This window comes from Phyllostomus hastatus, unplaced genomic scaffold (genome assembly GCF_019186645.2).
Source record: "Phyllostomus hastatus isolate PE091 unplaced genomic scaffold, TTU_PhHast_1.1 phas_scaffold_78, whole genome shotgun sequence".
Lineage (NCBI taxonomy): Eukaryota > Metazoa > Chordata > Mammalia > Chiroptera > Phyllostomidae > Phyllostomus > Phyllostomus hastatus.
Window position 1 is genome coordinate 26,058,578 of NW_025334041.1, and position 288,358 is coordinate 26,346,935.

The following is a 288,358-nucleotide window of genomic DNA, read 5'->3' on the forward strand; positions in this document are numbered from 1 at the left end:
GTGCTTTATTCAGATGCCTTGTGCCCAGAGGACAGGCCTTGGCCTTCTGTCCAAAGATTGACCAACTGATATATACTTATTTGTTTCCAGTTAAACAAAATGTTTATGGAAAATATAATTTTTATCTTGTTAACCTACTTTTTAGCAGGCCAACTCCTGGTCCTGCTCCTGCTCCTGAGAGATGAGTCGGTCGGTGTGGACTGCACATAAATTCAGTGCATGTCTACTCTCTGTCTCATCACAGCAAATAAAGAACTGTCCAGGCTGCCCTTTCCTGCTGCCAAACTGCAAACTGCCACATGGCGACTTTGTTCTCACATCCAGGATATTCTTCAGCTTTAGCCAGAGCTTCCCCGCTCTTACCCCCCTTCCCAAGATGAATTCTAGCGCTGTGTGCTTTGTTCCATCCTGGACCACAACCGTCACCCGGATGGTTGCATGTCAAGTCATTGACCTGGGGAATCCTCTGCTAATCTAAAACGTCCCTCTACTCCTTGGCCCTGTGATTCTCTGGTACGGCACCTGGTTCCTTTCCTTCCTTGCTTCAGCCAGTATTTATCAGGCACCTACCATGTGTCAGGCTTAGCACCAGGTTCCAAGTATGCAGTCATGAGTAAATGTATCTATTGATATTGCAAACAACAGATACATACAGCAGGTCCTAGAATAACATCACTTCATTCATTGTTGCTACATGATAATGTTGATGAGATGCCGTAGGAATTTAACTCTTGTTTATATCAGTTGCCTGTGGTAAAATTGGTTTCATTATGTGTTGTTTAGCTTAATGCAGCAGAACGTAGCTATGATGTTAAGTGAGGACTCGCTGTATTATCAACAGACGAGCAAGAGCTAACCCTTTTTGTTGTTGTTGAAATATTGGTAAACTGACAGGGAGAATTTTCATAACACCCTTGACTTGGGAAGTTGTTATGTATTCATGTATGCATTTATAGATGTATTTGTTTGCATTTCTGTGGAAATTAAATGAGCTAGGGTATGTAATACTTTAGTTTAATCCAGAGACTGGCAAACTTTTAAAAGAAAGGGTGGGAGAAGAGATATTTTTGGTTTTGTGGGCCATAGGGTCTCCGTTTTGACTTCTCAACTAAGCAAACTGTTGCAGCATAAGAACAGTCATAGCTTAATACATGAATGAATGGGAGCAACTGCATTCCAATACCATTTTATTTATGAAAACAGGCAGGAGCCCTACTTTGCTGACCCCTGGAACCTATCAAAATACCTCACTGGCTCCCTCACTAGCAACTAAACTTGCTCAAGTCTCTTCCCTACAACAATCAAGGAATTCCCATATCACTGCAAAAGGGTGTCTTGTACTCACCATCTCCACCTCTCCCCTCTCCTTTACCCTCAGTGCTGGTAAGCGATGCCCCCTCTGTGCCTGCTGCCCACTGAAACTGCCCTTTTCAAGGCCTCCAGCAATCTCCATGTTGCTAAATCCCTTCGAGTCTCTTTTTCTTACTCAGTCTCTCCAGTTTTCAACACAGCAAACCACTCCCTTGTTTTTCTGGAAACACTCTTGGCTTCTGAAAGCTGACGCCGTTGGTTTTCCTCCTGCAGCAGTAGCCACTCTTCCATCATCAAAGGCTCATCCCCTCTTGACTGTGAAAGCCAGAGTTTCTCAGGGCTCCATCCTGGGTCCTACTGCTTCTCACTCACTCTCTCCCTCGGGGACCTCAGCCACTCCATAGCTTTAAATGACATCCTTAGGCTGAACACCCCCCAATTCATTTCTTCAGCCCAGATCTTTCTCCCAGTTCCTTCTTCAAACACCCAGATGCCCACCTGACATTTCAAGTCTCTCAGGTGTCTTATATGTAAAGTGCTGAATACGTATGATGGGATAAAAAGGTGAGTTTACCTGGTTGCCCAAGCAGAAACCAGAGCCTAATCACTAACTCCACCTCCCTTTTGCTCCCCTTGTGCTACCCACATATAAGCGTCCTCTTTCCTAGTCATCTCCTGAATCTCTCTCTGGCTCTGTGTACCTGGTTCCCAGGCTGGTGCAGCTACATCTGTTGCTAGCATATTGAAATATATCTATACAGATGGTAAAGAGGCTGCTGGCCTACACGCCTGTCATGCTGGCCCCACCTCTGGGACCCACCTGTCACCTCTGGCCTGGCCCCACAGAGGCCTGCAGGCCCTGCTCAGTGCTGAGGCAAGTGTCCACCCGATGGCTCAATGCTCCTGCCAAACAGACTTTAAACATTTTAGTTCCATCCCTGCCGAATACTACCATCACTCAGATATGCCAGCACTAGGTAATTTTCTCTTGCCCAGATTACTGGAAAAGCAACCCAACTGATCTCTTTACCTCCTGCCTCATCCATCTCAGCTCCGCAGGGCAGTGAGAAAGTTTTGTCTAAAATGCAAGTTAGTCATAGCTCTTCCCTGCTTACAACCTTGAAACACGGATAACAGTCAAGATAAAACCCCAGCTCCCTAGGAAGCTCATCGGGCCCTTCATGATGAGACACCTCACTCTTCAAACCGCACCTCCTCAGCGATGTCACCCCTGATTCCATCTAAAGTAGGTCCTTCCTGCTCTTCTCTCCTAGCACCTTGCTTTCTTCACTGTGCCGATCACAATTCAGCATGATTATGTTGAGTGTTTTTTTTTTTTTTGCTTCCCCTCCTAAACTGTAAGCTCCCTGAGGGCAAACACCATGTCCACCTACTACACTGAGAGATCCCTTGCCCCTGAATATTTGATAAGTGAGAACATGTGGCCCCCTAAATCCCTTTTATTGTCATCCTTTACCCCTTTCTCCCTTGTAATCTGCAGATGCATGAGGTCAACATTTAATTTATTTGATAATTATCTGATAATGAAGTACTCTCTGTTCCTGAAACATTCCATAAACTACTATCCTTTACCTGGTGTACTTTGTCTACACCCTGCTATTATTTCACCTGGAAAACTTCTGCTTACCTCCAGGTATCAACACTGTCATTATGCCCTCCGGGACACCTTGCTGGTTAATTCCTCCAAGACAGAACTCTTGATACTGGAAGTCAAGTGTCCATTTCCTTTTCTGCTTTCCTCACTGGATGGTGAGCCCTGCGAGGGCAGGACTGTGTGTTGTTTTCATAGTTGCCTCTAAAGCACTCTGCTCAGTGCCTGGCACTTGGTAGCTAACATTTAGTCCTAAAGCAGACACACCCCAGAGTCCTGGGAGGGAGCCAGTGATCTACACCCATTTGAGTGGCAAGATACAAAAACGTCTTGTTTGTTTTGTTTTCTCCATTAATGTTGTTCTTCTGTGATATGCAGTGACTTCACCTGCAACCTATTGTCTGGACCAAAACTGGTTCATAGTGAGAAGTATAAAATATAGATTACTGAAAAGGTCTATAGTGAGTCTGTGTTTTATAGTGTATCAAGAGGATGTAAGAAGATAACAGTTTCCCTTCCTTGAAATAATGTTATATATATTTTTCACCCTGAATTCATGTAATTCACTTAAAAACAATCTCTTTCCCCTACTTGTTAATGGCACTTTTATAGTTTCATTCTGCTGGGCATATAAATATGTTATAATATAAACAGCCAATGGTGTAATGAATCATTGCAGTCTTATTGTGTGTATGTTTTTACTACAAATCTTGGGGAAGAACTATTCATGCTCTGCATTTTTAAATTATGCTAATGTGATTAGTCATTATGATCTTCCTTATACTTCATGATGGATTCAAGATGTTTAAACCTCTAATAGTCCTTGTCAGGGGCCTGATTAGTGCTTGAGACCCAATCAAGATGCTGTTGATGAAGTTCAAGTAACACATTAATAAGTTATGTATGGCAGAGGAATTGATCATTGCTAATATAAGACCATATAAACTAATAAAATAAGTGCAAATTATATTTATGTACACTTTTATTTTTCTGTGAAAATTTTAGCAGCTACTACAACCTTTGAAAATGTTTTACCAGGTTGTGTTCAGGCCACAGTTTTTGCAAGGGAAGTGTGAAAATGACAGAGTAAGTTGCAATTATTGTTCATGGGAAAATTCACACATATCCACATCAGTAAACAGGTGTTTTTAAAGCCCAGACTTCAAAATAGTTTAGCCATTCTTGTATTTTAATGTCATAATCAAGCAAAATGGAAAACAGAAGAGACAGGTTCTGGTTGATTATTATCCTGCCAAATCAGATCATTCCTGTGTTGTCTGGTGCAAATACCCAGCTCCGAGGGAGAGGTGGGGAGCAGGGAGAAAAATACAGGCGTGTATGAAGAGAGCGAAGGATGGTTTTATAATTTTAAATGTATCCAATAAATTAGAGACTTCCTTGACAAGCTCAAAAGAAGTCAATAGAAATAGATGGAGTATAATACACCTACCTTCAGTTTTTTAAAAAAACTTTTTTAGAAGTAGAATCCCTTCTCAGGAAGAACCTTATAAAGAATCACAATGAACAAAGCACAATATATAAAATACATAGGAAGAGTATTTTTAGTAAATATTTCATTAGTTCAAATTTATCATATTTAGTAAAATTTAATGAAAAAGCAAGACTGTGTTGATGAACACTGAAAATTAAAATTAGGGGCTTAGAGAACCGTTACCATTTTATATGTGGCTTAGCACTCAATTTATTCTTGTGACTTCTTATTGGCTGCATAGTGTCCAGATTTTCTTGTTTACAAAGATAAGTTTTTGGAAATGGTAAAAAACAAATTACCTAGTTTTTAAAAAGTCACCGGTAGTCTTGCGATAGGATTCCATTTACAGCTAACAAGAGGGAGCTTCATTGGTTCTGAGGGCTGAACCAAGACGGTGAGTCTGGTGAGACAGGCAAGCGTTTTGTTGGCCTCTCTCACAGTAACATTTGGTGTATGACACACTTGAATGTGCCTGTTTTTTTAAATATAGTTTTCTAAAAGTTAAAAAGTAAGTAAAATGCCAATGGAATGTGTTCTGACCCCTTGAGTCTGCTCAGGGACACAGCAGGGCGGGGCAGAGTGAGGGCGCTTTTCCAGCTGATTCTCTCTGAGTTGCGGGTCCCCTCCATGACACAGGAATTTCAACAACAGATGGGCCAACCTCCCCTGCGCCCCCATGTCACTCTGCTAGAGGCATAAGTGGTGCATTCCTTTTGCAGTATTCTCTATCTCAGTTAATGTCATCACCATCTTAGGGGCTCGGGTCATCTTCACCTTTTCCCTCTTCCTCACCCCTAACATTTAGTAGCTCATGAAGGTCTATTTATACCATCTCCAAAATATCCATGGAATCCCTCCGCTCATCTCGCCTCTGTCCCTGTTTGAGATGGCCTCCTGGCTGCTACCTGATGGCTTGAGCCTTGCCCTACCCATTAAAGCCAGAGCTTCAGTTCTGAGACACACATTAGATCAGCTCATTCCCCTGTTATAAAGCTGCTAATGCCCTCTTTCACTGATCTGGCTAAGGCTGAATCCCTTGCCCCGTACAGAAGGCCCTTCCCAGTCTGACCCCACTAGGTTCATCTAACCTCGGCTGCTGGCTCCCACCATTCACATACCCAGAACTCATCACACTGCATGCATCTTATGTTTTGCATCTATTTTCTTTGTGCCTGGAGAACTCTTACTCATCCTTCAAGATCCAGTTCAAACATCTTTCCAAAGCATTTCGTGGTTTCTCCAGGCAGAGCAAGTTGTAGCTCTTCAGCTTCCTTTGCACTACATATCCTTGTTTGCATTTGCTTCATTTTTTTTTTTAAACTGGATTGATCTGCTTGCGTGGCTCTCTCTTCTCCAAAATACTTAATGAACACGGACTGTGTCTCCTCTACCTTTTTATCCCAAGCATCTACCATCATACTTGATATGTGCCTGAAACATGGGAAACCATCAGTGCATATTTTTGAACTTGTTATTACAGCATTTCATGTGGAGCTTTTTTCCTGATTCTTACAGTGACACACCAGCAGAAACCACAGTGACATCCTGTAGACTCCCTGTCATAATGACAGCACACAGCCAAATTGTCAGTTTCTTTTCTCCTTCAGACTCTCCATGCCATTGGGCCCAGAAATCCTTCATCCTCCTCCACATGCATTAACATGTCTTAGAATTGAATTTCAAAACATCTCTTATCTATAGTGTTTTCTTCCCCAAATATATTTACCCCACCCACTGCCAGGTTATATGATACTCCTGTGTTTGGAATCTCAAATGGAAGTGATTTCTCCTTCTGGTTTTAGAAGGTCAGACGTTTAGGAAGGTGCTTGCTTATCCTGTTCCAAGTACCTTTGGTAGACACTCCCTTTCATTTTATTTTCCCATGGCATTTTATCATTGGCCCCAAGAAAGCTCATATGCAATTGATCAGTAACATGCAAATCTTAGGTCCTCTGCCCCCGCACTGCAAACCCTGTAGACGCTGAAGTGAAGCTGGCGTCCAATAGTTTTGTGTACTTACATGTACATGCCTACATCTATTAGTTTCTTTTCCTTACTTTTCTAATTCAATAAAAATTCATCCCATGATATCATTACTTCTAATAAACTCACTTACCTATTATTCTTGATCCTTTGGATATTTTACAGACTTTATCGTCTTCTATTTGCTTCATGATTTTACTTGAAGAAAATTTAATAATACTTGCTAGGATGGTTATTCTCCCTCATCCACTTAACTGTTCCCACCCCTTTTCAAGGCATAGCATTTCCTATTTCCAATTCTCCCCGGGTTTGAAAAAAAAATAGCTTGGCCATGGTTCACTAAGAATTGTAATTTAATCCTTTGTAATAACAGGCTTTTCATCTGTGCTCCCTGCAATGATCCGCCACACAATCAGTGCCTTAGAAAAGAACAATGCTACTCAAAAGAAAAGAAAGTACTGGCAACATGGTAAAGAATATGAGCCCTTTTATAGAATTTGTAAATATACATTAACCTTGAGAGTAGATGGCATCAAAATATGAATTACTGCTACTTTTCAAAAGAAGAATCAGGACATTTTGGCAGCAAATGCAAATGAGCCTGAGTTGAGTGTCTGTGCTTTTGATCCGGGCTGTGTAAACACAGGCTCTTAACGAGGTAGTTTGGTGTTTATATTGGTGGAGTCTCTAAAGTTATGCTTACAGATCCAAGAACAATGCAACATTCAAGAAAGAGCAAAAACAACCTTAATTCTCACCTCCCATGACCCTTGACCTTATGAGTGTTTGTCCGAGTTATTTGGTGTCTCTATTTTATGGAGCAGGTTATTGTCAAATTTTGCACAGATGCAATGCTATGGGTCTCTAACGCCACACATACTTGTTTCAAAGGGATTGGTCTGTTATGAAGTGTCCTCCTTTTGAGACAATTATAGGCCATCAGCAGTCTGCATAGTAATTTATCACCTTGTTTTCCATCATTCTCACTGCTGGTCGGCCCTGTGTTCCACAGCCTCCACATCACAGAGTTCAGTGGGACTGGGTCGGTGTTTAAAGATTCATTATCTTCACTATTATTACTACAAATCACGCCATTTATTTAGCACCAACCATCTCCTGTAGCAAGCAAGTTGGGACAACCTAAGATGGATAGGAAACGGGTCCCATGAATACAACGAGGAGCATGGGACTTGAGCTCTAGGCAGGGACGGGTGAGGGAAGATGACAGGTGGCTCTGAGGAAAAGGGGTACGTATTCTCATGTCCACAAATGCAGTGCTATTGAAGGACAAAAAAGGAAACAAAATCCTTTTTTCCTGGCAAAAGGCCTGATCGATAGAAACTAAAGAAGAATTGACGAGGAGGTATATTTAAGATCAAAGAATTGGATAAACTGCTTGTATTTTTGGCACATACAAAAAATTTTTTTCTGCAGAGCCAATTGGGACTAGAGTCTGTGTGACCCTGAAGTTGCATTTGAGCTCACTTGTCTCAGGGTCCCCCTCTGCCAGCACAGGCTTCTTAGGTAACATCAAGAGACATGATCTACCCAGGTAGCTGAGGTGGGGTGATGTGAGGTTGGCAGTCTGAGATTAGCCAGCAGAATACTGTCTAATATAAAAGGATGTATTTCCTTCTGATCTAACTGTCATTGCAAGTAATTTGAGGCTCTACTTCACCTTATTTGGAGTTTAAAGGATACCAATTATAATACTCTTTTTTTCTTTCTATAAAATATGTACATTAAAAGTTCAGTGAAACTAAGTTAAAAGAAAAAGGAGTTTTGAATGAAGCTGAAGAATGAAAGGAGTCACTTGGGGAAAATGTCTGTTCTTTAAATTTTTATTCAATGATTTCAAAATTTTGGAGTAAAGCAATAATTAAAGTTTATTTTATATGGAGAAATAGTAAGTTCAAAATCATCTTATATTTGATGGTGAATGAAATCCGTAGTTGCATGAAAATCACACATTTTTCTTTATATGTGGTGTGATATAATTTTTCACATTTTAAAAGAGCTATAGAATAATCTATTACTACTGGGGTCTGATTTGCACATAGGATAAGTATTTAGCCTTGTATATATCCTTAGGACTTCTGGTTCCAGTAATAGTGACTTAAGGCTAAAGGCACTCCATATTTTTAGCCAAAATTTTCTATAACATCTAAAGAGTCATAGTCCCTTTATTCTCCTCCACTTAGCATCTCTGCACACAAATATAACTGAGAAAGAAAGAAAACTTTTTTCAATCTGAGATTTCAGGTTGGTGTTCTTGGTGTAAGACAAGTACATTTTAGAGAAAATGGCTGCAGAAGAAAAGAATAACACTTGAGAAGACTTCTTAAGTATCTAGGAAGATTTTTAAAGTAAATATTTTAAAAAAGGAACTTGGTGGGATCTTTCAGAAAGCTAAGTGAGCTAGTATATTTTATTTCATTACCTACTTATAGTTTTGGAAAAATATTTTGTACAAACCTACATGAGCTAAAAGAAAAAAAAAAACACCTTCCCACAAAGACTGGTACCATTTGTGAGGTTGCTACAAGCAGGAAGAAGACTTTTTCAGAAGCCTGAAAAAAAAGTACAAATATTGCGGTTTTTCATTGTCTTTATGAAACATTAATTTTTTCAGACCTTGGGCCTTGGAGGGTAATTTACGAGAGCTCTCACGGAACGATAGTGCACCTGCCTTCGTGAAACAGAAAGAAAAACCTCTCTCGTTGAGGAATGCACCACATGCAAATGGGGCATCAAAGGAGCACAACAGCTGGCGCAGAGCACATCTTACAGATTCGCAGGAAGCGGCTGGTCTGGAGGCTTTCAGGACCTCCACCAGGCTGGCGAAAGTGCACTGTGCAATTGGGGCACCTTAACTCAGGTGTGAATAAAAATGGATTTTGGAGAAACAGAAAAAGGTGATGGCCAAGGTCTGAAACTCATTGGCACCGATAACTAGGCATCCAGCAAAGTGGGAAAAGCCACTAACAAGTTCATTAATTAGGATCCTCTTTACGTTCCTACCATCGACTGACATCATATGTTTAATTTGTACTCTCCTTAATTTACTTCAATCTTTATTACTAGAAAGAGGTGGACTCCCTGGGTTTCAAAGAGACATGTCAGTGGTACACGTCTTTCATGTTTGCAGGGCAGGGTGGGCACATCTTCAGTCAACGTTTGTACTAAATGGCAGTCACGCTTGAAGGCTCAGCCCTTACTTGGGCAAAGAAGTTGTTATTCACCACAGTGGGGCTGCTAACAGGACCGCAGAGGCGGCGTGGTCCATGGAAAGAGCCCTGGATCATTGGCAGCTTCCATTTGCTTGTCTGTTCAATGGGGAGAATAACTCGTCCTGTCCACGTCAACATCAAAGTCACAGCAGATGAAAGCACTTTGTAACATGTCAGATGACAGACAGAGTGCAAGAGATTATTATTGATTAATGAATTCGCTAATAACAACTCTTAACTTACAGGTATTAGAGAAGTTCCAAATCCCCAAAGAGATGAATGCATTTGTAATGACCTGACCCCTATATTTATTTTACTAATCACGTGCATCTCTTATTTGGGCAAGAAAGCTACATTTCCTGTTTGAGTCACTCTTCTGCCTTTGCTCAAGTCTGCTTTTCCTATGTTTGCAAAACTCATTGAACTCAGCCAACACATCAGCAGGGAAGTCCTTGTAATTTTGGCACTTACGATCTAAATCTAATCACAAAAGACAAGGCAGACAAAACAAACAAAGCCAATGTCCCATTCTGTGCAGCTCCAGAACCTGAGTTACCCTCGTTCTTGGCCCACTGACCAAAAAGCTACCCTTTTAGGTAAATATCTCACAGGCCGCTGCTCTTCTCGGTGAGCGTTGTGATAACACGTTCATGATTTACTAGGGAACATTATAAAATAATAAACACTTAATTGTGCTCCAGAGTACAATTGACTGTTGCAGCTTTTATTTTCTCTTTCTAGGAAATTCATAATTGGGGATCTGGTCAAGAAATTCCTAGAAGCCCTTGACCACGCAAGTAATCTTTGAAATGGAGCAATGGATAATCCTGGCATGGAACTTTCTTGACTTAAGTTTTACATGCTTATCATTTAATGACTACTTTTTCTTGTTTTTTTCCCCCCTACAGACTTTGTCATTTTATTTGAATGGAGAGAGGGCCCACTAGCTGAATATATGTTTGCAAAGAATTGGTAATCTCTCTCTCTCTTTTTTTAACAATGAACTCGAGCTATAATAAAACCATGTGCAATGCTGTCTTTCTCCACCTCTCGGGTAGTGGCCTCCAGACTTGAAGTCCTGGGAGCCTCTGCCCCCTTTTCCTCGTTGTCTTTGGGTAGCAGGGCTTTCTCACCGGTGTGCTTAAGGGAAAAGGCCTGCCAGGCTTGGCAGGCCACCTGGGGCAGTTTTTCATTTGTAAAATAAGTGCCCTTGAGTCAAGTATCAGGAACGTCCTTTCAGTTTTGAAAGTCTCCTGGCTCCCCAGCCAACACCTTCAAAGACAATGCAATTTATTCAACTCACAAGCCTGATAAACACGTTCACCAAATTTGGGACCTACTCCCCAAATGTATTATGAAACAACTACCTACCTCCTTTATTAACTTGAGTTTGCATTTCAATTTCCATAAGTGACAACCACCTAACAACAAAAAGGCACAACTGAAATAACATTTTTGCAAAAGGCCATTCAATTCCATCTTATTGGAACCATTTGTCTGCTCCACAGGAAAACATATGGAGTGTTTCACACTGAACAATTATGTTTTGAATGGCAAACATTTACTGTACTGATCACTGGAAAGCAGTCCTGATTATTAGCTAACTACTTTAGCTGGCTAATGTCTAATCTAAGCTCTGTCATTAACTGGCCAAGTGGCCTAGAATAAACTTCAGTTTCCTTATTTGTAAAGTGGAAATTGGGCAACTGCCCCAGCTCTTGAAAAGCACTTGTAATCACTCCGAGTCTCAGAGGGCAAATGACCACCTGGGACCATCTGAGACTTTGGGGGTTGCATTTATGCTTCGGGGCCATAGGGGAACCATTTAGAACTGTAGCAATGATTTACTAATGTTGCCCCAGTGGCCCCAAAGAGTTAATGCACTTTCCATATACCTCCTGCTTTCTCTGTGTAGGTCAGCTAATCTATCAGACGGTATCTTTGACAAGTCAATTTGTTTGACACAGGTGGGTATTTGACTCCTAGACAGTACTTGCCTCTTGGCTCATAAAAGAACCACAACCAAACCCCAACAGGCACCTACACGGCACTCTACAACACAGAGGACTCTGGGATTATGAAACACAGAGTTAACTGTTGTAACCTCCCAGTGCCCCTCTTGTTATTCTCTGACCTTAAGAACAGTGCTGAATCGTGGTACTGGAGTTGCCTGATAGTCTTGATTTTAACATTTTATTGTTAGTAATAGCTACAGGGTGTGAACACCTATCCACCCTCAGACATGAATGACTTTCAAGAAAGTGAGTCCTGTGTATGTTCTGGATTCCTTGTTATCTGCCATCTCCTTGAGTAGCATTTTTCATCAAACATTCCTAGTCTTTGCTGCCTCATTAACCCTTTTCTCCCTTCCAAACTGCGTGAAAAGCTCTGATTTTAAATAAATCATACCCTCTCTGGACTTTATGTTCTGTTTTGCCTCTCTCTTTCTCTTTTCTTTCTTTCCTAGTTACACTTGTGAAGGAAAAGTCCATACTTACTGTCTTTGCTTCATCACTTATTCTATGACCCACTGTAGGCCTCTCTGGATGTGGTCACCTTTGATTAGACCCTAAGTCCTCTAGGTTTACAAGAACCTATAAAATGTTTGAGTCTACAGAAGAAGTAATTGGATTAAATGCAAAAATAAAAGTCAATGATAATTTAATGTGTGCTGATTTCAAAGGGAAAATTTTTCGAGATAAAGTTAATATGGAATGTGGTACATTTTAATGCTTGCTCTACTATGGAATAAGATCTCCAAAAATCAGAGTGTTCAGGGTCTAGAGAGTTTTAGATGACCCTGTTCAGAGACGTCATAATTGCCAAATCCAGTGGACCACTTTCAGCTCTTATTAAAAATGAAACAATATTTGATCATTTTGACCACATCCTCCTTACTCTTCTCCTTCCTTGGTTTCTGTGACACCAACATCTAGTTTTTAACCAAACTCTTTTATTACTTCTGTTGTTTTCGCTGGATTCCTCTTCTCCCAGAGTCCATCTGGGTTGTCTTCTGACTTTACATGCTTTCTTTTGCAATCTCATCCATGCCTGGGTTCCTGTACTCACTTATATTCTGAACTTCATCGCCAATCCATGCTGGTACCTTCATTTCTACTTGCTGTCATCTTTTGACCTTGAAAGTCCACTCTTCCTCTCACTTTCCTGTGTGATTAAATGGTATGCTATCCATTCCAGATGTCTGGGAAACATCTTATCTTCCTCTTGTATCCAGTCAATCACGAATTAATTCAGTTCCTATTCTCTTGAGTCCACTTCTCTCCATCTTTTAAAAACACAGTTCTGGTTTTGTCACTCCTGTGCTTAATCCCTTCAGTGGTTCCCCATAACTGGGCCAAAGATAAAAATATTACCCCGGCTCATAAGAGCCTCCATGAGCTGCCATCTGCCTGCCTCTCCAGCTGCCACTCTAGCCCCTCTTCTCTGTCCACTTCTCTCAAGACAGAAGCTGCAGCCAGACTGGTGTGATTTTTCCTTCACCCTCACAACAGTCTCTTCCCCTCTCCACAAGGTGTGTCTCACCCAGGAACATTTTTCCACCCATTGTTCCCCCAGACAGGCCCCCCTTGAATCTGCAGATGGTGTCGGCAGCGCCTGTGCCTACCAAGGCTGCCACCTTACGCTCTCATTGCACTCTGGGCTCTCCAACACACTCGACATTCTTTGTCCAATGTCTGTCTGCCCCAATAAGAGTGCCTGATATTTACTGGCTACTTCCTCTGTGCAAGGCAGTTTTATATACATGATCTCATTTTAATCATCACAACTCTGAGGTAGTATTGCTCTGGTTTTATACATAAAGACACTGAAGCATGGAGAAATTAAAGGCCACATAACTAGGGAAGGGCAGATTAAAACTGGAACCCAGGCAGCTGTATCCACAGCCTGTGCGTGTCCATGATTAATGTCAATTCAGTGAATCAGTAAGGTCCATAGGGCAGGCACCAGAGTTCACACCTCCAGAGCCTAACACAGTATCGGCACATAGTAGGGGCCAACAAGGAATTGCTGAAATAATAACAGTCTAAATTCCTGGGGTGTTATACAGGGTCCTCCCTAATCTTACCCTGACATACCTCCCCAGTCTCTTCTCCCAGCAGGCCTGTCCCTTCTCCCTGTTTGCTAGCCATAGAAACAGTTTCCTGAACAGGCCGTAGTGGTTCACACCTCTACCTTCTCTGTGTTCATTCATTCACTCGTCCATCCATTCGTTCACTCACTCATCATTCATTTGCTGAATACCTACTGAAGGCCAGAGACAGAGAGGAAAGTCCTATGACAGATGTGGGCCAGAGGAACAAAAAGGGATGCCTAAATGAGACTGAGGAGTCAAAAAAGTCTCCCAAGAGAAATAACACTGAAACTGAGTTTTCATTTCCCTGGAGTGTGCCTATGTCTATGGCAAGCCCCTGTTTACCCTTCAGGGCTCTGCTCTAAGGTCTTCTCCAGTGCTTTCTTCACAGTAGACCTGGCAGATGGCATATTACATGTTTTTAGACGGTGACCTTCCCATCAGACAGTGTGCCCTTCTTACTCTCTTTGTGTATCAGTCTCAGCACAGTGGGTTCTTGGCGCAGAAGAGACAGCCCCTAAAGTACTGATAAATGAACACATGAAATAGTGACTCCTCGTTGGCCCCTGCTATGTGCCAACCCCGTGTTAGGGCCTGGAGGTGCGAGCTCTGGCCCCGCCCTGTGGGCCTCACTGGTTCCCTGAAGCAACAGTGATCATGGGTACATGTGGGCCCCGGATGCAGATTCCCTGGGTTCCAGTTTTGATTTAACCTTCAACTTTCAATTCATTGTACAACTCTACATGCTTGCTGGAAAGCACAGAATTTGGGTTTATTTGCAGAATAGTCGTATTTTCCTTAACACACAGTTTAAAGACACTGGGAGACCAACAACACCTAGCATCATCATATTTTATTTTAGACACAGATACATAAAGTACATAAAACACTTAAGTAAACACACCACACACCCACACATTCTCACCCATATGCTTTTGTCAATTTGGTGAATCTAATAACTTGAAAACAAATGAATTCACATCATCAGGCACTATCTCTGGAAAGCTCTGGACAATGGGGAGAATATTATTACATGACAGAATGTTAGTATATCTTTTGAAAGATAAGATGATACTTATGATTCTCTCATCAATGAAAAAGGACCTTTTCATGATTAGAAACAGGCCCTAAATGTTAGGCTGCTCATGTGTTTTGTGCAAGTGTGAAAAAAAGATGCCATTTATTCATTTTGGACTAACATCAAAGCATACTTCTGTCACACTGTTCTTTTTGGGTTTGTCATATGGAGGGCTCTTTGAAAACTGTAATGAGATGCAAACTCACTACAGCATCCCCTTCTCTACTCATACATGAGGGATGGCTTTGACACTCAGGAGCCAGAGCTCTTATGGGAGCTGCTGAGGACAATGCCCGGCATGCTGCAACCCTGTATCTGTCTCACCTGCCCAATGATCAGGTGGAACCAGAGCAGGGGTCAGCAAACCCTTTTGGGGAAGGATGAGATAGTAGATATTTTTGGCTTTGGACCACACAGTCTGCATTGCAACTACTTAACTCTGCCATTGTGGTGTGAAAGCAGCCATACAAATATGTTCATCAGACGTGCTTGTTTTCCAATAAGATTTTATTTACAAAAAACAGGCGGGGAGTGGGGAGCAGATTTGGCCAGTGGGTCATAATTGCAGGTGCCTGGACTAGGTGAACACTAGGATCTCTTTTAGTTTTTTTCTGCTATCATATGCAGTTCTGATCATTCCATCAAAGTTCAGAATTGGGGAATAGCTGGGGAAAAAAGAGGCACACACTTGAAAGACTCATTGGCTGGATGAGCTTACTATATTTGACTTCTCTTTTCACTTGGAATCTTTTAACTTTGTAGCATAATGTCCCTATTATATTTAGCAATTAGAGTGCCATCACAAAGTAAAATGTAAAGCCATTATTCCTTGAAAAGAGAAAAGGCTTACGGTATGAAATGATGCATGCAAGTAGTGTGGGTGATAATTTACTCATATAATCATTTCTATTTCAGTTCTATGGAGAGTATTTCTGGAGATAGCTCACACGGCAATGAGATCTTTCAGATGTGCACACCGTAATTAACCTTTTTATATACTTTGATAGAAATATCAATAGTCTTTTCTCCGTTAGCAGTTTTAACTTTACTTATGGTGTATGGAGTGACTTGAATTAAAGAATGGTGATTAGAAGAATAAGTCCTTGATGCTTTGAGTTTAAAACAAAACATGCATATTCTTCCCGCTATTTTTATTTCATGGCTAGGTTCCAGACAATGAACACCTCTATTCTTTTTGTCCTTAGTGGAGGGGATTAGACAGCTAGCGGGCTCAGAACTTCCGTGGCGTACAGGTCGGTGATTCTCCGAGTGTGGTCTCTGGCCCAGCGGCATCAGCATGGCCGCAGCATCAGCATGGCCGCGGCATCACTTGGGAGCTCGTTAGAAATGCAGATCCTCTCAGGCTCCACTGCTCCATTATTCTCAGAACGTATCCCCCAAGAATAAAGGGGTTGGACTTTTTTTCATTCAACTTTAAGTTTTTAAATATTCATCCTTGATGTTTTGTGTTACTACAGAACACTCGTTTTCCAATAGCATGTTTGATATTTAATTGACACACAATGAAATTCACCTTTTTAAAGTACATCTAGTTCAACAGCTTTTAGGATGCATACAGAATGGTGCTATCATCACCATCTTCTAATGTCAGAGTATTCTCACCCCCCAAAAGGAACCTGTGGCTGTGAGCAGTCGTTCCCACCTCGGACTCTCCCACACCCATCAGTGCCCCCTGTCCCACCACCTTGGATCTGCAGCCGAACCTGGACTCTGTATCAGGTTTGCCCACATGTTTGGGTCTGTTCTCTGTCCCGTCCTCTCACTCTCCATTTGCAACAGTCCTGACTCTGCCGAAATTACGTTGTCTTAGTTGTTACAGCTTGATTAAAGTCTTCATACCCTGTACAAGTTACCACACTCAGGTCTTTAGGAGTCTCAGTTTTTCTCAGCCCTTTGCTATTCTGTACAGATTTTTGGATTCACCTGCCAGTTCCATGACAAATCCTGCTGGGATTTTGAATCTATAGGTCAATTTGAAAGAGTATATGTCTTTAAAATAGTAAGTATTGCTATCCATAAACATGGTACATCTTTTCATTTATTTAAATCTCTAATGACTTTCAATTATTTTATTATTTTCTCTATACAAATCTTGTATACCTTTTGTAAGATTTATTCCCAGATATTTTATTTTTGTAATTATAAATTACACCTTTTTTAAAAAGGTTTTATTTATTTATTTTTAGAGAGAGGGAGAAGGGAGAGAGAAGGAGAGAGACATCATTGTGTGGTTGCCTCTCATGTGCCCCCGACTGGGGACCCAGCCCACAACCCAGACATGTGCCGTGACTGGGAATCGAACCAGTAACCCCTTGGTTTACAGGCTGGTGCTCAATCCACTGAGCTACACCAGCCCAATTACACCTTTTTTTATATTACATTTCTAAAATGTTTATGACCATTGTTGAGCAGGGCAATTGATTTTCTGTACATTAGTCTTACAGCCAGCCACTTTGCTAAGCTCTATTGTCACTAGTAATAAGTTGTTTTTAGATTGTGGTTTTCTATGTATATAATTGTATTATCTTTAACTAATGATGGGTTTGTTCCTTTCTAGTCTTTATGCCTTTATTTGCTTTTCTTATTGTCTGGCTAAAGCCTTCAGCTTTAATGGCAATCAAAACATGATTGTGAGCACACATGTCCTGTTTCCGATTTCAAATGGGATGCTTGTAACTTTTCATCATTAAGGATGATGTTTACTGAGGCTTTGGTAGATACCTTCATCCATGTAAAGAAAATTCTATTCTACTCAAGGTTTGTTAAGACTTTTTATGTTGAATCAATGATTGACTTTATTCAGTGCTTTTTCTGCTTCTATTGAAATTATATGTGCATTTTCTCTTTTATTCTGTTCTGGTGGATCACAGTTCTAGATTTTCTAATATTAAACTACTCTTGTGTTCCTGAGATAAACTGGGTCATGATAACCTATTTTTTAAAACCCCACTGGATTTGGTAATATTTTGTGTAGGTTCTTGTAGGTATTTTGACTAGTTGAATATTTTGTTGGGGCTGTTGAGTGAAATCGACCTGTAATTTCTGTCCTCCAGTTGTACGTGTTTATGTTTGGAGCCCAGATTATGCAGAGTGATTCAGGGAGTGTTTATTATTTTTCTACGTGCCGCACAAGTCTATAAAAGATAGAAGTAACTGTTGAGTGATTAGTAATTTCACCTATAAAACTACATAGGTGTAGTCTTTCCTTGTAAGAAGATATTAAACTGTTGATTTGATGCTTTAATAGTTATAGGACTATCCAGGTTTTGTAGTTCTTAAGTCAGTCTGGTAAGTTATATTTTCCTAGGAATTATTTCATTTTGCCCTAGGTTTTTAAACATATTGCCATAAAATTGCTCATGTATTTTCTTTTGAATGGTACTGTATCTCTGTTTACATTCCCCCTTTTAGTCATTATATTTTTGTATTTTTTTAAAATTGGTGTTGCCAAAGAATTATCTATCTCATTATTAGTGTTTTCAAAAACGCTAACTTTTATTTTTACTGACTTTTATGTTGTACTTTTGTTTCCAATTTTATGGAATTCTGCTCTTATTTTCATTGCTTCTTTCCATTTATTCTCCTGCTCTTTCCTAGAAAAGAATTTCTAGATACTCGGGATGAGTGCTTAGTTCATTTTCAGAGCTCTTTCTTTTCTAACGTAGCATTATGGCTGGTAGATTTTCCTCAGAAATATTAGTTTTTCATTATAATTTAGGTACAAGTACTTAAACTTTATTATGATTTCTTAATGGGTAAATGAATGATTGCTCTGTTTCCAAAAATGTGAGAACTTTAAAAATATCTTTTTGCTATTGACTTCTATATTATTAATTGAGTTGTCGTCAGAGAACACTCCTTTCTAAACAGTAAACTTTAGATTCACAGTTCCTTTAGTAAGCATCTATTGATGATTTACTCTCCATTTTTGTGTAACTACAAACATTTCCATTTCAGTCTAAGCTTAATTGCTACTTCCTCTCAACACTGAGCATTCCATTGCCTTCTGTTTTCTACTATTACTGTTGAGCAGTCTGCTGTCCATAAAGTGATCATTACTTTGTGATGTTTCTTCTCTGGCTGCCTCAAAGACTCTTCTCTTTGGTGCTCAGCAATGTTACTACTATATGATATCTAGACTTTTTTTTAAGTTATTCTGCTCAAGAGTAGTGTGCTTTCTGAAATTGCGGTTTAATAGCTTTCAGCATTCCTGGAAATTTCCCAGCTATTATCATTCGGTAATTAGTTTGATTCTTTCCTTCTGGGGCTCTTATTTGACATTATTAGACCTCATTTTACCCTCAGTATTTCAAATTATTCTTATATTTTCCAGTCGTTTTTCTTTCTAGATTATATTTTGGTTAATTTATTTATTTGTATCTTCATTAAATATCCCTTTCATATGTAGCTAATGTGCTTCTTAAAATGTTTTATTCTTTCCTTTCAACATTTAAGCATTTTATATTTATATTTAGATATTCCAGAACTGCCTGATCATCCCTGGGATAGTTTTCTGTTGCTTGGTTATTCTTTTGACTCTATATTTCTTTAAATACTTCATAAGTAGCTGTCTATTTCTGACAATTGTAACATAGAGGGCTTACCTCCTCATGTGCTTGATGATCTTTAATTGTGAACTAGTATTTGCCTAATGATGAATTGTAGGAATCTGATGGGATATATGGTAGGATGCTTTCTTGTGGAGATTTGGTTTGCTTCCATGAGAAGCTGGCAAGACTACCAACCTGGGGCCACATTAGCTGTCTTTTAGAGTACTGGCTTAATGCAGCACCTCAGGCTCAATTCTTCTTCCTTGCTGTTGACCCTAGGTTGCATTTGCAAATTGAATTTATAGTACCCCACTGGCATTTCCCCTTAGTGTAACACAGTTTCTCTCTTTTGCTTCTTGCTCAGTACATCATCCACTCAGCACGTTCATCCACTCACTGTTCCAAGCTCCCATGTTGACTCGGCTTGTTCCTTTTTATCTGGGGGGTGAAAGAGAGGAGAGGGCTCGGAGATTATTTCGCCCACATCCAGGGAGTCCAATGGCAAACCCAAATGTTTAGATAGGAGGATCTAAGTGGTTTCCAGTAGAGTGTCCTGTCTAGCATTGCTACTGGGAATGGAAGTTCTATTTTTAATCTGGGAAGCTCAATAAGTGAACACATTGACTGAAAATTCTATCTTAGTTTTCCTAGCACAAGGTACCCTATTATGATTTAAAGGGTCAAGTATTTGTAATTATTTTTATATTTTAAATTTACAAATAAGGAAACTGGGGCCCCAAAAGACTGAGTGTCTTACCCAATCATGATAAAGGGGGGAGACTAGAAACCATGTTTTATATCTAATTCAGTAGTCTTTTCAGTAAATCCTACTACTCTTTAGGCCTGATTTTAAAAGACATGTTGTATTAAATTCTACCTGTAATTATTTGTATTATAACAGGGTCTAATACTTTCACTTTTTGTCTATTTATACCCAAGTCTAGATATATAGTTCATGTGTAATCACATACATACAGAAATAAGTCCAAGCCTGTATAGAAACTATTATAAATACAATTTAATACATAGACATGCATGACTATAAGGAAGATACCTTGGGAGTACTAAAGGGAAATACAAAATCCTAATCTTGTCTTTCTCTAATAAGTATGGCCTTTAAAATAAAAAATAATTGTATATATAGGACATTTATTTTTACATATGCACAAAATCAATTAATTTCTGGTAAAAAACATAATGACCTGGATTAGCTATGTTAACCCACATTATACTATATTTCAAGTAGCCTTTTAAATGATCTCTCTGTTAAGTAAACTCATAGGTTAATGGTTAAGATAATAAATTACATAACATGCCAACAAAGAGAAAAAGTGGGATTCCTTGTGGGCAGAGCTCTTTAACAACCCCCAGGAAGTCTGTCAACATAAACAGTCACTAGCACAGTGGAGAATCAGTAGTCTAGTTCAGGGAGAGCAAGGGGGGAATGATACACAGTCAGGAAGGCAGTTGTTTCCCTCTAGGGAAGCCTGCAGCCAGGGCACCCGACAGAAGGGTTCCCTGTGCCAGAAGCACACCCTCCGATACACCAGCATTCCGGGACAGTGATGAAGAGCTCTAAGGAGCAACCTAGGGGTTTCTTACAGCCTGTCTGATAGTTTCTGTTTCATTAGTTTTGTTTAGGAGAAGTATTTTTAAAGTTAAAATAATTGGGTTAATATCCCAAACTCTGTTTTATGTATTTGGAATGTCAGGGTAGAGAGAGATGTTTCTCAAAGTTCTTTATAGATGGCATGGCCACATGAATCATTATATGTCCCTTTTAAAAAGTTTTCATAAATTTGTCCCCCAGGGTCATTTTAGTGTCTTGAATCTTTATTTCCATGTTAGCACTACAAGGGAAAATAATACACTTCCAAGATTTTTTTTTCTACTTTGACTTTCTCTACCATTCAGGTTTTCATGCCCTACCTTCCTCCCCGCAACCTCCAACCCCCCGAAGTCTGTAACATATTGCTCCACTTGCCAGATATTTCATTCTGGGGGGACTGCAAACTTTCAAAAAGTCTGTATTGCTAAGATTGCTCACAGCATGCATGGTCCACATCTGTGACTACTCTTGAAAAACACTAACAGCTGAAGATATTTATGAATTTTATAGGTGAGAGTAAGGTGTGGAGCTTGGAGGGGCAGAGCCCGCATCATCCCTAAAATAGCAGGAGACGGTAGGCTAAGTCCATCTGGAGGGACGGGGACACGGAAGAAGGTGGTTTCAGCAAGCCCCGCCTGGGGCTGGCATGCCCAGGGTCAGCCTCTGACTTTTCAGTCTGTGATTATTCATTCATCGGATGGCTCAGGGCCTTTGTGTCTTCTTTTCAACTTCTGTCTTTTCTATCATAACATGGACTGTTATAGGAGATGAATTTGAATTGTTTATATTACACATACTTTCAAATCTGCTATCAAGTGGAAGAGTGAAATTACTGATGTCTTTCGTTGCCCTGAAACTCCCCACTGAGCCCCCATGCGCTGAGACCGGTCCCTGCGCCTGGGTGGGAGCTGGCACTCCATCCCAACAGCTGCCCCACAGGGCTGTAAAATGACATACTGTCCTTCTACGTGGCCTCGTATTGTTATTTTTATTTTTCAATAGCAATGAGAGTTTCTCGTGATAAGAAAATCAGCCAGTTCTGAGTGACTTAACAAGGACAAGTGGTGTCTAATAACACAGTAGCTTCTAATTGCTTGAAGAGATGTCCTTCTGCAGTCTCCTGACACAGAGTCAGGAGTTGGGGCAGCAGGAGAGGCTCGTTACTCTGGAGCCTGGTGGGAAACGGCAGGGGACAGTGGCGCTGTCTCAGGAGAGCCGGGTTACTCATTATTTTAGTGTTTGTGATAGTGAACACCTTCAAACTGAAAATTAATTTCCCTTTTGGATTACTTATGACATTATTTTTAAGGCTGAAGTTTTCCACATCATCCTTGGCTACAGTTTTCCCCTCAGAACGACTGAGGAAAAAAATTACGTGATTGTTTCTAACAGCACATAAAATGAGATTTTGAGTTTGTTATATTCTTTTCCATGTAGACAGTCTTAATAATGATCTTTCTTTAAAGGAAAAATACATAAATAAAGGTGTTGAGTGTTTACATATTAAAATGAAAATTGTGTCTTGTTGGGGGGGTGAAGGTCTCCTGGAAAGATTCATATTATGAAAAATTCTATATAAAAATTCTCTGTCTAAAAAAATGCCAAACAAAACCCAACACTTGCTAATCAAGACTAAACTTCAGAATATTAAGGTCATTGTGGACTTGCCTGAAGTTCTGCTTGTCTGCATTACATCTGTCCCCCAAATCTGGTCTGTCCGTGAATGGCAGGGACAAAAGGCCTTTCTTCATCGACCCAGCTGCTCCCGCTCCTGCCAGAGCATCTCTGGGCTCTGCAGCCTGGGGGATGAGAGGCAGGCCAGGGGAGCGCAGAATCCACCCTGGTTTCTGCTCCTTCTCCTCGCTCCCCCGGCCCTCCTGGCTCTCCAGGGCAGAGTGGCTGGGGGAGCCCCGATGCCCACCGGGGCCCCTCTGCCAGCTCCGCACATCCCAAACTGCCAAACACTCAGTGTCACTTCCTCAGCGCTAGACTTTCAGCTGACTTTCCAGGCGGGACACATTTGGGGGAATTTTTCTGTCACTTCCTTAGGAAGGGCTTACTGGATAGGTTTTTCAGGTCCTCACAAAGAGCTGTATTTAAACTAAGTTCAATAAGTTATTAAGTAACTTTGGTAGCTAAAATGCACTATAAACAAGAGTAAAGGCTGAGAATTTCCTCATATTTCACCTTTAGTACTGTGAATGTTGTGTATGAGTGAGTTTTTCTTTAAAAAGGGTTCTGAGGAAAGAGGTGCATGTGTAAACGAGGGCGGACTGAAGTCAGAGTACCTACAGGGAAGCTGTGGGCCTGGGAAGTGTTGGGGAAACTCCTTGTGGATCAGGTACAGTGGTGTCACGTTTTCTGAGGACTTCTCTGTGTATGTTCTGGGTGGGTGAGAAAGTAGCAACTTAAGAAAGCAAATGGAGCTTTATTCTTGGCAAATAAGCTGCTTCTCCCCTTCTAAACTGAGAACCAGCTGGCAAAGGTCATTGTAATTAGCAAGAAAGGTGGGGCTTTCTAGAAACATCCTCAGAGAACTTCAGATGGACAAGCCCTGGACAGCTCTGTCTTTACGCTGGGATCTACTTAAGCCCAGGAAAACACTGAGTTTGGGTTACAGTAACTAAGAATGGCTAGTGAGGCTTTTAACTGTCCCTAGGTATATGTATTTCTTTATCCCTAGGTTTACATGTGACTTTCTTTAGTGTCTAAAATGTGGAATATAGGTTTATTTTATTAAGTGACTTTTAATTAAATAGAATGTTTGTACTTCTTATATGCCACAGTAAAGTTCTGCTTAATAATAATTGCTCTTTAGCTCATTGATACCACACCTGTGGGAAGTCCTCACCAGAATGACACTGCCCAGCCACTGGGCAGAACTCACATTGAATCATGGTGTGTCAAATGATAGGAGACGTGGGAATAACATAAACACATTAGGGCATTAGGTACTACATTCATGTAAGAGACATTGCCTGAGCATCTCTATTTATTGTACTGGGGCCCAGAGGCCAGTAGCAGAGATGTGAGAACGCTTTACCACATCCAAGAAACCAAAAGGGAGGATAAATATAGGTCAGGAGTGTCATCCCAGAGTCTAAAGAAACCTACTATGGAATTTTAGTTTAGGTCTGTATATTTTTCTCTTTTAATGTAAATCATCTTCAGCTCCACCCTCCTTTAGAATAATGGGGATAAGGTAGAAAGGCAAAAAAAAAGCCAAAAATTCTAAAGTAAAAGAAATACTTGAATACAATTATACAGAAATCAAGAAACCAAAAGTGACTATTTTCTGTAAAGAACAGAATATGACTATATGGGCTTTCTCATGAGTGCTGGGCCCGGTCATGCAGAAGGGGCCGAGGGGGCTTGTTCTGGGGAGAGCAGGAGCCTAGCGTCCCAGGATCTGTGCTTTCAACTTTACAGTCAGACAGTTCCACTCCTGAAGGTAAAAAAGAAAAAAAAGCGCTGATATATAATAAAATTAATACTATTAATATTATAGGGGATGGGAGAAGAATCAGATTTGTTTGAATGAAAATGATGTTTCAGAAGAGATGAATGTGCATTATTTGGTGATGTTTTTGAGATGACAGCTAAGCAGTAGGAAGCATTCTAAGTCAAATAGTTGGGACCAGCAACAATTTCAAGGGAAAGGTCAGACGATTTGGACCAGCCAGCTCTAGGCAAGGAGGAATCCTTTAAGGAATCTGGTACAGTGTCAGAGAAGACCACATCCAATGCTTAGCTATGAACATTTTGTCAGATTATCCCGTGACTCTTTACGTACTGGAATTAATAGCAGTTATTTAGGCCACAATTTAGTCTAGAATATGTGCCTTCCTAGCAAATAAACTCATTGTTAGTGGTTATTTAAATGGTTTTAAACTAGTATGGTTAGTATAAAGTGACTACTTTGTTCTGTGGCCATTTGCTTTACAGCCAGATAAAGTCATAAATATAAAATAAACCTATGGATTATTTTCTTATAGTGCCTTGATGTTACTATCTCACATGTATTTTAGCTGCTTGGAAAAAGTGTCAAAAACGTAGGTTACAGGAAGAACCATGTATGCCCTCTCTCCTGACCCCCCTCTGCAGTTCAGTAACTCAAAGCAGAGACCCTACGTAAAGACTGTTATTCTCAGATAAGAGATTTTAAAAATAGAAACAAGTTACTTTCAAAAGTCTCCTCATTTCCATCTCTACCCAATCCATCGTAAAAACCACGTATCCTCTGAATGCTGTATTATCTAAAATCAATAGACAATGGTGTAGTGTACCCAGGAGTAGCTCTTCACACAGACCGCCGACTTCAGGGACCCAGGCAACAATGGGCACCCACTCTCCTGAGGTCAGAGTCAGCACTGCATTGTTAAGATGCATTTTACATTGTTGTATTTTGGAGAATAACATGACAGATAAACACTTGTTATTTTTTATGTTTACTATGTGTTGAGCTGTAAGCAAAAGGTTTTAAATAAATAATAAAGACCCTGCAGCCAGTGGAAAAAATGGGAACTCTGTGTGGGTAGAGACCATACCATATTCTGCTTTGGACAGAATATGCATGAGTGAATGACTAGATTTTCTCTCCACAAACAATCTCATGAGAGACAGGCAAGAGCCATCTTTCTAATTTTTAAAGGAGGATATTGATAAACAGATGTTGAGTGATTTGCCAAAAGTAGCAGACAGCATCAGATCTGGGAGAACTCTCAGGGAGACAGGAGCCAGAGCTGCCTGTCTCCCAGATGGACTCGGGGCATCCTGTCTTTGTTTTTGGCGAGAACCACAGCCGGTTCAGACATGTGTAGTCAATCCTTAGGTACTCTGCTGAGTAACCACTGATTGAAGAGGAACCTTTTGGGGCATTTCGATTTGAGCCACTCCATTTTCATAGTACTGTATTTTCTATCAGAAAATAATTGCCCTACTAAATATTATTTACAGTCACTATTGCCAGTAGTTGCTACATATTAGTCACTTACTACACACTAGGCTTTTTGCTAAGTAGTTGACATATCATACCACCTTTAATTCTGATCTTGACACTATGAAGTAAACATTCGGCCCATTTCAAAGACAAGGAAATGGAGGCTCAGTGAGGTTATATAACTTGTGTAAAGTCAAGGAATCAAACCTGTATCGATTGAACTTTATGGCTTTTAAACTTGTTTTCCACCCTGTATTTACTTACTTTTTTATGATGTTAACAATCATCTGATGGTCCAAAGACATTTTAATACGTCATATTTCTAGACACTTCCGTTTCTTAAAGAAAACATTAGGGAGATGCCTCTGAATAATGAAGACATGAACAAGAGAGGGTAAGTTTACTTGTTGGAAAGTTATATTTCAATGAAACGAATAGGATGATAAAAGAGACAAATATAAAAATGTATTACATTCATGAATGGAGAGACATGAAAGTGAATTAACTGGGATGACCAGTGACTGGAACAACAGCTAAAGGGATGCATCTAATGAAAACACCCAAGGGGACTCCTAAAATTCACTCACATGCACACCCTGAGAGCTCGCGGATGAGAGAGCCCACATCCCCGCATGTTAGGTAATAGGATTTCTCACATTTCCTGAAACATACTCCTTGCTCCACCTGCTTCCTTAGGCTACAGTAGTTTTTCAACCTTTTTCTTGCGATTGTTCCCTCAAAGAGAAAAAAATTAATTTAAGTTCTACCTTGTAGAGAAATTACATACTAAGATAAGATCCACTGGGCAGGGCTGAGTTTTGGAGGGCCACGAATCATAATATCTAAGACACTTTTGCTTTCCCAGGAACCGATTTGCTCTGTTGAAACTGCTGGATTATAACTACGAGATCCTTGTTCCTCTATCATATGCCTGCTATTAGTGCTAAAGTGATGAGGGTAATGTATAAATAGCAAGGGCTCAGTAAAGTATGTGGATAGTCAGCATAGCATTTCATGCATGTTTCATTAACTCATTCTACGGCAAGCTGGTTCAGTTGACCCATAGCTCCTGTTAACTACCATCTGTTTAACTGCATAGGCTAGTCGGAATGGCAAAGAGGAAATGCTCTAAAGTCAGATGTCCTGAGTTCAAACCTCAGCTCCACCCCTTTGCAGCAGTGGGCTTGGACAATCATCTAACCTGGTAGTTCTCTATTGGGGATGACTTTGTGCCTGTCCCCCAAATATTTGGCAATGTCTGGAGACATTTTTGATGGCCACACTGGAGGTGGGAGACTACCAGAGGTGGGCAGAATCTAGGGATGCCACTAAATGTCCTACAGTGCATGACAGCCCCTTGTAGGAGAGAATCGCCCAGTCCAAAATGTCAGCCACACTTGACAGGTTGGGCAACTCTGATTTAACCTGTCACTCATTTTTGTCATTGTGCCAGGCACTATTCATTCCTTCACAGGTGTGTCCAGCCCATCTCCTTGCTGCCTCCACTCTAGAGGCTGGGAAAGCTGAACACTCATTTTATCAGCCTCCCCTGCCTTGCAGCCAGGGATACCCCGAGGCACAGTTCCACCCAGTAACATCTAGGTGGACATTATTAGGGGCATCAGGAAAACTTTTGTGTTTTATTATACAAGGAAAAGATTAGAGTGATGTTATCCCCTTCTCTTCTTCCTGCCTTGAACATGGACTGTGTACAGCTGTGGCGCTCATCTTGCTATCGCCGGGGGAAGCCACGAGAGTCAGAGCGAGGATGGCCTAGGCATTGCTGGGGCCATGAACCAAGGCCATGCCACCCTCCTAGGCTTCTTGTTAGGTTAGAATATATAGCTCCTGTTTGTTTAGCACTGCTGATACACTCAAATTTCAAAGTAAGTAAGTAATAGGGTATTCCCACTATTTTTAAAATTGTGGAGATATATATATAATTATATATATATATAATTATATATATAATTATATATATAATTATATATATATAATTATATATATATAATTATATATATAATTATATATATATATAATTATATATATAATTATATAATTGTGGAGATAATTATATATATTATATATATATAATTGTGGAGATTATATATATATAATGTTGCCACTTCAACTATTTTTAAGTGTAAATTCAGTGGCATCATTTACATTCACAATGTTGTGTGACCATTACTACTATCTATTTCCAAAATATTTAATCACTCTAAACAAAAACTCTGAACTGATGAAGCAGTAACTGCCATTCCCTCTCTTCTCATCCCCCTCAAAGCCCCTGGTCAGTCAGTTCTAATCTACTTGCTGTCTCTAATACTGGCCTCGTATAGAGGTTTCATACCAGTGGAGTAATACAGTAGTTGTCCTTTTGTGCCTGGCTTATTTCACTTGGTATAATGTTTTCAAGGTTCACTGATGTTTTAACATGTATCAGAACTGCATTCTTTTTTATGGTTGAATAATATTCCATTGCATATTACTCATTTTATTTATTCGTCTGTTCATGGACATTTAAGTTGTTTCCACCTTTTGGTAGTAATAGTGTTTCAAAAGGAAAAATAAAATAATAGAATTCAGTCACCTGGAACGGTGCTTGGTACCTAAGAAGAACTCAGAAAACGTAAGCTAAATTTACTACTATCACTCAACACCACCTCAACACATTCACCCTGTCAACTGCCTTTTGTTACAAGGAAGCATGTAGTGTGTGTTGGTGCATGGGCATAAAACTGTGCTCAGGGCCTGTACTCCTATGGGTCACTGGCCATCTGCAGGTGTGATGGACAACACCCTGTTCCCTCCCTCCCTCCCTCCCTCCCTCCCTCCCTTCCAGAATTTATTAAGCACCTCCTAGGGGAGAAATGTTATGCTTCAAATGTAAACCAAAGTGAAACATGATTAAACTGTTGAATATAATAAAGAAGAAAAGAAGGCACTTAATAAACATTTCTGGTGATGATGAACTAATTCTACAATCAATGATGAACTTCAACATTTTCTGTAGGAGCGGGCTGTGCTATTTCTCCAAAGTTGTCAGTGAACCAGGCACCTGCCTTATGAAGTCCTCGTCCTGCTGAGTACTTTTAAAACTGACTTATAAATGTTGCTGACTTTCATCCTTTGCCCCAGTGTTCATTCACAAAGGTACAAACTGAAGCTCCACGCAGTGACTGTTACGGCTAGTACCAGGAAGAGTGCCGTTCTCTCGGTGAGGAAACCAAACCTCCACCTCCAAGGGGCACGGCTGGTCAGGAGAGGTAGCAGGTCCATCCCCAGCAGAGGAGCCCAGCAGGCCGACTTTTTAGCTGGTGGGAGATGCACTTCTGGGAGAGAGGACCTGGTGTCCGGAGGGTGTGTATACTGAAGAACACATTACAACAGGGGGCAGGAACAGAGGAGGAGGAAAGGGCACTGAAGCTCTGTGACAGTGGTGGCAGCAAACCTCCCTTTGACACTGAAGACCTTTTAGACAAGTGTGGCTGGTCAGTCGTTTAAGATCAACAACTGGAATGATGTTCGGAAGTCAGGTATTCGTGGAGCACTTGCTAGTGCAATGTGTACTATATTATAAAATAATCATCAGCTTGCCCTGATGTATCTTACAATTTATTGAGAGGGTTAAGAGTCACCACATAATTTCTTCAGAAAATAAGTGGAAGAAACAGTCAGGAAATCAAAATGCCGTTAGGCTGCTGAGATGATACGTGAACTGCGCGCTCAGAGGACGTTAACGAGGAAGCTAGGAACCCAACTGTCTGAGCAGAGGGTGTTCAGGCAGACCAGGAGACTCAAGCACAGATCAAGAGCATTAACAGAGGAATGGCATGGCCCTAGGAAGAAGGTGGGGGCCGAGTAGGCCATACAGAGGTTGGCCTGACCGGGCGCCCATGGGAAACAGGGTCCGACAGCGAGAACTGCGCCACGGAGGTACGAAGCCGCTCAGTACCCCCCGCTGGTCACAGGACAGTCTGGCTTCATTTCCAGGGGCTGTGGGTTCTCTTCTGTTCCACTGCCCCTGCCCCGTCCGTCCTTGTCATGTCTTGTGTTTCATATCATACACTCTAATGTATGTTAGAACATATTAATTTTTAAAAAACAAATTCACTCCCAAAAGATTCTGGGGGGTTCCTCCACATGACCACTACATACCCTCCCAGTCTCCTCTTTACATGACTTTCATTTAAATTGGCTCAGTTACCTGGCATTTCACAGGGGTCAAACCTGTCTTTGGCAGTCAACCTGATAATTATTACCACTACCTGGTATTTTGTATTCTGGAATGAAAAGTGCTAAGGATAAAGCCTTTGTCCTTCGTGTTTTATATTTTGTCAAGTGCAGGGCCCGCTTCTGGCACCTGTGCATTCCAAGCAGAACAGAGCAGGCCCAGGTGCAAGGACAGAGCATCTGCTGTCCTACCGCACAGCACAGCCCAGCAGCAGGCCTGGCGGTCCCCCACCCCGGGGTGGTGATGGATTGCACGGGGAAGCAAGGCTCTTCCCACAGTCTGCGGGAAACGAGAAACAGCGCCTTGAGTGGTCTCCAGGAACGCTAGAGAAACCCAGATGGAAATAACCTACACCCAGGAGACAACTGCTTTGCTTAACACAGGTTTTATTTCCACAGTCGCTCTTTGATAGGTGTACATGGCCAAGTTCAGAAACTTACAGTTACCTAAAAATACCAGTGTGGTGAACCCAAGGTGAGTAGAGACAGTTTCAGCAGATAGTCTTTCAGTTGCGGGGGAAGGGAGAGAGAGGAATTATTGACCCTTGGTACTCATTTAACATGATGTTTTAATCAAGAAAAGGAAATTAATAAAGCTGAAGAACTTCCTTTTAAGTTTAGTTCTGGACACTATTTTTTTGTAAAATTTTGTCTAATGAAAGATTTTATTACTTCTTGATGTTATAAAGTATTTCCAAGTTGTTATTCAGAGAACAGAAATGCAGAATTGTGTCAACCAATATAACAGACTTTTTTTCTTTTCATAGACTAAATGAATGTTTTAAGAGATCGTCTGCTATTGTTTCCCCATTTGTTGAAAATGTGTATCTGTGTCTTTGCACCTGGGGGGAGAGAGTACCCACGAAACTGGGAACTTTAGAGGCTGCAATAACTAACGTGGTGACCCCACTGGTTAGAAATTTGATTGACCAATTTTCTATAAAATCATAATCTACTAGAAAAATTAAAAAGCTGAATTCATACAGTAAACTGGTTAGCAAATGAATGGACCAGTTAAATAATATTTTAGGACTTGCTTTGCATGAAAAAATCAACATGACGGTCTTCTTTTGTGAGATAAATTTTTGTTTTCTCTCAAAAGTAAAATGATCCTTTAAAAATGTAGACCACCACCAAAAGGGTCAGTGTTTCTAAACCCTTCAGTAAGGTTAGGTTACATAAAAATAACATGCCACGCCCCATTATGACATCAGACATTCAATTTGTATGGTATATATTTAAATCTATACAAACCCACAGTTTAAAAGGAGACATGTAATTTAATTAGTAGTAGTCAATGTTGATTTAATAGAAGGCAGAATAAAGTTCCCTCTGTGTACATTACACAGCAAAAAGCAAAAAATAAATTACATTAATTAATTTATAAAAAAATACATTAAAAAGCAAAAAATAAAACTCAAGTCACAATAAATAGATTCATAATCACACACCCCAAATGTAAAGACATAATTAACAATGCCTAAAAGCCTATAATAAATACAAAATATTTTGTATTAGTACTGATACAGCTTAACCGAGCAAAAGGTACATTTCTACTCTCAAAAATTTTTAAGAAGCTAAATCATTGAGGATACAAGATAAGTTTAGAAGCATTTAGGAATTGTATCATATTCTAGTGTGAACATCTGAAAGTCTGCCTAAAGGCTTCCAACACAGAGTCAAGGGCAAATACTAAAGTAGATGGGACAAGGATGGTATACAGTTCCTTGAGTAAACGGTGACTTGGTCAGTTGCCCCCTCCCTCACCACACTCTTCCTGAGCCCACGCTGTGTGGCATGAGGTTAAGCATGGAAGTGATGTTAAGATCCATTCACCGAGTCCTGAAGTAGACAAGTAAATAATTACAATGCTGTGTGTCAAGAGCCTTGAAAGAGGAGCCCACAAGATCTTGTAGAAACATGGAAGGGCATCCAGTCTAGCTTGGGAGGACTAGGAAAGGCTTCCCAGAGCCGGTGATGCCTGAATGAAACCTCATGAAAGAAATTAGGCAAAGATTGGGTCGCTTGAGGTGGCTGGAATAAACACAGCTTCCGTAGGGTACATAAAACGTTTTTTTTTTTTAAAATAAATGTCTTTTCTTCCATTACAGTATGTGTTTTGCCAGGACAGGTTCATTTTTTAGCTGCTTTTGTGAGTTCCATTCTCCTTTCTTTCTGATACTTCATGCAAGTTGACTACTAATGACTAATAAGAACAATCTGAATGCATTCTTGCTGCATAAGTGTAATGTGTGGTTTCTGCACTTAAAAGGTATTTAGATGCTCTCAGCAGTGGTTTTACATCTGCCAAGCATTGAGGGCTGGGCTGGCTTTGGAGAGAATTGAAATGACTTCATGTTGGATCCTAAATTTTATGTTTATTGTACTATAGTCCCTATAGTACATCTCACCAAATATTTTGTGACCAGAGAGGTCCAACAAACAACAACAACAAAAAGAAAGAAAAGTAAGAAGGGAAGTTCAGGGTATTCTAGGCAAAAAGAACAGACTGTAAGAATGGCGAGCGAGGTATGACCTGTTCACTAGGGCAGGGCATTGGTCCGTAGGGCGAGGACAGAGGCCAGGAGGAGGAATGTCATCAGGTGAGGCTGGAGGGCATATGGAAGCCCCTATGTGTCATAAGATGTGTTGATTCTCCAGAAGATACTAGAGAGTTACTGAAGACTTTAATTGGCTTTTTATCAAGTTCCTTCTGGCTTTACCATAGAGAATGGATGGGATGGGAGCTAACTGGATGCAGGGACATCAGTTAGGAGAAATGATAAAGGCCCAGGCTGAAGCAGGAGCAGTAGGTCTGGAGAAGAGAGTATACGCTTAAGAGACAAGCCTTTAGGATACATAATTAATCAAAGTTTATCAACCGAGTGTGGAGGTAAGAAGGAAGAAGGATAGACTCCTACATTTCTTGCTTGGATAATCTAGGTCTTGAGATGATATGGTCAGCACTTGAAACGTGGAGGGATGGATGGCTGCCGGCAGTATGCCAGCAACAGAGGTGCAGCTTTCTCCTTACATCTAGTCCTAGTTGATGGAGGGATGCTGACCGAACCAGGTCAGGTTATGTGTCTGTCCCTCAGGGTGCAGAAGCGGTAACAACAGTATGGAGAGGAAAGGAATGCCATGAAGAAAAGCAGAGCAACGGAGTGGGGGATGAGAAAAAACGTGGAGCACATAAAGACAACAGCTACCATGGTTTGTTATAGAAACTGAGAGTAAGATTCATGCGAGATGTCTCAGAGATGATTACGGATATGGAAGGTGAGGGCATTCCGGACTAGAGACTGACTTGGATGTCAGCGGTGGCAGACAGACGTGCACATGAGTGCGCAGGGAAAAGACAGACAGGGTAGAGAGCCGAGCCAAAGATGAGGTTCTGGGGCACTCCAGCATTTTGGAAGTGGAGTAAGGAAAAAAGTCCCCAATAGTTGGAGGTGAAATGAAAATGAGAAAAGAGGTGTCACGGCAACCGAGGGTGAAATCAGTTCCACCCTCGGCGGACAGTGGAATTGGCTGGAGTGGCTCGTCTATGAAGCAGGTCAGTGGAGGTACTAACCAGGGATGGGAGGTCAGGTTGCAGCAGGTGGAGGATTGAAGGGGAGGGAAGGAAGTGGAGACACAAGTACTGACCACTCTCTCAGGAAGCCTGAGTTGGAGGGGAGAGAGCTAAACACGTGTACATGACAAGGGACGAGAACTGGCTGAGTAGGAAATGTAAGATATAGAAGGGTACTAAAAGAAACATGCACTACTGCTCTCAGAAAAAGGGTCTTTTTTTTCTAAAATGAGGTCATTTAAAATACCCAAATGCATTGGAAGGAAAGCATATGCAAAAAGAAAACATTTTTGAAGGACAGGTCAAATAGGATTAATAAATTCTGGGGCAGGAATTTATGCAAACATAACCGAGAACACACCAGGGAAAGTTGGCAGCTAGATAAAACCTCAAATGAGTTAATCCACGGGACCAAAATACACTGCATTGTCTAGAAGCAGTTCTTACTCATCACGAGGACATACGTAGTCATTATGGGCAGAGCAAAACACAACCTGAAAAACATGGAGAAGACCCAAAACAGACCGAAGGCACAATTTGTAGAGGCTTGGTAAACTAAGCATTATCTTCAGCTGCATAAACACAGCTTGATAATTGGGGGAACCTACTGGGGCCTGAAAAACTACTAAAGTTGAAATTCTGTTCCTTCACTTTTGTAAAGTCTCATTTATAGGTAATTTAATGATATGTTGCATGGGTTTACTCATTCATTCAACAAATCCTGACCGAGGATTTGTCGTGGGCCATGCATAAGTCTGGCGGAATGGCAGTAGGAGAGCAGAGATTCTTAAGGGAAGTGAGGGGGTGGCTGTAGTTTTAAAAAGTGTGTTTGGTTTATCTTTTGTCTTTGGGAGAGAATATACAAAGTGAAACCTGTCAATCTCCGTGGCTGGAGGAGCACAGAGAGCATACAGTGGGGAGAAAAACCTCACGGAGCATATGGGCATTAGTTAAAAGGTGGAGAAACACAGGCCTGATGAAGGAAGCATTTCTCCTTAGAACTCTGATAAGAAGAAGAAATCTAAAGATGTCTTCCTCCAGCATTAAATTAATTTCTAATTTCTGGCTATGAAGTAGGCACAACGAAGAGGAAGTATATATTTAATTATGGAAGTATAGACATGTTTTTTAAAAAATGCCACTGACTCTTGGCTCTTAATATATCTTACCAATGTCATTCTATCCTCTTAATCATCTTCATTGCTACTGCTGCCCGTATCTTTAGGGTCAGGAACCTCCAACACCTATGAAAGGTAGAAACTTCTAGATTTGCCTCACAATCAGGAGCTAAGTCTCTTGGCAAGGGGAAGAGGAAAGCTTAGTCTTACTGTTTTAAGTCGTGTTAACTGATGGCTACAGCTGGTATGGTGTGAGACAGAAAATTAGATAGTCTGTCCCATGCCCAGAAATGCATATTGATAAACACAAATGTACTCCAACCAGGATGAGGCAGGAGAGGACACACAGGCAGAGAGTGAGTATTTAGGCTTTATCTTAGACCAAGTGCCTACCTGCTTTTCAGCATCCATTTATTTTTTCTGGTCCTGAGACGGCCTATTCAAGCGACTAAGCTAACAATGCCACGCACAGCATGTCAGTGTACAGTGTACCCTGTAGGTGTAAAATCTTGGCTTCGTTTTGCCCTTGCTCATGAACAAAAGCTTCTTGTTTGTTAGCCTCCCATATGTTCCTTGCCATTATGCAGAAATACATTAATTTTGAAACAAAATAAATTATGTACAGTTTTGAAACACAGAATTCAAAGAAAAAACCATACACTAAACACACACATGCACAATGAAACTGACATTTTCCTGTTCCTTCTTCTGTGTCTCAGAGTTATAGCCAACACCTGTGGCCACACAAGGGGCAGACTTTGCAGCTGCAAAGCCCAGATGTCAGACACTGGATTGTACGTCTCTGGCAGCAGTCCTAAGTGGGAGGTCGTCTCCTTAACTGACCTCTGAAATGGTCTATTGTCTGCTTCCCTCTCCGGCCTGGGTTGTAACTAACAAGCTGTCTGTAGGCTGGTTTGGAGTTAGCGTACTGATGGGGCTGTTCTGGATGCAATTATCCTTTGCCTTACCTTTGATTGTAAGGAATTTATTTCCTTTGTAGGGGGCGAAAATTGGGACTGGGAAAAGTCTTGACAAAGAACTATATTCAGGTTTCTTCCAAGGACAAAAATAAGACGCTTTTTACTCCCCCACCCCCAACTGAAATTGGATGAGATCAACTTTATGTTTTAGCACACAGTTGAGTTTTGGTTAATCAGAAGTACAAGGCTCCTTGGGGGTCCTTCCCCGCTCTGAAATAGGACCGAGTTTCCTCATGCCACTTCTTAAAACTATTTCTTAAAGGAGAAACTGAAACATTTATTTCCTTAGAATCTTCAGGAGCTACAACTTTGTTGTTGCTATTACTAAAAAAACCCCATCTACTATGGAGAAGAGGAGCTCTTTGTATTGTGCCTTGTCTTGATTCTTTAAAGAGGAAAATGATTATGTACTAAAAGCCTGCCTCTTCACTGCTTGGTGAAGAATAACACCATGGGTAAGATGCAATCATGGGAATGAGGTAGGAAAAGGCCAAGTATCTAAGAGAACTTCACTTACAGTGCAAGCCTCCTTGCCCCAAAGGGAAGGTCTATTGTGAACACAGTTATAGCCATGGCACATTAAGAAGAAATACATCTGATACTTATAGGAAAATGAATTCTGAGGAAATTATAGAATATATTACCATATCCAACATCAAATGATATTCATCTAACACCATGTAAAATGTTCCGGATTTTCTTTATTAACTTTTATAAAAATGTAAATATATCTCTTGGCCACCAGTGATTTATAGACTGGAGTCCCACTATAAATAAGTAAATGACTGATAGATAAATAAATAAATAAATTGGAGAAAAGAGACATCTCTCTCATAAAGAAGAATTCCAAATAATCTGCATGGTTACTAACCCCTCAAGAATGTGGAATGCCATCCCTTACCCCTTGAGGGTGGGCTGTGTTTTCTGATTTAATTGCAAAGAGGAGAGTGTAAAGAGCAGGGTGGGGAGGAGTTACCGCACAGTGGAGAAACTCGGCTAACGCCATCTCAGCCACTTGATAATGGTTAACATCAGCAGTAATGTCATGTCAATAGCATGTACGCATGATATGATATGATCTCATTGAGGGCATTTCCCCTTTGTAATATTCTTCCAAAATCCCTTAACCATGGTCTAACCATGTGAAAACATTAGATAAACCCCAGGTGAAGGACATTCTACAAAATATCTGACAAGTACTCCATAAATCTGTCACAGTCACTCAAATAAATAAAGTCTGAGGACCGTCACAGCCACGAGGAGCCCAAGGATGACTGAATAGAGTGTTTTACACAGAACAGGATGCTGGGGGAGGAACAGGACATGGGGAGAAACTAAAATTTGAATGGAGCATGGATTTTAGTTAATAGAAATATCTGGTTCCTTAGTTGTAGCAAATAGGAGAAACTAGGTGAGGGGTAGATGAGAATTTTGCACTATTTTTGTAACTTTTCTGTAAACCTAAAACTATTCTAAAATCAAAAGTTTATTTAAATTAAAAACATGATGATTAACGTATTACAATATTGACTTTAACAGAGTTCCCACACTTCAATGAATACATTTCTTTCTCTCTTGTTCAGCCATGCCTATCCACCAAACCATGTGGCATAACGAGCCATTTCCCTGTCACATAAGAATACTTTATCTTTCAGGCCACTGTAGTATGAATGTAGTCAGACCAATGCTGAGAGTGTTAGATTTCCCAATAATATTTAGGTCATGGCCTTAGTAATAAGACATAGTGCTCAAAGGATCATGTCCACAAACCCAGATTTCTCAATGGCTTTAAAAGATGTAACATCCTTCAGCTATATATGTACTATGCTTAAATTTCACGTGAATGGTATCAGTGACAATGTATTAATCTCCGAAGGTAACGTATTCTTTGCTAGATTACCAAGGGTAGTGTTCATTTACCGATCAATTTTTAAGATTCATAGGGGTAAGGGGGTTAGATCTGATGAACCACTGTTTTAGAAAAAGAATGAGATTCTTCCTTTGCTACTCCCTATCTTTCTTTTAGAATTATGAGAAATCAGGTCTCTGTATTTCAAAAGGTATTTCTTTCATACTGTTTTCAATTGATCATTTTGTTTTGAGAAAGGGAAAAAAGTGGTGATGTCAATGAATGTTTATCTCAAAGAAAAAAAAACTAGTGTGGAGTTTCTCGAGTTGTTGACAAAAACTGCTTTTGTTAACATTTAAGGATACAATTTTAAAAGTTCAGTTAATCACAATTTAATTGGCCAGAATAAGAAATTGGTCAGAATTGCCTCTCCAATTCTGTTTTTAGGAAAGGATGCAAATGCCATTTTTAAAAAGCTAGAAAAAAATACAATTTCCTGTATATATTTTAGGGATAAAAATCAGATTCAGTAAAATTGCTTGTACATTCCATACCTACAGTACTTTATAATGATAACTTGTTAAGAGGAAGAAAACATGATGCTTGATAATAGGGGGAAAAAGTATTCCCTATGGAATTCTTCACTGAGGAACTACAGAAGAGTCAACCAACATGTTTTAGAAATATTTTTCATAGTGAGTTAGTACTTAACATGGAAAAAATAATGTGTGGGAGGTTTGTACAATAAATGTAGCAGCTATTTTTTATCTTACCCTTTACAAAGTTCAGGGAATACCTATTCTGTGTTTTATTAGACTACGGTTTATACGTGGTTACTAATGAGGATTGTTAAGTTCCCTCCCCCAGAACACTGATGACGTGTCAAGTTTTGTACCACTAGGCATTGCATGTGCCACTAATGCCTTGGCGCAGGCCTGCGAGGTGCGCACAGAGACTATCTAACAAGCACGGGAAGTGAGGACACCAAAGTCGGGGACTGACTGACTCAAAGCCTGGAAGCTAGGGGCCCACTACAGACTTGTCAGCCTGCTTCAAATGCCCCAGCTCCTTCCCGCCACAGCAAGCAGCTTTGTTATAATTTCTACTGTCGCTATTAGTACTAGTCAAGTAAATGTTTATTTATCACTAATTAGGTGACGTAAGTCACTTAGCCCTTCTAGGCTTCAAGTTTCTCTTGGGCAAAATGGAGTTGGCTGGTTGATTTCTAATGTTTTCTTCCAGTTTTAAAATAGCAACACTGATTTATATACAGGATAAGAAAATTAAAATGGCCATTTCTGCAATGTTTCTGTTAATAGTAGCTTACTAACACTGGCGCTTACTAAAATCTGTGGTGATGGGATCTCCTACAGATGTTCATGTGATTTCTCTCGACTCTTCAGTCCTTTAAACCAGAACCAGTGAGTAACCTTACCATTTCAATGTCATTCCTTAAAACTTACATATAAGGGGAAATTTCATATTTTCTAACTTACACAAACTACTTAAATATTTACTTCCCAAGGAATCAATAACTCGCATTCAGACATGAATAATGCAAAGAAAATCATTTTTCTGAATGTGAAATTAATCAAAATATCAGTTTATTTTATTCATATTTATTTAAATATAACAATTTTTAGGCAAATTAAAATATGTATCAGCATATTTATATAACATAGTAGACAAAAATACAAATGAAATGTAAAAGTATTTGAGACAAAATTTAACACATATTAGCTAAATTGATGACAGGCTTAATTTGGCTTTAAGGTACATTAACATGGATATTAAAAAGGACGGGCTTTCACAAAAACTGCTGTAAAATGTTCACATTTGTGTTGGTAATAAGTCATATTTCCTAGACTGATGTTTTATGAAACTTTGTAAAGATCTAATTTAACCATTTACCTCATGTGGTAAATTATTTGTAAATGACACATATTTTTGTCAATAGAAATGTTTATCTTTTAAATAACATAGCATTTTTATCAAGAACATGCCACATTTATTAAACAAACATGCATAACACATTAAAACTTGAATAATTCATGTACCTTTATGCACAGTGTTCAGCTTTGCTGTAGTACTCTATCTTTGTGAAAAATGTACCTAGAATTTGGCACAGAATTAATAAATCACATTGCTACTATTCAGAACAAATGGGATCAAATTTTACATGGCACGGAAAACACTATCACAGTTTATTCCCCCTGCAGTTTACTGACCAATGGCAGTTCTCAGCTGTTTTAGTTGGAATACATAATGGATATTCAAGAACTAAAAGTCATAGCTAGGTGTTCTGCCTGTGCTCCAGTTGGAAATGAGTTGCTTTCAGTTTTTCTAGCAGTAAAACATTTCCATCTGTACTGTGGCCAATGCATTTCTAAATGAGGACGTTGTCGGCAGTAACATGCAGCATCCTGAGATGTTTTTCTTTGGAAGGCAGAGAGGGCGAAAGAAAGTGTGGATCCCTTCGTACTTGAGGACATATGTGGTTGGGGGAATAAATGCTAACCAAGGTAGAAGCAGGAAAGTCCTTTGGAAAGCTGGTGAGGAAGAACATTCCGAAGGAGCATCAGGCAGAAAACAAAGGCAGGAGCACAGGAATCATTCAAGGTGCAAAGAAATGCCATGGGTTTAAGGAAACAGAAATTTATCACTCAAAGAAACAGCATCCACAGCGTTCCTATTATAGCATTCTTATATCAGCAAACTCCCCCTGCTTTAAAAGTTTTTTTTCATTTATTGATTTTAGAGAGGAAGAGAGAGTAACATCCATTTGTTGCTCCACTTACTGATGCATTCAATGGTTGTTTCTTGTACGTGCCCTGAGTGGGGAATCAAACCCACAGCCTTGGCGTACTGGACAATGTTCTGTCTAACCGACTGAGCTTCCTGGCCGAGGCAAGACCCCTGCTTTTCAGGGCAAGTTTTCAATTTCCACGTCAGTGTCTATATGGAGACTGAAGAAATTAAGCTTAACTGGCAATAACTTTTTTTCTGAACTCATTCATAAACACTTTGGAAGAAGAAAGAGAATAATACTAATTCAAGCTTCCTCCAAACCAGAGAAGGGAGTTCACACTCACTCTCAGGACGGACTCAGACTTGTAGAAACCAAGGAAAATGCCTTGAAGGTGCAAATGCCTTGAAGGTTCCTTTTCACGGTTCTTCTAAGATCAGTCTGATGTGTTGTATTTTGAGGGCCTGGTTGCAGGACCCTACTCCTTTCATAAAACTATGCTTGCCTAATTTTCATATTTGTTATTCAGGGGAAAGGAAGTAAAACTTAAGTTCCAGTTTATACAAATATACTTTATTCTGAAAAACAGAGCAATGGACATAATGTTACTTTCTTTCCTTTACTATCCTTGTTTTTCCGAGGTCCTTTGGACAGTGAAGTGGCAATGGACATCAAACAGGTTAAACACATGGGCAAAATTTTGTTTTAAAGCTTGAGATACAAACAAACATAAAAATTACGAATCACAGAGCACCGAATTTTCAAGAGTAAAATCATACCAGAACCGCGACAAGTTTTCGCTGACGTCATAGGTGAGTAAGTGGTCTGGAAGGTCACTGATGGTGCCCTGCACGGCCAGCACGTGGGGGGCCAGGGTGAAGGGCACGTCGCTCAGAAGCTCGGCCATTAGCGAGCTGTTTTCCAGAGTCTGGCCTGCCTTATTTTCCGCCTCGGGGCCTGCTACAGTCACACTGGATGAGTTTTCTTTGCCAGTCTAAAAATACATATACATTCAAATCATTTAGACCTCATGGACTTGGCGGCTTAGTGACGGTAAATGTGGCACGAATATACCAAAATCATTGAGAAATGGGAGACTATGGAAATATTCCCAGATTAGAATGTAGTTACTGGCTTTACTTGAGAAATGCATCCATATAAAGCTGCACTAGACTTTGAAATGAACCCTAAACCCTATCTTACTCAGAGTGACCATCCTGGAGCCCCTCAAACACCAACTGGCATTCTTCCTATTTCCCTAGCCCAGAGGATGTCTACAAAGTCTGTCTCTGCTTTTCCAAACCTGATGTACACTTTCAGGCTCTACAGAATTACCCTATTCCCTGTGAAATCTTACAGCAACATAGTCCAAAGTAACCTTGCCTACTTCCTAGTGCTTATGGAGCAAATTGCCTAGGATATTACTTGGCATTTCCTGTATGTGTCCTTGCTAGTTGCTGTTTCATAGGCAAACCTCTTATCCCCAACTAGACACCAGGGCCCTTGAGTGCAAGCCATCTAGTTGACATTTCATTGTATTCTCTGCTTTGCATACTTGACTGCCTTACTCGAACACATCCTACAGAGTTTACCTCTAATGTGTACCGTGAGTATTGGTGCACTGTCTGACTTTCATAGGAACTAAAGTACTTAAGTTATTCACACACATGGAATTGATATATCTTGTTCAATTTGGTAGTTTACCAGAAGACGTGAGGAGGGTTGTACACAGCAGCACTCTATGTAAGCCCTGAAGTGGAATCTCCCTAAGTATCCATTATCGTAGAATACATACACTGAAATATATTTACAGCACTGGGAACAAACCACCTGCCACTAAAAGTGGCTGAAAACTAAATAAAATTTCACTCTCCCACCCAAACCTGGTCTCATGCAGAATAAAACGCCGGAGTCTCCACAGAGGCCTCCCAGGCCCTCGGTGACCAGATCCCCAGCTAGTCTGTCGGGCTCCTTCCTCTGCAGGCTCGCCGCCTCCTTGCGGTTGCCAGTGCACAGCCAGCGGGCTTCTGCCTCAGGCCTTCCCTTCCAGGCCCGCTGCCCAGGCGGTTCTGCTCCCTGATACACCCCGGGCTCCTTCCCTCACCTCCGTCCAAGCTGGCGCCCCCATGTCAGCTTCTCGGTGGGGCCTTTCCCTGGCCGCCTTATTGAAACTGTCTCCTGCTCTGGCACCTCTTCCACTCCAGCACTCCCTGTCCCCCGCCTCTGCTCTTTTCCTCTCCTAGCTCTTAGCGCCTTGTTCTGTGTTGTACAATTTATTCTGATTATAATCCCTCAGAAGCTCAAGGAGTTTTTGTCTCTCATGTTCACTGCTGTATCCCCAAATGCCCAGGTCAGTGCCTAGTGCTCAATAAACTGATGACTGGATGAATTGACTGGATGAAAGCAGACAAGATTTTTGCCTGCACAGGATTTACATTATAACCGTTATACATGCTGATAAATTCTTTATCTAAGTCTAGAGAAGAATGATTTTCTGTGTAAGAAGTAATTTTTTAAAAAACTTTTTATGGAAGTATAAAATATATACAGAAAAGGAACATCAAAAGTTTAACAGCTTGCTAAATTTTAACCAACTTAAACACCTGTGAGCAACCAGTACCCAGATCAAAAGGCCCTTATGGCGCTCTTTCAGTCACGATCAGCGTGTGCCTGTGCCCCATCACCGCCCTGGCTGCTGACAGCAGGGGTTAGTTTTACCTATTTTTGTATTTTAAGTGAAGGTAATCAGACGGTATGGACTGTAGTTTCTGGCTTCTTTAACTCAACACTATATGCAGGAGATTCATCCATGGATTGTTACATATGGGAATAAAAAGAACATATTGTTGCAAAGGAGATATACTCAGACTGATGTCTTAAAGGGGTCACTTTGGTTGCTTTGTTGACAGTATGCGGCAGAGGGCTCGTGGCCAGGTAAGGAAGCAGGAAGACCCGCTGGGTAAGACAGAGGGCTGTGATGTGGGTTAGGGCGGTGACAATAAAGGTGAGATGAACGGCTGGATTTGGGGCAGACTTGCAGGGTGATGCCAACAGGATTTACTGATGGAATGGATATGGGGTATGAGAGCAAGAGTGTCGCCAAGGATGAAGTCCAAGTTCTTGGCCTAAGCAGGAAGATCAGTATTTCAGTTCTGGTCATTCCAGGTGCCTGACATGCAAGCGGAGCTGTTAATAGGCAGGGGGATCTAATTCGAGTTAGAGCTGGGTGAGAGAGATCTGGCGGAGAAAGTCTTCTTGGTGTGTGTGTAAAAGGGTATTGAAGGACGGAAGTGAAGACAGATCCGAGAACAGACAATTCTTTGAAGACATTTTGCCTTAACATAGAAAAAGAGATACGGGCCAGTAGCTTGAAAGGAATGTGGGGTCCAGTGAGGTTTCTCTTGATTTTATTTTCAAGAAGAAAGGGAGAAAGGATGGCAGTTCACATGCTAATGAAAGACAGTCGAAGAAAGGAAAACAGCGGAGATCCGAGGAGGAGGAACTGCTCTGCTCTCTCCACAGGCACCGCCATCTCGGAGAGCAGAGGCCCTCCAGGAAGGCTGGGAGTCAGCGAGCGCCTCCCTGGCCAGCGCGCTCTTAAACGGGTGTGAAAGTAAAACACCAGAGTACTGCCTTAGGATTGCGAAGAGAACAAAAGGAACCACACCCTGTTATGCCAAAGCTGATCGGAAAGGTCCATTATGCAGTGGACAGAAGCTGCCTACTGAAACCTAAATGGGACTTGAATAACAGCACAGGCATCAGTGAGTAACGATGCCACAGTCCCAGCCTCTGTGAAGGGTTTCACCATGTGCCGGTGTCTCCAGGATTAAGTGCGCGCACCCGGCTCGGTTACCATGGAGCAGTAGGGCCGAGTGGTTAAGAGCACAGAGTCTAGAGCTCTTGCAAATCCAAGGTCTCCTGCTTATTAATAATAAACAAACAGCCTTGGACAAGTTCTGTACCTTCTGTTTCCTTGGCTGTATAATGAAGTCAATGATAGTAGCTATTTCATAGGATTGCTATGAGGATTAAATAATGTTCACGAGTAGAACAGTGCTTAGCATGTGTTAAAGTGAGTAAAAACTTTCAGAATGTCAGCCCCCACTTGGCTTTAGATAAAGACTCGGTCTGTTCATTCTCTTTGTTTTTGGCATTCACTGGCGGTTCGAATAATCATAACCTTCCCCCCTCCTCTTAAACCCTGCCTTCTCTCTTCATCTCAGGTGCAGATGTTCCCTAGATCTGTTAGTCTCATCCCATGCTTGAACTTTCTCCTCCCCCTTCTTTGTGTACAGAGTGCTGTCCCATTTCACTGGCCAAATCACCTTCCTTCTTAAACAAAAGCATTCTTGAAATCTTACCTTCTCCAATAAGGTGCTGTGCTTTCTAAACACAAAACTTGTAAGGTTTAACTTTCCTGCAGCAATATTTATTTCTTTGTTCATGCTTTCACTAATCCTCCTCCCTTTCCTTTGCAAATAATTCTTCCAGAACATCGATTACTTACTATGTGCTAGGGTCCATCTAGGCTGTTTAAGTGTATTCGATCATTTAAGTCTACAGCTCTGTGAGGTGTGTACAGTTATTGTTAATCCTGTGCTAAAATCAAGAGGACACTAGGCACAGAATGGTTCAGGAAGGTGTTCTAGGTTCCACAGCTAGTCTGTGGTAAAACCGTGATCGCTAATGCTCTAATACATTGTGAGTTCCTTCACACGTTAGACACGCTTTGGACAGACTGGCAGACTGAATGAACAGAGCCTTGAAAATTTAGGGAACAGTAATAAAAACTATGACAGTTCTTAACAAGGTATTATCCCAGCTTAAATTAGAAGGAAAAAAGACTCTAATTAATCTTTTACTTTTAGGAAAAAAGGACCGAGTCATTAGGGTGACAGATCTTCGACTGAAAGAGGATAGAAAAGCCACTGAAATTTAGCAGATATGTTTCCCTGGAAATGAACCTACCAGGACTCAGTGAGGGAAACACCATGGACTGCGAGTTGGTCACTGTCTTTGATCACTGTTGGAATGGAGAAAAGGAAGTCACACGGGGAGGGGAGCATTACAGTGTCCTTTCTTCCTCTGTATATATTTGAAAATTTCCCATAATAAAGTTTCCAAAAATTAAATTAACTTTAAAAATACCATGTTCAGGGTGTTGAGCCAAATGCCTCCTAGGAAGATCTGAACTCAGCGGCGCTGCACACGCTACTCCAGCATCTACCTCCTAACAGTTGGCTGGAGTGCAGTGTTACTGTCTCCAAGGAGGCTGCCTGCCCTCTTGGCAGCAGGGTGAGCACCATGATGCAGCTGCTGCTGGCATGCTGAGAGCTGGAGAGGGGAAGTTATAAGGCAGAAGAAGAGTAAGTCACAAAGAAAATGTGAGTCAAAATTCAGGGACCCCACACTCAGTCACGCTGAGCGCTAAGGCTCTTGGTTGGCAGCCAGCGGACGCAGAGGTGAGGGCTGAGGGCTCAGTCGCGCCTGGGCTCCCCTGCAGAACACAGCCCTCTCTCTTAGACACAAAGTCTTTCCATTTTTTCTCATTTGCATAATAAAATGGGTCTTTAAAAGGAAGAATAAGTATGTTAACCAGAAAAGAACAGGAAGAAAAGAATCAATTAACCTTATGGTTAATAGCCAGATTTTTAAAATGTACTTCAAATATCATGTTCATAAAACATGTTCCTTATTTTTGTGATTCATCCTGTTCACAGAAATGTTGCTATGATATTGTTCCTGAGTGTTCATTCCTTCATATAATCTAGCTTTAATACTTCTTTTTCAAATGAGCATTTGCCCTAACATAGCTTAAATATGAGTATTCCGTATGAGAATGGCTCTTCTTTAATTGTAGGAAAAAAACAGATTTCCTTATCAATATCATTACAACAAAGTTTATAATTAATTAGCTGTTTTCATGTGTGTTTGAAAGTTATTTCTTCTTCATCAGTTAATCCATTAAAAATGGACTGGCCAAGTTTTTCTTGTGTTCCTCACATTCTATTATCTGTTTCAGGTAACTCAGAGAGGTTTATAGACACTATTCTTCCATTCTTGCAGAAGGGCTGTAAAGATTCATGAGGTTCAATCTGGAAAATCTCAGAGCTTAGGAAAAAACACTCCAGGGGTACAGGGCACACAACACATTTTAGTGAAGGCTTAGAAAGATGAAGTCACTTCCCTGGAACTGCAGCAGGTTGGTGGCATCCTTGTGAGCCTCACTCTTGGGTATTCAGAAGCAAGGGAATGCAGCTTTAAGAACAGACAACTTCATTTTTCCTAGCACATAAGCCCTGATAACCACCAAGAAATCTCAGAAGGGGAGCCGACACTGCAAACCCACTAACAATTTGGAGACTTCATGTACTTGGCCACACCCGACTAACACATGAGCATTGTATTAATGTGAACATCACCTATATTTGGCATCTTTTACAACCTCCTGATTTCCCCCCTGCAATCCGTGCCTCAGATAAGTGGAGATAAAATAGTGTCCTATAAAAGTAAAACATTGAAGCATTAAAAGTAAGAAACCAGCCCAAACCAAAACAGTAATAGAATCTATTAAAAGAACAAGAAACCAGGTATAAAACACTCATCTAACACATTCAATTTACATGCAAAGAAAGTAGCTAAACCAAGCACATTTCTAGGAAACCAGTTATAGTAAGAAGAGGTAGTATCAAGCTCTGGCTGTCTATGCCTTTAAATTCTAATGTCTATAAATAAAAGACATGTTCCTTTGAACAACAGCCTGAACTGGCAACACTGTCACTTTATCTCCCCAGATAACTATCCATTCTATTCTGGCTTCTGCTGGTATCTGTTTGCATTACATCAGCTTCTCAGTGGGGGAGGGTTGGGGGCAAATCTGAGTCAGAAGCATCAGGGGACAAGAGGAAGCTCGATACAAGCAATGGCACAAGTAAAGCAGTGCTCAGGCTTCTTTTCTCTAAGATGCTGGTCACTAATAAATGTCTGGCTAGCTGAGAAAAGCCAGAGGACCGGTCTCTCACACCTGCCGAAGTCCCGAGCAATAGACTCCTTTCACTGGTGAGAAATTACGCTGCAAGGTAGAGACTCTGATTTTTCTGCAATTCCCCACTACCCAGAACGGTAGTATCTACACATAACAAGTGCTCACTAAATATTTCTGAAGGGCACTGAGTCTGTTCCCTTTGTTTCTCAGGTATTCTAGGTGCCCCAGATTTGCTTGGTAAATTGAGGGGTTAGGCCAAAGAAAGAAACAAACAAAAAAAGCCCAGTACACTCTGCCACTGATGCAGATGAATTAGGTACCAGAAAGCTGAATTCACTGGGAAGACACGTGTTCCCCATGACCTGGGCTCCCAGCACCAGGAGGCTGCACCTCTGAGTAGCCAACGGAGAGGCTAGGTCCGCAAGGAGAGATTTTGCTTCCTTACCTTTCTGATCTCTGACATCATTTCACTTTAAATTTTGGCTCATGATTTTTTTTTCAATATTTGTTCCCTTTCCTCTTCTTTTTCCCTCAGTATTTCCACCTCCTTGTGCTGCCTGCTTCTCCCGTCTTTCTTAAAAAAGAAAAAAATACTTCTCCTGACTTCCTTTTTTCAGAACTCCAGCTGAATGTATGCAAGCGAAGAAGGGGAAGTAAGCCGGCTGTCACTTACTTCTGTAATCTGTTCTGTGCTTTCTTGGAAAAGCGGCTTGACTGAAGCCGGAAAATCTGTACCCGCCAGCTAGTGTGGGGGAGCAGAGGAAAGAGAAAAGAAGCATTTTAGGACAGGAACCAGCAAGAAACAGTGTCTTCAATGTGATCCTGTTTATGCTGCTTTTGAAAATACAAGAGGCTATTTCAGTGATTTAAAAAAAAATTTAATTCGTTTATAGAAACTGATGATCTCTAACCTTAAGCTGACCAGAAATCTCGTATTTTCCCAGTATGCCTTCCCTCATTCTTTTTTAAAAAGATTTTATTTATGTTTAGAGAGAGAGGGAGGGAGAAAGAGAGGGGGAGAAACATCAATGTGTGAGATACCTGTCTTTTGCCAGCCCCCAACTGGGGACCTGGTCCACAACCCAGGCGTGTGCCCTGACTGGGAATCGAACTGATGACTTTTTGGTTCGCAGGCCAGCACTGAATCCACTGAGCCATGCCAGCCAGAGCCTCTTCCCCCATTCTTCAGAGAGCATATTTCACCCTTTTTGTTCTTAGCCCTACATGACCACCTTCTGGTCGCTGTCAGGTGGGCTAGTCTCCTACTTAACAGAGAAAATAAGAATCATCAGGTAAGGATCTCCTCAACCTGCCCCACCCCCAAAATTTACCTGCATTTGTACCCAGCTGTGCTTCCTTTCTGCCCTCCTCCTGTCCACAGCTAATCCCTCGCCTGGTGCTCCACATCCATCCCGTCCCCACTCTTCAAGGACACGGCGACATCGGTTAGAAGACCTCTCCTAACTGCTAATCTTTCACATGGTCACGTCGCCAGTTACAGATGACCCTCCTGGAGTCTGTACCGCCCCTGCCATCATCGCACCCGTGGACCGCTGCACTGTCTCTGGCTCGTGTTCACAGCCAGGCGGAGACCACCGTGGACACTACCCGCTGGGCTCCCCACCCCCTGCAGTCTCCCTTCCCTCTCTGGCCTCTCCTGACCCTGCTTTCTCCAAGCTTCCTAAAAATACTTTTTGCCAAACTCAGAGGTTTTGAAGTGCGAATCTGAATTTTCCTTCTGGGCTTCCTTGCCACTTCTTGGTTTTGCCTTCTGTCTATTCTTTTGCGTATTTTGGAGGTGAGGGTATTATCTCCAGGGCCTCATTTCTGTTCCTTTATTCTTCTTGCTCTCAACCCCCTTACCTGGATGAGCTCACCCATATTCATTGTGCCCACTGCCCTCCCCCGCCCCTCCCCAGAAGTAAGTCTAGGTAAGTGTGTGCACACATGCATGCATGCACACCCCAATCTCGAACCCAGATTTCTATCTAGAGCTCGTAACCCATGTATGCGTTCAACTACCATACGTTTTCTTTTGGATATTATACAGGAATCTCAAACTCAACATCCTCTCATCTCCTTGTTAATACCACCCCTAACTTAATGAGTGGTCTTCTAATATTTTCTGTCTTGGTGAAGGGCACCAACGTGGTTGTCCAACACACAGACCTGAATTATCTTTGACTTCTCTATCCTTTGACTTCTCTGTGTCACTTCCTCCATCCACTCCATCCACCCCATCCAGCAAATGACTGAGTCCTACAGATTATGATGTTTTTGATATCACCGCAAGTTTCCCCTGTTCTTTTCAAGTCCACTGTCATTGTCGGCCACTGTAGTCTTCTGCCTTGAATGTCACAAGAGTTTCCTGCATATGGCCTTGCTCCCCCTACACTACATTCTCACTGTCACTGGTGGCACCTAAAACACATGCTCTTTCTTGCTTAAAACTCTTCAGTGGCTTTGGAGAAAAGAACAGACTCCTTATTATAGAACAAGAGGTATGATCTGGCCATGCTTACCCCTCCGATTTCTTTTATTACCATTCCCTAAACTCTTCACTCCATCCATACCAAGCTACTTGCTATCCAAATACGCCAGGCTCTCTCTGTAGCTCTGACCCTTGGCTCATTCAGTTACATTTGCCAAAATTAGGACATCTTTCTCTCTTCTACTCCTTTCATTTTGCCCATTTCAACTTGCCCTTTAGGATGTACATCAAAACTCTTTAATAAAGATTTCCCCAAGTAACTCCTCAAAGCTGGGCCAAGTGCCTCTCCGTGTGTTCCCATAACAGACGGTGCACACCTCCCTCCCCACGTACATCGCACTGGAGCAGAATTCTCTGCCCCTCAGGAAACTGTGGGCAGCGCCAAGCCGGGGACCAGAGCTTTCCTCTCCGTTTCCCTCGCAATCAGAGCCACGCCTGGCTCATCACAGGGATCAACACACGGTTACTGAATGACTAAACACATTTCTTTATAAACTTTAGATTCAAACTAGCTTATTCAAAATAAGCTAGGAACCATTATGTTTATCCTGGATTTCTGCATCTGTTTGTTTTTTTCCTGACAAGATTTTTCCAACTGTTTTTCACCTACATGGTCAACCATAGATGGTATTAAACACAGAGAGAACTCAACCCCAGTTATGGTACATCTACTTCCTAACGAGTGAGATGGGTTGTGCTCGACTTGCCCAACGAACACCTTCGCAGATATGCCTCCCCAAGGAAGTTCAGTGAGGTCCCGCCACAACACTGACAGAACTGCTCAGGGAGTATTTTTACCGTAGGTCCACCTGGCACTGTGGGAGGGGAAGGGTAAACCTTATGTACTCTAAATTTCCCGTAATCATCTTCTGTCTTAGTCTATTCGAGCTACTCTCAAAAACAAAACAAAACCATGGACTGGGTGGCTTATAAACAACAACAATTTATTTCTCAGTCCTGGAGCCTGGGAAGTTCAACATCAAGGTTCCAGCAGGTTCAGCGTCTGGTGAGGGCCTGCTTCCTAGTTCGTAGACACTCTTTTTGCTCTTAGCACCACACGGCAGAAGGGGCCGGGGATCTCTCCGGGCCTCTTCTATAACGGCACTAATCCATCCATACACCTGGGTGTATCAGCCAAAAGGGAGTCATCTTGTTTCTCTGCCTGCTGGCTCTTTGGTCTTATTTCTCCATGGACCCAGCACGCAGGTGAGAAAAAAGGATGCCCTTTATTAGGACATTAAGGCCCCACCAATGTCTACTTCCCAAAGCAACTCCATTTGTATCAAAACAAGATATTAACCACACCAATCAACCAACAAAGACAACATCATGCAGATGTTAAATGATCTGGAAATTTAAAAAATAGAACAAACTAATGGTTTACATGCCATATAATACTCTATAAAACAACTATTGGTATGATTTTATCTATTTCATAATTCAGGTAAATCGGTGGGATCAGCAAAGTTCTAATCAGAATCTTGGAAAAATGACAACCAACGTTTGTTTAGTGCTTTACACAGTTTTCGAAGTAGTTTCGCATGCATTATTTCACTTGAGCCTCACAACCCACTAAATCTGATAGGGAAGCTATTGTTTCTATTCTCATCTTCTGAGGCTCAAAGTTTGGTGACTATGTAAGGTCACACCACTACTAATTGGCAATTGGCAGAGACCTGCACTCTGAGTCTCCTCATTTACAATCCAATGCCGGCCCTCTGATGTAAAGACTGCCATCAAGGTAAATAGTTTTAAAGCTGACATTTCTGCTGGTGGTTGTTTTTTAAGGGCTTAAGTTTAGCAGTTCCTCTATGGACAAGTGTTATCTGGGGTAGAAGATGAAGGTCCACAAAACACAGGCTGTGCTGCCATAGAAACTGAGTTTAAAGAAACAGTTCAACTAAGCATCTTATTACTGGGTTAAATCTACCAAGCTGGATACAATATACAATAGCTTAGAAAACTGTAGCATCTGATCACAGCCAAAGTTACACAATGGCTTAAGCTTCTGTGCATGAATTCTTCAAGCTTATTATGTGCACCAGAGGTCTGATGAATCTGATATCCCTCATTAGTCACACTGGATTCTACTTAACTTCCCATTTACGTAGTTTTATTTATTTTAAATATCTATTCAACTTTTTCAGAATGCAGTGCAACAAGATCATACATTTTCCAGATAATTTCAAAGGAAAACAATGAAAAATGATCTTGCACATCTACGCAGCACACTGAATATTAATTTCACTCAAATGGTTAATTTTCATTTTATAAAACAATACAGGGCTTCAACCAACTGCATGTACAATAAGGAAATGAAATGCTTTCTATTTTTAAAGCTCATAAGACAATATAAATATTTATATTATACTCATTTGTTTTTATATAATTTGATAACTATCACTTTTATGATATTGAATGAACAGAAATAAATGGCATAGGATATCATAGGAAATACTTAAAGAAAGTAAATTAAAAAGTATTAAGTAATAGCTACCTGCTGGGATTTTTGGCATGTGCTATGGTGGAATGCACATTTGACAAATTCATTACCCAAATATAATAGATATTTTAAGAACAAACATTTTGATATTATAAAAAATAAAAATAATTGTCATGTAAGGTGTTGTTTGAAGACAGAAATCTAATCTGTTTTGCTGCTCTTAATTTATACTGAAAATCTTATATCTTGTCACTGTTTCTACCATTATTGAAAAACATAAATATGTAATTTTTAGTATATACCTGAATTTTTGTGTCCATAGCCCGAAATAAAAGACAATCATCAGTAGGATTTCACATTCGCCCTGCATATAAATCTCTTTCTAATCTGAGGAAACAAATAGTTCTTTCAGAAAAGCCTTATTTTCTTTGTAATTCGAACTTAATGTGTGGAGTAGTCCACACACTTGAAAATACTACAGTTGGTGAATGCACAACGGTACGTTTTCACACCCAGATGAAAGTGAAAGGAAATGCATCATACCTAATTATGAAGGGAGGCTAATTAAATTCCACTCAGAGGACATTTGAGTAACAGTATTACCCACACTTGCAGCACCTAACCCAGAACTCCACTAGAAAAACAGTGTTTGGCAAACTGAAGAGGTGAGCGAAAGCTGTGTCACTTGACCTTGGCTCTCATTTGCAAAAAGGTTGTATTTCAAAATAGAAGATGGGGTTAGAAAAGTAAATACAGCTGTGTTTTCTCCATCCCACGAAGCTGCCCATTGGGAATGCAGGAGGCTGCGTCCCTTCTTGGGGCACACTCAGGGCCCACGGAGAGCCCTATTATTGCATTTATGGCTAACTCGGGGTAACTTTTTATCGTGGTAAAATATGTACAATATAACATTTATCATCTTACCCACTTTTAAGTGTATAATCCATTGGCACTGAATACATTCACAATTGTGCAACTATTGGCACTGTCCATCTCTAGAAATTTTTCATTGTCCCAAACGGAAACTCTGTACCCACTAAGCAACTCTCCGTCTATTACACTATCTATTACACTTTCTATCACTTTGCCTATTTGAGGTGCCTCATATAGATGGAATCATAAGTGTTTTTCCTTTAGTGTCTGGTTTATTTCACTTAGTATATTTTCAGGGACCATATATGTTGTATCACGTATCAGAATTCCATTACTTTTTAAAGGCTGAGTAATATTCTCTTCTATATATACACCATATTTTGTTTATCCATTCATTTGTTGATAGGCCATTGGGTTGTTTCCACCTTTTGGCTATTGTAGGATAATATTTTTAAGCTAGACTAAAATCAACTAAGTAGAAAATCTAGGAAATAATTCTAAAAGGACTGTCAGGATTCAGTGAAGATAGGAATTTAGAATATTTAAGTACGTGAAGAAAGTTAGCAATAGCCTAAAGTGAGAGAAATACACTATTTAGAATTATATATTTAGAATTATAAATTTATTTAGTATAATAAATTTATACCGTTTTGTAATACATACTTTGTCTTTAAAAACCAATTCTGCTTATTTAGAATTATAAAATTATTTAGTATAATAAATTTGTACCATTTTGTAATACATACTTTGTCTTTAAAAACCATAATTAAAGTAGGACTTGCCAACTTAATATTTTATGAATTAAAATCTGAGAATAACTGATGGCACTTCAACCCTGTTTAAAACGGCTCCATAATCTCTAGGAGCTTCCACCCACACTGGCTTCTGTGCTGTGACTCTTGTGTTATTATCAGGGCACAAGCTGTCAGTGCCTGCTCTTGTGGAAAGTCTACCCCCAAAATAGAGTGTGAATAATGCTACCAAATGATTAAAAATGAAAAGCAACAATCATGTCCAAAAAATCATGAGGAAAATTTACAATTCATATAGCTTAATTTTAAAAATTTAATTTAAAAAATTAAATGCCTCAGCAAAGTAGTAAACTATGTGACTTTGAAATTTCTCAGAAAAAAATGTAGTGTAACTGAAAAAATGCTTTCAGATCAATAATAGAAGCATTGATTAATGTATAATCAATTCTTAGGGTCACCATTTTCCAGGATTCCTAAATTCTTAGGAAGAAAGGTAATTACCGGAATATATACTGTTGCACATCAAATTGAAAGCTAATCTGTAAGACTTAATAGAAGGGGCACTAGACCCAGGTCCCAGCGACTCCTGCCTCCACTTCAACCGTGTGACCTGACGCAAATCATTGAAACTTCCTGTGTCTCCGTGAACTCCTCTGAAATATGAGCTAACCGAACCAGGTAATTCAGCTCTCAGTGCTACGATTCCAAGCAGACTTTGACCCGAATTCTTCTGCACCAGTAAAAATTTTTAAGGAAATAGCACTGAAATCAATATAAATGATAACTTCAGAAAGAAAGTAACAACTGAGGAATACACGTCCTCAGAAGAAACTCGTAACTCAGAAGGACAGTCCCAGGTTTGGAAAAGGATCGCGTCATGGAAGAATACCTGAGTTTACACTGCTCTTGCTTAGGATAAAAAACAAATACTTAGAAGCCAAGTAAGCAAACTATAGGCAGGTGCCAACCTTCTAACAAGTTATGGCCTAAAAGTCACCATTATAATTGTTAAGGTCTCAGAATGTGTTTTCTCAGACTAAAGAGTTAACAATACAGATGAAGTCCTATATATTTGTATATATAGGTACAAGAAAATTATTATAGTTAGTATAATCAGACTAACAATAAATTAGATTAAACACATTGAAATTATTTTGAATTTCAGCACTTGAGAAAAGCAAATTTAGTTGTAGGAACTGAATTTTGGTACAGAATATCAAACGTGCTTCAGAACACTTTTAAGATTACTGGCTGAGGTCTGTAATGGTGTTTTTTTTCATTAGAAATACCTAGGAAACTTAGTTGTATTCGTCAAGATTTTTTTGTTTATTACCATAAACAGCAAGGTGACAAAGTAGAATTTCCCTGAGGTTAGAATCTGGGGTTAGAATCCCTGAGGTCAGTGGCAGAATGTGGTGAAGAGATGTTTGTGTGTGTGACAGATTCACTGGAGATGGGCATGAGTGGTTATCGGAGGAAGTTTGAGCCTATGATCCACCTCCCAGCTCACAGAAGCAGAACGGGATGTGCGGGGAGAGCCTCACACAGTTCCTTTTTTGCCCCTCAGGTGACTTCGCCATGGGTCACTCTGGTTTTAACGATGGCACACCAGGGAACGGGGAGGCCTACAAACGGTGGGAGGAAGAAGTAGCGGCACGTAACTCTAGGACCCGGCCACCCGAGTGGTGCTTCCTGGTCATCGGAATGCTGGTTTTCACAGGCCTGGTGTTCAACAGAGTCTCTAGGAAGTGGGTTTTCAGAACCCACTACATACAGATTTTCGTTAGCCTTCTGGAAATAATTGCTATGGCTTCAACTGCCAAAGTGGCCTAAAACTGAGCAGCTGTAATTTCCAAAATTGTTCTTAAATGTATAGAGTCTGCAATCACAGTCCGACAGAGTTTATTTCCCCTTCCATGCCTTCTTTGCAGGTGAGTTGACATTAGGAATTCTCTGAAGAAACTAAACTGGGGTCCACTCACGAGGGTGGAAATAAAACTTAGATTATGAGCGTGATATATACTAATAAGTAAATTATATTGTTATTACTGATTCTAATTTCATTAACTTCCTTTTGAGTCAGTCTTAAAGTTGTAATACTTACCTCTTTCTACTACCACAGATGTCCGTTCACATTTAATGATCACTGATATGTCCGTCACTGTTCTAAGCTCTTTACCTATGGCAGGGGTGTCAAATTCATTTTCACCGGGGGCCACATCAGCCTCATGGTTGCCTTCAAAGGGCCCAATGTCATTTCAGGACTGTGTAAATGCAGCTACTCCTTGACAGTTAAGTGAGAGCTCGGTGCTGCTGCCAGGTAGAAACAAGGCGCCGGGCAGGATAAAAGAAGGTGGAGGGCCAGATTCGTCCCTCAGGCCTCTTGTGTTTGCCATCTGTGACCTATGTCATCTCATTTAGTTGTTCCCTTATGATGTAGGCACCATTTTCCTCTCCATGTAACAGATGGGTAGAACTGACACAGAGAATTTTGTCTAACTCTGGAACCGTACACTTAGTCACTATTCTGCGCTGCCTCCCAAATCCAGCACAGTCTAAGGAACTTTCACTTCATGCCTTTTAGAATGCAATGCAGTTGTTTCCAAAGACCAAAAGGTATTTTCTCCTTCAGAGAGAGTTGTAGAATACTTTCTTAGTGATCATACTGTTTCTCTCAAAACAAAAGAAATAAACAAAAACACATGGAATGTGGAAGACACCAAATTTTGGGGGGAAAAGAAAGTGGAAATAAACATTGGGTGTTACCTTGTCATTTTTATATCCATGGATATGCTAATTCTATGTGGATCTTAGAAGCCCTGAAATTACAGACTGCTGAGACTATTTTAATCCCTAAAAGCACTGTTGTGATCCTGAATATTTTTAAAACAACCATTTTACCTTAACCAAATATATCCTAGTTATGCTAAGTGAAATAAGCCAGGTGGTGAAAGACAAATACCATATGATCTCACCTATAAGTGGAACCTAATCAACAAAACAAACAAGTGAGCAAAACAGAACCAGAGACATGGAAATAAAGAATGAATTGACAGTGACCAGAGGGAGGGGGAGGGTCAAGTCAAGGAACATGTGTAAAGGATCCATGGACAAGGACAACAGGGTAGGGGGGAGGATGGAGTGTGGAAGGTGGGGGTTGGGCAGGGCAGGGGAGAGTAATGAGGGGGAGAATGGGGACAACTATAATTGAACAACAATAAAAAAAGGAAAAAAATTATTCACTCATCACACAGGAAAAAACCAACAAATATATTCTAGTTAAACTTAAAGAGCTTAAAGTAACCACATACTATCGTTTATTAATTAAGCTGACTGAGACAAGCCCTCTGTGACCAACTGTCCGGTGACAGGGCCTGACTGCATTGACCCACAGGTCTAGTCCATGGCACTGGGGAACAGTGGCAAGAAGGTGCCAAGTGGCTGGGACCTGGGCTGCAATCTGCTTTTAGAGAACAGCAAGTGCACCTTTAACAGGCTCAAACACGTGATCTGGGCCCGTTTAACATGATTCTTGAGCCAGCTATTCTAAGAGATTGTATCGCAGGCAAGAGAATGAGAACATTTCCGGGACTCAAATAGAGTTGCAGACTTCTGGGTGGACCCTTACATGTGAGAAAGGGGAAGTACATCATCACTATTTATGCCTAACGTGGCACAAATAAAAGTTGTGCTTTCATGCTCAAAGTGTGCAGTTGTTTTAGCGAGGCCCAGAGTGTTTTTAATTCCCAATTATTTAATTGCTTTGAACTAAAACCTAAACAAAAATTGGTTAAAGTGAGGTAGTTCAAAATAGAAATTTCACAAATGCTTGAAAAGATAAAAATATCTGGATCATCAACTAGAAAGAGAAAATTGCAAATGTAAAAATTCTGAGTAGGTAATCACTGAGAGGAAAACACAAAAATGTTTTTACTTGCTCAAAAATTTACCCACCTGATGCTGTGCCTTCATTTTTCTTTCTCACAACCCAAAAAGTTCATTTGTTTTTGCAAAGACAATATGTGTAAAGCATATGCTTTTTCATGGTATGGGTTTTGCACTGCCCTTTACTATGGTTTACATGAGTTTAGGACAAATCAATTTTTGTAATCACATAAAAAAATAAAAACTATCACATCAATAAAATAAAAAATAAACCACATGATCATCTCACAATAGGCTCAGAAAAAAATAAAAAATCAATACCCTTTCATTATAAAAATACTCAACAAATTAGGAATTGAAGGGAACTTCTTCAATCTGATAAAAGACATCTACAGAAAACCCAAGCTAACATGATACTTAACAGTGAAAGACTGGGCGCTTCCCCTAAGATCAGGGACTGGATAAGGACACCCACTCTTGCCACTTCTGGTCAACAACATGTTACTAGAGGCTCTAGCCAGGGCAATTAGGCAATCTATAATAATAATGAAAAAGACAGATAGGTAGATAGCATCCAGATTAGAAATGAAGAAGTAAAACCATCTCTGCACAGATGATATGATTTTGTATACAGAAAAATCTAAGAAATTCACTGAAATATGATTACAACCAATAAGTTCAGCAAGGCCGCAGGATACAAGATCCACATACAAAAGCCAGTTGTATTTTTATATATCTTTTCAATAAGCAACCCAGGAATGAAATTAAGAAACAATTCCATTTACAATAGCATGAAAAATAATAAAGTTTTTAGGAATAAATTTAACATAAGAAGTATAAAACTTATACTCTGAAAACTACAAAACATAGTTGAATTTAAAGAAAATCTAAATAAAAGAAATAACATCCTATGTTCATGAATCAGAAGACAATAGCATTAAGAAGGTAATACTCTTATCTATGAAATCAATGCAATACTTATCAGAATCCCTAACTATGCCATCTTGGAAAAGTTAGGTTTGTTTCCACACCTTGGTTACTTAATCCTCACATGAGCTAGTTTTGTTATCTATAATATGGGAATACCTGGACCTACTCAGTAAGCTGCTGCGATGAATGAATGAGATAACACTGGTAAAGCTCCTTACTGCAGATTCCAGAACACAGTTTCCTTGATGACTATAATGAATTTGAAAATGTCAGTTACGTCTACCACATTCAGTACTGTCCTAAATTTCTGCACAAGGAACATACCTTATTCTAAGAAATCCAACTGGTATAAAAATCTAATCATAACTTCAATAACAGGCAGACTAATAAGCCTGTAAGAATTTGGCACATGGACTTTTTCAAAGAACAAGAGGAATTATTTTATTTCCTTGCAAATTGAGAAAGTAGTTTAAATACAAAGCTGGCAGTAAAATATGACAAAATTGCCAGAGTATACATAGATTTTTTAAAAACTTTCCTTCAGAAGTTCTGATAATTTACCTAAAAATTCTAAAAGTCGACTTGACTCTCTAGTTGTCTTTTCCATTAAGTTTGATGACTAAATAACAAAAGAGCCAATTACAACTTTTATAATGACTTCCTGGCTCCCCAACCCAAGTGGTATAGATGAAGGCAGCATTCCAGTCAAGATTCCACAGGTTTCTCCCTCTCCCTTTATCAATGCCCAGAGAAATAAATAACTTTTTCTGACCAGCATTTCAGTGACCGCAAGCTTTACTCAACAGATCCTCCACTGTCATTTCTGAGACCACCGGAAGCGTCACTTGACGCCACCTTCCTTGGTGGAGGACTGCACTTGTTGGCATAACTTGAACCAAACTGTGAACAGTGTGGACACCAAACCAACTGTCGATGTAGGAACTGGAGACTTCCTGCAGTGAAACCACACATTTGTGTAACTTCAGCTCAATTACCAAATTCACTGGAACGCGTTAAAAATTGCTAAAATGCGACCCCTTCTGAAAACCTTAGTTGCACGTCATTTTATTTTGAGATGGCAAACTGAAACAAACGTTGACCATGAGGTGTATTTTGATGCATTTTAGTAGCATAACAGATTCTGTTCAATTCAGTTGAAGTTACTGTGGAAAAATAAATGGCACGGAGACTAGTGAAGTTGCAAAAGGCTTCAATAATTTAGTAAGTTAATAATAATATTAATAAATATTAATATATTAAAAATATATTTAAAAATATCATTTTAAAAATGATATGCTCAATAATACACCATTGGTTCAAAAGAGTTTTCAGTGGGATTTGAAACTTTCAAGAATCTCTTTTCTCATTTAGTAGTAAGTTTAAAAATTCCTCATTGGCTTGATTCATATTGGCCCAAATAAATAAAAGAAAATGATTCTCAGCTGAAAACATTTTCAGAATTTTGTAACTACACATAAAGGAACTAAATGGCCTTAAGAAATTTGGCCAAATGGGTATAAATAATGACCTTCATGTTTGCATCCTGATTGTAAAAATGACTAAGGAAGTAGAATATAGAGGAAAGAAATGAATTAAGAATCAGAAAGTCGACTGCCTTCATCTATTTGGAAAGCATCTGAGTCCCTGTGGCGTGTCTGGCCCAATGCGCGGCACCAGGGCAGACGCGGGGGGGGGGGGACACACACACACACACACACACACACACAGCCCCAGGGGTGCTGTGGTGAGGACTGCAGTCCAGAGGGGAGACAGGCGCCGAAGGAGAACAGCTGCAGGCCGCTGTAAGGAAGGGATGGCAGGCGGGGAGAGTGTGGTGGGCAAGAAGGGGACGAGATGGTGAGTTTTGACTGAGCATATGATTGACTATACTTTTTAAGTGACAAACCTTTAAAGTAAAATGCCACTTAATTGCCATATTTAAGTGGTAAAATATTTGAAATCTGGGAGCAATTATTATTGAAAATTGTTTCAATAATCTAACTCTGAAAACCTAAGTTTTAAAATTCCATTCATCCTTTTAACAGTATCTGGTATAGTTACCAAAGCATAACCAAAAATTATCAAAATTTCACCATGATTTTGAAAAGCCAATTAAAAAAGGAAACTACTTTTTGGATGAGTTTTTTTTTAAGAATAGATAAATAAGTAGTGATCAGTGAGATGGGGGGAATTAGCATGTTGGGGTCTTTTTAAAATTGAGATATAATTGTTGTGTAATAATATATTAGTTTCAGGTACACAACAGAATAAATCAATATTGGTATATACTGCAAAATGATCACCACAGTGTGTGATGAGAACTTTTAAGATCCACTCTCTTTGCAACTTTCTAATATGCAATGCGGTATTAGTAACTGTAGTCAGCATAGTCACTGGTCTGTATGTGACACCCCCAGGACTCACATATTTTAGAATGGGAATTTTGTGCCTTTGACCACCTTCGACCATTTGTCCCACTTTCCCACCCCCACCTCTGGCAACCTCCAATCTCTTTTTTGTATCTATGAGTTTGGTTTTGGGGTTGTTTTGTTTTTGTTTTCTTTTACCCATGTATAAGTGAGATCACACAGTATTTGTCTTCCTCTGATTTATTTTCACTTGGCATGATGTCCTCTAGGAGCATACATGTTGCTGCAAATGGCAAGACGTCATTCTTTTTCATTGCCGAGATACACACCACACACATTTTATTTACCCACTCATACACTGATGGGCACTTAGGGTGCTTCCATGTCTTGGCTATTGTAAATAATGCAACTTTGAACATGGCCGTGCAGATATTTTTTTGAGTTAGTGTTTTTGTTTCCTTTGAAAAAATATCCAGAAATGGAATTGCTGGACCATATAGTAGTTCTGTTTTTAATTTTTTTAGGAACCTCCACACTGTTTTCCATTATGGCTGTAGCAATTTACATTCCTACCAATAGTGCACTATTTTTTCCACACTGTCACCAACACTTGTTATATTTTGTCTTTTTGATAATAGCCATGCTAACAGGCGTAAGGTGATACATGACTGAAAGTTTTGATTTGCATTTCATTCATCATTTGTGATGCTGAGTGCCATTTCATATACCTGTTGCCCATCTGTATGTCTTCTTTGGGAAAAATGTCAACTCAGATCTTCTGCCCATTTTTAAATTGAATTGTTATTTTGCTGGTGAGTTGTGAGCTGCTTATGCATTCTTAGATACTAATCCCTATCAGATACATGGTTTGCAAATATTGTTACCACTCCATAGGTTGCCTTTTCATTTTGTTGATGGTTTCCTTTGCTCTGCAGAAGCTTTTCAGTTTAATGTAGTCCCATTTGTTTATTTTTGCGTTTGGTGTCAAATCCAAAACCGCTGCCAAGGCCTATGTTTTCTTTCAGGAGTTTTATGATCAAGTCTTTAATCCATTTGGAGTTAATTTTCGTATACGGTATAAGATAGTGGTCCAACTTTCCCAGCACCATTTATTAAAGAGACTATTCTTTCTCCATCGTACATTCTTGGCTCCTCTGTCATAAATGTATTAATCATACGTGTGGGCTTATTTCTGGGCTCTCTATTCTGCTCTGGTGATCTAATTGTCTTGTTTCTGAGCCAATACCCTATGTTTTGACTACTACAGCTTTGTAAAAATATGGTTTGAAATCAAGAGGCATGATGCCTCTGGCTTTATTGTTCCTTGTCCCGATTGCTTTGCCTATTCAAGGTCTTTTGTGGTTCCATACAAACGTTAGAGTTGTCTGTTCTCCTTCTGTGAAAAGTGCCACTGGAGTTTTGATAGGGGTTGCACTGAATCTATAGATTGCTCTGGCTGTTTGGGGCATTTAACACTTAATTCTTCCAATCCATGAGCATGGCATATCTTCATCAGTTTCTTTCATCAATGTCTTATGGTTTGCAGTATATAGGCCTTTTATTTTCTTGGCTTAATTCACTCTTAGGTATTTTATTCTTTTTGATGCAATTGGAAAAAATTCTGTCTGGATGGGCTTTTTAACATAGTTTGATCTGTTTATATTTTATTTCATAAATGTTATTTTATGGAACTAGATTTATAATGAGAGTATCTCCAGTTATAAGTGTTGTAGGGAATGTGAAGTCAACATGAGATATTGTGAAGCATTATGCCAAACATACATGCTTTACGTGTGTGTCACTCACATCTGCAAAGTCACCCCACAGAAGGGTAGCAGTGTTAGCCCTAAGTTACAGACAAGGAACGTGAGGCACAAGAGACATTAAATAACTGGTCCAAGGTCACCCTTTGTACACCACAGAACATCACTGAGGCATTACTACTAAGATGCTGTGCGACTTAAAGCAAGTCACTTAATATCTCGGAATTCTATTTGGTTTTCCTATCTCTAAAATGAAGGGGCTGGATTAGAGGACCAGTCCTGTTAAACAGAAATAAAAGAGAGCCACATACATAATTTAAGTTTTTTCACTAACCACAGTAAAAAAGGAAGAGGAAACAGCTTGAATTACTTTTTAACAATATATTTTATTTAACCCAATATACATAAAATGTCATTCCAACAAATAATATAATTATTATTAATGAAGAATTTAGGTCCCTTTTTGCATATCAGGTCTTTGAAATCTATTGCATATTTTATACTTATCTCACATTTCAATTCAGATACCTATATTTCAAGTGCTCACTAGCCTGGCTACCATATTGGACAGTGAATTCCTAGAATTCTAGTCTCCAGTAATTATATAAAATTTTTCAGGAGTATTCATTATTCAAAGTAAGGCAAAATTCAGAACTGGGTGTAATGAAAGGAGCTGTCCACACAGTGTGGCTTAAAGCAAAGACTGTGAGGGTCTCCAACCTCAGAGGCTGAAAATCCAGCTTTGATGGCATTTCTTTGTAGAAAAGAGAAATCACCCATGTTTTTCAATGATTGAAAATATAAATCATTGAACGGTAACAAATTGATAAATTAAGGTCTTAGTGCAAACTGAAAAATCTTTTTAGAAGCATAGGGGCTAGCCCTGGCCAAGTAGCTCAGTTGGTTAGAGCATTGTCCCAATATGCCAAGGTTGTAGGTTTGATCCCTGGTCAGAGCACATACAAGAAACAACCAATAAATACATAAATAAGTGGAACAACAAATCAATATTTCTTTCTCTCTACCTTCTTCCCTCTCCCCTCCTCCCTCTCTCTAAAATAAATAAATTTTTAAAAATTTAAAAGAGAAGAATATGGGCTATACATAGTAAATTAAAGTGTCCTTAACACTTGATGTGAATGAGTTTGAGTTTGTCCTATTCGTTGGACCACTAGCACCTTATATAACTTTGGGGGTGGGGATCAGAAATCTATGCAGGGCAGATACCTAAGAAAATATTACCTACTTAGGATTTAGCCTTGCATTCTTATAGTCTAACCTTAAAGGGAACTTATAGTCTGAACTAAAATGAAAAACAAGATTTTTAAAGACCCAGATAGTCACATGGGAGGTGACGTTGCACCAACAGAAAGGCTGTCATTTTGACCTGAGCATCAGTTAATGACAACTCAGTGACAAGAGTGATGTCGAGGAGGAAGTAGCACCAGCAGTCTCTGTTGGACAATGCACCAGGGCTTCTCTTAAGAGAGGTGTTAACAAAACACCTTAAAAGTTATGGACAGAGGCATAGTTAAGCAAGCCACTTTAAAACAACCAAGCCCTAAATTACAGGTGAAACTCAAATCTCAAGCTGCACCTCAAGAGGAAAAATGGTGAGACTATAGTATGGAACTTGCTGAAGACAAACGTCTGTGCATAATCTGTGCCCCCTGCCCACCAGTTCCCACTCTGCGGTTCAGATGGAGGTTCTGCAGCAGTCCCTCCTGCAGGCGGCCACAAGACGGCTGCCTGGGAAGGCCAGATCAGCCTCCTAGGCCAAGGAAGCAGGAGGAGGTGGGAACCAGCAGGCTCACCAGACAACTTCAGCCATGCATTTTCCTTCAGTCAGGTGGATGGATGGAGGCTATGAATCTAGGATACGTGTTTCATGAATTACATGAAAGCATTCATTCCTTCCTCTTGACAAGCAGGAAAGGAGCGATTTTGTCCTAAAACAAAAATTAGTATCTCACTCAGCGTACTCTTATAAGCAAACCTCCATTTTCAACTTACAAAATTTTATAGAAGTGTGTATTGAGGGAGAGACCCCTCCTAGTCTGGGAGGCTGGGAGTAGGAAGAGTTTGGACAATTACTGAACAGCCACTGTTGAGCCCGGGCCCCGTGAGCTGTGCATGTACTGTCAGTTCGGGGCATTATAGATGTGGGGTTGTAACCTAGGTCCATCTGGCACCGAAGCTAGAACCTTTTCCTTGATGGAAAGGATTTTGTCTGAGAACTGTGAGGTGGTAAGGAATCCCCACTGCAGAAAACAGAGCAGCTCTTTTGTGAAGTCTTTTTCCATAGGCTTGTAAGGCTCTCCAGTAGTCCCACGGTCATGAACAGGTTTGCGCTCAGCTCAAATACACAGCACAATAAGATGTCAGATAATATTACATCCCATGGCTACAGGCAGATCACTTGATCTTCTTCATTTTCTGTGTGTAAAAACAGGAGTAGTATCCCTCATTGCCAATCCATGCTGAGACTGGTTAAAAGAAATAGGGATGTACATAAAGCTCTAGACACAATCAGAAGTTCTGAGGATCTTTCATTTTAAAATAGGTTTACCATTCCTCACAGAAGAGTCTGCCGATCTTTAGCAACCATTTTAGTTCTAGGAGCACCCGATGACAAATTGAGCCAAGAAAAAGGCTCCTCTTGGCACTGAATCTCAAGAACAGGCAAGTGTGGGCCCTGACAGGGACACCTGCACGCCCAAGCAGTTGACCTTTTACAAACTTTGCGGTCAAGTGCTTGACTTTAAAGGTAGGGAGGGGGCTTAAATGGCATCTTGTGTTTTTTCTTTGTAAAGTGGCAAGGCTTTATTTAGTTTCTGCAAAGTAGATTCACTGTAGAGACTTTTAAATTTGTGCATCCAGACTGCTGTCTGAGGAGCCAGCTGTATGGGATGGAAATACATTTCAGAAATGGCAAGTTTCTCCACTTGGCAGACGATGGCCCTGACATACCCCTGCACTGTGTCGGACAGACTGTGCAGGGGTCTTGTGGCCGCCGTTGTCCCCCACAGACTGAGAGCTCTGGGAAGGCGCAGGCCACGTCTGTCCTGTTCATAATTGTACTCTGTCTCCATCCCTGAGAGTGATGCCTGGCACAGAACAGGTACTGAGGAAAGGGAGGAAAAGGTGATTATTTCAGGAAAGGCTGAAAGAAACAACAGTGGACCTCCAGTGACCAAGAGTTCTGAAGAATATGCATTGACTCAGAGATGTCCTCTACTTTTTCCTTAGGGTAATGATAGCTTTCTTTAGATAATGACCTTTCTTCTCTATGAAATATCTGCCTTGCTATATTTCACTCAACACCATCAGGGACATGCCCACGGGTTATCAGATAATATAATACTATATTTTTTAGACCTTAATAAATCATTCCAAATTTCTGACACATCACACTAAAAAGTTATAAATGTCCTAAGTTCTTATGCTCACATTAGTGATGGCAGATCAGGTTTTACACCTGTCTAGGTCTTGGTTATGCTTCTCAAAATAAGTTAAGATCCACCTTTTACATTAGAAATGTAGCTATCGCAACAGCAAAAACTGAACAATGACTACAAAAACCATTACATGTAGCAATTTCTAATTTACAAAGTATTTCCACATCCATAACCTCATTTGCTCTTGATAACAACCCTGTGAAGAAGGGGGGAGGATATATACATCTATCTATCTATCTATCTATCTATCTATCTACCAACCATATTTTTCAGACTATAAGATGCACCCCACCCTGCCCAATTTGGGAGGAATAATGGTTATTAATGCTGCAGTTGAGTTCTGTTTATACTTACATTGATGAAATATTATGTTATTAAATATTTTACCACATTTTTTGCCTCAAAATTTTTTTTCCTATTTTCCTTCTCTAAAACATAGGTGTGTCTTATGATCTGAAAAATAACAGTGGGTGAGTATGTGTGTAGAGAGAGAGAGAGAGAGAGACCCTCATTTCACAGAGGCAGAACTGGAGCTCATACAGCTGTCACTGAGCATCATCCCTTTGTAGACGAATAGTCAAGTATTTCAATGTGCAAAGGCAGAAACGCATATGAAGGTATTTAGAAGATGACTGGTTTATAAAACCTAAACTTTACTGATTTTGCTTCCCTAACATACCCAACAGAGACACCATACAAAAATCACATTCTTTACTGTCATCATCATTTCTGTTTTATACATGGCCATGGAGAAAAGTGTGTGCCTTCCTGTACTGGATGCTAGGTTCCTGATGAGCTCTTGTATGCATTTACTGATGTAACACAAGCTGGTAAGAACTATCATGGAGGACGGAGAAGACTGGGAACAAAACATAAGGGGTCATGTTTTTATAGCAAATGAAACTCTGGTTGCATATAAAGAAAGATGTATCTCATTCTTCTTCAAAATAGAATAGAACTAATTCAGAATGTTCCAGATGGGAATATTGCCCAATTCTTTCTTTGACATTCTCTTTTCTAATTCTCTTTTCTACTCTCCTGCCAGCTTTGCCAGTGATCTGGTGAGTGTATGTGAAAAAATGGTTTTGTAGCAATAACACAAAAATAAGATGATTTACCTTATGCTGACAGTTTATACCAAATAGAAATTCCTTGAATTCTGTAGGGACACTAAACTTGAGGATTCACTAAAGCACGGACAAGAACACATTAGCTTTAAACAGTACTATTTCCCCTGACTGATAACTCTTTCTTTGGACAAAGGGGGTTAAGAGTGTAAAAGATACATACAAAAATCTCTAGAGATCATCTTCAACTTCCCACCAACAAGTCTACCAACCCACTTGCAACTGTACCATACACTTTTCCCCCCACCTCCATGAAATTGGATGGACTGTCCCAAAGGCCAAGCCACTCATTTGTACACTATATCATTTCTCAAGAACTTTGTTTTTGAAAACTACCCCCTCTTTCTCCTCATTATGACTTTTCATTTCTGTACTAAATCACTCCTATTAGTATCCAACATGGTGTAACATCTATTACAGTTTTGAATCATTTTATCCATATCTGCCTCCTCCTATTGCTGTATTGCCCTGCTCTTCTGTATAGTAAAATGCCTCAAAAAGTTGTCCAGCCTTGATGTCTTCCTTCCACCTCCCCAGTTTATTTCACGTCATTGCTTAAACAATGAGGAAATAACATAACATATACATAAGGCATAAGGAATAAAATACAGCAAGCACCTGGGTTTTGCCACTCAGTTTAATGTATAGAACATTACTAGTAACTATGAAGTTTATTCTTTAACCCTCCATTCCTTTCCCTTACTCACTAGGAAGTAAATGCTACTCTTTTATTCCCCTTTGTTGCTTATAACTGACATATAACATTGTGTGAGGTTAAGGTGTACAACATGATTTGGTTACCTATGTACTGTGACATGATTACAGCAAGGTTACTTAAGCCTCAGTCACCTCACATAGCTACCTGTGTGTGTGTTGAGAAAATTTCACATCTACTCTCCTAGCAACCTTCACGTACACAATACAGTGTTGTTAGCGCCAGTCACCGCGCCATGTGTTAGATCCCCAGAACTTATTCATTCATCTTCTCCCTGGACATCTGTACCTTTGACTGGCATTTCCCCATTTTGCCCACTCCCTAGCAACCTCCAACCTATTTTTTATTTCTACGAGTTTAGGTTTTGTTTTTGTTTGTTTTAGATTTCACATGTAAGTGAGGTCATAGAGTATTTGTTTTTGTCTTATTTCACTTACTCAAGGTTCATCTATGTTGTTGAAATAGCAGGATTTCCTCTTTTCTTAAGGCTGAGTACTATTCATATGTATGTGTATAAATATATATACATATATATAAAATTTCCTGTATAAAGACAACAGAAAGCCAGTTTTAAATATGTAAGAACTTATATCCAAGCCATTTAAAAATATTTACCCAAAAGATGTTTAACATGAAAATTAAGAAATTCAGGAAGATAAAATTATTGCATCAAAATGGATGGTAAGCATTAAAGGCAGTTAAATATAGAGGTAAGTCTAATATAGTGTAATTGTTGTAATTATGAAACCAGATTAAGAAGACTTATTTAATACAATTAACAAAATCTAACCCTTAATATTATATTAGTAAAAATGGTAAGAAGGAATGTGGAGGATTACATGTTACAAAGAAAAAATCAAAAGACATAATTTTTGGATTTGACAGTTAAGCAAAATTTAGATTACAGAATGTTAAAAATAACAATTTACATAAATAAAAACATCTTCCCTATCACTGGATAAAAATCAAACAAAAAAGCAAGATATTACCCATAGGAATAAAAGAATACAAATTACTAAAATGTTGCAACTCCCCCCAAAACATAAAATAACTGATAAAAGGTCACACAGATCGGTCATTTCAACAAATGTTTTAAATCCTTTACAAAAGGACAAGTAATCTCCCCTTCATTACCTAAAAGATAAGAATTTTATCTTATCATGCTGCCTGTCATGCCAGCACACAATTCTGATTTATTTTCTTCTCAGCACTGATCGCTGGTAGAATTATTTTATTTAGTTATTGCCCAGTTCTCTGTTCTGTTACAGAACATAAACCCCGTAAGGGCGGACCAGGCTGTCTTATTCATGCCTGTAGCGCAGGAGCTCAATGCACGTGTTGTATCAGTCAGTGAAGTGAACACTACACATCTCAAAGGCAGATTAGATATAAAAAGGCAAACAAAAAGAAAGCAGAGATTACAAAAAGATGTCATTTAAAAGTAACTGAAAAATTCCTTTTAAAATATAGAGAAGATATTTTTGTTAATAAAAGACAAAATCCATAATGAAATTTAGAAGTCACAAAACTTGTTACATCAAATACCAGAATCAACATAAACATAACAAAAACATAGAAATACAGAGAGAAATTACAGAATTACAATGAAGATGAGTGACTAATCACTTCTAATAATTTTTGATTGAGTATTTGAATAATTTACCCACTTGAATATATTTTACATGCATAAAAATAACTCTGCACCCAACAAAGTATTTTCTAAGTAGACATATATTGTTTAGTAAGAAAACCATCATCATTAAAAAGTACTTACTAGATTCCATTGGAGAAAAGCTTTTGACAAGCTTTCTTCCATAAACGCTGTTAGAAAAATAATTTGTGGAACTGAAATAAAAATTCAGAGTAGATATAAATTTATCTAGATGGAAAATATTTTAAGTTTAAGTGTCTGGAAACCATTACCAAGACTGGTCTAACATTTTTGTAAATGCCAGATTTATTTAATTCCCTCTAAGTAATACAATCTCAAACAGACAAATTGCAGGAAGATCCCCTAAGCCTGAATGAGTGGCCAGAAAAATGGAAGAATGCTTTCTGAGGGCACCAGTGTACTACAGTTGTACAGCCACATATTAAATAATGGTAACTTTTGTGCACAAGACTATGTTAAATTTGATTTCAGAATGCTGTGTGCAAGTCTATATGCTATTCTTTAAGAAATGAAAGGGAAAGAATGAGTATTGAGCAAATATCTGGTGTTCTGATATGTAATTGCATTTAATAATCAGTGTCTAAAAGTATGGCTGTGTTCATTCGTTCAACAAATATTTGCTGAGCACTCCCACTGTTGCCAGGCATTGTTATGAGCACTGGGATGGACACATAATAAAATTAGGTGAAATATGTTGCATAGCAGTAGATGGTGACAGGTACTATGGAGAAAAATAAAGCAGAGCCCTGGCCAGGTGATTCAGTTGGCTGAACACTGTCCCAAACACCAACAGTTTGCAAGTTTGATCCTGGGTCAGGGCACATAACCTAGGCTGCAGGTTTGATCCTCAGCTGGGGCGTGTACAAGAGGCAACTGATAGATGTTTCTCTCTCTCACATCTTTCTCTTTCTCTCTCACCCTCTCTCCCTCTCACCCTCTCTCCCTCCCTCTCTCTCTCCCTAAAATCAGTAACCATATCCTTGAGTGAGGATAAAAAACAATTAAACAAAAAGGAGGGATGGAGAGTTGATGGAGTGGGGAGTTAAATTTTTAAATAGGAGAAGCATTCTTGAGATGATAACTGAAGAAACACTTGTAGGAGACAAGGGAAGGGTGCTCCAGGCCAGGACGGCCAATGAAAAGGCTCAGAGGCAGGAGTAGGAACAGGCAGGAGGCAGTGAGGGTGGAGCAGTGGACAGAAATGGGAGTACCACAAGGGGCTACTGGGAGAACTTTGAGGTTTGACTTGAACTTGAAAGTGATTCTGTCTTATGTTTGAAATCACTGTGCCCTTTGCATAGTTGATAATAGGAAACACACACACACACACACACACACACACACACAGAGCGGGGGGAAAAAAGGGAATAATAGACTGTTGTGGACCAAAAAGGAGTTCTACAGAAAGTAACCTCACAGAGTAATCTGATCATAAATTCCTAACCGGGAGGGTCAAGGTGGGTAGCCACTCTGCAGCAGGCATATACACATATTTTTAAATAAGAGTCATCTTTGCCTTAAGCAAGGCCTGTCCATTGTTTCTGGGCACCTAGTTTAACATCCCTTTGGATCACCTCTTTTCAGGCCCCTCAAGCAAAACCAGCATCCAGAGAGCACATGATCTTGTTAACTGTCTTGTAATAAATACAGTCCATGTATCTATTAGGTGGTTTCTTCCACCTTCACGTAATCTTCTTTAGGGCTCCCTCCTTAATTCCAAAAGCATAAAGGAAGCTGTAGGCTGCTATTCTAGGAAGCATGTTTCTCAGTGTGTTGAGATCTTGCTTCTAGGTGTATCCTCTGTTTGGATCAAATATATTTTTATAAAAATTCTCCACACATTTGGACACTATCACACTGACACTGCTGAGCAGCAACAATGGAAGAAAGGAGTTAAGAAGCTACTACGGTAATCTAGGAAGGAGAAATGGTCGCTTAGACCCAGGCGGCCGTGAAGAGGGCAAGAAATAACGGTGTCTGAAGGTGGAGCCCACAGGATTTGCTGAAGGCTGGGAGGTAGGTCTCAGAGATAAGAGGGGCCAGCACAAGTCCAAAGATTCAGCCTGAACAACTGGATACATTTTCATTATTTGCATTTTACAGAAAAGATAACTAGATATTATTCCAAAGTTTATAGTCTTCCCACAATGTCTCATTACTTGAGGAAAAAGGCAACTGAAATTCTGTACATAGAGTAACTAGCAATATGGATTACAGACTTTTCATTTTACAAAGGTTGAGAAGTTCATTTAATAATTGGTAATATCTCCCTTAATTATGAGATTTATTGTTCAGTGAAATGGTACAGCTTGAAAATGTAGAGAGGCTGGAAAGCAGATAGGAAATTTATAGATGACAGAATCGTATTAGATTACCCAGGGCCGTTAGGGACACTTGGGTAGAGCTCCACATTCTTGAGGCTGATGGCATGATAAATTATCCATAGAATCTCCCTGGAAACCGGGGTTTGACAGAAGGAGACAGAGAACAGACTTCCCCAAGATTAGATGGGCGAATACTATTTTGCTCTGGCTTCTTTATTTCAAGTGTCTCCAACAGAAACTTGAAAAAGTAACCACCAAAGATATCTTTCAGCAGATACGCAGAGCTAGGTTTTGGACATTTAGCATATGTGTATAGCTTTCCAATTAGTTTTTCATACTGTGAAGGTTAATAGACTCTTAGAAATGCATTTAATTCCTTTAAGCTTCTGTTTATATTCTCTCATTTGCCGTAATAATAAGATGCCCCTGCAACACAAGTTGATTTTGTTGTCGCTGACAGAAAATGTAATTCTTTTCCATAGTTCTTACTGGAAACATTACACTGGATGGCTAGAATTAATCGTCTATCTGGCTGTCTCTGCCCATGTGTATAAACACAACATGCTGTGGTAATTCCCAAGAGTTAGTTCTCTTACAACTGTCCCTCCCCTAGACCTCCCTATTTCAATGAACAGTACGCCCCTCTTTCTTCCCAGTCATCTTGACCCAACTCCTTGCGGTCCTTCACCTCTACGTCAGGACAGTTGCCAATATCAAGAAATACTAACTCCGCAGTGTGCCTCATGCGTGCAATAACTCTGTTTGTTACTCCCAGTGCTAACAGTGCAGAGACGACTCTGGTCCGGTTTCGGCACCCTCTCTGAATGCCTCTCTCCTGGAGTCCGTCCGCACTGCACTTCCTGTGGCATGCTGCAGCCTGCCGAATTTCAAAGCCGGGCTCTGCTCATGTCACTCTATTGAAACCATAGACTGGCTTCATACTGGCAGCTGAATGAAGTAGACACTTTTCTATCTACATTTCTGGGCCCTCCACAGTGTGGCTCCAAGCTGCCTTTCCAGTCTTACCTCCTGGCACTTCCTTTTCAAGGTCACTACCACTGCAGCCAAACCAATCCCTCTTCCTGAACTTGCCTCTGTTTTAGCAGCTCAGACCTTTACTCACACAAAAACATTCCCTCTTGTCTATCAAAAGTTGACCTGTCCTTCTGGTCCTCTCTCAAATGTGGTTAATAAGAAGCTTCTGCTGCCACCCCTCATCACTGTGATTACCACCCTCACCCAGTTTGTACGGTACTCACTGTGGTCCGAGGACCTGAGCACCTTCCTAATCTCCAATTTATTCCAAGCTCCTAGAAGGTACAAGTGTGCTTGGCCCATCTCTCAGTCTCCCATGGTGGTGGGATGGTGCCTTCCACAAAGTCAAGTTCAAGGATTATCAGTGCTGGGAAGTGTTAAAGAATAAAGACATCTTAAAAGAGGCTGCTTTTAAACTTTACTATTAAAAGCCATGAACATTTCCTTGTCACTTAATAACAGGATATCAGTGGAGACAAACGGATACAACCATATCTTCCTGCCCCTTCAGTGTTCTTTCTACTCTTCTGCATAAACAGAATGTACATTACAGTGATTAAAAGGCTCCTGTAAAATGGTGTCACGAGGCCATATCTGGGAAGAGAGGATCAGTACTAATCCGTTCCTTACTCACTATTTAGTAAGGGGAATAGGAGATGCTATGTTTGGATCAGAGACAGAAAGGAAATGGAGTTTTCAAGGGAGAAAAAAAAATTACAAAAGAAAAACCTGTTTCACAAAATGCAGTCTGTGGAAAATCTTTCAGCTGAATGTCAAGATTAAAAAAAATCAATAAAACCTTTGAAACCAAAACTATGTGAAAGGCTTTTTAGGCATGATGGCAAAACACAAAGCTAGAGCTTCAAGAAAGTAAAACCCTCCAGTAACCGCAAAAGCAATTCTTCAATATTCAAGAGACTCCCTGGCCCCCAAATATGCTCAGCACAAATTGCTTATTACAGAGATAGGGACAGTCCAGATTCAAAGGGCCAGCGTTTTCAAAAGGACCTTTTACCAAGGCTGTAATTAGTTGTTCTGGCAAAAACTGCATACACGTCTAATTGCATACACAATTGGCTAATTGTATCTTCAAAATAAAGGGTAAAGGGTTAATTGTATCCACATCTGGCCACAAAGAAAAAGAATGTCCTTTGAAAATATGACACTACACTTAGATGAAAATTTGCATTAAACAACCATCCCTATTACTACTAATAATTATAATAATACCACATGCTTACAAATTAATACCTTTCATCATGATCCTAGAAACACTTCACAAACATTAATTAATCTCATAATACTCCTACTAGGTATGAAAGGCGATTATCCCATTGGTGTCAATGAGGAAATACAGGAAAGTTAGGTAATTGTCGAAAGCCACAGAGGGAATTGAAGTTCCCAGCCCCCAGCTCTGTACATTGGCCTAGGTCACCAGGGAGGTTCATTGGGGAGTCTGGTTCACATAATCAGCAAAAAAGCCTAAAACCAATGCAAAACTAAGTAATCAAATTTCAGAATAGTCAAAACTGGCCTGTGATTTAGAAACTACTTTGACTTCCTTTATTCAAAGGAACATAGAGCACATCAAGAACGGAGCTAACAAGTAGAACTTTTTTGTTCCTGGTTTTGATTTTATGATCAAATGTTTCAGATAATTTAAAAAAGTACAGAGACGCAGACAATGCATCCCCAGCTGGTACTTTCAGCAGCATGTAAGAGGAGTAAGTTTCGGGAAGAGATGGCTACTTGGGACGTTCTGGCTATTGCAGCTGTGAGATGCGGACATAGAGACATGCGGTGAAGGACCAAATCACAGTAAAATAATGTAATCCTAATTCAAATCGCTAGTCAGGAGCATCCAATTTATACTAGTCCAGAGTATCTAACTTAATACAAGTGAATTTCCTTATAAATGCATACATACTACATCATTAGTATTTGTGTAATCTTAATACGTTCATTAAGAATGAGAGAAAGAGCCCTGGTTGGTGTGGCTCAGTTGGTTGAAACGTCATCCCATAACCAAAAGGTTGCAGGTTTGATTCCCAGCCAGGGCACCTACCCAGATTACAGGGTCCTGTCCCTGTCTGGGCACCTACAATGCCTGGTCCAGGTGCCTGTGTGAGGCAAACAATGGATGCTTATCTCTTGCATGGTTTCTCTCTCTGTCCCCCTTCCTCTCTTTCTAGAAGCAATGAAAAAATGTCCTCAGGTGAGGTTAAAAAAAAAAGAATGAGAGAAATATAAGGGTTCATTTTTAATAATGAAAAAAATATACATCTTAAGGACTTATTTATTTTTTATAATTAAAACAAATGTTCTCATATCCATACTAGAGAATGTTTGGGTGACTTCCTTACTCATCAAAAATGATAAATCCTTTATGCAAATACTTATAAAGACATGGAGAGAGAGATATGCTCCCATTCAATTCCATTTCTTTACCCGGTGAAGCCACCCGCTGGAATACAAAGCTGAGCAAGACAGTTCCTACTTTCTCAGAGAGGATGCGCACAGTCTGTGTATTTACTTACATTCACTCAAGGCCTACTGTATCTCTGCCTACAAAGACTGGAGGCAATATCCAATAGAAGAATAAAGAAAATGTTGAAGCAGGAAGTCAGGAACAAGGAAAATAGAAGCAAAATAAACTGGAAATAATCAGTATGACTGTGTTTCTACACCGCAGAGTTGTCTCCAAGTTACTGGGGACCCAGAGCAAAAAAGACACACGTGCTACCAAAAAGAAAGAGGGGGAGGGGAGGGGAGGGGAGGGGGAGGGGAGGGAGGAGGGAGGAGAGAGAAGAGAAGAGAGGAGAGACAAAAAAGAGAGATGAAAAGAAGAGACGAAATGCATTCTGGGCTGGCCTTGAGGGTCAGGGTTGAGCTCCATAGTGTCTGTGGTAGAAAGGACATTCCACGCTCAATACGCAGCCAGCAAAGAAGAGCACTGTGCAAGCAGAAGGCATGTTTGGGAAGGGGAAGTAGATTCTAGTGGTGAGTACGAGGTAGAATGCCGTCCTACATGGGCCTGGTGAGAACCCCAGCCCCAGGGGCAATGCTATGCTAAGCCCTGTGTGTTTCTGTTCACTACAGGTAACACTAGATTTCTGGGCGAAAGGATGGGAATACTTTTTCTTTCTTTGTTTAAAGTATAAGCCTCTGACACCATGTGAAGGATGGACCAGAAAGGCAAAAGTCAGGAGGAAGAACAGTCTGTCATGAATCTGTAATAAATCAGATGAGGGACGAGAAGGGCCTCCTCTCTGGGCCTGGCACAGGAGAGGTAAAGGAAAGGACAAACAGAGGCTCTCTGACCGGACTTAGTGAATCATTAAATGTCAGGAAAAAGATGAGTCACACAGGACTCGAGCCCCTAAACCCTACCTGACCAAGGATATCCTGAAGGCTGACACTGAAGGTTTCTTCTACTGTTTTATTAGGGCTGGCATCAATTAAGTCAACATATACCTTTGCATCACACTATTTTCATCAATGAAAAGTATACAAAGTTGTTTTTTAAAATTATGTCAGAATGTGAAATGTATCTTTCTTTAAAATAAAAATGGAGTGTGCTGTCAGCCAGACCCATGGTTACATTTCTAGCTCAGGTTTCAGCATTATCCTTTCTCTGTTCATTTACTTTTATAAAAAAGAGAAAATGAGCCTTAATTTTGTTTCCAGAGATGCACATGATTTGTACTCACTAAGTGTCTTTGTATTCCCCTCCCACATGGCCAGGGGTAATACAAAACTGTGATCAAAGTAAATGCTTAAAAATCACTTGCTGAATGAATAAATTTAAAAATTAAAGTCAAATAGAAATTACCTGTTCCCAAACTAGTAGACAGTTATCGCCACCAGTATCAGACTACCTGTTAAATGCAGGTGTGTAAGGGATTGCTGCTGTTCATTAAATGACAATTTTAAAATTTCACCAGGAAAAATACATTTCCTAAATAACTTACCCTTATCACCAAACTTGTTATGAAAACTTGTGAGCTGCTATATCAAAGCCCAGCCCTCATTAGTGCTGGTGCTAAGAACTGCCATAGATCGAACATGAAGATGTTGGGAGATACTGCAATGCACTTACAACGTTTCTGTAGATAGTGTCATGACTATATGGTCAATATAATACAATTAGAAACTTTACCCCTTATAATAGTGTTTCACTTTTGTGTTTTGAAGGCAAACCACTGATTTTTATCCACCCTAATTTAAAAACTCATTATTGTCAGTGACCTCCTAACACATATAAAATAGAGGTCCAACTTTTAGATTTGACATTCAGTGGCCTAGGTGATCTGGGCCAATCGACTTCTAGTCATAATTCCCTCTTGTCCAGCTAGTGATTGGTGCAGAAGGCAGGCCTGTACCACCGACTGTGCAAGTGCTGAGGAGGAGCGGGAGCGCTGGGAGGCCAGGAGCAGGAAGGAAGGCAGGGTGGAGGGCAAGGCAGGTCAGGGGCTACATACATCCTTTCTTTCCTAGATCAAAGCCTTCGGTGGCAGCCTCGCAGCCCCTGCACGTGCGAGCATGTGTGGATGCACAGAGGTCAGCCGGATGGGTCCCTGGGGGTTGACCCAGCGGCAGTGAGCACACCACAAGGGCTCTGGGAAGTCTAAGGCAGATCTGCAGCCCTGAGTCTGACTCAGTGACTTGGCAGTTAAGTGTTGGGATCGAGCCCAATACATCACATTCAACTGTGAACCACATGTTAGTTAAGTGACCTGGGCAAGTCATTTCACGTTTCTGAGTGTCAGTTTTTTTCATTATAAAAAAATGGGAAAAACTAAATGTGCATACTCTGCACTCAGCACAGTATGTAAGGACAGTAGAAAAGGAATAAATAATAGTTGCTGTCATTATTCCAGAAGGCCAGCTCCGGCCTAGGGCCCCAGAGCTCTGGCAATCAGGCTTCTAACCTCATTCATCCATTTCACTGACCAGCAACTATCAAAAACCCCTTTGGTTCCTAGAACACTGGGCTGCAAACTCAAATGAAGAAAGAATTCAGTGACAGTATTTTGAACTTGATAAAACACGTTCATAGGTTTTTTCCCCAAACAAGATGGCAGTGGTAAACGGCAAAGGAACTCTTTTGTTCTACCACTTCGTAAACATTATTCAATAACCTGACACATTCAAAATGGCCTGAAGATGGCTTCCTGAAACAAACATTTGCCCCCTAAAAGTCATCTACTCTATTTTGGTTAAAAACCAATTGTACGAACAACCCATGAAAGATGGCATTAAACATATGTATGTGTTTCTAACTTCACGTCCACGTGAACGGGAGTCTCTGCTTCTGGCTAACACGAACGCTAGGAGCCGGAGCTGTCTTCCCGGGCACAGAGCTGCACCTGTGTCTCAGACGGCATGCCGTTGGGACTGATGTCCCTTCACCACTGACTCACCACAGAACGCTCCCTTTCCCTCTAAAAATATGTAATCTGGTTTAGGTTTACTATTTCTTCTACCTCACCATGGATTTTAAAATTTTAATATCAACATTTTCTTAAGTTACCTTTTAGTTGACACGTGGTTTTATATTTATGCTAGTGGACTGAAATTTTCTCTTGAAATATATGTATTAAGCTAAAACAGATTTGTTTTTAAAGTATAAACACAATATTTTACAATACTAAAATATTTAAATAATATAAGAATATTAAATATATTAACATAAATATCCTCAAACAACAAGTGGTACAAGTCAGAGGCGAGAGCTTGCCCCAGCCACTCCTGTTTACCTGTTCAAATCAACTTTCTCCTACCCGCTGTAGAAGGTCTTCTTTGGCCATGGCAGCTATAGTGATGACGATAAATACTACATTTCTCATACAGAATTTAGTCTATACCATAAGATTGAGTTTTTACTGTACGCCTAACACAATAACATACCATAATACACCATCATTTACATTTTCATGTGTCTTTTTGTCTGGACTATTACACTGATGAAACACTTAAGGGTAAAAAGAATCCATTCATCTCCTTGGCACTGAGTACAGCGCTATGGACACAGTGGGAATGCTAAAAATATTTTCTGAATAGTCTTACAAGACCTTATGTTATATTAACTAAAATAAACTGTTAGTTTGAAATACATTTTAAAGATTTTTATTTTTAGACTGAGGGGAAGGAAGGGAGAGAGAGAGAAATATCAATATGTGGTTGTCTCTTGTGCACCCCCAACTGGGGACCTGGCCCACAACCCAGGCATGTGCCCTGACAGGGAATTGAACCAGCAACCCTTTGGTTCTCAGGCTGGTGCTCAATCCACTGAGCCACACCAGCCAGAGTAAACATTTTATATTTCAATGATCTTATAAAGGCAAAAGATAATAGACCCTATGCCCTAATTTGAACTGTTTTAAGATTACAAGTTGTATGTCAATGGGCTTTCCCCTTGTTCCTGAGCTATACCTACGTATGTGGCCATGTGGTTCACAACAGCGGTTCCCAGCCATCGTTGTTGGTAGAGGTGGCCAATGAGATACAAATGAAAGCTATGGGATAGGGCTTTTGAAAAAGTTACTTAAAGGGGTCTTGCTTTTGCCTCAGTCTTCTTCTGTGGTTGGAGACACAGCAGTCCTCTTGATTACAACCTGGTACACAGAAGCCGCACCATTAAAGGTATGGAGCAAAAAAACAGCAGTCTAGGGCATGGAGAGTGCGGTGGAGTCATCACACTGATCCCTGATTACCTAATGTGGGACATTTTCAGATGAAGAAAAACAAACTCCAATTTATGCAATCAAATGCTATTCCCAACTCAACCGTGTACATACACATTACAGGCAGCACCTAAGTAATATTATTTCAGTGGTGATTAAAAGTTCCCCAGATTTTTAAGAAGCACTTTTTCCTTGCTACTGTAACATATATACTAGCTATATACTTGCTATATATCATGCCAGGATTATTCATTCTTTGGAAATTGGGATTAAAAGCATCTATTAAAATGCAAATGCTATCTGAGAAGAGTTATACTTTAAGCTATCAATATAAATGAGTATCTCATTGTGAATTAATTTATTAACTAACTTCCATAATTGGGTACACCCTGAGGGGATAGAACACAAGACAGATAGGTTTTCTTGCAGGAAGACTAGTCAAGGAAGGAGCGCTGTCAGGCTGCTGCAGGAAGGGCTTCCCCCTCCTGTACCCCACCCCAACCCTGACTCCATTCCTATCCCAAAGAAACCGACGGGCAGCCTTACGGGTAGAACGTACAGAAGTGAAAGGAGAGATACAGAACCTGAAGGGAACAGGTGCCAAAGGTAAACTTGCATTTCTTTATTATTCATAAGGCTGCCCGTGTCCACCCCTCTATATGGAAATACTTAATTTACTCTACAAAAGTATTACACAGTTAGCTCGTGTGCAGTACTGGTACACCAGCTATCCAGCTGAACGTGAAGAGTCACTTTTCATTAACTGATGTGAAAGGAAGGACAGAACTGTGGTGGTGAGCAGCTAGAGCACAGGACCAGTCCGTCGGGGCTGGGTTTGCCTAGAGCTTTCCCTAGGGGACAGTGGATGCACTCAGGCACTCACACACTTCTCAAGGGCTGTTGTTTTGTAGGCTATATGCTAGAAACGGGAGATGTTGGAAATGATGATAATAATGTCTTGATCTCAAAAAATGTGTACCCTTCTACAGGAGACAGACCATTACAATACACTGTGATGCCACAAGTATACAAAAGCTGGCAGAGAGCACAGTTCACCCTAGAGACAGTGAAGGGTGGAGGTCAGGGAAAGCCTCACAAAGAAAATGGTGCCTATAGAGAATTTTCCAGGATGAACAGGATTTTGCTAAGAAGATAAAAGGGGATATGCACTCCGGTCAGAGGGACCAATGCACAAAATGCTGGATATTCAAAGAAGCATGTTGGAGGCGCTACAAACATTTGTTACCACAGTAGTATCACGGGCTGAGGAAGGAGTAAAAGAAGGGGGATTAAGTAGAGCCCAGATCAGGAAGGGCATTGAATGCCATGCTAATCAGCATGGACTTTAAGCTGTGAGGTTAGTCACTGAAGGTGGGCCAGTGGTACTGTAGGTTCACTGCTGGCTGAGAATTTGGAAGGGAATGAGGCTAGAGGAAGGAATATCACCTAGGAAACCTTAGTAACAATACAGGTGACAGGGATGAGGATGTGCATGTTGACAAGGGATGAGGATGTGCATGTTGAGTTCTCAGGACTGGCTGTGTGGCAGGCAAGGTGGGGGGACACAGGAGATGAAAGGGAGATTAAAGTTGTTCACCTGGATGGCAGTGTTCATTTCCGAAGTCATGTTTCAGCTCTCTGCCCTCCACATTTACAAAGAACACAGGAAATGCATTTTCTCTCTTAAAGATTTTTAATATGTAATTGTACTGCTAGAGATTTCATACTAAATGGACCAAAAAACAGAGGTGGGGGTCAGAGAAAGTCCCAGTTCTGCTACAGGTGTCATCTGAGCTTTCAGAGTCGGGATTGCCACTTTATAACAGTATTGTTTTCTTTCTTCAAATGAGAAACAGGCAAGATGAGAATAGAGTGTGCCTCTTTCTATCTCCCCCAAAATACGTGGATAAAAGGGAAAAGATACGTGAAGCACTTGAGCTTCAAAGAATTGTACCTATATTACACGTATTTCTAGTACCAGATTGGGACAGCACGTGGAACAAACAGCACCACAGACGGGCTGAACATAGAACAGACTTGACTCAGATTCTCTGAGCTCACAAGAGAGCTGAGTTATGGTTATGTCTGCAAGATCCAATATAGATGACTTTCTAAGTCTAAGTATGACCCAAATATTATATGGGGCAAATTTATACTAAAAAAATTATCTGCTTATTTGCAATTGAATTTTAACTGGGCATCCAGTATTTTTATTTGCTAAGTCTAGCAGTTGTAGGGAGGAAAAGTGGCTCAGTTAATGGCCTATTTATCTTATTTGTGGAATTTTGGTTTATTTTATGCAATAGGAAATGTTTCAGCAATGTATAAAGGAATTATGCAGTAAAACAATACAAAATGTGAGGATACATGACTCAAAAGTTATAAAAACTATCCCAGCGATATTGAGACCTCATCTTTTAAAACTTGTGCCTTGTTTAAAACAGAGGAAGTCCCTCCTAATGTATAAAAAATGCATTAACACTTCTCTCAAAAAATAAAAATGTTCACTGACACACTAAGTACTATAACCTCAGAGACAAGTATTTCTAAAAAGCAAATAGCCTACAAGAATATAGAGGCAAAGAATCTTTTCTAGAGATAGCATCTAGGAAAAAGATGTTAACAAAGCATACTTTCATGATAAAGGACAGAAAAGGCAATGCCCCTCCCCCCCACCATGTGAACATGAAGTATTTCATGTTCATGCAGATCTTACTAGAATGTCTTCAGGTAACTGCCAGAAAGAAGAGGACTATCTCTGGAATCCAGGGCAAGGTGAAAAGACCAACTGTCCAAATCTGCAACATTTGCATACATTACGGCAGTGTGGCTACTTCTACTGCACATTAAGCTCACTTGTTTTACTTCCAGACCTCCTTCCTCACTGAGGCACAGATATAAACTGGGAGCTACTTCTAGGTAGATAGCAAATACCCTGTCTGCTGGTGAGATACAGCCTGCAGCTTGCATGCATATCAGCTGGAGAAAAGAGGGCCCATATTCATCAAATTTAATTGATGAATATGGGCCTTCTCATTTCATGCTAATTGTATGGTCCTTTGCATGTGATACAAAAGACGGCCTAAGATGAAAGGTGTTAAAAGAAAACTACCCGCCTCAGATGTTTCTTTGGAACAAGATTAACTTATTACTTTTTTAGAGAAAGTATATGACTGACTAATTCAAGTATTACATTCATCTTCACAGAATGACCTTTACAGGTTTTATTATTATCCAAGTCTATTCAACTGCTTCTCTCTGCCCAACACAATGTGACTTCATTCTACTTCTGTCAGTGCTTCAAGACCCTTTAGGTTGGTGGCAAACAGTTCATAAATTAAAGAATTTAAAATAAAGTATACATATATTTTATATGATTTTTTTTTCACAAGGAAGTAGTTAAACCTCCGTGGAAAAGAGAGGCTGATTTTTAACAAATGCTTGCTTCTTAGCACCAACATGAAGGTTCTGCTTCTGCTGGTTTCTTGTAAAAGATCAAAACCAAAAACTCATTTTTGGTTATTAATGTTATCTGTGATATGGTGACAAAATATTATTCAAGGGTGGTAAAAAAGATAAGCCATGATAATTTATGACCTAGGATAATGTATAAATTGGGTCTTTGAAAACCTGCATTATTCAGATTTATGTTACTGTAATCAATTATGAACCATGTAAAAGCTATTGGGGAAGAGGTGGAAATTAGAAAAACAGTGGGTGTGGTTCATTCACTTGGGCTACACAACAAAGCAGCATTTTTTTCTTCTATAACTGTCTCTTGATTGCTATCAGTCAACTGAATCAGTGTTGGCTGTTCCAAAGAAGAGCTGCTTCAACTTTGAATAGAGCAGAGTAACTACACTTCCCAGACTTCCAAAAGGATTGGTCTTTCAAGAGAATCAAATATGCAGTCTGTCTAGAAAAAGTCCAACCATTGTTAATATAACATGAATGGTTTGCATGATCTTGATGCAACCTGGCAGCTAACGAGAGTGGTCTGGAATGAGCATGGACTGGAATGGATTGGAGTGAACAATGTTGATTTCACTGTGCTAGTCAGTGGGGGTGGTAGACACTGTGGAGTGAGCATGTGTACTGTGTGGCTGTCACATTCAAAATGATTGAGCATATAGAGCAAAGAATCTGCATCTAATTTTGCCTTAAGCTTGAATATTCCTCTGCAGAAACTATTTGGATGATTCAGAAGGCTGCAGCTATGGGCAGCTGGAGATTGGCAGCTTCATCACAATACACCTGCTCATGCGTTACATCTTTGAGCAGAGTTTTTTGGTGAAACATCAAATCACCCAGGTGACTCAGCCCCTACAGCCCAGATTTGGCACCCTATGACTTCTGGCTTTTCCCAAAACTAAAGTCACCTTTGAAAGGGAAGAGATTTCAGACCGTTGATGAGATGAAGGAAAATAAAACAGGGCAGCTGACGGTGATTGGGAGAACTGTGTGAGGTCTCAAGGGGCCTACTTTGAAGGGGACTGAGGAGTCATTGTCCTATGTACAATATTTCTTGTATCTTCTTCAATAAATGTCTTATTTTTCATATTGCATGGCCAGATACCTCTTGGACAGACCTCATATGCTGTTAATAACTAATATTTACTATATATATTGAGGATTTTTTAAATCTATTAGATTGGCATTATTCAATAAAAGTATAAGATGAACCACACATGTAATATTAAATATTCTAGGAGGCATTGTAGAAAGTTAAAGGAAATAGGTGAAATTGATTTTAATACTCTTTTTATTAACCCAGTACATACAAAATATTATCATGGCAACATGTAATCAACAAAATGTATGAGATATTTTACAATCTTTTTAAATACGAAGACTTTGAAACCATATATATATATGTATATATGTGTATATATGTATATATATATATACTTATAGCACATATGAAGTCAGACCAGTTACAGTTCAGGTGCTTAATAAGTATATGTGGCAAGTAGCAACCATGTTAGACAGAATAGTTAAATTTTCACAAACTAAAAAAAAAAGAAAGATAAAGAAAAACCTCATTCTTAATTATTACCTAATGTTTTCCTGTGAGACAAATCTCAAGCCACTTTTGAGGATACTTGTTCTTTGTGTTAATGAACACATTAAAAACACACAAAAAGCTATACCACTAAAAACATGGATTGAATCCTAAGAAGGTCATGCTTAATTTTTATTAATAACAGGTATTTACATATTAAAGTACTTCCCTGGCCACATTTCTGATCTTATCTTTAGTTTTTCTCTGAGGATTTAATTCCCACCTTTACCAATTGCTATTTGAATCATAGTGTTCCAAAGTAGTAAATTATGTAACTCCTAAATCCAAATTGGTTTATGACTAATTGGTAAGAATCATAGAGTTTCCTCATGAAAAGAGTTCCAAAAAATCAAGAAAAGAATAACTAAAAACAAATTAGTACCAAAATACACTAAATTCCAGGCTAACAAGCTCTTTGGCCCTCAGGAAACCACAAAAGACAGCTTAAGGGCTTGCGTGCTAACGTGCAACTCCACAAACCCCTTTAAAGAGCTGAAGCAGGAAAGATCATTAGTTGGAAAATAAGTGACAGAGAGGTGCCGGTATTTAATCCTCAAATCTGAATATACAAAATTTGAAAGATATAATTTTAAGAAAATGAATGCTAGTTCATTTGTTTCTTCTCTCTCATTTATTGTTAGAAAATTTTAATTTCAAGTTTGGGTTTTGATTTGACTGCCAATTCCAGGCAATATAGTAGAAACCAAAAAGTGGAATTATAAACACCTAGAAAGATCTTGAGATACAAAGAGAATATTCATGGTAATCACTTATGATGAGATTAAGTATTATGTTAAACATATCAGGAAAACCCTAATATACTCATATTATGCTTTTAGCCATAATTGATCTATAATTTATAATCCATAACACATCATTCTCGGATCTCATACTCTCCTTTAGCACTGCCACCTTTCTGCATCAGCAAAACTCCTTAACACCTGGCCGAGGAAAACAGCTGCACGGCTAACTGGTTCATTGGGTTCATTCGCGGCTGGCTCGCTTTGTGATGCCCTGAAATTTGTCTGGGTGATGGTTACCTCTGAAAGGCACAGTTGCAGCCTCCAGTCTTGGAGTTCAGCTATGGTCAACTGCGTTGCCTGATCTTGCAATGATGAGTTGTTAGAAGTACAACAGCAACAAAACAAATAGGTGTTTGAGAAATATTTACAGAAATCAATGAAATGGTCTGATAGTTCAAAAACATACTTGGATAAGGAGCTGGGAATTATAATCTATTAACCAGGCTAATCAGCTTTTACTTAGGCAATGATAAAAATGCAAATGCAAAGTTACTCATCAGACCTTTTGCTGATTAAATCACTCTATACCAGAATTTGAATCCATGTTTTTTTCAGAGCAAAACTAAAACTACTGAGGCTGAAAGCACGAAAATAGGCATGGAGTGGAGGTTTAGGAAAGTAAACAGCTCACTTCCATGAAGGTTTATCCAACTAAAAATGGTGCACCACTTCTGATCTGACCCTGTGGCCCTTTTGCACAAGTATGATTTCTGCAGGGTCTTTGTAGGTATGGTGTACAAGGGCTGATGTTTTCTTTCATTGACTTTGGACTTGCAAGTTCACTGCGGTACTGGCGGGCCAGGCACCGGTGAACTGAAATGCTACTGACATTGCTTGCTTCCTCTCTGCTTTCACAACTGTTGATTTGACACTTAATATAAGTATTGCTTTTTGGCATTAAGACAGAGAAGATTCCAGCTTTCAAGACTCTTACACCCTTCTAGTTATTGCCTTTAACTTGTCATATAATACAATATAAGCAACTATTGAATATAAACATTATTTGGTGCATTAAAAATTGGGAATTAAAATTAAGAAGTAACAATAATATTTGTGGTTTGAAGAAAATCTTCAGATGCTTATTATTTACTTATTTGTTAGCTTCTTCATTTTGTGCAAGAAAATCTTTTACTAAATAGCTGAGGGGGGGCAAAACACACAAAAGATACTTAGGAATCACTACTTAAAAACAACAGAAAAAACTTTTTGAACCATTTAAAATGTACTTTTAGTCAGGAATGGATGCCAAACAGTCAATAAAGAGAAAAAACATCTCAAACACAACTGAGCTGTGAGGAAAGGCGGAGTACAAAGCAGAGCTGAAGCCTCTTTAGGACTTGGGAATCAGAATCATCTTGGAGCTGGCTGAAAGGAAATGAGTAAAGATAACCTGCAAAACTAACAGAAATGGTGGAAGAACCTGGAAGAATAACTCAATTCAGAGGGATGGAGTCACTTTACGAAGACTCAAGTACAGAACTGAACAAGTTATTTTGCCTCTGGGCCGTCCTACATGCTCGTTCCTGCACACAACAAACAGTACACGTTGACTGAGTGCTGCTGACACGTGCCGGGCACAGCGCTAGGCACAGGAACACAGAGCCGCATGGACCTCGATCCCCACCCCATGAAGCCCTCGGTCACGGTGCAAGCGGCTAGAACACACAGGCCTGTAAAGGTGCTGAGGGAGCAGAAGGGAGGACTTGACTCTGCTGGAGAGAGACAAAGATGGTATCCAAGACGAAAGGAGTTTGAGCAGAGGTCTGAAGGATGAATGGAATTTTCCAAGTGGAAACGAGGGGAGGGGATAAAGGAAGCTCTGCAGGAAAAGGAGAGAACTGCACAGATAAAGCCCAGGAGAAAGGACATGCTTGTAGCCTGGAAAGAAACTGTGTGGTGACACAGAACAGACCTGTATGTCTGCACGGGAGGCAGGGCAGATCATGAAGGGACACGCACATCCCACACAAGAGTTACCCTGTAAGCAGCCGAGGAGCCCCTGATGTCATCAAGTGAGGCAGCTCCGCGGTCAGATCTGTGGGGAATGAACCTAATGAAAGTAAGACTGGGGATCAGTAGGCCATTCAGAAACTCTGCAGCAGACTGGGAGACAGTGCGGCCTACACGACTACAACTACAGTGGGCCAGGAGAGAAAGGACACACTGAGGCAGAAACAGAGTGGCTTGGTGATCAGCTGGGCTGGAGTGGAGGGAGAAGTCCAGGGTCATTCCCTGGCTTCCGACCTGGGAAGTGACCTGTCTCCATGCCAAGTCATTCTGTCTGCTTTCAGTTTGGGGTTCTGATGCCCTGAGATTGGTCACTGCTGCTCTGCCACAGTCCCTTTGTTCTAAAGAATGTTCCTAGGTGCTAATAACCCTGGAGGCAGAAATACAGAGGCGGCCACCACCACCTCTGAGTGGTGGTGACAGGAGGGAAGCAGCCCCTGAGTCTTTCCCAGCTTCCTCTGTACACTTTTCAACAAGCAACAGTGGCCATCCTGTACAGGATGCTGTTTAATCTGGTATGGAAACACAGGCAACAGGTAGTTAGAGTGGACCCTAGTAGCACAAGGGACTATGGAAAAGAAAAAGTGTGATATCAGGTTTCTGCCAAGTTATGCAGGAAAGGAATACAATGCAAAACAAAGGTTTTGTGGTCAGTCAGGCCCATGTCTGAATCCCGGCTCCACTATGATTACTGGTCATGTGGCCTTGGCAAACCCATTGTGTGTGAGCCCTAGTCAACTCCTCTGGAAAATATATAGATAATACAGCCTACCTCACCTGTGAAAATTAATGAGATGGTATATATGAAGTTCCTACCAGAATCATGCCTAACTTATCACAGATTCAAAATATGATAATAAAGTAAATATCCTTCTGTATTTCCCATCCCCCCTTGACTACTCAAAGACCTCCTTACTCCAGAGAGAATCCAGTTATCATCAGTGGGTGTTTCTCTCTAATTCCCCCCAATGCCTACTGTCAGAAAAATAAAGCTTCTAGAAGACAATGGGATGATACTTGTATCAGGGACTGCTTGCAGTCTATCCAATATTTATCTTCTCTTTCCTCCTTATTACTGAACCCTGATTTTTCTGGGCATAGCAAAGTACAAAGCTAAAGACATTTCCCAGGCTCCCTTGCTGTGATAGGTGGCCATGTGACACATAAGGGCCAGTAAAACTCTGTTAGAGATTTTTTGGGAAATTTCTGAACACAGGGACTTCTATTCTCCCTTCACTGTCTTCCTCCTCCCAACTTCCTAGAAAGTAGCTACGATGGCTGGAGCTGCAATAGCTTTACAGCAACTACAAAGAAAAGATCAAGACTCATACGACATTGGCCTTGACATACTTGAACTCCTGAGACTGCTTCCACCAACTCCCACCAGACTTCCATAACCTGGGTAAAATAAAGCCCTAAATTTAAGCCTCTGTCTTTCAGGTCTCTGTAACTCTCATCTGAAAGTAATTCCTACCTAATTTAATCCCTTCAACTGTACTTGGGCATGACTTTCCAGGCACCAGCCATAGTTTCCTTCCAATTTAAGAAGAAACTAACACTTGTCGAGTATCCAGTATATGTCAGACAATGTTTATATAGACATATAAATATTACATATTAACTCATTCAATTCTTACAGTAACCCTGCAAGGAGTACTACCATTCCCATTTTATTGCAAAAAGAAACGAAGAGGTTGAGTACTTTCTCAAAGGTTCCAAACTGGTCCACAGCAAAGCCAAAATCTGAGCTCCATGCCCGTCTGAAGATAAAGTTCATGTTCCGACTGCTGTCTGTACTCCCACAGGGGCTTTGTGAACTCAGTACTGTGAGGAATCATTATTCCCGGGTTAATGTCTGTTCGAATTAGGTAGTCGCTTTTCCTGGGCCCTCTACACTGGTATCTAACGTCCAACTGGTAGACCATCTAAAAAGTATAGGCAGAGCATGAAAAAAAAATGGTGTATAGAAGGGGACCGTGAAGTGGCTGATGTAGCAAGTGGTCAGAGTCCCAGATGCCCGAGGGCCACTCTGCCTGAAAGCAGCTGGACAAAGGCTCCGTTCAGGGTGCCCTCCAGTCAGCACGGATTCCGAGGGAATCACAGTGGACTGGAGGTCAGCATGTGAGCCCGAGGCGTGCGGGAAAGCAGTCGGGTAAGGTGCCCGACGCCACACACTCACAATAAAACCTCCTGGATGATTTTACCAAGTAGCATTTTTACAAGGAAGAGTGAAAGAAAATTAAAATTGGGAGTTTTATATATCTCATAACCAATTAAAAAGCATACTTTACATAGAGACTTATTTTATATAAGTATTATATAATATACTTTTATATGTACATGTGTTAACTCTTCTTCTACACAGTGAATCTGAAACAGCTAACAAGACAATTCACAATAAATTTTAAAATTCCCAGGAAAAATACAGAATAGGAGCATGATGAGATTAGAGGAAAGTAAAGTATGCAGATACATAGCCTAGAGAGTCCTAGATAATTACTAGAATTGGGCCGTAAATTTAGGTCTGCACATCCTCCTGCCAAAAAAAAAGGAAAAATGATTTGATATAAAATTCACAGTGGCCATGAGAAAAAGAGTATCACCTCAGTAATATTACCTCAGTAGAAACAAAATATTGTCTGTTAGTATAAAAGCAAAAAGAAATCAGAAGACCTAGGTGGGACTTCACACAGGAGAAACGACGCCACGGAGTGGACGATGTCTTGGTAAACGTGCGCCCATAGTGAACGTCAGAGTGTGTCCCACACAGCAGTTTCTCACCGAGTTACTCCATCGAGCTGAGAAACAGCTCAGAGAAGGCAATGTGTGCAGACGAAGGTGATGAGAGAGAAGTACACAGCTCTTTCCGGGGCTGGCTCAATCCAGTAATAAATCCCAGAATATGGAGATGAACAAATAGAATGTTCCTCAAATTATTCTCCAATTGAAACCAATTTAAGGAGTAGGATTATGCAACAGTTTACTGACTCTTTTCAGTTCAGAATTTCTGAGGAAGTTTTCATGGGCTTTTGATTATTATGTAAATTGTACTTCAGTCCACGACCACTGTGCTCTTAGGTACAATCTTTTGTCCTTCTCCAAGAGGAATATAAAGGCAGAGGAAATGTGGGTTGCTATTACTTGTTAAAAAATTACTGCTTTCGGCTTTTACATTAGGAGGTTTTCTAGTACATACATTTTTTTTCTATTATATAACTGGTGTTAGAGAAAATTTTTGAATTCACACCATAATGATTTCTTAATTTAAAAGGCATTGTGTGCAAGGCATGTCTAAGAACATGACATCCCCAAAGTGGACATTAAACAGTCCTTGAATGGGTAGAGATTAATGTCAATTACTGAACAGCACAGGAAGAACACATAAGTTTATTTAACTGACACAGATAGCAGTGGGGCCCGCTGGCTCTGGAAAGAACTGTAACATCGATGTGAATTCAGCTGAGCTTAACTACAGTGTGCATTTTCCTGTGTGTTCACATTGGTGTACTCTTATGAGCATAACTCACCAAAAGAATCCCCGATAAGGTACAGAGTGGAATATTCAGAAAATGCCTATCAGTCCAAGTACCCACCCGCCTGCACGCTACTTTTCCACTGCACAGAATCAGATGAAATTTATCCTTCAAAAAAGAATCTCTAGCTGTGTGAAGACAGCATAAACATGGTTGTGCTTTAATTTAAAACTCTCTCTATAGCCTCAAGAAGTTACGACTGTAACACGATCCAAAGGAGGAAAAAATAAGGACCATTTGCTACTAATTAAAAAACGGGATTAGAAAAAGATGGCTGTGGGAAATAGGGAACAGTTGTTCTCCCAACATGGCCCTCTCACCCTGCTGGTTTGGTGGTTTTTAAAAGTACAAAAGCGAAAGCTGGAAATAGGACAACAAAATGAGTACCAAAACATAAACAGAAGATTCCACATGTTCTTAAAACAATAATTTCTAAATTGGAGATAGAAAACTACATTTGTTAAGCAAAGAGCTACATTTCCACATTAGGATTCCTCCTAAACATATAGAATAAACACACCTTAGATCTAATGAATGTAGTAACGAGGTTCCAGTTCTGATTTTAATTGCAATCAACTGCAATGAATCAACAGCTGAGGTAAGTGGTTAAAGTGATATAACTTAAACAAATTAAGATTGCTAAAGTTAGATAAATATCATTGTGGTCACTTTAAGCTACCTAGCTTCATCAAGCAGAGCTACAAAGCAGCAGGTTAGCAGGTTTCTGGCAAGGAATAATTGGTGCTGAGCAACAGACTGTGTACATGAGCAAGAAACATTGCGTAAAACTCACATTACTGGCTTACCCACACCATATGTGCGTTTTGGACGGAAGCAGGGGCGGCTCTCACACACCTCACACAGTTTGGCCTTGCAGGCTGGGATGAATGAACATTATGTTTCACTGTGCTAGTTACCCCAATGGAAGCCAGAAAAATACCAGAATTGTGACCTTTCAATTATAACTTTTTCCCAACAAAACTGAAATTAAGACAAAGATGCAGTGATAATAAAAACATTCAGATTTGAAGTTACAGAAAAGATCTTCACAAACTCCAACAAGCTTGCCTCCAGTTAATTTTTTTTTTGCCAGTGTTCTGAGCGACCATTAAATATAGAAGTCAAGAATTTATAGATTTAAAGTAGCCAAATATATCACTTCCCAAGACAGACAGACTGTAAGCAAGAGCAAAGACCCTCGAAGTGGTTTTTGCAGTCTGACACTTTACCTACAAGGACTGTTGGACTATTTCTTCCTCACAAGCATGAAAGCTTGATTAATCAATGCTGAAGATCTTCATTATGCAGCAGGTCCCCGCCCCGGACCTCCCATCAAAGTAGTGGTGTGAAGGTTGGCATTTGGCGGCAAAATCCCAACTCACTGTTCGAAGAGGTAAAGAGCCAGGACTTCTAGGGAGGAAAAGGGTAGGTTGACACCGTATCTAGTCAACCTGCTCCACTAAGAGCTGAAGTTGAAGAGAAGCTCAGCAACTTGTTTTAAATTACAGACTTGGTAAGCAGAGGAATCCAGCAAAAATATACTTTCTACTACATTTATATGGCCCAGTAATTCATATGAAAATAAAGTGTGGAGAAATGTACCTTACAAAATCTTCTTCCCAAAAGGTATCTTTCGTAGGAAGACAAACACATCATAAAATTAAATTTACCATTTTAATGACATAAAGAGTGCATGCAAGAATCCAGCTGTGCTGCATTTTCCAATAAATCAGAAATTTGAAAGGGTTTTCTGTTAAGAAAAACAAAAAACAAAGAACCTCACACTCCTCTGACAAAGCTGTATTCTCATGAACTAATTATTACAATGGCAGAAAATTATCTTCAAGAGTCTCAGCAGCATAAACATAAAAGAAAAAGCCAGACTTTTGGACAAATACATATTCAAACCAGCAGCCCACAACCTTTTTTGGAGGGGGTGTGACTTCATGACGGACACGATGACACTGACAGTCAGGGTGGCTCAGTGAGAGAAGTGTGGGCCGTGTGACTTCCAGTGAGATGAGAAAAACGACCTGCACGTCACCTCGCTCTCTCCTCACTGAAAAGTCCTCTGATAGGACAGATAGTTTGACAAATTGTGATCAAAATATGGTGCTCTGTGATCAACTCATGAAGGGATCTCAGACCTACACGAACCAAGGCAGAGAAGTGCCAACATCTCTCCCAAAGATCATCTTCAGTCGATCGCTCCACTGGTGTCATCTCCACACAAAATAGTTCTTCTTTAGCAAACACTGCCCTCACGTAAATGAATACATCGTTTCTTCGCCACCAACTTCACTATCATTTAAAATATAAGATACACTCATTACAGACACACTGGAAAATCAGCACTCTGGAAAGAGTGATCATCCCAAAGGCAACTACGCTTAATGTTTTCATGTATTACATTATCTTTTTTCTGCACAGTTTTTACATAGCAATTACACTTTATGTATAAACTTGTACCTCATATTTGTAACTGAAATTATGAAACCAAGAGTCTTTAAATTATTGAAAACTAATCATAAATTTCATTTATGAAAAGTGAAAAATATTCCATTGAGTTGATTGACATCATTCTGCCCATAGAACTTCTTGTGGATTTAAAAGATTATTTTCTTAGAATAGAATCCCAAAAGTGGAATTACTGTCAAAGTATATTAACATCTTTATGGTTCTTGATGCTTATTGCCAAAATGCTTTCCAAAAGTGGTTGTACCAGTTTAAACTGCCTTCAATATCAATACCCATTATACCTGTATTTGGACTATGAATATGTTGTGAGAATAAACAGTTTCATAATCATCTTTAACCTCCAAACTTTAAATTTATACACTTCTCTACCATGTTATACTAAAAAATTCTTAAAACCGAAATCCTAGCATTCAGTAAATGAATGAATGCTAGTCTTAACACCATGTTTGAAAATCACTCTCTCCAGTCTTTTTCCTACACCACCCAACCCTGATTCTTTTCTACGCAGAACTCAGTTTTAAATGAGATAATCTTAGTCCCCTGTGGAAGGGGTGGTCACCAAAGTCTACATCACAGGGCATTCACAAAGCTCAGAGATATGTTTGCACACTTTACTGATGATCTGAAATAAACGCAACAAGGAAATTAGCCCCTGTGGAGCCCAAAGGCTCTGTTAAAAGACAGAGAAGTATGAAAACACATAGAAGAAAAATGAATGTTTCATTGATATGTGCATTCCACACCTTTTTCAAAAAAATCAACTTTTCCCTAAATTACTGAACTATGAATTCCACATGTAACTAAACTATTCACAAATGTACAAATAAAACATTACAAATGCTGTGTACTAGACTGAGAAATGTGCTTGAAATGATCTGAATAAACACGTCCCTGAAGTCCCTACTTTATTTCCCAGGGATTCTAATATTATGCACTTAATTTTAACCGACATTGTGTTCTTGTTACTGCTACCTTAATTACTGTCTTTGCGATTTCTGTCTATTGCATTTCCTAGTACAAATTGGCTGCATGATTGTTTTAGGTCTTCATTAAGAAATTATATTAAATATGCAATAAGCTACTTTGGTTAACAGAAGTTGGGGGATATTAGTGTCACAGTTTATTATTACAGTAATTTTTGTGTCTTCTGTCAGTGTAACCACAAGAATATCCCACTACCACTAGCTGATAATAATCTTTGTAAATCCTGCTCCGCGGCTATGCCATCTGTTATTAGTATTTTCTGTGTGGCTCCATGTGCACATGCGAGTGAGCTGTCACTCAAGACAAATATTCAGATGGAGCCGTGGTTTTGTGTGGAGTTCCTTATTGCCTTGTTTTTGTATTTTGCTATCTTAGGCCAGGGAACTAAATAAATAAACATATTCCTCAGCCTCGGAGACTAAAAAGAAATGCAAATTAAAAAACCATTTTAGTGGCACAAATAAAAGAAATTTAAGCTCAACAAACAACGTAAGAGTATGTGTTAAAATTAAGTGACCAAAATACAATATAATTATATGAAAAATGGAAATTTACATATTTGTAGCTCTCAAAATGCACCTACAAAACCAAACATGGATAGGTCCACCAGTAAATTAGTAGCTTATATGGTCCAGTATTCACAATATAAAGCACTTTCCGTGGCTGAAGATTAGAAAAGAATGACTAATTACTTGCTTACTTATAATGTTTATTCCCTGAAGAGATGAGTCATAATGGCACAAACTGAAACCAGGCCTCCCACGAATCTGCGGGTTCGTCTCCCTTGAGCCCTGTCTCACAGGCCCCTAGGCTCGCGGAGGGCACCGAGCAAATGCCGGGCCACTGCAGCTCACTACTGAAGCTCACCCAGAAAGGCAACCACGAACAAAGAAAAAACAGAATGAGGCGGCTAGTCCTGCAACCGGATAATTAGTTACAAATCATAACTTTTCCTCCAAGTACTACTAGAGTCTAGTGACTTTAATTTTAATAAGCCCAAACATGGGTTTACAGGAGCTTACACTCTCCACACACCAAAAACTTGGTGAATTCTGTAAAAAGTTACCAATGGCTCTCAAAATGTAGACTAAAGTACAATGAGAGAAACTGTATTAGTTGGGTGTTTCCTTAAGTTATCCTATTATAGGTGGTGACACTTGGGGATCAGGGACAGAGAACACCACGGGAAAAACAGTGGTGCCTAACAAGTCCTCACTGAGAGGAACTCTGCAGAGGGGGATGAAGAAGAGAAAAACATACCAAGAAATTATGCTTTTCTGGAATGAATGCTGTATTATTTTTCTTTACACAAACTAAAAAGTCCCACTAATTACTCAGTGTAAATAAATATGCTGTTGATCACAGTATTTTGTGTAAATGTATTAAAATCTCATAATCCAACTCTGTAAAAATTAAATTATTTGATGTCCAAACTAGTTCTCCTTTTTCCAAATTCTGTTCCACCTAGACGTTAGCCTTTCCTTGATGTCAGTGAGACAGTTGCATCCGGGGAGGGACCCTGTTTTGAGGTACGCTTGGGCAGCAAAGTGCAAGGAGAAAGGTCGGATCCTACTGAACAGAACATTTTAACTGCCATTTAAAAAACAACTATCGTGTAACACAGACACACTACATTTACCTTTTAACCTTTTATTATCCGTCCCTGAGATTCACGTGTGGAAGGAATTTTCATGCCATGGTACACATGCTTCTGTATTTCTAAAATGTTTGTAATGAAGAATTTCATTTCACAAAGTTTATCTTAGTAATGTAAAAATTGACTGTAAAAATAGTAAGAAAAATTTTTTCATGGTTCACAACACATAATGCATGAAGTCCTTCTTGACTCTCTCTAATGTTATTTCTTCCTTTATTGAAATCTCAGATATGTTTGTAGTGATGCAGTTTAATGAATGTATTTATCCACTTTATACTACAGTAACTTGTGGAGTTTTCTGATTATCCAGGAATAGACTGAAAATTTCTGCTTCTCTAAGTGGAAGTCATAGAGCCTTACGTATCTCCGTGCCTTCTCCATCCCATGTCCAGTGACTTCCTGAAAATAGCAGGCAATCTACATGTTTATATAAACTGTCCAAGAAAAAAACTTATTCTCTTCTACTAAAATCCACCTCTCCAAAGGGTCCTTAGGAAAATGAGTTATATTTTAACATTAAGAATTAACATTATTGTTAATCCTAATGAAATCCATAATTTACCAAATATTTCTCATTATAAATAATATTTGAGCATTTTTTATATAGCCACTAAAAATAAAATAATGAGAATCTTGCCTTCCAGGTATAAGAATTCTTAATCAGATGTGTATCTTTTAAAAAACTAACTGAAATCATTATGCTTTTCCTTGCTAATGTTGTCAGAGTGCTAAAAATAATGTAAAGCAACAAATTTTTAATGGGTAACTCCTAGGAAAGAGAATTATTTTTTATAGAGTGGGAAAATTGTGTGTTTATGATATAAGGTGAAAAACAGAATCGAATGAAGAGATCTACTCACAAAACAGCGTCTGCAGAGGACTGCTTGTTTATCCACTCACCGTCCAGAAATCACTGATGGCATCTGTGTCACACCACATGTGTGACAGTTTGTCAGTGACTGAGGCTCTGACGCTAACTACGGTGGCTCTCCACCTTCCAGACAACACAAGTGGGAACCGCACTTCATGGTTATCTCTGGCCGGGGGAGCAGGGAAAAGAGTTTGCAAAGGAGGGCACGTTTGAACAGGGTGTGGGGCTTAAGCTTTATTCTGCAGATTTTGAGACATTTGAGGGGCCTGAAGCAAAAAAATATGCTCTTCATTTTTAGAAAGAGATTTGGGAAAGAAACTGCTTATCTAATAACAGTCTGGTGAACAGATGAGGTTCCTCATCTTCAATGACCTAGCTGGAGGATGAGGAACCAGATTTGGAAGATATCTGAGAGGGAGCATCAGTAGGACTCGATGATAGATTTGACGAGGAGGGTGAGAAGAATGGGCCCAAATGGTAACTTCAGGCCTTGAACCTGGCAGACAGATGATGACATGAAACGAAACCTAGATCATCAGTTAACATGTATTTATCAAGCACCTTCTATGTATCAGACACTATTCGAGGCACACAAGGTCTGCTGTTGTTCTCATCAGGGGAGACAGACAGGAAACCACGAATAATCTGGGATGAGATAAACAAGATGGAGGAAAGTCAGTCATGGGAAGTGGGACCTGAACTAGGACCTGGGTAATAAGAAGGCGGCCGAATGCAGCCATGGTGCAGAACAGGGAGCAGATGCAGAGGCCGAGATGGGAACAAGCTGAACGTGATGGAGGCACGGAAGGGCGGCTGGGGATGGGAATGGGGTTTGAAGTGTGCAGAGGAAGACGGGACTGCACAGCACATGAAGCTCACTGTCAGCAGCTCAGCCAGCAGATTTTAAGTCAAGGAATGATGTGATCTCATCTATATTCCGGTCTGCCGTGTGGAGAATGGACTTGAGGAGGAAGAATGAAGGCAGAGTGTCCTGGAGAAAGTGGTAGCTTAGACTTGGGTTGGAGCAGTGGCAGTGTTGAGACGGGGTCAGGTTCTGGGCACAGAGGGAGAGGCGACAGGACTGACTGCTGGGCTGAGCGTGGAGTGTGACGGAGAGAGAGGAGCCTGGGGGTTCTGATTCTAAACCACTATGGAGAGGATGGTGACACTCTACCGAGAGGAACATTAAGCAGAGAGAAGCTGCAGGGGGGCGGAGCCAAGTCTTAATAGATCTTCCTTAGTCATGTCAAGGCTGAACTGTCTGGACACTTGTACGTGAGACAGCACATAGGCAGTGGGATGCAGTGCAGAGCGCGGGGCATGGGTCTAGGTGGAGACACACTTGGGGAGCCATCAGCCTCTACGTAGAATTTTAAACCACGAGGCTGGATACATCTCACCTTGACTGATCAAGGGAGACTATGGGGTGGCGGGTAGCTGGGGAACATGCTGCAATGTTTTTGTTTTGGGACCTTTAAAGGAGAGGAATAATGAATTCCATTTTAGACACTTAAGGTCGAGGTAATGATTATTTAGCTTTTTGGTGTCAAATCATACATAGCCTCTAAAAGTATTTCACTATGCTCTTGTGCTGGGATTTAACCCTGTGGTCTCATCTGCAGTCTCCCTGTTTCTTTTTTGTTACATAAGAAAGCTCTCTTGATAACAAACACTACCCTCTGAATGTCCAGTTGCTATGCTAATAGTGGGCACTTCTGAAATATCTGTTACAGCATGAACACATAAATCCACTCTTTAAGAACTGGTTGTATGTAATAGAGAGACTGTAAAATGGCACAATAATGAGCTAGTTTGCAATGCGGGAAGATCATAATCTCAAAAGCTTCTTCAGAAATATTAATCTTATAATTCTTTCCATCAATGAATCAACTTTGAAACATAATTAAGTATCACAGACATTTTCAGTGAATCCCACAACTCAGCAATTAAACTCAATAATCATGGATGATTTCTAACCCATTCTGGTGGCTCTTTGCTGAACTTCAAATACATCAACCTTTATTTCCCACGAAGGATGCTACTCGTGGTCATCACTCACTAAATGTTTGAATAAATGAAAGAGATCAAGTTGCTTCAGTGTATAGACTGAACATATTTCTTTGTCCTTGTATCTTTTTTTCACCACTAGAGACTCAGTGCCTTTCACAGCATCTTGAATACGATCAAAGCTTAATAAAGTGTGTTGCACGTGTGAATGAAAGACAAATGTGGTTTTATAGGAAATATGATGCTTTTCTTCCTCCACATCAATTTGCTCCTATATCATTTCTTAAAATAAGTTTTTTCTTAATTATAAAATAATCATTCATTGTGGAAAATCTGAATATAAAAATTAAATTCTTCTTCAAATACACATTACAAACATCATTTATTCAACACATCTTTGACTCCCTACTCTGTGCTAGGCTTCAGGGGTATGGAGATGAACCAGATCAGCCGGGCTCCTGACCCCGCCCCAGGTGTACACAGGGATACCCACATGCGCTACAGCAGAGTGTGAGGAACGGTGTGTCACCGTGTAGAAAGTTTCAAAATGTATGGGTATCCCTTCCACCCCAAGAATTAACATCCGCCCTAAGTCTTAAAAATTGTTTCAGCAATTAATCAGTGTTCATTTCTACATAGTATATGAAAGTGTCCTAATGACATTTTCAAGTACCCTCAAAGGGCAAATAAGTTTTTCATGTGGAAAAGAATAAATACCCTAGTCTCTCTACTCAGCAATGTTAAGAACTGCATTTTGATGCTGGAAATGGTAAGGTAATATAGTCTGAATAGATTATTTTCAAACCTTCCCTTACAGGTTCATATATTTTCAATTTCTTCAAATGTATTAGAAAATAACCACTCAACTAAAAATATTTCAAATGGTTTAACTGGAGTGTTCTATTTCTCTTTTTCCAACAGAAAGCTTCCATTCCGGCATAAGGAAAAGCTCAGCACTTGGGAAGCCACGCCCTGTACTGCGCCCCCTGACCTTGAGCAGATCTCCTGGTTCCTGCCGTCTAGACCCCGGGCTGCACAGGGAGAGTGGGAGTCACTGTTCATCCTCAGAGAAGTATGTAACCCTCGGGACTGGTTCCGTTCACCCGGAAAGGACTCTACGGAGTTTCACTTACCGGTTGATTGCCTTCTACTTCTGAAGTTTCACCCCTTGCTGCCGCTCTTTGCTCATTTGCCGTATCTCCTAAAAAGCAAAAGAACAAAATAAACAGAAAACTTTACCATGTTACCGAGGCCAAATTGTCTTCTACTTCTTTGAAATATCTTTTGTTATTATGTTTCACATTATGGAATCAACTACTCTTTCCTGTGTTACAAAGTAAGTTAAGTGAATTTTTAAGAATAGCAGTTTTATTGAGGTCTCAGAAATCATCCACAAACACACACACACACACCCTGAACCAGAAATGTATCCTGTTTTATAAAGGTTTATACTGGAAGAATGATCAAGTCATATTTCAAATAAACTAATAATGCTTACAGCTTAAAAAATAAGGCAAATTGGTTTCAAATTAAGTTTTTATAATATGACTAACTGTCCTGAAAATTAGTTCTTTTAATAAGAATTACTCTTTATAAGGTTTGTATCTCTGTGGATTTGCCTCAAAGTAGATATATATAGTTGAGGGTAATAGTTAACCAAATGTGGAATAGTCTTTACAGCTGGAAAGAACAGTGAACAAATTCATAGACTGGCCTTCAGTTACACTCTGACACTCAAGGCTGGTGCCTGGGCGAGCTATGTCACTGAGTGAAGTTGGTGACTGGGCCTGCTCCGAGGACAGGACACACACAAACATAGAGTATAAGCATAATCTAATTATTAATGGCCTATTTTATTTATTAATTATCACCAATGAGCTATGATTAACACATGGTAAGTGAAGAAACAATTAGCCTATTTCTTTACAGCATAATGAGAGGTCAATTTAGTAATTTGTAAACTGCTCTTCCTGTAAAATTGGGCCAGCTCAGGAATGCCCACGACAGGGTACACTAGGGAACGCACAGACGATGACTCGGCTGGCGCCGAAGGTCGGGAATTTGTTCACAGGAGGCAGGTCACAAGTCTTGGGTTGGAGATAAAGTATGAAAGTAAGGAAGGCTGAGGTTAACTTTTCCACATGAAATACAGAAGTTGAGTTTACTGAGGGCTATAATCAAAGAAGAACCTCATGAAAATGTTAAAGGATTTAATAAAACTATGTTAAATTCTAAAATTATGTTAAATTCTGAAGCAAGAATTAAATTGGTAATTTATTTACTTAAGAGTTATTTTACTTTAGATATAGGAATGCCTCAAAGATGTTTAAAATCCAAGCAGCACATCAATACATATTCCAGCCTATAAGATTTGTTCTCAGTTATGCATAACATAACAGCTAGGTGGGAAACAGCCCATAAAAGGTGTTTAATAAATAATAGCTGAATTAGTGTACTTCTCTTCATATTGCCCAGTCTATAAGATTGACAAGTAATACCAAATGGTATGTAATAAAAACTGTATTTGAGCATACAGTTAGTTTCTTTCTTCTAAAACATATTTGTGAAACTTAAAAGGCAAATTTATGAACTACCACTATAATGTACTGATCTCTAATTGTGGAATAACTTATTAGATTTAAAAAAGTTAATTTGTGAGGGGAGGGCTGGGTGGGTGGGTTGGGATGGGAGTAAAAGATAGAAAATTGTACTGCAACAACAATTAAAATAAATTTTTTTAAGAAAAGTTAATTTGTAAAAAAAATATTGAAACAAAAGCGTTAGGAACTTTTGGGTAATATCTGTAAGATGATAGAGTTAATAAATTTAAGTGAAAAATTAATTCAGCCTACTTTTGTGACCTAGAACTTCACTAAACCATTTTGATGGATTTTTAAATGATTGTTTAAATAGACCATTAATTTGCATATCAAGAGTCTTATTTTCAGAAATTCACTTCTCTCTGAAAGTTAGAGAAAAGATAATCACAAGTGGAAAAATCCAATGAACAGTAAGTTGAGTAAAAACCAATGAACAATGAGTTTAGTTTCCTTGATGGCAGGCGGAGACCATGACAGCAAGAACAGCCAAGGCACCAACGCACATCTCTGTACAATGAGGTCAGAGTGTGTTCAGTAACTCCCAAGCGTGATGCTTATAGAAAATATGTACCACCCAAAATGAAAGACTTGTTGTCTTTTAGGTTTAAAAAAAAATCAAGAAAGATTTTTTAAACTTTTAAAATGATTTCTGCTCCATCCCATAGGCATGCAAATACTGTATTTAAAATCATTTGGCTAGAAGCACTGTGTTTCCATTGCCATTTTCTGACTTTGTGGTGCGTAGCTATATGAAACTGTCCCTATTTCTCTCTCTGCCTGAATAACCAGAAAGATGTTCAACCAGTGCCCCCAACGGCACACAACACATCTGCCTGGAAGTGATTACAGAAGCACTATTTACCGAAATGCCATGTCTGGCGATGACTCAGATAGGACAATAACTGATTACAAGGAAAAATGCCATCTGCAGGATTATTCCCTATAAAGAAAGGCACAAAATGAAAACTATACAACCAACAGAAAAAAAAAGTCACAAAGAAATACAATCTTTGATGTTGTTTTCCTCCCACTGCCAAATTATTCTGTTATGGTAGAAATTCAGTTATTTTATCCATTTTTTAATAATCCACATGAACATTAGGTACTTTTTAAAAGTCTTTATTGTATTTTTTCCCATTACCATTTAGTACCTTTATACACACACACCCCTTCCCCCAGCAATCACCGCGCTGTTACCCATACTTTTAACAATAAATAAAGATGCATGTGACAAATGTGAAACAAGGTACATCAGTTTTCAAACACCAGTTCACTATCATTTACATGCTGGACAGATTCAAAATTTCATTTGCAAATCAGCTGTTTAAAAAGAACAAAATAACCAAACATCTTCACAGTACTTCACATCTCATAAAGCCTCTTTTTAATACCATTACAATGAATTCTCACTATGGTGCAGTAAACATCCCCCTCCCCCAACCCCAGTTACAGGTGAGTGAACCCTAGGGGCCAGAACACTCAGTGACATGCCCAAGGCCTCCCAGGTAGAAGACAGTCTCGGGAGGAGCAGAACCTGGTCTCCTGACATCGCTGGGGATTCTGTCGAAGGTTCTAAGGAATGGGGGCTGCGGTGGGTGGAACCAAGTCTCCCAGTTAGGGAACAGGGTGTGAAGGGGAGCCCGGGGCTCCCACTCCCTGAAGGAAGGATCCTGTGCTGGGCCATCCCCCGGGCTCCTAGACACTTCTCTACGTTCCTTTTTTCTTCTGTAGGCCCCGCAGATGATCTACCCTCATCCCTCTCCACTGGTGATGACAAATACTGCCAACCAGGGTGAGCCACTGGCCTTCCTTCAGGTCCCTCAAAGCAAACACACAGTCAGTCCCCTGCACACTTTTCCAGAAGTTTGTAAGGAGAGAAACAATTTCATAAGGGGCGAAATCCCTCTCATACTACAACATGCACTTTTCTTGGTTTAAGATGTCGTTTTTATTTAGAGTGCATACATGATAAAGGCTACATGTACATACAAATGAAGCTCTTTCAGGACTAAGGAACTGAAATGAAATTCATCTGTATTTTAGATTAGGGGTGGGCAACTTTTTTTTCTGTACCAGGCTGGGTAGTAAACATTTTAGGTGCTATGGGCCACATCATCTTGGTTGCAGCATCTAGACTCTACCATTGTAGTGGTTGAAAGTAACCACAGACAATATAGACACCAATGAGTGAGGCTGTGTCCCAATAAAATTTTATTTACAAAGACCACTGCCATGTTGTAATTTCCTGATCCCTGTTTTAGAGAATACACACACTCCATTTTTTTCAGATAACAGAGTGAATTATGTTGAAAATGTATAAGGAGACAAGAAGAGACAGTCACTAGACTATCACCATGATCCCCTTCTACTGGGTGAACTGGGTTGAGGGAGGGGAGAAATGGGGAAGAGTGAGCACTAGGGATGAAGGAGGATGGGAGGAGAGAAAACCCCAGTACAAGAAGGGAACCCAAATGCCTATTTGGGTCACCTGGAGGAGATGTGTCTGGGTGGGGGCGTGGGAGTGGGTGGGGGAGGGAACATCCACACTCATCAGGAGGAAGCTCTGGCAACATCACCCCAGGCCTCCCTCCACTTCAGTCCAGGAGGAGTTGGCAATTTGGGAGGACGTGGCTGCTCTGGTTCTTCCCCGTCCCCTGAGAACTGGAGGGCCACAGAGAACAAGTGGCTGTCTCTGCTCTGACCCTCCACAGGGACCACCCCCCACCTGGGGAAGCCTGACCCAGGATGGAGCTCAATCTAATTCTGGGGTTTAGATTAGGAAACCTCTTTGCTTCTTGAGAGAAGCCACTATTCTTCAATATCAGCTTTATGGGCAACAAAGATGAGAATTTGGTCTTTATCTGTTTTATTTTATTTTTTTCCCCCCAAAACTGGCCAGATCTTAACTGGGAAACAGGGGTGCTGGTATTGGAAAGCCCTAACCCTAGCAGGACGAGAACCGGGCTGGTGTGGACAGTGTTGGGGCCCGCCCACGTGAAAAGTGTGAATACAGAAAACCATTTTCTTTCTTTTCTTTGGTTAGAGAAGAATTATCTAGAACTCAATGCTTGAGAATGCAGTCTACAAAACACTAGTTTCAAGGAGCTCACCTGGGAAAAAATATTTCTATGGTCAGAAGTATGAGGAAAACCTTCAGAAGAGTTCCCTTTTAGTTGATTTCCAATTTACTTTAACATATTAAAGGCTCTGAGAAATTCTTTAGTAAAGACACTTTAAAATTTATTTCACAGTATATTTGGCTACGAAGCCAGTTTACTCACCTAATAAATATTAAACATCTCGCAGGGGTCTATGAACACATAATGGAAAATGCTGATATATCATTTCCAAAGTTAAAATTGATTATGAAATATACTTTTACTTGACCCTCCAGAAGACGCTCGATATTGCTATATTTGTCACTTAGCTTTTGAATATTCATTTTATGCAATACTAACCCATACTTCCTCAGGTGATTCTCTCCACAACTCCCTGTGCACCCAGACAGTTGCATTTGGGGCAGACTAGCATTATGTGGCTGCATGCTACCACATACTCTGATGCCAGAACAGTTGATAATCTACAGAGGAGAAAAGGGTAGCCAAGCACCTTGAAGACACAGGGGGAAACCCCAGTGCTCTGAAATATCTCCTCCACGAATTCCACCAATTAGAGATTCATTAGGGTTAATGAGCTCCTCTTTTACATGCAAATACCCTCTGGGAGTGTTTGCTTATTAGTCATTCACCCAGTGAAGTAGTGGAAAGAACAGTGGAATGGCCACTCCATGAACTCCTTTTCATTCCTCCATCACACACTCATTATACAAGGCTGCCTGGCACTGTGGCGAGAGAATGGCTTGGAATCTGACAGATCTCGACACAAATCCTTTACCAAATCCGTGACCTGGTACATGTTACTTAACTTCTCAGAGCCTCAATTTCCTCATCTGAAAATGGGAATAATGATACATAATGAGGTTGTTACAAAGATTAAATGAGAAAACGTGTTAAACCCTAATTGCAGAGAAGGAAGAGGAGCTGGGGCAAGATAAGGTTCTGTCTTGCTGTCTACTGCTGTTCGGCCTTTGTCTTGTAGCTGAGGCCATTATCTTCAGCTTGGAGAGGCTCTGGGAGGGTCATTTAGTCCTCAGGGCAGTGCTGTGAGCTGGCTTTATTATGTCTACTTAAGAATGGCAAACGGTGTTAAAATCCAAGTCTGCTGACAATGCCAAGCCATTATGTAATACGTGGCTTCCCATTACCTACCAAAACTTGAGTTGTTATTCAACTCAGTTTAACACACTTTACATTAAAGTCACCCCCAGTTCAGGTAGTTTTCCCTTCCTCTTTTCCTAGAACTGTCCACTCACTGCCCATTTTCCACCACAAAAAAAGAAGGGAGGAATGAAGAAAAAACAAAAGTACTAAGTGCTAAGACGTGCCCTTCCTGGGAGCCTCCTGCTGTTAGGTCAGGATTCTGATAACAACCGTTATAACCCCTCAAGAAAATGAGCCAAGAATGGGAACAGCTAAGACATAAAGGGAAGAATACAGTCAGCAAACAAATAGAGGAAAAGGCTGGCTGGGAATTAACAAAAAGCAAGTTAAAATTATTACACCCCAAATTCACTAAGGATGGAGTCACTGGCATCATTCTGATAACGAAGTAAATACTCAATAAACATCTATTGATTTGACCGTGTGTCAGGGACAGAGGGGAGTGAGCAGTAAGAAAGACAATTCTACATACACACTTACTAAGGGTTCAAAAGAACAGGCAACTTACTTTGTGAGGTATTAGTGTGAATCTTAACTTTAATATTGTACATACTTACACACAACTTCTAGGCATCATATTAGAGTTTAACCTTATGAATGCTACTGAAATCACAGCTAAAAACCTTCCTTGCTACCTGCAACTCTTAAGGTCACACTGAATTCTTAAAGGCATTTTACTCAGGGAAGTAAGAATACCAGCAAATTCAACTGAGGTCAGACCACTTTTAGCCCTACTGGCCTGCTCTTAATTAACTTGTCCTGGTATTCCACAGATGTCTTTAGGTCTGAGTCTTGTTACTTTGTAGTTATGGGTAATAATTTTCCTGGAAGATCTTAAAGCAATCTGAAAACATCATTTAAGCATTTAACACTACATTAAACAGTTAAGTCCAGACATCCTTACTTTGAGGCTGGGAGACGAGAAACACAAAAGGCCAAATTCCTTTTGTACATGTACCTTTGTACAATATTGTATCATGCTGTACAAATCTGCCTTCAAAGGGTTTTTGTTGATCTTTCCTAAATCAGAGTAAATTTATATACCGCGAGAGTAAGCTGGGCTGACCATTCCTGACCCTGGATCCCAAAACGCTGCTGAAAGGAGTCTCTGCAAAGGGCCGCCCCAAGCAGCGCGCTGACCACAGGTCCTGGGGCTCTGCCGGAAACACACAGGGCCGACTCAGAAGGGGTTTCAGTGCACATGGCTTGGAACCTAATGCTCTAAAGAGAAAAAACAGAATGGGCTCGCTCTACCGGGCCCCCAGTCTCCTGGAACAAAGACCCATACGCGCTGCCTGCTGGGGGTGAGCCGGCATCGGTCCCTCAACAACAGTGCAGACCTGGGTCAGAGATACACGAGATCAAGTCGGGCACACGCAAGAGTGTTTAGTCTCCTTTCCATCCAGGAGAATAAACTTGTGAAATTATTGTCTGGTGTCAGGAATTCTGTTCAGTCAGTTTTCAACACAGAAAAATAAGTGACCCCATGAAATCAAATGTGTTTCAACCTGTAGCATCAATTGGTCCAACCAGATATAGTAGGTAGGTAAACTTCTCAATCTCTAGAAATTTAGTTCATAGATTGATACAAGAGTTGCAATGTAGCTGAAAACTGCAGAGGAAATTTCTAGCAGAAATGATAAAAGCAATATATGAAATATATTACCATTGGTGTCAAGCTAAATTTCATTCATTCAATAAAAATTTGATGAACTCCTCCCTGGTGCCATATATCATGCTGGGTACCATGTGAAGGACAGTAACAGCATCGCTGCCCTCACAGCATTTACATTCTAGAAGGAATTTCAAACAAGCAAATGGAAATCACAAGAGCTGGATGTACAAATGAGCCAAAAGGAAAAATTATGGGAGCACCAACTCTGTTCAGGCATGGAAACTTGCGTGGAGCACACTGTGAAAATGTGACCCCGTGTGACACCAGCATGTTTCCTCCTGAGGGCTTTTCTTCCCTTTGCCCCCAGCTCCAGTCATTTAAAAAAAAAAAGGTATGTCATGAGCCAGTATTATTACTTTTAATGAAAGTCAAATATTAAACACGCTCTTCTATCACAAGTTTGAAGAGTATATTTCTGAAATTGCATCAACATTACTTGGAGAAAAGTTGATATTTAAAAAGTAAATCTCTTGCAAATCACAATTAGAAGCAAAGCCACATGTGGTTGATATGCTGTGGTAAGTAGGTGAAGACAGTTTGATTTTAAAATGCAAAAGATTCTGGTTTGTTTTATTGAAGATGTCACACCTGTCATTCAGTTATACAACATAAATGTGTGAAATGACTTTCCCGAAGGTCACAGTGTACGCATATGTCCTACTGAAAATGTTCATGAGAAAAGAGATTTGATCCCTTTAGGAACTCAGGTAGGCCCAAACACCCCAAGGCCTGAGGGAGGAAGCCCCAGCCTCTTCACCAGCCCACTGACTGGAGAAGTAGGAAGACAGCAACAGTGAATCACCAATCAGCATCCTGAGGAAGGACCCCGAAGGGGCCTGGATCAAAGCTCAGGGTTGTGAAGCCGGGCCTGGCCATCCTTTGCTAAATTTATGAACTTTGAGTTGGGCTGCAATGTACAGACAGAGAGAAAAAAAAGTGAGTCACAGCCTAGCCCGGATGGATGAGCCCCAGAGGACAGCAGGGGCTGACAGCGGAGGGCAGGGCCTTCCTGTGCGTCCCCAGTGGACGGCTGAGATCTCCTCGCCAGCGGGCAGTGCCTCGCACATTTTGGTGTGTGTAAGAATCACCTGGATGCCAATGCTGGAGTCTCACAAGAGATCCAAACGTGTGAAGTCTGGTGAAGGGCCTAAAAGTCTGAACTATCAGCAGGCGTGCCAGGAAGCCCTACTGCAGGGGGTTGCTGAACGATACTTAGAAAAACACTGAAACCAACTGAGATAACCTTGCATGACTGACGGACTATCATCCACCTAATTTTTGAAATGGCTGTCCCCTCCCTTGGTCTCTCCTTCCCTCCCACTTGTTTAAATAATTAAGGAGTACATATCTCTGTGCTAAGGCTGAGGCACAATAAGGTACGTTCCCAAAAGAACTGAAAGCAGGTCTTCAAGAAATACTCGTACCTCCATGTCAATGGCAGCATTATTTACAAGAGCCGAAAGGTGGCAGCAACCCAAGTGTCCATCAACAGATGACTGGATAAACAGGATGTGGTGCATATATACCTCGGAATAGTATTCAGGTGTGAAAAGAAACTGTGACATATGCTACAATGTGGAAGCCCTGAAGACATTATTATACCAAGTAAAGTCAGTCAGTCTCAGGAAGACAAATACTGTATGAGTCTATTCACATGAGGTTCCTAGAATAGTAAAAAAAAAATATATATATATATATATATATACACGTTTTATTCTCACCTGAGGACATGCTTACTGATTTTAGGGAGGGGAAGGGAGGGAAACAGGGAGAGAAACACTGATTGGCTGCCTCTCATACACGCCCCGATGAGGGATAGAACCTGCAACCAAGGTATGTGCCCTGACCAGGAATCAACCCACCACCTTTCTTTCTTTCTTTTTTAAAATATTTTTTTGCTTTACTTGTCTTTTAAATAAATCTTTATTTCTTCCTATTGTATTTTTTTTCCACTTATCCCCCTTATACCACAAACTCCCGACTCACGGGACAGTGGAACGACCAACTGAGCCACAGCGCTAAGGCAGGACAGCCGAACTCACAGAGACAGAGGCAGACAGAGGCCGCCGGGGGCTGGGGGGCGGGGCGGACAGGGCCCTTCAGCGGGGCCAGTTTGGGTTTCCAGTGTGAACAGAGTTCTGGAGACTGGTTTATAACACTGGGAATGTAGTTAACAGTTAATGCTGTGGAACTTTAAGATGATAAAACTTGTTTTACTACAATTAAAGAAAAAAATTAAATATAAGATTGTTACCCTCTACTTAGAACAATAAAATGGTGGAAGTTAAAGATAACTCCATACTGTTCAATACTATATTTTACAATCTATTTTAGCTTTATTCTAATAAGTGTTGACATACAGATACTATAATCAGTCTTCACCCCATATTCCTATTATTATATTAACATATATAAATAAAAAAGGAAAACTCAAGTGCAGGAAATTGTTTCCTTTCTCTGCCACAGAGCTGGCTGTGGCTCACAGAAGGGCCTGGCTACGGTAAATGGTGTGGCCGGCCGCTGGTTGCAACGGCCTGCAAGAAAACGGCGTGCTCGGGAGAGCCCACCTCGGCCGCTCGGTGCCAGCACAACAATGTCGCTTCTGCTGCTGTGTGTCTGTCTGCAAGCTCACTGTATGTACATTATCAGGTAACAACATGATGTTAGCCATACTGAATATCCACATGCTGTGCTGTATGAAAATCTGAAATATAAAGTACTGGATAAACAGAGCATAGTGACAGATTATGTGAAACTTCAGAGCTAATGTGCAAAACCTTCAATGATCTAGAGCAAAATACCTAAACTTCCTCTAAGGAAGAGCCATTTTTCAATCCCCTTAGGCCCTGAAGCCACTAGGATGCTGAAAATGAAATCCAGGTGTTTTGAAGGGAGAGGTTTAAGATCAATGAATAAATTCTGAGGTCTCCACCGCTGCCTGTGCTTCTCTCCCACAGAAATCCCCCCAAATCAGAGAAGTTGAGGGAAGGAAAAGAAGAGGAGAGTGACAGGGCTGGAGTCAGTGGACAAATCTGACTTTGAGAGCCTGCTGCTGGCAGCAATTGCTCTACCAAATCGGGGACATTGACCTCAGGACCTCCGAAATAAGCTGACAGCACAAAGTCAGAAAGGTGACAAGGCAAAAAGCCCACGGAAGGACAAAATGCCCCAGTGAGGGTGAGCAGGCGGCATGACCAAACTGTGAGAATTTGCTTGATGACAGGGTGGAAGTGATGCAGGGAAAAGCAAGGACTGCTCTGTGCCCAAAATTTTCCTCAACACGGACCTCAACCAGGTAATATGTGCTCGATTTCCCATCTCAGCTCCAACCTCACTACCTCAAGACTCTTCCCGCAGAACCCACGCCCCCTGCATGCTCCAACATGCTCTCATTCTTCAACAAAGCGCTTTTCACACATTTGCAATCACTCAATTATATGCACTCACTTGTTTAACAGCTGTTGTTCCCACTACCAGACTCTCAGTTCCACCAGGACAACCACGTTTATTTTATTACCACAATATTCCCAGCATCAAGTATAGTGGCTGCCACCAAGGAGAATGTAGCAGGCCCTCATGAAATGGCAGTCTTCTGACTGATGCACCACAGCAAGTGTGGTATTGTCGAGGGGATATGGCAGGTATTCTCAGAAAACTAAAATGTTCTGATGAAACTATAGAAAAAATAATGGAAGATGAACAGGATGACCTACGATTGGTAAAATAAAATAAGTTTATTAATAGCACTTAGAGCTGGGTAAAAGGTAGAAGCTGAACAAAAGGCTTAAGGAGAGGTCAATAATCACAGTTCTAATGTGACGTTTGGACAGGTTTCTGCAATAAGGAAGGACGAGGTAGGCCAGCTGTAAGAGACTTGGAAACCCTTCCCAGCAGTTGGTAAGGGGAGGAGAAAAAGGACAAAGAGTCAATAGTGACTTTGAAATCGGGGAGAACTTATGAGGTTGTATGTAGTTACAGTGAATTTGAGATAATAGTGTGAAATATGAGAGGTGCTGAGATTCCAAAGCAATTCTGATAATTTTCATTTATCTTATTATGTTTAATGCTATATTTAAGTTTACTACTCACATGGATTTGCCTAATTTAAAAATACCTTCTTTAAAAAACACTACAGTAGAAATATATACTAACTTATTTGTGGTATTTTTAAAATTCCTCTGAAAATAGTTTCAGTGTTCAAAAATGTCTGCAGTTCTTTCAGTTTGTAAAGGAGTCACTAATTGCAAGACTGGTTAAACAATAAAACCATTTGTCATTTTAAAGCAAAAATTGTAAATTGCATATGGTTTGTGAACTTTAACTTCTATTTCTAATTTATTGCCACCAAATTCCATAAAACTATTCAGTTTCATAAATTCAATATTCCTGAAATTAGGATTCAATTATAGATTCCCACTACATACTTATATCTTCATGACTCAGTGATTTCAAATAAATACAGTAGTCTTCTAAGGATAGGTTCAGCAAAATTAGAATTCATCTGGATATGTGCCTAATTGCAACATATTAAAAAACGTTCCAATCTCCAATAATGTTTTTTTTAAAGCTTAAAGGACTAAGATGGAAAAGACAAGCATATTGACTGACCAGCTGTTATGCAAAGTTGTCTAAGCGTAGTTGCTTCATTCAAATCAACCTGTCTCAATCAAATTCCTCCTCTTCCCCCAGGCGCCCACTTTAACCACCTCCAGACTTAATAAAGCAAACCATTCCCTCCTGTGACTATCAAATGCACTCTCTTCATCCTTGGAGAAAGCACACTAGTGAGAGCAAGGCCCCTGGCATCCACAGCCCAGTGGCAACTGGGAGAGCCTCTCAATCTAAGGAAAAAACAAAAAGTAGTTGTCCCAAAAAGGCTCCCTGAAATACTGACTGCTTCTCTGTACAGTGCCAGCTGATCAGTAGACCATGCATCTACCTACCTGCCCATCTGACAGCAAAACAAGTCAGGAAGAAAAGCTTAATGAATATGCATGGTTCCTTGTTAAGCCTGATTCTAAGGTTATAGCAAATAATGTGTTCAATAAGAAGTTTCTCCCATGTGAAATAGTATGTAGACATAATAAGGTAAAAAGCAGGAGAACTTAGGCTGGTTTAGGCCCTGAAAACAGGAAATGGACCCATACTGAAATACAAAATACAGCAGAAAACAAAAACATTCAACTATGATCTGAATGTGTCTCCATTCAAATCCTAACCCCTTCAAATGAGGATATTAGGAGGTGGGACCTTTGGGAGGTGATTAGGTCTTGAGGGTGGAGTCCTCATGAATGGGATTAATGCCCTTACAAAGAGACCCTGTGGAGACTCCTAGACTCTTCCGTGACAGGAGGACAGCGCAAGAAGGCAGGAACCAGAAGGAGGACACACACCCAGAAACAACCATGCTGGGGCCTCAGTCTTAGAGTTCCCAGCCTCCAGAACTGTGATAAATACATTTCTGTTCTGTATAAGCTGCCCATTCTCTGGTATTTTGTGATAGCAGCCCAGACTGGACTAAGATACATTCAAAAATTAAAATAAATTATTTGGGGCTTATCCATCATTTCTGATTATGCTTCAAATATGTTTCCCTATAAGATTGGTAAACCAAGTCTTTTTATTGCCCAATTTGTATGGGCAGAACTTCTTTTTAGTCAGTCTATCTATTTATCTATCTATCTATTATCCATCCACCCATCTATCTATGTCTTTCTTCCTTCTTGTTTCTCTTCCTGAATAACTGAGTCCCAGCAAGTAAGCAGTGGCAGCATTTTGGAACCCAAGTGAGGACAGGAGGATGCGGGGAAGCGGTGGCAGCAACGGCCTGGTTCAGGCTACTGAAATGCAAGCAGGGGAAAGAAATGCTCAAAGAATGAGGAGGACAATTGGAAGGTGCTTCCACTGGCAAAACTGGGACAATGTAAGTATCAAAATAATTATAGTAAAATAATAAAATACCTATAAATAGAATGGGTTTTAAATCCATGTACCCATACTGATATGAATAAAATAATAAATAAATAAAAGAAGGAAGCTTTTCCTTGCAGTGGATTGACAACTGATGAACGGAGAAGGGATGAAGGAATTAGAAAATCACTATTTGGAAACTATCCTAGTTAATTCAGCCAAGAAACATAGATGCTAAAACCAGTGAGTGGGATGTTGATAAGGAACAGGATGTTATACAGGGTTGGGCACAAATAATGCCCCTTTTTAATTACAAAATCTTTTATTACAAAATCATAAGCATATAATTCTGTAACACAACAATATAACACTCAAGTACACCATATGACATTTTAGGTGAAATGTTCAAACTAAAACTACAAATTATTACACCCATACTGTTACCCTACCAGCCACACTCAATTTCACATTACTTCTACCAGACCCTGTATAGTTTCAAAGCACCTCCCCCCAAATACTGACTATAAAGAGAGAACAAGTAATTTTATAAATCTGATAGACAAGACCTTAAGTATTGGTCATGGTTAATATTTCCAATAATATAAACAGGAATTGTGCACTATCCAATAGTTGTATGCAATGAGAAGAACACAGCACTCCTGTGACATTCCTAACAAAATGCAAAACCTAAATCTGATTTCGAGGACGTGTCAGACAAACCCAAACTGAGGGATATTTTACAAAGTAATTGCCCTGTAATCTTCAAAACTATCTAGATATCTAAAGTTAAGGAAACACCAAGGAACTATTCCAGATTGAAGGAGATTAAAGAGATGAAAACTAAACGCAACATGTGATTCTGAACTACATTTTTTTGCTATAAAGTCCATCATCATTTGGACAAAACATAAATGGGGGGGTCTATGGCTTTGATGGCTAATTTCCTGATTTTGATGATTGATACAGGAGACATACCTGTTTAGGAAACATACACTAAATGTTTGGAAGCAATGACATGTGTTTGCGGGTAGTTTTTATCACACGCTCTACTACCAGTCAACGTAAAACGTATAAATACATTTCCTGCATACAATGTGTTAAAATTATTGCAAAAGAGAGATATAGCTGGGATGATTGGAATACATATATATGATATAAAGGCAGAGGCAGAGGTAGAGCTAGAGATCTCCTTCCCCCCCACACCCACAGAACTAATCCTTTACCTTTCACCTTTTCTCCATTTCCCTTGTCAATGACTATACAGGAAAGCAGCACATAGTTACCAAGATAATTAGGGAACCTTTCAACAAGGAGAGGCAGAAACTAATTTAGAAATACATTCAGAGGAATACAACGATGTGTAACCAGGCTCATCCTGTTTATTTTCTTACATAGTACTTTTTCTCAAAAGATTTTAAATAATTTTTTTCTATTTTTCAAGGAAATTGTGACAACTTCATGAAAGGAGACAATCTCTTTACAACAACTTCATAAACTATGAATAATTTTGCTTATTTAACAGATGAAGAAAATAATGAGAAGGAGATTTTAAAGTTCCCAGCATCACAAAATGTCTGATTGGCACAGCCAGTGTTCAAGCCAAACTCTTTGGGTTCAAGACCCATGTTCTGTCTAATACAATTATAAAAAGGAGTTCACTTTAAATTCTCTCCATAAACAATATCTAACTTCAGGATGGCATACTGTCATAGGCAAAATGGATCCATTGTCTTAAATTTCTTCCTCATTTGCCTCCTTTGTGTGGAAGTACTGAATCAGAGTAGAGAGAAGACAACATCTACCCCTGGTTTTGATTCACACGCACCAGCCATCTGAAAGCACTGGACAGACCAACTGAACACCACACATACCAGGGGGCCTGTTACAGCAGCAGTTCTGTCACTGGTTTTAGGTCTGCCATCGGGGCGATTACTGATGGCTCTGACATTTCATTTCTATTTTCTCTCAGAGAACTGGAACCAATTTTACATCTTTCTGATGAAAGGACATTACTTCACCTCTACAATTTTCAACAGTTCACTTTTTAAAACTAGAACTCTTGGTAGTTAAAACATGGAAGCCGATTTTGGGTTCATCTGGCCTGCTGTCCCCCATCCCTGCTTGCAGACCCATCCCGTGAGATCTGCAGAGAACATGATGTCCTTCTGGCTCATTGTCCATTCTCCCTCTCCCCTCCCAGCCCCAGAGTTTAACCAACACCCAAGGGCACACACCCTCCAGCATCCACTTTCTTAAAGTATAATTGCTGCTCCACGAAAGAGAGGTTTCTTAACTTCTCATACTCCAATTCTGCCACCATTATAGAGATAGCGAATACTTTTTATTTTGACAGAGGAAAGATGCATTTTAATAACACTAGCCTTGAGAGCAAGTTACAACTATCTGTAATTGATCTGACCTAGTTTCATTTTACAAATTAGATAAGACAGTGCAACCAGCCTGTCTTATAAGGATTAAACAAGATCCTAGTTAGTATCTTCCATCAAATTCCCACCTCAAAAGAGGATACTTCATTTCTACATCGATTTGGCCAGTGAGTCTGTGCAGCCACACAAAAGATTATGCACCAGACATTCTGCTATTGTTGCTGATACAGGCACAGAAAGTCAATAAGGTGGATTAACTAGGATTAAAGTATTATTCTGATTACATTTGTGGCTCAAGTTTCCAGGTAGTTAAAACTGAAAACTTACAATTTAAAATGAATTAAAAATAAAATAAATTTAAAAGTTTTAAAAATTAAAAGTTTAAACTTAAAAGCAAACTATTTAATTAAAGAAGGTTATTTATTATCTATGCAATAGCATGTACATACACGTCCTAGACATATTTTCTTACCTCTGCTGTTTTATAAGACAATACATGACACGAACACGTGCATCTCACATGCACACATATAAAAGCTTGAGATAAGTAAACAGAATAAGGAGATAGACCATCATGAGAAATATCCAGAAAAACAGAAAGGTACATGAGACTACAGGGGGGAAATATCTGAAAACAAAACTGAAATATTTTCATTTTTCCCTTATTTACTCTGAAGTTTATTTTCTATTAGTTTTTAGAATAAAAAATAGAATTTTTTATTCTATTAAAAAATTCTTTGCAAACTGTCACATTCCTAAGAAGAAAGAGAGTAGCAAAAATAGAGAATGGATAAGAAAAGAGAAATCTAAAACACAAGAGAATGGGAAAATAAATGTAGAGTGACACGAATGGTACATAATGTGGTTTTGCACTGCATGAGTAATTTGCCTAATGCAATGATAGGTTATTTTCACATTTTAAAATTTCTTCATTAACTGTATATTTAATTCTGTGACTTCCTTCTTCATTCAAAATACAAGCTTAGACAAAATGGTTTGGATTTGACAAAAAAAAATACCTCAATGTATAAAAAAACTGAGTTTTGCAATTAACAGAATTCTACATTTTAAAAATAGCTTTTCAGGTTACTGTTTTTCTGTTTCTTTCCTTCAGATACCAATTTCCCCCTCTGTGAATTGAGAAATTAAATGATTCCAAGCTCAAAAGAATGGTTCCAAACTCAAATAAAAAATCATTAGCATTAATAACAGCGAGGATGAATGCAAAATTAATAATAAAACTCACTAACTTTCAAATAACTAGTTATAAAATATAATGAAAAAAATTAACTCCCAATAGACACAAAATGCAAAATACTTGGGGATATATATATATCTATCTATATATATAGATAGGTAGCTATCTATATATAAATAGATAGATCGATATTTAAAAACCAGGCCCTATATGAATAAACCTATAAAATTTTACTGAGGGACATTTGATAAAAATACTTGAATAAATGAAGAATTCTTCCTGAATAGAATTATATACATATTAATATGTCAATTCTCCCCACATAAATGTATAGAAATACCAGTAAGGTAATTCCAATAAAATCCTCACTTTCCCCCCTAAATTTGGCATCATATTTTAAAGTTCTACTAGTAAAAATTTAAAAAACAAGGATAATCAGATAATTTTTGGAAAAAATAAGGGGAGAAATTTGTGTCCTATATTCTATAGTAAATTTTCAAAAATCAAAGTTAATTTAAAATAATAATCTACTAGAAAAAAGACAGATTAATGACACAAAAAATTCAGAAATAGATCTGAGGAGATAATTTAATAAAAGGCAAAAGATTTTTACAATCTGAAGAGAAACTAGAGTATACCAGGATATAATTTACTACATTCAGTACAAGTCAAAGAAAATTTATTAAATACTTATGTGTCAGGTACTGTGTTAATAGGAAAGTAAACTGGTATAATCTTTCTAGAAAGCAATTTGGAAATATGTATCAAGAAATTCTAAAGAGTTTACATATTTTTAACCAGCAAATACACTTCTAGAATTTATTCTAAGGAGTAGTCATAAATTATTATAACTATTTATATAAAGATGTCCATTATAAGGTTATTTCTAATATGTAAACCTGACAAAAATAATAGAATAAATTAATCATGGTATATGCATACAATGGAATAATATAAGCCATTAACATTGTGTTTAAAACTTAATGTGTCATCACACAATAGAACATTATATAACAAGGAGAATAATGAACTATAACTGTACACAATATGGATGAATGTCATAGACAATATCCCATTTCCACACATGCCAGACACACAAAACCATCTATGATGCTACGAGTCAGGACAGCTTTGGGGAGTTCAGTGAAGTGACTAAAGGGGGTAGGTTGGGAGAAGATTCTATCAACCCACCCCATTTTTATTTCTTGATCTGGATGCTAACGACTTTAGGAAAAGTCATTGAACTTACTTCTGTATGTATGCTATTCATCACTAAAAAGCTTTGCAAAATTAATGATATGAAAAAAATGTCCATAATATTAAAGTAGAAAAAAATTCAGGCTACAAACTCTAAATAAAATAGTCTCAGTTTCGTGAATAAAAGAATAGCTTATAAATATTGCTAGAAGGAAAACAGGCAGTTGGGGGTGTAAGCTGCACAGGTAAGGGCTAGGAGAAGTAAGGTGAGCTAGAGGGAGACAAGAAATGAACTCCCAGTATCGTATAAGAGCAATTTTTTAGGAAAGCCTAGTTTGAAGAAGAGATGGGGGTGGCCAGAGGCTGTGTGGAGGAATGGGTGATAGTTTTACGATGGGAAAAGCTAGAACCTGTTTAAGTTCTGATGGAAAAGAGACAATAGAGAGGGAAAGGTACAGGAAATATACAGAAAAAAAAAAAAAAAAGAATAGGGACCCTTAGCAGGCTGGTAAGTGTATTAAAAAATTAGCAAACCAGAAAATGGGAAGGAAGATTCTGAATACAGTATGTGCACAAAGCAGTTGTTTTTCATAGAGCTTTTTGCAAACTAACGTGTCAAGGAACTTGTCAGTTTTCCTGTCCTGTATATCCATGTATACTCTTTCATGAGGCCTTCATATTATTATATTATCTGGATCAGATCACTGTTGTAAGAACTTTAACCAGAGGATAACCTCTCACTTTGAAATGCTTCAGGCCAAAATAAAGTGCGGGTCAAATGAAACCCAGGTCAAGTACTTGACAGCAGGCCTGGTGGCAAGTAGCGTCCTGCTGCAGGCTGGCAGTGTGACTGGTGCAAGTAATTTAACCTCGCTGTCTGTGCCTGAGTGTCCTCATCTAAAAAATGAATATAACACAAAAGGCTGACAAGAGGCTTAAATAAAATCGTCCAAATAAAATGCTTAGCCCAACATGTGGCAAAGAGGAAAACCTCAATAATTACAAATGGCAATCATTACTTTTTAAAGAAATCCGCGGGTACAATTCCTAAAATCTCTTCAGATGTAGAAAGGGCAAAACAAAAACCAAGAACATAACAGGTAATGAAACAGCACTCCCTAATTCACAGTGAATAATCCTGGCAAAGAATATGCTTTCTCTTAACTTTTAATTTTCAAAAATGTTAAACCTATAGGAAACGTGAAAGAATAGCACATGCACATCCTAGATTATCCACCTTCACCTGTATCCACCAATTATTACATGCTGCTGCATTTACTTTCTCTTTCATACATACACACGTACACATTCACAATCAGTGCTGGAGAAGCCTGGACTCCCATTAGTTAGTTAGTTAGAAGCCTGGACTCTACATCTTCCCATAGAAGAGCATATTCCATCTATTTGCCATGCGTACAAAAAGTCAGCGTTTTGCAGAGAACATAATATACTGCATAAGACATGTAATGTAGTAATATTAAAGAGGCAATAATTGTGAGGACCAATGGAGATAACACTGATAGCAGAAGAACAAGATAATTTTTTTGCAACGTCTCCTTGGAAAAGATAAAGGGCCCAGAGCTCTGTTTCTAGGTTGGTATTAACAAGGAGAAAGCCAAGGGTTTCGTTAACAGGCAAGGAGGCCTGATGGAGCTGGGTGAGGGATGGAGCCAGACATCTTACTGAATGAAGCTACTAGCAAAGGACTTTGAACTCTATTCCTGTGTGTGCACAGGTATTTTCCCATTAGCCATAAGGAACAGAACATTAAATGAAGGGTTTTTACTCACTTTTTCAAGTATCCAACTTATTATGCATATCTGGTGATGGATCAGAAAATCAAAAGGACACAAAACACTTTGTCTCAAATAACTACACATCTGAAAATGTATTCTACAGAATTTAGGATGAACACCATAAAACTTTTCTAGGTTAAAAAGTCAATATAAGCAATTTTGTATATTCATATATATTTGTTCAAGTGGGAAATGGCATATGTATGGGGGTATTCACTGCAGTGTTATTTACAAAAGTGGATATCTGTAAAGAACCTAAATGTCAATAGACAGGGGCCAGTAAATAAAGTGCAGCACAACCATGTAATGGAATATTGTGCAGCTGTCAAAAGAAGAAGAATTAAGTAGCTGTCTATATGATACCTGGGAAATTCCTTAAGATACACTGTTAAGTGAAAAATGTATGATGTAAAATATACAGTAAACCAGTTTTTGTGCAGGGAGACTGGTAAAAATATACAGTCATAACTCGATTGGCTTCAGAACTCATCAAACCTGGACCTATCGTGTTTTGATGAAAGAAAATGTTTCAGCACTTGGCGCCTGCTCAGAACTCAACGTACTGGCTAGAGTTTGTATGAGTCACGATGCTGCCCCATGAGAAAAAATGCTTCATTGTTCGGTACTCGCTGGTTTCTGCCCTTGTCACGAGTTCCTGAATGAATTAATGATTAAGGTACCAAGGTACCACTACACTTGCATTTGCTTATATATACACAGATTCCAGCAGAATATGCAAGAAATTAATATTAGTTGTTTAATTTGGTGGGATTATGAACTATGTGGCTGGAAGACAGATGTTGGAGGAAGACTTTTCAGTGTATCCTTTTATGTACGTGTGAACCAACTGTACATCATATCTAGTTAGAAATTTTTAAATAAAAATCTCTGGGAAGAAAAACTAAGGTATTAAATGGTCATCTGTAGAACCAGAAATTGGAAAATGATTCTTGCGGTGTCTTCTACCTGCAACAATGCAATGTTAAGTTGTAATCATCTCCATGACAGCACTTTCTGGTGTTCACATGGTAACCATTATTATTTAAGATATAAAAAGATGATTTGGGGGCATGATAATTTTGTTTCACTGTAGAGAACCCAATAATATCTAAAAGGCATTTTTTAAAGAAATTTTTGATTTTTGAGATAGATTCATGTGTGTTATATAGTTGCAAAAGCAGTACTGAAAATTTCCACATATCCTTCAGCTAGTCCCCGCCCCGCCCCAGCCCCCAATACCATCCCCAGCCCTGGGCAACCACTAATCTGTTCTCCATCTCTACAACTTCGTCATTTGAGATTATATAAATGGAGTTATACTGCATGTCATCTTTTGAGACTGGCTTTCAATAATTTTTTGCAACCTCAATCCCGTATTTTATTTTCCCATATGCTCTTTTCAAGTCATGGTTATTGAGAGATAATTTACATGTTGTAGTATTTATCCTTTTCAGTGTACAGTTGTGGGTTTTTCCCAGTCTTATTGCAGTATAATTAGTGTACAGCAAACCGCACATTTTCAAGTGTCAGATTTGATCAGTTGTGACATGTAGTGGAAGCATCATCTCAATATGACGAGTGCATCCATCACCCCAAAATGTGTCCTCGTGCTCCTTCGTGACCCCTTCTGTCTACACCACACTCCCACCCCCAAGCAACCACTCTGCTCCCCATTCCCACAGGCTTGCATTTCCTAGGTCTTTATATAAAGGGAATCATACACCCCATTCTTTCATCCTCTTGGAATGGAGTGGGATGGCTGGGTTATACGGTACGTATATGATCGACTATTTTTTTAAAAAACTGCCAAACTTCCACAATGGCTACAGAATTTTACATTCCCACCAGCAGTGTGTGCAAGTTCCAAGTCTTCCACATCCTCACCAACACCTGGGATGAGCAATTGTGACTTCAGCCATTCTAGCGGATGTAGTGGTATCTCACCGTGGCTTTAATTTATATTGCCCTGGAAACTGTGAGGCTGAGTTGTTTTTGTTTGTTTGTTTGTTTTTGGTGTCCTTGTGTACCATCCAGATATCTTCTTTGAGGAAGTTCTATTCAAATCTTTTGCCCATTTTTAACATTTAGGCTGTTTCTTTTTATTGAGTTTTGAGAGGTCTTTACATTCTGGATAGAAGTCCTTTATCGGACATGTGTTTTATAAATATTTTCTCCCAATTTGAGGCCTTTCCATCTTCTTAACAGTGCCTTTCTAAAAACAGAAAATTGAATTTTAAGTAAGTCCAATCTACCAACTTTTTAATTTTTATGGATCATGCACTTTAGGTTACACCTAAGAAATCTTTGTCTATGGTGACAAAGATTTCCCCTAAGTTCTCATTTACCAGTTCTATAGATTTAGTCTTTATATTTGTATTACCCAATTTAAATCCTTTTTTGTACAGAATCCTCGGGAACATCTGCTCTTAGAGGCTGAAAGCAAAGAGGAGAGCAGTCAGTGTCAGGGTTGGGAGGGAACAGCAACACACCCACACACTGAAGCCGAGAAGGGAGATGGGTGCAAACAAAGGAAGGCTGAAGGCTGACAGAGTCTGCACGGAGCTTTGCATGGAAACCAATGGAAGCAAATGCAGAGTACTGGTCACTGGATTTGACCATGAGGTCAGGACAGACAGAAGTCAGACTGCAATAAATCAAAAGGAAGCACGGATAGTGAACAAGGAAAGAGCTCAAATCACTCTCGAAAATTTCAGCAATGAAAACGAAACATATACGACACTGAACTCGAAGAGAGTCTTCCTGACTATGGAGAAAGACCTGGTAGAGAGAGGTTAAAAGAACAAGGGAAGAAGCCCTGGCTGGCGTAGCTCAGTGGATTGAGCGCGGGCTATGAATCAAAGCATCACAGGTTTGATTCCCAGTCAGGGCACATGTCTGGGTTGCAGGCTACGGCCCTCAGCAACCGCACATTGATGTTTCTCTCTCTCTTTCTCCTTCCCTTCCCTCTCTAAAAATAAATAAATAAACTAAAAGAAAAAGAACAAGGGAAAGATATAATTGAAGAAGCAAGGGTTGAGATGAGACAGGATGAGAATGTGCCCCGACCACAGCTGACCTTTTGCAAGGAGGAGACAGAAAATAAGAAGGATATTGTGTAAAAACAGAGACACGTAGAGATGGTCACCAGGGAAGCTCAATAACCTTGCTCAGCATTCCTGGCAAAGTAGGGGAGGAGTTATTTAGTGAGATTAAGGAAGGAAGGGCTGTGGCTGGGGTGGGGCTTGAGAAGGTGAAAGAGTTTGGAATTGGTGTGGTGGGGAAGGGGTGGGTTGGGGATCAAATAGAGATAAATAAGGGGGTTATCAAGGAGCTCTAGGAGTACTCAGAGAGAAAGAACCTCTGTAATATTTGGTATTTGCTTCATTCCATTTCCTTGGCTGCCTACAGTTCCAAAAAGAAAGACACAAATGGGTTGAGTGGTTCCATACCCACACGGTAGGACTTCACTGCCTCACAACACTTCCTCCCTCTCTCTCCTCACAACCTGTTTGGTATGTAGAACAGGTATTGCAGTTCCACTTTACATGTGAAGAAACAGAAGCTGAGAACACAGCTTTCCTGAAATACTCAGCTAGCTGCGACTTGAATCCAGATCTTTTGATTCTACTTCCAGTAATTTCCTCACTGCATCACACTGTCCTCTACCATCTGTGCACTTCATCTCCATTCTCAGCAGCTTAAAACCTTGCATCTGACAGTTTCTTAGTTGCTACTCCATCTCTCCAATCCACAACACCCTCTCCTCTATTCACCTCCCAAAACTCAGCTTTGCTCATGCTCTGTAGAGGTGGGGGTCTGCAGAGGAGTTTGGTACCCCCAAGGGCTCAGTCTGCAAATAGAAAAACCAACTATCAAGCTGCAGTCACGATTTGCCATCTAGACACACTCAGGCCTGATCCTCAGTGTCTACACTTAGGGTCTCTGGTGAAGAAAGACACGAGGAATCAGGAGAGAGCAGGCACTAGAGAGTGAGGGAGATTGACAGTTGGGGTTCTGGAAAACACCCAGTGCAGAGTTCTCCCCCTGTAATTCCCTGGATAAGGGCCGCGGGACTGGAGGCAGCTGGAGTCTTTGGGCTTTAACTCCCTGCCCACCCCCTCCTGCATCCAGATTTCCAAATTCTCCTATCTGAAAGCAAGTCTAAGAGGTTACCCTAGAGACTCATCAATATATGATAAAGCTGAACCTGGCATCTTTATTTTGCTGAGGGTGGAAATGTTGGCTTTTAGTGTTTGGGGCAATCAGTGTAAAAACTTGTTATGGGTGAGTGTCTGGTATGAACCTTGGTTACTTGCGAACACAATAGTTTTTTTAAAAAACATTCAGCTCCCTCTGACCTTGTAACAGTTATTTTGCTACTGTAGACTGTAATGCAAATTAAGGCATTTCTATTCTTATTTCAAAGTCTGCTGCATAAAATAAGTGTATGCTTTTCAAAGCCATTTGACAGCCTAATGTTCCACATTTAACTATAACAAATCAACACTTCACCAGATTGTTTCATTATTATTCCACTAATTCATTTAAACTTTATCAAGAAAAAGTGTGATTTTCACCTCTCACAGTTTCAGGTCTTAAAAAACAGATAATTTTCCAACTGTTGCAAATTATGTACAAAGTGAGTCTAAAAAGCAGCCTCAAAATTTTCTTTTCTACATAAATAGATCACCAATTTTTAAGTGCATTGGAGTTAGCATAAATATAATTGTGCAATTCCTTATTTTGGAGGCAGACCCCTCACAAGCTAAATCATCCTAAAACCTTTATGTTTTAGTTTGCATTTGTTATAAAAGCAAATGACTCTTCTGTACTACAGCATCTTCTATTTCCGAGAGCTAAACAATATTGTGAAATAGCACAGTCTTGTAGATCAGAATTACAGTGATATGTCTGCTTTTAAGCATTAAAGAAAAGAGGCTGAATTTAAGGTGAAAACCTCACCCCCTTCTTTTAAGTTTCTTCTGTTATATTTAATCCACTTTCACACAGTTTTTCTTAATTACACTACAGCTGTCTGGTAAGGCACAACTGACCACTTCCATCATGAAAACAAACTGTACCCCACCATCCAAAGTTCTTGATTAAAAAGCAAACGTTTTGTGAGCCCAGAGAAAACGGCGCAGCTGCTCCATTTCACGAGGCAGACACCTCCACTCCATTCAGCCGGGAAGAATGGCAATGACTGTAAATTGTTCCTCCTGATCAGTTCCACAATAAAAACAAACCACACTACTTTCAATTTTTCAAAGCCAATTTTTTTAAGCCTCCAGTACACTAGAAACAAGAGTTGTGTTCTTCTGATTCATGGCCTTTGATTTCTACATAAACGTCCCCGTATGCATGTAAAAACAGGTCCCTGCAGGATACTCACACAGACTGTATATATTAACTTACCAGATGTACCAGAAGATAGAAACGCCATCAGCCTACCTTTTAGAGCAAGATACTCTTTAACAGCTTAAACTGCCTGTGACTAAAGCACGACTGTAAAGAACATACCGTCTGGGGAGAGGCCGGCATTAGGTAGTTCATGAGAAAGCTGCAGTGTTCACAAAAACGGCAACAAATGGTTTTGCAGTGGAGTTTCAATGCTCTCAGTTGAAACCCACACTGTGGACTCAAGGTCTAGTCACACATCTGCACTTGCAACTCAAATGCTTGGAATCTGATTTATATAAATGTGTAATTTACTTATCTATGAACACAGAGCACTGCGCTAATATCTAATGCACATTTGAAACATGCAAAAATAGACAGTTGCTTATTAAGAGATGGGATAAACATAATTTATAAACAGGAGTGTTAAGACTTTCATTGCCCGCCTCCAGGGGCCTCCCTGCACAGCCCCTTAGGCACAGACCGCCCACCCCACCCTCATGGGGGCCCTTCTTGGTTCACAGCTAAATGAATGTAAATTTCGACCCCTGCCCCCAAGAAGATTTGTTGTGGAAACATAAGGATGTAATCTAGTTTAGAACAGCTTTTAATTCTGACTCATGACTAGGCAGTTACAATGGAACTTAAATGCAAGCAAACATTATGGAGATAAAAACAAGAAAGTGTTCGTTCCAATTTGTGAACAGCCACATTGGTGGCATGACGCTACCAATGATCCCTCTCCGACATAAAGACAGTGGTCAGTACCTCCAACATCGACAACCAGGTTTCCATTGAAGACAACTTCCTGTGGCTGCCCCAGTGACTGCACCCCCAACCACACTGCTCACCAGCCTCTCCACATGTCTCCTGTTGATACTTCACCATTCCAAACTATCTGGTTTACAAACCTGTTCCATCCAGAAACCTTAACAATACCTGATTTCAGGTCGAGAAAGCTCCCACCCAGTGAGGACACTTTGTTTTCACTGAGCCCCGTCAATAACGGCATGCGTTAGGTGTGTATTGAGTCTGCACAATTTTACCAGGTTCTGCTAGAAGCTGGCCATACAATTATTCTTGTCTTCATGGAGCTAAAAAAATAATAACTTAATAAAAGTCACACACACACGCACAGGTACTTCTTACCTGCTGTCTTTCTCTCTGGTCATGGCTCGGTCTCCTTCACAGGTTCCTCTTATTCTATCTCTTTTCTTATTCACCTGGCTTACGAGGCATTCCTCGTCCTATTGCACTTTGCATTATTGGGTTTCACAGGTGTTGCCTTTTTTTTTTTTAACATACTGAAGGCGACACACCCCCACCCCCATAAACATGACCTGCTTTACTGCAATACTCAGTTATGGTGGTCTGGAACCAGTCCAGTGGTATCTCCGAGATGTGTCTGTATTCTATCCTCACTCCACCTCTGGCAGATCTGATCCAAAACTGTAACTCAAGGTAGACCAACATGTTGTTGAATACCAAAATCATTTCTAAAGAACATTTTCTTGAGCTAGAGACTATACTTCCCATACTTCCAACTGCTTACTTGGTATCTCCAACTCATGCCCCAAGAGTAGTTCACCGCAACGAGTGCAAAAGGGAACTCATTAACTGCTCCATAAAACGTGCTCCTCTTTCTGTCTGTACTTACTCTCTCGATTCATGAGGTCATCATGGTTTTCTCCCTCTCCCTCAAATTGCATATCCAGTCATTTCGAAGTCTGATCAGTTCTACTCCTTGATGCCTCTCAAACTTGTCTGCTCCTGTCCGTGGCCATAGCTTTAATTCGACACCCTCCTGATTTAGCTTTTCCCTCAAATTTCTGCCCTGCTGGGCTTCCTCCTCCACATCGCAGCCATTGTTCCAAAGCAGGCCATTTCCCACGCTTAAATAAGGAAAAATGGAGGGCATCTTGAGGAAAAATTCAAGTCAAAGAATGAAGTTGTAAGGCTAGCGAGATTTGGGAATTCTATAAGCCGAAAGGAAAGAGCCTGGAAATAAGAAAGATCATGATGAATCAAGCAAGGTGCCAGAGCACAAGGCAAGCTCACAGGCATTGGAGGAGGGTCAGCTCTAAAAAAGATGCAGACATACTTCTCTCAGAGAGAAAGGAAGACTCTAAGGGTGGCTGGAGGGAACACTGGATGTGTAGGGAGGCCAGCCGAGGAAGCAGATGCTGCATATGACCTATTTCTTTAGGAAAAGGACAAGGGAGATGGCTCATTACTTTTTAAAAAAGGGTCATGAGAGCTGAGCTTCTGAAAGAGTTGATCCAGTTTGGGATAATCACTATAGATAATAGAAAGAGCAGCTGATTAGGAACATGTTTGAAGAAAAAGAGAGAGGCAAGTCATTCTGGTGCTGTGCTTTGCCTGGAAATCATAAATCTGTAGCTGAGTCCATCAGCACAGTAAGAGGAAAGCTAAGTGCAAGGGTGGTGGGCAGGGGGGGAAGAGTGTGATCACGGTGCTGATGGGGTCTCAACACCCACCTCCATCCACTGAGCTCAGTTTCCCCCAGGCCAGTGCCTTTTTCTTCCTCTCCCTCTCCTGGGACGTGTGTCCCAGCCATCATGAAGATGCCATACCATTTCTAAAACATGACACGTGGTCAGAACTCTGTCTGAGGGCATGCTGCTTCCTCTCCACGAATGTGCTTCCCTCTACCTCTCTCTACTTCCCTCCACTAGTTATGGAAACAAAAAGGAACACTCCAAAATAAATTTGATTGGTCAAGTTCGGCAGGCCACCCAGCTGATTAGCTGAGTATATATTGAGCACTCGACAGGAATTTGATTGGTGAAGGGAATCACGTGATATACAGGAAAAACCCATCCCATGGGTGAGGCAGGCTCTCCAAGGCATGTTAGGAGAAAGGAATAATGTGTATTTTCAAATTATCTCCCTCCTCACCATGTATAATGAACTTACATATCATTTCTGGGGTCCTTGGTCCCATAACTGATTCACTCTAAAACTTAAAATTCAATAAAGTTCTCTACATCTTTAAAAATTAGACAATGGAGGATGCTTGGCTTTTGTTTTTGGGGTTTGAGGTTTTTGTGAAAGTTAATCCCACTCAAGTCTCCCTAATTGACAGAAGCACATTTATACAGTCTTCATTGAGGGTTTCTATCTCTAAAATCATTTCCCGTACAGTGTAACCCAGAAAGACAAATGAGTATCTGGGACTCATATTGCCTTAAAGATTTCATTTTATTTATTTTTAGAAAGAGAAGAAGGAAGGAAGGAAGTCGGGGACAGAAACATCGATGTGAGAGAGAAACACTGATCAGTTGCCTCTGGCACATACCCCAACCAGGGACCAAACCAGCAACCCTGTCCTGACCAGGAACTGAAGAGGCGACCTTTCTTTTAGCTTTGTGGGATGATTACCCAACCCACTGAGCCACCCGGTCAGGGAGTATCTGGGACTCATTTTTTTAAAGATTTTATTTATTTATTTTTAGAGAGGGAAGGGAGGGAGAAAGAGAGAGAGAGAGAAACAATAATGTGCAATTGCTGGGGGTCATGGCCTGCAACCCTGCCATGTACCCCGACTGGGAATCGAACCTGCGATACTTTGGTTTGCAGCTCGCGCTCAAACCACTGAGCTATGCCAGCCAGGGCTCTGGGACTCATTTTGACTGTTATGCCCAAATATGCAAATTACAGACATGTAAAAACTTAACTTCTAGACAGAAGAATGAAAGGGGACATCTGTACTTGGTGTTTCTGCTCCTTTTTTTGATTCAGAGTTCAGAAATTCCCAATGCACTGGTCCTTTCAGTCACTACCCATTCTTGCCTCTTTTTAATCATCCCCAGCCAGTACCACAGAGATGGAGAGGTACTAATTAGTCATTCATTCATTAATTCAGTAAATATTTGCTGACTACCTAATACAATATAGACAAGGGGGAAAATATGAAGATGAATAAAATGAGAGGCTGACAGTCTGGAGAAGGTGAAAAACATGTACAGGTTTATTAAATACAACGTAAGTGCTAGAATGCAGGTATGCATTCATTTGACAAGCAGCAAACACCTAATACATACCTGGCACTGTTTGAGATTCTGAGGACTCTGCAGTGAAAGAAACCAGAAAAAACAGACAAGCAAAAGAAACAAAAGTTGTCCTTAAGGAGTTTAATAACCGAATGAGCAACGAAAATGAAGCTGACACCCTAAAGGCAGCAGCACCTCCTCCAGAGGCGCAGAGAGCATGGGTCTTGTCGTGACACGGCCGTGAGCTGACCTTGGAGGGCGAGCAGAACCGAAAGGCAAGGACAGGGGAGGACGGTGGACCAGGAGGCAGAGAGCCGGGACCTGTGAGACGACCGGGTGTGGAGGCAGCACGGCCGAGGGACTGGCTCTGGCAAGAAGCCCAAAGGGGGAAAGGCGGCAGAAGCACTGCAGTGAGAGGTGGGGGAAGCCTGCTCCAAACGTGGGGCTGGCAAAATGGCGCTCTTTCTCTTCCCGGGAAAACGAAAGCCGCTCTTCTGTGTCCAGTGTTTTCCAGAGGGCCAGGGAAATAAAATGTTGCCTGCTCTGAATTTGACAGAATTTTCATTTTTATATTTGATTAATCAACAAATAAGCAAAAGAGAACTAAGCACCAAAACAAATTAGCTTCCATGTTACTTACTACCTGCTAGACTTACAATGAAAAAAGGAAGTTTTACTGAGATAGGATAGCTATGAACAAGGAAGCAAATCATAATACAAAAGCCACTGGGTTCATTTGCAAATTCAGAGTACAGTATGTGTTAAGCAAATTAATAGTTTCATATCTGAGAGAAGGCAAATTACTACAACCCAAAAAAGCAAGGAGGGAAATAAGAAAGTGTTTATTTATGTAGAGAGGAAGCAGAGAGAGAGGCTGAGAGCCAGACTGCCGGGGACCTCATCTCCGCCTGGCCTCTTGCTAGCTTTTTTTTTTCCCCCTTTAAATAATCTTGGGCAACTTAACTTAGTCTGAGCTTCTTCCTATGTAATACAGAGGTATAATAACAGTATCTACCTCAAGGAGTTATTTTGAGGATGGGCTAGTAAATACATGTAGAGCTCTTAAAATGAGACTTGGCACCTAAGGATAAACAGTTATTGCTGTGTGTGGGTGGGCAGGGTCGCCGTCATTTTTATGACCTGGGGCTGAGCACTTTACTGTGGAGCCCATGTTAGCTGCTGCTGATTCCTAGAAAATTGTTTACCCTCTTATTAAACTGTATGAAAATGCTGCTTTATTAATGAAATAATTTCAGCCACTAACACTCCAGAGTCGAAGCCTAGAATAAGCATGCTTAGCAATGCAAACAGTTTAATCCTACATTTGGTTAAGAGCTTAATTTCTTGGAATGTCCTCTGCTCACAATAAATAGCAACAGCCGTCTCTGAAGCAACACACTCATGCCATCTTTTTAAGGCAAAAGAATTTTAAAAGACAGAACTTGAAACAGTTGCCTAGCGGTCCCCAGACCAGAGGATCTGTGAAAGCAGAACAGGCAAGAAGGCGAACAGAACCCACCAGAATGTGAATCCCACCAGGCTATGAGTTCCCGTGGGGGCAGGGGCTTCGGTGGCATTCGCCAATGCGTCACCCCCATCTAGACGTGTGCTGGGACATGGCAGGAGCATGATATTTTTGAATGAATGAATAACATGATAGAATAATATACGAACTGTACAAATCTTAAATCAATGGTCAATTACACATCTGTAGGAAATTACACATATATTTAAATGATGAAAAAAAAGGAGTATTAGGTAAGTTTTAAAACAATCACACCTTTGAGCTTTAAATGAAGTGCTGAGTTTATCCCCAACACTAACCAGTCACAATATAAGAAGGGGAAAAAATTAAGCACCCCCAAGTTCTTACAGATTGCCTAAAGAGGGTTGCATGTTTCAAACCAAAGCAGCACCTGCACCATTCAGAAGAATAAATTCAACAAGAAGTGGTTATAAATCTATAAATTATAATGCTTTGGGGGTTCTTTTATTACGTGAGTAACAGCAAGTGTTTTGGGGACTTGCAGCTGGTGCACTATTTCTAAACAGCATGAGGACCTTTTTCATTCATGACAAAGTCTGAAACCTGAGCCAATATCAATTTATCAATCAGATGAACTTTAATGTTAAACAGTAAAGTTTTACTTCCTCGTATGAATTCCTGGACTGCAGATATAAGTAACAAACTATACGTCATCGGGCTTGCCTGCAATAAGCAATAACTTGCAGTCAAAAATATTTTTAAAAATTAATTGAATTTAACCACATATGTACCCTGAAAGAAAAAAATGGACAAGTAAGCTTTGCAAGGTTGTCCTATTACAATCTGATGCCCTGGCACAATCACTATCGTATTAAAATGAGAAAAATCCTGCTTTGGGGTTCTAACTGCCATATTTGAATTTCAATATGAAGGTATCCCAACAAATGACCAGAAGGCTAATTCTGATTAAAATTATTACCATTAAAGTAACCTGTAACTGAGGAGAACTGTTCTACTTATTTTACATATATTACATATATATATAAAATACATATGTATTGTATACACACACATGAGTTTCTTAGTTAAGAATTTAGTCAGTATTCTGAAAAATATCCCAAAGTTACTAAAAAGGGGGAAGATAATTATTTCTAAAATTTTGGGTAGGATATTTTATTTCTACATCATCAGATAGATATGTGCATTAGTAAACGGGCCTGTAGGAGTCCCAGGTCTCCCTCTGCCTACCAGCACTTTTCCCTCTTCACCCATCACACTCACGCTTCCCCAGCTGAATCTACAGCAAATTCATACCAACCTTTTTTCGGTTCTACACGTCCCCCGTGCCCTCCGGCACTCTTCCCCAATGTCAACCCCAACTTCCATCCTCCAACAGGTCCTGCTCACTCACCTGTTAGGTTAAGTGCCCCTGAGTATACAGCACCTCTCGACTGCTGACTCTATGAAACTGTTGAATGATCTGTCTCCCCCGCTGACCAAAAGCGGGGAGAGACAGACATGTGGGCAGTGATCTTACATGTCTTGCTTAGCACTGTATCCCCAGACGTTAGCACAGAACTAGCATAGGGTCAGAGCTCGATAAATAAATATTGAACACAGGAATGATTTCCCAGCCACTCAACCAAAATTATAACCTATAACAAAAATGTAAACTTTTTAAGGTCAAAAACCATGCCTTGGTTATAACCCTCAGTGCAGCCTTAGCTCAATCTCAGACACCAAGATGGAACTTGAGAAATGATTGATTGTTCAGTAAAAGATACCTCAATAACTTAACTGATTCTCAATTTTAAAAGGCAACTTTTAGGGCTTTAAGCTACAACTATTAAATTGTACTTGAGATACCTAATTTCTTTATCATATGATTTTAAGCTAGAAAGTATCAAAAACAGAAATTTAACCTAAATTAGAAGTGTTTGTGAGTCACTGATAGTTTCTGAAACAATGGTATGATTTAATAAATAGTATTATTATTCAGCAGTGCAGTATTATGCAAGGAACAAAAGGAATATTTTGAGAGAAAGATCTCAAGACTAGAGTAAGAATTTGGCCACCAGAAGAAAAGGGACATAGATAAAAAGTGGTTAGAGATGAGACAGGAGTGAGGGGCAGAAGTTCAGGCTCTGATCGGTGAGATGCTGTCCTCACTGGCCTCGGGGAAAAGTTGGGCATTTGCTGGATTTGGGGAGGGGAAGACTAGGTGCAGTGCTTCAATAATTTAAGCATGAGAAGCCAACACAACATCTGATCTGATGTGCCCTTTCAAAAAAGTTGATAGTGAGAATTAGAGCAAAGAGGTGTCATCAGCAGTGGGCAGTGACAGCTCCAGCACAGATATGATCACTGCTGAGACAGGAGAGCAGGTGTACACAGGGAAGGAAGTGTTTTCAGAGGAAACAGAAGGCCAGTCGCAGAGATAAGATGTAAACCAGTCAAAGAAATTCTAGAAGCCAAAATCAAAAAGGGTGCACAGAGAAAGGGCAGGGTACCCTGGCAAAGACATCTGAATGATCCTAGAGTATAATAAACTCAGAGCCACAGATTGTAAACAATGAGGCAGAGTAATCTGATCAGTATAGACAACATTGGAAATATGACCTCATTGTTAAAACAAGCCGTTTCCAATCAATTCTGGCACTGTCACCTAACAGGGTTTCGTGAACTGCAAACCTACCTCAAGGGATCCAGCTCCCATCGCTTTTTTTTTTTTTTCAGATGCTGTTTTGCGATCTGCACAACTGGCCTAGATGTTGAGAAATGCCTATGAAAGTGTTCACATCGCTCCAAGCTTCCACTGTCTCGGTTTCAGCTAAATAGATTTGTCTTCCAACAAGTTGCTAATACCCATCATATAACTTCCTATTGTTTATTACTTACCCACAGAGAAGACACTTTATTTTTAAAATCGTTTTTATTTAGTTCAATTCTTCCCTATTCTAAGCACTGTAATATCTATTTTCTGAATTACTCAAAATGTTAATGGCTACTGGTTTGGAAGTTCTTGGGTTGGTGTGAGACAAATGTGTTCTTAATACTGTCCATTTGTAAGCAGTTTCTGTGTCCTTTCTTTATTGTAATGAGTTTGCAAGATGACTCCCCATAGGCGATGGCTCTGTGCCTGCCCTATCCCATTGCAACCCATCCTCACCTTGCTGTCTGATATCACCTTGGCTCCTTTTCAGCACTACGAAGCATTTTCTCCCGCTCCGTATCTATTTCAGATTACTTGCTCTCAGAAGTGTTAGCTTGCATTTTCTTAGGCTGCATCTCGCTTACTGTGATACTTCTAAACCTTTTTAGGCATTTTGGTGATACTTTTCTTATTTCACTGTTTGAGATGCTTCCCAATTTACTATCATCTGTTCCTTTTTGCTTTTAGAATTTTAAGGAGAATTAGACAATATACCTTCATGAAGCAGCACTTCATCTTAGTAAGGAGAATGCATTTCTTTAGTAAGAGCTGCAAATCAAGTTATTAAGTCAGTAAATCTGAATAGTTTACTTATTACACAAACTGTACATTCTAAATTGTTTTACTTGCTTTAAACAAGTTAAAATAATTTTTCAGTAGCATTTATTTTTGTATAATGTGTATAGTTAGTTCTACTTCACTCATTCATTTTTTTTTGAGTTGAGATCCCGTCAAGTTAATGATTTAAAAAAAAAAGCAAAATTAACATTTTTCTTTAAATCTCAAATGCTAAATATACAATGTGGGCCAAAAGTAGGTTTAAAGTTGTAAGTACATGAAACAGTTTATTCTTTTATTATTTATTAATTATTGTATCATTTTCCATATGAACATCTATAAACATACTTTTGCCCCATCCTGTATTTAAATTAAAAAATCCAAATGTCTTTGGTTCTCCAATAACTGTAAAACTGTCATTGGTTTTAATTAAAGTCACCTTAATTAAGCAGCAATGATTCATTTGTCAAATATCTCATTGTATTTATGAAAGTTATATTTAGTTTTTCCTACTATGCTGTTTCTAACATTTTTTCCTGTGCTCAAAACATATTTTAAAATATAACTTGGCTAGAGAATTTCAGGATTGTTATTTCCTGAATACTGGGATTGTATAAACAAAACTCTTAGTTTATATTCTTGTTTATTTAGTATGTCTCTAGTTTCTTTTGATAGTGACAACTTAAAAGCATTTTTAAAAATCCAGTATGCTAAACTTGATGTTATTCAATGTATTTTGAATTAAATTCTGACCTTAATTATCATAATATGCTTGTGAAAAAAACACATTCTAATACAACTCAAGTAAGTTAAGAGTTAAGCATGTGCAATTTAGAAACGAAATATGGCAAGCCCATGTATGTGGCTCAGTCTCAGCAATGTTTACACAGGGAACCCTGGCCCTGCCTGCACTGTATTATGACCCTTGTCATCGCCTGCCCTGGAGCAGTTACATGTGTGTCTACTTCTCCTATTAAGCCAATCTCTTCTGAAAAGCAGAAGCAATCTGAAACCTTTGTATCTTCACTGAGGCCTCCCACAGCACAGTGTACAAAACAGGCACTCAACAAGTGTTTGAGAAGTTGTATCAGAAGAGCAAGATTCTTGGGTTTGCCTTGATATACAAGCCCCATGAAAAGTGAAAGCAAAAGTACCTAGGTGAATGGGGGGTGGAGGAGGTTGTGGTGGTGAGAATATTAGCAAGTAACCTCCAATGGAAATATGTAAATGTCATCTTAACCCCTCGCTAATGTACTTGAATAAGAATGGAGGTGAAAAGGGACAGAGAGAAATAGAGAAGGAAAGGCGGAAGGAAAGGCGGGAGGGAGGGAGGGAGGGAGGGAGGGAAGGAAGGAAGGAAGGAAGGAAGGAAGGAAGGAAGGAAGGAAGGAAGGAAGGAAGGAAGGAAGGAAAAAAGAAGGAAGGAAAGAAACTTTTCATTCTTCCCAAGTTAGAAGCTGGGGAAGCTTGATTATTTTGTTTGAAAATATTTTCTGAATTATACACACCGGCACGACACAGCCAAATGTAAATAATTTGTTCTCCGGATGTTGCCACTGCTGAACAGTGATGAACAGATCAATAAAGAGTGACCCACTGTGGAGAAAATAGATACAAAAGCAAGGAACTGCATTTAAGATAGGTTTCTACTTTCTGGATTCTGGCACACCCTTAGTCCCTAGTGTCTATGAGTCAGTCTCCTGGTAAACCTGCAACGGGTCTTTCTTTTCTTTTCTTTTCTTTTTTTTTTTTTTTAAGATTTTATTTATTTATTTTTAGAGAGGAAGGGAGGGAGATAAAGAGAGAGAGAGAAACATCAATGTGCGGTTGCTGGGGGTCATGGCCTGCAACCCAGGCATGTACCCTGACTGGGAATCGAACCTGCGACACTTTGGTTCGCAGCCTGAGCTCAATCCACTGAGCTACGCCAGCCAGGGCCTCAATGGGTCTTTCAAAGGCACAGTAGTTCAAGTCAACAACTACTTATTGGGCACCCACTGTCTGCAAAGGCACAAGAATGAAAACCAGAGAACAAAGGGTCTGCAATGGAGCTTGGGAAGAAGCAAGGATGAGGGAAGAAGGGGAAGATGAAGAAAAGGCAGGTATATGGAACCCAAGAGAGAAGAGGGACTGGCCAACATTCTTAGATGTCACAAAGGGTAGACAGCTAAGACTAAAAGAAAAGATAACAAAATTCTTACTGAGTAAATGCAAAGTACTGGGATCAAAGAACAAAATGGTGGACTTCTTGAATTTCCCATATTTAGAATAATTCTGTTTTGTGAACCTGTTCCCTAAGAATAGATTCCAGTTCACTTCATGTTTTTACCGACCTTCCTACCTCCACACTTGAAATTTCTTCCTTTCCTCTCTGGTACTAATGCAGTCAGTTACCAAGCCCTTCGCTCACACCCATATGATGGCAGTCACGGGCATGGTAGTTCGGGTGTGTGCTGCACAGGAGTGCCGCGTCTATGGGGCGGAGTGTGTTTATTTTAACAATTTTCCAGTAGATGGCAGTCAAGTGTCTTATTCTAAATAAATAAACATAGTACAACAATTCAACTGAAGTAAAATGTTTTGAAGAAGGGGCACATTTTTAATCCCAGAATGCACTGAGTAGATTAGCAGTGGCCTGCCCAAAGTATGTGTCATCTCTTTTCTAGTCTTCACTCTGGCAGCAGCCACCACCAATCAGATTCACGTAACATCTTGCAATGGCTTCCAAATTGATGCTCTAACTTCTCCACATTTGAGTCCATCCTACAAATATCTGAAAAAATGTCCTAAAGAAGAGTTCCACTAGTATAACTTCTCTTTCCAATAAGCCTTCAGTGGCTTTGTCACACTGCTTCTACAACTTCACATGCAGGGCTCTTTTTACCATGTCCTTAACTGCCTGTATGGTCCAGCCTTTCCTCGCTCCCTGAGAAGGGACTTTCTCCCAGTCACATCGAATTACGGTCTGCCTCACAGATGTTCTGTCCTTCCCAACTTGCCATCTTTATGCATGCCATTTCCTCTGGCCGGAATTCTCTCCAGACCCAGTCTTCCTGCTAGGAGTTCTAAATTACGTTCAGTAATATATTTGGGGGAAAGGTTTTAGATGACTAAATACTGTCTTCATTCAGCAAGCATCAAAAAAAAAGTATTTTCCTCCTTGGCTTGGGGTGTAACAAAAACAACAACTGTTTTTATTACATCTCACAAATTGGTGGGCCAGAAATTTGGACAGTGCTGAGCACTTCTATTCTGTGTGGCACTGTTGGAGCTGGTTCTGGTGTTGAGTGGGGTGGTCTGGAGGGTCCCCATTCCTCCCTCTGTCACAGACCTTCCAGGTCTCCACTCTTTAAGGCTCAGTTAAATTCTCCTTCTTCCAAGAATCCTTTCCAGGTCCTGCAGTCAGGTTTAATCTCATCACTTCAGATCCTCTAGTACCTTCTTCTTCATTATAGTACTTTCCTAGTTATAGCCTTATATTAGGTTTCCCTTTATGTGAGGAGTGAAAGAGAGAGAAAGGCAAAGGGAGCAGTGGAATGCTGTGACCCTATAAATTCTCATTCAAGTTCAAAGGACACAGAGTGCTCAGTGTGACTGGAGTTCGTGGAATCAAGGAGAGGGCCTGAGTTCTATGTCTGGGCTAATGCCAGAGGAGGCTGAATGAACACATGTACACAACATACTTTACATATGCATATACTTATCTTTATTCTAAATTATTGGCATTTGTAATTACTATAGATTCCAGGTAAGATAAACAAAATTGGGGAGGGGGAAGTTTTCGTGCCTAGGGTCATTAAGCCTAATGATCATTTCTAACATTGCATATATTTTTGTCCTCAAAAATGTTCAAAATGGAACTTTCTTTTGAAAAATGAAAATCCATATCCTACAGAAAGTACTGAAGAGATACACTAATGCGAATGTGAGATTATACTAGTAACAAAATCCAATAATTCAAACTATCCAGTTTAAATAACCTATGTAAAAAATGCAATTGAGCAACAACATTTATAAAGAATGTAGTTCAATCTTATTATAATGCTGAAAAAAAGGAGGCCCAATAAATGTGAATGGACTAAAATGAATTCATTTCCTGTTTAAAAACAAAACCAAAACCAATGCCATAAGAATCTGTGAAGCAAAATGTATGTAGAAATATTGGTGGCAGCGGCAACTGTGAGAGAGAGACTGTAAATGCCCATTTCCAGGACAGGGGATAAATAAATTATGGAGTCTTCATGCAAAGAAACACTACACATCACTAGTCCAAATGAATGAACTAGACATACAAACACCACCGTGGATGAATCTAACAAGTAAAACAGTGAATAAAGAAGACAGCAGCAGAAAACAAAGAAAATGACAGCACTTACATAAATTTTAAAACAAGAAAATCAATACTGCATACAGTTTGGAATGACATATCATATGTGGTAAAAGTATTAAAAAATGGTGCGGGAATGAGAGGCTACTTCTATGGGGGAAGAAGCGTTACACAGCTGGCTTCTGTGGTATCCATCCACAGTGTTTTATTTCTAAAGCTAGTAGAGGTAGGCACATAGGTGCTGGTTGTATTATACTTTATAATGTTTGTAAAACCTAATTATCATAATAAAATTTCAAGAAAAAATAATCTGTAAAAACACTTCTTATGCTTTAGTTGAGATATTTACTACAAAAATTCAGCACAGAGAGAAAGAGGTTAGGCAGTCTCCATGCTGAAGGGCAGAACACTGGGACTGATGGTGTGAAAGAAAGGAAGCGAAGAAGTCTCTGCTTCTTAAAATAAGACAACAAACCAAAACCCCAACTAAGCAAACACATTTTAAAAATTTTTACATAAATCACACTCCAGATGCTACTCAACTTTCACAGGTTGATTTTAAGGCCCTCCCCCACCCCTACCCCACAGTCTGCACTCCAGGTAGACCATGAGGAAATAGGATGAACCACAGTACAGACCCTGCTCAGCCTCTAGATGTGTGGCAGAGAGAAGCAGCAGCATAACTGAGATTTAGTGAGCACATATTATGTACCAGGCATTGAGAGATTCAAGCTTTATTCACATTCTCTGAATTTTCTATTTAATCCAAATAACACCACAACAAAATGGGAATTACTATCATGTTCATTTCAGAGAGGCCAAAGGATTTACCAAGGCCACACAGCTAGCAAGTGGTGGAATGGGAATTCAGCACAAAGGTTGGCCCGTAATCAATGTTATTCTGTCTTGCTGTCTATCCAAAATTGTAATTACCAAATATCTGTAAATCAACTCATCTTCAAAAAGAGTTACCATATTTACATCTGGCTCCAAAACACGTTTAATTACTTATAAGCAGACACAGGAATATAGTTAAAAGAATAAAGGGGCAATAAATATATACCTGTAAGTAATCACTTTAAATATAAATGGCTTAAATGCTCCAATCAAAAGACAAAGGGTAGCCAAATGAATAAGAAAACAAGTCCCATATATATGCTGTCTCCAGAGTCCCACCTCAGAATGAAAGATTTACACAGACAAAAAGTAAAGGGATGAAAAAAGATATTTCATGCAAATGGAAATGAAGAAACAATCTAGGGTAGCAATACTTATATCTGACAAAATAGACTTTAAAACAAAGGTTGTAGTAAGAGACAAAAAAGGACACTACATAACGATAAAAAGAACAGTCCAACAAATATAACCCTTTTAAACATTTATACACCCAACATAAAAGCTCCTATCCTTCTCAAACTATTCTAAAAAGTTCAAGAGGAGGGAAGTCTCCCAAGTTCACCTTATGAGGCCAGCATTATCCTAATTCAAAACCAGACAAAGACACTACAAGGAAAGAAAATTATATGCCAATATCCCTGATGAACATAGATGCTAAAATACTCAACAAAGTATTAGCAAACTGGATCCAGCAATACATAAAGAGATCAGAAACCATGAACAGATGAGATTTATTCCAGAGATGCAAGGTTGGTATAATATCCACAAGTCAATAAACATGATACACCACATAAAAAAATGAAGAATAAAAACCCCATAATCATATCAATTAGATACAGAAAAAAACATTTGATAAAGTCCAGCACTCATGATAAACACTCTCAGCAAAGCGAGAATAGAAGGAACATATCTCAACACAATAAAGGCCATACATGACAAATGCACAGCTAGCATTATAGTCAATGGGCAAAAACTAAAAGTGTTTCTTTTAAGATTGGGAACAAGACAGAGGATCTGCTTTTACCTCTCTATTCATATAGTACTAGAAGTCTAGGCACCACAATCAGACAAGAAGAAACAAAAGGCATCCACATTGGAAAAGAGGAAGTAAAACTGTCATTATTTGCAGATGTCCTGATACTGTACATAGAGACCCCTAAAAATTCCACCAAAAAGCCCTACTAGAACTGAAATAAATTCAGTAAAGTAGCAGGATACAAAAGAAATAGTCGGAAGTCAGTTGCATTTTTATACATCAAAAATAAACTATCAGAAAGAGAAACTAAGAAAACTCCCTAAAATTCCATTAAAAAAAAATAAATAAAACACCAAGGAATAAATTTAACCAAGGATGTAAAATACCTGTATTTGGAAAATCACATGACACTGAAAAAAGAAACTGAAAAAATATAAATGGCTTATTTCACAGAACTACAATATTCCAAAACTGTATATGGAACCAAAAAAGACCCCGAATAGCCATAGCAATCATGAGAAAGAAGAACAAAGTTGGAGGAATCACACTACTTGTTATCAAACTATACTACAAGGTCACAGTAATCAAAACAGCAGGATTCTGGCATAAAAGCAGAGATACAGATCAATGGAATAGAACAGCAGCCCAGAAATAAACCCATGCCTCTATGGTCAGTTAATATTTGACAAAGGAGGCAAGAACATACAATGGGGTAAAGACAGTCTATTCAATAAATGGTTTTGGGAAAATTGGACAGATACATGCAAAAAAATGAAGTTAGACCACCACCTTCTTAATCATCAGAGAAATACAAATTAATAGCACAGTGTGCTATCACCTCATACCTGTAAGAATTATCATCAATAAATCAATAAACAACAAGTATTGGTGAGGATGTAGAGAAAAGGGAACCCTGGTGTGCTGTTCGTGGGAAAGCAGACAGGTGCAGCCACTGTGGAAAGCAGTATGGAGTTTCCTCAAAACATAAGAAATGGAATCACTTTATGTCCCAGTGATTCCACTTCTGGGAATATATCTGAAGAAACCTGAAACACTGATTAGAAAGAATATATTCACCCCTTTGTTCACTACAGCATTATTTACAATAGCCAAGATCTGGAAGCAGCCCAAGAGCCCACCAAAAGGCTTTGCTACATTTACACAATGGAATGCTACTTGTCCGTAAAAAAAAAAAAAAAAAAAAAAAGGAAATCTTATCTTTTGCAACAGTATGGATGGACCCAGAGAGTATTTATGCTAAGTGAAAAAACAAAGCCAGTCATAGAAAGACAAGTACTATATGATTTCACTTATATGTGGAATCTAAAGAACAAAATAAGCTAACAGCATAGAAACAGACTCACAGATACGAGGAATAGACTGACAGCTGTCAGCAGGGAAGGGTGTTGGGGGGCTAGGTAGAAAAGGTGAAGAGATTAAGCAAAACAACAACAACAACAACTCATAGACACAGACAACAGCATGGTGATGACCAGAGGGAAAGTGGAGTGGGGGAGGTAGAAGAGGGCAAAGGGGGAATAAATGGGGATGGAAGGAGACTTGATTTGTGGTGGGGAACACAGTACAATATACATAGGATGTGTTATAGAATTGTATACCTGAAATTTATACAATTTTATGAATTAAAGTTACCCCAGAAAATTCAATAAAAATTTAAAAGAAACAAACTAGTAACTCATCAGTCAAAGAAAGGCAAAATCCTATTCATTTAAAACAACAAAAAAAATGTTAGTACATATTAGTTTGTCACAAAACAGATCAACATGAAGGTGTTCTGTCCAACTGGACATTTCTTCTGGGATAAGCAGGTACCCCGTGCTGTGGCAGTACCCAAGACTCAGTACCATCGAGGCAAGTGGTCCTCAACCTCAGTCAAACCACTCACAAACATAAGAGGAATGCTAAGCAGACTATAATTCTAAACGTAATTGGTCAAACAGTAGTGTCTAGAAGATGGAATAAAGGACTATTTTCTTCATCCTGGGGTAGGGAAAGATCTCTTACACCAGACCCAGAAAGTGCTAACCAAAATGGGAAAATACTGATCAATTCAACATTAAAATGAAAAACTTGTTTTATTTTTTATTTTAAAAACAGCATTTATTTTTTAATTATGAAACCAGTATGTGTTCTATAAGGATGCTTGTAAAATACAGAAAATCACTAAGTAAGCATTGCCTACAATCCTACCCAAAGATAACCATGATTAATATTCTTGTATTTGTGCTTCCAGCAAATTTTTAATGCAATACTTTTTATTTTATTTATTTATTTACTTATTTTTATTGTTGTTCAATTACAGTTGTCCCACCTTTTCCCCGTTGCTCTCCCCTGCCCTTCCCACCCCCGTTCTCCACTCCCACAGTCGATCCCCACCCCATTGTTCCTGTCGCAAACCAACAAGTGCTGACGAGGTTGTGGAGAAAAGGGAACCCTGGTACACTGAAGTATTTGTTTAAAAAAAAACTTGTTTATCAAAATACACCCTGGTAGAGTGGGAAGGCAACCCGCAGTGTGGGAAGTCACAGTGACCACTTACACGTCAAAGAACAGTGTAACGGGCTTGGGCTGCCAGAGCCGTTCTGCCACGGGGGCTAGGGTGGGGAGAGAACGGGGTCTGAAGACCAGGCTTCCAGGGGAAGGGAAAAGTGCAGACGAAGATCCCAGACCATCTTTGGAACCTTCAATCAGGGCACACTTAAGTCAGCCCAAAGCACTGACTGTTTGATTATATAAGCCAATAAATTCCCCTTTTCATTTAAACCAAGATAAGATAAATTGGCTTTTCTGTCACTTTTTTTTTTTTCATAAACAGTCTCAAATGCCACTCAGTTCCGACCCACTTAGACTTTAATTCTCCACTTCTCTCAACACGCTGACAAGCTCACTTTGGTCACCTCGCCAGGTGTGAATCCACCCACCACGTGTCCTCATTCCAATTTCATGAAGACCTTAGTCTTAGAGGCCCGATACCTCCACTTGCCTAGTGTCATGCATCCTGTCATTTCACAATCATCGTTCACCCTGCTCAGTCCTCCTCCTTCACACTGTCTTCATTTTTCAGGGTTTACTGCTTCTCTGTCATCACTTCATATTCCTTTCTTTCTGCTCAGGTCCCCCTGATTTCCTCAGCCCCCCGCTCCACGGTGCTCCAACAAACACTGCTTACTGAAGGCAGCGCGGCTCCCTGTGCACTCGTTTGTTCACCCAGCACGTTCATTCAATGACAAGTATGTGCCAGACCACACATATTTACAACTACCACCACATTTTGCACCACAATCCGTTCAGCTGTCAATAATCCCCCCAAATGCTACGTACGTGAATTTTAAGTGTCAACAGATCACAGGAGTCTGCCTGTCCCTGGTGCGCTGGCGCACTGACATTACAGACACACTGAGTCACGTCTACGTTTCATTGTTCGACTTTAAAAACTGTTTCTGACTTTGTGCCACTCCAATCAAAAAAGAATTCTTAATATTTTTCTTCAATACTCTTCCTTTGCTTTTAATATGCTTGGAAACCATTTTGGAGTTTCCCTGCCAACACAAAAGGCTTTTCCTTAAGCCTGGCATAGCCTGGACTGTAGTGAGAAGTATGGAGAGGAAGAAGACAGATTTTTCTCCTTTTTTGCACAACTGATTAAAAAAATATCAGCAGATGTGAAAGGGAAAATTCAGACTCTAAATTCTGAAATTTAATCTAGCAATAAAGAAGCCCCAAATTCCTAAGAAACAGTGCACTTCAGCTAGCTGCCAGAACACCACTTCCTCCTTCAAATGCGCTCCTGATTAGAAAGGCCCTGAGACTTTTTTTCACCCTTTGGTGAACAAGGTTTATTTTACTTCAGCGGGCACTACTGATTTGGAAAATTAGGATTTCTATGCTTTTAAAAGGAGCTGGTGGTGGTCAGATAAATGAAAAACTAAGTAAGACTACATTTTGTAAATGAAGAAACTTTGCTTCACTGGTACTACTTCTGACAGACTTCTTAGAAAGAATGAAGGGCCCGTGTTTAATCCGTACATTACAGAGTAACAGGTGAACACCCTGCCCTGAACTGAGCAGCGCAGTGAGGGAACAGACCAGGCCTTAGAGGCCAAGTAAAGACTTGGAATTATATATCAAGATAGATCTGAAGCCACAGGAAGGTTTTGAACCCAGGAGTGAGTGATATGATCTCACTTATAATTAAAAAGTCACTCCAGCATCTGGGGGGTGGGGGAGACTGAACAATTAGAACAGAGCATTTTGCAATGAATAAATGAATGAGATAAATCTGTAAGTTTCAGGGGAAGATATACAAAACACATAAGTTAAAGAGCTAAGATGCAAAATAGTATATGCAAAGTATAATCCTCTTTGAGGGAAAAAGTGTATACACACACACACACACACACACGCATGCACGCACATGCCAATGCCATGGTTTAGATTTCATGAAACTTACAATTTAAGTAAATTCACATGCCCAAGTTGTTGTAAACACATTTTGAAAAGTCTTCCAGTTAATGAATCGAGTATTTATTTTAAATTTAACTTCATTACATTTTAATGAAATTTAAATGAAGTTAAAAATTCAGGACTTTAGTCGCATTTCAAATGCCCCAAAGCCATGTGTGACTACTGTCTACTTTCCTGGACAAAGCAGATCTGAACAATGAGAAACAGTACACAGGGACGGTGGGTCCTGTTTTCTTCTGGGGCTTAGAAATGAGGGCGAGGGAGGGACCTCCTACTTCTCACATCATGCCTTCTGGGATGTTTGCCATATAATAAACACATCTTTTCACATTCAAAACTATTAACTACGGACAGGTTGTGTGGTCTGAAGTCTTTATAACTTTTACAGCCCTTTCAAGAAGAACACAATATTATGAATGCAAAATTATATAATAGACTGAAAATATATTTAGGATAAAAAATATTAAAATTTACAAATTTTTACCACTTCAAAATACCATAAGCTTTTTAAAACCCAGAAAATTACCACCCTATTTTTATTATTTAATCATCTGGCAAACCTCTATAGTAGTTTTTTCATAAAATTTTTGACTGCACATTTTAACAATGACAATTTTATGGCATAATTTCCCTTATACAAAATTGAAGAATAATTTGCTATTTCTTATAATCATGATATAGAAACATATGATATAAAAACATATAGAAATCTATGTTTAGGAAAGTTTCTTTTAACATCACAACTCCTGTGAAGTCAATTTTTAGGATCAATGCCAAATTTAAGAAAATTTCCATAAAGCTTTTTACATATATGAGGTGCAAAATTTCAGGGCATTTCTGTTTCTTATGTGGTGACTAATTCCAAGTACTCTTTTAATTAAAGACACTCATTTACTATAAAGCTCACTGTAGTCACATCTTTATGGAGTTTTGTGTTATCATCTTCCTCCATATCAGTATTTTAAGAAACATAACTCTTTTCCCAATATATTCATATGATTCATTCCTCTTCATTAACTAGATTTTCAAACCATTGAGCCTATTTATTACTTCTATTAGAAATGTATCTCTTCCCTTCAAATGAATTACTGCTTTCACAATACAGTTTTTGTCATCAATATATTTCTATTTATTTCATCATTCATCTTTATTTCTTTAGTTTTATGTTCTATTATCTGGAATTTCTTAGTTCTTTAATAAACAAAGGTATAGGTAAAGAAAAAAAGAGGTAACCCTTCATATATGTCTAGATGAGGAATCTGTCATTTCTCAGTTGGTTTATTGAAATGTTCCCAAAACATCTTTCAAACTGCAGTTCAAGTTGCATTTTCCCAGCGCAACTTCCCTCCAGCCAGACCTGGAAAACGCCTGTAATCACTCCCAAGCAATCCAACCTGTGAGGACTTGTGATGGGAGGAGGGTGAGGGTAGGAAAGAGATGGCAGTCTCAACCCTTGTGGTGGAAGCATCTTAAAATTCTTCAAATTTGGCAAAACCACATGACCATGTGAATACATAGCTAGAGATCTTTCCAAGGCCTCAGAGGGGGCCTATGTAAGGCAGGGGTCCTGAAACCTAAATCCCAGTAAATTAGCTCCTGGTAAACTACTCTGATTACAGGTAAACAGAGTAGTTAGAAGATCCAGCTTAAGCCAAAGGGCCTTAGCCCTACCCCCTAGGCAGCTGGCTGGTTCTCCCCACCCTGCACTCCCACACAGAATATTCAATTTCAGGCTGCAGTATACTTCTAGGAAGTCTTACTGCAAACTCTAACTTAATTTTCCACGCTGGACAACTAGAATTGCCAACATTGAGATTTATACAAATTGAAATCTTAATTAACCAAAAATTTCTAACTCTTTTTCAGAAACATCTTCAGTTTCAGTTTCACCAATCCCTTGTTTGGAATGACCAGTCTAGTCTCACTCTCCTAAAACTCTGGAAACATCAGCCCTATTTTAACATAACTCTAAAAGTCTCATTTGCCCCACAAGTCCATAAAAAGTATCTCTCATTGATAACATACAGGCTACAGTCATGATACATGTAACTTGGGGGGACCATCATCAGAGAGCTCAATGCTTCATTAGTCTAAGCACTACAACTGGGGGTACAGTGCAGGAAACAATAATGATGACATTATGTTTGCACTGTGCAGCTGTATGCACAAAGGGAAGCCTGTACAGCATCTCTGAAGTAGGAGTCCCACCCTGGCTACTGTGGTTCAGTGGATTGAGCACTGGAATGAGAGCCTGAGAACCAAAGGGTCCCCGGTTGATTCCCAGTCAGGGGACATGCCTGGTTTGAGGGCCAGGTACCCAGTAGGGGGCACTCAAGAGGCAACTACACATTGCTGTTTCTCTCCCTCTCTTTCTCCTTCCTGTCCCCTCTCTAAAAATAAATAAATAAAATATTTAAAGTAGGAGTCCCAACTGGCTTTTAACACAATTAAAGCTGTTTTCAGTTCTTCACAGTTCATCTTTTATTTTTAACATCAAGGATTCCGAAGTCTTAATAGGGTCATTACTTCCTACTCAATACAGGGGTGGGCAGAGTAGATTTACAGTTGTGAATACATGAAATACAGAGTTTATTCATGTATTATTATTTGTTATTGTATTACTTATTACGAACAACCATAAACTTACTTTTGCCCACCCTTGTATTTCATTTACTATCACCATTTACCCTCTAACACTTATCAGTCCAGCAAAAGGTTTCAAACAATTACTGTCTTCATCAAATTCCATTAAATCTGAAAAATACAGACAGTTCTGAGCACAAATTCTGGAGCCAAACTGACTGGGCTCAAATCCCAGCTCTGTCACTGTGATTTTGGGTGTCATATAACCTCTCAGTGCCTCAGTTATCTTACCTGTGAAATGGGGATAAAATGATACCTATCTCTCAGGGAATGCCATGAAAATTAGAAGAATTCATATTCATAAATACTCAGAGCAGCAGGTGACACACACTAGGGCTATATGCATGCTTGTTAAATATAATAAAAATATATATCCATATGTAATATATCACTCTGGGGAGTGATCAGAGAAACTAAAGTCAAAATACTCATACTAATGAGTTGTTTTACTATTATATTTTCCAACACGTTGTAAATTCCAAACTGCTAAAATAGTTAACTCAAATTTAAAAGCATAAACACTTTCTGAGCCAAATAAACAATTTGTGCATTATTAATACCTGTCTTTCTCTGGTCATGAGGCCATCAGACACTGACAAGCAGCTTGATTTAGTGGAATCTGAGGAATGTAAAATAGACTCTACCTGGGCAGCTTTAGGCACATATTCAATTTCTTAGAACCTCAGTTTCCATCCTTGGACAAATGGATATAATGCTATCTGAACTTCTTAAGATATCTGCTAAAAATCACATCATATGAAACATACATAAAGAGGTATTATTATGTGGCCTGGCATCTAGCAGATGCTCAATAAAGTCATTATTATAGTTGTGATTGGCATTACCCTTCTATTCTGTTACTATTGTTCTCTAGATATTGCACTTCATATTAAGGATCACTGCCCCTCACCATTCTAGCAGTGTAATTAAGAAAATCTATCTTCCCCATTCACTTTCGTGAAGATTGTCAAACACGATCAAGGCCTGACCTTGTCCTGGGCTAAGACTGAATAACATTGGTGAAAGAGATCCTTCATGGGTACGTACCAGTGCAAATGTGCCACACAAGGTCCTTTCATTAGTACTTAACGCTAGGAAAGTTTTTACATAATTTAGATAAACTATCATAGAAAAGAATAATTATGTCTTAGATGTTTTCTGCATAGCAGTTTCAGTTTATAGCAACTTTTGTGAGAACTTGCAAAAATCTTAACATATACTCCTTTATGAATCTTTTCATCCTATCTGCATATTAGATCTCAGCAAGTATCAATGCCCAGTTTTATTTTAGAAAAATACAAGACTAAAGATTTATGACTTGCCCTCCTAAACATACCAAGAAGGGAATTCACATAATTTCTCACTATTTCTGGAGGAAGCCCTTGCCTCCAGTACTGTGAATGCTATAAAATCAAATATTAGAGGCTCAAATTGCTAAATATTCTATAAGCAAGGAAAAATATGCTTACCTACTCCCATTCCTGGAAAATGCATTAACTAGTGTCCCTCAAATATTTTTCCTTGGATTAAATGGAAACAGTTCAAACCCCAAGAAGGCACATAGCTTTAACTTGGAATGTTGGCTGTTGGGGTGCACTGTGCATTGCTGGAAAGTAATTAACCATACCCTATCCTCCCTTAGGTGAGATTAGAAAAGCCCAGAAAAGAGTCCTTCAAGGAAAGACTGTCAAAACTCTTTAAATTAATTAGCACATTAAATTTCACCAAATTTATTGTGGAATTGTTAGGCATTCATTTTAACTTCAAAGAAAGAATAACTGATAAATTGAATTTGCCTTGGAACCCCACATAATTTTTCTTCAAATCTACTGTAAAATACCAACAACCAGTATGGAAAAGCTACAGGCTAGAACTTTCAAATGCACTAACAAGGGATGTTTTTGAAAAAAGAAAAAATGACAAATAGCAAATAGAGAAATCAATGCAATTACATTGGTCTGGGTGCAGAGGAGCCCAGGGTAAAAGAAAGGCCTGTGTGATGGGATGTCTCTAGCACAGCAGTAAAAGGGGACATAAGGTGGGATCTTAGCAGTGTGGGAAGTTTGGTGGTTCTGAGGCTTTCTGATGACCCTACCTGGTTCTGGCTGTAGAGCTGAATCCCAAAGTATGATTATGACCAAAATATTGTTTTCCCAAAGTTTTTCCTTCTAACAAATAATAACAAAAGAAATTTCAATTTGTAAACTACAATGTCCTTCTAGTCTCAAAAGAGCAGCATGATATATAGTATTTAAACAGGTACGAAAATATAATAGATATTTCACAAAACTTGGTAAATGGGTAAATTGCAATATGAGTATATATTAATATATTGCCACAGCAAAATGTTGATTAGTTTGCTCTACATATAAATCTAAGGCATAAATAAGTCCTATCTCACTGTGCTTCCCTCAAAAAATATAGCAGCTCTAGTAACCAGAATAATGTAATTAACATTCCAATTCTGGGATTGGTTATCTGGTTCTATAGCAGCAACTATTCAAAATATCATTGTTCATTTCATAAATTTCTATGAATCTCATATGTCCAGGATTTATAATCTATTTTCAGCCATGGACAGAATTTGGTTTAAGGAATTTTTGCATCATTTAATTTTATGACCTAAATAAATATATAGTAAAATATAAATTAAAATGTTAATATAATGTATAAAATAAAGCATAATGTATAAAATAAAATAAGTAATGCTTTATTAGATGATTATACCTTGTTTTTCTATTTTTGGGGGTGGGGGCCCAGAAACAGCATATTCACTAATAATTTAATGGTTGAGATTTAATTCCTGTACTGTCCTCTAAAAACACAGGCAAACCTTCCTTTTTCTTTAAAGAAAAATATATGTTAAACTGAAAATAATGAAGACCTAGTTTCCATTATGTAGAGAAGCAGGGTAACTCAGCAAGCAACAAGGACGGCTTCCCATTTCCCGAAACCTTGACCTAGTGGGCTCAGCGCTAGAGATGAAAGGACCCAAAACCTCCATCTCTGCTGTTTTGAGTCACTACCCTGGCAGCTTTTCTGGCAGTTTCAATTGGTTAAAGGGCTTATTATTTCTTGGCAAAAACATATTTCATAATTGCTAAGAATCACAATAACTTAAGATCTGAAGCTTCCTAAGTCTCACTGTGGAGCAGTAGAAAGAAAACCTTCCTCTACTTTACTACCTGGTGACCTTTATCAACTCACTGGGTGTCTCTGAGACCCATTTTCCTTATCCACACACTAGGTTAAAAGCATTTCCCCTGCCTTTTTCTAGGGACTTCTAAACCTAGGGACTTCTAAAAAAGATTGAATAAAGTAGCATACACAAAATGCTCTCTAAGACAAAAAGTGTTCAACAGAGCAGTATTAATATTAGTAGCAAAAAATAATACTGATTATTAATGAGATAAAATGCATTTAAATATTATTGGGCTTTTTAGGACCCCCTACTTTTAAGAATTTTAAGAATTACAAAGGGAAAAGAGTGAGTGACTTTTCCAGAAAGCAACTTAACTCTAAAAATGTGAGGTCTGTCCTGAAAAAGTCCAGCCATTGTTAGTTAATATGAGAACAGTTTGCAAGACATCGATGTAACCTGGAAGCCAAGGAGAGTGGACTGGAATGTGCATGTGTGAACAGTGATGACTTCACTGTACTAGTCAGTGGAGATGGTAGAAGCCATTGAGTGAGCATGTGTACCATGTGGCTATCACATTCAAAATGACTGAGTAAAGCAACAAATCTGCATCAAATTTTGTGTTAAGCTGGAACATTCCTCTACAGAAACTATTTAAATGATTCAGAAGGCCACAGCTATGGGTGACTGGTGATTGGCAGCTTCATCATGGCAACACGCCTGCTCATGCATCACATCTCATGTGGAATTTTGGGGGTAAACATTCAATCACCCAGGTGACTCAGCGCCCCCTACAGCCCACATTTGGTGCCCTGTGATTTCTGGCTTTTCCCAAAACTAAAATCACCTCTGAAAGAGAAGAGATTTCAGACTGTTGATGATACGCAGGAAAATATGATGAGGCAGCTGATAGCGACTGGGAGAACTGTGTGATGTCCCAAAGTGCCTACTTTGAGGGCAACCGAAGCATCATTGTCCTATGTACAATGTTTCTTGTATTTTGTATCTTCTTCAATAAATGTCTCTATTTTTCATACTACATGGCTGGATAATTTCTGGACATACATCTTCTGAGCAAAACCAGGACAGAGCTGACCCCTGCTCTAGGACAGACATGAACAAATCACTACACAATATGGTCTTTTCTCATCATGGCAACTCCAAAACAATAATAGGATTTATCAACTCCTTCCAACTCTGTTATTTCAGAAAAAAGACTTCATAGCTAATGAAGGTATCTCATGACTATTTTTCACCTTGGACTTGAAGCCCATTTTGCCTACTTAACAATCAACATCATTTCTAATTAGCTATATTAAATATCTAAAATTAACATGGCAATAACTTTCAGGAACAATTAACACATACACACTCTACTTTTAAAAGGAATGTAAATATTTTTTTAAATTCTTTTAAATCTATAGGACCTTAATACCAGAAGATAGCAATAAAAAAGAGGGATTCTTTGCGTAAATTGCACCAAAATAATGAGACACTTCCACGTTTGTGTTTGAAGTTCTTTAAACAAGGTGGCCTTTTTAGTGAGTTGAGATAAAGGTTTGAAACATTTTAGGGACAGAGCATTTGGCTGGCATACTGCCACCTTCCACACCAGATAATTTTGGTTGCTGCTGTTTGTCTCATATGTTTTTTATTCTCCCTCTAGGGAAGTCAAAGCCTTTTCACTTGCAGGCAAATTTTACTGCAGCTCTGGAAACTGCTTTACAAGGTGATAAGCATTCACAAGAGGCTTTCATTAGGTCAGTAGCTAAAGCAAAAACTACGTGCACATATTTAGACAACATGTGTGAAATGGAAAACTTTAAACATGTGAGACTTCCAAGTTAGTCTACTAAAACTGCGTACCCCATGAAAAATCTGGAGCTAGAAGAAATGAACATGCTAAAGAGCCTAAAATACAATTGAACTTGTGGATTTTCTTTGCTTTCAATTCAACATAACAGCTTGTTTCATTACCTATGTCAACCCCTGCATCTGCTAACCCATTGCTGTCTGATTCTGTAGAGTATGTTTCCTTCGATCACTTTTCCAAAAGGTTTGGTGAAATTGGAACAGAAACCCGTGTCTTTTCATTTTTCTTCCATTCAGTTCCATGAGTAGCATCCCAAAGTTAATGGTCTGAACCCTATGGTACATGCAACCTATGAGGGCATCTAAGTATTCAAATATGAGACTATGAGTTAAGACAAAATTAAGATGTCTTAACTAGTCAGAGAAAAAAACCATCAGTTATCAGAAAGGCACCAAATCATGAGGTGCCTTAAGGGAGGCCTTAAATACCAGATAAGATTTGGGTAGATGGAGAGCAACAGCATGGGATGAAAAAATAATGACCGAACGTGAGTAGCTTCCAGAGCCCAGAGAGGCTGAACAAAGAGCTCTGACCAGGGACAGGGGAAAACGTAGGGAAGAAGATCACTTGTTGGAAATCACTACACTAGACTGGGTTTTACACACCATTGAGTAAAATATACTCAATGATATTCTAGTTTCCTTCAACTATGTGCAAGTTTATATCATAAATCTAACAAAATTAAATCTTGGTTTGCAAAGACACAGTGCTTTCCTCAACAGTATAGCTTTTTCTGACCTGTCCACTAGATTGTAAGCTTACTGAGAATGGGTTCACCTTGTACTCCCAGGAGTTGATCCCAGTGTCGAGCACATTAGCAGGCACCAAAATAAATGCTTCCAGCATGCTGCAGCACACAGGGCAGGTTTCAGAAATGGACTTTGTTAGCACAGAGGAATGGAAGTTAAGCCTTCCTCTTTGTCACTGATATGCATATCCTATAAGGAGTTCAGAGTTTGCCTAAATGAAGTCGCAATGTAATTAGAAATCAGAGAGAAGAAGCAATTGAATCTCAGAAAGAAAGTTTTATGAAAGACAGCCTACAGAATTGGAAAAATCTTTATAAATCATATTTGGTATGAGACTTGTATCCAAAATATATAAAGAACTCTTAGAGCTCAATACTAAAAACACAAACACCCATTTTAAGAATGAGCAAAGATTCTGAATAGACATTTATCCACTGAAAATATACAAGTGGCCAATAAAATCATAAAAAGATGCTCAACATCATTAGCCACCAGGTCAGTGCAAATCAAAACCACCACAGGTCCCACTTCACATCCACTAGGATGCCTGCAGTGTAAAAGACAGTAACAACTGGTATTGGCCAGGATGTGGAAAAATTGGAACTTCCGTACACCACGAGTAGGACTGTAAAATGGACCAGCTCCTTTGCAAAACAGTCCGACAATTCCTCAAATGCTTAAACATAGTTATCATATGACCCAGACATTCCATTCCAAGGTATATACCAAAGAGAAATGAAAACATGTCTACACAAAAACCTGTATATAAATATTCATAACAGCATTAGTTATAAGAGCCAAATTGTGGAAACAACCCAAGTGTCTGTCCATCACTGAAGAACAGATAAATAAATAAAGCATGGTATAACTGTATAATGGAATATTACTCAGCAATAAAAGAAATGGAGGAATGATAAATGCTCCAACATGGATAGACCTTGAAAATATAAAAGTCGAAGAAGCCAGTCACAAAATGTCACATATTGCATGGTTTCATTTATACAAAATGTCCAGAATGCACAAATCCATAGAGACAGAAATTTGGGGGGAAATGGAAAGTGATTGCTAAAGGTGCGGAGTTTCTTTTTTTTTTTTTTCTTTTCTTTTTTTTAATCCTCACCCGAGAGAGAGGGAGAGAAACACTGATGAGTTGCCTCTCACACATACCCTAGCTGGGACTGAACCTGCAAGCCCAGCATGTGCCCTGACTGGGAATTGAACCTGTGACCCTTTGGTTTATGGTACGATTCTCCAACCAACTAAGCCACACTGGCCAGGGCCAGTTTCTTTTGAGATGGTGAAAATGTTCTAGAATTGATTGAGGTAATGGTCATACAACTCTGATTATGTTTAAAAGCCAGTAAATTGTACACTTTAATCTAATGGTATTGTATGTGAATTATACCAATAAAATTTCTATCTTATAAATATAGTTTCTCTTTGAGGTGATGAAAAATTTTTGGAAATAGAGAGTAGTGATGATTTCATATCATTGTCAATGTAATTAGTCCACTAAATTGTACACTTAAAGTGCTTAAAATGGAAATTTTTTGGTAAAAATATATATATTTTTTACAATAAAAAATTTAAAAATCAGTGCAGAATGGAAAAAATATTAACTTACTTTCCCCAATTTTAATTATTAGTAAATTCTTTCCCCAATAGACTCACTTTGTCCAAAATAGGAAAATCCCAGATCTAAAAGATTTTAAAAGTATATATATGTATACTTTTGTATATCCATCAGCCAGAATAACATTAAAAAACCTGTAAAGAATATAAAAAACAAATGCTATTGACCATTGTTTTCAATTTTATAAATTATAAATTTCCTATTTGTGGTTCTTCAACTTGCCTTAACACTGTTTTTGGCAGGTGATGTTTGTTAACTGCTTTGCTATTTCCTGTTGTAAGGAAATTAATTGACTGTTGCAATTAGGTTTTAACAAATAGCATTTCTACTCTCCTTTGCTAATTATGCTGAGCCTGGATTTTGCGTAACATTTCACACTACATTTATTCTCCTACTTCGATAAGAACGTGAATTTGTATACACTTCATTTTGAGTCACTGAACTAAATCTGATTGTGTTGCTTCTAAACCAATTCTGGACAAATACTTAAACTGAAATGCACATTGATGTGAATAAACTCAAAATAAGATAATGTTTAAATATATCGCATCTCTTTCAGGTTTCAACATGAACGTAAACACACACACACACACACACACACACACAACAGGCCAAGGAAAAATACCCTACTGTATGGAATGTAGACCCTGTGTGCTTTATAATAAACACTTTTCTAGAAGTCTTCTCTAATACACTGAGAATTATTACTTTAATATGAATTCATTAGAATGTACAGCACTTTGATGGGTTTAAAGCAAGTCTATTATGGCAGAAACAGGAATAAATATTCCACCACAGCTATTTTATGTAAAATAAAGCATTATTATTAGAAGCCAGAAAAATTTAAATGTCAAACAATAGTAACTTTCTCATCAATCAAGCATCTTTTAGATAAATGAATACAGAATTTCAAATCTGTGATTATTCATATTAATTTTCAACTGACAATCATGGAAATTGCTTCATCTAAAAATTTTGGTTCAAGTGTTAGGCTCATTAATTAATAGAATTAATCCTTTTAAAAGTTGTAACTTGGAAAAGGCACCTTGGGAAGCTGAATGAGAAATACTAACATAAATTATCCCTTAATAAAATACAAATGATATTATGTATGATGAAATCAGTTTCTGTGATGAAAAAGAAATGTAATCTTTTAAATAAGAAAAATAATTACTGATGAACATTAGGTGCAAGGACTAGGAGACACCAGAAACTATATTTTAAATAAAATTAAAAAATATATATATTTATTAAGTGCATGCTTTATAAAAGATATTTTCCTTAAGCATTGTACCTATTTAATTTCATTTATCTTCATAAAAATATTTGTAAGGTAGGTATTCATTACATATAGGCATTTCATATGTGTGAAAATTTGATGAAGTGATTCTGCAGCCTGTACAAATTTTCTGAAGCATTAGACCTGAGACTGAATCCAAATCCATGCTCTCTCCATTTTATTATTCTTCCAATAGGAAACATCCCATCATTTAGCAAGATAATTCAGCCACATGAGCTACTACAAATGTAAAAGGGCTGAGGAATACAGACATATCCCTAAGATTTGATTGGTTCAGGGGGAATACAGACATATTCCTGAGATCTGATTGGTTCAGCTACATTACCCAGCCAGGAAGCAGAAATAAAACACTTATACACAGCAATTCCTACCTTTCCAAGTTGTGAGATACCAGAACAAATATACAATCAAAACTAAATTAAATGCAACCTTGATATTTATATTTCTTAAAATTCTACTAATCCAAACAGCAGAGGCAACTTAAAAAAATCAGGTCTTATAAAAGTCATGTCTCCTTGCACTCTGCATGTTGGACATATATTATCCACTGTGTATGCATTTAGTATGTGTGTTTAAACACCTTTTTAGTAGTTGTATGTTAAGGAAAATTAGTTTAAAAGAGTGTTCACCCAAGGTTATATCACTGGTTCACTTAAGTTAAAGTGTATTTTGTTTTTTTGGATACCAATACATAAAAAGGCATTGTCTAGGAAAAAAAAGAGATGTATATACACATACAATTTTAAAAGTAATGCAAGCTTATATGACACAAGAGTGGGTCTAATTCTTACTGAAAAACTTATTTGAACTTTCATAGCATTCATTCCTGTCAATATTTTCCTCTTGCCTCACTAGCTGTTCTTTGTCAGTCTCTTTTGTGAGCTTCTCCATACACAATCTAGTCAAGCTCTAAATTTTAGAGTTCCCCTGGGTTAGGTCCTGGTTTTCCTTTGTTCACCTTCCCTCCCTAGGTAATCACATCCATTCACAAAGATATAAATACCACCTGTATTCTAATAATCCCCACATTTATACTATGAACTCACACATCTGCTAAAAATCTCCACTACAACATAAAAGTTACTTCATCCAGAAACTAAATTCTTGATCTTCCCACCAAACTTGCTCCTTTCTAGAGTTCTTTATCCTCCACCCTGTGGCTCATGCCACCAGACACTGAGATTAATTCCAGAGTATATCCTTGTCCCCATATTTAATCCATCATCCAATCCCCAAATACTCGTATATACAAAATGTGTCCACTTCTCTCCATTTCTACTGTCACTAGCCTAGTCCACATCAGCGCTACCGCTCAGCTTGACTGTTTATTGTTGCTTTAGGCCACTCCCTACTCATTCTCCTCTTCACCAACCAGTGAGATATCTACATGAAAACAGAAAACAGATACTATAATTCCTCTGCTTAAAAATCCTTCAATAATTTCTCCTTGTACTTTGGAACAAAACTCAAAATAGCAAGTCTTGTATGTTCTGACCTGTGCATTCTCCAACTTCACCCACATTCGTTGCTCCCCCTCTCTGCACCTGAGCAGCAGCACTGGTTTTCTCTCCCGTCTCCCAGTAAGCCAAAATCCTGACTGCCTCCAGACTTTTGCACATGCCGGCTCCTCTACCTGGAACATTTTCCTGCTTATGCCTACCTACCTGATTCATCCCCTCAAGTTTTAGTTCAAATACAACCTCCTTGAAGGGGCTTCCCTCAACTGCCCCTGCCAATTAAATTAGTTCCCTCTTGTAAATTCTCTCACAGCATCCTTTTCTTTCAAATCACTCATGACAATCTGTAAGTAAATACACACACGCACACACACACACGTTAAATGCCTTGCTTGTCCACTAGATTGTAAAATTTATAGACAAGGATCATGTCCCTGCATCGTCAACATTTTGCGTAGCATCTGGCTCAGAATGTGTACTTTATAAATATTTGCTGAATTACTTATTTAGAGAAAAGTCCCCTTCTCCAGCTCCCTGTTTCTAGGCCCTGAAAAAAAAATAGTGTAACTGTTTCTTTCTTTAATAGTTCAAGATATGAAAGTATATGTTTAAAAGGGAAAGACTTCACACATGAACATATTTTAGTATATCTTCCTAGTACAAGTTTTGACATTTGAATTAAATCTAATAAAAATAGTTTTAAAAGACAAATAGAAGAACAGTGTAGCTAATAACTAAAATACAGTAAAAATTGTTGAGAATTTGACTACAAAGGAAACATTACACAGAAAGAGGCTATTACCACGTACACCCTCAACATACCAATAACCACTTGCTGAGCATCTATCAGGTAGCAGTTCCTGGGCTACACAAGGAGCTGCCTCATGTCAGTGATGGTGTGACAACAGCATTTTATCACTATGATTGAATTTTCGGAGACAGTTGGTAGGAAAGTTTTCTTCAATAGAGCCATAATTATAAAATGGTTAATTTTATTACATCAAAAATTAAAACATTTGATTTAGGAGTAGAAAAGTAACTTTATTTCATCATTTCACAAAGGTGTTAAAATTTGTAATGTTAATTTAAAGCCTTAGAAATAATAGTCCCATTTTCAGATGAAAGAGAAATGCAGGTTTTGCTCAGTACTTACTTATCATATCAATTGCAGTTAACCGAGAAGTCCACACCTGTTTTTCAGTAAGCCAGTGGTCATGATGATTCAGGTTAACATTGGCTCAATAAGCATAGAGGACCTCAACCAACATTCTGTTTTAATTCACAGCATTAAAAATGTTTTTTAAACAACAACAAAAAACCTTTATTTTTTCCTTGCACTTAAAAGGAATTCAAAGTTCTCCCAGAAAGTTCAACACCTGGGGAAACTTCATTAAGTGTTACTATTCCCTGAAATTACTGCTTCATCGAGAAAATAGGGGCTTTAAAACCTGAAGAGGTTAATAATGTGTGCTATTGCTCAGGGACTGACTCAGAGTGGCTCTGGGAGACGCTGCCCTGCCATTAGCTTAATTAATGTTTCCACCAAATGAATGGAGTGCAAAAAAAATTAGTCTTAAAAGTTAGAGTTTAATGAGGATTTACAGAAACAATGAATTCCTGATTTCATTATCAGGTGAGGAAGACTGGAAGAAGCATATTTCTGCTCTCAAATTGTCTTTAATTTTGGTAGTTACAAGTGAAGACATAAATGGATGCTGGGTAAGGTCCAAAGAAAATAAAATGATTAAGGAATCTAGTGATTGCTATGACTATTATCTTTTCAAGGTTGTTATTGCAAAGGATAGTGATGAATCCATTGAGGTAAATGCAAAAAATAAAAATAAATAATACAGGTTTGGACCAAATGGAATTTTTTTGTTTGTTTCATATTAAAATTTGCTACTGAGCAGTTTTCAAATGAAAGTTTTAGCCTGCTGCTCAGAATTTCAAATCTGCCTCATGTCTTAAAAGTAGCTGCAATTCCAGGGTTTCAAGAACTTTTAATAATTATGCTCTTATTTAAGGGAAGAAAAGGGGGTTCACCATATAGTAATTAGATGCTTTTAACAGTCCTGACTTATTTAACTGTGTTCCCATTTTCCCCAGTGACACGGGACCTATGAAGCTTATTCATTTCTATTCAGTAAAGTCCTCTTAATCTTCCTGTACTCCCCTATGTAGAGACAAATATATAGAATCTGAACGTCTTTTTAAGTTTCTCTAACTAATCAATGGCAAGCTGGCTCATTTTTTTTTCTCTCTCTCTCTCCCTTTTTAAAAAACTTATTAGAGAGAGGAAGGGAGAGAGAGAAACATCAATTTGTTGTTCCACTTATTCATGCCTTCACTGGTTGATTCTTTTATGTGCTCTGACCAGGGATCAAACCTGCAACTGTGGCGTATCAGGATGATACTCTAACCAACTGAGCCACGCGGTCAGGGCAAGCTGGGTCATTTCATCTGCTCTTCATGAGTTCATCATCATTCCAAATATTTATAAATCTTATAATTTCTCTGAAGATCATGAAATACCTTGATTAGTGTAAATTCAGGTTCCATTTTTTATACACATTAGTTCAAGAAATACTAAGTGCTTTTAACCCCAATATAAATTTCCAGATTTTCTAAAGTTACTGCTTGATTTGCCATGTCATTAGGAATGCCAATTAGTTTTCTTCAGAAAAAGTAGATCTTGGAGGATTTAAGTTTTTAAAGTATTTCTGATCATTTTTAGACAGCAAAGTTGTGGAGGTTAAAATCATACCACACAAAAGTAAATAATCAATTAGTCCAAAGAAATGCTTGTTGAGCTACTGATGCTTGTTACAAAGAACTGTTCTACAGTTGACCCTTGAACAACGCTAGGATTAGGTTAGGAACGCCAACCCCCATGTAGTTGAAAATCTGTGTATAACCTTTGACTCCCCCAAAACTTAACTACAGTCATTCTGGTATCCCTGGGTGAGGGCTTCCAGGTCCCCCCGCTCCCATGGGAACCAAAATCTGCGGATGCTTTAGTCCTTGAAAAAAGTGGCATAGGACGATGCATACAGTCAACCCTCTGCAACCATGGATTCCCAACCTCAAATCTAAAATACTGTTCACAATCAGAGGTTGGCTGAATCTATGGATGTGAAACCCAGAATAGTACGGAGGGCTGACTATAAATTTATGGGGGGAAATCCACATATAAGTAGACCTGCACAGTTCAAACTCATTCTGTTCAAGAGTCAACTATATTTTGTTGTACACTACATGAAAAGGGCTGTCATTAAGAATGGGAAAAAAATACCTAACCTCACCTGGGGTTACAGGAAGTTCCTGATAACATGGTGAATTTCACAAGGACCAGGTGAGGTAGATACTGCGATAGAGATTGACTATGTGATTAAACCTCAAATGCCTGCTGATGGCCACCATTCCTTACTAAGTATTTACTATATGGTCCCATCTGTGATCTGTCAAATTAAAATTTGATATTTTAACAAACTGCTAACTGCCTCCTTTAAAAATACATTAACCAAGATTACTTAAGGTATACTTATGTCACAATTAAGCAACACCAGAAATATTTTAGAAGTTTATAATTTGGTGGGACTGCAGACTGGTACAACCACTATGGAAAACATTATGGAACTTCCTCAGAAAACTAAAAATGGATCTGCCTTTTGACCCAGCAATTCCACTGTTGGGACTATATCCTAAGAACACTAAAACACCAATACAAAAGAACCTTTGCACCCCGATGTTCATAGCAGCACAATTTACAATAGCTAAGTGCTGGAAGCAACCTAGATGCCCATCAGTAAATGAATGGATCAAAAAACTATGGTACATTTACACAATGGACTACTACACAGCAGAAAGAAAGAAGGAGCACCTACCCTTTGCAACAGCATGGATGGAGCTGGAAAGCATTATGCTAAGCGAAATAAGCCAGGCAGTGAAAGACAAATACTATATGATCTCACCTTTAACAGGAACCTAATCAACAAAACAAAGAAACAAGCAAAATATAATCAAAGACACTGAAATGGAGGACAGACTGACAGTGACCAGAGGGGAGAGAAGAGGGAATTTCAGGGGAGAATGGGAAGGGTTTACAGGAACAAATTTAAAGGACACATGGATAAAAACTAGGGGGAGGGTGGTAATGGGAGGGAAGTGGGGAGAGAACAGTGGGTGGGCTGGAATGGGAGTAAAACAGAAAAAACTGTACTTGAACAATTATTAAAATAAAAAAAAGAAAAGAAAAAAAAAGAAGTTTATAATTTGTTCAGATATTGTGCCTAAGTAAAGGTGCTGAGAAGTAAAAATAATTTCTTACCCTTTTCCCTAAAGTTTCTACCAGTTCTTTCAGGAATCCAAACCACAGGATTTCATTCCCTATACCCTCTCTTTTTTATTTCCTTCTCCCATTATCTATCTCACCTGGGAACACTGGCTCTGAAACCAATGGCTCCACCTCCTCCAGCTACAATCTACTGTATTTTGCCATATATAATGTGCTCCTGTGTATACTGCGCACCCACGTTTTTGGTCCAAACTTTCAGGGAAAAAAATCTTCAATTTTAATTTTTTAATTCATTCATTCATTTATTTATATTTAAAAAACAAAACTGATTGTCATATTCCAGGGTATTATTTTGCATGTGAATATTGTGATTGCTTTCTACAGTTATACTTTTAACACATAAGCATAAATAAAAGAATTAAAAACATTTATATAGATACGGAATTAGTACTACCCATGTATAATGTGCATCCTTATTTTTCCCTAAAAAATTTGGGCAAAAAAGTGCTCATTATACATGGCAAAATACGGTAATTCCAAATGCAGCCATGTCAAGGTAACTATACATGGCAGATGTAAAAGAAATGTTGGCATTTCACCATCCGCAGTAAAGACAGTGATGTTTTTGAGCATCAGCACCATCCCAGACAGGAGAAAGGCTGAGGGTTCTGATCAGCAGGAAATAGGAAAGCAGGAAAAACACATAAAGAAATGCTTACATGCGTTGTTGTGAGATAGCTACAGCTTTTAATTCAGAAAATGGAGAAATTATTAGTAAAGCTAATGCAAGAAAATTTTCTGATGCATGCCATTTGATTATTTAACCATAAACTATACCATATTTGGTAACAATGACAAATAATGTTCATTCATATTCGTTGCTTAATAGAAGTTTTTACACTCCATATTATTGTACAATACTTTAATATTGATGCAACAACCTAGTGTCAACTGACCTTGAACAATAGTCCATTAATATCACCAGGTCCTGACTGAACTAGTGGTTAACAGTCAAATACCAACTGGGGGTATCCAACTCAAATAGAGATGATTTAATTTTTGACTTGGTGAATACAGCAATGATTTACATTTTGGCACCATGGGTACAGGGAGACCAAGTTTCTGTTTTGTTTGTTTCATTTTCAAGTTCAGCAAGACAGTTCCCATACTGGAAAAAATTCATAAAGCACAATAAATTTTTCCAGTGCTTATACTGGGTCTTGGTGATATGTTAAATAAACATCTTTAATAAACTGGATTAATTCCTTCAATAGTTAACTATTGTTTAATATTTTATAGATCCTTTTATCAATTCAAAGTAATTATAATCCTCTATACATCACAATGACCATTCAGGGGAGCACCATTCAGAAAGGAAAACCTAGATTACACTCCAAAATGAGTTCTGTAAGTCAAATCAATAGATGTTTATCTGGAACATGCAAAAGAGATGAGAGGCAAAGCCAAGGAAACTGATTTCATTTCAAGAAAAAGAAAATATTCAAGATTAGTTAAAAAGAAGCAAATGTACCAACCTTATGTTGTTTCAACATTTTACCTTAAAATTTGGCTAATAAAAAAGTATGCTACCTGCCCACATTCTACACTCTCTTAAGTTACTACACATACAAAGACAATACACCATGCTTCCAGGAGACAAATGTAGCAAAAACAAAGCAAAGTCCACCATTTTCTGATAGATGAAAACATAAGCACAATTAAAACTTCATAAATCTCGGTCTATACATTAAAAGTACAGCCACTGGTGTGTCACCAAAACAAAGAAAGAAAACCGTCACAGGGGAAATGAACTCAATAGTACTGAGTATTTCCTACTGATTTTGTGTTTAGCCTATATTGTGGTGGCAGTTGGTTTTCTCCAGGCTTTTCATCCCACATGTGACTAAACGTTATTTGCTCTAGAGATTAAATGAGCAAAACCAAACCAAACCCCAATTTAAGATGTGGTGGTGGGCTTGGCTCGGTGTGGGGCGGGGTGGGCGGAACCGCAGCTGTCTGCTGGTGAGGAGACGCTGCTCCTGAGCGAGCACCCTTCGGTGACCAGCACTGGGGTGTGTATTTCATGTAAATGATCAGACCCACAGCCCTACTGAGACCATGTCCTCATCCTCCTTTGACAGCTGAGGACACTGAAGCCCACTGAGGTTAATTAAGTCACCAAAGTCTCAGCTGACAAGTAGCAGAGCTAAGATTCAGATCCAGATGCCTGAAATCACTGAGACAATGGGGTTTTCCCCTAAATTAACATGCAATAATTATATATCTTTTTGTAAGCTTAACTCCCTTCTTTCCAAATGCTACAGGATTCTCAAAATGTAATTTTAAAGAACTGTGTGGGCAGGGGCATGGCCCAACCGAAGGACAGGAGTGTCCTCACCGAGGATGGAAGCTACCATGGCTGGAGGAGCAGTGGGCTCTGTGGGGAGCCCCGGAGCCGTGTCACCTCAGTCCATCTCAGTTTGTTTCCTACCGTGGGGAATGGAATGTCATGGCTCTGTGGGCAGCCGCTGGCAGCCTGGCTCCCACTATCCTGGACACATTGGTGGGGAATGACACCTGACTTCTGACTTGTGGGAAAGCTCTGTAGACACAGCAGCTCCCATCTCAATGCATTGAGAAATGAGTCCATTACTTCATATTTTGCCCTGTTACTCTATATGAAGACATTAACAAAGAATGCTAGGATTCAAAGAGATAAGCTCTCACAGATGATGTATTGTACACTTGAAACCTATATAATTTTATTAACCAATGTCACTCAAATCAATTCAATAATTTAAAAAAAGTTAATATCCTTTTATTGTATTTTTTCCATTACCACTTATCCACTTTGTATCCACATCTCCCCTGCAATCACCACACTGTTGTCCCTGTCCATAAATCCTTTTCCCTCAGTCCTCTGACCCCATAATCCCTCCCCACAGCTGTCACCCTGCTCCCTATCAGTCTGTTTCTATTTTGCTTGTTAGTTGTTTGTTCATTAGATTCCACATATGAGTGAGATCATATGGTATTTGTCTTTCTCTGACTGGCTTATTTCAGTAGCATAATGCTCTCCAGGTCCATCCATGTTGCCACAAAGGGTAATTTTTTTTTATGGTCAAGTAGTATTCCATTGTGTAAATGTCCTATAGCTGTTTTACCCACTCATCTACGGATGGACACTTGGGCTTCTTCCATATGTTGGTGATAGTAAATAACGCTGCAGTGAACATTAAGGTATTTGGAAGAAACACTTACAGGAACTATATTAGCTGAATAAACAAAACACATATTGTGCAAAATGAAAACAGTAAGGGCTATCATGTACATCAGACCACCTGCATCAGTAAGATGATTTGAAGAGCACAATGTAATAAAATAAAAGCAACTGAATCCTGGAAAGGACTGCATGAACAGACACAATTTATATAAACAGAACTCCTCCATCTAAGGGCAGAAGTAGGAACTCAACAGCTGAAGAGGCATTTAAATCTGCCTTCATCACACCAGGAGGTGGAAACATAGAGCTGGGACTTAAAGACACTGTACACGGTTTAGCACAAAAGGTGAAACTTCAGGGGAAGAAATGTAGCAATCTCAAAACTGAGATGCAAAAATCCAAAAGGTTCAGTCTCAAGAAGAGGATCTGACCAGCAGACATCTCCAAAGACCAAACTTTTCAAATCACGATATGTAACATTCATACTGAGGAAAGAAATGACTGATTTATACTTGGGACTTAAATGCAGCTGAACTAAGGCCTGAGCACACTGAAAACCACAACTACAATCAGGGAAGCCTTTGCCCCAAAAGGATTCGTTGTAGTAATTGGAAAGGACACCACAAAAATCCATTTGATGCACTTTACTGCAATGTTCAAAAGGTAACACACTCTCTCACCAAATGTCAAAGTTCTTTGTAAACAATACCACAGTTTCCCTTTTACCAGGAGATATAAGATTTTATCAGAGAAAGCAGTTCTCCAGTCACGGACAGATGAGAGATTCATTCCTAATGCTGACACAATCTTCCACGACTACCACTACTATTGCAAAAATTCTATGGAAGATAATTCATGGGTGTTCCAAAGTCCTCCTGATTGAGTGAGGCAGCTTTTGGGGAAACTAAGAGTAAAACTTTTGAATCAAAATATTCAAAACTACCTATGTAGGAATTAATATCTGCAGATGGGATGAGGATGTGGGGTCCCCAGTGGTTCTCCAAGAATTGTATATAACAAATTAAGAGGGCCTTTTATAGACTTTTAAATGTTTGCAGAAGATTTCAGTGTGTCTGACTGGGAAAGGTTCAGCCACTGTTAATATAATGAGAACAGTTTCTGCAACATTGATGTAACCTAACAGCCAAGGAGAGTGGACTGGAATGCACATGTGTGAACAATGACAACTTCACTGTACTAGTCAGTGGGGGTGGGAGATGCTGTTGAGTGAGCATGTGTACTGTGTGGCTATCACATTCAAAATGACTGAGCAAGGAGAGCAAAGAATCTGCATCTAATTTTGCATTAATCTTGAATATTCCTCCACAGGAACTATTCAGATGATTCACAAGGCCACAGCTATGGGCAACTGGTGACTGGCAGCTTCATCATGACAACACACCTGCTCATGCATCACGTGTCATGCAGAGTTTTTTTGCAAAAAATCAAATCATTCAGGTGACTCGGCTCCCCTACAGCCCAGATTCGGCACCCTGAGACTTCTGGCTTTTCCCACAACTAAAATCACCTTCGAAAGGGAAGAGATATCAGACCATCAATGAGATTCAGGAAAATATGACAGGCAGCTGGTGGCAATTGGGAGAACTATAGGAGGTCCTAAAGTGCCTGCCTTGAAAGGGACTGAAGCATCATTGTCCTATATGTATGTTTCTTGTATTTTGTATCTTCTTCAAGAAATGTCTCTATTTTTTACATTACATGGCTGGATACCTTTTGGACAGACCTTGAACATACACACAGACATATACATATATACACCTGTATACATATAAAGTTTTAAGGTACAATATAGTTGCATATTTAAATATTACCTTTAGATTATAATCTTTCCTTCAAATCTGACACCTTGATGGGTTATTTCTCACTGCAGTATCTGGGCCCTCAAGAGTTGGTATGCTGTCAATCACCCAATGTCAACTTTTCTCTTTGACTGCCCTTGCAACAATATTCACTTAAGGCATAATCACTCTTCATGGACAAATTACTGTCTATTAAATAGTAATTTATTTGATGTGTTCCTGGAAATTTTTTTACACCATTGGTTTTATGAAACCCAAGTGTTCCACAGTAGAAAGTGCTAAAATAACATCACCCTGTTCACATACACTTACATTTATTAAGCACATTTTAGAAGTATAAGCAAAACACTTTATAATATTATATTTACTATACCATACAATTCAAACTGAATGAAAATGCTTTTCAGTATCAACCTTAAGCCTTGCATATTTCCTGAACATTGTGAGAGATTGCAAAGCGTTTTTAGTTAATACATTTGGGATTCAAAACATTGCTATTTAAATGAAAAACAAATTAAGTCAGTTGGCATTTCATTTGGCTTCAAAGAACAAATATATATCATAAGGTAGTAACAAAATTTAGTGAAAATAATGGATAACTCTTTCATTTTAAGAGGGAGAATGGAAAATGAGCAAGGTCATAACATCCTCTCAGGCTAGACATTCAGTTTCAGCATGGCAGGATGACAGGTTTCATTTTAACCATGTTCTTCACAATCTTGAGTATTTATGATGAAATCTCGAATGTACAGTAACAATTCTATACTCTTCCATAAAATGAGGAGTAATAAATCTTTCTGATTTACTTAAGTGAAAGCTGAATAAGGGGAGAGATGTAACTCTGGTAAATAAAAGCACCAAAATATAGCTTGATGAATCAGAGAAGATAATTTCAAAACCGTAAGATTTTTATATTCATGAACTTCTTAAGGGTTATTTAGTTCAAATTAAAAATCTTAACAATAATAAATGAACGTTAGCTACAACCTCAAGACATAGGAACCAAAGAATTTCTGGGAACTGAGAAAAGCTTCACATCCACACCAGGGTAACCCTAACAGCTTAATTTGGGCTAACATTCCTGACACCACACCAATGCAGACTCAGCTCTGAGTCTCCAGGAGCTAACAGCTTACAGAACTAGGACAATTGCAGAGCTAGAGATGTATCTCAAAAGGAATATTTTCTAATGTAAGCTGACAGCCCTACAGTAATTTCAGAGTAACTGTGATAATAATAACGTAGATCAAGAAAAAAAATTTAAAGGTGTGGAAGAATAACCCTATACCTGGGATTAAAGCATACACTGCTAATTCTTAATAATGACCAAAAAATGAAAACAACAATTACAACCCTTTGAAAAATGCAAGGAAATTAAAGTCCAGGATTACCTAAAAGAACCAGAAATTATACTCATATATCTTCTCTACATAGAATACTCATATCATGTATGAAAGAAATCTATAATTTTATTAGTAAATGGGAAATCTATCTTCGTGTGTGGTATTTAGCATCAAGATAGTTCCAAATACAAATAGAGCATGTTAAGCATATAAAATACATAAGTATAAGCAACTCACATGTTTTCCATACATTTAAAGAAAGGTTTAGCGACAAGAGTTGAGAACCATTGAGGTATTTTAGCAGAATATCTAACTTCAATTGACTTGACTGTCTAGCAGTAAAAATTTCCCAGGATTAATCCCGTCAAAGTCTGGCAAAATGACCAGCCTGTGCTGGCATAGTCACCACACACTGCTGATGTCTTCTGCTGACCATCCATTTCATGGGACCATACTAATTTCAAAACATGACCAATGTCTACTCTAACAAGGGGACCACCATTCTAATTGGGAATATGAAGTTTGTATTGGTTTGCTTTGTTTTCTAGGATGACAACAGTCATGGCTGAGTGAAAGACACTCCCACTAAACCAATAAATAAAATTGACAAAGGAAATGCATCAGTGAAGCACCAAAATCAGTCTTCAGTGCAAACTTGCAGCCTAGTGGTCTCTTCAGAACTGTACACCAAGACCACTGGTGTTTTCCTGAGATTTAACATGGCGTTCAGCTGACTACCCGGAGATTCTGAGTTTCCTGCCAGATACAAGACAAACACACCAACTGGGTATGGTGTGTTACTTGCTGCTGTTTTAGAAAACAATGCCAGATTATAACAGTCTTTGTCCAAACAAAATGCCTGACATTTCTGGCTTAAGACCTTTTGGGTCTAATAAATAACTCCATTTCTCATGACAGAAGTTTCTTTCATTGATGGATTTATTAAATAAATAAGTAGTTCATCAGTTTACAGAATGTGTTATTTCACACAATTTAATATGAAAGAACTAGCAGGTGGTACTATTAAGAACCATCAGTAGCAGGAATTGTTTCATAGATGACCAACTTAATCTATGCTTGGAACACTGCCATCCTTTATAAGGTTTTTCCATATAACACATTCAAAGTTTTAGTGCCCATCTACTCAGGGTGTTTATGAAATCCTTGTGCAACTTTAAACTTGACCTATCCCACTGAACTATATTTTATGGGACTCTGTTAAAACTGCTGCGTATTCATCCAGACCGCATTCTTTAAAGGAACTTCGAGCCAGGATCATGCACGCAGTTGACGAAATCCCTCAGCAGCAGCTGGGGAATGTTTTCAATGAGGTGGAAAATCGGACTGAAATTTGGATCACCAAAAAATGGTGATTACGTTGAAGTCCATAAATTTAAACGGCAATGTTAAAGTCTTATTCACACTGATTTAAGCCATTTACATTTTTTTCTGTCACAAATACAACAAAGATTAAGGTTTAAAGTTAACATGAATATTTAAAAGCACTCAAAATGGCTATGTTGTTATATAATTAGAAATTTTATTATCTTTCCCATGTTAGGGGACTAATGGTGACTCATTTCAAAACACTTTACAGCATCCTAAAAGACTAACATGTATTTTAGAAATCACTAAATCTCCGATTGACTTGGTCTATATTTTTAAAAATATTACTACTTATAAAGATGCATATTCATAAGTAAGCCATTTCCTAATGGGTTGTGAAAGGAAAACAATCAGAATAAGAGAGATTGGCTAACATGTTAAAACAGAAGGTGGCTAGAGACAATGTAATACCCTGGATTCAATCCTGGTACAAAAAGAAAAAAAAAGACAGTAGTGGAAAAACTGGTAAAATACAGATAAAGTGTACATAAAATGTGAATGAAAGACACTGAGAACACCCTGCACACACAGGGTACTATTTTTACAATTTTTCTGTAAATCTAAAATATTCCAAAATAAAACATGTTAATTTTTAATGTGATAAGAATATTGGTAGTTTCTATAACTTCTCTACCTTTCCTCTTCTCACTGATTGTGACAAATTTTAGTTTCTAAAGCTGGCCACACTACCTCCCATCGCGTGTGTTCTTTAGCAGCACTTCCTCACTCAGAGCCGGTATTTATTCTCTGCACCCTTGAATCTGGGAACACCGTGTGCTGCTTTGACCAAGGCAACATGGTGGAAGTGACGCTTGCCCCAGTACCAGGTGTGGCTCTTAACGGGCCTGGCAGCTTCTACTTCCTGAGTTTCTAATTGCAGCTCTTCTTAGCATCCAGCCACCATTTCATGAGAAAATCAAGAAATATGAAGGGGCTATAGAGGTATTCTTTTTCACAGCCTTAGCTTGAGGCAGCATCAACTGGCTGCCATGTGAGTAAACTACTCTGGACATCAAGCCCAGTCGAGCTCTGTAATGACAGCAACCGCAGCCAACACTTGATTACAACCACATGAAAGAACACCACCAAGAACTGCCCAGCTAAGCCCACTTAACCCACAGAGACGTGACAGATAACAACATTACTATTGTTTTAGACCACTAAGTTTCTGAGCTCATTACACAGCAAAAGATAACTAGGACACCGGTAATCAACAAAAAGGAAGCTATTGCCAGGATGAATTCATGGAACTATTGGAAATAGAAGGACTGGAACACAGAAGATCCAAAATATACATGTACTTTTCCCTTTCCTGTTCTGCCTACCTTTTTGCTTTTTGCAGAATTTGTTGACTAAAGCCATCAAGGACAACACAAAAATTTCAGGAAAAAATGCTCAACTCCAACTTCATAGGAGAATCAATTTGTTTTACGTTTACCAAGAGTCAAACAGATCAGTTTGCAAATGCTTGGCCAATAAATATTTTCCTAAAAGGGATATGAATTACTCATAGCATTTGCTTACTAAATAATATTCTAGTGAATCTCAATGGCTAGAGCAAGTTATCCAAGCTGAATCTCTAAAATCGACTATGTAACACAAAATAATAGTAGCTAATATTTATCCCAGATAGTCCTCTCAGTCCTATGAGATGGATCCTCTTACTTTCTCTACTTTACAAATAAGGAAAATGAAGCTTAGCAACACTGAGCAACTTGCCCAAGATCACCAGGTTAGTGAGGGTAGAAGTCAAACTTCAAATCCAGTTATGGTACAAGCCAAGTTTCAAACCCAGTTTGTGTCCACAGTCTAAACCTTTCCACTACACCTCTCCTGATCATGATATTTTTATACTAAAGGCTTCTTTCATACATTTTAATAGACCACAAAAACATTCTCCAACAGTAATCGAATTAGCATATTTCAAATTTGGTCAAACATTACATTCCAGAGAAGAGATTTATATTCTCAAAAGTTTTTTTTTTTTTTAAAGAAAAGTCTCTTTTATTGGGGCAGTGCTATAGATGAAATGTTTGTGTCTCCCCAAAATGTGTTATGTTAAAACCCTACCTCCAAGGTGATGGTATTTGGATGTGGAGCCTTTGGGAGGTGACTGGGTCATAATGTAGAGCCTTGCATATGGAATTAGTGCCTTTGTAAGAGACCCAGGAGAGATCCCTTCCCCCACACCAGGTGAGGACACAGCTAGAAGATGACTTTTGCAAACCAGAAAGTGGGATCTCACAGCCACGGAATCTGACAGTACCTTGACCATGGACGTCCTATCTTCCAGAACTGTGAAAAATATATTTCTGTTGTGTATAAGCCACCTAGTTCATGGTAATTTTGTTTTAGCACCCGAACAGCATATAAATAAATAGGCAATTTAGCAAAGAATCTTTTGGGTTAATTACCATGTGCTCACATACTATATGTGAGTCTTTGACATAATTAATACTCTGAAATGTAAAATGACCCTGTTCTCTTGATTCTACCCCTAAAAATATCTCTAGAAGCTGTCGTCCCCCTTTCCTCTCCACTGCTACCCATCCAGCCCAGGATGTCACCACTTCATGCTTCGACCACTGCAGATGGCTCCCCATCTCAAACCTGTTTCCTCTACAGGTCATGCCCCATACTGCTACCACAGTTCTACTAACACATGTATTTGATCATTATCTTCCACTACGAAGAGAAACACTTGCAAAGTATTTGAAAATCAAACTTCCAACAATTTTAGTATAACATAGAAAAAGCCCCCACTCCCATAGCTTCCCCTCCCACTCCAAACCATCTTTCAGCTATCACTTCTCACTATATTTCATCAAATGTTATTTGTGTTAAAAATCATTAGCTTTCACTATTCTGCTTCATTTTGTTTCTAAGAGAAAAATGTGTGCTTATCACTACATGCCTACTTTTTATATATTTATTTTTTTTAATCCTCACTTGAGGACACGCTTATTGATTTCGGAGAGAAGGGGAGGGAAGAAGAGAGGAACAGCAACATCAATCTGAGAGAGCAATATTAATCGGTTGTCTCTCACAGGCACCCCAACCAGGGGATTGAACCTGCAACCTAGTTATGTACCCTGACTGGGAATCCAACTCACGACCTTTTGGTTTACAGGACAACGCTCCAACCAACTAAGCCTCACCGGTCAGGGCTACATGCCTACCTTTTGAACCTACCCATTCAGATCATCCAGCTTAGATCAGGAGTAGAGGAGGAGAAAAAAGACTAATACCCAGTGACCTTTGAAGGGGTCAAATATTAGGTTGTAGGCAGTCTGTTTTTACTCTAAAAAACAGAAAGAACTAGGCAAGCAGGGATACAATTAAAAGCAAATAAACGTAGAAAAAGAAAGAAAGGTGTGATGAGGTAAGATGATCTGCTAACGTAAGCGTAGGCAGAAAGCAAAAGAAGGAGACGTGTCCACAGGCCTCTGCGGCCATGTTAATGCAGTGGCTCTCAACCTCGACTGCACGTTACACTCACCTGGGGAGTGTCTAACAGTCACTGGGCCGTGCACTCCAGGCCACTTACATCAGAATCCCTAGGGATGGAACCAAGGCATTGGTATTTTTTAGAACACTCCTAGGTGATTCCTATGTGCACCCACTCTGTTAAGATTAAATTGATGAAAAAGGACTGAAGAAGAGAGTTGATGCTCAGATAACCAGAAAGCAAAAATGCATTATAGTGCTCATAAACATAATTATGATTTTCCTCGGGAATGATCAGCAGTGTGGGAGCAGGGGGATAAAAGGGAAGACAAGGCCTATTCAGAGCTGAAAACTGGCAGGGACCTAAATAATTGACAGACCTGATCTCACAGTACCACAATGATCGACCACAGGCTCCAAACTGGATATGAAAAGAAGGCAGGAATGTGAGAGACTGAGCACATAAAAGCTGTCAATGAGTTAGATGAACAAGCAGGAGTAGCGGCATGAGAGAGAGACAAGCTGACATCTGAGAATAGGGTTTCTGGGTTAAAGATTTAAGACTTCAGAGGAAGCACGATTCTGAGTGGTCACATAATCTAGAGCAAGGCCACAGCAGAGAACTGCCAGAGCAGAGAAGGTACAAAGTCATTGGTAAAGAAAGTCTTTGGAACATAAGGGATTGAGGCTGGAGCGTTAGTGAGGGCATCGTCATGGATGTCAGAGCTGCCCAGTCTGACCACAGGAGCTGGGAAAAGGAAGAAGCCCAGTCGAAGGGCCCTGTGAAGTCTGGGGCTCCGTCTGGAGTGGGCAGAGGACGGCAGGTGGTATGAAACTCAGAAGATGGTGTCTTGATGAATAAGGTGGAAAAGAAATGGACCAAAGTAGCAGCGTGGCAGCAGGAGAACGACAACGACAACCCTGACCATGCAAGTCCCAAGTGTGTGGGAAAATTAGCAGCATCCATCTGAGAGGCATAATCCTTTCCATTAAAGGAAGAAAATGGAAGAGCATATTTTAAAACCTATACTTGTTCCTGTCACTCTCACCCATGGCTTAACATTCATCAATGGCTCCCACTTCTCATAAGATAAAGGCATTATCAGGGCCAACAAAGTCTAACTTGATCTGGGACTGCCTAACCCTACAACCTCATCAAGTTCAACACTCCCTCCTGGCTCTCTGCCCATCAGACTAAGGACCTCCTTTCCAACTCAGGAGTGCTGTGTGCCCTCCACCCAAGGGACATCATGATTTGCTGTGCCCTCAGTCTGGAACCCTCCCTCCCCTCCCTCTCCAACTAACTCTTCCACATGTTTCCACTGCCAGTTCAAATGTTACTTACTTAGGGAAGACTTCCTCAAACTTCCACATGGGGTCATTTGCTGTCACAGCACAATACCAATGCTATAGTTTTACATTTATTTGGGTGATCATACAATTGATGTCTGTCTCTCCAACTGGACTGTAAGTAACCATGAAGGCTGACTGTATCTATCACAATCACCACTTATTCCCAATGCCTAGCAAAGTGACCAGTCCACTTTAAATGCTGTTGAATTCATTGATTGGTTAATGAGTTAATTAATTGACACATATTTGAACATAGTGAAAAGGATGATGGAATCTTGGTACTATTCTTATAGAAGGCAGAGATACCTTCTCAAGTGCTTTCTGTGTGTCAGATATGGCTACTCATGTAATCCATACATCCACCTCTAAAACAGGTTTTATAACCCTAATTTTATAAATGAGGAAATTGACACTCAAAGAGACTAAATGGCTTGCCTATTGTCCTCTACTAAAGAAGTACCAGAGCCAAGATTTTCCCAGGTAGAGGTATTCTATGCAGAGGTGGCTGTAGGGATATCTACAGTTAAAGCCAAATTATTCCTCAAAAAAGCAACTCTAGATATGCAGACATATCTGACCACATATCAGTGTGACTGGATTCGAGCTGGTGCTCTTCACCATCACGTTTTACAACAGAATGGAGGCCCTAAGGGTTGGAAACTGGGTCAGTGGAGAATAGGTGTGGATGCGGAGCTTGACAAAACCATGGAGAACACAGCAGCCAAAGTCAAATCCTCATGGGCAGTCACAAAAGAGCAGAGAGAGGAGGAGGTTGATTCACAGGCTCTGCCGAGATCTTCCCTGAGGCAGAAGGAAATTTTCACTGTAGTGGGCAGTCCCTACTGATGACAAAATCTTTTCCATATCCTATAGGTCAAATCTTGAATATGACCATTTAGTACTCATTCAAATACATAAACTTCCTTTTTATGGAAAAACTGGATTCTAATAGCAGAAATCCCTATGGCTTGTACTCATATAGGTATAGAACAGATCCATCTGATAACCACACTAGACCAGCTCCTTGACATTACAAACAGAATTCCAACTTGCCCACGATGGCAGGTCCAAAGCGTGTGTGTGTGTGTGTGTGTGTGTGTGTATAAAATATGTCAGAAAAGAAACCTTAACATGTCTTTTTCTATCTAGTTTTGGTCAAAAATCCAAATAAGAGAGGAGACATTCACATGTGCATTCGTTTCCTAGGACTGCCATTGAAAAGTACCACCAACTTAGTAGATTAAAATAATAGAAATTGGTACTCTCACAAATCTGGAAGCAGGAAGCTTTAAATCAGGTGTCAGCAAGGCCATGATCTCCCAGAAGTCTCTAGGGAAGGGCGCTTCCTTGCCTCCTCCTAGCTTCTGGGGGTGCTGGCAGTACTTGGTGCTCTCTGGCTGGGAGCAGCGTCACTCCAACCTCTGCCTCTGCCATCAAAGGCCCTTCTCCTCCATGTGTGTGCATCTGCATCCAAGATTCCCTCCTCCTACAAGGACACCAGTCATTGAATGAAGATGTGCTGTAATGAGTGTGACTGCATCTTGACTTGATTATAGCTTCAAAGACTATGTTTCCAAATAAGGTCATGTTCCCAGGTACTGAAGGTTAGGTTTTAAACATATCTTGTTGGGGGACACAAGACAACCCATGACATATGCTAACCACACAGTTCTCCAGGTAGGCTCAATACGATGTTTCTACAAACTCAGATTACTGGAAGGCAGCATACTTGCACTCAGCTGACATCACCAAAGATTTTTAATTCTTCAGTAAAATGCCCTTTATTTATATCAAGAGGTTAAATAAAAATGTATGAAAACATGTATTGGCTGCTTCTATAAAATCACAGTTGAACACAATAATTATGTTTTTTTAAAAGCCATTTATAATTACCATGTGAAAAGTTTATTTCTCCTAATGGCAATGAAAATTTTTCTTTCATTTGTAAATTAGGAAGCTTAGTAATCTATACTATAGTAACACACTTATACTTAGTAGTCTATAACACTATAGTTGTCTGGGTTAAAGTTTCTCTCATTTTGGTGTATATCAAAATCATTAAGTGAGAGGGCTAGGGAGGGAGATGATTAAAATCACAGGTGCCTGGGACTCACTCCAAGCCTACAAAATCCAAATTGGTGGGAGGAGGCCCAGGCATATGCTCTTCTGACAAGCATCCAAAACAATTCTAATGTACACTAAGTTCAAGTATCATCAAGTATGAGATTTTTACACCCCTTTTCTCCCTTTAATTCTCAGGGGTATATATTTAGCAAATTCTATTTTAAAGGCCTCATGGAGTTCATGTCCTTTATTTCAAGTATATCTTTTTAGTATTTAAATTTAAGATTAACAAGCAATTTCTAAACATTCTATTTCTGAACTACTCATTTGAAATAATACTTGTGAGTATATGTTAGGTCCTGTCACACATTTTTTTCCAAAGATTACAAACAGATGGTTTTATTCATCCTCACCACATCCCTCTGTGCCACACTAGAAGAAGAAACATTATTCCCCTTAAGGATGAAAAATAAAGGCTCAAGTCCAAGTCAAACTGAGTACTTATTAAACACCTTTAATGTTCAAAATACTGTTAAATATCACCTTGTCAGAACAGGTTATATAGCTAAGAAGGTGTATCTCTAAATATGGAAAGGTTAGGTACCACCAAAATACTGATTCACCACCTCCTACAGAATTAAACAGTCTGGGCAGTTCAATCATTTTAATTGATCAGTGTAAGTAGCCATGAAGAGTTCTGAATAAGAGCTCCAAGTTCAAGTACTTTCTTCTTTTCACATTGTTTTTCTCATCTTCATTTCACATGTAAAAATTAATTAAAACTTTCCAAATTTGAGATCACAAGATACTACAAGTACTATAGTTACTAAGGTGAAAAAATATATATTAGTTGCCATGGCCTTCTATAGTTGAAACTATTTGAAAAAAACACAAGAGTTGGTTTGAGGTCTTTTGTGAAATCCCTTGCGAGACTCAACTATTGACTGTGGTTAGAATACATTCGAAAGTATAATCAGATTGCATCATCCCCATCACCTGCTCCAAGGCGAGCTGCAGAAACACGTGCTCATGAGGCTGAAGCTGGCTTATTGTACTGCACTCTCATGAGGGCTTGCCAGAGAGATTAGTCACCATTTTGCAGCTGGTTTCAAATTCAGTTGCTGCGACACAAGTGCAGATGCAATGGCTTACCCTAATTATACAGCTCCAGTTTAAGCTTTCCATTTGCAGTATACTACATACTGGATAGAATTCAAGACCCCGAAAATTGGTTTCAAATGGAAGAGACTTCAAAATCACACATTTGTGACCCTCCACTACAGCTTGCTAATCACATTTCACCACTGTATCTTTTGGGTCTTCTGAATCCATCCTGAAGGTGATTTTAGCCAAGTCATCACTGAATCTTAACAGAAAGGCAAGAGACACTGTTCTTAAAAACACATTCTTTAAATAAAACAAAAGTTATGTCATCTCCAAAGATTTTTTTTACTTAAAATAAAAAATTTCCACTTTCTCCCTGTTTCAAATTAAACATTACTAGGAAATTAATCATAATTAGTAGTTTCTAAACTTGACTGATGATCAAAATCACCCAGGAGGCTTAAAAAAAAAAAAGATTTCCCCAGCTTCACCTTATAATCAATGAGTTGTAATTTAAAGGGGTTTCTTTTAAAATTAACTATACATTAAAATAAAGTTTATGCTGACATTGCTTCTGAGAGTCAGAAGAAAAGAGGTTTCTGCCTATCTCAAGCAGTCTTTTTCCTGACTGTTATTGTCTGTATTTAATTAATGTCTTGTGTAAATAATGATATCTATACAAAAAGATGAGGTAAATCAGAAGAACTTTTACAACAAAAGAAATAAAATCCCAGCATCATCAGAGCCACAGAAGCTAATCAGAAAAGAAGTTCAAAGAGGATGTTTTTGGATATAGACAATAATAAAGAAGAGTAAAATACGTATTTCCAAATAGTCTTAATTTTGTAAGCTTCTAGATTTCAATTTCTTGGAGGCAGATAGTTTTTCTTCTTCAAAATAACTTTTCTCCAAAATAACATTAAAAGTATGATTTTGAAGGTATACATTTTAAAGTTTAGATTGTATATTTCTACTCCCGTTTCTTGATAATCCATTCATTTCCCTTGAGTGCTTGGAATGCAGTCATACACCACAACGGACAACCAAGCCCATGCCCTCACCACACATGTACCATCATGTGTAACATGGAAATGAAAACTATTAGAACAGTTAGTTCTATGATTAAAATTAAGTGTATTGTCAGAATTTTACATCAATGTATTTCATGCACCCCAATGTTCATAGCAGCACAATTTACAATAGCCAAGTGTTGGAAGCAACCTAGGTGCCCATCAGTAAATGAATGGATCAAAAAACTATGGTACATTTACACAATGGAATTCTATGCAGCAGAGAGAAAGAAGGAGCTCCTACCCTTCCAAACAGCATGGATGCAACTGGAAAGCAGTATACTAAATGAAATAAGCCAGGCAGTGAAAGACAAATACCATATGATCTCACCTTTAACAGGAACCTAAACAACAAAACAAAGAAACAAGCAAAATATAACCAAAGACACTGAAATAGAGAATAGACTGACAGTGTTCATAGGGGAGGGGAGAAGAGAGGGAATTTCAGGGGAGTTTCAGGGAAAAAGGGGAAGGGTTTACAGGAACAAGTATAAAGGACACATGGATAAAAACTAGGGGCTGGTGGAAATGGGAGGGAGGAAGGGAAGGGCTGGGTGGGTGGGCTGGAATGGGAGTAAAAGATAGAAAATTGTACTGCAACAACAATTAAAATAAAAACAGCTTGGTTTTTTTAAAAAGTGCCTTTGGGGATAAAGATAACACATTGAAATTACAGTCAACACATTACTTGGAAAAATCACGCAGTTCTGAAATATTTCTCCTTCCCAAATAAATGATGTCAGTTTGACTTTATTACCTGATCTAAAATTTATAATTTGTTTATTTAACAAAAATATGAAATTAATAGACATTCTGCTACAACAGGTTCTTCAACACTCTGCTCAAATAAGGAATCACTGTGCTCATTATAAAAACTGAATTTCCTTAACATCTAAAAGCTACACTGCTATGATAAATCGCATGTACAGTACATTCAGTTACTCTGCTTAATATTCTAAAATAACCATTAAACATTGAGCTTAATTATTAGGCAATTCTCCAAAAAGAATTTCACATGACAGAAATGTTAATCCAACAGTTATTTATGGCCAGCTATAAACTTAAGCATACTCAGCAGTGGTTATATTTAAACAAAATCTTTATGTCAAAATTTCAATCTCACTCTTATCCAAGCCACAGTTTCCAAACCACACAATGAAAAATTAATTTTTTTATTTAGCATCATTTTATTTGTTCAAAATACAAGTTGTTTTATAAACACCCCATATTATTGGTGCCCTAAAGTGGCAAAAAATGGGTGAGTTAAATAGAGTCCATGTTATCCCATGTGATTGGAACCATGTCTTCATTTTTAAAAACTCCAGTGTAACAGGAAATCATTTAAAAATTACCCTAAACATTACATTTTCATGCAAAACAAAATATCCACTTAATGAAGTGAATAAATTGAACTTATTTAGAAGAAACACAATCTTTCCCAACATTTTTCCTTCTTGTATTATAATATTACTGAATGCAGATTCAGGCTATTATTCAACACAACATAAAACTATTTCTAGGGCATCTGTAACTATGACCTGAGTAATTTTTGGGTCTGGATTGATCTTATCTTGACCTCCTCTTTATATTCAGATCCATCCTTTTCTGTCACAACCTGTATGGTTTCTGTATCATCCATAATTTTATTTAAAAAACAAAACAAAACCCTATAGCCCTGGCCAGTGCGGCTCACTTGGTTAAAGCGAAGTCCCATAGATCTAAAGGTCGTGGATTTGCTTCCTGGTTAGGACACATGCCAAGATTATGGGTTTGGTCCCAGGTTAGGGAGCATGCGAGAAGCAACCCATCGATGTTCCTCTCTTGTGCTGATGTTTCTCTGCTCCCTCTCTCCTTCCTTTCCCCTCTCTCCAAATCAATAACCACGTCCTTAGATTAAAAAAGAAAAAAAGAAAACGAAAACTGTTGCTCTTAGCTCACCGTACATTACTTTTACTAATGAGAAAAGTCTTCGCTTTGTCTGAGATCATTAAAAACACACACAACAACAAACTATGTTCTTTATTATCTCCTTGCAATTCAGGATATTCTTAAATTTACTATATGCTTGAGTAGAAATTTGCTCTATATTATCACTACACTATTTTTTCTTATTTTGAAAATTTATTTATTTTTATTGTATTTTTTTCCATCACCATTTAGTCCCCATACATGCCCCTCCTCACCGCAATTACCACACACTGTCCATGTCCATGAGTCCTTTTCCCTTTTTGCTCAATCCTTCCACCCCCTACCATATATATGGGTCTTGCTTGGGATAAGAAAACAAGACCCATACATATGCTGCCTCCAAGAGACCCACTTCAGATGGAAAGATACACGAATACTAAAAGTACAGGGATGGGAAAAGATATTTCATGCAAATGGAAAGGAAAAACAAAAGATGAGGTAGCAGTGCGTATGTCCAACAAAATAGACTTTAAAACAAAGGCTATGGTAAGAGACAAAGAAAGACGCTACATAATGGTAAAGGGAACAATCCAACAGGAGGACATAACCCTAGTAAACATTTATGTACCCAACATAGGAGCACCTAAACATGTGGAGCAAAGCTTGATGGACATAAAGGGAGAGACTGACAGAAATGGAGTCATTATTAGGGATTTTAACACCCCATCGACTTCAATGGAGAGATCTTCCAGACAGAAAATCAACAAGGAGACAGTGGCCTTAAGCGACACACTAGATCAACTGGATTTAATTGGTATCTTCAGAGCATTTCACCCAAAAGCAGAAGAATATATATATTTTTTAAGTGCACATGGAACGTTTTCTAGGACAGACCACATGTTAAGGCACAAAAAAAGTCTCAATAAATTTAAGATTAAAATCATATCAAGCATCTTCTCTGGCCACAATACTATGTAACTAGAAACCAATTACAAGAAGATACTGAAAAATATACAAAGATATGGAAGCTAAATAAAATGTTATTAAACAATGAATAGGTCAACAAAGAGATCAAGAAAGAAATCAAAAGATACCTTGAAACAAATGAAAATGAGGACACAACAATCCAAAATCTATGGGACACTGGGAAAGCAATCCTAAGAGGGAAATTCATAGCATTACAGGCCTATCTCAAAAAAACAAGAAAATGTTCAAACAAACAATCTAACTTTACATTTAAAGGAACTTGAAAAAGAACAACAAATAAAGCCCAAAGTGGGTAGAAAAAAGGGAATAATACAGATCAGAGCAGAAATGGAGTCTAAAAAAACATATACTATTTTTTCAATATTTGATGTTATCTATTTTATATGACTGCTAGTTCTTTCTTACACATTTCTTCCAAATTAAAACTCAAAACTCTGTGTTTTAATCTCCTCTAAACATTGCAAAATGTTCTGATTCAAAGGTTAGAGCAAGGACATGACATTCAATGGCAAAACCAGAGCTTTCAGGTGCCTTTCTCTAAGGTCCTCAGAGCAGAGAGCACAGTCATTTCAGGTCAGTTTATTTTCGAATGTTCCTATCCTGAAGGTACATATTAATGGGGGGAAATTCTATAAATAATTTAGAACCCATCTGGTAAAAAACTAAAAAATGTATAATGTATATTTTTCTAAAGTTCTAGGGTTAATATATTTGCCTATAACAAAAAGCTATAGTTTTTTAGTTCTAGCTGTACTGCTGCCTAAGGCAACTGTAATTCCACCTTTTCTTTAAATCTATTTTTTTACTGTATTTTCTTACTATATTGTGTCCTGCTCTGCTTTTCTATGTCATTATTTTGAAGAACTGTTTCAACTACATGTTATAACTGACTGCAATAAAATTGTCATTATCAATAAAAAGATAGCACAAGCAAGAGCTAAAAATAATATCTGGTAAGATCTGTCACTTTAACTACCTTATTCCCAGCTTGTCACAAAAACAATAGTTTGGGTGGAGGCTTTTATGTGCAATAGAGCCACCTGATTAGAGTTCTGAGCCTTTCTTACATAAGCTCAAAATATCATTAATTGTACACAATCTCCAAATGTTTTTTAAGCAAATGAGAACTTAAATCAGTCTGATGCAGGTTCCTAGATTCTCTTTTTGGTAAAAATAGTTACTCCTTTTTTATATTCACATATTTATAAAATTAAATTGTGTGATTACAGTAACAAGTACACACAGGAGCAAAGAGTATGCACTTGGACAGAGCACCACTCACTCCTTCAGGGGAGCAGAAGCGCGATCACACCCCAGGGAACAGGGACATGAGGCCAACGTTCAGGGCTTCACAGAAACTTGGAGAGTATCAGTCAATCTGTAAAGCCTCTTAAGTGAAGGTCAGTTAACCCTTCCCTTGTACACTTTTCCTTGAGAAAAAATGGGACCCCTCTTTTCCAAAGTAATAGCTAAAAGAGGCACTGAAAGGGAAGCAAAGGTACTTGAAGGATAGTAAAGAAAAATAAATATTTACTCTTTGAATCTATGTTAAGGACCAACCCTATACTTCCCATTCTTACTTCATATTTTTAAATAAAGGCGTCCCAAGAAATTTGATTAGTGTATATGTAAATAAATAATAAATGTCGATCATAATTTTTAAATATTATTTCTCTTAGTGAAACAGAACTCATTTTCCAAGTGAATCATACAGTGAATATATTTCTCCATTTTGATACACATAATATTGTATTTTCCTTAATAATGAAGTCTGGCCATCAGAACTGTACTAGTCAAACTAAAACAGCTAATGTTGACCATCCACAAAACCATAAGCAGCATAGGAGAACATGAAAATGCTAACATAAACAAGTAAAAATTTCAATTAATTTTTAGTACAAAATGATAGTACAATATCACAACCAGGATACTGACATTAATATAGTCAATACACAGAACATTTCCGTCAATACCAGGATCACTCACACGTTGCTTTTGTTATAGCCACACTCACTTCCCTCTCACCTTAACTACTGTCAACTTCTAATCTTTTCTCCATTTCCATAATATTATGTCAAGGGTATTATATAAATGGAATCCTATGTTACTTTTAGGGACTATTTCACTAAGCATAATTTTCTGGAGGTCCATCGAGGTGGTTGTATGTAAGAATAATTTGTTCCTTTTTATTGCTGAGTATTATTCCATTAAATGGTCATACCACAGTTTGATTTAACTATTCACCTGTCAGACACTTGAGTTGTGCTGGTTTGGGGCTATTAGGAATAAACCTGCTATACACACTTCTGTACAAGTTTCTATGTAACCACCCATCTACAACTTCTCTGGGATAACTGCCCAAAAGTGCACTTAACTGGGTCATACCATAATTTTGTGTTTGGTTTTTAAAGAAACCACCAAATTATTTTTCAGAGTGGTTACATCATTTTACATTCCCACCAAAAATGAGTAATCAGTTCTCTGCATCCCTACTGGCATTTGGTAATGTCACTGTTTTTCAATTTAGCTGTTCTAAGGTGTGTGCAGAAATACCTCACTGTGGTGTTAATGGACGTTTGCCTAATGACTAATGGTACTGAACAACTTTTCATGGGCTTACTTCCTATCAGTATATCCTCCTCAGTGAAGAGTCTTTTCCTGTCTTTTGCCCATTTTCTAATAGGATTGTCTTCTTAGAATTGAGTTTTAAGAGTTCTTTATATATTTCAGGTACCAGCTGTTTTGCAAATGTATGGTTTATAAATATGGCGCCCCTCTCTTCCACTTGTCTTTCACCCTCTTAGGGCCTGTCACAGGGAAAAAGGATCTAATTTTGATAAAGCCTACTTTTCCGTGTTTTTGGTGTCATCTAGGAACTCTGCCTAGAGTTCTAAATTTCTCTAGATCCCCCCAAACATTTCAACTTTTATGGTTGTATAGTTTTATGTTTCATATTTAATTAAGCCCATGGTCAATTTTAGTAATTTTTGTTTAAGGCTTAGACTTAGATGAAGTTTTCTTTTTTTCTTTTTTGCCCATGAATGTCCCAAACAGCACTGCTTAAAATAGTAAAGCAAAACAGAAAAATACCCCAAATGTTCATCATCAGAACACATGTGTAAACTATGGTATGTTCATATAATGGAATGGCAATGAAAAGAAAGAACTAACGGTACATGCAGCAATATCAGTGAATCCCAGATATTTGATACTGAATGATAAATTGTTCCAGAATATTGTATACACATTATGATTGTGATTCCATCTGTATATGCTTCTAGGACATACAAAAATAAATTAGGGATATAAAAAAACATGGTAACATATTTTTTTAAAAGAGAATAAAAAATGAGAAACAGAATTTAGAGAGGGAACTTCATCCCTGAGGTGGGAGTAAGGAAGAATGGGATTGGGAACTTCAAGGTTGATGATAAATTCTATTTCCTAAATGGGGCATAGGAGTATTTACTACATTGTCATTCTGGATACCTTATAAGTTAAAAAAATAATTTTAAATGTTATTTTTTAAATTGAGATTTGCATATGCAATAGATGGAATGTTTTTGTTCCACTCCCTCAAATTCCCATGGAGGAACCTAATCCCTAGAGTGAAGAGATTTGGAGGTGAGGCCTTTGAGAGGTGATGAGGTAATGAGGGTAGAGCCCTCATGAATGAGATTTGTGCCCTTATAAAAAAGGTCCCAGAGATCTCCTTTGCCTTTTTCACCATGAGGACAAAGTGAAAATGAACGTGTGAACCACCCATGAACCAGGTGAAGCTGGCCCTCAGCAGACACCGACTACCGCACCTTAATGATGGAATCCCCAGCCTCCAGAACTGTGGAAAGTAAACTTCTCTCCATTACACACTACCCAGTTTATGGTGTTTTTTTGTTACACTAGCCCAAACAGACTATGACAGCATAAGCAAGAACTAGAAATAGTATCTGCTAAGGTCTGTATTTTAATGACCTTATCCCCATCTGGTCACAAAGCATTACAAAACATAATATAGGGACGTGGCAAACAGACACCCTCATTGGGACAGATGACTTCTGAAAAGCCCTACCCATCCCACAAGCCTCCCTCTGTCCTTGCAGGCTCAGTGCCTGACTTCTCTTTCAACTCTAGGTTTCCCAACTCCAATTTCACCTAGGTTCACCTTGGCTCCGGTTTCCTCTGTGTTGTTTTAGAGTATCCTAATCTCCTCGTCTGGCACTGCTTGGAATGAGCATCAACATCTGACCTCTTCATCTTATCCTCAGGACTCATCTTCGTAAAAGATGGAGAGGTGACAAAGGATGAGTCTTCCCCACTCTCAGTGGTGAGGATCCACAAATGAACAAGTTTCTAATGTGAAGATCTACAAAAGCTAGCCTAGACCCTCATTTCAATCTACATTGACAGTAACTTCCTCAGCTATATAAGTATTCACACATATATTATTCTAATAAATTTGAGAATATGGATATAAAAACAAAAATGGAAGTTCCCTTTAAAGAAAGAGGAAATAAAAGTCTTTAACCATGACAAGAACTTCGCAAAATACATAAATTATTATGCAAGGCACCAAAAGACTGCTTATTGAATAGGTAATTAGCCCTTCTAATGGGTGGGACCCTGGTTCCCCCTCTCTCTTGCCATCCTCTTCCCTCTCCCTCCCTCCTGCACATGCACACACATGCTTTTTTGCTGGTTAAGAAATTCTTAAAAATGATCCATACAATACAACCACTATATTAGCATATGCACATGTGTGTTCAGTATCCTGTATTGACTTTATACCAAATATTACCGGCAAACTAACATCCTAATGTCTGTGCCAGCTCGATCTGTCGAAACCCTTTGTCCCCAGTAACCGTAGTCACTCGTTTCAGTCAAATGAGTATGGTATTTACTGATTATAAAATATAATTTTAAGATGGCCAAAAACAGTAATTCGAAAAGCAAAATTTGCTTCTATTTTTGAAGTTTATCCTACAAAGGACAAATATATTGAATTATTTAAAAAGATTTCTTTTAAATGTTTCAAGTTCTAAAGCACAACTGCTTTTGTAAGAGATATCATTAATTTCTTAATAGAGCATTAAACCTGGTCCCATTATATCCACAATGGTAAATGCTGTCTAATAAATAAATGGGTGATTAAATCAGGGTCACTGTCACTCGGGTAACTGTTTAATACAGAAACAATTTATTATACATATACTCTACAAAACTAAAGCTGAGCAATCAATAATTTTGTCTTCCTTCATCTACAAGTAGCTTATTCAACTTTAATGAGTAAAATCAAAGGTGAAAGGGAGGGTTGTAAATCACCAAGATTCATTTTCTTCTTAATTCCCACTCGAATCTATGCAAAATGTTCAGTTACAGACAGTTAAGGAGAAGCTGCTGTTTTTGAATATATAATTGCTATTTAGATGATAATGGCATGGATGTCCCAGCAGAACCATGATCCAAATTTGAATAAGGCCTTAATGAAGGAGGCTAAAGAAGAATGGCGAATGAAATACAACAGTGTCAGCAACGGACCTTAATGAAGCAAATTACTCCAGTACCTTTGTAATTTAGGAGGAGCTGCATAAAAAAGTGACAACTAAAGGATCAAAAGCAGGACCTTTGCAAACTAAACATGCTTAAAACATGACATCACTGTCTGGGCAACCAGGCCTGTGGAAAGCAGCCTCGATGTTTGGGTTTTACAGCTCACATCACAAAATAACTACATTAAAAGATCTGGCGAGGCAAACCAGTTCCTTAGAAAGCATCTTTATATTTCAAGTTAATTACCTTTCTGAACAAAAGGGAATTTAAATATCCAAGGATATCCCGGCTGATTTTTAAAAAGCACTAGATGTTAACACCAAGAATAGATTTAAGGCAAAATTAAGCTGATTTCTGGGTCATACAAAACTGAAAAGGTCCTTTTTTTAAGTTCCAAAAAATCAGCTATTCTCTTATTATTTGTTAAATTTGTGAAGCATACAATGCATACTACTTAGTAAGTGATTGAATCATTTTACACATTCATATTTTAAGATCAATTTCAGTTATGCAAAATTGCACTAAGGCATATGGCATTCCCATTGCCAAATGAAACATACGTTTAACATGCTGAAACGATTTACCGGAGGCAACATTGATGATGGTGCTAGGAATGGAACACAAGGCTTCTGGCTTCCAAGAAAGCCGTTCAAGGCAAGTAAAAAGTGCTGTAGTTATAAATTTAATTTGATACCCATAAGGATATTTTCTCAAGTCTTCTAAGTTATAGTAATTTGATAATAAAATTCATTCCTTATTAATGCTACAGGCAGGTCAGCGAGCTTACTATTATAGCAGATACAATTTTTGTTACACAGACCAGTATTCACAGGACTACAGAACCTGATTTTTGCCTCTTTATCCCAACTATTCAAATATCTGCAGAAATTGTAACCCTACAATCCAAAGAATGGTAGTTATGTATTTATGACGAGAAAACAGTTTCTCAAGATTAATTAATGACTACCCTGACACAGTCGTGTTACTGTTTGTAGGGACTGATTAAAAGTGTTTTGACTTCAAAGATAAAAAGGAGACAAGAATATAAACCTGGCACTAAGAATGACTTGTCATTGTCCTGAGTGGTGTGGCTCAGTTGGTTGCGTATCATCCTGTAAAGCAAAGTTTGCTGGTTAGATTCCCTGTCAAGGCACAAGTCTAGATTGTGGGTTCAGTCCCTGGTCAGGGTACAGGCAAGAGGCAACCGATGGATGTTTCTCTCTCACATCACTGTTTCTCTCCTCTTTCTCCCTCCCATGCCCTCTCTCTAAAAATAAATAAATATTTTTTAAAAAAGAAACAGGCTCACCATCATTTTCCTGGGCCACTCTTAGGATCCTAGGCACCATCACCATTGTACTGTACTGAATTATCTTTAGAATCTAAGTCAAGATGTTCTATTTAAAAATAACAGAAACAACAATAGGATGTAGAACGTACTGGTTTGGAACACAGACAGTCTAGTTTGAAATCCCAGCTCTGGCAACCTTGGGCAAGTTATTCAGCCTCTCTCCCAATTAGTTTCCCCATCTGTACTTGGGAATAATAGTACTAAGTTCTTAGAGCTACTATGAGGATTGAGTTAAAATTAGATATCATCATTGTTATTTTTATTACCCACTAGTGTGTGTCTTTGGATGGATTATTTAAGCTTATGTACCTCATTTTCCCCAGCTCTAAAAAATAATGTTACCTAATGTTTTTAGGCATAATTTAAGTGAGCTTTGGAAACTGCTAAAAAAGACCAAAAATATTCTATATGTTGTTAGCACCATTATTAGTTTTAACTTGCCTTCCTAGAATCCCTGAACCGAGTGCAGTGCTTGTGTTCTGCTGCTATTTCCTGAAGTCGTCCCTGGCTCCTCCCATCAGATGAGCTCCAACCAGCAAACCTAGACTGGTGTGACGACAAGGTTGGCCTCACTGTGTCCACCTCTTCTAGATTTTCCTCAGCCTTTACATCAATAGGTTTTTTTAGACTTCTTTGATGAGTTCTCTTCTTTAAAAGATGGTTATCCATTCTGTTTTAATTCAACATGTATTTCACTTACGTTCACTAATTTCTACTCTTACTCTTCCAAAAGTCACTCAATACACACAAACACTACTGAGCATCATCTACTTTCTTTTCAACGCTCAGACTCCATGATCACTTTGATTGGTGACTGTCATAGCTTATTTTAAGAAATAATGATTCCATGTATGTTTTTCTCCATGTAAAAATAGCAACAAAGATTTCTGATAATGAATTATAGATCACATACACTTTTCTGTTTTTAAATATGTTCAACAGTTTCAGCCTGAATTATAATTAATTGTCTTATAATAGAAATATTCAGATGATTATCAAAATAATGGATTAGATAAGTATAGTACTTAGAATCAATAACATAAAATATGTATTATGTATTTTGTGCTAATATACTGAATATGGACTCTATGTGTAGGTTACATTGAACAAGTGACCCAAACTCATTGTACTTACTTCCTCCTACATAGTTATTTTATTATGCTTACATCATGACTTGAGTACCTTTTTAGAACATTTAAAGTTACTTTTCACTCATTTCATTCATTGGAGTACTTCGAAGCACTATAATAATGTAAGTGGTAATTATGATTAAAAGCTGCAAAGATTATATTTTTTATAAGCCAGTTATTGTTCCAAAACACAATCTGAATAATGAGAAAAACAAAATTGTGGTGCATCATGTATACAAACTTCATCACAATCATCTTCAAGCTCATACACTCATTTCTTATGGCATACAGTGCAGTAAAAGCTGATGTAAGTTGAGTTCTCTTCATACCAGTGCATAAAATGTTTTAAAAAACAAAGACTGGGCCCTGGCTGGCGTAGCTCAGTGGAGTGAGCGCGGGCTGTGAACCAAAGCATCGCAGGTTCGATTCCCAGTCAGGGCACATGCCTGGGTTGCAGGACACGGCCCCCAGAAACCACACATTGATGTTTCTCTCTTTCTCCCTCCCTTCCCTCTCTAAAAATAAATAAATAAAATCTTAAAAAAAAAAGACTGGTTTACAAAACATGTGAGAACTGGGGCTCCCTTCAACTTAGAATAATGACAATGTCAGAAAGGGCATCAGCAGTCTTGTGTCATGGATGCCAAGGAGCCCTGTGGTTCATGTGATGTCATACTTCCTCAGTACATTAACCTGTGTGCTGAGTAACTCCCTTTCCGTTCAGACAGCAAGTACTACTTAGGATATGCCCCATCCTCCCTGCCTATTTTACTTATACCCAAATAAAACACATCATTATTTTTTTCAGATGCTGACCTTCTGTGATTAAAAACTATAAATTAAACTGATTCTTTGGTACAGAAGAAATTTTCTAAAGTAGCAGTTCTTAACCTTCATAATCTCAAGGCTTCTTCCCACTCAAAAATTACTGAGGCCCTCAGAGAGCTTTAATTAACATCAATTACATCTATTGATATTTTGTCATATTAGAAATCAAAACTGAGAAATTTTAAGTATGTATTAACTCCTTTAAAATTGTTTTACATGTTAACATAAATAGCATGTTTCATGAAAAACAGGTTAAAAATACAAAAGTGTAGTGAACAGGGAGGCATTATCTCTTCTGTATTATTTGCATTATTTTTGAAAATCTCCTTTAAGTTCTGGCTAATGAGTAAATAACTGGGTTCTCCTTTCTGCTTCTACATTCAGGCTGTTGTAATATGTTGTGTGGCTGAAGTATCTCAAAACCCAGGGGCCCTGCCCAGGTGGTTCAGTTGGTTGGAGCATCATCCTGTGCACCAAAGAGCTGCAGGTTTGATTCCTAGTCAGCGCATATACCTAGGTAGTAGGTTCACTCCCTGGTCGGGGCGTGTACAAGAAGCAACTGATCAACGTTTCTGTCTCACATCAATGTTCCCTCTCTTTCCCCCTCCCTCTCTCTCTAAAAATCAGTAAATATATCCTCAGGTGAGAATTAAAAAAAAAAAACAAACACCATTACAGACTGAGATATGTAGTTGGAAAACAGAAGACTTCATAGACCCCTTGAAAGTATTTCTTTGATAGTTTCTGAGGCTCCAAGGCATGTCTGTGTTTCATAATTAAAACATCTTACTGGCCAAAGAAGAAAGAAGTGAAAAAACTTCTCAAGGACTCAGCCTCAGCCTCTGAGCTGATTAGCACAAATTGTTGGCACTGCCTGCATTGTAGGCACTTGTATTCAGGGGTGGTTTAAAACCTGAATCTAGACCTCTAGAATTCAGAATAGATTAGAAAAAACGTTTTTTAAATTACTAAGATATTTTTGCCATGTGTGTTGTAGGTCCATACAATGGAGAAATTTTCTTTTTCTTTTTACTTAATAAGTGAAAAATTAGAGTCCTGTCAAAATGGTAGTTCATATTAAAAAGTTTAAAATTACATAGGTAAACTAAATTGGAATGGTAACTTACTCTTTATTCGAAACTTTGATAAAAGATCAGTTTAAACAGCAACCTTAAACAAGAATGCACAAGTTAAATAATTCAAGGAACTGACAGAATTCTCACTGCAGAAGCCACATTTTACGCACATTTTCCAAATCTTAGCAAAAACAGTTGCAAACATCAAGGGGATGTTAATCGCCATTCTAGTGGGCAACAGTAATTATTTTTGGCAAATAAAAAACCCTACAGCTGTACTCAATTATATGAAGAGCCATTCAGTGAAAGCTTGGAAAGCAAGAATTTTAAAAGGAGGCAGTAAATTCAATGAGTATAGTGCTACTAGAAGACCAGCTGATGGCATTCTCTGTGAAATTCTGTTGTGGCTGGTCTTCCAACTTCAAAGAACACATAATAAATTCATATTATAACTGAACTAGAGAATGATATAAGTAAAGACTGAGTGTTTTTTGCCCCTGCATCTAGGGCCATGAGCTGTACAAGTGGGCACAGCAACTGTGGGTTAACACACAAACTACTGGCTTACCTCTCAGCATTTTCAAGAAAAAACAAACAAAAACCAGGGTACTCATGGTCAGATAAGGTGGGCAGGATAGCATCTGGACTTATCAAGTTTGATTCATGGGAACACATTTCAGAGATTTTAATAGAGGTCAGAGGAAAAATAAGACTCAATTTAAAGAAAATCACTTAAAGTAATTTATTTAAAACTATTTGTTTAATATGTTAAAAATATTTGCCTTGTATTTTCACATTGGGTTGGCCAAAATGTTTATTTGGTTTTTCCGGTAAGATCACTCTAGTAGCACTTAGTTGTCCTTAACTTCATTTGAAACAATTTTGTTAGATTGTATTGTGACAGATGTCGTATCAGCATGCATTTTTTTTAAAAGTATCAAAATTGGTACATTTTTGTGCAGCCATTTTAATATTCAAGATTGAGAAAAACATGTAACATTTTTGGCATATTATGCTCTATTATTTCAAGAAAGGTAAAAACACAACTGAAATGCAAAACAAGATTTGTGTGTAGAGAGAAGGTGCTGTGACTGACTGAAGGTGTTGAAAGTGGTTTGCACAGTTTCGTACTGCAGATTTCTCACTAGACGATGCTCCACGGTTGGGTAGGCCATTTGAAGTTGGTAGCAATCAAATCAAGGCACTAATTGAGAACAATCAACGTTATACCACTCTGGCAGACTCAAAATACCCAAATCAATAGTTACTGTGAAAATAAAAATGTATCTTTTACATTACACAAAAAACTAAAATGGACTTTTTGGCCGACCCAATACTTGAGGGCTATTCACATGGAAATGAAAAAAAAAAAGTTAAAATACATCAGGAAAAATACTGACAATAAGAATTTAAGTGGGAATACCTGTTTCAAGTATTAGAAAAAGAACACCCAAGTTTATATAAAAGCCATTTGAGTGTGACTGAAACCTAGGTATCTGATCCCCCAGAGCAGGATTCTATCTTACTTCATAAATAAAATACCATATTTTAAAAATAAATCCTAATAAAACATATAACATAAAAACAGTACCGAACTGTTTCTATCTTTCCTTGAAGTTTGAGAAGCACAGGAACTCCACACCCTGACGGAGAATATCAGTTATAAGGGGGGACCCAAAAAAACCTGGAATTATCTTCTGCAGGGCAGGCTTCTTATAGTACAGGCTTTGCCTGCTAGGTGAGTGCTCTAGGAGCCCATCTGTATCAGTGTGCTAGCTGGAGTTGCTGTGAGAGGCTGTGCACAGCTTCAGTGATTTTTTTTTTTTGAAGACTCTTTCAATGCATTTGCCCATTTCCTGATGGGTGATTTAGGGAAGTACCTGTCCACAGGGTGCTGAGTATTCAGCAGTTTTGGACCAAAAGCAGCAATGGTTCCCGTGCCTCATGCTCCCTATTCACCCGATCTCGCCCCAGTCCACTTCTTTTTGTTCCCCCTGATAAAAAAAAAGTCCTCAAAGGGAAACATTTTGCCTATGTGCAACAGGGGAAAGAAAAAAGCAGCAGAAGCTCTAACAGGCATCAAAATCAACAAGTTCAAATAACACTTTGAGCAGTGGAAAAAATACCTTGATAGGTGTATTGTATCAAATACAACTTGATACAAGGAGAGCACTTTGAAGGTGACTGAAGTTTAAACATGTAAGAATAAATACACAATTTTTTATAAAACATTCTGGGATTTTTGGGTCCCCCTTCATATATTTCCGACCTGTTAAACAGCTAGCTAATAGAGATTCAGAGTTTTAAAATGTGAAACAGCCTGCTATTATTGTACTGACTGATATTATCAAATGCCATACTTTTAAAGCCAAGCTATGAATAATTTATCCTATAAAATACAGCTTTCAATCACAAAAATAATGGGAAAGGGAGATGATTACACATCTATACAGTAATCACTTCTCTAGTTTGAAATCCCTTCTACAAAACCCAACTGTATGTGACTATATTTCCATGTCCCTTTTCTGCCTGGATTTCAATATGAATTTCAGTTCTACTTTTTACAAATCATGACCCTCTCTTGTTGGGAAAATTCATAAAATAGGAGAAGTCAGAAACAGAAAAGGGACATATAGATGATGGCAAAGAAGTAGCAGAAATGGTCACAGTGAAATAGTAGAAAAGATAAAGGGAGATGGCAGGAAGTAACACACTTGGGTACACCGGGAAAGCAAAAGATCAGAGGCGTGGGTAAAGGGGTTTGCTGTGAAATAAATGGGGAAAGGCCCACGACTGCAAAAACGTGGATATAAGGAGGAGGAGCTGATAAAAAGACAGGGAAGTAAACATCTACACTTGTTCCATTGATCATCCTAACAATCAGCCTCCAAATCACATTTCTCTGAGACCATAATCGAGCAGGGCCTGTAAGGCAGAAGACCAAGGTTAACTCTGAATCATAAAAGCAGAAAGACACAGTACATTTAAATGACAGGGGTGGCTCAGAAAAATGTTTCTTTATAAAATTTTATCTCTGCAACAAAACAAAAACAAATTTACAAGCCAGAGACAGATCTGGGAAAGTCCCTAGCAAACAAGGAATGGGAAGTGGCATCGAGCAGTACAATTTCCAGTATCAGTAATTTGACATGTGTAAAATGTCACGTAGGTCATCTTTGGTGTGCTTTACTGTTTTCCTACAGCAAATGCAAACACTTCCACAGGTACACCTCCAGCTGAAGGCCTCCAACCTTAGTTTGCCCTTAAATTTTTAAGTTATTGGCCACAATTTCATCTTTATAAGAGTTCAGAGCCCTAAGCCCCACAGTTAGCAGAAAAACATGGTTGAATCCTTTAAAATGAAATGTATATATTGAAATAGGTTCCATTCTACCTCACATGTTTTTCTCTAAGGATACAGAACATGCTTATTAAATGCTTGATACATAACTGAAATATTAACCAAATCTCCATAGAGATCCAAATGTGAATGATACATAAATTATTTTTTCTCAGCATAAATTTTTGGGTTTGGAGTTTCCACCATCAGAAACAAAAAATTAGTTACTTCAGTGAGCATCTCTAAATATCTGAATGGTTGAAAAATACTGCCACACTTCATGAGAACAAAACACCTCATTACTTTCTTTTTTCACTTTACTTCAGAACTTAACCCTATTTTTAAATCTCTTTTTTCTGAGTATAATCTGACTGCAAATAAACAAAAGACTTATTTCCACTTATGTAAATAGTATTATTTATAACCCAGAGCTCAGTTTAGAGGTCTTACCATGCAAATCCATCCACTCTCTCTCACGCAACAAACATTCACTGACCACCTCATATTTGTAAGGCGTTACATGAGCACTAGGGTTACAGAGCCTCACAAGGTGTGGTTCCCCAGCAGTTGTGGAATTTAAAAAATACACCTTTCCTCAGTCAAGACAGCGCTGGTGCTAAATGGGAAAAGCCTGGAGGAAGGAAGTTGTCTTTCGGGTCCTAAACTTAGAACGAAATCTATTTCCAGGATAACCTTACAGACTGTAACATCACATCAGGGATTTGCTTTTCCAGCAGAGTTTCTGGAGTGAAACTTTCCAGGGCTCCTGTTTAGTTCAGTCTGGTGACACTATTTTTAAACAGTTTAATGATTTTCTATTTTAATGTAAGTAAAAGTAAATGTATACTTCTATTTCATGATTTCTTATACAATTCTAAGGCTTTAAAGAAATTAAAATTTTAACCTGAGGCCTAAGTTTATGAATGGTGAAAGCACAAACATACTTAACCTTTTTTTACTTTAAATAACTTTTTATTTTTCAGTTACAGTTGACATAAAATATTGTATCGGTTTTAAGTGTAAACCCAGTAACGGATAAAAATCCCAATAAATCTCATACCCATCTGACACCACACAGAATAGTCACAGGGATGCAAAGTACAGTATAGGGAATACAGTCAATAATATTGCAGTATCATATTTAACTTTCAAATCGTCAATTGGAAAAAGAGTCTAAGAGACCTAAAAACTCATTCCATCACCTTAAAGAAAAAAAACACATTCTATTATCTCAAAAATTACCTAAGGAGAAAAAACACAAAGCCACTGTAAGAAAGATCTGACATTCCCATAATCAGTGAAGTCAGCGCCCCTTAGAGCTGGGGGAACCCATACCCACAGAGCTCAGCATTTACATGCCGCAGGAAAAACCAGGGTCTGCTTTTGGGCTCCAGCTCCCTTTGAGACGAGTCCATTTTAAGACAAGATTCTCATTCACCTTGCCATCAAATAACCACTAAGGAAGAGGGGCAGGTAACAATAAACAGGGCTGGGGGAGGAAAGGTGAAAGAGGTCACCGCAAGCAGAACTTGAGAAGTTAAAGCTGCACCATCCACAGTAAAACTGGTCACTTGATAGTCACAAGCTTGGACTGAACTGGCCGAACAGGATCTCCAGTTATACGATATACCACAAAATGGGAAAAATATTCTGAAAGAATCAGGTCTGCAATGATTCACTCTCAAACACTTTTTGTTAAGTCAGGTGGGGTCTGGGTGAAGAAGTGATTTCTAAGCAAAGTTCTAAAAATACTGAAAGTCTCCTTACAGCCATTTCTCAGTCCAAACTTCCACTGGTTTGGTTGACACTGATGGCAGAAATACAGGGGGAATGTACTCACATAATACTTGCAAAAAGCACTACAGAAAATGCTCTATCGTTATTTTTAAAATGAGAATTATTATTTTGCAGCCTTCTCACAGAAAATTGATCTATGTATATCTTCATTAATGTCACCAAAAAAATATTTGATGATGTTTATAACAATTCATTATAAATAAAATCCCTTCAGAAACAGAGATGTGTTTATTCTTAGTGTTTAGCAGCATGGTGTCTAAACGCTGGGCACTCAGTATTTGTGTAGGAACTCAATAAAAATTTACTGAAAAAAGTGATTAACTGACTAGAAAGCCATGAATGGTTTATAAGGATGCTATGAGTCTCCTGAACTTGTAGGTGAAATACTAGGCCCATGGATATATGGGCATTTTCCAACAGATTCTCAGACAAAAAAAAAAGGATAAGACATATTTTCAGCAATGAGTGAATTATTTATCTTTCAGGGAGTCGACCATCAGTATTGCTTGTCACTGAGATTTTGAGAAGAACTTGACAACAAAAAGATCCTGATAACATATTTTCTGGCAAGAACTTGAAGTGCAAAATCTTCTATTGCCAATTAAATGTGGAATTGTCTGCTCTGACAGACAAATGGGCAGAGAGTCAGCCTGATTAGAAATCCACTCCAAGCAACTCCCCAAACAAAAGGCCATTTAACAGCCCTTATGAAGTGGGCTGAAGGAATACCAAAATTATCCTCTAAAACACTTCTGGTCTCATTAGACAGAGTCATGTAAGCAACTAAGGAACTCTGATTTATACTTCTCCAACCCGAAGATGAGCACCCCCAGGAGTCTATGAGGCATGTAAGAAGATACGTGACAACAAAGGAAAAACACAGCAAATCTCCCAGCATCTAATTTACTGTTTGATGCTAAATAATTTAAAACATTTTATGTTAAAATAATCACAGCTATATTATGCACTGAGTGAAAAAATCACTTGAGTTTAAGATAACAACAGCCCCAAGGGGAAAAACAATTCCTTAAAGCTAAGCGCCCAACCCAGAGGTTTTTAGGGGGTGTGTATCCATGCTCCTTCATTATTAGAGTACTTTGGAAGAAATGCTTGAGCAGAACTGCCACGAGAGAGGTCACAATAATTTTTTCAAATTGTATTTTATGTTAGCCCTTTCCTAAAGTCTCTAAAAGGTACCCATAAGATATTGTTTCAAGCAGACAAATGTAAGGAACACTTACAGAGGGTTAAATATACGGTGACAGAAGGAGACTAGACTGTGGGTGTTGACCACATAATGGACTGTGCAGATGTTGTATTATGAAGCTGTACACCTGAAATGTACATAATGTTATTAACCAATGTTACCCCAATAAATTTAATTTAAAAAGATGAAATGAATGTTACCGGCTTCATGGGTCTTTAAGAGATAAGCAAATTAAATACTGCAACTCCCTGGCAAACTTGATAATTCTGATGTTAAAGCAAAAACTATTAAGCAGTTCTTTTAGAGAAAATTTAGACAGAAATACTGTGAGAGACCTGTCCAAAAAAACCTACACAATAAGCATTGTTGTAAAAAATTAATCTCTCCATTCAGTCCAGCAAAGAGTCAGGTACGCATTTCATTGAGAAAAGATATGTGTTCATCAAGATTTTAATGAGTGACAAAATAAGGAATATTTTTATAAGAAATAAGGAAAACTAGAAATAAGAATTAAGACTAAATAGAGCAAAACAATTTGATATCCTCACTGAAAATTATGTGATTTACCACAAGACTATTCCTACTGGCTGCGCCTGGAACTCAGACTAAGACTGAAGTTCTACAGAATGGGGAGCATGGGAGATGGTGTTCACTGAGCTCACTACGCTTAGTCACAACCGGTTCCACCTCACATAGTCAGATGCCCAGGAAAAATCAATAAATCTGGGACCAGTTTTATGTTGCTCTTAAAAGATTTCAGATGAAATGTCTGAAAAGGAAAGTCTTTAAAAAGAAAAAACGGGAATGTCTACATTATTAAGTAAACCAGTTGGCAAAAAACACAGCCCACTACTCAGTGCCCACTCGGAGCAGTTTGGAAGGCAGAAAGTCTGTACAGAGCGTTTTATTTAGCTCGAGCTCATGAGTCATTTGTTCTGTATGAGGGAGAGTTACTGGCAACAAATGAGGAAGAGCATTGAGATCAATAAATTTCAGGCAGCTGACATCAGTTAGTAGCTGGGGAAAAACACTTCCCCGTGGTCAAACGGGATCTGAATTTCCACAATTTCACTTACCAAATTCATGCCACAAGTTATTCTATTTCCAAACAGGCCTTGAGGCTAACTCTAGTGGCTAGACTCAAATCTTCTAAACAGTATTTTTTTAAGAAAATTAAATTTTTATACTAAGACACATCTAATAAGTTCCATGTAGTTTTTTCCAAATTATAGTTATCATGATACTTCACCAATCAGACCATGTTCTTTTTTTTTGTTTTTTTTTTAAACTAATTACTGTTATCAGTTTCAGCATTCAGAGGGTGAATCTCATATGAGCTCAAGCAGAAAAGTAATCATACTGGTAACAGTTTCATCAGAAACACATAGAGATACAGTGGAGTTCCAAAGAGTGTCATATAGCTAAAGGTTGACAATCCACCTCACTCATTCGCACTCTTGCCTTACAAAATCCAACTATGAGTGCAAAAAAACCCAGGAGGAATGCTGCTTAATTTATAATCAACATTTATGATCATGTGAGAAGACAAACATGGAAAAATAAAGAATCTAAAGGTGAAACTTGAATGATTCATTCCCGGTCATAGATGTAAAAGATGCTGGGTCTTCCTAGAATGAAAGTTGAAGGTCTCAGCTGAGATGCACATAGTCAGAAGCAAGGTTTCTTGATTCAGGGCCATAATGCAAGGGGTCAGATTCTGGCAACTGCAACTCCACTGTCAGAAATTCAATGCGTTACAGCCATAATGCCAAAGAACATGAAAAGCGTGAGTGTTCTTGCTCTGAGACTAAACATTTAGGAAGTTCTATGCCTCAAAGTAACAAGGAAAGGGCATGGTTGAGAAGCATGTGACAAAAAATGAGAGAATTGGAGTAAAAGTGAATTTAGGTCCAGAAAAAGACGGAGGGATAAAGTTAGTAGAATTTTTCTCTCCACATCCTTTCTTATCTAATAGAACATAACCATTACCATAAGTCAAATCCTAAAGATGGCAGAGACTGAAACTTCTGTCTGCGATGAACTGCGGTGGGAACAATGTTGACGGCAGGTGAACAAACTACTGTACGCCTACCTGGTGGGGAACAAGGGTGCTTAACTCTTCCTGGGAAATAACAAAATTCCTTGTTCCAAATGTTCAGGCTCAGAGATAAACTTCCAGCTACTTAGTAGTGCTCCTCTATATGGAGAAAAACCAAAGGTCTGTTTTTTTTATTAAACTTTTTGATATATTTGCTACAAGTGACTAATGACTCAATTGAAATAACAACTCAGTTGCCTTCAGCCAAAGAATCATGAACATGCATTCCAGGTCACCTGACAATAATAGCAACAAAAAAGGGATCTCATTCCTCAGCGAGAAAGACTTTTTTAAACAGTTGCTGTGTAAAAAATAGTATGATTCTAACTTTATTAACTAAATAATCAATACAAAAATCTACTGTGAAGGAAAAATTATATGTCACAGTGTGATTAGAATTTAAAATTTTGAAGTTCCAGAGAAACATCATGCAAGATAATTTACAAAAAGGAATGTGACTTCACATTCATATTACTAAAATTGCTGAGTAGATTAGACTATAATAAAATAGGGTACAGGCCTGTGCAATCCATTAAGAATGATAGTTTACAATAAACAATAGAAACTTCATCTTAAAATTGACCTCAATGTTTGAAGGATGCCTCCTAAAACACTCTAACTGCTGGTTTCATGAAAGTATTTAGGAAATAAAGATTGTCAACATTCAGGAAAACAGGAAAGAAAAACTTACAGAATTGGTTACCTTCTTTCCCCAAGACATTGCTTACTCTGAGAAACACTATAAATTATGAAGTTATTGCAAAAATGGATGAAAAGTTTAAAATGAGATTTCCCTACATTATATTCTGGCCTTCAATCTATCAAAATTATATTTATATCTTATTAATATAAACATTTTAAGAGAAACTAACAGTATTTATATTTAGTCAAATATTTGGTGAAGTCAAAACAGGAAGCACAATGCAAATTCTTCACAAAGAGTAAAATGCACATCTGCTTTTGGAAGAACTACAGTTTTCATGGCAGAATCAAAGATTCAGGGACATAGGAAGTCTGTCCAGAGAAAGTCCAGCCATCGTTATTAAAATGAGAATAGTTTGCACACATTGATGTAACCTGGCAGCCACGGAGAGTGGACTGGAATGTGCATGTGTGAACAATGATGACTTCACCATACTAGTCAGTGGGGACAGTAGAAGCTGTTGAGTAAGCAAGTGTACTGTGTGGCTATCACATTCAAAATGACTGAGTGAGTAAAGCAACAAATCTACATCAAAGTTTGCCTTAAGCTTAAACATTCCTCCACGGAAACTATTCAGATCATTCAGAATCCTGCAACTATGGGCAACAGGTGATTGGCAGCTTTATCACAACAAGGCCCTGCTCATGCATCTTTTCCTGCAGAGTTTTTTGGAGCAACATCAAATCACCCAGGTGACTCAGCCTCCCTACAGGCCCAATTTAGCACCCTGCAACCTCTGGCTTTTCCCAATACTAAAATCACCTTTGAAAGGAAAGAGATTTCAGACTGTCAATGAGATTCAGGAAAATATGACAGGGCACCTGTTGGTGATTGGGAGAATTGTGTGAGGTCCCAACGTACCTACTTTGAAGGGGACTGAGGCATCACTGTCTTATACACAATGTTTCTTTCTATCTTCTATCTTCTTTAATAAATGTCTCTATTTTTCATATTATGTGGCTGTATACTTTCTGGACAAATTTTGTACCATTAAATATCATTATAACTGATACAATTAGGTAAATACAAATAATCAAAGGGAGAAGAAATTAAATCACCTGCAATCATAAGATCCAGAGGTAAATAAGTGTTTTTCCTCCTAGAGACTTTTAGACACATAAACTACATACAACAAAAAGGTTCATGTTGAATATACCGTCTTATAAACTGCATTTGTTTACATTTTGAGAATAAATTCCTAAAAGAATTTCTAAGGCAAAAGGGATCTACTTCTTTTTTTAAGATTTTATTTATTTCTTTTTAGAGAGAAGGTAAGAGAGGAGGAGAGGGAGAGGAACAGCAATGTGAGAGAGAAACACCAATGGGTTGCCTCTTGTATATGCCCTGACCAGAGACCGAACCTGCAACCCAGACATGTGTCCTAACTGGGAATCCAACCAGCAACCTTTTGCTTTGCAGGACAACACCCACCAACTGAGCCACACAGGTCAGGGAAGGGAGGATCTACTTCTTTAAAGCTTATGATACCTATTGCCAATTTGCCTTCTGGAAACACTGAGCAAATATGAATTCCCACCAGCTGAGGGGATGCGATGTACAGCATAGGGAATATAGTCAATAACACTGTCATAACTTTCTAGGGTGACAGATGGTAACTAGACTTATTGTGGTGAGACCACTTTATAATTATATAAATATGGAATCATTATGAAATACACCTGAAACTAATAGGATATTGTATGCCAATTATACTTTAATTTAAAAAAAAATCCTCACCAGCTGGCAGCAGGCTGGCGCACATAGCACTCAATCCCCTTGCATGTCTGTCCTGGGCGTTCACCCAGTGAAACTCTTCGCCATTAGGATGTCTTTTTCCTCTTGTTGCTACCACCTGGTCCTTGGGAGTACATTAAAAAAATTAAAATTTCCAACATCATGAATACTGACACCAATTTCCTCTCTACTCCTGCCTCTGTTGTTTTGCGGGTGGGAATCTGTCTCTTCTTTTGCCCTCCAGCACCACCCTCCCTCCTCCACTCGCCGGCCAGCTGTTTTCCGGAAGACGGTGATGGGTGTGAGGGAAGTGCATGACTAGGGAAAAAAGGACTGTTTCCTCCACAGAACAAACCTCAGGACTCGAGAGGATCTGTCTAGTTCTATGTTTTTAAGATGTAACTAACTCTCAACATACTGTTCCCTGAGTAGAAGGTGAGCTAGTTTTGTCTCAGCCTAACTGCATCCAGGTTCCAGCATTAAGCTGTCGCCACCCTTAAGTTTTGGCATGGTTATAAAATGTTTCCCTCTGCCTCCATGAGTATTTTAATAAAAGATCAGTCAGGGCTAAATTAGAACTACTAGCCAGATAAAAATGCTAACTAAAAAAAAATCTTCAAACTGTTTTGTCGCTGGTAAACTGATTACACGCTTCTGAAGAACTCGATATAACAGAAAATGCTTTAGTACCATCCACTTACACGAACAGAGATTAGAATAAACTGAAGGATCTGTCAGTCTCTTTAAATATACAGAACAAAAAAAAGTATCACTAAAATGTTAAGCTATTAGAAACAAACTAAAACTTTAGAAATAAAAATCTAATCTAGTCTCCCAGTCACCAGATGATGACTCTACGCCCCTGTGAAATCTGATCTGCATAAAATGAGAAAAAGAGACAGAGTTCCCGTCTTCTTTCAAATGTAATTGTTTCATACAGTGAATGTCTCGAAGTCAAAATGCTCTTTGCAAAATATTATGAAATATTGATATTTTAAATTTTATCATACAAACTATAATTTTAGGAAAAATTTTATGTGTAGTAACTTAAGTTTAAATTGCTGTAAATATTCGATTTGTTTTACTTAACAGGTTATAAGGTAGAAATATAAGACCATGACTCTGACTATAAATGTTCAAAGAACAAAACAGCCATACAAATAAATGTGATTGTCCCTCTGCAAATTATTTCTTTAATAACCATTTGTTCCTTATTCATACATGTTATCTGCCTAATACCTGCTTGTAAAAATTAATGTTGACTCTCTCAAGAATTTAAGGAAAATTTTACAGAAACCCCTGAAATTCCATCAGCTCACTTTTTCCCTACCAACTGTGAAAGGACAGTTTGGCAGTACAACATCTCCGTCTGGTGCCAGGAAGGTGCATACAGAACACAACCTGAGAAATACAGGCTTGTGCCACGCTGAGCTCTACGTGCTCCAAGGGCCTATAACCCTGGAGACCTAGAAATAGCTGAAAGAAACTGCACTCCTTTGGGGAATGGGAAATGTTTAAGTATATCTGAACTTAACATATGAAAATATATTTGAGTGCATTAGCATATTTTTGTAACAGGTAGAAACCATAATTGAATTTTTGTGGTGGTAAATTTAAACCAACTCTAGCAATAAAAAGATGCCCACAGGCTAGAAAGGCATTTATATCTCGCTCTGAAGGCAATGCTTTTACTATAATTGTTTCATACCATAATTTGGTATTTTATATAAGGAAGCTTCTATACTATATTTATCTTCCTTTCTCCCCTTAACAAAAATAATTTACATACTTTAAACTATTGTGAATATACAACTCTCAATCAGAAATATTTGTATATAAGGCTGTTTAGAATTATCCCCAAGATGTCCTAAAAATGGTATACTGTATCACTCCTACCCTTTAATGCCAAATGTTATCAATCATAGCTCAACTGATAGGAAAAATGTAAACATTTAACAATAAGATTAATGACATTTTTATCATCACCTTTAAAAACTCTAAAGTTTGACATATTGAGCAAGATTAACATGCCATTCATGTAAAAAATAATATATAATTGTTTTTAAACTTTAAAAAGTGACTTTAGAATTACAAATTTGGGATGTAAAAGTAAACATTTTTTCCCAAATTTTCATGTTTAAAAAAAAGATTATGATTTCATTTACTGCCTTTAGCATTTTTGGAAATGGTACATTTCTAAACATGTAACACAAAGATATGAGAGTCATGTTTGTGGGTTGCTTTAAGACTGTATTAACTTACAACTATATTAAGTTGAAGACTCTGTTAGGTATTAGCACTAGCAGGATTGCTGACTTAGTAAAACAGCTAGTTCAGGTTAGTACAGGAATGTCTTACTTAATGTCAATCAATCCATTGCTGAAACTTGGACATGTAAGAAAATGCCTACTTTCCATTGCTGTAGATGGGAAAAATTACAATGTGTTGCCTATCAATCTAAATATATCAATTGATTTCTTAAAACATAAGTAAAACACAGTAAACAGACTATTTTATGTTAAGTATGCAGACTATTATGTTAAGATGTTACAGTTTCCTGATCACCCAACAATTAATATGCCTGTTCACCACCTGACATGTAGCAGTAACATGGCCTCCCTTGGTACCAGCAACATCCAAGATGCATGTCCTTTTCAATGCCACTAGGCATGCCTTTCAAATTTGACTGACAATCTACTCATTTTATTGGAAATGTAATTTGAGGCTATTTCCACACATTGTTTGGTTAAAAATTGACTTTTGGAGAACAGAAATATAAATTTTCCCTATACAGATATCAACTGAAGAACACTACTGAGATGATTGATTGACTGATTGATTGATTGACTGATAGACAGATAAATAGCTCCATGAAGTCTGGACACTAAAAACTAAAATGGGCTTCACCAAAAAGAAGATGTAACATTACAAGCACACCTGTTAAACATCAGTCTAGACCAGTGATTTTCAAATGGTGTGCCACAAGAATTTTTAAAACATGCAAACCTGACTATTTAGTCAGGGACACTGACCTCTTTTCCCTTAGATTGCCAAATTTAACAAAATGACAGCAGCCAACACAACAATAGCCAACTGATGTACATACCCTGTCTTGAACCAAAAATACCAAGTTGGCCAAAGAGTCTGTTTAGTTTTTTTCCATAAAATAAAAGACACTTTCTTCATTTTCACCAATAACTTTACTGATTTGGATATTTGAGCATGTCAGCTATCTCCCACATGACATAACATTAATTGTTCTCAATTAATATCTAGATTTGACCACTATCAACTTCAACTGGCCTACCCGATCAGTTGTGGAACATCATCCAATGAGAAATTTCCAGCATGAAACTTTGCGAAACACTTTTGACACGTTTGATCAGTCACAGCACCTTCTCCATACATCGCAAAAATCTTTTTCTGTGCTTCAGTCGCATTTGTACCTTTCTTGAAATAATAAAGCATAATATGCCAAAAATGTTGCATATTTTCTTCCATCTTCAGCATTAAAATGGCTACACAAAAATTCACGAATTTTGATGTGTTTTCTTTTAAATGCACACTGACATTACAGCTGTCACAGTACAACCTAACAGAGTTGTTTTGAATGAACTTAAAGACAACTAAGTGCTACTACAGCCAAATTACAGAAAAAACAAATGAACTTTTTGACCAGCCCAATAAGTAGGTCACGTAATAGAGTTTCATCTTATTGGTCACATCACATAATAAGGTTGTCTGATTGGTTAATTCTTGGTATCAGAAATGCTTACATACAAATATAGGTACCTGATTTTCTAAAAAGTCACTTCGGAATAAAAAGGGTAGGTAATTGTTATTATTTTTTTGTAAATCAATCAAAATTGTATCTATTTTTGTCAGGTCAGCAAAAATATATATTTCTGTTGTGCCACAGAATTTTAGTAATTAGTTTATATGTGCTGTCAGATGAAAAAGGTTGAAAATTGCTGCTCTAGACATAGAGTTGCAGGTAATAGAAGCCTATCTAGAAGTGGCTTAAACTTTAACCAGGGAACTTATTGTCTCACCTACAAGAAGTCCAGAGGTTGACAATCCCCAGACTAGTAAACCTATCAGTTCAACAATGTCATCATAGGCCAGGTTGCTTTCTCATTTTATCCTGCCGTCTTTAACATGTTACCACTGTCTGAGGCGTCCTGTCCTCAGCAAAGATGGCAGAAAGGGATGCAACATCATTAGGTGTTTCATCCAGGTAAAAGAGTCTCCAGGAGAAGAGGAGGATGGATGTCTCTTTGGTATCTGCCGATGATCCCCTCAGCTGACCTTTGTCCACATCCAATTAGTTGAACTGTCACAGGTATCCATTCTGAACTATGGTAATCTCCAACAAGGCAGACTAGGCCACCCTTACTGGCTTACACAAATGAGAATGGGCCCCTCAGGACTGAGAATAAAGTCAGCCTCACCTGAAACACATGGTCTTGCAGGTGAATACTTTATGCATAAATCTGGATAGGCAAACGTGCTCTGAATGCTTAGTTAAGTTTGCATTAATACAACAACTAATATTACAACACTTTAAGTTCAGGTGATAGGTGACAGAAGTCAAACAGAGAAGTATTTTCACTGGAAAAAACACCTTAACAGAAGACATTACCAAGTTTTCTAACCAAATATAAATGATTTAGAAGTCACTCCCAACCAGTTAACAGTAGGTGGATTGAAGACCTACTTTATGGAAGTCACTGTGCTGATTATTATGTAAAATACCCAGCAGACAAGATGTCCATAAGGAGGTTACAACCCAGTAGCAAGACACACAAAAATAGAAGTTTCAATAACATTACAAAACACTAATATAGGAGCCGTTATACAATACTATGTGATTCAGAAAGAAATGATAGGAGAAAACGTACAACATGAGATCAAAGACAGAGCTGTCTAGAGACCACAGAGACCTAGAGACTGAATTTCATCTGAGATTTGAAAACTGAACAGGATATAGACAAAGTGAGAGAGGCCAGGCGCTCAGTATAAGGACATGCTGGGCTGTGGGTCTGGGGGCAGACAAGCATGCTGGTTAGAACAGTGAGAGGTTCATGCAAAGGCAAACCAAGAGCAAACTGTCATTACTAGTTCCTAGTTACATGTTTAATATTACAAGTAAAAAGTTCAATCACTGTTTGGGAGCTGTACATCCCCATTATCATCTGCCTATTTTTTCATGAAAAAATGAATTGTAGCCTCATGCCCTGACTGCATCACCCACACCAGATTGACACATACAATAGAGAAACAACAACACACTAATGAACTGTAGGGGGCCACCGTGCTGTGAGTCATTCTATCAGACACCTTAAGTGTTTGATATCATTGCTTTATAATGTTATCTAAATTTTTATTTTTCTATGTCTTGCCACGTAGATTGTATCCTCAATGAATACATCATTGCTGTATCATTTGCTGTATTACCTTACATTATAGTAATTATTCCCTAATTTTTATGTAGGTGCTCTAAAGTCATTTGTTGTCTAAAGACAAACCAGTAGAACTGGCCAGCGATATGTGCCCTCCCTCTGACAATGACTACGCTCCCTCTGACATTAAGATAAAATACCCTATGACGCCACAGTCTGAGTGGCTAGTAAACAGTGGTGTACATAGTGACATCTAAAAAAGGGGTTCTTTAACCTTTTTAGTCATAGACCTTTGAGAATCTGATTACATGCAGAGGCCCTTCTCCCCAGAAAAATACAAATACAACATTTTGCCTACAATTTCAAGAGGCTCATCGACCACTCCACTCAGCCCCCAAATTCACCATGGCCGAGAACCCCAAACACAGCAATAGCAACAAGGGGCAATGGCTGGTTATCACAGTCTTCAACTCCTTCAAGCAATCCATCAACAAACTATTTTAAGGGTTACAGTTTTCCTTTGGTGCTGCCAAGCATATTTTTGGCTTGTGTTTCAGGAAATAATAAATAAAAGAAATAAAAATAAGTTGTTCCATAACTTTAGAGCAGAGCTATTTAACTTAGAATAGTGAAAAGTTTCAGAACAAGAACTTCTTTAAGTTGTTAATACTGTAAGGCATCTGTATAGTACACTTAATATTTATCATTAAAAATGATACAAACACACACATATATAGTCATAAAAGTATGTGCCATTTTTTGATGGAAATAACAATAGTAGGAAATGAATCCATTTCTAATTTGACTGATAACCAGAGTATAGCAGCAATTCTTAATTCTTTAAAAATGTCTCACTAGGGCCCTGGCTGGCGTAGCTCAGTGGATGGAGCGCGGGCTGGGAACCAAAGTGTCCCAGGTTCGATTCCCAGCCAGGGTACATGCCTGGGTTGCAGGCCATAACCCCCAGCAACCGCACATTGATGTTTCTCTCTCTCTCTCTCTCTCTCTCCCTTCCCTCTCTAAAAAATAAATAAATAAAATATATATATAAAAAAGAAAGTGATAATTATTAAAAAAAAAAGTCTCACTAGATAATGAATCATTTAAACCCTTCGGCTATGAATGGGCATTCCAGTGAACTCACTGCACGCACATGCAGCGGCCTGTGAGTCTGAGCTGGCAGAAGGCCTATGTGTGGCCGCAGTAGAATGCTCCCCATTCCTTGGCCTGTCATACATCACTGATGATCGGGCCCCTCTTTCCAGCTACGCCTAGATGATGTCTCAGAACCATTCTCTCAAGCATTTCATTGAATATATCAGAAATGGCAAATGAATAAAAGTTCTTTGTACTCACTTTTGTCAATAAAGAAGTCTGTGTATAGTTCCCTCTTATTATCTCATCTAACAATGTGATAAGGAAACCATAATGTTATTACATTTTATGGGTAAAGAAAATCAGGTTGAAATAGTAAGTAGCTTGCTTGATCATACAGCAAAGATATGATATAAATTAGAATCCAAATATTATGATTTCCTGTTCAGTACCAATATTCATTAGGATTGGGTTCATCTGCAAATGACAAAACAGTGACTCACAGAGAACAGAAGTTTATTCCTGTCTCACATAAAGAAGGTTCGCAGGAAAACATATAAGGCATGTGTGGCAGCTCCATAGTCTTCAGGGACCCAAGCTTTTCCCAGCTTACTCTGTGGTTATCCTCACAGTGTACTCTAGTCCTCGTGGTTCAAGGTGGCAGCCAGTCCTCCACCACCTCATCATGTCTACTTTCTACCTGCAGTGTTCTCAAAAGGTCTCCTAGAACCTACAATCTAATGTTTCCTCTTATGTCCCACTGGCCAGAAACTTCAACTGGAAAATGGCCACATGGCAATGCAATATGCTACTAAGAAGAAAAAGGAAACAGACACTGGAGGACAACTAGTAGCTCTGGTCCCTATATTGAAGCTAAAGGATATTGGAAAAGTTAGACTTAAGTTGTTTGATAGAATGACTTGCAGCATGATGGTCCCATATAATTCATTGGTTTGCTGTTTTTTCACTGTCTTATCCTGTCAACCTGGTATGAGTATACTTGCACACTTTTTCACTGATGTGCTCAGGAGATGATGTTGCAATCGTCTTTAAAAATATTAAAAATGAAAATTTAAAAATAATTCTCAGTTGTAATGAAACTAACAATTATCTCTGTTTCAAAAGATGTTAATAAATTTCTGATAAAAAGACAAAATGAAATACTAGTTCACTGTTTTAAAATGGACAGATATCCGATAGTTCATTACTGTCAGTGGGATAAAATGCTAATGTCTCAGAATGGCTCAAGTCTCAACAACAAACCACCCCTGTAGACTCGTTTCTTGTTTGAGTATGAAGACATACTCTCTCTAGTTAGCCCAAAACTTTTCACTGGCCCTGTAAATAGCCCAGATTCTTCTTCGTCTACATACTTTACAGTCTGTCTCACCTCTTAGAAGGTTTTCTTTTCCTACCACATGTTATAAAATAAGTATTCCAACAATTCCCAAACATTGGCACACATAAAAATCACCTGCATAGGTTTAAAAAATGCTGATTCTCGGGCTACAGCTCCAAAGATTCTGTCTCACTTGCTATGGGTTAGGCCCAGGAATCTGCAGCACCTTTAACAAGGAGCAGAGAGCCTAGGGCAGACAAGATGAACATCAGGAATGTTTATCTGAATGTTTGGTGATTCTACAAAATGAAAAGATTGCCCTGGCTGGTGTAGCTCAGTGGATTGAGCATGGGCTGTGAACCAAAGGGTCGCCGGTTCGATTCCCAGTCAGGGCTCATGCTTGGGTTGTAAGCCAGGTCCCCAGTGGGAGCCATGTGCAAGGCAACCACACACTGATGTTTTTCTTTCTCTTTCTCCCCCCCTTACCCTCTCTATAAAAATAAAATATTAAAAAAAATAAAAATATTTAAAAATATATGAAAAGATTATATCACACTAATTTAAGGTGTTTTTCTTCTGGTTTAATTTATTAGATAATGCTATTCAGAGGTAATGCCATAATTCTACCATGATATAATAAACAAAAAAGATGCCAAAAAATTTCATCATTTCACATGTATAAAGATTAATGTGTAACCCCAATAGGAATTTTTCCCTTCATAATATGCTTTGGTTGCCCTCAAAGGGGAAAAAAAACTAGAAGATGAATGACATGACCACTTAAATATAAAAGACTACTGCAGTATTACTAAGATTACCAGGAAGACAATAGCTAGGTCACCCAACCCTACACAAATTCTGGTATAAGATACAATGCTCATACTGTGTACATTTTACTTAAATTTCACCCTCACTAGTTATTTCCTCAACAGAAAGAAATAAGAATAAACTTTAAGTTAAAATATAAAGGTAGACATCACAATTTCCTGGTTACGTGGTCTCAGATGTGGAAGACAGAGCACTATGAAAGCCTCTACGGAAATACTCGAGGATACTCCATTCATGTAATAGGGTGTGCATACTTACATTTTCCCACTGAAGGAAAACAGGACGGGTAGTAAACCAGTCAGTTACCCCTAAATAGCTATGCTAAAAACACAACTGCCTGATGTTTTTAGTTCAAAGAAGTAACACCTCAGAATTGCTCAGAAAAGTTTATGGGTGCTAATCTGTCAAATAATTTTACCTCAAGTCAATCTACACTGTAGCTAAAACAAAAAGAGTCATGGTCCACCTGGAATTCACATTTGTGTAATTAATTTAATAAAATACTTCCCAGCTTCTCTACTGACTTAAACACACATATATACATTTAAGGTTCCAAATATATTACTCTCAGAAAGCTTCATTTCTTAGAATTTTGAAGCTTTCTGCTCATTGCCTATTTAATGTTTGAGAGGAAGTGTGTTTAACCTAGGAATTCTGTGGTTTTATTTGCTTTTTGTTTGTTTATGGCTTAACTACAGTGGAAGAGAAACTGTAACTTTGTATTTTTATGAGGTCTTTTTCGAAGTGTCTTAAACACATTATTGGATGGTGTACAATTACTAAATTACAGAGAGGGGACTGCAGTGGCTCTCAGCCCTGCATGCACACTAGAACTACCCTGGGGAACTCTGGGGGGAAAAAGTGTCTGGGCCAAACCCCAGGCCTATCTAATCAGAATTAGGGATGTGGTCCCAGGACCAGAGTATATTCAAAGTGCCCCCTACTGCACAGGAGGATTAGAACACTGCAGTTAGGGAGACAAGAGTCCTAATTTACATTTGTGTCAGCTGAGTCTATTGAGCCCCAGGAAGAATGAATGACTTTCTCACAATAAATTACATGAAACAGGGGACTCAGTTCTGCCTCTCTGTACAATTGGCACCTCTCCCTGACCCATCAAGTCTCCTCTCACTCTGCATATTCAAGAAGACAAGGAAGGATGGTACCCACCTCACCCCCCACCCCTCGGGACAACGTGGCCTGCACCTTTTCATCTCTGAAGTACCCCTACTTTAACAGGTAAACCAGAATTAAGAACCAACAAATGTGAAAATTCTGCTAGTTCTATCCATTAGATATACAAGTCCACAGTTCTTAATGGGAAATAAGCAACTGAATAATGAAGTTAGTTGAAAAATCCAGCACACATTGTTTTAGAATTGAAAAGCCAAAAGGTAAATTGTCATTTGCGTTTTAGTGGATATCAAATACATGGGTAAAGGGATATGGAAAGAGTAAGTTGCTTTTTCAATCCATAAACAATATATTTTTTGAAGATTTGGTATACTTCTATTGTAAGAACAGGGAGTAAAAACAGGAAGCATGTGCTAAAAATCTGTTTAGCTTTGTCGTTGTTTTAATTAAAGCCTGCCGTCCCACACATGATCAAAGTCCCTCATTCCTTGGAATGTAAATTTTTACTGTACACAATTAAATTTCCACTTCTAAATAAAGAAAAGAACACAGATGAAGAGATTATCTAAAAAGCTCCATATAAAACCATAATAGTTTAATTTTAGTGTGCATACATGGTTTGAATGATTCCCAGGAAGAGAAATTCAGTAGGAGACAATCTTAAAAATAACTCACTGCATTTCAAAATCTGATTTACAATTTAAACTGGAAAACAGAAGGTGAGAATAAATTACTTATTTTAATATCAATACTTAAAAGATAAAATCCAAGCTGCTGTGATTTACTAAGCTATGATTCTAAATTCAATGACTTTTACAAAATAATTAGAGTTATGGAAACTAGAAGTGCTTATGCCATACTTTAAAAAGCACCTGCATATTCTGAAAAAGTTCAGCTGAACTACAACCCAGTTCCTTTAATCTCTGAAATAGTTCTTGCCCAATTCACTTTGCCTGCTTCAAAGTTATATTCAATATCTGGTCAACAGTATCACTGAACAACAGTAATCTAAATCATCCCTTTTCATTTTATATTCTGGGGTAGGGGATTGTTGCTGTTATTTTTCCTTCGTTTAACTATAGCAGGTTAAACTAATTCATGCTTTTGTCTTAGTTTTGAAAGCAATTACATGCCAATATCTAGGCAATAGATATCCCTTTGTCCTAATTTAAAATAACTATGAGGTTGTACACTACAGTAGCAAATTTGTAATCAACTTAAAGATAATGTCTTAAAAGTACAATTAAACATGTCATAACATAATAAAAACTTGGTGATTACAAATAGTACCATGCTTGTTGGGGCTTTAAATAGCAGCATAACACTAAGAAAAATCGCCACCCAGTGATGCAAATGAAAACTGCAATTTGTTTTTGTGTAAAGTGAGCACCCTGGAGGATTACTTCAACTTCATTTCTGAATGAATGAATGAATAGCTATTACCTTCTTATGTGAATAGGAACTGGTTACAAGGGTAAAGATATTTTTCTACTAGGTGTTCCTTTTTTCTTATTATTATTCACTACACTCAACATTTTACAAAGACTAAAAGCTTTGGAAACCTTAACAGAGAAGCTTTACATCCCAAAGTGAGCTAACTGTATATGAACAGTCCAGATATTCCTATTATCAACAAAAGTGCCTAGGCTCTGCCCTGACCCTGAATTTCGGGTCTCAAGGTGTTGACTTTAGCAGCTCAGCAATGCCATCTAATAATTGTGACCTAAAACCTGTCTGTCTGTGTTAAGCAGGAAGATTTGTCTAGGGGAAAAGATTCAAGTGGGGAAAAAAAATTTTATACTTTTAACGACATAATTTACTCTGACCTTGTTAAAAACAGGTTATAAAGGCCACATACAATGATAATTTTTAAAATTCTGTAGACTACATATTGATGTGAATGATTGCCATAAATATAATCATGTTTCTAAGTCTTCAGTTAGTTGCATCAGTTAGAAATTATGCCAATCATATGCATTTATTTTGCTGCAGTGTTACCTGCTGCACATGAGGAAAAGAAAGTTGTATGGATACATAATAACCAAAGTACATATGTGTAAGTATTGGGCCAAGTTAATAATAGCATTTCATATCTACCATTTGCTCCATTTGACATTTTCCAAATATCCCCCACAGTATGCTCTGAGACTAAAGGAGAATGTAAGTCAGTACAGAACCACACGATAAAAAAGAGCAACTCAGCGGAACAAATTCATTTTTTTAAAAAGACATTACCATTCTATTTTTAAAGACAATTAACTATATTCCCAATATTCTGTCCTGACTTTTATCAGTCGATTCAGTTAAGTCCTTCTCTGCTGAAGGATTTTTTTTGCTAACTAAACAATGTATACCATCTTCCAATCTCAACTTCATTAACATTATAGATTTCTATAATATTTTATATATTTAAAATATTAAATAGTGAAAATTTTGAGGGTAGCCAAAATTAAAGCCAAACTTTAAGAATAGTAATAAGCCAACACTCTTTTATTAAAACAAAACAAAGAAAATCAGCACTCTCTCTGAAACAGTAAGGAACACAATTTTTTTAATCTCAAAAATGTCAATAATGTCTTAAAATTAAAAATGATAATATGATATTTTAAAAATGGACAGCTTAGCGTTTAAGAGGGTAAGAGGTAAGCTCTGAAGTCAGACTGGGCGAATTTCAGATCTGCTGTATGTTAGCTGGAGGAACTTGGAAAAGTTAAGTTCTCACCTGTATATGGAGATATTGTTACTGAACCCAACCAGTAGGTGGGTTCCCACTGCTTGCTGCCTACCAGGCAAACCTCGAAAGACAGAGTTCAGTGGAAAAGAAAGGACTCTTATTTAATCACAAGTTTCTGTCTAAAATATCTGGGTAACAAAATTAAGAGGAAAGAAAACGTAAGAGTATGACATCAAAAATAGCTATTTAACTATTTGCCATTACAACTTCTACATAGGTTCAGGAACTGAAAATAACACAAGAACAAAAATCTGTTCACAGTGCTATTCAAGGTCTTTGGAAATAACGGCACATTTCTGCCTCAAAGCCCATTCCCTCTAAGACACCCAAAGAAAAATCATTGTCACCCTCTGTCAGCTCAGTTCAAGAATTGTGCCAGGAACCTCTTTTCCCACCCAATATTATAAACGTAGGAGGCTTAGCTGGTCCCCAGTCGCTGTCCAGCTTCAGGCATCTGTCCGAGTCTGTGCCCCCAGACCTCCAACACGTGAGACCCTCCTCCTACTGCAGCTCACAGGCCTGCACTTGCCACCACTGATACAGCCACCCGCATCAGGGAAGAAGAAAGAACTAACTTTTTGCTTCCTGGCACTCCATTTAAAAGTCCTCTCCCAGAATCCCATTCGTGCTGAAAGCCACTGGGAGTGTCCAGCCTTCCAACCAATGAGGGCCAGCGTTCGCCCTGTTTGCTGTTTCCCCTCCGGTGGCTGCCTGGTTCAGCAAGGGGGCAGAGTGTCCAGGGACACATGTGCAGCTAACGCCCCTCCCCCATTTCAGGGGGTGTCCCCCCATTACAATGTAATACCAACACTCCACTCATAGCGTTGTTCTAAGCATTTTACACACACTAACTCATTTAATCCCCTCCATAACCCAGTAGGGTTCGTACTATTATGCTCACTTTCTAGATAAGGGAAGTCACACCCAGGAGGTGACATAATTGCCAAAATGGTGAAGGGTGGAAGACACACCACCCCAAAATATGCCACTTTGGCATAAGGATGATTTTGAACTGAAAGCAAGAGATTAAACCCCCCTATGAAAGATGCCAGGGGGAATGAGCATTCTTATCACCAGTGATGGGGAGTCGAGGCCAAGAGAACTACACAGACAGACGTTGTCAAAATCCTCTTACCTTCTGTTAGTCTCCCCACATGTTTTAGTCTCTCTTCCACAACTACTTCGTTATTCAACCTGGTATACAAGCACTTAGGTTTCACTGTTTCTTTTGGTCTTCATTTTTCTGTGACATGTAAAAATCTGTATGCTTTTCTCCTGTTGATCTGCCTTCTATTTAAATCTCTGTACACTAAAATCACATCCTTTCAATGGCAATTTAGTACCAAAAAGAATAATGTAGATTTCTATTCATGAAATAGAATAGAAAAATGCAAGATTCTCTGCCTATGTTAAGATTACGGAGGTGTTCTAGAAGAAAGCATACAAAAGAGTTTGGAAAACTAGGCTTTATTGAAGCAGATTTCTGAGAGAAGAATTTATTGTGAAACTCCTGAAGAAGCAGCAACTTCACACTTTACAGGGGACCAGAGACATCCCTGAAGTTCTGCTGTTAGTGAGGCTAATTCATTCAGTGAAAGGGAAGCAACACTGGCAGCTTTCGAGGAACAGAAGTTGGTGTTGACAGAGCCAGTTCTGACTTTGAAGCCAAGTCACTAATCCCTGACATGCTAAGAAAGGCCAGATAAGCAGTCATGTCCGCAGCACCCCACTCTATTCCAGTCAGACGGCGCCCTAGAAAAATCACAGGCCCTATGCCCCAGTATTTTGCTTCAGGTATAGGGGAGCTGGTCAGGAAAGAAACAACTCCGACCACCAGCTACTGCCCCATCCCAGGGTATACGAAGCAGATCCAGAAGAACACATAGGCCTGCCAGAACTTGACTGTGGAAAAGATGGGATAATTGTAGGGGAGCATTTAATTAGGAGAAAAACTCCACCCTGATAGCCCAGAGATCAAAGCCAAGAACTGGGGAAGGGCCAGAGAGATAAAACCTCTGTGTCCTTTCTGCAAGAGATCAGATCCTAAAGACAAAGGTGAGAGGCAGAGACCCACCCACCGTGCTTCAGAATGTGTGGGGTCGCAGGCATGGCAGAGCTCTGGGAGGGTCTAAGATGAAAATTCCGGATCACTCTTCAATCCTACCGATGCCAGGGGACCCATGTCTGACTGGGCCAGGACAAAGGAGGAGGTGGGAAACCAGAACCTGAGAAACATCCCAGGGAGTAAACACCCTATGAGTTCATGCAAATCCTGTCAGAGAAGGGGCCCAGATTTGGCGGGAGGAGGTCGAGGGTGGAGGAGGATGCCTGCCTCAAGGGGAAACGAAACCTGGTTTTGGTTCCTCCTCAGCAGAATACAAATGCCTTCCTCGGGGAAATGCACAATGACTAGAAGAAAATGTTATTTTTCAGAATTCCCCTTAGGACAAATGCAGTATTTAGTTGAAAAATATTTTTAAACCATTAAAATTTTAATAATTTTAAGTAGTATTATTAATTTTATAATAGGAAATAAACTAGGCTTAAACATTTAGCAGACACCATTTAATATTGGATTGAAAAACATACTGCAGTCAGCAAATATTTATATTTCAGATGCCTAACTTAAGATGCTAATTTAAGAAGAAACCCTTGCTATTTATAAAACAGAACTTGAAGTTATAAGCATTCTTCAAGATTTCTGGTTTTCAACAATTAAAAAGGTTGACTAGCATATCACAGAGAAAGAAAAGGGATAATTTTACAAACTTAATTTGAAGGACATTCTAAACCAATACATAAGAAGAGTCTGACTTGATGACAATATTCTAAATGATTAGTGAATTTTATTGTTATAGATTTCATAGAAATTAATTCTAGAATCACTGGGAAATAACTTGAAAAATGAATCCTACAACTTTCAAGTAATTTTTGAAAAGAAAAATAATCCATGTAATTACGATTTCACTTCTTAAACAGACTCACCTAAAAGGACAAATCCATCTGCTTCTTTCTCTGGGGCCGAGGGCGTCTTCGACTCTGGAGGCTTCCTGAAGAAGTGAAACATGGCTGCCGCTGGGGTCTGAAACAGAGGGAAAGTTCGGGTCAAGTGAAACCGCACAAGTATTCCCCTTGCCAATAAAAAGCCAAATATAAAGATACCGTAATATCTATTGTTTAGGAATTCTACTACCAGACTTAAAAACAAGAGCGCTCCTCTCTAGGTGTCAGAAGACATAGCCAGAAATTGCAGTGTAAAATCAAGTGTGCCTGGAATCCTGTCAACTCTCTCAATTTCTGAACATGCAGGAAATAACCCAAGAAATCACTATACATAAAACTCAGATCAACAGATAATACCAGGACCTGGAAGGATCACGCTTAACATAGACATAAATCATACACTTGATTCGATTTGAGGAAAGGGGAAAAAACCTGTCACGCCATAACTAGCTTAAGCCTCATGAAACTAGGACCACCTGAAAAAAGAAGGCACTTCAAACACCCTCCACAGTTGGTTATCTGATTCAGACGCTCAAGAACTCCATCAGCTGTAAAACTGCAGCCAACTTTAAATCCCCATCAGTGCAGATATTTGTGCTGGTGAGATAATTGTGCTCTGCCCCCAAACCACACATACACACACACCCCGTCCCCTCTTCCTCCTCCCATCTTTGCACACTCAGGCAGGACAACCATTCCTAGAAAACAACTGGGAAGAAAGTGGAAGGGACCTTGCAAGGACACATTACACTCAGAGGCCAGTCCTCATAAACACAGCAGTGTAACAGACAGCAAAGAAAGGAGTAATCCTGGTGGCAGAAAATGCTCTACATTGTTTTCATATTTCCCATCCAAACCAGAAAACCGAGGAGGGAGGGCTAATAAAGACTTTATCTGAGCAAAAGCCTTTGAGAAATTGAGAATTGAACATGGGATTTGTATAGGCCGACCTGCCCTGGGCTGTAGATCAAAGTGGAAGGTAAAGGAGCCTGTTTGTTATTAGAACACATACCTGGCAGATTTCACGTTTTAATGGAATAAAAAATGGAGAAGGAAAACACGAGCCATGTGAAAAAGGAAATGTTCTGGAAGAGCAAAGGAACAGCCTCTGGAATCCTCAAAGAAAGGGCTTACTGGATATAGCAATGTGGATGCAAAAGAAAAGTCTGAAAATAGTCTGGCGCCCTCAATAGAGTACAGGAGACATGGCCTCTATGAAACTGGTGAAAAACAAGATTAGAGAAAAAAGCAAAAGGAAAAGATGAAAAGTCAAGGAATGTAATGAAAAAAAAAACTAAGATAAAAGAAACTCATGCAAGAAAGAAATATCAAAAAATATTTGGTTGGCTTATATCAGGAATGTTCAAGTTCAGACTTAAAAGACTGGAAGAAGCACTGACTTCTCAACCCCAAATGGTTAAAAACAGAATGAAGAAGGCCTCTGATGGAACAAAAGCTGATTAAAACTCACCCTCGGGTCAGGATCAAATCCAGGGTATAGCCATCACACCTGGCATTAAACCCCCTGTGTGAATTCATGTGGCACTCAGTAAATTCTTTCCCTCAGGATAAATGGTTCAGGAAAAAGAGATGAAGGGAATAGGTCTCCAACAGAAAGCTGGGAGAGAAAAGATAACCTCAAATAAAGAAAAAGGAAGCAGGGAACACACGTAGAGGTAAAAAAGATGAGAAACATAGAAAATCTAAGAGTCACATCTAGCCAAAATTTTAGATCTGGCTATTGATACATGAGGCTGACTAGAATCAGAAAGAAGTCAGCAAAATTTTTGAACGTTGTAGCATTACAGTAACAACCATTCTGGATCAGGAGAGGACCTCAACCCAACAGGCAGGAAGCTGCCAGAGAAAATTGCTCAGCCCACAAAGAAGGCCTATTCTCAGTGCCAGCTTCAGTGGTAGCCAAAGTTACTAGAAAAAGAAGAAACTTTTAAAAAGGGTGGAGCCAATGGGCATGGAGAATAATAGATTGGGGTGAGAGGCTCTTTCAGGAAGCAGAATCTGGGCATAATTAATGAACATTCTCCAACTCAAGGTGGGCATCCCCTGAAATGCCTGCTCAGTGGGATTTCAGAATTGCTTCCACTCTGACCGTTGTATTTCCCATACTTCCCAGCCCATGGGAGTGTTTTTGTCAGTTACCGTATTTTTTGGACTGTAAGACATAGGTTTACCACATTTTTGCTTCAACATTTTTTTTCTATATTCCTCCTCTAAAACCTAGGTGCATCGTATGGTGAGGACCCCAGATGCACCTAGGTTTTAGAGAAGGAAAATAGGGGGAAAATTTTTGAAGCAAAAAATGTGGTAAAAAAGTGTGTCATATAGCCTGAAAAAATATGGTATCTTTCTCAGTTTCATGAGGGTGAAGCAGGACAGAAGGGACAGACTACTGGTCTTTTTAGTCCCTTTAGTCTCCAGACCAAGGGGTGCCTCATCCCGACCAGGTGAAGAAATTCTGAACTTTGAGCACGATGCTATCGACTGAATGGAGCAACCTGGATTACTGTCCTCAGGGTAGGGGGCATGAGTCATTTTTGCCCATGGCAGGGAGAGAGAGCTGAGTATGTGGTGACCACAAATGAGAACCCCAGAATCATGAGGGCAGTTCATGGCCCTTTTCCTTAAGGAGATATATCAGGACTGCAGAGTTTACCCTCTCTGAGGTAGGTGTGGCCATGTGGCTCGATTAGTTCACAGTGTCACATGCCATTACAGTGCTATAACAAGGAGCTTGGTGGACAGAGAAGGGGGCCCTTTAAAAAGTGGCTCTTATTCTAATGAACAAATAAAAGCCTTTGAATAGAAGGACTCAAATTTCTAATACCTTTTCACGTCTGGCTACAAAACAGAATGGAAAGAGCATAGGAAACATAAAGCTGTTCTGGTATGTCATCCTCAGGCCCCCAAAGTTTAGACAGGTTGTTATGAAAGCCAGACCACACTCAGCTGTAGTGTGAGAATCTTTTTAATGCAAGTATTGTGTACAGAATTTATACCTTACGTAACTAAGTGAAGCATTAAGTTTTTCATGACCTAAAACATAAAACTGAAACTATCTACAGGCTGCAGCACTTTGTGATAGTATATTGCACTGACAATGTGTAATGTTACATTCCATCCCTTTAGAGCATAAAATTCAAGGCACATTTAGAGAAACAGGGATAATTTAGGCTCCAAGAGTCAAGACACTGCCGGGTATGGAAGAAACAGGTCAGAAATAAGAGAAAGGTGGCAGAGTTGGTAAAGAGCTCGAATGGCAGCGAGGACTAGTTCACTGCAAATGCCCGTTGGAAGCAGCCCTCAACTCGTTACAGAAGTACCAGTCCCCCTCACACCTAGCATTCTGCCCACCTGACCACCATCTTAACTCCTTCCTCAACAATGGTCCACCTCAAGATGTCTTCCCATGGGACCATGGTTCCAATTTTCCGAATCAAGTCTCAGAATTCCCTTGTGTGACCAGTCCTGCTGCTGACATTAACAATTCATTCCACTAAAGACCTAAAGTCAGTCAACAGTGTGTCTTTACAGGAATTGCTTCGTGCATCAAAAGACTATGCCTGAGACACTAAAATCTATAATCACGTTATCTTTATGCCATGATATTTTTTTCATGTCACTGAAAAACACACACAGTGCTAGAGGTTTATCCTCATAGGGCTGGCAACTACCATGCTAAGATCTTCCCTCTGTGAACCAGCTCGCACAGTGGGAAACCTGCATGGTTAGCTCCCCACCCCAGCAGCCAGAGTTAGATGCCCTGCTTAAGACTAGAAACTGGGAAGGAAAGGGAGAGAAACTCAAACCCCACTACAGTATGTCAAAATGCATTACATACTCTATCTCCTATGATGTTATTACAAGCACCGACCAGGCACACGTAATTATTCACAATGTGTAAAAACTGAAGGTTAAGTATTGGTCCAAGTTCACATGGTTAGTAAATAGCAGTGCTAGAATTTTTTTTTAAGATTTTATTTATTTATTTTTAGAGAGGGAAGGGAGGGAAATAGAGAAAGAAGCATCAATGTGTGGTTGCTAGGGGTTATGGCCTGCAACCCAGGCATGTACCCTGGCTGGGAATTGAACCTGCAACACTAGTGCTAGAATTTTAAACCAAGTCCCTCTGGCACCAAAACTGGATGCTTCTCATCAATAAAGCACCAGAGAAAAGAAGCCCTTCACACTTACGACATTTCTGTTGGACTTTCATATAGTTGCCAACATTAGTCAAATACATGTTATTAATTTCATTTTAGTCTTGATTAATCCCTACTTTCCCAAGCCTGGCACAGCTCTATGTTCTGAAGACGTCTGTGACTTCATCTGTGTTCAAGACCTTTATGACAACATCTGTGTTAAGAGCCTCACTGAGATTACATTTTATAAGCATTAAGTGCTTAGGCCAGATACTGACTGAGCACTGGAGATGCAGCACTCACCTTATATTCGGGGGGGAACAAACTGCAACCCCAGCCGACTACATTTCTCAGGCATTCCTTGGCAAAAGGGAGAGTCATTTAAGAGCCCCATCCCCAAAGCGCAGGAGGCCTGTACTAGTTCCGCTACACCAAGGCTAGTGGGTGGTAAATATCGAGCCCTCATGCTTCTGATGCACACGGCCTTGACAGGTGGGCTTCTTTTGCTTGGAGTTCTCAAGTGTACTCTAGTCTCATTTCCTTATTTACAATTACCAGTATTTTTTAAATTGTCTACAATGAGCAAATTTTTTTTAAAACAAGCAAGTTTTACATTTGGAATCAGAAAAAATTACTAATATTTATTCTGAAAAATGCATGATCATTTCTGAGCTGGGACCCACCTTGGAATACCTAATTCTCACACTGAGAATCCTGGAGTTGCCCTGATATGGGAGATAAAGAATTCACCTACACAGGCTGGGGAAAAATAAAAAACACTTGCAAATCACAAATCTGATAGAGGATGTGTGTATATAAAATATATAAAGATCTGTGTAAATAAAGAATATAAAAACTCTTAGTCCTGGCCAAGTAGCTCAGTTGGTTAGAGCATCATTCTGATACTCCAAGGTTGCAGGTTCAATGCCCAGTCAGGGCACATACAAGAATCAAACAATGAATGCATAAACATGTGGAACAACAAACTGATATTTCTCTGTCTCTAAAATCAATCAATAAAAATATGTTTAAAATATAAAGAACTCTAAAAACTGGGCAGAAGACATGAATAGACATTCCACCAAAGAAGACATGTGAATGGCAAAAAATGACATGAAAAAACACTCAATATCATTAGTCAATAGGCAAATACAAATTAAAATCTCAATGAGATACCACTACCTACCTATTAAAATATTTAAAATTAAAAAGGCTTTCCATGCCAAGTGTCGGCAAAAATGTGGAGCAACTGGAACTCCTGTACACTGTGGTAGGTGTGTAATATCATACAATTACTCTAGATAACAATTTGGTAGTTTCTTAAAAGCATGAACATACACCTCCCATATGACCCAGACCTTCTCATTCTAGGTATTTACCTAAGAAAAATTAAAGCACATGTCCACAATTGTACACAAATGCTATACAGCTTTTTTTGTAACCAAAAATTGGCAACAAGCCAAATGTCCAACAACAGATAAATGGATAAACAAACTGTGGCATTTCCATACTACTCAACAAGAAAAAAGAATGAAGTCCTAAGATATGCAACATGCATGAATGTCAACAAAACTGAGTGAAAGAAGCCAGACTAAAAAGAGTTTATACTGCGTGATTCCATTTATATGAACTTCTAGAAAATGCAAACTAATGTATAGTGACAGAAAGCAGATCAGTGGTTGCCAGGGGAATGGGAGGTGCTGGGAGGGATCACAAAGGAAACTGGTGAGGGTGATGGATACATTATCTTGCTTTGTGGTGATGTTTCAAAAGTATAAACACATGTCGAAATTCATCAAACTCAATACTTTCAACATGTGCAACTTGTATGTTGATTTTTAAAATACATTAGCACAATATTCTAGATGTCATAAATGGTCACATTCAGAAAATTACCCCAAATCTCTTAAGCCACTTTGTGTATAATATAGCTATAGTCTTTGTATTAAAAAAATGCATCTTTTCTCCAAGAATTCACACAAAACTGAAAATAAAAGGTATCTTCACTATTCAGATGGTACACGCAGGCTGCACATACGAGGGCTAGCCTGATTACTAGGCAGGGCGATCCTACAACTCTGAAGGGGAGGAAGGTGAGACAAGTCATATATTTGTGTTTTCCTAGTATTCTAAGGCTTACCTTTGAAGTAATACTTCCTAAGACAAAAAGATTAAAGGATTAAGGTGACCTTGTTTTCTAAACTTTAAAGATTTTATGTATTTATTTTTAGAGAGAGGGCAAGGGAGAGAGGAAGAAACATCAGTGTGTGGTTGCCTCTCATGCACCCCCTAGTGGGGTCCTGGGCCGCAACCCAGGCATATGCCCTGACTGGGAATCAAACCTGCAACCCTTTGGCTCACAGGCTGGAACTCAGTCCACAGACCAGCCAGGGCATTTTCTCAACTTTATAATCTTCTTTCCATTTCAACAGACTGCTAAGTAACGTAACTATATTGCATAAACTGAAATTTCTGTGTGATCAATAAACAGCAGCTACTTAATGACAAAAAAGTAATATGTATACCTATATATTTTTCTTCACGTTGTGCCCAAATCCAATAAATATGTGTATTTCATACTGCTAAAAAATTAAAATCTTAAAAAAGGTTTAAATCTTCCTCCTCTTCTTCTGTATGGTAGATTATGAATTAAATGATTATATAAGAATAATATAAATTTACTTAACAAGTTTACTAATTTATTCTGAGAGATACCAAAAAGGAGATGATCCATGCTTTTGGTAGTTTTAATCTTAGGAGACAGGATTACATTACACTACCAAAAACATCCTGAGAGAAACCTCAATGTGTGGTTACCTCTCTTGCACCCTCAACAGGGGACCTGCCTGCAACCCAGGCATGTGCCCTGACTGGAAATCAAACCAGATCCTAAATGTACAGTGACAGAAAGCAGATCCAGTGACTGGAAAGCAAACCAGATCCTTTGGGTCTCAGGCTGGTGTTCAATCTACTGAGCCACACCAGCCAGGGCTGAACTGTATTTCTTAATTTGGGTTGCCTGCAAAAAGGTTTCAAAGCTGCTAATCATACTTTGGTGCTCACATATCCCCTAAAATAATACTGAAAAAGTATGCACCCCACCCGGTACTTTTTAAGTTGACATCTAAAACTTTCCATTGACAATCATTAAAGATTTGGTTTCTAGCATATTATAAATGTTTATATGTTGAAATAAAACCAAGATATCATTCTTCTATGTTTAGCCAATGGATTATAAACACCGTAACATTTTCATATAGACCATCAACCATTTAAAAAATAGATGTACAAGTTCTTTTCTAACAGAAGAAAATTCTTTGTATTGTTCTTTTTCTCCTGGAACTCTTACTTCCATCCATTTCCACTGGTCTGCAGTAGCTCCGAAATGCCCTCACAACACACTAGCACAGCTTTTCCAACATATCCAGATGAATACAAAGGCAGGGTGGCAACCTCATTTTTAAGAGCCTGTCCTCTAATTTAACACTCTCAATAGTTCACTAGTCACCTAACTGGAAAAAAAACATCAATTGCATATATAACAACCATTAAAAGTGGAAGTTACATAATTTAGTAAAACACACCTCTCTAATATGACCAAATAGTTGCTTTTACCAAATTGAGAAATTAAACACATATTATTTGTAGCCAAAACAGAACATCCAAAATAGAAAGTCGGAAGGTCTTGAGCTACAAGTGAATGCTCATAAGCATCAGGCAAGGGAAGGTTCTGGAAGAATGCAGAGGTGCTCCAGAGAGCTTCACAGTATAGATTTCAACAGGTGCCAGGCTAGGATTTTTTTAATTTTATAGCTTTTTCTTGATCCTTATAGTTTAAACCCTATTTTATTTTATATTAAACTGAAGGCAGAAAAAGCTTTTCAGAAACAGGACACAGGAGTGAAACATGAAATTCTTAAACAGAATATCAGATGCTCGGTTAAAAGACTACTGGTGGGGGGCAGGGATTGTCTGTGTATCACAACGTGATGACTTTTAACAGTTGGCTTTGTCTCCTGTGGCAAGCAGCAGAGGCTTCACTTGCTAATCTCAACTGCCAGGTGCTCAGCACGCGTACCTGGTGCTCAGCACTAGTACCTGCCACGAGAAACTGCCATCATTAGCTACCACTATAACAATAAAATCCCGTGATCATGGAAGCATTACAATATCTTGAATTACTAATATTCTGAAATTTTCTCTAGCAGAATTGCTTTTTCAGCATATGATGAAGGTATCTTGAAAAATCGCAAGTTGGCCCAAGAAAACTTTTGATAAAACTTTCCTTCTACTCAGACCCTATTCCCATCACTGAATACAATCTCACTAGGGTAAAACAGACCTCATAGGTAGGAATTTCCTCTCCTCCATTACTTTGTATATAAGTATGACTTCCAAGCCTCTATTAGAATCATCAGGAAAGTTCTGTGTAGTTTTCTTGTTGTTGGATTAAGGGATTTTTGTTTGTTTTCCCTTAAATTCTCTATAATTTTCAGAATCCAGAATGACAGTGATAAAAAGAAACTTTTTTCCTTTATTGTCCCTTATCCCCTCCTCCCGCCACCTGTATTAGTAGAATCAGAGGAGACTTTATTACACTGTTCTGATAAGAAGAAGAAGAAGAAGAAGAAGAAGAAGAAGAAGAAGAAGAAGAAGAAGAAGAAGAAGAAGAAAAGAAGAAGAAAACAGAACAGTGTAATAAAGTCTCCTCTGATTCTACTAATACAGGTGGGGGGAGGAGGGGTATCTCCCATCCTATTAGACCTGGATGTCTCAGTCTCTTTGCTGTTCGTGCATTGGTCCAGATAATTCTTTGCTGTAACCTACCTCTCTGTGGATGAGTGTGATCATCTGGGATATGATGAACTCTAATCAAAAGACATCTTAATTCAGGAGGTTTTATTTTTAAAAGAAAACAACAACAATTTTTCTCTTTTTAATGAAGTACATGTGAACACCAAGGAGATATAGAAATTTGGAAGATAAAGTTCCTGACTTCTGGGAGCTTATAAACTTTACTTATAAATTGTACCATTTGAGTCTCATTCATTGACCAAAAAGGTATTTTAAAGACTTTAGTGTTATTCTCGACTCTTCTAAATAAGTAATACAATGATATATTTTTATATTTTAATGAAGTTACAAACATAATTCTACATAACTGTCACATATACACACATACAAAAAAAATTTTGGTTTTGGCTTAAATAACACTGACCCTACCAATACAATACTAATTTCTATCTACTGCGTTCGATGTTGCAACTCTGAAATGAAAAATAACACCTGGAAAAAAACCCCAGACAACTCTAACAAAAACCATCATTTCATATTAAAAAAAAAAGTATCTCAGGTGAGTAAACACATTTAAATAACGTCCTAAGGGAGAAGGAAGTCATCCGATGTAAGGCCACACCTTTTTACAACTCTACAGCACAGGGAAACCTAGAATGAATAAAGAAAAAATAAAACATTATTTAGCGTGGGTCTTTAAATCGTTCTATTTGCTTACCTACATGCATTTAACACACAACAGGAACCACCTTTCTGTTCCTGTTCACCTTTGAAAAGGACACACTCCCCAAGTTGCCCACTCAAAATCTGTATCATTTGATTTTCAATGTAATCTAACTGCATCATCAAAAGTCTTTACTTCCTGCCCAAATAAAAACAAACTAAAATTCAACTGTTTGTTCATTTGTTCACTTTTAACTCATTCATGTTACAAAGGGTCCTTGCCAATAAAGAAACAAAACCACACAAGATGCTTTCTCCAAATTCAAGGAAATACCCAATCGACTTGCTGCCTCTTCGGTCTGCTTCTCCACCAGCGCTCACAATGCCAGTGACACAAAGTATAGTGCCGAGCCCTGTGTAAAACTAGCACCAGCCATGCAAGAGGCTAACAGGTTGCTAACAGTCTAGTCAAGGAGGATTGCTATCTGTCTGGAAACTTACTTTAGAATCCTGAGGAAATAAGAGAGGTGACTGTTTTATCTCCTCCCAATTTTTCATCAAAGGGCACACAAAGATAACATAAGACAACAACTGGCAATAGTTCTGTCAACCCTAGGCCAAAGCCTGAGTCAAACTTCCAAGGACAGCACCATCAACGTAGATAGACCAAGAGGTGCAACTGACCAAGAGTTCATAACTACTCTCTGCCACATGCTACATCTTCCATCCAAGGAATGAATGAATAGGTGAATACACAAGCAAACTATCATAAATCAGGAGAGCGAACTGCAAAGATGGGCAAAGCATTTCGTCCACTCTCATTTCCTAAACTTAGTTCTAAAATACAAAAGTTGTATCTACCAGAAAAACAAACAAACAAAAAAACAGGCTGCCAGACATCCCACTGCCTAAAAACTCTTTCTAAAGTCTGGCAGAACTAGATTCTCTCCCCTATCCTTACCCCTCCCCTAGGAGATCTTCCATATCCGTTTGAAGGCCAATGGTTTGTAAAACCTGCCCAAGGAAGACTCTGTAAAACAGGGTCCCAGAGAGAAAAAGCTCCATAAGCAGAGCACACAAAAGAGGCCTCCTTCACGTCCAAAGAATTACAAACCACTCCTCATGTCTAATTCATTCAGAGACCTCGACAGTCTGAGCCACTCAATCTCAGCCCAGCAGGGTCACATCTGGTGAGTGCCGGTAGGCTGGTGGGAATTGAATAAGCTGAGGGATGTGTGCAGGTAAGAAGCTGCATGCAGTAAAGTTCAGTGAGGCAGACTGAGGCAATCTCACCCACCCAGTCTCTCCTTCAATACAGGTTATCAGAATAGGATCAACATAAAGTATGGACCCAAAGACTAAGAAGACTATCGCTCTGATGATTATTTTCCACAAGAAACTGTTGAAAAGTAGAGAAAGCATTTTGGTGATACTCTAGAGGTTGTATGAAAACACAATCTCTTACATCCAGGCTGCCGAGCAGAGCTGGGTAAACCCAAACGGATTCAGGATCTGCACTCTCAGACAAGCCCACGCACTTCTGTCCTTCTGGGGTTTTCTTCCCCCTTCACTATCTTACTTTTCATCATCACTAAGATGTCCAACAGATACTCAATGACATTCTGGCCATGCTAAAAACAGTTATTAGTTGTAATTTGTACTGAAGTATTTAGTATAACAAGGCACTGTGCTCAGTGCTTTAAATACACAATTTTATTTAATGCTTACAACCATGTGAAGTTTCATCTCCCATGTTAATACCGAAACTGCAACTGTGAAAGGACGAATAATTTGTCCAAAAGTCACTTCAATGAAAGTGACCTTGGTATGTTACATAAGGAAGGCATTCCAAGTTCTGGTCTCCACGTAGCTTTACCCTCAATTCCTGCCATACCTCTGTACCCTAACTATACCTTCACCAGACCCTGTTATTCTCAACAAGTAATAAAATCCCCACACGGGCTCTCTAAAACAGCATCTGCCCTAATGTCTTCAATATAAATAAGTCTTTTTTAAATGTATGGCTAAGCCAACAAGAAAATAAAGAAATTCTATAGAAGCCATAAAGGACAAAAATCCACAAATCCACAAGGATATATGCAAATAATAGAGTTGATTTCAAAAAGCTAAAAGACTGAATTTTAATGGTCCATGACCCACAGGGAACAAGGATAAAACTGGAGCCCTAACATCTTAGATCGAAGGAAACACAAATCTCAGGAGAAAGACACCCTTATACTAAACTTATGAGAAACCAACAAAAAAGTTCCAAGAAACATTCATTCATAATTAAAAATGACCATACAAATGAAGAAACAAGCTACAAGGAAGAGTTAGCAAATAAAAACAGTACAGAATCAGACCCATAAAGACTGTGGGTATCAAAACTAGATTATAAGCAGACTTACTTTACATGACAAAATAAAGGGAGACCTTGAACAGAAAAGTGGGTATTTGTGCTGCCTGTCACTACCAGAACCAGTAAGTAGAGACAAGGACTGAATCTTCACGGGCGCCTCATTCAGATGCCAGCAACCTGAGATGCCAGGTTATGTACCCTCAAAAAACCATTTTAACATCTCATCTCAAGCTGGCCTTTTTGTAAGAAGAAAAGGTAGGCAAGAGATTTGGGAAAAAAATTGAGTTGTAGTCCAGGGATGATTTTCCTCCTCCTTTATCTGTTGATCAACAACTCAGATACCATCTCCATCACTTGCAGACGCCCTGGGGCACAAAGGTGGAACTGCCTGTGGACCTCCTGGAGCCTTGTAGGCCCTGCACTCCAGTTCCTGGAAATACTAGATTTCCACACATGTTAATCACTTAAGCCTATCAACTAAGGCTAAAATCTTTAATTCTTGAGTTCTCTTATCAATTTGAGACTAGGAAAAAAATCAGTAACTACTAACATTTGTAGAAAGAACTAAACAAAACTTCTAGACACAAATAAATTAAAAATGGTATTAAAATTAGAGCCAATGAGTCACAACTGAATGAAGAATTAGTGAACTGGAAGGTACAAATAACCTAGAATTCAGCACACAGAATCAAAATAATTGAGTTATATGGCTAAAACAGTGGTCAAGAACACATGAGTAGGTCCTTCTTACTTCTAATTGGAATTCCTGAAGAAGTTAGAGAGTAGGAGAGAGGTGTTAGAAAAAAACAAAATGAAACAAAGAAACAGAAAATCCTTTTGAGGCCAAAAGTTTTTCTGAAAGAAAGGGTTTATGGGGCCAAATGCTAGCCAGAAAAGGACCAGGTCCTGGGAATGAAGTCTAAACCACCAGCATCCGCACTAGATGGAAAAGGTAACATGTCCATCACCCTGGATTGAAGGGCTCTTGCATAGAATGAGTTTGCAGAAGAAGCCTGTTTTGAAAGAATTAACATTGGTGATAAAGGGGCTGGGGAAAAGTGCAGCAGGAAAAGCTCTGGGACAGGTGAACAATCCATATGGAAGAAGTATTTGATGTTTCTGGGTTGGCTGTGGGCAACAGTGCCAAAAGTTCATGTGTAAATAGGGTGTAGTGACTTGGCTGTTCCTTTCAGGTAAGAGCTGAAAGAGAGGCCTGAGAGTTGATTCCAAATTTCAACATACATTTCAGGAATGTGAGTAGTCTTTAGTTGGTTTTGGCCCTTCATGGTTAACTGATCAACTTTGTCTCTTCCTCTTACCCTGAGGCCTGCTGTAATTTCATTAGAATATCTCAGAATATTTCTTTTACCAGAGGCAAATATTTCTACCATTGAATAATTGTGGAAAATATCTCAGTACTGATAATGATAAGGATGATCAGACTCACAAAGCACAACATATTTACCAGCCAACTGAGTAAGCAGAATCCAGCAGAATTACAGAACAGCAAAGATAAACTGAAGATCAAACAGATAAGGAAACATGAAACCTTAGAACAGAATCACAATTTAAAAGAAAACATTACAAAAGTAAAACACTATCAAAGTAGTTTTGAAAGAAATTAACTGTCCATTGAGAATTCTATACCACAGAAAGAAATAGTAAAGCTATCTTTTCAGAACAAGGATGAAATAAACATTCAGAAAATGCAAACCAACAGTTTATTGCCAAAAATTCTCACTAAAAGAGCTTCCAAAGTTATCACAAAAAGAAAAAAAAATACTACCAGAAAAAAAATTGGGTTATAAAAATAAATAGTAAGTAAAGAAAGTAATAAATATATGAATAATTCTAAGCACATATTAAATGTATAGAGCAATAATAATGCCTAATTTATGGAGTAACAAGAATTCAAGATAAACCTAAAACTCTAGATAATAGTGTTCAAATGATAAAAAAATGGAATTATAGGCTCTTGACACAGAATAAAGAAACTTTAATATGCATGTTAAAGGGTGACCACAAATTTTTTAAACGAATATATAGCATATGAACTACTATAGTGGAATAAACTGCAATTAAGGAAAAAAAAACAAAAGTCAATTCAAAGAAAGCAAGAAAGGATAATTTAGAAAGCAGAACACAGGAAGCACAAATGACTATAGGAATGATTCTAAAAATATCTGTAACCCCAAACAATGCAAATGAAAAAGAATGAAAGGTAAACCTCTAGGTACAGGCAATATTTACAAGAGACACACCTAAAACTTAAGTATACAGTTCCCGTATAGAGGAATCCCGCCTCCACACATTCGGACGATTGTTACACTGGAAGCCTCCTGGTTAAAGAAGTACCTGTTCTTCCCTTTAGCTAGGACCTGCCAAGTCAGCCCTCTAATAAACCACCAAAAAGACGAGGGAGTGAGCATCCAAACCCACAGACCTTGTCTCCCTTCAGTGAAGTACAGATGGAAAAAATAGAACAAAAAAACTCTAGCCAAAAGAAAGCTGGTGTGTCTCTGGTAGTAGCTGAGAAAATTAACTTTAAGGCAAAAAGCGTGATCTGAGAGAGTCACTACTTTATTTCATCATTTGACTTCACAATCCTAATCTTATATGTATCGAAGAACAAATCTTCAAAAATATATAGTATATACAGTATATAAATATAGTATATAGTATATAGTATATATAGTCATCAGAAATTCAAGGAGAAACTGCCAGTGCTACCATCTGTAGGATGCTTATCACAATTATCTCAACTGAGACATTATTCAGACAAAAGGTAATAAAACATAAATATTTGACCAGTGCAATTAACAAGCTTGATCCAACAACTGGAAAATGCAATTTTTCCAAGCATACATAAAATATTTACAAAAACTGCCCATGTACTTGAGAAGCCTTAAAACAAGTCTCATTTACTTTGAAAGAATTAGTACCAGACCTTATCATCTGATGATTAAGTAATAACATTAGAAAGTAATCATAAAACAAAATAACTTCAATGAGGTAAAACCTATACGTCTAGAAACAAAAACCTAAAAGTCAAAGGAAAAATGTGTTGGACACTAGAAAATATTTAGAACTTAGTGATGTTGAGCATCTACTTACGAAAACTTGTGGGGCATGCCTGTAGCAGTAGGCACAGGGAACTGGGCATACCTAGGGATATCGAGGGTTCAGCTCCAGACCACTGCAATAAAGCAAGTGTCGCAATAAAGTGAGTCATAATCTTTTTTTGCTGGTGGACGGTCTCACCTTCAGTTCATAAAAAACACATCTGTGAAACTCAATAAAGCAAAGTGCAATAAAACATGGTATGCCTATATTCCAGACCCAGAATGTTTTACAGGTGCATTCTACTGAACAGTCGACAAAGAGATCATTTCAACTTTACAAAGAATCTAAGAGAACAGAGGGAACACTCTACAACTCATTTCATGAGACTAGTATAACCCTAATAATACCAGAATCTAACAAGGACTACATAAGAAAGAAAAATTACAGACCAATGTCATTCATGAATTTTTAGGATGAAAACTCCTAAACAAAACAATAGCAAATATAATCCAGGACTATGTCATAAAAGATAATATATCACAACCAAGTTGTGTTTCTTCCAGGAATGTGAGCATGGTTCAATACTGGAAAATATATTAACTTCAATTTTCTCAATTAAGGCAAAAACATTTGATCACATTTCAATGAAAACTCTTATCAAACTGAGGATAGAAGGAAAAGTCCTAACCTAGTAAGTAGAACCTCAAGTTGTGAAGGACTTCCAGGAAGGCTCCTTAAAGGAAGCTGAGTCCCATGAAGGCACACCCTTTTGCCCACCCACTTCTCTGCTGCCTGGAATGGGAAGTAGATGACTGATGCTCCAGCACCCATCCTGGCCAACGAGGTAACCTTAATGATGGAGCCTGGTTCTCTGCACAGAAGAGGAGGAAGACATAAGGAACCAGGGTCCCTGATGTCTTAGAGGCACTACCACACAGTTTCATGCCAAGTTGCACATCTCTGGACTTCTCTGATATGTGAAACTAAGCCTCTGTGTGTTTAAAATACTTTTCCTTATGCAGTCAAACCCCACCTTAACTGAAACACCACTTCTATTCAAAATGATACTGGAAGCCCTAACCTGGGCAAAAGCAAGAAAAATAAAATATTTAAGAACTGTTAAGAAACAAAACTATAATTATTCACATATAAATAGAAAATTAATCTTATAGAAAATTACTAGAAATGAGAGATTACCAGCACAGCCAGAAAAAATGTCAAATACATTTCTATATACCAGCAACAATCAGTTAAAAATATTTAATTTTAAAAATACTGCTTATAATAGCAACAGAAACATGCTACCTAAGAATAAATCTAACCTACAAGTCAAAACTTCTATGTAGAAAATTATGAAGCTTTTTGGAAAGATTTTAAGAGGACCAAAATAACTCAAGAATAGTAAAAGCTGTCATTAAGATGTTACTTCTCCTGAAATCAATCCAAGGATTCCAATGCAATTGTGATCAAATCCCAACAGTTTTCCATGGAACCTCACAGGCTAAATGTTACATGAAGTAGCAAAGAGCCAAGAACAACTATGACATTCCTGAAGAACACAGCAAGGGAAAAGGACTTTCCATCAAGACATGTAAGTGATAAGGACACATTATCTAAGAGAGTGAGTACTAGCACAGGGAGAGAAAAGCAGACCAATGGAACATCACCAAGAGCCCAGGAACAACCCACACATATATGTAAACTTAAGGTGACATCAAAGGTTGGTGGCAACTGATTATGGTCAAAAATGATGCTGGGACAAATGAAATGAAAACAAAAAGAAATTGCCTATCTGACAGTATACATAAAAACTCAATTCTAAGTGATGGTTCACTTCATCTCTCTGAAAAGTACTGTATACTAGCCATATACACTTTTCCTGAACATTATATATTACATGATGAATTTTAATACAAAAAATATATCGAAAAAGCTGTTTTAAATCATCTTGCTCATCTTGCTGTTTGTTTCTTTAAATATGCTGTTGGTAAGTGAAAGTGGTCTTTTAACTATAATAAAAAAATGATATTAGTTAGCATCTGGTACATTAAAGGTTGCTCTTTAAAAATCGGTATTACAGATTACATTAATCTGTACCCTACCCTATATATTGTACATCGACTTGTTTTCCAAAGCAACACTAAGACGCAAAAGACGTTGTCTTTGGAAGAAGAAATATTAGACTTTACTGACTTGCACCAGCATAAATACAACTTTTTAATACACCACAATACATGTAAACTGCATGTGTTAACAAAATTCATTAAATTTGTTTTAGTGATAGCAACATTAAAAGACAATTATATTTAGTGCTAAGTAAACACTGGGAGAGGCTATCACTTAATTATGGTACATTAGATTTCCAATTTAAATTGCCATGTGAAGTCTCAGAATGATCCTATTTGCTTAAATTGGGGACTCCAGCTAGATACCTGAATTTGAACGACGACAACTAAGGTGCCTTAGGCCAACTCAAGGATTCAGTTTCGGAAAAAAAGTAGTAATATCCAATAAAAAGGGTTTTCCAATTTCTGCAGCACCGCTGGCAGGTATTTTTATGAGCGCTCACTCTGGAACACCCCTGGCAAGGCAGATACCAATTGGGAAGTAAAACCCTTAAAATCAACAGCCATCTGAGTCAGTGAGAGATTTGAGAATCCTCCTCCCCCATGCCCCGTCCAAATCTCCTTGAAACAGGTAATCTTCCACTCCTCCAGATCTCCCCTTCAGAGTCCTGGGGAGCGGAGACCAATGGGGGAAAGACGGCTGTGGAATTAAAAAACGGTCCGCGAACCATATGGACAAAAGTCAGTTGGGACTTAGCAAAACATTACGTACACTCTCATTTTGCGGATGGGGAAATTACGTATCAGAGAGAAGCGCACTTGCTCTGGATCTAAGTAAATTATTCTACCCTAGACCAGTGGTCCTTCCCCCACCCCACTCCCAGATGTTAAGATGGAGGTGAGAAAACCCCACAGCCGCAGTGGGGCCAGATTGCCGGAACTAGAAATGGTTATACAGGTAATCATGTCCATCCCTCCACTTACCGGGGCAGGGGGTGGGGGAGAAACTGACAAGGGAAAGTGACGCAGCCCCGAAAGTAAATAGCCAACCCTCTGACACCGAGCTTAAGGGGGCCCACCAAAAGTGGTTGAGATCACTGGCGACCCCACTTCCTGTCTCTACAGGGGCGGGTGTAAAACAAACAAACAAACAAAAAACCCATCCCTAGGTTTCATTCAGCAAGAATCACGCACTTCCCACGCAGAACCAGGAAGAGGGAGAGTAGGGAAATGGGAACAGCCAGTGCACAACACCGACTCCCGCCTCTCTCTTCCGCATCCGTCGGCGAGGAGCTGGCTAACAGTAAGGATGTGGCGCCTCCCGCGAGAAGAGATACCTGAGGCTCGCACTGCAGTCCCCTGCCGCATCAGCACCGGAGCCCGACACCTTGCTTCCGGGGTCAACTAGCGGCGGGGAGGATAGAAATCCGGGGAGAAAGCCCCAGGCCCCGCCCCATCCTTGCACGGCCTCCACTGCCGTCATCTGAGCGGACAGGGGCAACTTCCGGGACGCGGGGCGTCACTAAGCAGCAGATCCCCACTTCCGGACGCATCCCTCCTTTCGCTTTCCCCTAGCCGGACAGCACTAGTCGGGTCTAGATTTCCGCGCGTTTGATTGGTGGAGCGAGAGTGCTGCTCTCCGCCGATTGGTGCCAGAGAAATCTGCCCCATAGACTCCCGCGGGTAGTTGCTTCGCTTCTCCACTAGTTTCCCGCCGGTTGCCCGTCTTACTCGGCAAAGATGATGGAGGTGATGGAGTTGCCCAAGTCGCGCATCAACGCCAGCATGGTAGCTCAGTTCATCGACCGGCCAGTTTGCTTCGTAGGGAGGCTGGAAAAGGTGTGCACGCTCGCCGCCCTGAGCCCCCCGTCCGTATTCTTGAGTGGGGGTGGGGAGGGTGGCGGTAGGGAAAGGGACCACTTCACCGCCAGGGACGGCCCTGGAGTGGCTAACGCAGAGTGAGGGACAGAAAGCTTGAGCATCACTGCGCCTCTGATTGCTTTACTTTGGCACATTTTTTTAGCTCTTGCGGCCCCATTTTGGCGCCACTTTTATGACGCGGAATAGCAGTGTTTGCGAATGCGCTCCGTTCAAAGTTCGAGCGCATTCCACCCTCGTTCTGTTTCAGTTTACTTACGAGAAATTATAGACACGACTCGGACATCAACTTTCTTGATATTTTAGTTTAGCCAGACTTGACAGTATAACTTTCTTGTTCTCCTGCATTTCTCCTTCCTAAACCTCCTTTGTCCTTGAAATCGCTTTTTCCTACAACATTCCTCGATGGTCCCTTCCAGATCCCGTAGCAGTCTCGTGTGTTATCCCAGTGTTAAAGAGTATAGCCTCTTTATCCTTCTGGTGAAAAACAGGCCCAAAGACTCAGAAATCAGTGAACCAAGAAAGCTGAGAGAAAGAAAACTAGTATTAGGTAAAGGGTTATTTAGCCTTTTCAGCCACACAGTCTCCTTTGGTGTTACTCTGACTAGGGAAATTGGGTAAAAATAGTGTGTGGTTAAAATGCTCAAGACCGACCACATCAAGTAGCAAAGCTGGCACTCAAACCAGATCTGACTCACGCTTTGCAGCTGTCTTGCAACTAGAACCCAGATCTTTTGACAATTCTTTTTCCTTCATCATGCCTGATTTTTAGAACATACCCTCAGTAGGACATGTACTATTTAAGTTGTGGGTCCCATAGATCTCACTTTTAGATAGTATAGATCCCCCTTTATTTTGTAGCATAAAGTTGTGTGATACAGCAAATAAAAATACAGGACATATTTGTACTGAAAAAAGTGTTTATCTGAAATTGAAATATAACTGGGCCTTGTTTGATGGATATGGTAAACAAGATTATAGTTTGAACCAAATAAACTGTTCAAAAACAATTTGCTATGTGCGCATTTAGGTCTGGTCCAACTTGCCCATCTTTTATCATACTTAATATTTTTATTTTAATAAGACTTTGTAAAGTTTTATTTATGTGGGATCCATCATGTGTTTCTATTTTAGATTCATCCCTCTGGAAAAATGTTCATTCTTTCAGATGGAGAAGGAAAAAGTGCAACCATTGAGTTGATGGAGCCTGTATGTTTAAGTATTCTATGCATATTACAGTTAATTCTATATCTTGTTTTGGTTTGTTTCTGACATTTCTGATTTCTTGGAGTGGATGTATAAAGGATCAGCTTATAAAACTTCCCTGGCTGTAAAATGCAATTTTTGTCCTCTTATTATATATCCTTTTACGTGCCTAACCAATGATTCTTTGGGCTCCATTACTTTTTATTGCATCTCTTAAATACTGAGTGATAATTCTCATGTCTTATGAAAGACCATAAGCCTTGGCCTAGTAGCTCAGGTGCTTGGAGCGTCATTGGGATAGGCCAAGGTTGTGGGTTCCATCCCTGGTCAGCATGTGCAAGAACCGACCAGTGAGTGCATAAATAAGTGAAACAACAAATCAGTGTTTCTCTCTGCCCTGCCCTTAAAATCAATAAATTTTTTTAAAAAATTGAGAGACCATAAAATCCCATAAGGTAAATCTTTCATTTTTCTTATTTAAGAGTTTTATATTTTTTTAATTCTGTCTTCTATTTTTGTTTACATATTTTTAATTTCTCAATTTGTTTTTATGTTTTGTTTCCTTTTGTTTTGGGGAGGTGTTTTATTAAGACACATGCTTGTGCTGTTTGGTTAATGTATATAGAACACACTGCAACATATGGTAATAGAAAGTTCATTTCAATGGGTCTTTTTGAACAAATTACTTCTCAGTATCTTTTGTTTTTAACTTAAACATTTAACTGTCTTTGGACCTGGAGATACTGCTGAAGGTAATTAGCACTTGTGACATGCTGATAATAAGTACTCAAACATTTTTTTAACAGGTTGTAATTCAGTTTTTGCATTGGTAAATTTTTAAACTTTTGTTACATGAAGTTGGAGATTAGTGGATTGTACAGCAATTTGCCAAGTTAATTATCAGCTGAAAATGTGATGATGTGAAGTTAATATTTTGTTCTTTGTGTCAGCTTGATGAAGAAATCTCTGGAATCATAGAAGTAGTTGGAAGAGTAACAGCCAAGGCAACCATTATGTGTGCATCTTATGTCCAGTTTAAAGAAGATATCCAGCCTTTTGGTAAATAAAGCATTCTAGTTTCATGTATTTAGGAGAAAAACAATTTTATCCTTAATTTGACACGGCTTAGTCTTAACTTTCAGTCCTGTCACATTTTTAATTTCTATAGAATTTTCTGATCTCAAAGGAAAATTGGAGGACATTTTCCCCTGCTTCTAAGTAGCATGTGTATATATAGGAAACTCACTAAAGATTAATTAATGTTTGAGGAAAGAGAATTTTTAAAAATAAGACAAAATAATACTAATCTTTTGTTTTAATATATGGATTAAAGGCATCAAATAATGCATAACCCCTAAAAAACAGTAAAGCAAGAATTGTGCCTGCACAGTGGATAATCTCCTGTAACCCATATCTTATTTTTTTTGAACCACAGTTAAATAAATGGTATGGTCCATATCTCAGTTTTAGAAGATGGATTGAAAATAAGTTGACCTCTAAAAGGGAGATAAAAGAGGTAGAAATCCTTTAAGTAGTAATTGATCTTATAACTTTTCACTATAGATTAAATGTTTGCTAAAATGTTTCTTTCAGATCTTGGACTTTACAATGATGCTGTGAAAATTATCCATGAATTCCCTCAGTTCTTTCCTTTGGGGGTTGTGCAACCTGATTGATCTTGATTGCAAATGAGCTGCACCGAAGACTATTAAAGAAGGCCCCTGTATTTGAGGGAGAGATTCCTGTTATTTTAATAATATTTATTATGTTTTCTTTCATTTCATTTACCTAACTTAATTGGGTATTCCAGTATGCCATTTTTAATGGAGCTGGTATGTTGACAGTTCTCACCTACATACTTGTAAAGAATCCCTGCTCTGCTGTATGGTCAGATCAGATGCAAAAACAAAGTAGTTGTCTGCATTTAGTTTTCTGTTTTGTTAATAAAAGTTGAAATGGTACACACTGTTGGTGATGTTACTGGTTTTTTGGTCAGACAGTCAAGCACAGACTTGGAATGCCACAGCTATAAGTGCGGTCACTTCAGCTCGAATGAGAGTACTCCGAATGAATATAGCTGCCCTGCCGTGCGTTCCCTGATTTTCTGGCAATAATTTTATTAAAATATAATTCACATATTTTAAGTATACAATTCAGTGGCTTTTTGTATATTCACAGAGGTGTTCAATAAACAATAATTTTGGAACATTCTCGTTGCCCCCAAAAGAAACCCTGTACCATTTACCTATTAAGGCCCATTCTGTCTACCAGTACCACCCACCCCCGCCCCAGCCCTAAGAAATCATTAATCTTTCTGCCTCTATAGATTTACCTGTCCTGGACATTTTTGTAAATAGAATCATGTAGTTTTTTGTGACTGATTTCTTTCACTTAGTACAACGTTTCCAAGGTTCATGTATGTTGTAGCATGTATCAGGGCTCCGTCCCTTTTTATGGCCATATAATATTCTGTTGTGTGGGTAGACCACATTTTTTAATCCATCAGTTGGTGGGTAGTCTACCATTTGGCAATAATGAATTATTATGAACATTCTTGTATAAGTCTGTGTATACATATGTTTTTATTTTTCTTGGGTATATACCTGGGAGTAAAATTGCAGCATCAAGTAGTAAATATGTTTTAAGTTTTTGAGGAACTCTTAAACTGTTTTCCAACTCCACCATTTACATTCCTACAACAGTGTTTGAGGATTCTAATTTTTCCACATCCTTACCAACACTTGTTACTATCTGACTTTTTTATTACAGCCATCATAGTGGCCTTGAAGTGGCATCATTATGGGTTGTTTTCCTTTTTATTTATTTATTTTTTCCTTGCAGGACAATGCCCAACCAACTGAGCCACATTGGTCAGGGCACTTTGTGCATTTTTATTCATTCATTCATTTTATGTTTTTAGGGAGGGGGGGGAGAGAAACATTGATGTGTGATACTGCTTCTCTCTGGCCCCCAAACAGGGACCTGGCCTGCAACCCAGGCATATGCCCTGACCAGGAATGGAACACCAGTGACCTGGTTTGTGGGATGACACCCAACCCACTACACGAAACCAGTCACAGTTCATTATAGTTTTGGTTGCCCTATTCCTTTAATAACTACTATAAGTCATCCCTGATGCCCAGAAAAGCCCAAATACCTCCAATCCTTTTCACTACCATTGCCACTACCAGATCAGGCAATTGTCATCTCTCACTTGAGTTACTGTAACACCCCTAATTATATAAGGTGCTCCTGTTTCCAGTTTGTCCCTATCATCTAGCCAACTGGATTCCATAGGACACGATGATGGTAGGAGTTTTAACAGACTAAGACTGAAGGATGAGGTCAATTGGTGAGGAGATAATAAATTCGCTTCAATATAGATTTAAGTAATTGATAGGCCCTTTAGTGAAGATGTGTAGAAGGTATTGGAAATATAGGACCAGGTAGAGATTTGAGATATACCCTGCCTGAAATATTTTAAGTAGTTTATGATCTACCAATTCTTTATCTGCACTTTCAAAATTTAAAATGGTTTAAAACCAAAAAGCTTTTCCCTAAGTTTGGGACAAAACTGATTTGGAAAAAAAATTCTAAGAATTATAATGAGGCTATAGTCTATACCACTTACTGTAAGTGCTCATGTTTTACTGCATAAATATTAATATGTTCAATTTGAGGGGGCTGCCCCTCTGGGGCAGGTAGCACAGAACCTATGGTAGATACACCCTATGACTTATTCTAAATTCCAAAAATTCTGAATTCTGAAGCACATCTGGCCCCAAGGGTTTCAAATAACGGACTGTGTTTCTAAATCAAGGGACAGCACAAAGAGCAAGAAACCCGCAGAACCAGTGGGAGAACCTGGGGGGACCAGTACACTGCAGAGCAGCAGTGGGTGAGTCAGGAGAACCCCGGCAGTGCCTGACGCCTGGTCAGCGCTCAGTATTACTGACGAAAAGAATATCATGAAAGGAAGGCAGGCGAGTTTCAAAGAGCAGTCAATAACATTGAAAGTTCAAAGAACCATTGAAAATAAGGACTGAGAATAAAACACTGACTTTCCTAACATATATCACCTTTATTCCTAAAAAGGACCAGACTACAAACACGAAGAGGGAAATGTATTGAACAAGGGGATGATAACTATAAAAACACTCGATAGGAAATACTTAGGCATTAAATTTAGCTCCATGTGTGTCTGGGAAGCCAGGAGAAAGAAGGAACAATAGGCCAAGGAATTGTAATAGCCTTAAATTCATTAGGGCAAGGAAACTTTCCCTAATACTAAATTCTAAAAGCAACATCACACAATCTGATGTGAGGGATAATGAACTACAAGTGGTTGTGTTCAGTAGTAATTTTAGAGCTGTTCTTCAAATGGTAATTTTTACTTTCATTTGACAAAGACAACATTAAAGTAACACTGGAAGCATCTCTTCATAGGGTGAATTAAATGCTTTGAGTGATAAACTAGTATGATTACTCAATTCACCAAATTTGGAGATTATCTTTTAAGGTATTGATATTTATTAAATCACTCAAAAAACATTTTGTGTCAGGTCCTGCTAATTATTGGAGATAAACAAACTTTCTGCCATCTGAAAATCTCACTCTATGGCAGTTTAGCATAGGCTTAGTCTGATGATGTCTCAACTCAGATTTAGTTACTATTTAATTGGTCTAAAGTTTTGAAGAAATCCACCATCATTAAAAACAAACAAATTTTGCAGGTTCTATTTGCAGAAACTCCAATTTGGCTCCCTCCCTTATTTAATTGACATGGAATTTTATTTTGATCTATTGCTGAAAAACATAATAATAACCCTGCCTGGTACCACAGGTTATGTTTCCTAAAACGGTGATGTTAGATCTAGAATATTAATACAGCATATGTTTTAAGTTACTGTCTAATTGTGACGTTGGTTTGAGGTAAGCCACTTATGTTCTTTATGACCCCATTTGACCTACAGCATAGGGTTTTGAGATGGCTAATCAAGACCAGAGGTGTAGACTATGAACAATTTATAGAGGAATATATTCATCTTGACTGCAAGGATTAAATTTATTGTTAGCATGCTATTGTATCTTCTTTACATTTTACAGAATGTCAAAAGCAGGGAATTATATTCTGTAGTATTTTCTCAAGTTTTTTAGAGATGTGGACTGAAATATAGCGGCTTTCACATATATTTAAAAAAGCTTTCAACATGATTATTTTTGTAGGTGGGCAGGTAAAGAAGAACAACATTCTCTGTGGATTCTATATAATGTGATATTCATAATAAAAAATTGAGAAAACTTTAAAAACAATTTTCAAAAAACTGTTAAAAGTTGGAAGAAAGAAAAATAAATGAGCTGCACAATAGTTTTGATTAATGTCATAGATGACACTGTAGCTTAATTAGTCCCACTTTTTAAACGATTATTTTTCACAGGAGTTTAAAATATAAGCCAGGAAAGTAAGCCAATTATTTTGGCCATTAAGATTCTCACCATAAAATGTGGTGTTAGAGTAATAAAGTTTCTTTCATAATAGTAGGTTTAAATGAATGGTTTCATTGAAAGGTCTTGGTATCATGTCACCCTGCATCTTGACACATAATGAGCAAGGAGAAATTCTTCTACTGAATTATTACTAATTAAAAAACTACATAATTTATATTGTTTTTACCTTAGACATTCATTTAAAAAATAAATATTTAGATCTTAATATCGCTTTTCATTAATTCAATTCCACTTAATACACAATCATTTAAAGCCAAATTGCATCAAATAAATTTAGCATAACCCTACAGAAAATCAGAAACAGTGTCATATTTCACTGAAACATTGAATTTTTATTTAGCTTTTGAGAAACTTTGAGTATTATGAAAACACTGGGCTTAACGAGAGATACATTTCTTTTTAAGGATTGCATCTATTCTTTCAAGTGATCAGGATCCCATTGAGCCAATTATTTCTTCCATATGCTGCAGAAATGTTATGCCTTTAGCTGGTCATATATTTGACCTTTTATGAGAAGCAGACAGTGGACCAGGCACTGCGTCATTTTGGAATCTCCTCAGAAATGACTAAATGTTTTCCAGATGAACATACTGTGGACTAAGGGAAGAGCAAGGAATTAGAAATCATTGCCTCCGAACAAGGGATATTTGTAGACTTCTTTTTCTTTTGGAACCTGCTGACCTAGAATTGATCCACGCAACAATCTCCTTCATTCTCAGCAGTATGATTAAGTCATAAAAACAACCAAGGATGAGATATGATATTTATTTCTACCTTGCTTGTTTCCAAAGAAACAAAAAATGTAAGACAAAGATTTCTATCCTTTCCTTGTTTTCTTATCATAAATTCAGACAACGTGACTTCTCCAAATATAAACTTGAGTTACCAGTGAGGGTGGAATGGGACAGTCACTTGATTACTGGCATTTGTCACAGGCACATCAGTCTACTAAAATTGGCACTAATACCCTGCTTTATTCCTTCTCGAGAAAAACTTTCTAATAACATTTCAAGATGAGTAAAATATGATCTGTGTTGCTTTTCTCCCTTTATCTTCTATTTTACAACCTAAACCTATTTGAGGTATAATTTTAAGAACATATTTTCAACAATACAGGGAAAATACATTATCAATACATGGGAACTCAAACTATACCGAACATAACGTACACAAAAATAACGCTTCCCTGTTTAATATGGGATTCAAGGTTGATTCTGTCAGCACTTTTGTCTAAAGAAAAAAATAACCCAAAGAAATATTTTTAAATTCTATCTATAATCATTGTAAAAGACACCAGTTACATATACAGCTATGATTTCTTAATCAAAGCCAAAAATGATTATAAGGTACCATATGCCTCCAGGTACGATTTCCTAAACAGTCTAGAATACATGACATTTGGCTTCTGATAATTTAAAAATTAAGGCCTAGAGATAAGTCATCTAATAAATGATCTCATTGGAAATAAGGTTAGCAAACTGCAGGGATTTGGGGTGATGTGATGCACAGAGACAGCCATTTGCAAGAACAGAACACTGAGGGTGTTATCTAAAGTGCATTTTGGAAATGAATGATTTGGATTGATGCATTTAAACTTCAAAAACTTTTACGAGTTAAAATCATTAAGTCAATGGCATTTAGAAACAGTTATACTGCCTTCTGTGTTCTCAACAGATTCTAAATCCAGCCACATGTGCCTTGTGATCACAAGATCTGATTACAAATAGCAATAATTGTTGCAAAGCAAATTACATGGTGGCACAGAAAAGCATTTCCCCATCCAGAAGAGGGGGAGAGTGGATTACCTCACTCATATAGCCTGCAGGTTATATAATGAAGATTACAGACTTTAAAATAAAAAAGGGATGAATGCTAAAGTAGAAAAACTAGTTCATGAAAAACAAAAAGACCACTTTGCTTAGGGAAAAACCTCTAAATCACTGATGAGAAACTTTAAATACAAATATTTAAAGTGTTTATGGGCTATGAAAACTAAGATAGGAATTTATTCATTTCTATAATACTTACAAATGCAGGCATCCAAATGAGAGTTTTATTCATATTGGCCTTGGATGTATTACAACATACATTGTACAATAATATCATATAACAAATGGTATACATTTATCCAATATTACATATAATGTATTACATGCATATACTACATATATAATTGTAACAATATACTATAATTATATACAACACATTACAAACTGAAAATTGGTAATTTCTATTTAGCTGGATTTAGTGTACAAGTGAAAGTATTACTGTTTGTTTTGACCCACACACTTTAGTGGGAAGTAGCCAGAGCATACCAAATTCAAACTTCTTCAGGGTACATTTTCATATAAGTAACCCCCTTGAGGTTGCCATACACGTGCATGATTATCACAGCAGAGATTCCTACACATACATACCTATGATACAGTTTAATTTATAAATTAGGCACAATAAGAGATTAATAACTAATATTAAATAAAACAATTATGATGATATATTGTAATAAAGTTATGTGAATGTGTTCTCTCTCAATCTCAATGTATCTTAAGGTACTGCACTCACCCTTCTTGCCATGATGTGAGGTGATAAAATGCCCACGTGATGAGATGAGGTGAGGTGAAAGACGCAAGCACTGTGACGTAATGTTAAGCCACTATTGACCTTCTGATGATTCAGAAGGAGGATCATCTGTTTCGGGTGCTCCTGGATCATTGAGCCACGTGGATTGACTGTGGGTAACTGAAACCACAGAAAATAAAACTGAAGCTAAGGAAGGGACTACTGCAATTTTTGACTCCACAATTCCACCTTTATAATTTATCGGACAGATACACTTACTCACAAGTATCCAAAGATGTACATGCAAGGATGCTCACTGCAGCATTGCTGGTAAAAACAACAAATACCCTAAATGTCTATCAACAGGAGGATATATTCATATAATCACGTATTGTTCCATTGTTGTTTTTTTAAGTAGGTGTACATGGACTAATGAGAACTCTAAAACATTTATTTTTAGGTGGAGGAAAAACACAAGGAGAATTTATATATTAGGACCCTCTCCATGCACAAGCAGAAAGGCAAACACTGACACAGAGAGACACAGATGTCATCTGTGTACAGAACTTCTCTGTATGTGTACACGGACTTTAAAGCAGCTTCCCCTTGGGAAGTGAGAGTTGGAGTTGTGGGAAGTAGGGCACAGAATGTGGGGTTAATGAAGCAAAGGGCTGAGGCATTTCCATTTTATGCTTTTACCTTATGAGGTTTTTAGCATGACTCTGCATTATCTTTATAATAAAACACTAGCTTCAAAAAATCACTGAAAATGTGCATTATACACATTGCACTATCAAGGAAAAATTCATCTGAGCCAGTTTATCTGTCTATGAAACAGAAAAGTACTAAACTTCAACCAAGAGCCCTGAGATCTAATTCCAGCTTTACTACACAGAGTACCTCCCTGACTGCTCCTGCAGCTTTCTTCCGGTTCTAGCAATTCATGATGTTACATATTTTCCAAATCACTGGTTAGCTAAAAATGGTAAACAGGTGAATGCTGACCAGTTGGTATTTGCTGCCTGGAGTACTATGCTGAAAAGGGAAAGCAGGTAATTGATAAGCAGCTTGTTTCAGGGTAAGGAGGGGTGTTTGTTAACTCCCACTGCTAGGTCAAGCACACCTAACCTGTTCATTTCATGACTAGAAAAAAAAAAGTTACCTACCAGTGGAGAATTTTAATGCATAAAGAAAGTTTGTTATTGGCCCACTTGTAGAGTTCTTGTTCCCATGTGTTTTTTCCTGTCCCTGCAGTGTTTCCTCTTCCTATAACCACATTCTGCCCGTTTTCTAAAATACAGGTCTCATTTATCTACACCAACTGATGAGTCAAAATGCCTTTCATCTAGAAGTCTTCAAAGGTTTTCTAGCTTCTTAAAATATACACAAGCCAGGAAGAGATGAAAATTCACTATGCTGTCACTAACAACCTAACTACTAGAGTCTGAAAAGAATCTTCTTCAAACACAGGGCAGAAGCAGCTGGATGGAGAAAAACCTACAATGGCTCCACTTCACTGTATAACTCAGCTCCGAAGAAAATGCGCACACGCTTCAATTGGGCAGCCAATTTAATGTGGTGCAGATAGTTGTCTTAACTCAGAGGCAGACAGTTGGTCCCATGAAATTCAGAAGAGAGCAGAGACAGGAAACTGACAGAAAATTTAAGGGGAATGTATAAAAAATGTCATGCTGGAAGACAAAAGTAGATGAGGAGGGAGTTTAAGTGTGGTACTGTTGAGAACTTGTAGGCAGGAATCCCAGGGACAGAGATGCTGAAATAGAAGTTCTAAATTCTAGTCGTTCTCCTGGGGTGTGTCACTTCACCCAACCACAATCTGCCACTTTCTGGTAGGCCCATGCAGACCTTCCTCCTCGGCCATCCGTTTTAGAAATGCAGCCCCTATCCCGAAGATATCTAAATGGTGTTATCTCCTCATTTTCACCTCTTGCCTAATAAGAAGAAAAGCTTCTTCATTTCAATGTATCTGCATATCATTTGTCAACTACTGACTAGATCTTTGAACTTCACTCCTTTCTGGACTAATTCTGACCTTTCAAAAATGTCTAACGCTCCCTTTTACTTTTTTCTCTGGAGGCAGTAATTTGGCATCTGCGTTTTCACCATTGCTTGCAAGTTGCACAATTTCACAAATTTACATTTCATACTATGTGACAGTGATTAATAAAGAGAATGGGAAAGTTTGACATCGTAGTAGGTTGTAATAGAAACAAGAACAACTTTACTTCCATGCCTTCCATCTTCCTTCCTCAATTTAAGGCTTTATGATGCTCACAGAGTGACTCAGAGGAGATTATTTTGTGTTATTTTTAATGTCATAATTTAATTCTTTTATTTAAACGCTAATCGATTGTCTTAGCACAACCCTCCGGTGGCAGAATCAATTTCAGTAATGATGCTGATGGCTGCAATATGATCAACTGAAGCCTCCACCATTTGCTCTGAGAGGACTGGAAATGACAGGCAGCTCATTAATCATTTATCCCAGAGATGAATGTGTTCAGTTGCTGATAGGGGGCCATAGGTGAATGCTGCCAAAATGAGAAATGTCAATTGTCAGGCCTCGTGCATAATAATGGTGGAGCTATTTTTAAGCGTCTTTGAAGATTAAAGTTATGCTCTCTTTCCCTACAGTTCCGCCACATATGCTTGGCAATTTTGTCCTATGAGAATTCATTTTCACTCTGCTCAGATGTCTCTGCTTGAGCAAATCTACACCACTCAAAGGCTAGCATATTTTAAAAGTTTAGAAATCTGCAGAATTCCACATATTGGGAATGAACTCTGAAAGAGTAGAGAAGTAAAAGAGACAAACCAGATTAAGTTACTGAACAACTTTTAGGCTAATATTCCCCCACAGGATATGTTTTATTAGGGAGGATGATACATGTTTTTAATTTCTTAGTCCCCAGAAGGAACAGGCATAGTCTATACTTCATATAACATTTTCTGAAGATAGAGATACCAGAAGAGTAGTTGTCCCAAATGATCTCAAAAATCTTTCCCAGATTAGTTATCTCCAACTTGTGTCTGATCCTTCCAGGGAAAATAATGTTTCCTGCCTAGAGGAATATTCTCTTTGGAAGCCAGCAGTACCTTATTCACTGAGAGAATTATAATAAAGAACAAACTGACAGTAACCCGAGGGGAGAAGGGAGGGAAATAACAAGGGAAAGAAGCGAAAGGGTCGTCAAGGAACATGAATAAAGGACCCATGGACAAAGCCAAAAGAGGGGAAGGATGGAGGGGGGAGGTGGGGATGGGAAAGTGGTGGTGGGAAAATGGGGACAACTGTATTCAAACAACAATAAAAAAAATTGAAAAAAAGAATTGAATGCATTTCAGAAATCTGTCTTTAAAAAGTTATCATTTGTTCCAAGAGTCACAACATCCTACATTCCATTTTTGAGGAATAGAAGGAAAAGGTCAGAAGAGAAGATGTATTACTTTTGCAAAAGATACTTATCCCACATTTATCAAATTGCTGAATATTTTGCCCCATGCATTATACAACTTCATCTATTCTGGGAACATTTATGTACAATGGAGATATACATGCATAGCTACATAAACATTAAGTGTATCTGCTTAATGCATAATACAAATTTCCAAATTGACAGAGAAAAATGTTTTGACATGATATATGTAGCACAAGAACTTTGTACTGTTCACATTTTTAGCATGAAATAATCAGTTATCAAATTACTTGCTTCTAAAAAGGATACTTCGTTTTACCATGTCTGAGAGTGGCAACTTCTTAAACTGTCATCAGCGAAATATGTGGCTGCAATGTGACAGAAATCTGGATAAGCATGAATTTTGGCATTTGCTATTTCAAACGCCAGGCTTTCTTGCATATACCTGCCCCCCCCCCACCACAACACATGTATCTATGTATAAGGGGAGCTAATATTATCTAAATAAAAAGATGTAAGACCCCAAGATTTGCATGAATTCTTACAAAAATGCCAGTTTCAAGTTTATAGGACATTAGTCCCCTCAAATACTCTTCCAGACTACCATGGCTCTATGATTTTATTGTTTTAAAACCCAACTAATTAGATTCCTATATCTGGATTTCCAGTTATGAAATTATGTTGAAGCAACATGCTTTTCATAAATTGAATGATGAAAGACTATATCACTGAATTACTATTATTGCTGCTATTTCTGACATTACATAAAATATCCTTTCATCCTGAAGTTACCTTTTTAACCAAGTATTTCCAAACATTGTACTATTAATAGGTCAGGAAGAAAATTGCACTTCTGAAATGGACATCTACTTCCTCAAATTATTTCTAGTTAAAAAATAATTTTTGGAAGTTCAAAATTAGAAAATTAAATTAAAAACTTATTTTTGGCTTGCAGAGCAAGATGCTAAAATGATATTCTTTCAGTAACTATAGATATTAATCTGCACAGCCTTGAGTCTGCTAAAAACTATGCTTATGTCTACCTCTTCCATTAGACCCATGTCCCCTCCAGGGCAGCTATGATGCCATAATTTTTTGAAACCAGAACCTTGAACAGAGTCTAGGCATGTAAATGGTGGTTTGCTAGAAGTGTGGACCTGCATGCAAGTTTAGAATTCACAGCTTAAACATAAGTAACTTGTTAAATCATTGGATATAAATCCACTCTAGATTGGATTGGATAATCAATGAAATACTAAACAGAGAACCGTTTCCTGCCACAGGCCCAGAGCCAAAACAGAGTCAGAAAATCTCATGAGGAAGATCTAGAAGAGAGAAAATTGAAGTAGTCATTAATTATATAACACTGACCTCAGGGAAACCGGCATTCTTTTAAGGACCCATTACCTAACATGCTTAATGAAGAACAAAATGCACTATTTCCAAATATGAAGAGATATTAAGAGAGGACCATATCTTTTTGTTATTCCTACATATTGCGTTGACCAAAAAGTTCATTTAGTTTTTTCCACACAACGGCTCTAGTAGTGCTTAGTTTTCTTTAACTTCATTTGAAACAATCTTGTTAGAGTTATATTGACAGCTGTCATATCAGTGTGAATTTTAAAAAACACATCAAAACTGGTGAATTTTTGTACAGCTATTTTAATATTGAAGATAGAATATGCAACCATTTGCTGAAAATGTTATGCTTTATTATTTCAAGAAAGGTAAAAATGCAATTGAAATGCAATAAAAGTTTTGTGCAGTGATGGAGAAGGTGCAGTGACTGATCGAATGTGTCAAAAGTGGCTTGTGAAGTTTCTTGGTACTACTGACATTTTGGCCAAATAATTCTTTGCTGTGGGGCTGTCTCATGTATTGGAAAATGTTAGCAGCACCCCTGGCCTCTACCCACTAGAATCTAATAATGGGAGATAGCCAACATACTCAAAATATCCAAATCAATAAAGTTTCTGGTAAAAATGAAAAACGTCTTTTATTTTACACAAAACATAAACAGGCTCTTTGGCCAACCCAATAGTACTATAGAATATGAAGTCAGAAACGTGCTTTTCAAACAATTAGACTTTAATACTAATTTTCATAATAATTTGTATTATTTCTTCACCTCACATACTTCCCAATATCTGACTGTTCATTATGACAAGAACAAGACACAAGTTCCTGAGTAACTTACTGTGTATGTAATATGAACATTCATCATTATTGTAGAAAAACTGGAAGGTACAGATAAGAAGACAAATGTCACTTAAAATCCCACTGTTGATGACCACTGTTAACATTTTTGTAAACATTCTTCAACAGTGTTCCATGAATCTATATTGATCTACTACACATCATCCTATAACTTGCCTTCCCCTCATCAAGCTATCACAAATCCTCCTTTGTCAATAAAAATACCAGTATACCACTTAAACAGTATTCCATTGTATGTATTCAACAATTTATTCTTATTACTGGACATGAAAGTTTCCAGGTTTTTTTAATAAATACTGTGATCAACCACTTCATAAAAACATACATCTTTGTATGTGGACTTATCCAATCAATCCCTCCAAAAATATCCCTAGTATACTAGCTCAAAGGGTAAGATCCTTCAGCTTCTTATATATTGCTCGCTGGTCCTCCTGTACTGATGATAAACTCTGACAAGCCATTATCCGACCATGTTCTTTTCCTGCATCCATGAAAATGCACATTATTCCTCTCCCAGTTGTTTGGAGAAATGCATTAACATGATGATAAGTTTTTTGAGGGGTACACTACAAGCTCGTTTAATTTCATCGGCTTAGCAGCCCATTCTGGCAAAAAGTGTCTTGACTCACCTAAAGAAGCGCCGATGAGAAGGCTACTGGGCCTGAAAGTTTATTGCGCTATTACACTGTCATGAACTCATGTGGCTGCTGCTCTACCAAATTTTGATTCCTTTCTTGAAATGAAGAAAGTATTTTTAGGGCAAGGGCATAAGGTAAGTGAGAATGATCCCCAAAAAATGTGAAAGGAAAGGAAGGTGCTGTTACTAGCTATCAGAAAACAGCATCTTATTGCCAGGAATAAAAATATTTGTTTTCTTTATATTGAATTTATTGGGGTGACACTGGTTAACTGAATTATACAAATTCCAGGCACACAATTCCTCAAAACATCATCTGCATACTGCGTATTCATTACCCCAAGTCAATTCTCCATCCACCACCATTTGTCCCCACTATACCCTCCTCCACGCCCCTCCTCACCTCCCCCTCTGGCAATCACCAGTTGTCCATGTTTTTTTCTCAACTTTTTCTTTTTTGCCCCAAACAAGCAGGTGAACAGAGTCCTATTGTTTTAGTCATTACTTTGTTACTGATTTAATATTTATTTGTATTTATTGGCCACTTTATTTTGCCTGTAGAAGTCCTTGATTAACATTAACTATTGGCTTTGTGTTTTTAAGGATGCTGTTTGTGAATTGGGGGTATTAAGTGTTATGCATGTTGTTTATCACTTTGCTTGCCTTTTAAATGTTTATGGTACTTTTGCCATACAGACTAAGAGCTTTAAGGACTTGAAAAAGCAGCAAGGGTGTGCCTCATTTCATTTTGCTCTTTTGTATTGCTATATGGAGAATTAGAGGTAACAGGACCCTTGTTCCACTCCTGTCTATAGTGGGAAGGGTTCTAGAATGTGTCCATTACGTATGATGCCAGCTGTTTTAGATAGTAAAATAGGAAGCAAAAAAAAAGAAGAAAAAAACATTTCCCTTGCATAATAAAAACTAAACCTCAAAAACAGACTCAATTTTTAAAATTTTATCAAGTGTCTTTTATATCCAAAGAGCTAGTAACATGGTTTCCCCCTTTAAGATATCAATACTAAATAAACTCTTTGTCATGATGGATTATTCCGTATATAGCTCACAGAGTACTATATACAAGTACAAAATAGTAATTAAGAATACAGGTTGGGAACCTGTGAGACTACTGGAGTCCAAATCTTGGCTATGCTATTTACTGGCGGTGTAGTCTAGGACCGCTGACTTGATGTCCCCACACCTTCACTGCCTCAGGTACAGAATGGACACAGGTATAGATAGCACACCTGCTCATAGGGCTACTGTGAGGATGAAGTAGGATAATGTGCCTGGTACCTGGCACATAAGTACCAACAGTAACTATGATTCTCATTAATATACTTTGGTTTGATATTCATTTCACTCATGAATTTATCTTGTATATCCCTAAGTGACACTAGTTGTTTTGGTTATCTATGGTAATTTGACATGTGAGTTATGTTAGCTTTAATAAACATTTGGAAAGCTCTCCTGTCTCTTTACTCTGAAATAATTTGTTTCATAAAAATAATATTTTTGTAATGTACTGCTTTTCATAATTAGCAAAATAACATATAATTTAGGGGTAGGAGGGAAAATAAGCAGATAATGCAGTGGAAGGACTTCAGATGGACTTAAGATACTAGATGGAAGGGCAGCTGTCCAGCTGGCCCCACCTCTGCCACGGCCACATGGGTCACAAAGACTCAAAGTGAGTATGAGGGTGCTGAACTAAAACATGTGTCTTCCCAGCTCTCAGAGCTTTTACCTGAGCAGGTATTAGACATGCACAACTGACTAGTGCCACTTGCTTTGGCTACGGCTATCCCAAGGGAAACAAATCTTGCAGTAAACTTCCTTTTTTGTTACCACCCCAACATGTTAATTTAGATGAACACCAGGTGTGACTGAATGGCAGAAGAGCAAAGATTACAGAGATAATAGTGGATGCTTTCTCCCATGAAGAACAGGATTTAAGAACAGAATATAGATATGAAAACCTCAAGTTTTAAAGAGCTACTGGTCAACTGTCCAGTTTTACCAAATTTTAATTTCTTTCCTGGGTTTACACTTATATTAAACTTGTAGGTACTTGTTCAGAAGATTTCATACAGTAAAAAGTAATATTCTAAATATAGGATAAACAAAAGTACCTAAGTCCTATCTCCAAAGAAAATGCCATAATTTATCCAGATTTGGGAAAACTAGCTCTTGGTAAATTTCCACTCTTGAGACAAATGCAGAACCTTCATTTAAGTTACACTATATTCAGTATAAAAATAGTGACACAAAAGAAGCCAATAAAGATTAAGCTAAGGACGATTGTTAATCACCTCTTGTGGAGCACTTCGTATTTATTCCATCACCTATCAGTCCCATCACCCTGCAGAGTAGGTATTTCTGTACCTTGCTTTAATCATATGTGGAAGTTGAATATCAAAACAGTCAAGTCACTTGGCCACAACAGTAAGGGTAGGATTATCATTTAAATTTCAAAGCCCATACTTTAAATATCTGTAGTCAAATGAGTGACAAATTAAATTGAGCCATACAATTAAATGTAAAACTATATTCTCTCTAACTATGGTACTTACCATGTGTAGCACTGACAATGCAAAGCTGCTTTTTGAATAGGTGGTTTTTAATGAATAACCACACTGGAAAACATATTAAACTGAAAAAAAAAACAGACCCTAGAAAAAATTACTTCTAAGATTAAGTATCAAATTTGCCATCAAATTAATACTATTACTTTATTGAATTATTTTGGAGGAGTCATAATTTCTAGATTAGACATATTGACTTCAACCCACATTTATTGAATTTTAAAAAAATAATAAAACGTTTTTATTGAACACTTCTATTGAACATGTTTAGGTAAAATATCTTGTTGAGTTTATAAACCCAAATATCAGTGACCTACTAATAAAAACAGAAAAATAATTTTAGTTTATTTTCATGGTCTACATATACTGAAATGCAAAACAAGCATAACAGTTGACATTTTACGTGAATATTTGGGCTTCACAGAAAACATTAGGAACCTGACACATAGGTATAAACAATTCATCTTAAAAATGTCACCCTTATAATTACAAACAAGCAGGTTATTTATACATTAGATTCTGTCCTATTATATTGTATTTCCAAAAATTATAAATATCTTAGATATAACCCTATTCTAAATATACATTCAATAATTTTACCTTACTTGAGTTAGGACAAGTTGAAAATGTATAAGACAGTCTGACATTACTACTTAAAGCTAACTTTTCATATTTAGGACACAATAAATTTGAAAGGAACATTTCAAGTGAAACAATGTTAAAGGTAAAGATTCTGTTTTAGTAAAATTAAATCTGGAATATTTACTTAAAAGATGACTGGAAAATATCCCCTTCATGGCAATCATAGTAAAAAAAGAAACTTAATATATAACTATTCCCAATTCTTGTCATCATCTAGTTAAGACATTTAGAGCAAATATGGAATATTTTCCTAGAAAAGTATTTTTTGTACCATATCTCATAGTAAAAAGAAAATTATAATCCACTTTTGTTGAACACCTCAAAATATCAGTTTCTTGGCGCTTAGTTTCATTAGGTAAAAATATTAACATGAAAGCTCTTGAAATTCAAGATATTTCTCCAAAATCCAAAAAATAATTTTTACAGTACTTTTTAAAAAATCTATGAACACAACTTCAACTATGAAAATCAGTTCAGTCCCCTGAACATTCAGATGACAGAGAAGCATGCTACAAATCCTTGACATTTCTCTTCCAACTATCTACAGCTGTAAAAGGAAAAAATTTTAAAAGCCCTGAATTAGCCCAAGTATGCTTACCTTTAGAAACTTACATATAAAGTAAAATTGTCTCCAGAGTGACCCGTTTTCCCTCAACATCTCCAGTTCATCTTAGGAAAGAAACAGGGTATTCTAAAACAGAGGCAATTGGACAGAAAGCCACACCGGCACAGACTGTTGAATGGTTGATCATGTAAAATCTCGCACAGACTCTGTGTTTACTAAAATGCTCCCGGATGATGAGCATAAGATGATGAATTAAAAGGGAGAGAAATCTTTCAAGACAAATCAGGACATTGAAAAGCAAAAGGCTGAAACTGAAAACTTTTGATAGCATGTTACCCTGAAATGATGTTTATTTTTCTCTTCAGAAGAGAAAGTTTGTAAGATACATTCTTAATTTTGGCTTTTCTAGGAAGATAATGAATGGTTTATGCCAAAAGATTTTTTTACCTTAAAATGAAAGTGTACGAGGGCAAAGCCTCCTTAAAATATACATATATGTCAACCATACCTTGACAAAATTTATTCTCCAGTGTGGGGTAGAAGCTCTCTGATTCTAGAAGTAAAAATCCATAGTTTTAATTTTATTTCAAAGGAATCTAAGCAAGGATGAGGTTTAACTGTCATCTGAGTCACTGAATTGGTCATTTTATTCTATTTTCAAAGTGTACTGATTTTACTGATAGATATCCACTTTGAGTTTGGAAGATAAAGGTTCGAGGTCTGTTCTTGGTTATTCCAGAAACTCTGCTTGCACAGTATTTACAATTTCAACAAAACCCTAGAAAGTTCTTCCAAAATGAACTTTTTCAACCTAGTCAACAGCATCCATCCCACACTCTGACACCTGTTTCAGCAGCACTAGTCTCTGAAGCACATCAAATCACTCAAACATCAAACTGCTGATGTGATAGAACGATTTATTTTCCCATTACAGGAAGGTCATAAGTGACTTGTTGTGAGGTATGTTTTTGAGCGATGCAGGACATCCATTAGAAAGCTCCACACTCGAAGGCTTCTGTTTAGGTGATAACGTTTATGGCTGGACAGTCTCTGCAGGTACCAAATTCCCTGTCGTATCCAACTGCATACATTTACATGTGCATGCAGACACGGGACACTCTGCGTGGTCCCTAAAAAAACAGGTCAAGTGACAGTTAAAAATCTAAATTATACATATATACACACACATACATACATACGTACATTTCTATATCTATAATGCAATTTTTCAAAATGGCATTTGGAAAAATATAGCAATTAAAACCCAAAGACAAAGAACATTAAAAGCATCAAATTAGAAATGACTGCCAAGCTGAGCATGGGGAGAAAGTTACTGAAAGATTAATAGCTTTACTTTATAAATATATAACAATACACCTCATTTACAGTTATGAGGGTGAAGGGATGTGCTCAGTTTAAATTAAAGTCAGTGAGACAAACTGGGAGTAAAAGCTACAGCAAGGAGTGCAGGGCCACCGGCACCGCTCAGCCTAAAAGTTAAATGTGGTCCTGAGAGTCTCCAATGCATGAGGTGCTTGCTTACTGCATAACCAGCTGATTCAGAAGACGTTAGACATTACATATGACAGGATTCACTTGGCTGTGAAAAATTATAATCATATCTTCTCCCCAAATAAAGTTAAATAATGCTATTCAAATACTTAGCCCATACATCATTTAAACTACTTCTTACATACGTTTAATTTTATAGTTTAAAATTACACAGGATATCTAATCTAACAACAGAAATGTCACCACCTTTGTTAACTCAGGTGACAGGAAAGAAGAAATTCATCCTTTTGCTATATAAACCTGAAGTATTTAAAAGGTCATCTGCTTTACCTCCTCCGACTCCAAGCCTGTTAAAGAAGGAAGGTGTCAATTACCTGAACCAGCTGAGCATGTGTCCAGCATGCCCGCCGTGCCTGCAATTGTGACACCATGTAAACCAGTTGTTAAATTGAGCTAATTTTTTGTCCTTGCTCAGGTCTACTTTTTCATCTGATTTGGATCCTCCTATGGGTTAAAGAAAATGATCTTCAATAACTATATCACAATATTTTATTCCAAGTTTCTTAAAAGGTATTTCTAAAATTATATCAAAATATAAATCATGTATCATACTGAAGTAGTAACTTTAATGCTAGGATCTAGTTAGATTGAAAAGATATCAAGTAACAGGAGTTCCTTACATTTTTAATAGCTAGTAAAACTTTGAAAAATATAAAGTATCAATTCCACTAAGAAGCAATCTGAATTAACAATTTTAGAGAAATAACCAGTAGTTTAAAATCTTCCCACAAAGAAAATACCAAGCCCAGTTTGCAGGTGAGCTCCACTACACATTGAAATAACGGGTAATTGTTATCTATACACACTCAGAGAATAGGGAAAGAGGGGAGATTTCTCAAAGCGCTTTATGAAATTGGTATAACTTTACTAACAAAACCAGGCAAAAATAATGTAAGAATGGATGGTTATAGGTCAATCTCTCTCCTGAACAGAACATAAAAACCCTAAGTTAAACATCAGCAAACAGTATGATTTAGCAATTCTACTTATAGGTAAACACATCAGAGGAACTTTGTACATGCTAAAAGGACACATATGCAGGAATGTTCATACTAGAACTGTTCATAGTGGTAAAAATCTGGGAACAACAAAACTGTCTAAAAATAGAATGGAAAAACTGTGCTATAGTCATGAATGAAATTCCAAATAATAATAAAAATAAACAAACTACAGCTACATTCATCAGCATATTTGAGACACACACACACACACACAAAAACCCTAATGCCCAGCAAAAAAGGGCAAGCCAAAAGGCATATTCCACATAATTCACTGTATGGAATTTAAAACAGATAAAACTAAACAGGTGATAAACCATACAGACATGCTAGAGACTGAATAACACATAATTCAGAATGGTGGTTACCCCTGGGGAGGAGGAAAGAGGTGAGATGAGGCAGAGAGAAATGATCAAAGCCACTAGTATTGACAATGTTAGCTTAAGCAGGATAGAAGACTCAATGATGTGTATCACAGTACATGATATATACACTCTTACCTTGTTATAGCTCACAAAAAATTTTTATTTCCTATTTATTAGTATCAGGGCTATAAAAAATTGATCAACATGCAATGTATAAAATGAAAATCCTTAACTAAAATTTAAATTGAAACTAACAAGTGCATCTGAAAACATTACATATTTGTTTTTAAAAAGGCATCTAGATTAAAAATAATTACTCAGTCAATGAAACAAGCAAATCTCTTTCACAGATGTTAATATAATAAAGCAGAATACTTATATGAATCAGCTGCAGAATGAAATTACAAAATTTCATAACTAGGATGAATCTCCCAGTTTAACACTTTATATGAAAAAGGGGTAAAGTGACTCTCAATGCCAGACTGAATTTCAGAGCTCTTGCTAAGAGTCAATCTGACACCATGTCTAGTTCTTTATTCATTATACCACTGTGCCAAATATTCAAATGTTTTTAACTGAAATTTCTGCCACAGAATCATAATCAAGTTATATAAACAGCTGGAATATTTCCAGCCACTGGATACATTATTTTCAATGATCTATTTTCTCAATTTTTTATATATACCTACTATAAGCAATAAATAATAATCCTAATATTTCTAACTATATACACACATACATATATATATACATATAAAATACATGCTAGGTAACTGACAAATATAGGAGAAACAGCATCAAAACTTACAAGTAAAGGAATCTGACTTCCAAGTTAATACCTGTTCTAAATATTTCAGAGGGAGATTTTGAAGATGAAATAAAAGGAATTGTGAAAGTGCTTTGAGACAAAAACTCTTTATGCATACAAGATAGTTTTAACAGATGATGGCACGTGACATTTAAATATAATATTTGAGGGAATTCCCCTTATAAAGAGTGGTAAGAAAATGATATTATAAGATTACATAATATTCAAGCTCTTCTTACTTCAAATTGGCTCAAATTTGTGAGATTACCTGAGATATCATGGATAAAGATTTTACTTTTAATGTACAGATTTTATAAACTATAGGGAGGGAACAAAAGCCAGCAAGTGGCTTGCTCTTAGAAATAATATAAAATCAAGCTATTATGCCTTTTATTCACAATATTAAATCAATTAAGGAGGAACGACTTTAGCTCAGAACAGTGGACTGCAGAATTGTCGTACCAGGGCAGCTAGAAACAGGCGTTCCCATATTAATGAGACAGAGTGCACATCGAGGAAGGGGTTTCCGACAGCCAGGGCAACTGGTGACTTTGGATTTCGTGGGCGAGCCGCTGACACCATACTGACTGAAGCCCCTGCCCTGATGAGGCACAGTTGAGCAACTGTAAGAGATGGACTTGCCACAGAAATTGCAACTCACAAACACCTATAAAACAAGTAAAAGGAGGTAAAATACAATACAAATTTTATAAATAAATAAATTCAAAGTTTTATCCTAACAAATTACTTTACAATAATTTTTAAACATTTTGTATTATAAAATAATTTATCTGCTAATTTTGACTAGCTCTCATTTAAGATTTCCACTTAGCAGTTACACTGAGTACTTTTCTGTCACCTCTGGTTTAGTTCTATTCTTCCTAATGCCACTGATATGCACAGAAAAAGTGGGTAATGTTAGATCCCAACATTTTAGAAATAAGGAGGACTATAGAGTTCACATTAGATACCAATATTCTATAAATAATAAGGACTTGGTAACATTAAATCCCAACACTTTAGAAATAATAGAAACTTTAGAGACATTAAAAAACATCTCAGTATGGCTTCTAATCCAAAGTTCCATGATACAATCTCCTGAACAAATTTTCTTGTAAAGAAAACACTCATTTCCTAATATAAGAAGTAATTAAAGATCCTGTAACAGTCAACAGTTAAAAACTTTAGAATAATAACAATAGTAACTGTTAAATCTGCTTTAAAATTAAGCTCCTAGACTCTTACATACTTACCATATAGATCAGTAACAAATATTATCATGTAATTCTATTTTACTAATACTCAGGTTGTTTTAATACAATAGAAGCACTATTTTCTCAACTTTCTAAAATAAGAAAACAGCACCATCCAGTGCTCACATTGAGGATATACCTGATTATTTAAAGTCTGAATTTAGATATACAGTGATCTTATGTCATGCGATTTATGAGATAATTGACCTCATGTTTTTTGAATTAATGCTAAAATAAAAAAATTTAAAATTTCCAGGAGTAATCAGACATGCAGATATAGATATATATTTCTATATATACAGTGTTAAAAAATCCTGCCTTATTACAAATAAATAGTGCAGAAAAACAATACATAAATGGCCCTGGCAGGTGTGGCTCGGTGGATTGAGTGCCAGCCTGAAAACCAAAGGGTCACCGGTTTGATTCCCAGTCAGGACACATGCCTGGATTGTGGGCCAGGTCCCCAGTTGGGGGTGTGTAAGAGGCAACTACACACTGATGTTTCTCTTCCTCTCTTTCTCTCTCCCTTTCTCTGAAAATGAATAAATAAAATCTTTTAAAAATACATAAGTGGAATTTATAAGACCATAAAGTAGTTTAGATTCTGAAAGGGCTTAGAACATACTGGACAACCTCAGATAGCCCTAGGATTGATTCAGTTTTGCCTAGATCCTCTAGGCCTGCTGTGGTTGGCTTTATGTCGGACTACAGCTCAGGCCACTGAGATGACTGTTAGAAAGTGGCAAGACCCAAAACAACAGGAAGATCAAAGACAAAGTGCAGTCCAGGATAAAGACATCAATGGGAACTCAACACAAGCAAAAGAGTGACTAAAACTAACTTATTAAATCCAACTGAACTCTCAATGTACCCTATAAAATATGCTATAAATACTTCTACTTTTGGCTAGACTATTAGGTAGATATTATTTGATTCTCTCCAAAACAAGGTACTTACCTGTGCTAAAGGCTTGGAACTGGGATCCAACTTACTCCTATGAATATCAAATTCAGCTCGTTTGTGCCAAAACCTCCAGGCATCCAATAAATTTCTGTAATTCTCAATCCAGTACTGAACTCTTTCATCTTTAAGAACATCTAAAGGAGAACCCTAAAAAGAAAACATGAATTGTTTCAGTTGTTTAAAAATTTCCTGGCTAAACCAGAAGATTCTAGGTAATATGTGAGCCACACTAAAGAAATAGGCCTCCTTTTTGCCAAAAGCTGACTCTTAATGAGAATATATATAAAATAATTGATGGAAGCTCCACCACTAGTTTACTTTAAGCTGGTTTCTACTAATGACAGAAATATATACTGCACATGTATGTAATGTATGTATCATTAGAATTGGCCAGGGCAGTGTAAAAAGTTTAAAAGCCCAAGAATAAACAAGTCACCTTCCTTGTTGAATAAATGCAGTAAAAAGGGAATACTCTTTATCCCAACAATTAAAACCTCCAGGTTTACAAAATCTGTTTACTACCTACTCCAAATATGCACCAAAGCAGCTAATCACATTTAAAATAATACTGAGCCTGGTCCTTCCTATCTAGCAATGTATTGTGAACTGAGATGCTATTTCTGTAAACCTATTTATCTGAAAGTTAAACCTGCATATCCTCTCTTACCTTCAATTAAAATATACATTACCTTAAAAATTAAAAAGAAAAACACTAAACCCAAATGTTCTTAGTTCTTATGCCCCTAAGACATACTGAAAAGTTTCATTTTCCTTAAATTTAGAATTTCCTTAAAATTATTCTCATTAAAAACTTTAATTTCTTGCCAGTAAGACTTTTCCTAAAGCTGTATTTTCCCTGGCAGCTGTCACATTCCACATTTCACCATCCTTGCTTTGGATGGTCTGCACAGAATGCTGATAGCTCTGTCCAACATATATCTTCCTTAATTTATGAAGAAAAACAGAATAAATCTCCACCTACAATGAAGCCATGGGCATCAATACAAAGCCCATTTTTCTCAGTTCTATTTGGGAGACAGACAGAACACTAAAATGTTAGAACTTAGCATGTATCTTACTTATGGAAAATGGGAAGAAACTTGTAACAACTAATAAAGGTAATATATCTTTACACATTCCATTAAAACAGAAAGAGCATATCTTTTACCTATTTATCATGTAGTAATTTCAAACCAGTGTTAATTTAGCTATAGGAACATGTGGAAAAACTCTTACTTGACAAGTTCATTTTTTTAAAAAGTAAACATCTACTCCACTCTTAATTTTGACCAACTCAGCTAGAACTATGTACTAAAGAAGAACACAATCCCTGGCTTTAAAAAAAAAAGAAATCTTCATACCGCCACTCTTGCCCCTTCCATGGCACTGAGGGTCAACTAAGAAGGAATTTGGCCAGTTCACAAGCACTAAGTTTCCTCTAGATGGCCCCTATAAAACCTAAATTCAAGCTCTGACAAAACCTGCAGAGGAAACAGTTCACATTAGGTCTGACCAAATTAGAAGTGTTTGCAGAATACCTTGGGCTTTGCATAGATCCATAGTAGTAAAATGTAAGACAAAGAGAACAGGAAGTTCCTGACCTTTCAAAAGCATTAACCAAAATTCTTCAGAAAAAGGTAAAAGGACTCATTATAATGTACTGTATACAGCATGTAGTACTAAATAAAAAATCACTAGACATATAAACAGGTAAACAGCCAATGTCAAGGAAAAAGTCAACAGAAACTAAACCTAAAAAAGTCCATGTTAGAGTTAATTGACAGAATTCAATGCAACTATTACAAATATGTTCAAAAACTTAAAGAAAAAGTATTTTAATTAGTAGGGATCTTGGCTGAAAAATATAAATTATAAAACAACTGAGATTCTAGAACTAAAGTACAATAACTGAAACTAAGTATTCCCTGGAAAAGTTAACATCAGAAAGAAGGTGACAGAAGAGTCAATGAGTAAATGAATAGAGTTTATCCAATTTGAGGGACAGAAAAAAAAACGATGGAAGAAAAATAAATAGAGTCTTGGATACCTATTAGATATTATTAAATGATTTAATATATGTATAGTAGAGTTCAAGAAGAAGAGAATGAGATTGAGGCTAAAAAAAATATTTAAAGAAATAATGCCCCCAAATTTCCCAAATGTGATTAAAAATACTGACTGCAGATCCAAGAAGCTCAGTGAACCACAGGCAGGCAAAACAAGAACCACATTAGGCATCAAGGTTAAACTGCTGAAAATCAAAAAGAAAACCTTTAAAGCAGTCCAGGAAAAAAATAAAGTTACACAAGGGAAACAAAGATAGGAAGAGCTGACTACTCATCAGAAACACTGAAGGCCAAAGGACTATGAAACCAAATCTTTAAAGTGGGGAAAGAAAAACAAAAATGAAATGGATATTTTCAAGTAAAATTAAACTGAGAGACTCCGTCACTAGTAAAACTGTAGTATAAGAATGCTAGAGAGAAAGACCAAAGGATACCAGATAAAATTTGGGTCTACTGGTTTAAAGAGTACCTGGAATAGTAAATAAGCAAATAAATATAAAAGCTCACGGTTTTGTTTTTCACATAATTTACACAAATGACAACTAAATGTTCAAAGCAAAAGTATAACCCTATGTTGGAGTTTACAACATGCAGAGGTAAAATATATGAATGACAACAGGACAAAGGAAGGGGATATAAATGAATTACACCATTTAAAATTTGTGAAACATGAAATATGAAGCAAAAAGCATAAAGTGTTAGGGGTGAGGTATGATGTACAAAAGACCAAGGGTGGAGGAGAAAGCCTGATGTACCCGGTGTGTGAAATGTGAAGTATCAGAAGTAAAATGTTTAACAAAAGACAATGAAAAAGGGGTTTAGCTAAAAAGCCACTAGATAAGTGAAACACTGAAATATTCAATTAGCCCCAAAGAAGGCAGTAAAGGAATAGTAAACAAAAGGAAGAAAAAAAACAAACAAATGGAAAATAAATAGCAAGATAGTAGACTTAATCTTGACCATATAAATATAAGTGGAGAAAACATCCCAAATGAAATGTAGCTGAGGCCCTGGCTGGATTAGCTCAGTGGATTGAGCGTAGGCTGCAAACCAAAGTGTCGCAGGTTCGATTCCCAGCCAGGGTACATGCCTGGGTTGCAGGCCATAACCCCCAGCAACCGCACATTGATGTTTCTCTCTCTCTATCTCCCTCCCTCCCTTCCCTCTCTAAAAATAAAAATGAATAAAATCTTTAAAAAAAGAAAAAAGAAAAAGAAATGCAGCTGAATGGATATGAACTAAGGAGGTGGGGACTGCTGAAGGGATTGGGGAATGGGGGAGACAAGGGCAAAGGGGGAAAAACTGGGATAAATAGCATAAAAATAAAATATATTTAAATAATAAAATAAATAAAAATAAAAACTGGCACTATACTCAAGTCATCCAAAAAAGAGAAACACAACTGAGTATCAGACTGAAACTTTTTAAAGAAGATTCAACTATATACTTGTCTGCATTTAAAGCATATTTTATAAATTTTGTTAAGAGGTTACCAACTCATTTGTACTCTGTAGCCATATATTGATTTAATCCCACTTTGATAAGAAAAAAAATAATGCATTATGTTACAGAAGGACACCTTTTCTTCCATGGGCAGTGGCTTGAAATCTTGGGGTAAATTTACATTGCAGTTTGTAAGCTAGTATCTACATCTGTTCACAACGAAGGGTGAAGGAGAGAGCACTTTATTATATTTTCCCAGTACATAGCATGCTCTCATAACAAAGGATGAAAACAGGAAAGGGGACACCATGAAAGGATGAGATGACCTGGAGGGCAATGGGAAATCTCAACAAAATAAGGAATCAGTAGAAGGAATCCTCTACCAGGAATCTGTTTGTAACCACTGGACAGTAAAAACAGAGAAAATAGATAACTGGTTACCCTAAATCATGTCCATTGATAACAAAAAGAGAAAATGAAAGTTAAGAGAGTTGTGGTATAATTTGCATTCTGCATTTCAAATGAGACTATAGTTCAGATCAGGGAACTTCAGCCTCTTTTGTATAAATTGTAGTTGTATCAACATTTGGGGGAAGTAATCAGAGGTTTCTCAGCTCCGTCTGGTAAAATAAGACTGATACTTCCTCAAGTAAAAGAAAAACTAGATAACCCAATGCAGGCAGCTTAGGGAGAGAAAGATGAGGCAGAAGTCTCCACAGATCTACTGATTGGGCTAAAGCTAAATGCCTTCTAAAGATCCTAAGCCAGCAAAGAGCATATCCATTTAATGAAGGAAGAAAATACAGAAGGTGGTTAAACATTTATTTTTCTTTAAGTTGCTGCCACACTGCACTAACCTGTAACATGCAGTAACTTGCTGTTTGGACATCTCCAGTTCTGTCAACATAACTCTCCATTAAGTCCACTCCATCCTTAGTAAGGCCTGTCAGCAGAATTCCTTCCAAATTTCCAGCCTCTTTCATTTCATTGGTCAACTTTTCAATATATCTGTTTAACTGGAAAATTCAAAGTGATTCTTCTGAAGCAATCCATTTCACCCTATCTCTTGCCCTTCAAAACTTCTCTACATGTGGAACAATTTATTCTTAATAGAAAACATTTTAAAACAAAAGCCTGTGGAAAAATCTAGATGCATGATCTTTAAGAAGTCTTTGCATCTAATATAAATTACAATGAAGCATTTATGATCACTTAAAATGTTTTTTTAAAAAGACAAGGCATTTGTATGTTTGATGATTATTCTATAAAATAACTAGATGGTTTATATACTATTACCAATTTAAAGAGGACTGTCCTTATTTTTCTGCAAAGTTCTTGCTGTCTTTTATAGTAGGATATATTATAACAGTATATCACAGAATGAGTTAAAAGGGAACTTGAAGACTATGAGAAATAACCATCTCTTATAAGGTCTTCCCAGACTTCCTTCTACCCCAAACTTTCACCAAGATTTATTTATATTCCCTCCAGCACTTCTTCATTATGATAGCACTCACCACATTGTAATGCTAGTTATTTATGTGCATTTCTCTCTCACTATATACAGGGTCCAGCAGAAGTTAACTCCTGCTTGAGTGTGGTTGGTAGGGTAATAATATAAGTGCAATAATTTATAGTTTTAATTTCAACATTTCACCTAAAATGTCACATGGTGTGCTTGAGTGTCATATTGTTACTTTACAGAATTACAAGGTTATGATTTTTGTATTAAAAAGGGGCATTATTTGTGCCAGACCCTGTATATAGCATATGTATTCAGTTCCTATTTATTATCTTAGAAAACAAATGAATCTGTTTATGGCATCCCTAAGAGGCGAGCTTAACATCTTTATCGACTGACCAATCTCACTCCCAAAAGCAAAAATAAACTAAAATATTAAGTCAGCATTATGTAAAAAGAAAATTTAGTTATCATGTACATTTATGATATTTAATCTAATAGAGATTATTTACTTTTTAGACTTTATATATATCTCACACACACAGTTATACATAAATATCAGTTTTTTAGTCCAGTGACAATAAATAATAATCACTTCAAGCATGGAATTATACCAGTTCTTACCTGATTGTCACTAAGGAATTTACAAGCAAATGCTACTCTGTCACGTACAGCAACTTTGTTTTCATACTGAAAGGAGAAAAGGCAAGGAGTTACTTGTAGATGCTATGAGTTCTAAATTTTTGAAGACTAAGTATTTTTTAAAGATTTTATTTATTTACAGAGGGCAAGGGAGGGAGAAAGAGAGGGAAAGAAACATCAACATGTGAGAGAAATATCTACCAGTTGCCTCTTACATGCCCCCAACTGGGACCTAGCCCACAGCCCAGGCATGTACCCTGACTGGGAATCAAACCAATGACCCTTTGGTTCATAGGCTGGCACTCAATCGACTGAGCCACACCAACCAGGGCTGAAGACTGAGTATTTTATACACAAAAAGTATAATTTTATTTTCAAAGGTATTAATAATTATTGTGTATATCCTGGCAGAGCCATTGATCCCCTAAGACACGTTTTTAAAAATTTTTTAAAAATTCAATTATAGTTGACATTCAATATTACATTAGCTTCAGGTGTACGGCACAGTGGTTAGACACTTACATACTTTATGAAGTGATCCTCCGTAAGTCTAATACCCACCCAACACCACACATGGTTATTACAAAATTACTGACTTTATTTTCTATGCTGTACCTTAACATCCCCATGACTCTTTTCTAACTGCTGGTTTGTACTTCCTTAATTACTTTACCTTTTTCAGCCAGCTCCCCAACTCCACTCTCATCTGGCAACCATCATTTTGTTCTCTATATGTGAGTCTGTTTTTGTTTTGTTTGTTCATTTACTTTTTTAATTATTATTATTAACTAATGCCCATAGTTTATTCTGGTCTGTTTAGTTTTCGCATAACGTACTTTTCTGTTTGAGGAGAGCATGCTGTAGTCACTTGCCATGTCTCCTCAGGAGCCCGTTTACTTTTTTCTTAGATTCCACATGTATGTGAAATCATATGATATTTGTCTTTCTCAGTCTGTCTTATCTCACCTAAGATGCTTTCCTTAATGTAACTCAAAAAAGTTACTGTTTTTACAGAGTAAAAATTTACCTCTTAAAAACTGAAGTGACCAATGCTTTCATACAAATTTAGGTATAAGAAAAGAAGGGTCTTTATAATAGGTCACTTAATTTAAAATACAAAATTAAATGTTTAGACAATGTACTTCTCTATCAATTTAAAATTTGAATCATCTGCCTTCTTTTTTTTAGTCTTTATCATTCTCTAGCACTTCCTGAAAGCATCATTTTATTTCTTCAATATGCAACAATTAAAGTCTTCTGTTTAACAAAAAGAGTACTGACAAAGAAACAAAAAGAGCCCCAGCATACTCTGGATATCAATCTGAAGTTGTCAGAAAAGTTCAATAGCAATTTATTAAAGTAATGAACAAAATATACAAACTAAGGAGTTGCCAAAATGGACACTAACATTTATTAACATTTTCATTAAGATACCTCAATAAAATACATGTTTTTATAAACTCTTAGGGACTAACATTAAGCCAATTATTTGAGCAATGTATATTTTATAAGAAATGCTATAATGTCAAACAGAAATAACTCATGTTAGAAAGCTCTTCTCAGTGCTAGAAAGAAGCCCGACAGGACAAAAAAAATTGTGGTACCAATGTGAAGTTTAAAACTCAGTAACTAAAACTGATAAGCAAATCTCACTTTATTCTTTCTCTCCCAATTTTGTCATAAAGAACCTATGTGGTAATTGTAGTTATAGGTTAAAGCAGAAGAAAAAGAAATAGCAAAAAAAAGACCAAGTAATAAAAATATGAAATAGTCACTATAAGTAGTATGATCATATAATTTATCTTCCACACTAGAATGTCTAAGAATGACAAATACTAATTCAGACAAGACATGGCCATCCTGATCATGTGCTGGTTTACGTAACAAAAACAAGAAACATACACACACTTTAAAAAATTATATTTTAATAAAATATTATATAAAATAAAATATTTACACAGTTGTAGAGTTCTACAGCTAAGTTCTTAAGCTAACAGGAAAAATCCTATTCCATGTCTGTAAATTATATTACTAAAACTGTTTTAAAAGTCAAGTTCAGTTTGTTATCAACTAACTAACTCTAGGTTGGCAGTCATATTCAAGGAGGACTGCTCAAAAAATGTTTAAGGTACTTTGTTTTAAACAGAAAATGCATTGAACCATAACAATATTTTATGCAACAGATATTTGAAAATTTTAACAAAGTTAGATAAAAACTCCGACCTCAAAAAGAGAGCCTTAGGAGACAGAAATAAGCTTACCAACACTCCGTCGTAAGATCCTCCCTCACTCGTCAGAAATGCAAACATGACGCACAGATAGGGGTTGTTTAACTGTAGCCGCAGAGTGCTGCACATCTCTCTCCAAAGGGAGTTCTTCTCATCAGTGTAACCTGACAGTGCCATTGCTACCACATTGAGATTCAGATCACCTGCATGTTAAAGACAGCCAGCTAGATCAAAGTGACCCAAAGCTTAGTATCTCCTTCTTCCCAGTTCTTAACCTATGAACAAATGAAGACCAAAGGGTGGATTTTACTCCAGAAAAATAAGCCTACTAGAATAAGGGTTTTGATACAGATTGGACAATTTGAGAAGGACCAACAAGCAAAAATTTCCTAACTTTTTCCCATATCACAAACCCTGTGCAGGACAAGTGCCTCTTAATTTCCAAGTCCTTGTTCCAGGCAGGTTCTCATCTACTCAGGAACTAGCTGAAGAAAAGTGAAGCCATCCTACCAGAATCATTTCCAACTTTACCATCAAGTTCATTTACATTAGTTGAGATGTTTTAAAGCATTGATAGTAAGTAACTATACTATGTCTTGGGACAGCAATTTTCAAAATCATTTTATTTTTCTATTCCTAAATATATAATGCAGATATTTATGTGTATGCTTTAACTACAAGGTATTAAAATCCATTATTTTAGCATCCTTATTAGAGTATTACACTTTTAATTTTTCTAGGACAAAATTAACTATCAGTACTACCACTGAATTATAGACATACTTACAACAAAGCATTTGTTACTAATAGTCTTTTAAACACTGATGCCTAGAAGTTTATGTGGCTGTGGATAAGCTCCTAACCAAGAAGTCAGGCCTATGGCTGCCCTGCCTTCTAACAAGTTTAGCGTCCAAAGAGAAAACTATATTAACCTTTAACTTTTACTCTTAAGTATTTTCTACATTTATTATGGCAGCTATTTTATTGTTTCCTAATCCTAAACATTTTCTTTCTTTTCCAAATAAAACAAACAGTATTTTTCCCTTTCCCACCTCATATCCTTAATAGCCTTGTTCTTCATTTCTATAAACACATTCCCCAGTTACTTTGTGCCTGGTTCTCTGCCTACTAGTAAAGTCTTTAATTAATACCAAAAAAAGGAGAATCTTCTCTGAATCCTACTTAGAACAATTTATTTCCAAATGGAAAAGAATATTGGATTCAGAGAAATCTTTCTTCAAATCTTAGGCAAATTATTAAAATCATTAGAAGGATACTTTCCCCTATTGTTAGTTAAGTGCTCAAATCTAACACCAAATATTCCAGGTGCACATGACAGGAAAGTATCATGCTCTCAGGCTGCAGCAAAATTATAATTGAAATGGCTTTAAATATCAATTCTTTTTCCCATCACCACATCTATTGCAATCTCACATGGGAAAGACTTACATTGTAACAAAAGTGAAGAGAAAAAGAGGCCAATCTGGACAGAACATTAGCTTTTTCAACCTTTAGACTGCAAGTAAATATATTACAGTTAATTTTATATTTTCTTCTATCAGACAACAAAGCTGTAATGGTTTCTAAATGGACCAGAAAATAGGAATTAAGTACCACATTTTTTGGGCTATAAGATGCACTCCTCCCTCCAAATTGGGGAGGAAAATGAGGGTGCATCTTATAGTCCGAATGCATCTTACCGGGCTAGTAAATATAATTTACATTTACATTGGTGAAATATTATATTATTTATGTTATTAAATATTTAACCACATTTTTTGCTTCAAATTTTTTTTTCCTATTTTCTTCCTCTAAAACATAGGTGCATCTTATGGTCCGGTGCGTCTTATAGTCCTAAAAATACAGTATTCTGAGAACTCAGAAATAATGTGCTAAGTATATTAAAATTCAGTAGCCACATACATTTAGGTATTTTCAAGTAATATATTCCTGGTAAGAAAAAGCTGAATTTCTGGATTAAGATTTATGTTTCTGAGTATTCTCTTGCAAAATGTTAGAACAACAACTATCACATTTCACTTTTTCTTCCTTTCTAAAAAATATTAAATGGAAACTATGCTTAAATCAGCAGATTCAAACAGAATTACATTAGCAAATCAAAATGTCCTTTTTCTAAGAACTTATATTATTCTAACTAGAACTATTGTGCAAAGTTTTCTAAAAGTCAACCAATAACTATTCAAAAAATAAACTATAAAATGAAATACATTCAAATGTTCACCATAAAAATGCCTGCAAACTAAAGTTGTACTAATCTCTAAGAAAATATTTTAAAAATGTATGTGAACTATCTTTAAAAGAAAAAGACCTTGAAAATGGACACATTTGAGCATTCCTTAAATGACAGCTAAGACACATTCTCTTTCTTAAAAAAAAAAAATTTTTTTTTGTCCTCACCCAAGGACATTTTTTCATTGCTTTTCAGAGAGAGAGGAAGGGAGAAACAGAAACATTGATGGGAGAAACATCGACTGGTTGCCTCCCACACCCGCCCAGACCGGGGATTGTATAGGCCTAGACCAGGGACTGAACCTGCTACCCAGGCAGGTGCCCCAACTGGAAATCGAACCGCAATTTAGACTCTTAGACTCTTAGAATATAAACCCAGTACCTTTTTCTGAAGATGCCCCTTCATTTAGGATTTGGATTGCTCGTCGAATATCCGAGTTGAACAATGCCACAGCAGCAGCTCTCTCCCATTCCCCTTCTTGTACCAGGGAGTTCAAAAACGGCCCCACATCTACATCTGTTCCTTTCTTTATCCAACCACAAAGCTGTAAAGCTAAGATTCTCTCTTCATTTAAATTCTGTATATCGCTTTGCTTATCCAGTCCACTCCAATTATGCCTGCTGCTTTCCACCATTCCTAAAACAAGAAACATTTTTATATTAATTGCTTTATCATGTATTATTTTCTGAAGTATATTTGGAAAATAAGTCAGTTTTACAGATAAATATTTCAACGTCAGATTTTGAATGTTCAACTTCTCAGCCACAATTTGATGACAGAATGTAAAATATGCCAAACAAAACATTTTACATATTGGTAAGTAAACAGTGTCTTGAAATATCAAAAAGACCTACTAGAATAATAGTCACTGCCTGACAGTCTAAGCTGAGTCACTGCTTCAAAGAAGTCTCCCTGGCCAACTAATCTAAAGGGTGCCCCCTGCTATTATCTAACTTACAAGTGTTTCCTCTCTTTCCTTCAGCACTAACATATGCTCCCCTTTTAAAAAAACATTCATGTTTTAGTCTTATCTCTTCTTGTACTTTCTTATACTCTAACATGAGTTCCAAAGGGGCAGGCATCTTGTCTGTTTTATTTGAAAGGTATTGCTGGTATTTGAGATTCAACACATACACTCTCTCTCTCTCCCTCCTCCTCTACTTTCTGTCTCTCTATGTGTATACATATACACACATAGATATGGAAAAATGAGATCATAAACATCAAAATAGTTTGAAAGTATAAGATAAGTACTAAAGCTAAAATACAATAGGAGTGATTTGAAGTCCCCCCCTTAAATCAGGAGACTTTATATTGTCATTCTCTCTTTGGAAGAAATCTAAATTCTTGGTAGCATTATTAAGACTGCAATCAAGGCAGTTGATCCTAATGGCAGGATAATTTCACTCAGAATTATACTTGGTGTCAAGTAAAAGTTAAACAAGTAAATAGAAAATTTAAGGACTCTATTAACTGCAACTCAAATTCTTCAATGTTCCAGAAAGTTTTACCCTCAAAGTTTATGAAAAAGTTTCAAGATGGCTTATTTGTAAAATTTGCAATTTAAAAAACAATACACTTGAAATAACTCATTTTTAACCTTACTATTGGAAGCTGTTGCCAATTCAGGTCAAGGAGCTAGGAGAAGACTTCTGAAAAGAAGTTATCTTCCTTTAAGAGAGCCTTCTGCCCATCAAAATAAGGAAGCATTCTGCTCTATTAGTAACTATGATGGAAGTCAGTTGAGACAAAAAAATCACCTTTAGTTTCTGAAAGTGAAATTTTAAGAACTCTGAGAAAACGTTGAGTAATTAGATGTCTAAGTTTAAAAAAAACCTGTTAAAATTAAACAAAACATTACTTTTCTGAATAAATTACTTTTCCAAATTTAAATTGTTTAGATAGAGTGTAATTATTAAATTTCAGGTACAACAAGCTGTACTAAGGTATTCATTTTCATATATCCTCTATAAATTTTGGATTCAATGCTGATATTATTTAATTAATGATAAAAATAACAATTTTAAACAGATGGACAAAAAGCAGCTATTATTCTTTAACAACATTACAGTTTAACAACATTCCAGTTTCTTAAAAAATTTTCATTTTATAGAAACTTTGTCATGAAATAGAATAGAAAGCACTACTCATCAATCCAAAGACTTCATCACGGGGAGGTGGAAAACTGTCACATATTTAGGCTGCTCAAAGACATTCTTACTCTTGGTAACTATGCTATAGGTACCTAGGGTCATCAAATATGAAATGTCGTATTATTGTGGGTTTTTAAGTACATAGTCATATTACGATTTCCAACATGTATGGATTTTTTTTATATCCAGTAAACAAATATAAACTATTTTGTTACTTAATAAAATTAATTGGGATGTGAACTTCTAAAAAATGAACTTAAAATATATGATTTTAACATAGCTCTGAAAAAAATTAAAATATATTTATGTATGTTATACAATACTAAATGACAAAACTGTATCCCCTAAATTTGATATGAATAATAGAATCAACATTTTATGGATGGTTGCAAGAGAAACAAATTCACTTATTAAAAAACATTAAAAAGGCTTTTTCCCATCTTGCAAGATGGCGGGTGAAAAAACTGAGAAGTCAGATACTAAGGAGAAGAAACCCCAAGCCAAGAAGGCTGATGCTGGTGGCAAGGTGAAGAAGGGTAATCTCAAGGCCAAGAAGGGGAAGTCCCACTGCAGCCGAAACCCTGTCCCAGTCAGAGGATTGTCAGGTATTCCCGGTCAGCTAGGTATTCCAGAAAAGCCATGTACAAGAGGAAATATTCCACAGCTAAACCCAGGATTGAAAAGGAAAAAAAGAGCAAGTTATGGCTACTGTCACTAAACCAGTTGGTGGCGACAAGAATGCTGGTACTCTAGTGATTCAACTTTGCAAAATGCCAGATACTATCCTACTGAAGACGTGCCTAGAAAGCTGTTGAGCCATGGCAAGAAACCCCTCAGTCAGCATGCGAAAAAACCGCGGGCCAGCATCACTCTGCAACCATTCTGATCATCCTCACTGGGTGCCACAGAGGCAAGAGGGTGGTTTTCCTGAAGCAGCTGAGCAGTGGCTTGCTACTTGTGACTGGACCTCTGGCCTTTAATCGAGTTTCTCTGCATAGAACACACCAGAAATCTGCCATTGCCACCTCCACCAAAATTGATATCAGTAATATGAAAATCCCCAAGCATCTCATTGACCCTTACTTCAATAAGAAGCAGCTGTGCAAGCCCAGCACTAGGAGGGGGAAATCTTCAAAACTGAGAAAAAGAAATACGAGATTACAGAGCAACGTAAGCTTGATCAGAAAGCCGTGGACTCCAAAATTCTGCCAAAAATCGAAGCTGTTCCCCAGCTCCAGGGCTACCTCTGCTCTGTGTTTGCTCTCACAAATGGGCTTTATCCTCACAAAATGAAGTTCTGAATTTCTTTTGAAAAACCTAGTTAAATAACTGATCTGTTAAAAAAATAAAGAAATAAAAAACATTAAAAAATTTTGTTTCAAATACTATACCATGCAGTAAGACACTTTGCTATTTGTACATAATAACTTGTTGTATTTTTATACCCATATAAAAAGAACACAGTAAAATTATCCAGTGTTTATAAAGAATATTTTGTGGGTAAAAACATTAAATCCCCAGTCTGTTTGCCCCTTCAAGTAATTCTGAATAGATAAGTTTTCTAGACCAGAGTGTACCCTTTAAGCATGAAAAATATTTTTCTCATGCTGGATGGAAAGCTGATGAAAATTTATTACACAATTTTCTGCTATCTTAAAAGGAAGAAATTATACCTATTGGCAACACTGTGAAAACCGCTATTCAAGACTGTGTAAGGCATTTCCTCAGAGCACACATTCTCTTCATACTGGTTGATTTCAACACTTAGTCCGTCCCATAAAGTAGTTTCTTTGCTCCTTTGCTCCTTATCTCCAATGGTCAACATCCCCTTTACCCACTGCTTTCAAGTGCACTCTCTAAACTGCTCCTCCTCCTCGAAAAGAGCCCCTTCCTAACCATGACCTCAAAGCCTTCCTGAAATCTCATTTCCATATCCTTCAACCTCACACTCTCCTGACCACTCATATTTTTACTTGCCAGTCCTCTCTCATTTCCCTTCCTATCCAAGCTAGATCCCAAGGATCAACAAATGAGTCATTCTCTTGCCAGTACCCTTCATTCTCCTGCACCACTGTCTTTTATTCTTTCCTCTGGTAAAACATCTCCCCACAATCTTCCCATGTTTCTTAAGACAACTCTCTCTCCTGTTCTCTGCATCTTCTCTAGACAACCTCTCTGCTCTTTGTCAACAAGTAAACCTACTACATAGAAAGTATGAGTCATCAGGTGGAAAATCCCTCAGCTCTGGTCACTGAATCTTAAACAAACTGCATGCCTTTCCCCTTTCCCTCAGGCTGGTACGGAAGTGGTGTACAGCCTCCTATCTAAAGCTCTGGATCACTCTCCCTCCCATTCCTGGGACTTTTGCTCTTCACCTCCTTTTCCGTACATTTTCAACCTCGTTCTATGGGCTTTTACGTATCAGCATTTAAACATGCTTAAGTTAATCCCATGTGCAAATAAAAAACAAAACCATATACAGGTCCTCCCCAACACTAAATTCACCTGCTGCTACCATTGTATATACTTTTATCTTCCTTCATAATTCAAGTTTGTTGAATTATGTAAAATGAATGACTTCACTTGTTCAACCTACTCTAAATTGCTTGCCCAGTGGACACCTCCAACCAGCTATCTCAAATTCAACTTATTCCAAAAAAATTCTTACTCTTCTCAAAACACTCTTCCCATGTTATTCCTGTCTAATTAACTGATACCAATATTAACCCAGTTTCCTAAGCTAAATATGTGTGCTATCTTTTCACTTGTCCTTCTCCATCCTTTATCCAACTAATCATTAAATTATCTTTGAGAGATACCTCTCAAAGTGGGTCTTTAAAAAAGAAACCCAAACCATCAAACAAATGAGTAAATAAATTTAGAAAGTCAGTGCCACTTTTACAGAACCAAGTTGCTCTCCAAAAAGTAGTTTGGACATAAAAACAATTATGCATTTAATTAAACATTCACTAACATATTACTTACCCTCCCCCAAAAAGAATATTTATGTATACTCTCCTAAAATACATCAATAATGGGGGAAATATAAAAGTACAAAAATTATAAACAGATATTACAGAAATTGGAATTTTCTTACCCAAAGATGATTTTACAATTGATTTAATTCCTGCATAAACCAATGATCCTTTGTTGCCTGGAGATTTCTGGTCCATATCTTCTGTATACTGCTTCATGAGTATTTAAATGCATAGGAAATACTAGTAATGATACATAATAAAATATTTCAAAGTTAAATTTATTTTGATTTGGAGCCAATTCATAATTAGGCATCAGTGCAAACAAGGTGGTTCTACTCTATTGTAGAGCTATACTTTCTTCCTCCCACACAATCTGCAAAGCAGTATTTCAAGTTCAACAGTTTTAAACACTTTTACTTTGTAATATGTCTTATGTAACTTGTATTTGCATATAAAACATTCAACACATTTATTGAATGACCCTTCAGCAAACTTTAAGAACATTTCTTCCTGATTCATCTAAAAATTCACAACACAAAGGATATAGTGTAGAGTATACCACAATGACTTGAGCTGTGGATCTTCGTTTCCAGCTAAAATATGGTTTCTCCACACCTGTTCTGTATCAAGTCCGTACCTTGATAAAGCCCGAAGGCGCATCTTCGTTGCGATATCTTTTTCTAATGAATTATCATTCTCTTCTTCTGCACATTCATACAGATGACGACCACAAGCCCACATTAAAGATGTAATTGGGCTCCAGGCAAGAGATATCCTTTCAAAAACAGTGAAATCAGACATTGTTCGGTTGGGAGTTACAACTATCATTCGATTTTGGCTTGTAGGATGCCAAGCAAAGGAAGCAATGTAATTGTCACAAGGTTGAACACTTCTTTCAATTATTGTGGGCTCAGTTTCATCACCAATGGGAGTGGGTGTGTGCTGCATATCATATAATCTAATAATATTACTATCCCTTGTTAAAGTGGCAAGCAGCCCAGTCCTAGTTGGACACCATGCTACTTTTGTTAAGGGTTTGGGTTGCTCAGTCAAAGTCAAAACTGGCTTCTCAAACTTCCTAAGATCCCATATTGCAACCTGACCTTCATAGAAGGAAGCAACACGATCATGGAAATATGGGTCTACTGTCACCCCCTGAACAGCTTTTGTATTTACAAACATTTTTTGGCTTGTATTCCGAAGATCAAATATGGCTAGGTTACGATGCATACCAGCAAGGAGAAGTTTCTGGTCCCGTGGAAGCCAACAGAGAGAGAGACAAGCGTCATTCTGTCCTAATTCATAAAGTGGTTTTGTTACTAATAATGTTGTTTCAGTTTCACCTGCTGAAAGTCTTACTTTCTCCATGGGGACTATATCAGGAGTATATTTGCTGCAGATATCCCAAATCAGCACTGAAAAATCAGCTCTATGTTTATCTAGACCAGCAGCAAGCCAGTTACTATCCAATGGATTCCATGCAAGAGTATTGCATTGTCGTGCATGTTTTGGAACAAATTCTTTTCCTATCAAATCTTTGAACTTTGAGTTGTGGTCTTGACCAAGACTTGTAAGTACAACTCGACCATTTGCTTGTCCAACTGCTAGCAGACATTCAGGATCGTAATTGAGATACCAGGCAACACATTTCATATAGGGTGTATCTGAATTTATTGATAGCAATGTAGCTGCAGAGTCTTCAGATAAACGTAAAGATCCAGCTTTGAGTTCTGAATTCACAGTAGATTCCACATGATAAAGGCTCAGTTCTGAGTCACACACAACAAATCTATCAACCTGGTGTGGTGCCCACAATATGTCAGGTTTGGTACCGCTCATGTTTATCGATGTGCTCAAAGTGTCCAGTCAGGTCCATTCACTGAGTATCTGTTTAAAAATGAAAAGTATAAAATGTTAACAAGATATAATTCTAGGTTGAATCAACAATTCAGAAAGTAGGAAATTGTCTATACAGGTACTCTGTTTTTCAATCTATATACATTTTTTTCTGTCTATTGCTATGAATTCAAGACAGTATTTATTGACAAAAAGAGAAAAAGAACTTCCTCAAAGAAGATGAGCTGGTAAAAACCTGAAAATTCCATTCCGGTTTTATTTCCCATGATCAATTATTTTAATTACATATTACTAGTACCTTCGGCTTAACCTTAGGGTTAAAATAACTTCAGTGTGGTCAGCAAATGACATCATCCATTTGAAGAAGGTAAAATTTTAAAGAGTTATGAATCATGTTCCTAAGCAATAGTTTAGATCAGTACTAGCCATTTGAACTTTCTGTAGTGATAGCAATGTTCTCCATATGTCCTGTCCAATATGGTAGCTAGTAGCTACATGTGAGCCACTGAGTACAGGAAATATGACCGGTACAAATTTTAAATTTTAATTAATTTTAATATAAATAGCCATATGTAGCCACCATAATGCAGATTTAAAGTGCAATGTAAGACAGAGGCCTGCTCCCCGATTTCAACAATAAGAAACAGCCATAAGGCAGAAGAAACACTGAAATGCCTTGAGCAGAGTTGAGTTCCATTTCTAGCTGACATGTGTCAGCTATAAGTCTCGTAAAGGACTTTGTGTTTGGGGGTCCTTTTGTTTACTCACCTATACAGCATAAAAGTTGGTTTAGATTAGGGTTTCTTAAACTTTAGTCATTTAGGTACCACCTCTGTGGTTACTTAATATTTTTATTTAAATTGACTCATTTTTAAAATCTAAAAATTGATTTTAACCTCATAATAAGGTCCATGAATTATAGGTATGATATGCTAAGTATATTTTTCTAACATATATTAAAGTAAATAGATAACTATTAAAAAATGCTTGACTGTGTTTTACCTAAAATCATCCTGTTTATGACCAGTGGTACATACATGCACTTTGGGAAACTGAATCAAATAATCATTAGAGGCACTTTCAGTTTTCAAATCTATAAACTTTAAGTGCCAAAAAGACATTTTTGAAAAGATATTCTAGGAACTTAAACACAAACTAAAAACAGTTATGTTAAAAATGATACTTTAATCATAAAAGTTACTTACAAAAGTGTAAATGTCTCTTTCCAACCAAATCTGGCTAAAGCAAATTGTTACCTAGATTAAAAATGAACAAAGATAGATACAATCTTCACCCCAATTGGTATGTGTACAACTGTGTTGTCAGTTCTTAAAGGATGAAGCTATGGTTCATTCATTTCTCTAGACACAGAGCCTGGCACAGATTCCTTACAAAGATATACTAAATAAATTCAAGTCAAACACTCTTGTTTTACTTTTTGATTTTGTAAACGTTTCAGTCAGAAAACATCAATCTAGAATTTCAATAGATGCATAAAATTTAGATGACTGGGAAAAAACCTTTGAGAACTCTAATGCTAGCTTATTTCCTTCCTTAATAGATATGAAGCTCAACATCAATCATTTCCATTACATTCTTATCAGCATCCTTGATTTCTTCACTTCTGTGCCACTTTGGGTTTGCCTTCTCAATCTGTGTCAACCCAATTACTTACTGTCTTCTTTTCTCTATTCAGGTTGCCTAGTGCAATGGCTCTGCAAACCAACTCCATAAGAAATTAAGGTATACCACATGTCTGGCCTGTGGTGCTGGTTCAGCAATTGTCTGATTCATCTTTCTGCTCTGGCTTTTACAAAATTCATCTTTATATAATATCACAGTGATCTTTTAAAAATACCAACTTAACCAAGCGATCCAACCCCTGCTTAAAAGCCTGTAATGGTTTCTAACTGCTTAGTATAAAGTTCTAAATCTTCAATATAACCTATAAAACCCTACATACTTTGGCTTCTATCTCTTGTTCCGGCCTCACAACACACAATTCTCCTCCTCCTTGCTGCACTGGGCTTCTAGAATGCAAACTGCCTCTCCATCACCTTTGCAAATGCTATTCCCTTTGGTTGGAGGATTCTTCCATTCCTTCTTGACTAATAAATTAACACCTGCTCAAGCCTGACACCAACTATCCTCTATCCCTTCCCAGTCAGCTTGTTTCTTCCACTAGATTATAAGCTTCATAAGAGAAGGTAAACTTTTGCTCTCCATTTGTACCTCTAGTACCCAGCAGAGTACTGGGCCCTTAATAATTATTCATTAACTGAATGCACTTGTTAAATCCTCTCTGTGATACTTATCACTGCCATCTCTAAGCTTTACAAATCTCCTCATGCTTCTACCCATTACTCTTCCAAATGGAGGCTGGCTCCAGTCAAGAGCAAAGTGACCAAGGTCATAACTGGTTCCAATGAAGGGCAAGAGCCCAAAATAAGCCACCCTAAGAGAGGATCATCCTAATATAGTCTTTCATTTACTCTGTAAATGTTTATTGGGTATCATCTGTGGTCTAGACACTGTTCTAAATGCTGTGAACACAATAGTAAACTGGGACAGATAAGGTCCCTGGTTGCTATGGACTGAATTGATTCCCCCAATACTCAAATGCTGAAGATCTAATCTCTCACGTGACTCTACTGGAAATAGAGCCTTTATAGAAGCCATTAAGGTTAAATGAGGTCATAAGGGTGGAGTCCTGATCTAACTGGTGTCCTCAGAAGAGGAAGAGATTCCTAAACTCTCTCCCCACCATGTGAAGACATAGCAAAAAGACAGCTATCTGCAAGCTAGGAAGAGAGCTCTTACCAGAACTGAACCATACTGGTACTCTGATCTCAGATTTCCAGTTTCCTAAACTACGAAAAAAAGTTACTTCTGTTCTTTAAGACACTGGGTGAATGGCATTTTGGTATGGCAGCCCAAACAACACTGCATTCTAGTACTGAAGTTACATCTAATCTTAAAGAGAATTTAAAAATTTAAAAACGAAGAGGAAGAGGCACCTCATGTAATAACTAAGACAACAAAAAGAAGCAACAGATACTCTCAAGTAATGGTTCGTACTCTTGCCCTTACAAACAGAGGAAATCTCTAAATTGGAGGTATCCTGAGATCTGGTCCATCTTTCCATTTCTCTGAAAGACAAAGGTTTAACCAAGTACACTTTTTACCCAGGCGTCTATTCCATAATACTCTTTACATGAATGATACATGGTAAGAAAACAGTGCCACATGGAAAAATCCATCTTAAAAAATATAAAGTGTTGCCCTGGCTGGCGTAGCTCAGTGGATTGAGCGTGGGCTGCGAACCAAAGTGTCACAGGTTCGATTCCCAGTCAGGGCACATGCCTGGGTTGCAGGCCACGGCCCCCAGCAACTGTACATCATTGATGTTTCTCTTTCTCTCTCTCTCTCTCCCCCTCCCTCCCTTCCCTCTCTAAAATAAATAAATAAATACAATCTTAAAAAAAAATAAAGTGTTACTGTAATTTAAAAAACTATTTGATTTATATGACATTTAATGGAGAATCATCAGCATTTCTTCGATGTTATGCCTGTAAAATACTTACATTATCATCCACAAAATCTGATGACAGTAACTCATACAGAATCAAAGAACTTGAGTTAGAAACTAGCCAACCCGTCTCATTGCAGATGGCTGTGAAGACCAGATATTCTGGTTCTTGTCCAACACCTCTGCACTCGCACTCTAGTTTACTGCACACAGAAAAAAACAGCTACATCATTTGCAGGGCCCAGCCCAAACAGAAAATACAGGTCCCCTTGTTCAAAAATTACTGGCTGGAGTAGCTCAGTGGATTGAGTGTGGGTCTAAGAATCAAGTGTCGCTGGTTTGATTCCCAGTCAGGGCACATGCCTGGGTTGCAGGCCAGGTCTCCAGCTGGGGGCACATGAGAGGCAACCAAACACTGATGTTTCTCTCCCTCTCTTTCTCTCTTCTTTCCCCTCTGTCTGAAAATAAATAAATAAAATCTTTAAAAAAATTATGGTGACAACAGAACATTAAACCAACTACCAGCCCTTCTAAACGACTGGCCTTGTGTGACCGCACAGTTTGTGTACATGAAACTAGCCCTGAACAGAGATGTACAGCTACAAGCACCCTCTTAAAAAATATATTTCTTTATAATCCAACACGCAATATAGATGGAATCTGCCTCATGAACATAGCTCAATAGGAGTATGGTGCAGACCAAAGGAAACCAAACCTGGTGTCAGAAGACCTCCAGCAACTTACTGGCTGGACCCCTACCAAGTCCCTTAATATTCCAAACTACAACATGGAGACAGAACCTAGCCTATTTCCATTTGGCCAAGTGTGGCAATCAAAGTGAGTTCTTCACTACGGTTCCCTTAAAAATCCTTGGCATTTAATGTTTTAAACGTTGCAGATATTGAAAAATTGGGGGTGTAAGGGGTAGAATCCGCAGTCATTACAGCTTCTATTTAGATCCTCACCTTCAAGTTTAACAAGTGCTTACTTCCCATCAACCGTGTCAGAAGAAAGAAAAGCCATGTTGGTTCTGTGTTCCTCACCAGAAGATCTGTAACAGCATTATCCAAAAGAAATACCGGGTGAGCCATATGAATTTTCTGGTAGCCACAATGAAAAACAAAAATAGATGAAATTAAATGTAACACTTTTATTTAACCCGACACGTCAAAAAAAAATCCTTTTCAATATGTAATCAATGTAAAAATTATCGAGCTCTTTTTAACTTTGTTTTGGTAGCAGGTCTTGCAAATCCAACGTGTATTTTACCCTGACAGCACATTTCAACCCCACGTGGCTACCGGACTGTGGAGATCTGCATTATATATCTCCTGTATTAAGTGTACCTGGTGACCACTCATCCTTTTACATCCTCCCCTACCTTTTTTTTATCGTTGTCTTTCACTTTTCTTACCAGAACCAATAACAACAGTTGCAGTTTCAAAAAATCCCCATCATCACCATCTTCAAGGAGATAGCTATACTTAAAAGTTATACAAAAGGCCCGCACAGGTCGTCATTTGCTAGGCAACTGACTTGAGAGGTTTTATCCTCTTGTGGAATTTCCACTACTCCCACTTGCAGAGAGCAGAGCTAATCCGTGACAGGCCCTTTAAGAAGTATCTGACAGTACAACCCGCGCTTGTTGCTATTCCGGGTAAACCGGGAATCTGAGGGCAACTCCCACGCTCCAGGCACCAGACTGTGCCTCTGGCCCAAGGACGCAGTTCCGCGCAAACCCGCCGAGACCAAGGCTACAGCGTGGCCCCAGTGCCTGGGAGGAAGTCTCCGGGCGCTCTCGGGCCGCCCCGAGGATCCCTCCGAAGCCCGGCGCGGAGCGCGACTGCCCGCGTGCGCTGGCTTCGAAAAGGCCCCCGGGTCCGCCCCCGCCTGGCCTCTCAAATGCGCTCTTGAGCCCTAAACTCTGACCTTCCTTTCAGGAGTGCGGAGACTCGGACCCGGCCGCAATCACCAACCTGGGGAGGCAGCGCGTCCGCCGCACAGCAGCTTCCGGCCCAGTAGCCGCCCCCTTCGCCCCTGGAGTCCAGACCCGAGCAAGATGGCGGCGCTGCCAGTAACTTGGGCCCACCCAACCGAGGTCCAGGACCCCGCTGCCGCCGCCGCGCCTCCACGACGCTCGGAAGGGGGAGTTTCTCTGCTCGCAAGCCCCGCCCTTCACTAGCCCGGGAGTCGCCCCGCCCTGGGGCGGGGTCACTGCTTGGGAGGCCCCGCCCTCCGGAGCCCCTAAGTAGGTTCCCACGCGCCTCGAGCCTGGAGCTCGCTGGCCAGATCCCAGGGAGGCGGACCTTGGTGACCCTTTAGAGTCGCGTTACGGTTTCAAGCACTTCAAACGCTTTAGTTCGTTTGATCAGTTTAAATATCAAGTACAAATGGGTGGCCCTCGATGTAGTAGAAAAGCCAGGGTATTTGGTTCACGATTTATTCATTTTTCTTATTCCACGAACACGTCTGGCGTGCCTATGGTGTGTCTGGCACCACAGCTGGGGACACTGGAGTGAACCAAAAAGACAAGGTCCCGGCAGGAAGCAGGCAATTAGAGTAATGCCTCTTTGGGCCTAATACAGTGCTCCACCGGGGGGAGGGGCGCCCCCTTAGTTTTGGGGAGTCAGGAACGCTTCCTTGAAGCCCTGTAGCTTGAGACGTGGAGGATGAGTATGGGGTTAGCCGGGAAAGGGAGTAGGACAGAGAAGGTTGGAAGAGAAGAGCCCTCTTGGATGGAGGAGGAGCCAGCGCAGGGTCTGGAGGGAGGGCGTAGCAGTGGGGAAGCAGTGGAGTATGGATGAGTGAGCAGAGGAAGTGGGGAGAGATTAATTAAGATGCTGTATCAGAAAGGCATTTGGAAATCAAGTCAGTGAATTTAGATGGACTTTTTCCTAAAGGCATTGATGGAGTCATTAGAGTTTTTAATCAGGCAAGTGGTGTTTTAATCAGGCAAAATCAGTTTTGTGGAGAAAAGGGAAAGGCATTGGTTAAGTATCCGAATGAGAGATGATGGGAACCAAAACTACCAGCAGTGTGGAGAGCGGGGATGGAGAGAATTGTGTGGCCTAGGGAATATTTATTAGGTGGGGTGATTGACTGAGTGAGTGAGGGAAAATGGGGAGTCTAGATTTCTGGCTCCCATAATTGAGTGAATGCCACAATTGAGTGTAGCATAGGTGTTATAAATCTGACACAGAGGCTTTCTTCAGATGCCTGCCGATCTTTGCTTGTCCTGTTCATACTTGAGAGTGGATGGTGCTGGGCTTTTGGTGACTGACATAAATTATCTTGGTCCTGATGACCTTTAAAGCAGATCGTTTTGGTGAGAGGATGAGTTTGGGGAGAGTATTGCCTGTGGAGGTCTCAGGCTTCTTTTCACCTCGCCATTGGAGAAGTGGAGGCTGAAGAAAGTGCTATATGACTTAGGGGAGATACCATGGGATTCATCACTTCAAATACTATCTTGCCAACCTTCTCAATGGTTTTGGCTCTGGCCCCAAATCCCCACGTGCAACCTCAGATCAATACAAGTCTCCTTCCTATCCACTCCTACCACACATCCCCCACGTGCTCAGAAGGTGACTTTACTTCCTAGTTCAGAAAGAAAACTGAAACTATTAGCTTTGAATTCCCACAGTCCCTGTTTTTTCTTTTTGCATTCCTCACATCTTCATTCACACCCATTCTTACCTTCTTCTCTCTGATGCAGATGGAGAGTCCTGTAAGTTTCTCCTCTTCTGGTACCTTACAGTGTAAGGGGTCCTGGTCTGGGCCTGTTAGGACCTGGGCCACAACACACAGCAGGAGGTGAGCCTGAACGTAGGGCGCTTGAATCATCCCGAAGCCATTCCCCCACCTCCCAGTCAGCGGAAAAATTGTCTTCCACAAAACCGGTCCCTGGTGCCAAAAAGGTTGGGGACCAACTACACCATCAATTTTCTCCTCTTCCATGTGTCTTCAACCTTTCCATTTCTACTCCTTCTATACCTTCAACATATGTTCGAGTCATTCCCACTTTGCTTCTCAAAGGAGACGACAGTGCTTGCTCTCTCTAACCCCACATTCTCCTGTCTGCCTTGAATTCCCTCCACTCAGGATTTTATGCCCACCAATCTACCAAAACCTTCACTTGCCTATTGTTGTCTTCCCTTTCTAGAAGGTATGTGCCACGTCACCAATTTTCATTGTTATACCTCCACCTGCAAATGTAAGCAAGGTGTCTGGTGATCCAGTTAGAGATGACAGTTCCTTGGTCTTCCTTTCAACTTGTTTGTCTATATCACAAAGTTGTGGCCCGTGACATGTGAGTAGAACTGGATTATGTCCCTTAAAAGAGAAACTGCTTGCCATCCACTTCCTTTTCTCCTTTTCTGCTGTTTGGAAAATGGCAAAAAGTAACACAGGCTAGAGACGGAAGCCATGTATTATATTAAGGAAGGCAAAACTACCCCATTAGTCTAAGTGCGGTCCTAATTCAGGGAGCTGAGGTATCCGTAGATCAACCACAGCCTTTCTGGACAATTACAAAGGACATACTAAACTGTGTTCTTTTAAAAATTAGTATTTGTTTGGACATATTTGTCATTGTGTTTTAGCCTATTTCCTAACTAATTCACAGGAGCTTTGTCTGCTTTAACCTCTCATAAATCTCCAGAACCTAAAAGAGTAACTAGTACAGAGTGTGTGCACAGTAAAAATTTGTTGAATAAATCCTAAAATAATTCTCTACTCTATACTCTCCTCCAGCTAATATCTTTCCTATTGCATCTAAGCTTTTGTGAAAGTGTATTCTTCTCATGTGTCTGCCACTTCCTTGCACTTTAAAGTCCCAAAGGAATAAGCAGCACTTTTTTTATTC

General features: G+C 38.4%; 3 protein-coding genes and 1 pseudogene across 11 annotated transcripts; 2 read left to right on the forward strand and 2 right to left on the reverse strand.

The window, feature by feature from the left end:
- Positions 1-39,262: 39,262 nt before the first annotated feature.
- On the reverse strand, positions 39,263-237,165 carry UMAD1 (UBAP1-MVB12-associated (UMA) domain containing 1). 4 transcript variants are annotated; one of them, XM_045827479.1, is made up of 5 exons: positions 237,030-237,163; positions 228,164-228,192; positions 218,570-218,666; positions 100,468-100,535; positions 39,263-41,415 (listed from the first exon to the last, which is right to left on the reverse strand). In XM_045827479.1, the coding sequence occupies exons 3-5, from the start codon at positions 218,649-218,651 to the stop codon at positions 41,158-41,160; spliced, it is 408 nt and encodes a 135-aa protein (XP_045683435.1). In that variant the 5' UTR covers positions 218,652-218,666; positions 228,164-228,192; positions 237,030-237,163; the 3' UTR covers positions 39,263-41,157. The 4 variants fall into 4 exon arrangements, with proteins under 4 accessions (XP_045683435.1, XP_045683434.1, XP_045683433.1 ...); XM_045827478.1 differs by lacking the exon at positions 228,164-228,192 and adding an exon at positions 233,678-233,759 and having other exon boundaries at positions 237,030-237,162; XM_045827477.1 differs by lacking the exon at positions 228,164-228,192 and having other exon boundaries at positions 237,030-237,165.
- A 172-nt stretch (positions 237,166-237,337) lies between these two features.
- Positions 237,338-240,737, forward strand: RPA3 (replication protein A3). The gene is made up of 4 exons (XM_045828297.1): positions 237,338-237,531; positions 238,705-238,779; positions 239,727-239,835; positions 240,370-240,737. Exons 1-4 carry the CDS (start codon positions 237,433-237,435, stop codon positions 240,450-240,452), a joined length of 366 nt encoding a protein of 121 aa, XP_045684253.1. The 5' UTR covers positions 237,338-237,432; the 3' UTR covers positions 240,453-240,737.
- A 15,118-nt stretch (positions 240,738-255,855) lies between these two features.
- On the reverse strand, positions 255,856-285,648 carry MIOS (meiosis regulator for oocyte development). 6 transcript variants are annotated; one of them, XM_045828276.1, is made up of 13 exons: positions 285,474-285,648; positions 284,463-284,548; positions 281,174-281,224; positions 278,657-279,998; positions 278,231-278,329; positions 273,362-273,616; positions 270,763-270,932; positions 268,484-268,549; positions 267,255-267,413; positions 262,883-263,035; positions 261,135-261,339; positions 258,816-258,945; positions 255,856-258,059 (listed from the first exon to the last, which is right to left on the reverse strand). In XM_045828276.1, exons 4-13 carry the CDS (start codon positions 279,948-279,950, stop codon positions 257,963-257,965), a joined length of 2,628 nt encoding a protein of 875 aa, XP_045684232.1. In that variant the 5' UTR covers positions 279,951-279,998; positions 281,174-281,224; positions 284,463-284,548; positions 285,474-285,648; the 3' UTR covers positions 255,856-257,962. The 6 variants fall into 6 exon arrangements, with proteins under 6 accessions (XP_045684232.1, XP_045684231.1, XP_045684233.1 ...); XM_045828275.1 differs by having other exon boundaries at positions 284,463-284,597; XM_045828277.1 differs by having other exon boundaries at positions 285,427-285,648.
- On the forward strand, positions 275,582-276,434 carry LOC123811793 (annotated as a pseudogene).
- Positions 285,649-288,358: the final 2,710 nt, after the last annotated feature.

What these genes read in the sequence shown, in the direction of transcription:
- UMAD1 (XM_045827477.1), bottom strand. Translation starts at nt 218,651, where the DNA reads ATGTTTCACTTCTTCAGGAAGCCTCCAGAGTCGAAGACGCCCTCGGCC. An exon ending in AGATGGATTTGTCCTTTTAG is followed by an intron (nt 100,536 to 218,569) that starts GTGAGTCTGTTT and finishes TTTGCTTTTTAG; the next exon opens with GAGATACGGCAAATGAGCAA. An exon ending in AAGTAGAAGGCAATCAACCG is followed by an intron (nt 41,416 to 100,467) that starts GTAAGTGAAACT and finishes ATGTATTTTTAG; the next exon opens with ACTGGCAAAGAAAACTCATC.
- RPA3 (XM_045828297.1), top strand. Translation starts at nt 237,433, where the DNA reads ATGATGGAGGTGATGGAGTTGCCCAAGTCGCGCATCAACGCCAGCATG. An exon ending in TCGTAGGGAGGCTGGAAAAG is followed by an intron (nt 237,532 to 238,704) that starts GTGTGCACGCTC and finishes TTTCTATTTTAG; the next exon opens with ATTCATCCCTCTGGAAAAAT. An exon ending in CCATTGAGTTGATGGAGCCT is followed by an intron (nt 238,780 to 239,726) that starts GTATGTTTAAGT and finishes TCTTTGTGTCAG; the next exon opens with CTTGATGAAGAAATCTCTGG.
- MIOS (XM_045828272.1), bottom strand. Translation starts at nt 279,950, where the DNA reads ATGAGCGGTACCAAACCTGACATATTGTGGGCACCACACCAGGTTGAT. An exon ending in AATTCCTTAGTGACAATCAG is followed by an intron (nt 267,414 to 268,483) that starts GTAAGAACTGGT and finishes TGAATTTTCCAG; the next exon opens with TTAAACAGATATATTGAAAA. An exon ending in CAAGTTACTGCATGTTACAG is followed by an intron (nt 263,036 to 267,254) that starts GTTAGTGCAGTG and finishes TTTTCTTTTTAG; the next exon opens with GGTTCTCCTTTAGATGTTCT.